General features: G+C 40.0%; 1 protein-coding gene across 5 annotated transcripts; it reads right to left on the reverse strand.

Moving 5' to 3' along the window:
* Positions 1 to 51815: 51815 nt before the first annotated feature.
* On the reverse strand, positions 51816 to 181911 carry LOC124594767 (E3 ubiquitin-protein ligase RNF13). Of its 5 annotated transcripts, XM_047133158.1 has the most exons (9): positions 181426 to 181442; positions 181122 to 181253; positions 173277 to 173590; positions 137999 to 138197; positions 100611 to 100822; positions 84578 to 84752; positions 74304 to 74506; positions 67926 to 68220; positions 51816 to 53491 (listed from the first exon to the last, which is right to left on the reverse strand). In XM_047133158.1, exons 3-9 carry the CDS (start codon positions 173436 to 173438, stop codon positions 53385 to 53387), a joined length of 1353 nt encoding a protein of 450 aa, XP_046989114.1. In that variant the 5' UTR covers positions 173439 to 173590; positions 181122 to 181253; positions 181426 to 181442; the 3' UTR covers positions 51816 to 53384. The 5 variants fall into 5 exon arrangements, with proteins under 5 accessions (XP_046989114.1, XP_046989116.1, XP_046989113.1 ...); XM_047133160.1 differs by lacking the exons at positions 181122 to 181253; positions 181426 to 181442 and adding an exon at positions 181875 to 181911; XM_047133157.1 differs by lacking the exons at positions 181122 to 181253; positions 181426 to 181442 and adding an exon at positions 181589 to 181849.
* Positions 181912 to 288358: the final 106447 nt, after the last annotated feature.

Here is a 288358-nt window from a genome sequence, read left to right on the forward strand (position 1 = left end):
AAAAGGCTGTGTTAAATTATGCAGAAGGTACTGTGTAACATATACTGAAAGTTTGAAACAAATATGTTTGGAAGATCCTTAGAAAACATGTAATTAGTATGAGAAAATAAAAGTTTTGGGAATCGAGCGACAAAGATTGGATTAACTTTTTAGTGCATTCCAGGCCCATAGGATGGATTATCTTCATCCTCTGCAAACTCCTCCTCCAGCTTCATCTTGTTCCTCCTCCTGTTTACTCTTGCTTGTATTTCTAGACTCTTTACAGCCCTGTCTGCAGCCCGAAGGCATTCCTTGTCTAAAGCAAGCATCGCTCGTTGTTGTGTTCGTAGATTTTGCTACCATTTTCTTCAGTTGCAGTTACTCCAACACTGTTCCAAAAGGTGGTCATGTATGAACACTTATCACATTTCAGTTGTATTTCACTAGCAAATCCTACGCGCTTTATTATGGAGAGTTCCAGACCAACTTCACTACAATGAATACATCTTACACAGTTTGAAAAAATTCCTTTGAGAACTGACATATCAAATATTTCATTCACATCCGATTCGCCCATAAAACATTCATAGTTTTCACTCATTGAACCAAGCTTCTTCTGTTAAGTATTTTCTTTCCCACTTTGACTGCTATGGGCAGGTGTACTTGAGAGGTTAGGTTCACTCACTTGGTTATCGTCTTTATTGTTTACAGTAATAACACATACCTTTGGCTTTCCAACATTTCTCCTTTTCTTAAAAGCCTTCAGAGGATTTCTAATAACTTTACTTTTACTCATTATTATACTTCAACAAAACAGAGACTCAAGAAACAGAATTAATTACGAATATTTTAGATATAACAACAGAGTAAATAAACATGAAACAATCGACAATCACACCAGCGATATATATTGAACCATCACAGGTTAGCCACAACACATACTTTATCTCACATCACTAAAATGTACCTGATGAACACGGACATTAATAATAACACCATTTGACTGCAGTTTAACAGCGCCACAGTGGGTCACGCCCATGTAGAACACATTTAAAAAAGAATTTAAAAATAGTTGTAGTCTTCGGAATTGAATAAATTATATATCTATTAAAAGGTAATAGTCTGCAGACTCAGAAAACGCAAAAAAGTAAAAATTGAACTTTTCATGATTTTGAGCCTTTCCGGAGCCCCTTAACCACCAGAAAATTGAACTACAGAGGTTACTGGAAGTTGATAAGTTCTTCCATATGGTAGGACTGGATATCCTAGGGCCCCTAGCCCTAACACAAACGCCAGCAGGGAATCATTATGTATTAAACATTAGTGACCATTTTTCTCGGTACATTTCCATGATAGCTTTACCGGACCAGCAAGCCATGATGGTAACTCAGGCACTAGTCAGCCAGTGGATACTTTGGTTCGGGACATCTAAACCATAATCATGGATCAGGGCTCAAATTTTAGCTCAGAATTATTGCAGCAGCTATGCAGACTGTTGCACATTAAAAAATTACATACGAGCGCTCTGCATCCCCAAGCTAAGAACAAGTCCACAGGAAATTGCGAAAATGTTGAATTTTTACATAAATTCCCAGCATCCTACTGGCCTACATCGTTGCTGCATACAACTCGAAAGTTCACCAGAGCACAGAGTTGTCCCTGTATGAAGTAATTTTTGGGCGCAAGGTGCCATTGCCCTTTGAGTTTTGCAAAGCCTCACCACAAGGAGACTTCTTGTCAGTGAAGTATTTCGCTAAGAGAGTGAAACTTATCTGGAGACAAGTACAAAAAATGAATATGAAGGCCTTAGAGAAACAAGAAGGGCAAATGATGCAAAAGCAGTGTTACCTAAGTACCATGTTGGTCAGTGGGTTATGCTAACGAATCCTCATGTGCCGAAGGGGAAAACAAAGAAATTCGTGTCACAGTATAATTACCTTTACCAGGTAATAGAGATGACGTCACCAGTTAACATTAAATTGCAGCTCCACACCCGCCCTTTGATAGTACACATAAGCCGAATTTGGCTGTTTAAGGGGGTATGGACAATCTGCCTCATGGGAGGAGAGAAACGTCGGATGAGGAAAAGAAAAAAAAAGCAAAGCGAAGGAAACAGGATTATATGGCGAATCATCAGCATATGCTAAGACCTAGAGTAGGGATGCGGGACTGACATTTGGATTTTCTTTCCACTTGCCACCTACGATTATGGAAAGCATAGCCATCCACATGGTCCATTTCTTAATTTATGTACCTGGCCTATCTTCCTCTGTTTTGTCCCTCGCACACCTTCCGTTTCTTCTCTGGATCAGATGATTGTCACCCAACATGAAAAGCTACAGAAGTAAGCAGCAGCAATTGGTAGTCATTGGTTCATCAACGTCAGCCACTTGTGTATTTCTTGTGGTGATCAGAGTAATGTATTTCCTGTTTAAGAGAAGAGTTGCCCAAATTCCACTGCTCCCAACCTTCAGCATATAGGTTCAAAACTGATCACGACAGCACGCCCCCTGACAAGACAGTGTGTGCGTGAATAGTCATGATGGCAAAGACTAAGTGTGCTCAAGGCATCATGAGGAACAATTGCGTATAAGAAGAACTTAAGTGCAATTAATAGTGACAAGCCACAGTCCCAAATGAAGTGAACTGTGTAAATATGGTACAAGTCCAGTATTGGTAGAGGATTCATGTAAATAGAGTCAGGTGTAAATAGATGTAGAGGCAGAGTGTGAGGGCGCATTCTTTCTGTAGAAGGGGGAAGTGTAGAGGGTCGAAAGATGAGCGTGATTACCTTAGTTAAAGGTAGGAGTTCTGCAGTAATAAAGTTAGTTAACACTTTCGCTGCGGCTGACGCATATAAGCGTAAAAAAAAGCCATGAGCCACTGCGGCTGACGCTTATAAGCGTCCGCGCTCACTGTCGAGTTACTGTCTTGTTGCAGCGTCTAAGCTAGCGTCAAAGCGTGTAAACTTTCGTTTTGTGTGGTCAGTTATCGAACGTATATTGTTCGTAATGGCGGCTAATGGACTGACACCTGGACCTTCCAATGTGAAAAGGAGCAGGAAAAGTGTTGACACAGGAACAGTTACTTAGTGTACTAGACGACAGTGATTTTCTGTGTAGTGAGGACGAGACATACCAAGGAGACTGTCATTTCGAGGCTGCAGAAGAATTGCAGAGTGATGATAGCGTGGAAGCACGGCTTTCGAATCTGTTTTGTGACACTTCCGAATCTGACGATACGGATCATGACAACTGTGTGGAAATCGACCTGTCACACGGAGATAATCCAGGTGACTCCTGGCATAAAGAATCACATAATATGCAGTATCACCCATTTACGAAGGAAGAAGTTTTGCAAATTCATCCCGCTGGCAATTCTCCTTGGGATTTCTTCAGATTATTGGTAACAGACGAATTGTTGCAACTTGTAGTTGACGAAACGATCTATAACGCAGTCAACATATTACGGAGCGAAAATACAAAAGAGGGATCTGGGATCTGTAAATGGAAACTTCTAAGTATAGGCGAATTACTAGTTTTTCTGGTTGTTTCATTACATTTGGGTAACGTTAAATATCCACGATTACAAGACTACTGGAAGAAAGAACCGCTGTTTGAGAATAGAGGAATAGCGATGAGTATAAGCAGAGACCGGTATTTGATCATATTACACTCTCTGCATTTTGCAAAAAATCCACTTCCGGGAAATCCGAAACCAGACGATCATTTATATAAGATACGACCTATATTGGATTATTTTAACACGAGAATGACTCAAATGTATTACGTGGGGAGAGATTTATCAATTGATGAATCAATGATTCTTTGGAGGGGAGATTGTCATTTAGACAATACATAAAAAGCAAACGTAATAAATATGGCATTAACATGTACATGTTCAACAATCCAGACAGTTTCATAAATAAGTGCGCTGTGTACATGGGAAGTAGCGGAGATATGGGGGAAAAGGTCAAGCTGAAAAGGTCGTTTTGCATTTGATGGCAGAAAAGCTGCATGTTGGTCATCACATTTACTTGGACAGTTATAACATTTTTCATTTAGCTACAACTCTGTTGAACCTAAGAACACTTTCCACAGGTACTCTGAAATTAAATAGAAAATATACCCCCGAAGACGTTGTATCGGCAAAACATGGGAGAGGAGAGAGAATTGCGTGGTATTCTAATCGAGTTATGATTGAAAAATGGAAGGACTGACGAGAGGTTTCCTACATTTCCACAGAACATGTAAATGTTATGGAGCAAGTGATGAATGCGCGCCAGCAAATAGTCACGAAACCTTTCCCTATTATTAGGTGCAATGCATGTATGTCTGGGACTGATAAACAAGATCAGATGTTATCGTATTATTTATGTGAACGAAAGATTTTGTGTTAGCAAGGGACAACACCATGTTACGAGTGGAGGCCGAAATGCACGCGTTTTAGCTCACGCAAGCTGGCGTGAGGAGGGAAGAACTATACTGACGTGAGGTCTGGAACATGACAAGGATGGAGAATTCAGAAAGCGGACGTAATTAGTTCGATACTTAACTTTAATCCATTAATGATGAACGTCGCTCTTGACGGTACATGATTCACAATATTATCTGTTCGGAATACATTCTTGAAGATAGTAATTATAGTAACTGAATATGGCGCCCTGCTAGGTCGTAGCAAATGACGTAGCTGAAGGCTATGCTAAACTGTCGTCTCTGCAGATGAGAGGGTATGTAGACAGTGTACCATCGCTAGCAAAGCCGGCTGTACAACTGGGGTGAGTGCTAGGGAGTCTCTCTAGACTAGACCTGCCGTGTGGCGGCGTTCGGTCTGCTATCACTGATAGTGGCGACACGCGGGTCCCACGTATACTAACGGACCGCGGCCGGTTTAAAGGTTACCACCTAGCAAGTGTGGTGTCTGGCGGTGACACCACGAAAGACTTTCATGTCATTGACATGCCAGTTTTCAATTCTCTATATCTGTACAACAAATACTCAGGAAATAAAATGACGTTGTACGATTGCAGAATGAACATTATAAAGGGCTTCCTTCTACCAATGGACGTTCCACGAAATGTGAGCAAGAAACATACTAACATACGTTGTGCAAAAGCGGGAAGCTACAGCAGGGAAGAAGCAAGTTATGAGGAAGCGTAAAAGAAGTGCGCGGAACAAGGCAAGCGCACTGATACACCATATGAGTGTACAACCCGCCCAGACAAACCTGGACACTGCTTGAACTGCTGTATAATTCCCGTAAGTAGTAAAAACGCGATAATATCGGGGAAATTCAGATTATCAAAGACAACTTCTTTTATTTCTTTTGGCTTGCACGATTTCTTTTTATGACTGGAAGGTTAGAACTTTTTTCACGAGTACTCATAAAATGAGGTTTTCTTTTGTGTTCACTCGACGTATTTCTTATTGCGTTGTAAAGCGTTCACTTCAGTTTTTTGCGAAAGGATTTGTTGTGCTGAATTTGTTTTAATAGCACCGCAATTGAAGTGATGGAGGACACGAGAGAAGCCTCCACGTAGGGTGTGTTTCGCCTACAAATTTCTACACATCCGGGCGTCCCCTGGGCGTCTATGATAAATGTAGACGGCTAATTCTCTCATACCAGGAGCAAACATGCTACTAAACTGAAGACCTCTATTAGAGTCAATCTTAAAAATGCGCATTTGAAGTAAATATAATTTCAAATGAATCCAGCTTCCTTTTTTTCCTTCTTAAGAATTTGCGTTTTGGAATCCAAATTTTTCCTGAATGCAATGGATTTGTTCCTTGTTTGAATTGTATTTTTTGTTACATTATCAACAAATCAGGAACATCTGAATGACCCCTACAGGTGTCAGACAGCAAACAGACTTTAAAACACGATCACAATACAGTCGAAGCTTATTTTAAGTAATGCATCTAAGGTGCCATCATTAAGTCAGTATAGAACACGATCCTACAGATCTTAGAAGGTCTTGACTTGAGCCTGTAGCGCAGGTGTGCTTAGGAGCGTCGGCTCCAAGCGGTTACCTGCCCCTCCAGCGTGTTACCGGCCCGCACTCGCACGTTGCCGGGCCGCACTGGACAGTTGCGCGCCTGCACCGATGCCGCAGCGAAAGTGTTAAAATGTGAAGAAATATTGGAAACTAGAATTCGTATGTGTCTTACATTCAGTTGCACAGCTCAGTGCTGCAATACCGTGGCGTAATTAGGTCGGCGGAGCGTCGGGTTCGCCAACATAAAGGAGAATGCTGTGTCGACAGCCAGCTCGTGGCACAGCAGAATATGTGAAAAGAAGCAGCTTGCAGCACACCTGGGTGTCGACATCGAGGGCGGTAATTGGGCCAGCTAAGACAGCCGAGCAACACCAGAATATTCCACCGACCTAGTGGGGAAGAAGAAAAGCAGACATCGACAGCAGAAAGCTTTAATTAAGGACTGGCAGCCAGCTTATCAACATCGACCGTTGTAAGGTGTTGGAGTGATACAGAGGCTGTGTCACTCAGCACCGACACCAGTTTAGAGTTGTCACTGCCCTTGCAATCATCATAATAGTCACTGCTGTAATGCAGGTCATTGCCACAGTGATGCCGCCACCAACTATCGTCGGATCCTGTCAACAGGCAGCTGCTTGTCGTTGGAGTCATCACTTGGGGTGCTTTGTCGTAACACACTGTTGCTTTTGTCCTAGGACATTGCCACCAAAAATGCCGGGGATTCTGGCCCGCAGATGCCAGACAGCCGCCGCTGGGGGTGTCCACTGAGATAAGGCACTGACACGTCCTGCTGCCGTGCCCCCCAGCCGCCAGCACAACAGAGGCCAGAGCACAGCTGTCGAGGCAGCAGGTTTGAGTTACGCCCGTTCAGCTTCGGACGCAGCAGCAGGCGCAGATATGAATGTCCACTGGTCACCTCTGTCACCACCGAGAAGCAAATCTAACCCAGAGCGCCCACAACCGATGTATTGCAGCTGATCAACAAATGTTGTCATTCTGCCATCAGAAGCCATCCGTGGACACACCCTCACCATCCTCTTCCTCACGCCTAGCAGAGAATCCACGTTTGAATCTGATGACGGGCAGTGGAGTCCCGTGTCTGCTAACACAGCCTGTTTACACTGCTATCAGATGGGGCCGTTAACACAAGAGTGAAAATATTAGTTCTTAAATTAGTATTTGGGGCACAGTAGATAACATCTAACATACTGCATGTAAACTTTGAAACTGAAACACAGTACAGGCCTAATCGTTGGAAAGATTTAATTGCCAGATGCCAAATACTGAAGTGTCACTTCTAGTTTTACAGGAGCCAGAACTGCATCTTTAATGTATCAGACTATTATCACTTCTAGTTTTACAGGAGCCAGAACTCCATCTTTAATGTATCAGACTGATACATTGAAGATGCAGTTCTGGCTCCTGTAAAACTAGAAGGGACACTTCAATATTTGACACATCAAATCACACCTCTAGGCAAGCACTAAAAACCAGTTTTGCTGAATTTATTTGATGTTATGCATGAATGTGTTAGTTAAACTTCAATGAGTGTCATTCAGCATGACAAACAGAAAGTCTGGAATAAGATACTCTGAACACCTAAACCACTGTAAAGTGGAAAAACATACATGCACCACATTTGCAAACCACTTGATGGAACACAAGAACCAGCCTATTGGCATAAAAATGTCAGTAAGCTGTAACAATCATTTGTAGACAGCTAATGTCGACCTACCATAACCCAAAAAGATCCACTTTGAAACTTACATCATAAGATACACCATACTTGTCAGTTGAACAAACTATTTTTTGAGATTGTAATCTACACTTAAAATTTCCAATACAGGTTTTGCCTACCTGGTGTAAGCTGTCGGCAGCACACCGATCGGCAAAGATGTAGCGAGAAGATCGATAGTAGGCGCTGGATCAAAGGCTACTAGGAGACAGACCAAAGGCAGACTCACAAGCGACACGCTGCCAACATCTTCTCGATCGCAAGTATTTAGATTGCCGCCGAAAACTGGAGTGCTCAGTCCCAGTCAGGCAGCCTCAGTCACTAGCTGAGCTTCAGCCTCCGTCACTAGTTCAGTCACTGACGCAACAACTCACACTCCAGTTTTGCGTCTGTCATTCATCACATAGCAGGACTTGTACTTCACTAGCAGTGAGACTAACATGGATTTGTACAACAACACGTGGTCTCTCTTAAAGATAAGTAGCTTCCTGTTAATGTAAATGAAGAACCCTGTTAATAGATGTGTACAGTTGTGTTGTAGAAAAAGGATACCAACCCCAAACAATATCCTCTCCCTTGATTCCTGTGGTATAAGACTCGACAGTGGCACCAAGGAGTTACAATGGCGACAAAGATTCAACACTGTAGTTTCCAATAAACCTGCTATTTCAGCCCATAGATTCCAAGCTATATCCCGAATATTATATTTTCCATCCTCAGGATGCCAGAAACTACTCATTTGACTAAACTTATCAGTTTCCCAGTGTCCACATTTTTGTCATGTCGGCTATTAGGATGAAGAAAAGAAAGTAATTTGAATTTTACCGACTGTTGTCCAAAATCTGTATGTTCGGGTGATGAAATCGGCTACACTACGACAGCACACGTAGTGGTGTATTAATTTGAAAATATTGGCTGTCTTCGGATGATGTTGATCATTGGCAGAATCCACCGACAACAGTGACACTGTGACCACAGCTTAAGCCAGTGGCATAATAAGACCAATCAATGAAGATTAAAAAGGTTGAATTTTGGAAATGATTTGTGGAGCTGCTAATTTTTGTATAGTGGTAGGAGGGAGTGCCGTGAACAACATACTTGGAAATCACACCCAGTAAGAGATGGGTTTGGGAGTGAGCGTGTGTTTGGAGGTCACTTTTGTATGATTTTCTTGAGTCATTCAAAAACTACGGTCTCTAGCGAAAATGTATCCCAGTACAAAATTTATCATGTTTTACAGACTATAAGACACACTTTTTTCTTTGACAAATTGCCTTCAAAATTTAGGTGCATCTTATATACGAAATTATTATAAAAGCACCCAGTGTTTGATTTAAAATCCCCACCAGTCTTAAAAATGGTTACATATTAGATGTCATGGCAAACTTATCACTATCTGGCAACAATAGATTCAACTGGCAGCAGCAATGCACCAATGCAATGAACATGAGCTGGGAGATTCACAAGCTTGCTAACACTGTCTCTCTGCTGTCCAGCCATCACAAATCCAGAACACTGTCTTAGTCTATGAGGTGTCATTGCAGTCTACAGTACCAGTGAACCTGATCTCTGCCCAAACTCTTTGTCTTTAAATATGTCTGCTTGCGTCTGTATATGTGTGGATGGATATGTGTGTGTGTGCGAGTGTATACCCGTCCTTTTTTCCCCCAAGGTAAGTCTTTCCGCTCCCAGGATTGGAATGACTCCTTACCCTCTCCCTTAAAACCCACTTCCTTTCGTCTTTCCCTCTCCTTCCCTCTTTCCTGACAAAGCAACCGTTTGTTGCGAAAGCTAGAATTTTGTGTGTATGTTTGTGTTTGTTTGTGTGTCTATCGATCTGCCAGCGCTTTCGTTCGGTAAGTCACATCATCTTTGTTTTTAGATATATTTTTCCCACGTGGAATGTTTCCCTCTATTATATTGATATTAACTGAAAGTTTCATGGTGTACTGATGGTACTAAACTTAATCCAATTATCATTTTCAAGAGCAAAACAATGCCAAAACCTTCTGTTCATGTACATGACAAGGGCTATGTGGATGAGGGTGGTATGAAATTATGGATTAACAAAGTGTGGGAGGGAAGAAAAGGTGCTTTAGAGAAGAAGAGTTCTCTTACTGTGCTAGATCAGTTTAGTAGTCATTTGAAAAATTCTGTGAAAAAGAAATTGAGACAGGGAAATACACAGCTTGTTATTATTCCATGAGGACTGACTCCACAGCTGTAACCTGTTGATGTCTTGATAAATAAACCATTTAAAGTGTATATGAGAGAGCGGTGGATGCCTTGATAAATAAATCATTTAAAGTGTGTATGAGACAGCGATGGTACAAGTGGAACAAGTGTGTCAGTGGATAAAACAGTTGTGGTCTAGAGTGAGAGAAGACACTATTGCTAAATCTTTCACCAAATACAGCTTAAGTAATGCTCACAATGGCAGTGAAGCCCATTTTATGCATGAAGAGGACAACAATGATGACAAAGGGGAAGGAGAAACAAAAGAAGAAGAAGAAGAAGAAGAAGAAGAAGAAAGTTCAGGTGATGATTTTCATGGATTTTAAAGCTCAGTTTGGTTTTATAAATTAAGGATTTTTTGTCTGGCTCTGAAATCAACTGGTAAAAATGTTATTTTTTTTCAAAAATTGCTTAAAAATTAAGGTGCTTCTTATAGACTGTAAAATACAATAACTACATATAATTTCCTACAGAAAGGTCCAGTTCATTTTTTCTGCAGGATGAAGTTTGCAAGCAGTGAGCGAGGATATATGAAAATATCACACATGGTTTATGGCAAGATATAACACTGTGGGTTGCATAAAATGACATCGGCAGAGGCAGATGAATCATCCTGTATGTATATTTTCTTCTTCGTGTTCTCTTTGCTTAATATTACTTTTTTCTTAAGTTTACTTCATTCATAATAGAGTAATGTTTTAGAGAAACAATTTTCTGATGCTTTAAATCAATGACCTCGATGAAAAGAAAAACTTCAATGTGTACAGCTGTTGACGACAATCACAATGATCCTGACAGTTCCTCACAAGTGTTATTATGCAGTTTGAAAATTTGGAAACAAGATTCCTAAAAACAGTAGTAATACTGGCAACAACAACAGCCATTAGAATTATCTTGTGAATTTAAAAGGCTTCCACTGCATTATATTGTGCAGGTCCTGACAAGATGCCTTGGAAAACATTTTCAGCATGGTCCAAGCAAATAATCCAGTACAAGATTCCCTCAGTTTTAAGGAAATTCTACAGCTTATTACTGTACCATGGAATTTTCTTCCCAGTCACCACAGCAATTATCAGACAAAAAATTCTGAATTCTTCATCGACTACCTAGAAAACAGTTGTACTTGTGATGAGCTGGAAAGCAACAACGGTGCAGTCATCCTTATAAGTGAAAAGTTCAGACATAAGTACTGTCGATGAGTTTTCACACGAGGACAACAGTTTGTACCTTATCTAACCAGGAGAACTGTAAAAGAAGGGGAGCAAAAATTCATGGTATGTGGTGAGTACTGTGACCACTTTCAGCAAGTGAACCGCCTGAATGAGAAAGAGTTTGTATGTCAACTGAATTCAAAAATTATATGGTCAGTGACAGCTAAAAATGCATGCTGGAAGCAGCATTTAATATTATTCATATGGCAGAATAAGTTGTCTGTGTAAATGGAAAACAAGTTCTGGAATCAAAGTTGCCACTTCAAGTACCGGAGGGAGATACTTGTGAAGCAGCCAAGAAAGTGCCTCAAAGTATTCCATCTCATCACACTGGTACAGAGAAAATTGTACATATATTTTTGACAACAAGACTGTACATTCTTTTGATGAAATATAGCCACCAGACAGAGTGGACACCACTGTAGTAGTGAAAGTATAGGCATGAGAGATGTGGTAAGGTTATCTTCAGAGACTATCACCATGTTGATACTTTAAATCCTATATTTTTGGCTGATTATGTTAATTTGGTACTTATGTGCATGTAAAAAGAGTTATAATCTGCAATTACAAACAAAAACATCGAAGACTTCAATAAGTAAACAGAAGTATGCGTCTGTGTTTCAGTATGCTCTGCAATTCCCAAACAACTCCCTAAACCAACTGAATGGGCATCATACATAACGCTGTTATATCTGGAGAGTATATTACTTATTACAGAAGTAAGCGCAAGGAAGTTTTAACCATATTATGAAGAAAATAAAATGCTACAGTTTCACTGACAATTTATGAAAGTTATCATTTTATTCACTTTACATTTCCAGTAGAAACAATGAAACAATTAAAAACTATAATCTACAGTTTACTTTACACACTAGACTATCATATGCGCATACAGCCAATCCACTTCTTCATAAATGAGTATTTAACATTTCTGTCCATAGCGATGACAAGTGCCTAGTTGGTGGTACTTCCTTTATTCAGGACTTTAACAAGACACTTTTATTGCATGAACTTTTACAAGTGTTCTTTCTGTGTAGATATCTGCATAAGATTCCAACTATTTAACTGCATCTCATTTCATCAGTACATCCTTTTCTTTTAACACTAGAACCGCTGATATTTGGACATACCTAGAACCATGGCTGAGTCACTAATGACCCGTGATGTTTTCCTTTATTTCCCCTATGTCAATGGGTTATTGTTACTGCCAATGAATCTATTGTTAGAAGCACTAGGAAATTTAGAATGAAATTAACAAAAATAAACAAGGTTTACAAAAATTATAATTTGATATTTTAAAACTTACATGTATTTGCTGAGTGTTTTTACTGGCTACCGTTACATAATGAACACGAATAATAGTCTTTTGATGTACATTTGTTGTACACAGTTTTCTTGCAGATGTGACACTAAAAATGATTTGTTTCCTTCACAGTTAGACTATACAAGGCAACGTGTTTGCTTTTTTTTGTCTGTCAGGAATATCTTCAGGTCTGACAGGGACACTAGTCTTTCTAGTCGCTGCGTATTTCTCAGCAAGCTCCTCCCCCAGCTGCAGGATGAAATCCCTGTGTTTCAATTTTTTATCATTTAGAGAATTGAACAATACCCACGCATTTATCCCAGACAAATCCAGCAAGTTGTAAAACGTGTGAACAGGCCAACGTCTCGACGGTGCTTTGACAGAGTATTTGCGAGCCATTTGGTCGACCACGTCCACTCCATATTTAGAGCAGGCTTCTTTTTTATACTATCCTCAATCGTCACATTAGGATGCATAGTGCTCAGAATCAGGACATTCTTGTTGCTCTTACCCTGATAAACAGTCAGTGTGGTATCATCTTTTTTCAACAATACTGTGCTGTATAACTGTTCTCTTGCCTTCTTGATACAGACTGGTATTTCCCTGTGAGATCAATTTATTGTGCCCACAAGACTCGTAGAATTAGCTGTCAGTATCTCAGAGAGCGCTAAGGAAGTGAAAAAATTGTCACATGTGACAATTATTCCTTTGTTGAGGTAAGGTTGCATCAATTTTTTTACAACAAAGTCACCAAGTCGCTCATCACTCCGCCTAGTGTCATCCTTTCCTAGATAAGGGATAGCATTCACAATATATTTTGAGTCTTTATCTATCGCCATCCAATACTTTTGCCTGTATTTGTCCGGTTTTGAGGCCATAAACTGAGAGAATCTGCAACAGCACTTTGAAGGAAAAAGCTGTTCGTCGATTGCTATATATCGACCCGGTATGTAGCTAGACTGTGCATTCGCAATGAACTCATTCCAGATTTCTGATACCAAAGCAAACTTGTCTTCTCTTAGTCATTCTGATCTTGTGGATCTAATGTCAAATCTGAGATGACGCACTATCTCTCTGAATCTGTCACGAGCCATTGTTGATTTCACAAAATTATTTCCCCACTTCACTGACCACAATGTGTATAGTTCTAAGCTCTTAGCTCCAATAGCACCACAGATGTACAATATAGCTATAAAAGCTTCCAGTTCTTCAATTTTTATAGTCCACTCATCTGAGCTCAGTACACAATGTGCTTCAGTTTCTGTACATTTTACAATATGTTTCAAAATTTTGTCCATTATCATTAGATGACATGCACTGTAACAGGTCTCATTCATGTTTCGTTTTGCATGCGGAGATGGTCCTATCCTATCTTTGAAAACATTCTGTTGTCCATATCTTCCAGCTGAACAGTCACCTATTACTCCAACTTTCCAGGTTGTTCCATCGGGTGCTACAATATCGCTACCTGAAGGAAACTGAAGTAGTCCAGAACCCTGGGCATTTTGTTGTCCACGCCGACCTTGAGGACGTACACTTCCTCGAGTTGACAGTCTTTGTGGCAGCTGTTCCTGTGATAGTAGTTATACGTATTAGAACGCGATTTAATATTGAATATATTGTGTAATATTAGAACAAAAAAACACCTTCATAAATGTAATATATAACTTGTAAAAGTTCAACATGAAACAAAGTATAAACATAAGTGTTGCAATTGAAATTAGTGTCTATGCAACATATACATAAACAAAAATTATTATAAAACAAACACATAAACAAGCATACCTTTCCCACCAGCATTCAGTAGAACCTTCTCAGGAGTGACATCGTCTTCTGATGAAGAATCCAAAACTATTGGCAATGGAAATTCTTCCTCAGATAAAGACTCCAGCGGTTCGCTCTCAGATTCATTATCTAAAATCTCATTTAGAGCATTTATAATGTCCTCTTCTGTGCTTAGAAATTTGGACATAATATATTTGTAAGTTACAAGCACTATCTACACAGACAGAGTACACTACTAAACCCATTCTCGTGGTACAAAACTCTGGGTGCGCAATATCTGCATACAAGGTCAGACTTGTTTGAACCTCTCTCCCTGCTGAAAACTGGAACATCAGCCGGAAGTGAAGTAAAAACGAGTTTTGCGATTGTTGACCAAACACACACTAACAATAGGCATGAAGCTACATGAAAAATGGGATTGTTATAGCGACTGCGCCGGCGGGTCAGAAATGACCCTTCCGCAGTTCTAGGTGAATCTTCATATTTCTCTTTTATGTTTTCATCATAAAATGTGAAATGAAGTATAATCACTAATTACCTTATTTCATAAAAAGTCACAGAAATGTAACACTCTAGGCAATAATACAAGAGTGACAAACAAAAGAATTATCAAGCGGGTCACAAGTGACCCAGCAGCAGTTCTAGTGTTAATACGCCAATAGGTTCTTTTTGGTGATTTTCATTGTCAACTTCTCTGAGGGCTCTGTCTTTCACTACAGTTTTTACCCTCTACAGCTCCTTCAAGTACCATATAAACTGTTCTCTGATATCTTAACACAAGTCCTATCATCCTGTCTTCTTCTTGTAAATGTTTTCTACATGTTCCTTCCGCTGCTGATTCCCCAGAGAACCTTATGATTAACCACCTCCACAACCTAATTATAAAAATGAGTTCCAAGATTTACTCAAAAGCTTTCACATACTACTACCTCTCCCTCCACTTTCTTTCTCCCTTTCCAAAAGCTTGGTTCAGTGTCCTCCTAAAATTTCCACCCTACATCATTTCCACAATTCTCTTCTTCAAATAATACTCTTAACCTGTCTTGTATCTGTAATACAGTCCAGAAAGTTATGTCCTTTGGTCGTATGGATGTTATAAATTTTCTATACCTTAAAATACAGTAATTATATATATAAGAACATGTTTAATAATTTAAAAATGTGTATCCTTAATATTTTTTAGGCAAACTATGCTTGTACATAATATGCATCCTCGCAACTGAAGAATAGCACTGTCAATCAAGGAAATTAAATCGGATTTTTATGGTCATGTGTTCCATAACAACACCTTTTACGTCAGCTAGTGGAATTTGTGTTCAATTTAGTCACTACTTTTCACTATATAGTAATTGGTCTATTCCAACTGAAAAATTATTTTACAGAATTTTTTTCTCTTTTTTGAACAGGCTACTTGAAAATGGCTGAAATCCAAAACTATGTATTTCACAGTTACAGTCAGCCTGGGGCAAAATTTTGGTGGTCGAAACACTGAATACAGGAGAATCAATAAATGCTTCCAAAGAGTAATCATGCAAAAGAAATAATATATCTATTTATAATGGACTTACTCAGACAATGTATGCTCTGCTTTTTCCCTTTTTTCTATGCCTTTTTAGTAAATATGTCACGATTTAGAATTTGCAGCCATATCCGTATGTTGACACAGCCACATAGCCACCTTCACACATCTTCAATGTCAAATTTCAGTAGAGCCAAAGTACTTCTTTTTTAAGATTTCCATGTGTATTCAATCCATCCACATAAATTAGATTGTGGTAACCATTCATTGAAAATAAGAAAACTCTGGTGTCCAAATTCTTGTTGCATGTCTAAAATCAACTTCTTAAAGCTTAATTTTATGTGATACATGTTTCACTTATAGTTATTTTGCATACTTCAGGTGTAAAATGAATACTAAAATATCTGCAATGTGGAATGCACATTATTTTTTGTGCAGTACTTTGTACCTTTAACAAACTCCAATGCAAAATATCTGAGTGTCCGAATATTATGTACACTAAGTGTATGTAAAGACATAACACAGGTAAAGTAGGCAGAAAACTAAGGAAGTAATTGCATACGGCTACTACAAAGAAACAAATCAGATAGATACTGTAATACATGTGGTGACACAATCAAATGATTTTATGCCAAATTTTCATATAAAATTACCCTGTCGCTCTCTGAAAATGAGTGACACACTGTCTTTAAATGTCTCTTCTTAGCTTGGTGCACTGAATGTTCCACTTATTCATTTATGAAATTGGGTTCAATTGGAACTACCTCTTCGAAACAGGCAAATTGCTACAGAAGAAAATTGTACACAGCTATTGAACCAGAGGGAAAATCAAATATACACCAAACACATTCCAGAACAGTAGCCTATCACAGGAACATAATTAACATGTTGTCTGCTGTGTTGCCCATCACAACAGGTGGCTCCTCTGTGCTGCCAGCAGCCTCATATGGCAGTAAATGTAAAACATTGGTGGCATAATCCACTATAGGATACCCGAGGAAACAACAATTGCTATGTGCCCAATATTTAAAATGAAACTACAGGTATTTCCAATAAAGCACTGTTTCTATCCTGTAAAAGAATTTCTGAATATGTAAATAATTTTACTTAAAAATTTAACTGTACGAATAGTTATTAAATTTTTAATTTGTCCAGTATTTTGCTGATACTAGTTACTATGATAACTTTATTTTGGCTTGTCCTTATACAGTTAGTGATAAATTTAGGTTATGAGAATATGTACTTCTTATCTTCACTTCTTTTGCCGATATTAAATATAAGTGTACCTCATTTTTACCTGTCCAATAGCAATTGCACGATTTATGATATATGATGAAACTGGATCAACAAAAAATCGATCAATCAGTTAATCATTACCCGTATGTGCACTAGCAATCTGCAAAGGACTACTTGCTGATGCCTGACTGTCTTGACATATTCCCTGAATTGTCAAATGGTAAATTATACACATTTCATTTTGGCTGTCAAACTAATACAGGGTGGTCCATTGATCGTGACCAGGCCAAATATCTCACGAAATAAGCGTCAAACTAAAAAACAACAAAGAATGAAACTTGTCTAGCTTGAAGGTGGAAACCAGCTGACACTATGGTTGGCCCACTAGACGGTGCTGCCATAGGTCAAACGGATATCAACTGCGTTTTTTAAAATAGGCATTCCCATTTTGTATTACATATTCATGTAGTACGTAAAGAAATATGAATGTTTTAGTTGGGCCACTTTTTTCGCATTGTGATAGATGGCGCTGTAATAGTCACAAACATATGTCTCGCAATTTTAGACGAACAGTTGGTAACAAGTAGGTTTTTTAAATTAAAATACAGAACATAGGTACGTTTCAACACCTTATTTCGTCTGTTCCAATGTGATACATGTTCTTTTGTGAACTTATCATTTCTGAGAACTCATGCTGTTACAGCGTGATTACCTGTAAATACCACATTAATGCAATAAATGCTCAAAATGATGTCCGTCAACCTCAATTCATTTGGCAATACGTGTAATGACATTCCTCTCAACAGCGAGTAGTTCACCTTCCGTAATGTTCGCACATGCACTGACAATGGGCTGACGCACGTTGTCAGGCGTTGTTGGTGGATCACGATAGCAAATATCCTCCAACTTTCCCCACAGAAAGATATCTGGGGACGTCAGATCCGGTGAACCTGCAGGCCACGGTATGGTGCATCGACGACCAATCCACCTGCCATGAAATATTCTACTCAATACTGCTTCAACCGCACGCGAGCTAAGTGCCGGACATCCATCGTGTTGGAAGTACATCGCCGTTCTGTCATGCAGTGAAACATCTTGTAGTAACATCGGTAGAACATTATGAAGGAAATCAGCATACATTGCACCATTTAGATTGCTATCAATAAAATGGGGGCCAAAGATCCTTCCTCCCATAATGCCGCACCATACATTACCCTGCCAAGGTCGCTGATGTTCCACTTGTCGCAGCTATCATGGATTTTCCGTTGCCCAATAGTGCATATTATGCCGGTTTTACATTACCGCTGTTGGTGAATGACGCTTCGTCGCTAAATAGAACCCGTGCAAAAAATCTGTCATCGTCCCGTACTTTTCTTGTGCCCAGTGGTAGAACTGTACACAACGTTCAAAGTCGTCGCCTGGTGCATAGAAATATGGTACGGGTGCAATCGATGTTGATGTAGCATTCTCAACACCGACGTTTTTCAGATTCCCGATTCTCGCGCAATTTGTCTGCTACTGATATGCGGATTAGCAGCGACAGCAGCTAAAACACCTACTTGGGCATCATCATTTGTTGCAGGTCGTGGTTGGGCGTTTCACATGTGGCTGAACACTTCCTGCCGGCCGATGTGGCCATGCGGTTCTAGGCGCTTCAGTCTGGAACCGCGTGACCGCTACGGTCACAGGTTTGAATCCTGCCTCGGGCATGGATGTGTGTGATGTCCTTAGGTTAGTTAGGTTTAATCAGTTCTAAGTTCTAGGCGACTGATGACCTCAGAAGTTAAGTCGCATAGTGCTCAGAGCCATTTGAACCATTTTTTTAACACTTCCTGTTTCCTTAAATAACGTAACTATCCTGCGAACGGTCCGGACACTTTGATGTCGTCCAGGATACTGAGCAGCATACACATCACACGCCCATTGGGCATTTTGATCACAATAGCCATACATCAACACGATATCGATCTTTTCCGCAATTGGGTAATGGTCCATTTTAACACGGTTAATGTGTCACAAAGCAAATATCGTCCGTACTGGCGGAATGTTACGTGATATCACATACTTATACGTTTGTGACTATTACAGCGCCATCTATCAAAAAGCGAAAAAAGTGTTCCAACTAAAACATTCATACTTCTTTACGCACTACACGAATATGTAATAAAAAATAGGGGTTCGTATTTTAAAAAACGCAGTTGATATCCGTTTGACCAATGGCAGCATCATCTAGCGGGCCAATCATAGCGCCATATGGTTTCCCCCTTCAAGCTAGATGAGTTTGGTTCTTTGCAGTTTTTTCGTCTGATGCTTATTTCGTCAGATATTTGGCCCGATCACTATCAATGGACCACCCTGTATATCTGGAACAGATACCACATTATGCTTTATTTTCTGTGACATTCTGTTGAGAATCTCACATACTCCCCTATTCTGCTCCAGTCCAGAATCCCTGAACCATTACACCAACAACCTGACAACAGCTTTCGCATCCCGCAACTACCCTCCCGACCTGGTACAGAAGCAAATAACCAGAGCCACTTCCTCATCCTCTCAAACCCAGAACCTCCCACAGAAGAACCACAAAAGTGCCCCACTTGTGACAGGATACTTTCCAGGACTGGATCAGACTCTGAATGTGGCTCTCCAGCAGGGATACGACTTCCTCAAATCCTGCCCTGAAATGAGATCCATCCTTCATGAAATCCTCCCCACCCCACCAAGAGTGTCTTTCCGCCGTCCACCTAACCTTCATAACCTCTTAGTTCATCCCTACGAAATTCCCAAACCACCTTCCCTACCCTCTGGCTCCTACCCTTGTAACCGCCCCCAGTGTAAAACCTGTCCCATGCACCCTCCCACCACCACCTACTCCAGTCCTGTAACCCGGAAGGTGTACACGATCAAAGGCAGAGCCACATGTGAAGGCACCCACGTGATTTACCAACTGACCTGTCTACACTGTGACGCATTCTATGTGGTAATGACCAGCAACAAACTGTCCATTCGCATGAATGGACACAGGCAGACAGTGTTTGTTGGTAATGAGGATCACCCTGTGGCCTTGGTGCACGGCCAGCACATCTTGGCACAGTGTTACACCGTCTGGGTTATCTGGATACTTCCCACTAACACCAACCTATCCGAACTCCGGAGATGGGAACTTGCTCTTCAATATATCCTCTCTTCCCGTTATCCACCAGGCCTCAATCTCTGCTAATTTCAAGTTGCCGCCACTCATACCTCACCTGTCATTCAACAACATCTTTGCCTCTGCACTTCCACCTCGACTGACATCTCTGCCCAAACTCTTTGCCTTTGAATATGTCTGCTTGTGTCTGTATATGTGTGGATGGATTTGTGTGTGTGTGTGTGTGTGTGTGTGTGTGTGTGTGTGTGTGTATACCCATCCTTTTTTTCCCCCTAAGGTAAGTCTTTCTGCTCCCGGGATTGGAATGACTCCTTACCCTCTCCCTTAAAACCCACATCCTTTCATCTTTCCCTCTCCTTCCCTCTTTCCTGACGAAGCAACCGTTGGTTGCGAAAGCTAGAATTTTGTGTGTACGTTTGTGTTTGTTTGTGTGTCTATTGACGTGCCAGCGCTTTCGTTTAGTAAGTCACATCATCTTTGTTTTTAGATATATTTTTCCCACGTGGAATGTTTCCCTCTATTATATACTATTTGGAATGCGTCATTTCCTTCTAGTATACTAATTTTCTGCACAAACAGACCTCAATTATGTTGCACTAGCAAAATACAGAATATCTGGTTTCTATCTGCAGCTGACCCATGTGAAAGAGGTAAAATGTAATGTGTACAATAGGCAAATATGATGTGGGTAATATAGTTTTTGGTGGCAGAAAACTGATACATAACTGCAACAAAAAACAGTGCATACAGTTTCAGATAAAGAACAGTATGATAGTAGCGACATTTCATTGTCACAAAATGATCAAATAATCAGTTAAGTGAAATAATTGAAGTTCTTAGGACTGATAGACGAAAAGTACTGAAGTATCACATTCCAGATCTTGTGCAGAACTAAATTATGCTGTCTTAAGTATAAGAAAATCCTCACTGTCTCCAACGGTAAAAGGCAAGAGATTATTAACTTTTCATAGTGTCAGTCAGTATAACGAGTTGACAAAAATCATGGGATAGCAATATGGACATACATAGATGGCATTAGTATTGCATACACAAAGCACAACAGGGCAGTGTGTTGGCAGAGCTGTCATTTGTACTCAGCTGGTTCTTGTGAAAAGATTTCTGAAGTAATTACGGCTGCACATAAGGAATTAACAGACTTTGAATGCGGAATGGTACATGAAGCTAGACACACAGGATTTCCCATTTCGGAAATCATTAGGGAATTCAATATTCTGAGATCACAGTGTCAAGAGTGTGCCAATAATACCAAATTTCAGGCATTACCTCTCACCACGGACAATGCAGTGGGCGACAGCCTTCACTTAACAATCGAGACTAGCAGAGTTTGCATAGCACTGTCAGTGCTAAGAGATGAGAAATGCTGCATACAATAACTGCAGAGATCAATATGGGATGTACGACAAATGTATCCATTAGGACAGTGTGGCGAATTGTGGTGACCACTAATAGTGCCTTTGCTAACTGCAGAACATTGTCTGCAATGCCTCTCCTGGGCTCGTGACCATATCGGTTGGATGATAGACAACTCGAAAACAGTAGCCTGGTCAGATGAGACATGATTTCGGTTGGTAAGAGCTGATGGCAGGATTCGAGTATGGCACAGACCCCACAAAGCTGTGGACCCCAGCTGTCAACGAGGCACTATGCAAGCTGGTCGTGGCTCCATAATGGAGTGGCCTGTGTTTACATAGTCTGGACTGGGTCTTCTGGTCTGTTCAACTACCCGGAGACCATTTGCAGCCATTCATGGGCTTCATGTTCCCAATTTGGAATTGGATTTTTATGGATGACAATGTGCCATATCACTGTGCCACAACTGTTCGCAACTGGTTTTAAGAAAATTTTGCACAGTTAAAGAGAATGATCTGGCCGCCCAGATCATCTGACAAGAATCCCATCAAACATTTATGGGACATAATCGAGAGGTCAGTTAGTGCACAAAATCCTGCACCAGCAACACTTTCGCAATTATGGATGGTTACAGAAGTAGCATGGTTTAGTATTTCTGCAGGAGACTACCAACAACTTGTTGAGTCCATGCCGTGCTGAGTTGCTGTACTATGCTTGGCAAAAGGAAGTCCAACACAATATTACGAGAGATCCTATGACTTTTACCACCTAGGTGTAATATAATACAGTAGCTTATTCTGGGGCAGTTCTGTACATTCACAAAGAATTTTCCTACCCCAGAAAAATGTAATCAGGATGATCTGCAGTGTCTATGAATTGTGGTGCAAGCAACTGTTTAAGTGCCTCAAAATTTTAAATCTGCCATGCTTGTATGCCTGTAATATATCCCCCCCCCCCCCCAGATTTGTGGTTAATAATATAGAATTGTTTAAAAGGAACAATAAATAGAAAAAGATTTTCATTTGGATAATGCTTCTTAACCACAGTACAGAAAGGTATCCACTACTCTGCAGGTTCCATTTCCAATGGGGATCGGGCATAATTGAAAATTGGCATACCTCAGTGTGGGTGGCGGACTGTGCCGAGGCCTCGAGCATCAAGGCGAAGGCTGCATGGGGGACACAGGCTCCTGCCAAATCCCAATCACTTTGTTAATAGATTCAGTGTGCTATCTGATGCGGGGGTGGGGTGGGGTGGGGTGGGGGTGGGGGTGGGGGGCTGAGCTGGATTAGAATGCACCTTCTGCCAGGATAGTGGCCGCTCCTTCTGCATGGTCCGGATAGGCACGTGGAGATAGGGGATTGTTAGTTTTTGGGAGCTCCAATGTTAGGCAGGTCATGGAGTCCCTCAGGAGCATAGTGGCTAGGGCAGGGAAGAAGTCCAACATTCACTCGGTGTAGTTTCTGAGGGGCCTTGTCTGGGATGTGGAAGAGGCTCTTCCGGCTGCTATCGAGTGTGTGGAGTGCAGCCAGCTGCAGATTGTTGCACATGTCGGCACGAACGATGGCAGTTGTTGGGGTTCCGAGGAAATGCTTGGGTCCTTTCGACGGCTGGCTAAATTGGTGAAGGCGGCCTCCATCTCTTGAGGAGTAGAAGCCAAGCTGATGATCTGCAGCATCGTACCCAGGGTAGACCAGGGTCCTCTGGTTTGCAGTCGAGTGTAGAATCTAAACCAGAGGCTACGTCGACTCTGTGACGAAAATGGTTGTAGATTCCTCGACCTACGCTATGGGGTGGAAGGTTGTAGGATGCCCCTTGATACATCAGGGGTGCACGACACACAGGAAGCAGCTACATGGGTAGCACAGTACTTGTGGTGTGCACATGAGTTTTTTTTTTAGATTAGGTTCCTCCCCATGAGAAACAAACCATTGGCCTGAAAAATTACCAGTTCGTGACACTGATGTGGGTGTGCCAACTGTAAAAATTGTTAGTTCACCTAAACAGGTCATTCCAAAGGATTTGAATATGCTAAATCTCAAGTTAGTAAATTGTCAAAGTGTCTGTAGCAAGATCCCCGAGTTACTCTCCAAAATAAACAGTAGTAATGCCAATATTGTATTAGGTACCAAAAGCTGGTTGAAACCAGACATAAATAGCAGTGAAATTTTGAACTCAGATTGGACAATGTTTAGGAAGGACAGGACTGATGCTATGGGAGGTAGTGTGTCCATTGCAGTTAAAAGCTGTTTAAACACAGTTGAGATCGATACTGGGTCAGACTGTGAAATCGTCTGGATAAAGTTGTCAATCAGACAAGGAGTGACCATTGTATTAAGATGTTTTCATAGACAACCAGCATCTGCAACAAATGCCGCTGAACATTTCAGGGAAAGTCTTGAGTACATAGGAAATAAATATCCAAATTATCCATTAGTTATACGTGGAGACTTTAATCTGGTGTCCATTGACTGGGAAAATTACACGTTTATCACAGGGGGCAGAAGCAAAGACTCGTCTGAAGTTATTCTAGGGGCACTCTCAACATACAACCTTGAGCAATTGGTTGGAAAACCAACTTGAGATGGGAACATATTAGATATCTTGGGGACAAACAGACCTGATCTTTTTGAGGAAGTTAATCTAGAAGAAGGTATTAGCGACCATAATGTTGTTGTGGCTTCTATGTCACTGGAAGTTGCAAAACAACCCAAAAAACAGCATAGAGTTTTCTTGTTTGGGAAGGCAAATAAAAGTGACATTAATGAATATCTTCATAGTCAGCTCCAAGCATTCATCACGGGACACAAAGATATTGAGCATCTTTGGTCGGGATTTAAAGGTGTTGTCAACCACGTGCTAGAGAAATATGTGCCTAGCAAAAATATAGGGGAGGGAAAGGACCCACTTTGGTTCAACAAACATATTAGGCAGTTGATAGTCACTGCCCCGCTGACAAACAGAAATTATGCGAAATGAAAGCAGCTGCCAAAAGGTCAATTTTGGTCATACGTAAAATCTATGAAGGCTACAACTAATTCAATGCCTTCTCTTGCTGGCAGTATGGGTAATGTGATGGATGATGATAAACAGAAGGCCGAAATTCTAAACCTAGCTTTCCAAAACTCATTTATGGTAGAGGACTGCAGCACCATTCCCCCTTTCAATTATTGGACAAATGCAAGGATGGCTGACTTAGTGTTTTGTGTATGCCAGGAAGGCACTTGGCCCAGATGGTATCCCTGTTAAGGTTTTATGCTGATTGTGCTACAAATATAGCACAATTCTTATCCATCATCTATCAGAGATCATTGGAACAGTAGAAAGTTCCGTGGGACTGGAAGAAGGCCCAGGTCATAGCAATCTATAAAAAGCGTAGAAAATCAGAAGAACATAATTACTGGCCAATTTCACTGACATCGATTTGTTGTAGAATCATGGAACATATTTTGTGTTCAGACATAATGATGTTTCTAGACTCTGAGAAGCTCATTTGCAGAAACCAGCATGGTTTTAGGAAACAGCAGTCATGTGAGACACAGCTGGCCCTATTTGTGCATGATATACACAGGCTCAAAGTACTGGTCCCCAGGTTGATGCCATATTCCTCGACTTTCAAAAGATGTTTGACTCATGCGGTTGAATAGAAAGTTTTCTAACAGACAGAGAGCAGGTGTCATCCTGAATGGGGAGACTTCAACAGGAACAAGCATAACATCAGGTGTGCCCCGGGGCAGCGTAATAGGTCCGCTGCTTTTTATGATTTACGTAAACGATCTGGTTGATAGTATTGACAGCAGCATTAGACTGTTTCCCGATGATGCTGTAGTCTACAGGCAAGTAGTATCACACGAGAGCTGTGAACAAATCAATGAGGATTTGCAGAAAATAAATGCGTGGTGTAATGACTGGCATGTACAAGTACAAAATAAATGCCCAGTCTTTGGAAGCAGTAACATCCATCAACTATCTGGGAGTGATTATTCGAAACGATCTCAAATGGAACAATCAGATTACACAAGTATTGGGTAAGGTGAAATCTAGATTGCAGTTTATTGGTAGAATCCTGAAGCGACGCAATCCTCCAACAAAGGAAATTGCTTACAATACTTTAGTTCATCCTGTCTTAGAGTATTGAGTCTGATTCAAGAGATAGAGAAGGTCCAAAGAAGAGCAACAAGATTCGTGACTGGTACATTTAGCCATCGCGAGAGTATTACAAATATCATAGAAAGTTTGAAGTGGGACACACTTGCAGATAGACAATGCACTAAACTGAAGGGGCTGCTCACTAAATTCCAAAATCCGATCTCTGCCAAGGATGTAGTGCTTATATTATTACCACCAACTTTCAAATCATGCAATGATCACCATTCAAATATAAGGGAAATTAGAGCTCATACTGAAGCATTCAGATATGAAAGTTGGTGCTAATAATATATGCTCTACACCCTCAGCGAAGATCAAATTTTGGAATTTAGTGAGCAGCCCCTTCCGTTTAGCGCGTCGTCTATCTGCAAGTGTATCCCACACACTGCTTGGTGGCTAGCAGAATATATATGTAGATGTAGAAAACTTATCAGCCATTTGAATTGTTAAGGTTTTATACACGTGTAAAACCTATCAAACGTTTGAAAGGTTAAAAACACATTTTTGAAAGATCTCTGATATGCAGCAGCAGGTACACTACATATTTTCGTATTACTAAATGCTGCACATTTTAGTATCACGGAAGTATAAATTTGAATTCCACCAAAAACAGCACTTTTGTTTCCAAAGCATTGAAATCAAGATTGCGATGTGATTTTGTAAACCAATTATGGTTATGTCACGTGATCTCGCCAGCCGATGACAGCACATATGCAGAGCATAAGGCATGTGATGTAGTCAGCCAATAGCAACATCACAAATAGAAAAAGTTAATGGTTTAAGGTAATATACATGGTGAAGCTACAAGAAAAGCCAAGCTTTCTCATGTAATATTGGTCTCAAAGATTAATAAGCTACAAGAAAAGGTAAGCTTTCACTTATAACATTGGTCTTTACTGTGCGTGTTACAGTTACATCACACAAATGTATCAGTAAAATTTTAATAATGGCATAAATGTCTGGTTCTATGGGCTCTAAATTATTCTAAGTGGCTGGTCCCTAAAGTGTTAAGATTTCAAAGAGAGTTAAACGCTCTGTGATTTAGGACATTCATCGCACATTCTTACATGTAACATAATTCACCTTGCGTAAAGGTAAATTTACTTTGAAAGTAACACTTTTCAAACCACCATTCGCAATATTTTCCTACTACCCGTTAGAAATAGGTTCGTTTCAGCAGTTGCCAGAAAGCGCCAGGAAACAGGCGTTACTGCACGTGCGCAGCTACGGTGATGTATGGAGCCTTTATGTTAGTACGTATAAAGTATTAAAAGCTATTACATTATGTCACAAAAGAAACAGGACATCAGAGGATACTCCAAGAGCATCAGAATTTCATAAACCATACTAAAATGCATAATTCTGCTTAAAGTGCACTTTTGTATGTCCAGATTCACAATGAAGTAGGCCCCAACCTGATTTAAGCTATTCAGTCTGGTTTTTGTGATGCAGATTTTCTTGGAATACCACTACTGTATTATATCATGCTGCATTCTTCATTATTGCATAATGCCGTTATGTGCCAGCAGATGAAAACATGCTCTTGAATTTCGGCTGGCAGTTGAAACTAGCCAACAGTGTGGAATAGAACACTTCATTTCAAATAAATTGACTGTGTCTGCGGGAAGGATTAATAAAAGCCAAATTTCTTTAGCAAGCTGACAAAAATAACTTGATTGTTCTGCGAGCCAATTAATACTTGACTGCCAAAAACACAGAAATATGAAAATTGAAACTCATAACATATTTTAGTCTTTCCTTATTATGTGAATGTATTTTAATTCACTTGATAGGTCCCAGCATAATATAATGAAAAATATACAATAAATGTTTAGATATATGGAAATAATGAGATTAATTTTTCGGCACTTGGAGAAGCACAATTAAGCTGGGCTATGCCTGTAAATGGGTTCATATTAGTTTTGCATTGACGAAATAGTCTTTCTCTTGTTGTAGATTTATGCTTACCAATTAATAATACTACGTCCGATTGCCGTATCTGCCTACAAAATCTTGACCATGTCCATAATTCCTTTTGGGATCGTATCTTCATAGCAGCTTCGAAGCACACAGGTGGGCTTCTTGGATTTTTACATACTACAGTACTACTTGGAATAACAACTCAATTTTTCAGTGATGAAATATGAATGTATTACTTCTACACACATCAAAAATACAGACTTTTTTACTTATATTCTTTCAACCCAAAATGGCTACCACTTGTGGCATCTTCTGTCATTGTCCAGTGCCGTGATTTGCGCGGGTGTTTGCAAGTACAGTGCCGCAAAACTTTCCCTCTGGATGTCGGAGACACTATACACAAGCGACATTTGTTCTGTGATTTACTCTTTGTTTGTTGATTTCTGCTCCACGTCCTACTCCTTGACAAGAGGAGTGAATCCAAGTGTTAGATATGGAATAATTTACCGTACTGAACTTTTCTCACATCTTTGCACGAGTTATTGATTGCAGTTTATTATTGTCTGTTCTAGTGGATGGCGAGTATGTGGAGCCGCTTCAAGGATTTCCAGCCCTGATGCGACCGTCCAGGGCACCTAAGGAGGTAATACATGATACTGTCCATTATATTGAGAGTACTGATGGACCCCCTACCTCTAGTAGGCCGCGACGTTTAGCCCCAGATCGCCTCAAAATAGCAAAGGCAGAATTTGACTGTATGTTGCGTGAAGGTGTAATCTGGCCTTCCAACAGCCCTTGATCCTCACCATTACATCTAGTGCCAAAGTAGGAAGGTGCACGGAGGCCGTGCGGCGATTATAGAGCCCTGAACACCCAGACAATACCCAATCGTTATCCCATACCCTTGTTGCATGATTACAATTATGCACTGAGTGGTTCAGTAGTGTTCACTGTGTTAGACTGTGCAAAGGCCTACGCACAGATACCTGTAGCCGGACGTGACATTCCAAAGACAGCCATCATCACTCCTTTTGGTTTATTCGAGAGCATGTTCATGACTTTCGTAATGCCTCACAGACATGGCAGCACTTCATAGATACCATGCTACAGGGTTTACCTTTTGTGTATGCATACCTGGACGACATTTTGATTTTTTTGTCGTCACCTGAGGAACATCGCTACCATCTAACCAAAGTATTGAAGTGATTGGAACACTACAGAATAGTGCTCAATACTTCAAAATGTGTATTTGGCCAGCCTGAAGTAGACTTTCTCGGACATAGAATTTCTGTGGCAGGATCGCTACCACTACCTGAGAAGGTGGTAGCCATTTCACGCATTCTGAGGCCCGCTACAACGTTTCCTCGGGATATTAAACTTTTTCTGCTGCCATTTGCCACACACTGCAGAGTTGCAGGAACCTTTAGTCGCAGCGCTACCTGGTCTAAAAGCCAAGGGTAATGCGCCCATAACTTGGACTCACGAAATGACTGTCCCATTTCAAGTGCCCAAGAAAAGCATCATCAACGTAGTCAGAGACATCCAGATCCTACCACCACATTAGCACTGGTAATCGATGCTAGCCAGACCACAATTGGCACTGTGTTGCAACAACAGTGTAGTGACATGTGGCAGCTACTTGCATTTTTTTCATGCAAGTTGACAACCTCACAAAGACTTTGGAGCACGCACGACAGAGTATTTTGGCCATTTACGAACCTGTCAAGTACTTCAGACCGCAACTAGAAGCACATGACTTTGTTATCTTTATATATCACAAGCCACTAACATATGCATTCTGTCAGAGAAGCATGAATTGTTCCCCCAGTCAACACAACTAGCTCGTTTATTTCTCAGTTTACCACTGATATACATTATGAGTCTGGGAGTGACAGTGTAGTGGCCGATTGTTTGTCCATAGTCAGCAGCATCGCCAATATGATCGATTACGCCAACCTCGCTGTAGCACAGCAAGCTGATGCAGAATTACAAGCGATTCTGTTAAATGATGAATCAGCGCTGGACCTGCGGCTTGTAGACATTCCTGGAAGAGACATAAAGCTATATTATGACATGTCCACATCGAAGCTGAGACTCTTCCTGCCTCTGCAATTTCTGAAGCACGTTTTCCTTTCGCTGCACAACTTATGTCACCGAGGCATACGAGTTACGACACACATAGTAATAATGCATTACGTATGGCCTGGGATGCAAATGGACTGCTGCGAATGGGCGAGATGCTGCTTGAAACGCCAGCATAGCATGATAAATTACCGCGTGCACTCACCGGTAAGAAGCTTCCCAATCACGACAGCATGATTCACACATGTCCACCTTGACATTGTTGGCCCACTGTCATCATCGGATGGTCACCATTACGTATTTACAATGATTGATCGGTACACTCGATGACCGGAAGCTGCACCAGTGGACAATGTTACGGCAGAAACTATCGCTTTCACCTTCGTCACACACTGGGTGTCATGTTTTGGTTGCCCGCTGCACATTATGATGGGCAGGGGACATCAATTCGAGTCTGATTTATTTCAAGAGTTGACAAAATTTTGTGGCACACTTCACCACTGGACAACGAGCTATCACTCCACCAGCAATGGTTTAATAGAGTGATGGAAACATACCCTAAAAGGTACCCTAATGTGTCATGACACCGGAATAGACGAAAGCACTTACTTGGACTCCGAAGAACATTCAAGCCAGATCTGGATGCTTCTTCAGCCAAATTGGTTTACGGTGAAGCATTATGCCTGCTGGGAGAATTCGTGGCTACCGATGGTCTGCCGAATCCTACGGGCGACCAGCTGGAATTTCTCTGCCAACTGCGACAACATGTGGCTCGCCTCCATCTGCAGCAACCTCCCAAAATGGGACTCCTGCCATGTTTGTCCATCATGACCTATCCTCCTGCACACGTCATGTTATAAACAGAAGGTATTAAACCCTTGCTCCAATCACCATATTCCAGCCCACACCATGTCGTACCCCCCTATGAACCATGGACCTTGCCGTTGGTGGGGAGGCTTGCGTGCCTCAATGATACAGATAACCGTACCGTAGGTGCAACCACAACGGAGGGATATATGTTGAGAGGCCAGACAAACGTGTGGTTCCTGAAGAGGGGCAGCAGCCTTTTCAGTAGTTGCAGGGCCAACAGTCTGGATGATTGACTGACCTGGCCTTGTAACACTAACCAAAATGGCCTTGCTGTTCTGGTACTGCGAATGGCTGAAAGCAAGGGGAAACTACAGCCGTAATTTTTCCTGAGGGCATACAGCTTTACTGTATGATTAAATGATGATGGCGTCCTCTTGGGTAAAATATTCCGGAGGTAAAATAGTCCCCCATTCGGATCTCCGGGCGGGGACTACTCAGGAGGATGATGTTATCAGCAGAAAGAAAACTGGTGTTCTATGGATCGGAGCATGGAATGTCAGATCCCTTAATCGGGCAGGTAGGTTAGAAAATTTAAAAAGGGAAATGGATAGGTTAAAGTTAGATATAGTGGGAATTAGTGAAGTTCGGTGACAGGAGAAACAAGACTTCTGGTCAGGTGGATACAGGGTTATAAATACAAAATCAAATAGGGGTAATGCAGGAGTAGGTTTAATAATGAATAAAAAATAGGTGTATGGGTAAGCTACTACAAACAGCATAGTGAACGCATTATTGTGGCCAAGATAGACATGAAGCCCACGCCTACTACAGTAGTACAAGTTTATATGCCAACCAGCTCTGCAGATGACGAAGAAATTGATGAAATGTATGATGAGATAAAAGAAATTATTCAGGTAGTGAAGGGAGACGAAAATTTAATAGTCATGGGTGACTGGAATTCGTCAGTAGGAAAAGATAGAGAAGGAAAATAGTAGGTGAATATGGATTGGGACTAAGAAATGAAAGAGGAAGCCGCCTGGTAGAATTTTGCGCAGAGCATAACTTAATCATAGCTAATACTTGGTTTAAGAATCATGAAAGAAGGTTGTATATGTGGAAGAACCCTGGAGATACTAAAAGGTATCAGACAGATTATATAATGGTAAGACAGAGATTTAGGAACCAGGTTTTAAATTGTAAGACACTTCCACGGGCAGATGTGGACTCTGACCACAATCTACTGGTTATGAACTGTAGATTAAAACTGAAGAAACTGCAAAAAGGTGGGAATTTAAGGAGATGGGACATAGATAAACTGAAAGAACCAGAGATTGTACAGAGTTTCCGGGAGAGAATAAGGGAACAATTGACAGGAATGGGGGAAAGAAACAAGTAGAAGAAGAATGGGTAGCTTTGAGGGATGATATAGTGAAGGCAGCAGAGGATCAAATAGGCAAAAAGACGAGGGCTAGTAGAAAGCCTTGGGTAACAGAAGAAATACTGACTTTAATTGATGGAAGGAGAAAATATAAAAATGCAGTAAATGAAGCAAGCAAAAAGGAATACAAACGTCTCAAAAATGATATCGACAGGAAGCGCAAAATGGCTAAGCAGGGATGGCTAGAGGACAAATGTAAGGATGTAGAGGCTTATCTCACTAGGGGTAAGATAGATACTGCCTACAGGAACATTAAAGCGACCTTTGGAGAAAGGAGAACCACTTGCATGAATATCTTGATGGAAACCCAGTTCTAAGCAAAGAAGGGAAAGCAGAAAGGTGGACGGAGTATATAGAGGGTCTATACAAGGGCGATGTACTTGAAGACAATATTATGGAAATGGAAGAGAATGTAGATGAACATGAAATGGGAGATATGATATTGCGTGAAGAGTTTGACAGAGCACTGAAAGACCTGAGTTGAAACAAGGCCCCAGGAGTAGACAACATTCCATTAGGACTACTGACAACCTTGGGAGAGCCAGTCCTGACAAAACTCTACCATCTGGTGAGCAAGATGTATGAGACAGGCGAAATACCCTCAGACTTCAAGAAGACTATAATAATCCCAATCCCAAAGAAAGCAGGTGTTGACAGATGTGAAAATTACCGAACTATCAGTTTAATAAGTCACAGCTGCAAAATACTAACGCGAATTCTTTACAGACGAATAGAAAATCTGATAGAAGCCGACCTCGGGGAAGATCAGTTTGGATTCCGTAGAAATGTTGGAACACGTGAGGCAATACTGACCCTACGACTTATCTTAGAAGAAAGATTAAGGAAAGGCAAACCTAGGTTTCTAGCATTTGTAGACTTAGAGAAAGCTTTTGACAATGTTGAGTGGAATACTCTCTTTCAAATTCTGAAGGTGGCAGGGGTAAAATACAGAGAGCGAAAGGCTATTTACAATTTGTACAGAAAGCAGATGGCAGTTATAAGAGTCGAGGGGTATGAAAGGGAAGCAGTGGTTGGGAAGGGAGCGAGACAGGGTTGTAGCCTATCCCCGATGTTATTCAATCTGTATATTGAGCAAGCAATAAAGGAAACAAAAGAAAAGTTCGGAGTAGGTATTAAAATCCACGGAGAAGAAATAAAAACTTTGAGGTTCGCCGATGACATTGTAATTCTGTCAGAGACAGCAAAGGACTTGGAAGAGCAGTTGAACGGAATGGACAGTGTCTTGAAAGGAGGGTATCAGATGAACATCAACAAAAGCAAAACGAGGATAATGGAATGTAATCGAATTAAGTCAGGTGATGCTGAGGGAATTAGATTAGGAAATGAGACACTTAAAGTAGTAAAGGAGTTTTGCTATTTGGGGAGCAAAATAACTGATGATGGTCGAAGTAGAGAGGATATAAAATGTAGACTGGCAATGGGAAGTAAAGCGTTTCTGAAGAAGAGAAATTTGTTAACATCGAGTATAGATTTAAATGTCAGGAAGTCGTTTCTGAAAGTATTTGTATGGAGTGTAGCCATGTATGAAAGTGAAACGTGGACGATAAATAGCTTAGGCAAGAAGAGAATAGAAGCTTTCGAAATGTGGTGCTACAGAAGAATGCTGAAGATTAGATGGGTTGATCACATAACTAATGAGGAGGTATTGAATAGAATTGGGGAGAAGAGGAGCTTGTGGCCCAACTTGACTAGAAGAAGGGATCGGTTGGTAGGACATTTTCTGAGACATCGAGGGATCACCAATTTAGTATTGGAGGGCAGCGTGGAGGGTAAAAATCGTAGAGGGAGACCAAGAGATGAATACACTAGGCAGATTCAGAAGGATGTAGGCTGCAGTAGGTACTGGGAGATGAAGAAGCTAGCACAGGATAGAGTAGCATGGAGAGCTGCATCAAACCAGTCTCAGGACTGAAGACCACAACAACAACAACACCATGTCGTAACCAGAGGAAGCAAAACCGTAGACATCTTGATCAATGTGAAACTGACTACAGTCTCCATTGATCACATGAAACTGGCATACGTCTTTCTGGAAGAAATGATGCCTGACTTACCATGACTTCTGTCTCACTCAGCAATCACTCCAAAAAACATCATCGCCGACACAGACACAGCCGGGAACCACAGTTGACCCACCACCATACACCTCAAGATATGGGCAACATGTCAATTTTCCAGCACGCTATTTGGAATGACGCTCCATGGGGGCTGATGTGGCGTCTTCTATCACCATCCAGTGCCTTGACATGCGCAGGTGTCTGCAATTACAGTTCTGTGAAACTTTCCCGCTGGACGCCAGAGACGCTGTACACAGGCGACATTTCTTCTGTGATTTACTCTTCGATTGTTGATTTCTGTTCCACGTCCTACTCCTTGACTAGAAGCGTGACTCCAAGTGTTAGATATGGAATAATTTACCGTACTGAACTTTTCTCACGGCTTCGTTAATAAATAGTTACATCAAGCTGAGTCAAGCCTACTTTCCTTATTCAGCCTACAAGCGCATGCAGATGTTTAACTGTCCATTGTGGTAATTCCACCAGTACCAACACTGCTGATTATGCTCTAAAGTAAGATGCGTCGACCTTCGTTCATTAACAGAGAGAGAGTCCTTCCTCTTACCGAGGAACAGGAAAAACATCTTGTGTTTTTTAACACTTGAAAATAAAAATACATGACGGTAGGCGCAGGCTCTGTGCTGGGCAACCGCTTCACCTTTTCCGGTTGGTTGGTTGGGTGGAGAAGGGACCAAACTACTCGGTCATCAGTCCCTCCAACCTTAGATTAAATAAAACCAATAAAATCCCACATTAAAAGAGGGAACTACAATATCCATAAAATGATAAATTATTGACAGGGGAGGAAGAAAAATGACAGAAGAAGAGGTGAGGGAAAGAAAGTGACTAATGACAGGGGCGTGAAGGAAGAAGCACAGGAGACAAGAGAGATGCTTAAGACATAACAGACCCTATAAGGAAAGGAGTGGGAAGGCAGAGGGCTGGGGTGAACCACCACACCCCGTCGAAGCCAATACAGTCGAGGCAAAGGGGGGAGCAAGAGGGCCTGCCAGCCCCTCCACTCAATGATAAGGTAGCAGGTCCCTCCCTTAAATAAAGCGGTAAAAGCCCCCATCATGAATAAAATGTAAAACATCATCCGCCGTTGAGGCATTGTCAGCCAACACCAGGGGCAGTGAGTCTGGAAAGCTAAAAGTCTGTCGCAGGATGGCTAAGTTGGGGCAGTCCTAAAAGATGTGAGCCACAGTCAACATCGATCCACAACGACAAAGAGGGGGGTCTCCACGACGGAGGAGATAAATGTGAGTCAACCAAGTATAGTCGATGCGGAGTCGGCATAGGACGACAGAGGCCTTACGAGAGGCCCAGGAGGAGGACTGCCACGGAGTTGTAGAATCCTCAATCGCCCTGAGCTTGTTCGGTGAAGAAAGAGTGTGCCATTTTGCATAATGCCAATTGAAGGTCTATTTCCGAAATGCCAATAGCAAGAGATGGCCTGGTAGTAGCTAACTTAGCCAGTCAATCGGCTAGTTCATTGCCAAGAATCCCAACAAGGCCTGGGGTCCAAATGAAAACCACCGAGCATCCATGTTGAGCGAGGAAAGAAAGGGAGTCCTGGACAGCGATGACCAATGGGTGGCGATAGCGTGCAAACTGCTCAATGGGCCACTACAGATAGTGAAGAATAGTCCTGAGCAGGAGCGGACATGGTCCAGTGCACGGAAGATGGCTACCAATTCTGCAGTTAAAACACTACAGCCATCAGGCAAGGAACAAAGTTCTGTGCGTCGCGCATAGGTGTAAGCAAAACCAGGGTGGCCAGAAACCACGTGAGCTTCCAGTTTAAGAAGGGGGGGGGGGTTGAGCCCTGTATCGACTCGTGCTACACCTTGTGTTTGGATCGAATTGGTTTCCTTTTTCTTCCCGACATGTTTGTTTGATATGTTGTCTGTCATTAAGTGGCTGCTTGGTTGTCTTTTCCCTCTGCTATCGATATCTGCATTTTTGCTTCCGGGAAACTGCTATGGAGGAAGTGAGATCTTTGACCGGTTGTAGCCTCGTGTGGTGGCGCGGAAGTAGGGGAATTGCGAGCAGAGTGTGTGGTGGACACGGGAGCGCAGTGTGGCTCTCCAGTGTGAAGGAGGTGTGGTCGTTTGTACCGAGTCGCCACGTGATGTATGTCGATTGTGTGTAACGAGCTGGTCGAGTTGACAGAAGAGCTCCCCGCGTGTAGGTTGTATATAGAATCGCCCCACGAGTAGTTGCTGTTCATTTCACCTTGGTGGGACGTTAACAAGCTTCTTTAAATCCTCCATTTCAACACTGGAGGTAAAAAGGAGACACCTAACATGAAGGAGCGGTCACTACCTGTCAACGTTGCAGAGAAGACGTGAACTCCGGTGACAGAGCGTGTTGTCGCGTGACCGTGGCGTGTTGGGTACGCTGGCGGCGCGTGCGCGGTCGGATGTGTGGATCCTTGCCATCGGAGGTCGTGTACTGCCTGTTCGAGCATAATTGCAAGTTACGTTCGTAGAAGGTTTAATCATTAAGTAATAATTTTGTGTAACCAGCGTCTCTTCTGCCTTGTGGCCTCCGGCGACTGGGTTTCCTGTCCCTGGCACCGATGTAATTTAAGACAGTAATCTTTCCTCCTCCTCTCGTTACTGTCCGATGGGAGGTGTAGTTTTGGCAGTTTAATTGTTTCACTATTCTGTTGTGGGTTATGAGTAAATTCATGCTTCTTGTTGGTTGATCATGTGGTCGCTCAATTCAGGACTGTGTGGTGTAATGTTTCCTTGCACGAGGTTAGCTCTAATTCTGTAAGCAAATTAAGCCATCTTATAAAAAGTTTTCGGTAGTTAAAAGTCTGTGCAGTGACCAGCCTGAGAGTGGCAATTGTGTTTATGGGCATATTTAAATTGGTCAGTATCCTGTCTAGCCTGAGCATCCCTGAGTGGTTGATTTGTGGCCGCCTTACAAAGGTCCGTCATATCTGTTATGTTCTAATGATATTCCAGGACACTTTTGTTTAGATTTTTTTAAACTCCTCCAAGTTTGTAAATTCCTTTTACTGCCATTAATCGTGTGTTTGCTGAGACACGTTTAATTCTTTTAATGGCGGTGTTGGTAGCTTCATTACCTCACCGTACTTTATTAACATAGTTCTGTCTTTACTTTAGTAGCCTGTTTACTAATGTTCTTTAAATTTTTTGAAATTGTTGTATTGCTATAAATTACTTCGATTGCTGTTAGTGGCGTGTTTTAAAAGGTAGTTTATTGCCATACTGATAGCTTCTGTGTTTTTTAAAATTTTTTTTTAAGCTGTTGTATCTATATAAATTACTTGATAGCCGTTAGCGGCGTGTTTTAAAAGGTTGTTTATTGCCGTACTGCTAGCTTCTGTGGTTTTTTTTCCCTTTTAAATTTGTTGTATTGCTATAAATTACTTGATTGCCGTTAGCGGCGTGTTTAAAAGGCTGTTTATTGCCGTACTGCTAGTTTCTGTAAGATACGAACAAAACATTTGTGAAAATCTGAACTCGACAGTAAACTACTAGAAATTTGGCCCCATTTCCCAGCTTGTGGTGTGGCTTGTAGTAACTGTAACTGCTGTGTGTGTCAGCTCTGGTAGCAGAGGGTGGTTACGGTCTCTTGGTCAGTTGCTTACTGTCGAGTTCGAGAAATTGTTTCGTTGTCTGATATCTTTGTGTGGTGCAAAAGCTGGTTAGTTTGTTCTGTTTCAGCATTCTAGTAATTATGGAACCACGAAAGTGCCCTGGAATAAACTTGTTGAAGAGGGAACATTTGTTTTATGAATTGGCCATCCGCCAGCAGCCCACGGAAGGAAGTGTGTCGGAGCTGGCAGCGCGCTGACGGTCTGCACTTTCGTCTCCGGTGGTCATCACGCTGGAAGTGATTGGCGAGTGTAAGGTGGCAGCAAAATTCTTGGGTGAGGCGGTTGATTGTCTCAGAGATACTATATCCTTCTTAGAGGATGCTCAGCCTAGTGGTAGGCAATTAGATAGGGTGCGGGCGCAGTTAGCTCACCTCGGTAATCGGGTACGTGATTTAGGGTCAGTTGAATTAAGTGGTTCTGGTAAGCAGTCGTGGGTGGGGTTGCAGGAGAGAATAAGTGCATTGCAACTTGATTTTGCTTGTTTGGAACGAAGAAAGGGACTCCCTGATGGAAGAGAGGAATTAGAGTTCCGCGATGGGATGAGTCGTGAGGGTGGTTGTGACTCTGTGAGCGCCTGACAGGCGGCGTGTTCCAAGTTACCTAATCTGATCATGTATTTGTTTAAGGATATCAGGGAGTTACGTATAGATCATCTTGAACAAGTAGGAGATTTCTTGTGGTTGTTGGTTCGGCTCGAACAGCATGGACAAGCATTTAGAGTTTCTCAACAGCTGATCTTGGGGCTCTTGTATCCGTTAGCGGGAGATGAATTAAGGCAATTTATCTCGCAAGCAATGGAAGGTGGTTTGTCTTTAACTCAATTAAGGCAGCGGGTCATTGATAAAAAATTAACCAGAGGACTCCGGCAACAACTGGACTGTCATTATATTTGGCGTATGCAACGGAAGGACGAGGGGTTGTGACAGTAAGTTGATAGAGTCAGGTTAGCGTCATCAACGTTGTTAGTGGGACTTATGGAGGAAGAACTGGTTTCGATAGTTTTAAGAGGCATGCGAGTGGTGGATAAATCTGATTTCGTCTTCAGGCAGCGTCCTGTCAATTGGCAGGAGTTGGATGAGGCAGTGGGTAGTATCTCAGCTTTGTCTCTTGAGAACCAACTGCCCGATGAGGGTAGGAAGCAGTTATCTCAAACTGATCTACAGGTTAAGGAGACACGGGGAAAATCCAGCAATGTGAATAAGCAGGTGGATTGACGACATTTCGGATGTGGAAGTGTAGGGCATTTTGTTAGGGAATGTAGTGCTCCTCGAACGGCGAGAGCTAACAGATGACACCAGGTTGCTGGTAAAAGAGGAACTCAGAGTTATCAAGCCAGGTGTGCCCGAGTGATTGCTGCCCCGATCTCCTCGTTGCCATATATTTGCTGTAGTGTGGGAGGTGAACCTGTCTGTGGGATGTTGGATTCTGGAAGTTCTGTTTCCTTGTTGAATTTAGATTGGTACTTGGAGTTTGCACATATTACTCACCTTAGATCGATTCCATCCATAGTTCAGAGATGTCGTTTGACTGATGGGCAGCTGTTACCTCTACAAGGATGGGTTCGGGGGGGTTTGTCTGTGGGAGAATTTTCTTGGCCCATATGTTTTGCCTTGGTGAAAGGATTGTTGGCTAACTTGGTTCTTGGGTGTGACTTTATTAATAAAACTCGTTTGGTTTTGGATTGTGCGGGGCATACCTTTTTCTTTAAGTTTAAGACTGAACTGAAGTTTGGCTTTTGTGAATGTAAGCAGCAGGTACAATGTGCGGTTCCTAAGGCCTTGGCAGTCAAAGCAGGCAAGTTTGATCTGGGGCATCTCTCGGTGGAGCAGGCTTCTCGTCTTGGTAGGTTGTTAGCTGATTTTTCCCAGCTTCTCTGTGATCGACTAGGAGTTACCAAAGTTCTTCAGTATTAGATTCGCCTTAGTGACCTGATTCCTGTTAGTCTGTCTCCTTATCGTATGTCACCACCATATGTCAAGGTTTTGAGGTCTAAAATATCTAAAACGCACGAAGAGGAAGTCATTAGACCCTCGACTTCATCCTACGCGTCTCCGGTGTTCCTCGTGCCAAGGATCAAGGGCGGGACTTCAGAGTAGTTGTTGATTATCGTCACTTGAATAACAAGGTGGCGTTGGAGTCGGTTTCTCTTCCCGACCTTCATAATTCATTCACTTGGTTTGCGGATGCAAATTGGTTCACGGTCCTTGATCTTAATCAGGTGTATTACCAAATTCCTCCAACGGAGGACTGTAAGGATGTTACCGCCTTTTGCACAGATTGGAATCTGTTCGAATTTAATAGGGTTCCCTTTGGTCTCGCTACTGGGGCAGCTGTATTGACGCGATTGTTGGACAATGTCTTAGGTGATTTGAAGTTGGTTTGTGCATATAACTATTTAGACGACTTGGTCATCTATAGTAAGTCATTTGAAGAACATCTTGAGCACATCCGGCAGGTATTCATTAGGCTGCAGAGTGCCGGTTTGACAGTCAAACCCGAAAAGGTCACCTTCGTTTGTCCGCAGGTCTCATTTTGGGGACACCTGGTATCGAGCTGATGTATACGTTTGACCAGGACCGTACAAAGGTCTTAAGAACACTACTGCCCCCTAGAAATAAAAGGCTTAATGAACTTCGTCCGAAGGGAGTTAAGTTTGAATGGGGAACCGCACAGCAGGCGGCCTTCGACCAGATCAAAGAAGCGATTGCCAGTCTTCCGGTATTGGGCATTCGTGATTTTAGTAAGACGTTTATTGTGCAAACTGACACTTCTAACTCTGGGGTTTCTGTGGTCCTTCTCCAAGAAGAGGGTGCGCAGAGGCAGCCGCTAGCATATGCGTCGCGCCAGTTAACGAATGCCGAACTCAAGTATTCAGTGTATGAGTGCGAGGCGTTGGCAGTCCTCTTTGCTTTAGAAAAGTATCGATTCTATTTGGAGCATCGACCCTTTGATCTTGAAACTGATAATCAGGACCTGAGTTGGGTTTTGGCTCGCCCACATAAAACAGGGAGAATCGCGAGGTGGTCTGTGCGAATTTCCGCCTTTCAATTTACTGTTAAACGTATCAGGGGAACTGACAATGTCATGGCCGACGTGCTATGTCAGATGTTTGATAGTTCACCCAGTGCTGATCACAATCAGGAGAGTGGGGAAAAGGATTTTAGTTGTATGGTGTTGGGAGAGATTCCCAGCTTTTCGTCGATCTACGTACACAACAGGAACAGGACCCTAACCTCGGTGACATTAGGAGAAGGCTGAAAGCGGGCGAGGAGGTAGTCCCCTATGTTGTGAACAAAGGGGTTCTGTGTAAAAAAAGAGGGAGATGGTCGGAAACTTAGGATTTGTTTACCAGCAACCTTAGTACGACCAGTGTTTCAGTATTTTCATCAATCTGTCCTTGGGGGACATTTAGGCACATATAAGACATTACAGAAAGTGAAGGAATTTCTCACTTGGCCTTGTATGGAGTGAGATATAAGAGATATGGTAGCACAGTATCGGGAATGCTGTATTGCTAAGGCTAGTAATGCATTGGGGCAAGGGTTGCTCAGTTCGGAGTGTGAGGCTTACCTTATGGACAAATTGTACATCAATTATGTGGGTCCGTTACCCCGGACTAAGCAGAGTAATCAATATATTGTGGTAATGATCGATGCATTTTCTAGGTTTACTTGGCTTAGTTGAGTCGAAATGTAAATGCTGTCATTACCATTGCTCATTTACTCAACATCTTCAGTGTATTCGGACCACCTAAACAATTGGTTAGCAATAACGCTCCCTCTTTTCGTTCGGCTCAGTTTAGAACATTTACCTTCAAGAACGGGATAAAGCATATTACCACAACTCCATATTATCTTCAGGGATCTTTTGCGGAAAGGGTGAACAACAATTTGAAATCCGCTCTTATTATTTACCATCAGGATTCTCCTAGGAAGGGGGATTCAAATCTCCGGTGGACTAGTTTCGCCTTTAACACCGCGTGTCATGAATCCATCAAGGCAACCCCTGCTTCTCTGATGTTTATCTTTCCTGTTAATTCTCCCCTTACTGATTTGTGGAAGATTCAAGACCTAATTCCGGCATTTATTACTCCCCAGCTTATTAAAGAAAACTGGGGTAGCGCCAGGCGTAATATTCTCGCTGCTCATAACAGACAAGCCATTCGTTATAACAGGGGGCGGCGCCAGTTTCAGGGCAAGCCTGGTGATCAAGTTTATATTCGTAATTACCCGGGGAGAGACGCACGAGTAGACAGACTGGGAAAATTGACTCCTCGTTTTATTGGGCCGTGTCCCACTGAGAGACAGTTGGGTCCAGTGAATCTCTTAGTTCGGAACAATCAAGTGGGAAAGCAGTATTGAGTTCATCTGAGTCAGGTTAAGTTGAGGTGAACATTTCTCTTGTAGGGTTTGGGAATGTATGCTTCCAGTTTAAGAGGGGGAGGTTGAGCCCTGTATTGACTCGTGCTACACCTTGTGTTTAGATTGCATTGATTTTCCTTTTCTTCCTGACATGTTTGGTATATTGACTGTCATTAAGTGGCTGCTTGGTTGTCTTTTCCCTCTGCTAGATTCAAGACCTAATACCGGCAGTTATGACTCCCCAGCTTATTAAAGAAAACTGGGGTAGGGCCAGGTGTAATATTCTCGCTGCTCATAACAGACAAGCCGTTCATTTTTGCTTCCGGGAAACTGTTATGGAGGAAGTGAGATCTTTGACCGGTTGTAACGTCGTGTGGTGGCGCGGAAGTAGGGGCACTGCGTGCAGAGAGTATGTTGGACAAGGGAGGGCAGTGTGGCTCTCCAGCGCGAAGGAGGCGTGGTCGGTTGTACCGAGTCACTACGTGATGTATGTCGGTTGTGTGTAATGAGCGGGTAGAGTTGACACAAGAGCTCCCCGCGTGTTGGTTGTATACAGAATTGCCCCACGCGTAGTTGCTGTTCATTTAACCTAGGTGGGACGTTAACAAGCTTCTTTAAATCCTCTGTTTCAACACTGGAGGTAAAAAGGAGACACCTAAAATGAAGGAGCAGTCACTACCCGTCAACGTTGCAGAGAAGACGTGAACTCCGGTGACAGAGCGTGTTGTCACGTGACCGTGGCGTGTTGGGTACGCTGGCGGCGCGTGCGCGGTCGAATGTGTGGATCCTTGCCATCAGAGGTCGTGTACTGCCTGTTCGAGCATAATTGCAAGTTACGTTCGTGGAAGGTTTAATCATTAAGTAATAATTTTGTGTAACCAGCGTCTCTTCTGCCTTGTGGCCTCCGGCGACTGGGTTTCCTGTCCCTGGCACCAGTGTAATTGAAGACAGTGATCTTTCCTCCTCCTCTCATTACTGTCCGATGGGAGGTGTAGTTTCGGCAGTTTAATTGTTTCGCTATTCTGTCGTGGGTTATGAGTAAATTCATGCTTCTTGTTGGTTGATCATGTGGTCGCTCAATTCAGGACTGTGTGGTGTAATGTTTCCTAGCACGAGGTTAGCTCTAATTCTGTCAGCAAGTTATGCCATCTTATAAAAAGTTTTCGCTGGCTAAAAGTCGGTGCAGTGACCAACCTGAGTGGCAATTGCGTTTACGGGCATATTTAAATTGGTCAGTATTCCGTCTAGCCTGAGCATCCCTGAGTGGGTGATTTGTGGCCGCCTTACACGGGTCTGTCATATCTGTTATGTTCTAATGATATTCCAGGACACTTTTGTTTAAATTTTTTTAAAAATTCCTCCAAGTTTGTAAATTCCTTTTATTGCCATTAATCATGTCTTTGCTGAGACCTGTTTAATTTTTTTAATGGTGGTGTTGGTAGCTTCATTACCTCACCGTACTTTATTAACAAAGTTCTGTATTTACTTTAGTAGCCTGTTTACTAATGTTCTTTAAATTTTTTGAAATTGTTGTATTGCTATAAATTACTTTGACTGCCATTAGCGGCATGTTTGAAAAGGTAGTTTATTGCTGTACTGATAGCTTCTGTAAGATATGAATAAAACATTTGTGAAAATCTCAACCCGACAGTAAACTACTAGAAATTTGGCCCCATTTCCTAACTTGTGGTGTGCCTTGTAGTAACCATAACCACTGTGTGTGTCACCATGGAGCCATCAGTATAAATGACTTCTGAAGCCTGGAATGAACTGAGGAGACAGTAGAATTGGTGGCAAAGAGCCATCGGAGGGACAGAATTCTTTGAATCGACTGAGAGATGAAGACAGAGCTGTGGCCGAGAGATGCACTAAGGAGGGGTACATGCACGGTTATCTCCGTGTCCGGATAAAGGAGACCATAATCAGGGTGCTTTGGGGTGCAGCGAATGCATAAGGTATCAGCTGTTGTTGTCGCAAAACACGCAGTGGTGGAATCCCTGCCTCTGCGAGAAGGCTAAGTACGAGGGTAGTCCAGAAGGCACCAGTCACAAGTCGGACCGCACAGTGGTGGATGGGGTCTAGGATCTGCAGCGTCGAAGGCAACGCAAAACCATAGACAGGACTTCCATAGTCTAAACGAGACTGGTCCAACACTTGATACAATCGCAGGAGAACAGAGCAGTCTGCATCCTAGGTGGTATTGCACAGACACCTAAGAACACTGAAATGGTACCAGCACATCCTCTTCAGCTAGCGAAGACGAGGGAGCCATGTCAACTGGGCATCAAAGAGCAGACGCAGGAAGCGATGGGTGTCCAGTACCTCGAGGGGCTGGCCATCGAGGAACAGTTCCGGATGGGGATTGACTGTACGGCAATGTCAGAAATGCATGACACATCTTGGCCGCCGAAAACTGAAAACCATGAGTGCACCCGGCAAATTCCCCCCTGTAGGTGGCGTTCTGCAGCATCCATTATGGAGGAAGCGAGGTAGATACAAAAATCGTCAGCATAGAAAGAGGGGGACTCTGTCAGCCCAACAGTAGTCACCAGACCATTAATGGCAATGAGCAAGAGAGGGACACTCAGCACGGAACCCTGTGGAACCCCATTTTGTTGCCGATGGGGAGTGCTGTAGGAGGAGCCAACTTGGACCCGAAAAGAGCGACAAGAAAGGAAGTTATGGATAAAAATGGCCAGAACGTCACAAAGGCCCCATTCGTGAAGGGTGGTGAGGATGTGGTGGCGCCAGGCGGTGTCATAGGCTCTATGCAGATCAAAGAAGACTGCAAGGTGGTGTTGCCAATGGGCAAAAGTCGACTGGATACAGGCTCCATGTGCACCAAGTTATGCACCGTACAGTGGCCACAGCGAAAACCGCTTTGAGCTGATGACAAAAGGTCACGGGATTCAAGGATCCAAAACAGCTGCCGACTCGGCATGCATTCAAGAAGATTGCAGAGGGTGTTAGTAAGGCTAATTGGATGGTATCTATCCAACTGAAGAGGTGGCTTACTTGGCTTCAACACTGGAACAACAATGCTTTCCTGCTGCTGGGTAGGAAAGACTCCCTCATTCCAGAGACGGTTGAAGAGGGTCAGTACACAACGGTGGCCAGCCACCGATAAGTGTTGGAGCATTTGGTTATGTATCTGATCTGGTCCAGGAGCCGTGTCAGGACAAAGGGTGAGGGTGCTGGCAAATTCCCACTTGCTGAATGGAGCATTATACGGCACCGAGCAGCGAGAAACAAAAGACAAAGGCAGTTGTTTTGAGCACTCTTTCAGGAGAAGGAATTTGGACGGATACTGAGCTGATGCCGAAGTTTGAGCTAAGTGTTGAGCGAAAGTTTCTGCTACAAAGTCCGGATTGGTAAGGACAACACCATGCACAGAAATTCCTGCAACCCCAGTGAGAGGACGGTAGCCAGAAATTCGCCTGAGTTTCCCCCAGACTTGTGAAGAGGGGGTGTGAATTACAATGGCAGCTACATATCGTTCCCAGCAAATCTGTTTCTGAATTTTGATTAGGTAGCGGGCCAATGTGCGGAGTCATTTAAAGACCAGAAGAAGAGCAGTAGAAGGGTGCCGCTTTAAGGGTTGAAGAGCATGGCAGCGGTATTTTATGGCTGCAGCAATTTCTGGAGTCGTCCAAGGGACCATCTTCTGGCATGAGGAACCTGAGGAAGAAGGGACTGCTAAAACAGCTGCTGAAAGGATGGCAGGAGTCAAAGTCTGAGTAGATTCATGAACACTGTCGTGCGGCAATACAGGAGGGATGGGAGCAAAGGAGAAGGCACCCCACTCACCTTAGACACGGCCTACCTGGGAGGGTGATGGAGCGAGAGACACTGAAGTAAGATCAAAACAATCGGATAATGGTTGCTGTCACATAAGTCATCAGGGACTCCCCACTGAATGGAAGGAAGAAGGCCGGGACTGCTGATGGAGAGGTCAATGGTAGAGAAAGTGCAGTGCGCCACACGAAAGTGTGTGGGAGCGCCTGTGTTTAGTAAACAGAGGTCAAGCCCTTCCCGGAATAGCTTCAACTGTCCTGCCCAGGGCACTAGTCGTATGACTACCCCAAAGAGGGTTGTGGGCATTAAAGTCCCCAAATAGCAGGAAAGGAGAAGGGAGTTGTTGAAGAAGGGTAGTGAGGGCATGGGATTTGGGCAGCCTGTCAGGTGGGAGGTAGAGATTACAGATTGTGACTGGAGTGGCCAGGTGGACCCTGACTGCAATGGCTTCCAGAGTGGTATGGAGAGGAACCCATTTACTAACAATGTCCTTGCGAACAAGGTGCAAACACCACCAGAAGCTCGGAAAGGACCAATTTGGTTCTGACAGAAAGCGTGGAACCCACAAAGGGCTGGTGAGTAAGAATTGACAAAATGGGTCTCCTGGAGTGCAATACAAGTGGTAGAGTAGAAGGAAAGAAGGGGCTGCAACTCTGGAAGGTGATACAAATACCCGTTACAATTCCACTGGAGTATTTTCAAGCCAGAGTCCAAAGGAGAAGCGAAGGGATCGGAGTCAGTCTCACCACGGAGTCTCCATCCTTAACCGATAAGGATGGGGTAATATCCATATAGGTGGGGTCAGACTCTTGTTGGTTCATTGACTGGAGGAGGGGAAGGCTGTACCTCAGGGGGTACTGGAGGGGCCTGGCCCTTGTTCTTGCATTTCTGCTTCTTCTCTTGGGAAGGAAGAGAAGGGCAGACTTCAGCGAGGGCAGGCACGGAATTACACCGGGCAATCTTGGCGCCCACCGGTCGCGGATCGCGCTTCTGATGTGGAGTCGTAGATCGTTTTTCAAGGGGGTGCTGGGAAGAGAAATCCCAGGAGGGAGCTGCAGTACCGGCGGCTGCCGAAAGAGGGGAGCACTTCTCCGGTGGGGGAGGGGGAGCAGCACCCGAAGGGGTGGGTATGGGTACTGACGGGGAGGGTAAGTGGGAGAGGGAGGAGGAGGCTGAAGGCATGGAGTGAATGGGGTGGGGCTGGGAAGAGGAGGGGGTAGGAAGGGGAATGGATGTAATGGAAGCAAAAGTAGAAGACATAGACACAGGATGGAGCCAGTCATAATTTTGATGAGCCTCAGTGTAGGTGAGCCGATCTAAGGCTTTGTTCTTGAATCCTTCTTTCTTTCACAAACACCGGGCATACAGGCGAGCGTGTAGAATGCTGTCCATGACAATTTACACACACTGGTGGGGAAGCACAGACACTCCCCTCATGGAGGGGGCACCCATAGTCACTGCAGAGGGGATCAGTGGTGCAGCAGGAAGACGTGTCCAAACTGCAAGCATTTAAAGCATCTCATCAGTGGTGGAATATAAGGTTTTACATCACACCGATACACCATTACCTTGACCTTCTCAAGGAGGACATCCCCCTCGAAGGCCAGGATAAAGGCGCCCATAGCAGTGTGATTGTTTGGAGGGCCTCGCTGCACACGGTGGTTAAAACAAATCCCTCGCCGCTCGAGGTTAGCACGGAGCTCCTAGTCAGTTTGGAGAAGAAGATCTCTGTGGAAAATAATGCCCTGTACCGAGTTCAAAGTTCGGTGGGGCATGACAGAGTCTGGGACATCACCGAGACAGTCACAAGCACGCAGGGCGTCAGATTGGGCAGCAGAAGATGTCTTTATGAGCAAAGCACCGGACCACATTTTACTCATCGATTCCACTTCATCATACTTATCTTCAATCGTCTCCACAAAGGCTTGGTCATGGCAAAACTTCCGCCATCCGTCCTGGTACAAACCAGGTACCGAGGGAAAGGTTTCAACTCAAGCCAGTGAGCTTGACCCTCCTCCCAGGGGGTGGCCAGGAACGGGAAGGCCAAAGGATCAGAAAGAGGAGTGTCACATCTGCTACCACTCTTAGAAACAGCCACAGAATGGCCAGGATGGTGAAGCTTTCGTCACTTCATGTGCAAGGCGTCTGCCCTAGTACCACCCACTCCAATTGGGCTCTCCCCGTTGGCGCCACCCAGCCACAGCAAGGGCCGTCTGGCATGGCAGCCATTGCCGGGAGTTCTGGTGCCCTAAAGTTATGAGCATCGACTCCTGGGCATACACGAGGCGTTAACAGCTCATGTACTAGCAGTGTGATCCCTGTGGTTTCACGGGGCTCAGCCAAGTGGGTACTTAACAGTCCCACCACATGGACTGGCTACCATGCTGGTTACCTAGCAGGAGGGGGGCCAGGGTGCAAAGAGAAAGGGGAGGAAAGGGGGGATAGGAACCTGCACCATGGAAGCTAGGTAAGGAGTTCATCCCCAAATGGCTCACACTGAACGGAAAATTTTGGAAATGGAGGTCAAACCACAAGGGGACCAAAAAAAAAAAAAACGCTGAAATGGAGATGGAAACAGCAAACTAAACAATAACACAGACCAAAACAAAGCCAGGAGGACAGCCAGGCCGACATAAAAAAGTCCACTAAGAGGGAAAAGAGGAGCCAGGGACAAAGGAATAAGGATAGGGAGGGAGAGGAACAGGGATGGTATTGCAGCCTTGAAAGGAAAGGAGACTGCAATCGCTCGGGGCCCCGTGTGCGCCACACACGTACCCACAAAAGGACAGTCAGCCCCCTGGGGGTTCATAATTTTACGTTTGCCTTTGAAGAAGTCTAAAACATAAAAACAAGAAATGCAAAAGGTACATGACACCGGCCACAGAAATCCGTTTTGTGTGCATTGACACAATACACTGCAAACGAAGAGGAAACAGCAATATCACTTAACTTTAATACGGATCATGTGGAGACTACCCCCTCCCCTGTACAACTTGGACTGCTCTGCCTATGCACCAATCTGGCAGCTAAGGAGCGCCAGAAAAATTTTTCCTGTTGGCATATGATGGCCTGTTGCTACAGCTGATATAGCTTACAGCCACACTTTTAAGTAGCCAGAAGCAGAAGAAGATACCGCTCATACGGTACTCAACTGCACATGCACATCAGCCAGCTGGGAACTGCTCAAACGAAACTAATGTAAACAGTTGTGATGTCACACTCATCAGGTGCAGTTTGTTGTTATGAAGTACTGCATAATCTTCATCCTAAAGCCTTTGACATATTTTGCTGTTTGCAGATGTTTGTGTGTGCACCGTGTTTTGTTGTTGTAAATGGCGCATTTCCTTTGCAACTTAAGTTTTATTTTGATTTTTCTCTCGTTTATGATTTACTGCTGCAGTACTATCCTGCAGTAGGGGGTACAGTAATATTCTTGGTCCACAAAATTTCAGGTGAACTGCCGGATGTTTGGAACTTCCTGCCACAATATTTCAGTGCACAGTCTTCTGGCCATCTTCAGGTGATACTGGTGAAAACTACCTGAGCTCTGGTATTTAAGGCCCCTCTTGCACATTGGTGGATTCACTTGGTGTTGTGAGTGCACTACTCGCTGCATCGATATCAATTCAATTGCCTTCCCGCGGTTCAGTCACAGAACTATGCCGGCTACGGAGGACACGAAGTTTTTCGATGACTGGATTCCATGCCGAATTCAACTGGTAACTGCCGTAACAATTAATAAGAGACTCATTGTCAGACAGCTGTATTTCCATGGATTCATTAATAATAGAACTCCAAAAGTTAGATGTATGGGCCACAATATTTCTCTCATTGTAATTCATGGCTTGACCAGTGGAAATACAGTGTTCGGCGATGGCAGACTTATAAGGCTGAACGAGGCGAGTATGCCGCTGATGTTCTACAATGTGATCGTGCACAGTATGCATCGTTTGCCCTACATAAGATTTGCCACACTCACATGGAATCCTGTAAACACCTGCCCTGCGCAGCTCTAGGTCGTATTTGACAGATCCCAACAGCAACGAAATTTTTGCAGGAGGGCAAAAGATTGCTTTCACTTAATATTTTCTTAGTATTCTGCCTATTTGCGCTGAAATATTACCAATATATGGTAAATAAGCAGTTGTTTCAAAGGCCTCTTCCTCTTCTTTGCTCTGTCATTTACAGTTCTGCAGCACTCTCTCCACTTGCTGGGACAAATACCCATTCTTCAGAAATACAGTCTGCAGGTGCTCCAGTTCCGTTTGCAAACTATCGGTGTCAGATATGAAGTGGGCTTGCTGAATCAATGTCTTCAAAACACCCATCGTTTGTGCCGGATGGTGGCAACTAGCGACTTGTAAGTAAAGGTCTGTGAGAGTGGGCTTTCTATATACCCAATGACCAAGTGTGCCATCACTCTTACGTCGCACCAATACGTCTAAGAATGGCAAGCAACCCTCCTTCTCCAACTCAATAGTAAAGTTTATGTTTTCGTGTATGGACGTTGTAGGAACTCTCCCAGACGATCCAAACCATGAGGCCAAACTATAAAATTATCATCAACATATCGCCAAAATACTGTTGGTTTAAAAGTGGCTGAGGCGAGTGCTCGCTCCTCAAAATCTTCCATAAAAAGATTGGCTAACAGGAGAGACAAAGGACTCCCCATGGCGACACCGTCTGATTGCTCATAAAACTCGTCGTTAAATAAAAAATATGTAGAGGAGAGAGTGTGTGCTCTAACAGTGCTGTAAAGTCTGCTCCAAACCTATTGCCAATAAGGTGTAGTAAGTCCCCAAGAGGTACATTTGTAAAAAGTGAAACTACGTCAAAACTGACCAACAAGTCATAACTTTGCATCTGCAATAACTTAAGTCTGCACTAGAATTCTTTATGTGATGTGGACACTTTCCTACCATTGGTTTGAGCAAAGACGCCAAATACTTTGCTAAGTCATAAGTGGCTGCTCCAATATTACTCACAATTGGACGTAGTGGCACATTATCCTCGTGGATCTTTGGCAATCCGTATAGCCTAGGTGGAACTGAACTATTTGGCTTTAGTTTCTTAATTACCTCCTTTGGTAAGGAAATGTGATTCAGAAGTTCTGCTGTTTACCTCACCACTCGGGTAGTTGGATCCTTACATATTTTGCGATATGTTGAGTTGCTTAATAAAACATTAATCTTATTAATGTAGTCCTCCCGTACCATTAAAACACTAGCATTACCTTTGTCCGATTTAAGTACCACAATAATATTCTTTGTTGGAGTGTCAGTTCTTACTGGTAAAATATATATATATATATATATATATATATATATATATATATATATATATATATATATATATATATATATATATATATAAAAATTAACTGAAAACTGAAACAATGAAAAATTCCCAGAATTCTTAAAAATTCCTGGGTTTTTCCCCAGTTGTACTGGGGAGTATACACCTGATACAGGAATTCCTTGTAGTAGTTTAGAGTTTTATTGTAAATTTTCTTAGTGGACTATTAATTTTTATAGTCTTCACTCGTGGTTTTAAATTTTTCTGTCACATTCCTGTGAACTATATAGTGACTCAATCCGCAGTCACATAGTTTAGGCTCATACTGTCCCATCAAACCTGATGAGTTAAATCAGAAAAAGTGCAATGCAGGGTGCAAAAATGTTGGTGAAACAAAAATATTTTATTTTGCAGAACTATAAAATCTTTTTACAATAAATAACAACACTTTACATATTTCTTATATGTTATGGCAACAATAATATCACAGTCTCATTCAGATTTAGTGTACTGAAGTTTTACTGCTCATTTTAAAAATGAATTCCTTAAAGGTACATAATCCTGCATATATTTTGTATACTGACCATAGCTGCAATTAGGTGATTACACAGCTCAGTTTGCAAGGAAACTACAGACACCATTAAAAGCAGTTCCCACAATTTATGGTTTACAATTATAAAAAGGTACGAATGATGACTCACTCACACTCTCACTCTCTCTCTCTCCCCACCCACCCACCCACCCACACACACACACACACACACACACACACACACACACACACACACACACACACGTATATATGTAACATGGGTTATACAAAGACAGACAAATGTAGTAGCACCATGTGTAAAATAAACACCAGTGGTTACACGGGCTCTTTACACACGATATACAGTTTCAATAAAGCGATGAATATTCAATTAATTTTTTTCATAACTCAGAAATGATCCACTATCTCAGTTAACTGATATTTTTAGCTGAAAATGCAACACATGTTGAAGATGGAAGAACTTAACCTAAATTGCATCATCTACAAATTGTTCACAGATAATTAAAATACAGCTTTTAAAATTTAAGTCCTCCTCTCATCAGAGGGCATTAAGGGAGGGGAAAAACCCTTAAAAGTGTGATTGTAGCCATCACTGCCAAATCATTCATAATTTAGTTATTTAGTAACAAAAGTATATTTGTAGCATGGACTCCATTGTGAGAGGAGTGATGGACTCATAATACGAAATAAAATCTGGTGCTGAAAGTGAACCAGTACTATGCAGTTACTTAATTACAAGCACAAATGTTGTCACTATGCTACGTCCATCAATTAACAATAATAATGCTTTGAAAAAAGTTTGATGATAATGCTTCTTCTAATGGACCACAGAAACTGATGGCTGCATAAATGGTAATATTAAGGAAAATGTTATGAGTGTGCATCTAAAATTTAAAAAAAATTCTCTTTCAATAGTGAGAACAATAAAAGCAGCTTCAAGCACACATTCATTTTTGCCTCCCCACCTACTGATAATATATGTAGAATATTTAGCTTTTTTACACTAATTATAGGCCATATATTAAGTTAAATACATTTTCACTTTTAAAAATTATCTTGCTTCCATGAGGCATTGTCAGATCACTACCAAACATCATCACATAAGTTTTATATGACTAAAGATATAAGTAAATTAACACATTAATATCTACATTTTTCACTTTACCCCTACATGAAAATGCATTATTCCCAAGAAATACTCCAAACACATAACACCTTGCTTGTCAAGGTTGAGACACTACTACAAAAGCTATAAATTAGTTATGGATGTTATATAAAATACTTTGTTTGTAGCCCACAACAGTGATTGTGGCTGTAAAGTGATTTTTTTAACCATAGTGTGAAACACTAAGTTTTTCTCCCCAACATGAGCCACATTTTAAACAAATCTTCAGTAGCTTATCAACTTAATAATATATCATTCATGTGATCTATGAGAATGCAACAGCTCCTTGATAGAAAATATTCATGCTCACAAGGAACAGCAGACCCTGCAAAGACCACAAAAGTGGAAGTAGTTTGTGTGTGAACTTTTAATTTCATGCAGAACCTACAAAAGCTTGACATCTTTGTAACATCACGGGGGTAGGAGAAGTGGTACAGGGAAGAAATATGTTGATAATACAGAATCTGAGAGAATAATACAAGAATATTTCTAGGAGCATGCAGCTCTGCTAAGCACCTGCTGCAATGCACTTGGGAAGTGCCCTTGTTACATACGCATCAACTCTTACTGAACAACAATTCTCACACCACAACATCGTGTGTCCTGCTGTTACCACTTGCAGGGCTGTGGACTTGGCCATCACCATTTATGGAATGTTCTCCTGAAACTGCTGGCACTGCAGTTGGTCCTGCAACACACAAGTAAGTATATGGAAGGTAAAAGTAACGAAAAGATAATTGCAAAGACAATGGACAGAATTATAATGTGGGTACTGTACTTCAAAATAAAATGATTAGTAAATAGGAAGAGTGCAAAAAAGTAGATGTATTGCTGGTGGTTAGTAGGTTTGATATCGACAGAGATGGAGGTCAACATCTTGGATAATGGCTTGATGGGTTGAGTAGGACCAGGTGAGGAGTGTAACAGTTATATGAGAAGTACACTTTGTCTCATACCAACATATATACGGAGGTGTAGATGCAGATTAAGAAATCTCATAGCTTTGTCCTTCATCCAGAGGTAGAGGATTGAAAGCAGAGGAAAATAATCTGTATGTTAAGTTTGGAGGGAGAATCTCTTTCTCTCTGGAGCAGCTCTCTCTGAGAAATTTATTTCCCTGTTAAAAAGAAACTTCCTATCTTTCTCTTGCTCTCATCCAACTCCTGATTTTACTCTCAATGAAACTTCTTTACATTGTGTTTAATCTTGTGAATTTTCACTGACTGTGTTCAAGTAACTTACGGGAACATTTCTGGGGGCCATCTTTGACATCAGCCAATATTTCAAGGCACAAATGCAATGTGTGAGTGTTGCACAAGGAAATTTAAACCCTTGGTAGGTGGGGGTCTGCTGGCCAAGAACCATAATGTGGCATGTGCAGAAAGACAAAACTCAAAAAATGATCATATGGCATTGCTGGATGGGAGACTCCATCTGGAGCTGTTCAGTTGCTAGGTGCAGGTCCTCTACTTGACACCATTTTGATGACTTGTGGGCCAATGAAGATGGGATAAAATGATTAGGACAACATAAACTTCTAGTGCCTGAGTGAAGAAAATGTTCAACCCAGTCAGGAATGCTAACCAGCTAACCACTAGAACACAAGCTGCAGAGCCCCCCCCCCCCCCCCCCCCCCCACACACACACACACAAAACTAGGGTAACCACACAGCCATTGGGAGCCCTTTGTCCCCTATCCCCTATTACTGCCAATTTGTTTACGGAAGAGTTCAAGATGTGTGGTGGAGTAGATGGCACTGAAACCTGTATGCTTTTTTAGATACGGGGATAAAATTTTTGTTGTTTGGCCTCATGGCAACAAGAATTTAAATGGCTTTTTAGTATTTATGGTTTCAATCTACCCAAATATCACTTCACTAAGGAGGTGGAAGAGGGTGAGTGCCTTCCTTTACTGACGTGTTGGTCAAGATTGAGATTGGTGATATATTAGTGCATGCCATTTATAGAAAGCCAACTCAAGCAGATTTGCAAGTTCACTGTTAGTTTTAACTATCTGGCTCAACACGATACATTGGTTTACAGAACATAAGTCATTTCAAACCTAGGAAATCTGCCTACTGAGTTAGCCCACCTCACAGTCACCTTTGCCAGAATGGTTATACTGATAGACAAATCAGACATGTTGTGCTATAGAACAACTGTCGATCAGGTGAGTGATGAAAATAATGAGGTGGCACTTAAGTCTACAGCCATTTTACAGTTGGTTACCTAACATTAGGCTCCATTTAGGGTCTGTAGAGGATGATCTTGGTTTGCATAAGGTGGGCACCTACCACACCCCTTGTAGTTGTGGCATGTCATACATTGGTCGAACTATCAGGATCAAGGAGGGTTGGTGTAAAACGCATACGCACCACATGCACAGCTGAAAAAAATCTGCTGTTGAAGAACATTACCTTGGTACCAATAATCCTATGGAATGTAACAACAAAGAGATTCTGGAAGACACTTCCAGCACTTGGGATTATGTTATTCACAATGCAATTGAGAATAAACTAGCAAGTGACCTAATAAATAGAGGTAGAGGTTGTCACGTAAATTTTGTTCTCTCCCTGATCAAACAACAGGGGGATCAGTACTACTTCCTTTGGTTGTGTGGTAGCATTAGTTATTTATGGTATGTGTGTGTGTGTGGGTGTGTGTGTGTGTGTGTGTGTGTGGATACACGTGCACGTGCACATTGGTGGGCACATGCGGGCGTTTTGTATTTTTTTTGCATATGCCATATTATGATTTTTTGTTGGCATAGTACCACCTACTGAGAGTTTAAGTTTCCCTGCAATGTGTTCTGGTTGCATCTGGGCCTCAACTGTTTGAACATTTCATACGTGTGGAGGGAACTCAAGTTTCACTGGCTATGCTTTCAAATTCTGATTTTTATTGTATTTACTGGCTTAAGACAATTTGCTGACTAATTGTGCTCTAATCATTCAAAAGAATATGCTCAGCTTTTAGATACAAAAAGTTCAGTCAAAAAACCACTGACTTTGTCCAGTTCTTTTTGCTCAGTGTCCAAGATGATATATATGTACTGTAGAACTAAGAAGTCTTCACTCTCTTCATGTTGTGCTTTATGACAGACAACCTGGGCATCTTAATCTAAACATACCTTACTTGTGGCCAAGTAGTTGGTGTAAAGCAAAAAAATATGTGAAGTGGTAGTGAATTACATTAGGCTGAATGCTTAGCAGGCTATTGAGCCATGCCTACAATTTTGCTCATTTGGTTTACTGCTACCTATTTGTAATGCAAAATTCTCCTTCTGGAAGGGGGAAGGTTATTGTCTGGGCTAGCCTAGATTTACATACTGTCCTCCCCTTCCAGTTGGGGATGTCATGTGCCTGAAACTGGTTGTTTGATACATACAGGCTCTTACTATACATACATTGTCCTCCTGCATTTATTAGCCATCTTGAAATTGTTATTAATGACCTTGTGTTTAATATGGATGTTTTTTCCCTCGAAACTCAAAATGGAGATTGCTCTATTCGTTTGTGAGTAATAACTGCTTTCTCTGGTGGAGGAGAGGGGGTTCCAGATATTGGAAAAATGTTAATTATTTAGGAAGCAACTGACAGTAAATTAGCTAGTGACCTCATAAACTTGATCGAGCAACAGAGCCAACACTTGCAGAAAAAGTATTTGGATTTATATCCAAATTTACAAAGATTTTATATATTACTAAAGTGGCAGAATAATATCTCTTATGTCATTATGAGGTCATGTGAATAATACTTTGTGACTGGTTCTATCACACGTAATTTCAAATATCACCTATTGCTAGTGTATATTCATATTTAGCACATTCTTTTTTTTTAATATAAGAGACAAACTACAATCAAAATAAAAAACACAGTGTTATACAGTAGGGAAACTGCAGATGAGGATTATGTTGAACATTATTGTTAGCAACATCACATTAGGTCAGTCTATCTGACAATGACTGCATCATAGCTTCCTCCTGGAGACAACTTCCACAGTTTCTTCTTCACTTCAACATGTAAACAAAATGTGTGTTCTGGCTTCATCCAGAAGGTGCTCCCATTCTTCCCAATGTCTTGTGGTGCTTAAGAGATCTGTATTCCTGTTTCACTGTGTGAGGTCCTCTCATCAATTCTGTTGGTATGATCATTCAATTTTCTTTTATTTTTGTTCCAGTTTTAAGAATTAATTCTGTACTTATGATTAGTCATTCATCAAATCAAGAGCATCCTTTGAAGTTTCTTAGCAAAGTTATTCTCACTGTCTGGGTAGTTTACATGTCCTTCCGTAACACTCCCATGTCAGAATCAGTACCACAATAGTGTTCTGATGATGATCCCACATACACATTCAAAGACCAGTACTTTTATTTCTCCACCTCTGACCTAGTCGTAACTGCTGTCAGCCCTCACTAACAAGAGTGAGACATCTGTTCAAAGATAGTGTTGTGGGTAATAATAACTGATCAAGTAGAGTATTTCGCTGCGAAAGCAGTCATATTATACCTGGGATCTAATATTTCTAGGTTGTACTCTTTTTTGACCTGTTCTAATTTTTAAACATACCACTGAAAGGCACTTTCTCTTTTTTGTACAACAGAAATATTATCAGTGTATAAAAGGATGTTTATAACTATATCCTCACTTATTTTTATTCCAAGCTGACAGTACAGTTTATGTACGGATATCACTCTCATCATACTCCAAGCAATATTCCCAATTTTTATCACGAATTTTTTCTGGGTGAAGAACAATGTATGTAGTTCCATAGAGAACAATGTATGCAGTTCCATATATTCTTTTAAGAATGTCACTGCATGTATTGCATGCATACAGTACTGTGGTCAGACTGTAAAGCATCAAATTCTAGACACATTCTTTGACCATTGCCTGTTACTGTGTTTTTATCATGACTGCATTTACACCTGCAGAGGTGAAAGGAACTTTATATGCTGTTTAAATAAGAACTCAGAAGTCTTTGACAATAGCAGTTAGGTTCTTTGGAATATTACAAAACATGTTCTTGAATGCCGTATGTGATGTGCTAGACTACAATCACTAACTTTCACCAAGTCTCTGTTCCCACACGCACTTCACTAACACAACAGTTAGCAGTATAAAAACAATTGCAGTATACAGAGTGTAACCATGTTAGACAGGTGTTTTACACTTTTACTGTAATGTGGTAAGACACAACCGGTGCCAAGACAGAGCACCAGGAATCTGGCCATCACCGCCAGTAGAAATCCTTGCCAGTTCAGCGACTAAGCAGAAGCAGCCACTTCCATACTACTGATTCTGCATGCCAACTATCTGGGGCATCAAACATCAACCAGCCTTCAGACAGCTTTTGCAGTATGACACACTGCCACATGACAGTCAATGTGAAATGTCAGCTATCTTTATTGCATCAAAATATTCGAGGACTGAGAAATAAAATTAATGAATTAACTATCTGCATAGATGAATTAGAGTCTTCAAACCCAGCTGACATAATCTGCCTCTCTGAACATCATGTGACCACTGGTATAGAACTTTTAAGTGTTTCAGGGTTTAGGTTAGCATCTCATTTTTGTAGATCAGAAATGGAGAAAGGAGGAGTTGCCACATTCATCAGGAACTGTCATAAACTTAAGAACATAGACATTCATAAATTTTGCCTAGAACAGCATATGGAAGCATGTGCAACAGAATTAGATTTTCACAAAAAATCTTTCATAATATTAAGTGTATATCGAGCACCTGCAGGTAACTTTAATCTGTTTGTAAACCACCTTGAAGCTGTACTGGCCCATTTAACAACCAAAAACAAAGAAATAGTGGTTGCTGGTGATTTCAATGTAGATTTCCTTAAAGACTCTCCCAACAAGAACCTATTTGAGTTAGTAACACTATCATTCAACTTAATTCCCACAGTAAAGTTCCCCACTAGGATAACCACTTGCTCACAAACAGCCATTGATAATATCTTTATAGAAAAGTCAAATGAACAAAATTATATTACAAAACCAATAGTCAATGGCCTCTCAGACCATGACATGCAGTTCCTTCTGTTAAATGTTAATACTGAACAGGATATAAAATCTGTTAAATCTGAGCTCAAGAGGGTAATCAGTAAGCCAAAAATTGATTATTTTAGGACACTCCTCAGAGACATTCACTGGACTGATGTTTACAGTGCTCATGGCATGAATGAAAAATATAACATTTTTGCTAATAAAGTGCTTACCTTATTTGAACACTGCTTTCCCCCAAAACTTACCAAGGTTAGAGCAAAGTCTACAAAGAAGCCATGGATTACTCGAGGAATAGGGGTATCTTGTAAAACAAAAAGAAAACTGTATCTGTCAATCCGAAACATTTCCAATGTTGATGCTATAGCACATTATAAGAAATACTGCAAAATATTAAAGACTGTAATACGGATGTCAAAGCAAATATATTACAAGGAAAAGATAGTCATATCAGATAACAAAATAAAGACAATATGGGATATAGTGAAGGAGGAGACCGGTAGAACCAGACATGAAGAGGAACAAATAGCATTAAGAGTAAATGATGCATTGGTGACAGATGTGTATAGTGTTGCAGAACTTTTTAACAAACATTTTATAACTGTTACTGAAAAGATGGGGTTGTCAGGTTCGGTAGATGCTGCTATGGATTACCTTAGACCAGACATTTCAAGTAACTTCCATAATATGAATTTGACCCTCACTACCCCAACAGAAATAACGTCCATCATAAAATCTTTAAAATCAAAAACATCTAGTGGGTATGATGAAATATCAACAAAGTTAATTAAAGAATGTGATTCTGAGCTAAGTAACATATTAAGCTATCTGTGTAACCAGTCGTTTATCAGTGGAATATTTCCCGAATAGCTGAAATATGCTGAAGTTAAGCCACTGTTTAAGAAGGGAGATAAAGAAATAGCATCAAATTTCCGTCCAATTTCACTGTTGCCAGCATTCTCAAAAATTTTCGAAAAAGTAATGTACAGTCGTCTTTATAACCATCTTATCTCAAATAACATACTGTCAAAGTCACAGTTTGGATTTCTAAAAGGTTCTGATATTGAGAAGGCTATCTACACTTACAGTGAAAATGTACTTAATTCATTAGACAAAAAATTGCAGGCAACTGGTATATTTTGTGATCTGTCAAAGGCATTTGACTGTGTAAATCACAATATCCTTTTAAGTAAACTAGAATATTATAGTGTAACAGGAAATGCTGCAAAATGGTTCAAATCTTATATCTCTGGCAAGAAACAAAGGGTGTTATTAGGAAAGAGACATGTATCAAGCTATCAGGCATCATCCAACTGGGAACTAATTACATGTGGGGTCCCACAAGGTTCCATTTTGGGGCCCTTACTTTTTCTTGTGTATATCAATGACCTTTCATCAGTAACATTACCAGATGCCAAGTTTGTTTTGTTTGCTGATGATACAAACATTGCAATAAATAGCAAATCAAGTGTAGTCTTAGAAAGATCAGCCAATAAAATATTTGTGGACATTAATCACTGGTTCCTAGCCAATTCTTTGTCACTAAACTTTGAAAAAACACACTACATGCAGTTCAGAACTTGTAAGGGGTGTCCCAAGAGTATATGTCTAACATATGATGACAAGAAGATAGAAGAAGTGGACGGTGTTAAATTCTTGGGATTACAGCTTGATAATAAATTCAACTGGGAGGAGCACACCACAGAACTGCTGAAGCGTCTTAACAAATCTCTGTTTGCAATGCGAATTTTGTCAGACATAGGGGATATAAAAATGAAAAAGCTGGCATACTATGCTTACTTTCATTCCATAATGTCATATGGGATTATTTTCTGGGGTAATTCATCAAGCCAAGCTAAAGTTTTCCGGGCACAAAAACGTGCAGTAAGAATTATATGTGGTGTGAACTCAAGAACATCCTGCAGAAGCCTGTTTAGGGAACTAGGGATACTAACTACAGCTTCCCAATATATTTATTCCTTAATGAAATTTGTCATTAAAAATATATCACTTTTTCAAACCAACAGCTCAATTCATGGAATCAATACTAGAAATAAGAATAATCTTCACAAGGATTTAAAGTCACTTAGTCTTGTACAAAAAGGTGTGCATTATTCAGGAACACACATTTTCAATAACTTGCCAGCAGCCATAAAAAGCTTAACAACCAATGAAATTCAGTTTAAGAGAAGCCTAAAGGATTTATTGGTGGCCAACTCCTTCTACTCCATTGATGAATTTCTTAGGAAAACCAACTGATTTGTATATAAGTACAACATAACTTCTGCACAATTTCAGTGCAGTAATGTGTTCACTGAAAATTTGTGTGTGTGTGTGTGTGTGTGTGCTTGTGTGTGTGTAAGTGTGTAAGTATAATCTAACTTCTGCACCATTTCAGTGCAGTAATGTGTTCATTGTAAATAAGTATTACAGTAGTTGTATTACATGTTTCTTACCTTATAAATAAATAAAAAACTTTTTTATTTTAAATTCAGTGCAATAGTATTTGTAAAATGACTCTTAGTGTTCATTAAAAAATGACGATCATTCCACTTGGGACCTGTGGAATGGTACATTAGCTTATTTGTTTTAGTTGTAAATATTTGTCATGTATTGTTGTTTTTCTGACATGTTCCACATCCTGGAGGACCTCCTCACTACGGATCAATTGGAATGAAAGTAAATCTAATCTAATCTAATCTAATCTAAACAAACAGACATCAGTCACTGACCCTGTTCCATACCTTTCCACCATGAAATGCAATTCTTCCTGCCCCTGCCCCCCTCCTCTCTCTCTCTCTCTCTCTCTCTCTCTCTCTCTCTCTCTCTCTGTGTGTGTGTGTGTGTGTGTGTGTGTGTGTGTGTGTGTGTGTGTGTGTGTGTAAAAGGGCTAAAAAATTTTAAACATTGTGAGGAGTAAACCTCACTCACCCCCATCTCACTCGTGGTGACAGACACAATCACTCCATCTCTCACATCATAAGACAATGGAGAAAGGGTAACAAAGCTAAACTTGGGATTAAAACATAATGTAAATGACAGAGGAGCTAAAATAAACAGCACAGGGAAATATGACTGTCTAACCAGTTTTTAAAAAAAGCGTGAGCTAGTCACATTGTTAATACATTCAGAACATCACCCTAGAATTTTACAGAACAAATTGGACATATTACAAATCTTAAAGTTCTAACAACATTTGGATGAATGTCAAGTAAAGTAGAGGGCAGAAGTGTCAGCAAATCTGCCACAGTCCTCTGGTCTCAAAAGAGAATACAGTCTAGTAAAATGTGGTGCACAGTAATCCATACATTATAAGCGCCACAACTGGAGAGTCCTCTTGCCGGAGCAAGAAGGTGTGTGTCACAGGACTGTGGCTTATTCGAAGATGAGTAAGGAGGACCTAATCCTGCCTGCGTGCCTGGAAGTAGGTACACACTTTACTAGACACTATTTATTGTCTGTCACTTCCAGAAACTCTTCTTCCTACTGATGCATGACACTGTACTTTAACAGTGAGGCAATACTGTGCAGGGGGATGGCACACTCAACTAACTGAGAGTCACAAAACATCTCCTTGGCTGCTACATATGGCCTTTCATTCCCCACAATATCCGTATGCCCAGGCACCCAGCAGAAACATACCTCTTTTCCCTTGCCTCTGTAAGTACAGAGGGGCATTCTGAATATCGTTACTACTTTATCGGCTGGATACATGCATTGCAGAAAGTGAAGGGCACTCACGGAGTTAGAACACATGAGGAATTTAGCAGGTACGGCACATCTCATCTGCTACAGCACCCTCAGGATCGTAGATAATTCAGACCCTCAGGATCGCAGATAATTCAGCATCGAAGACACTGAAATCTGGAGGCAACTGAATCTTAAGAACACAATCAGGGAAAACAACAGAGCAGCCAATGGAATCCATCTGTTTAGACCCATCCGTGAATACAGCTATAAAGTTGTGGCGCTCATTTAAAATGTCAGAAAATATTGAATTAAAAACATAAAGAGGAGATCAATCACCCTATACTGCACTAAATCTAAAACCTCCCTGGGTCTCTGTAGTAACCAGATATGAGCCCGTACGTGCCACACACCAAGGGACCACATACACTCTGCACAGATCCCAAACAGCCTCATTGCCTGTGGACGATCAGTAGAGAGGCACTCCATAGCTGGCCAAGCAATGGTATGGTATGCTGGGGAAGTTGGAATAGCTTGGAACTTAATGCCTGAAGCAAAACCATGAGTTGCCGATGGATGGTAAGCGGCCATTCACCAGTCTTAGCACAGAGACTAGGTATGGGGCTGGTCTTTTAAGTGCCTGTGACCAGCCTGATCTCCTCATGGTGTGCAGCATCAACGATCTTCAGGTGAGAAAGCCTCACTGACCCACACACTGTGCACCACAGTCAGCCACAACTGCACAAAGGTCCTATAAACTGCAGCAGATGTGCCCTGTCCATTCCCCAGGACCTGTGGCTTAGACACTTCAAGATGTTCAGTGCCTTCTGGGCACTTGGCCTCAGGTCTTTTAGGTGTAGTAACCACAACAGTCTGCAGAAAAAATGTGGCCCAGAAACCTCACAGTTTTTAAAAGCGTCAATGGTGTTCCACATATGCAAGTCAGGTGAATTAAAACAACAATGACAAGATTAAAATGAACATACTTCTTGCAGAAAATATAAAACCGGTGTTTGTAGTCCATTCCTCCAACCTATTCACCGTAAGTTGCAGCTAATGACTTGCTGCTGCAGTATTGGAGGAAAAGCAGAAGAATGCAAAATCATCCACAAATAAGGAGCATTGGACAGGGCTCCATATTGTGGACGTTACACAGCTAATGGCTATAGAAAAAAGTGTGACACTTAAAACACTGCTCTGGATTAACACCATTTTCCTGGACAAAACTATCTTATCGCATATCATAGACTCTGTATCTAAAAGATGTTTTCAGAGGAGGGATCAAATGAAGATGAGGAGTTGACCAAGAAAGCCCCATTTGTGTAGCTGACAGAATATTGGGCCTCCAAGTAGTGTTGTACACCATACTGATGTCAAAAAATACCCCCAGACAATGCTTTTTATGCAGGAAAGCCTGGTGATTTCCACCTCTAGCAGGGTCAGGTTGTCAACAGTTGACCAATATTTCCTGAATCCACACTGTGAGTGGCTAAGTAGCTGCCTGTCCTTTAATATCCAGACAGGACGACAACTGACAATGCACTCTAAAGTCTTTCCTATACAGCTCATTTAGGTGACACTCCGGTAACTGCTGGGAAACATTTGATCCTTTCTTGATTTGACGAGAGGTACCAAGATTGCCTCTCACCATGACTCGGGAAATTGGCCTGTCAGCCATATCAAATTAAAACTTTGTAAGAGAATTTCCTTTGACACTCTTTGCAAGTTCTACAGCATGACGTAACACATTTGGTCATGACTGGGTACTGTAAAATGAGTGGAAGACAGTGCCAAATCCAGAGTCCACATGGAGAATGGGCAGTTCCAGGACTCTGAATTGGTGGAACAGAAGTTCAACTCAACCCTCTCCTCAGTGGTATGGTAACAACGGAGCACTGGATCTTGCTAGCAGTGGCAGTAGTCAGTGCCAAATGTTCTGTCATTGTCTGTGCCATTTCTCCAGGTGTCGTTTGGAGACAAGAGGTAATCAACTGCCTTTACGGGGAATCAAGAGCCACATGCCTGACGCAGTTTACTGAATGGCACTTATCAGTCCACCAAGGGATAGCTTGCCTTTGAAAATGACGGGAGGGCTTCAGGATGGAGATGTCAGTGGTATAGTGGATCATTCATGTGATGTGGTCCACCTACTCCTGGATGCTGTTGTGGCATTGAACACTGCCAGCTGGCTGAAAAATGACCAGCTGGCTCTGCTGATCATCCATCCATGGCTGCATATTTTTAGGGAGAGCTTCACCAGTAGGTGAATCCAGAGTGGGAAGTGGTCATCAGAATGAAGGTTATCAGCGACTTTCCCCTGAACAGTGTCCACGAGGGCTGAAGAGCAGGAAAAGAGCTCAATGGCTGAGGATGTTCCAGTAGTGGCACAAAGGCATGTGAACACTCGTGCTGGGGATACACAGCTCGAGAGACATCATGTGCTCTCCAAAATCTAACCCCAAGGGCAAGCAGAGGTTGAACACTACAATACATGATGATAATTGAAGTCTCCAAGTAAGAGAAATGGTTGGGGAGCTGTCCCATACCATCTGTGAGATCCTCAGAATCTGTCGCAACTTATGGAAGTAAATAAAGTGAGCAAACAGTGATCCTCTGACACACAAGAGTTTCAACTGAAACTGCTTGCATCTCAGTACCTACAGGGACAGCATAGGAGTGGTGTGCATTATTGAAAAACAAAGTGACCCCTCCCTTCGCCCTGTCCCCAGACAGATCATGCTTGCAATGGAGGACATAGCCTCTTAGCACAGAGGCCTCAGATGCTTTAAAAACACATTTCCTGCAAACACAGGCAGAGAGGAAGCTCCTGTGCTAGGAGTTTCAAATCTTCCATGTGTGTCCTGAACCCATTGATGATTAATGTTCCACTGTAGTGTGGGAGCCATTTATTATAAGGGTAACACTTTCACCCTATCTTTCCACCCCGTAATGGATCCTGAAATGGATGAAGAGATAGCCTTGGGGTGAGATGAGTGCCCAGGTTGACATCAAGGTCCATCAGCTGTGAAGATGAATCAAGAGAGACCTCACAGACTGTTTTCTGTCTCCACCAGCAGCTGACACTTGGTCTTTGATTTTTTGGCCTGAGGAGTCTTCAGAGCCACAACCATGGCAGTGGTAGTAGCAGTATTTGACAGTGGAACAGACTGAATCAATTGAAGGGTAGGGAACCCTGCAGTACCAGCAGCCACAGACTTTTGTGAAGTTTTGGGAAGGTGGGAGGAGAGGTACAAGCTTTTAAATAAATGCAGCAGCAGAAGTGTGTTTACAAATACAGGTAGTAGTGCTGACACCAGCAACCTCCATTTGTGTATCAAGCATCGACTTTCAGAACAGGCTTTTTAAGAGCTGGAGCAAAGGAGGTAGTTAATGTGGGGAGCTGCATGGCCTAATACGTCTTTTTGGCCTCACCACATGGGATGTGCTTCATAGTTTTAAGTACTCATATCTTCCGTTCTTTAAGGTACATGCTGAGATTCAACTACAGACAGGGTGATGCCCAGAGCAATTCACGCACTTCAAAGGAGATGAACAAACGACTCATTCACGGGTGGTCTTATCACATTTACTGCAAGTGGCTTCTCCCTTAGATCCTAAACTGCTGTGCTCAAAGTGCTGGCATTTAAAACAGTTCAGTTGGGGATGTAGGGCCACACACTTAAATGAGGGAAACCTGCCTTGATATGCTCTGGGAGTTCCATACTATTTAATGCGAGGATAAAGGATTCAGATTTTACTAATCCCCATCCACCATTTTTGTGATATTCTGTGCACCAACAATGCCTTCTTGAGCCCACTCAACCATCAGTTGTTCTTTGAGGATGTCCCCCAGATCTCTGTATGTCCCAACACCTCTGCTGAAGTTTAAGGTGCTGTGTAGCTCAGTTACAATCGCATATTCTCTGAGGCACTGAACTTTCTGGAGGTTGCTTACCAGCAGCATCTTTACCAACAACATTCCACTGTGCAATTGGTTGACAGATTTTAAATTGCCAGCAATTTGCTGTAAATTTTTCTGAATATAGAAAGGTGAATTAAAAACCACGGCTACAGCTTGGTATTTCTGCAGAAAATTGTTCATAATATGGGTTGACAGAGTGATGAGATGATCAACTGAAGAGTGGTGCTTACAAAATCTACATTGTACATTTGGTAGCAAATTCTGAGACTCAAGCCACCATATCAGTTGATCATTTATCATGTGTTTGATCACCTTGCAGACACAGCTGTTGAGGGAAATTGGGTACTAGCTGGATGGAAGATGTCTGACCTTAACAGGCTTGGATACAGGGATTACAGTGGCCTCAAGCCAATGTCTGGGAAACATGCCATCCGTCCAAGTGCAATTATATGTATGAAGGAGAAAGTGCTTCCTGTCAAGTGCTGCAATATCTCAAAGTGAATATCGTTCTGCACTGGAGAGAAGGACTATGACGGGGTGAGAGCATGTTTGAGCTCTCTCACTGTAAAAATGGTTTTGTAGCATTTGCAATTCTTGGAGATTTCTCCGGAGCCGCCTCCTCTCGTTTATGAAGGAGGAAGGCAAGATGGTAATGGGTGGTGGGGTTCGCTATCTCTGCAAAGTATTGACCCAAGGTGCTGGAAATATCGATAGGGTGCATGATGACACCATTTGTTATAGTCAATCCAGGAATCAGAAGAAATACTTTGTTTCCAGAAAGAAATAGTAGAGTACCTCCAACAACAGAAGAGGGAGTAAAACTGTTAAAAGAATTAGTAAAAGAGATCCCGCTAGATTTTTTGCTATCTCTGATAAAGCAACAACATTGAGGGCAACTGTTTATAACACAAATACAGTTCTCCTTCGTGGGATGGCATTCAAAGACAGAGTGCAAGTCTCCACGAGCGAGCCTGCATCGAGGCATTCGTTAGTCCACCAGGGGACTGGGCCATGTCACAGTACTAAGAAGTTCGAGGGATGGGACATTCTACACCAGTAGGAATAACATTTGTAAGGTACTCTATCTGATCATCACTGCTGCAGTAATGTTGTTCGTCAAAGGTTGCCAATGAAGAGTGAAGCCTCCATTTGGCTTTAGAAAGCTGCCAATTGATTTTGCACACAGATGGGGCATACAGATGAATTGTATTCTTGATGTTATGCTGTGATATTTGTTGAAGCAAAAATGTTATCTTCATTTTTCAAATTTTTCCAAAGACACCCACGTCCTCATCGTAAGATCACCTGTGATCTTTAACCTGAAGTTTATTATTTTAATATGTGCAGAAATTTATAAAATTTTACCCCATTCATTTTCAAATTATTAGTCTGTCCACTTTTTTTAAAAGGGGCTATAAAACAGTTTTGACAGGAACAAATAGAGCATCAGATTAGAATCCAATGTTTACTTACCTCTCTCACAAAACATCACATTACCTTGCTGTTGTGCCTCATCTGGAGCTTCGGCTGACGCATACAAACTGTCCCAGTAATCAGATGAGGTTTCTGTTGAAGCAGAAGAGGACTCTGAGGTTACAGATTCTGAATCTTGCTGTGGCTGGAGCCGCTGATGTGCCACTTCAGGCTGCACTGAATGAAAGAGTCTGCGTCGTCTACCAATGTGACGTGCAATTCCTCGGGGTAAAGAAGCTGCTGGCGCAGACCGTGACAGATCTGCAGCCGAATCATTCTGTTCAACACGATTTGTACTTCCACCTGTGATGCTGCTCCCCTGAAATTAATAAAATTATCATATAAATACATTCGTGTTTGACATCATTAATTGCTCTGTCTTGCTACCCCCCCCCCCCTCCCCCAAAGAGTGTGTGTGTGTGTGTGTGTGTGTGTGTGTGTGTGTGTGTGTGTGTGTGTGTCAGGAGGGAGGAGGGGGGGGGGGGGGGGGGGGGAAGGGGGTAAGCAAAACAGCAAAAATGTTACCAATAGTCTCTGTACATCCTCTGTTTATTCCAGAGACAACAGTAATGTAATTGTGTGTGGGATTTCTTTTGCTACAACTATAATGCTTAGTCAGACAGAAGTTAAGATGACCCTCATTCAGGTCATGTGTAGAATGTAGTTCATTCGTCTCATGACATAAGTTACAAATCAAAGATTTTTGTACTAGAGACACATCAAATTACTTAAAAAATAAAAGGTTATAATAATTAACATATTTAAGCAGGCATTTCTGAATTTTTAGAGATGAACAATTTAACAAGAACATATACAACACTTATCATCATTTTGCAGCTTGCAATACAATTTATACAATGTATTAAAATTTTATTATATAATACACAATCTTTATTGTTTCCTTTCTTTTCAAATTGCCAAACTGTCCTGCATAAATTCTTCAATTGAATAACATTTTTTCCACTAGTGTATTATATAACAATCTTTTTAGTGGGTCAAACCCCATATTTAAAAGATTTGTGTGATTTAATTTATTGTAAATTTTTAATCCCATGTACAATGACATTTGAGCATAAAGTTTCAAATTATGACAGGGAAGTTTGAAACTGTGTCTGTGATGAGTACTGAATTGTAGTTGAAATGAAAATTGTCAAGTGAGTTTTGATTTTTATAAATGAAAATAAAAAATTCATAGATGTACGGAGAAGGAATGGTTAGTACTTTTAATTTTTTAAATAATGGGCGACATGATGTTCTTTTTTCGACTAAACACGTTTCTTATGATTCTCTTTTGAAGTGTAAGTGATCTTGCACTGTTCATAGAGTTTCCACAGAAAATTATTCTGTATCAAATTATAGTCTCAAAGTATCAGTGGTAGACTATCTTCCTGGTTTCCATGAGTGTGGAACCAGATAAGACATTCATCGCACAAACTAGGCTGTTTAGTTTGTTTGCTAAGAAGTCTACACGTGCCTTCCAATTTAAATCTTTGTCAAGATTTAGACCTAAAAATTTTACATAACTTGCTTCAGTCATTTCGTGATTGCCACGCACTATTTTTATGGGAGATTCTGATGATGTTTCAGCAATGAAATGCACTAACTGTGTTTTTGTGACATTGAGTTTTAATCAATTTTGCTGAAACCATAATTCTAGGTTTCCCATTATATTTTCCACAGTATCATGAACTTGCTCTAAATTGTCATTTTCAATTAAAACCGAGGTGTCATCTGCAAATAAAACGCAGTGAACTTCAATGCTTAAAGGTAAATCATTTATGTACAGCAGAAAAAGATAAGGTCCTAAAATTGAGCCTTGTCGGACCCCTGTACAAACCTTTTACCAGTCCGAGAATGATTTTTTTCCATTTTAATTTAGAATAACTCCCTGTTTTCTTTCTGGCAAATAAGATTTTAACCACTGTAATGCCCCGTCCATGATCCATCTCTCTAACATGCGTAGAAGTAGTAAGTGATTGACAGAGTCAAAAGCTTTGGCCAAATCACCAAAAATACCTGTGACCTTTTTACTCTTGTCTAAAGGAGAGCTTATCTTTTCAGTGAATTCCACAGTAGCATTTATTGTATTTTCCCCCTTTAGAAATCCAAATTGATTTTTAACTAAAATATCTTTTTCTATAAGAATGTTTTCAAGATGTTTTGCAACAATCGTTCACCTTACCAAAAACTGGCAGCAGGGAAATAGGATGCTAATTTCCCCTGTCATCTGGTGAGCCTTTCTAGAACAATGGTCTTATTTCAGTATATTTTAACACATCTGGTAAATATCCTTCCTCAAATGACTGATTAATACAATACTGGCCATTAAAATTGCTACACCAAGAAGATGACATGCTACAGACGTGAAATTAAACCTACAGGAAGAAGATGCTGTGATATGCAAATAATTAGCTTTTCACAGCATTCACACAAGGTTGGCACCAGTGGCGACACCTACAACGTGCTGACATGAGGAAAGTTTCCAAGCGATTTGTCATACACAAACAGCAGCTGACCGGCGTTGCCTGGTGGAACGCCGTTGTGATGCCTCGTGTAAGGAGGACAAATGCGTACCATCACGTTTCCGACTTTGATAAAGGTCGGATTGTAGCCTATCGCGATTGCGGTTTATCGTATCGCGACATTGCTGCTCGCGTTGGTCGAGATCCAATGACTGTTAGCAGAATATGGAATCGGTGGGTTCAGGAGGGTAATACGGAACGCCGTGCTGGATCCCAACAGCCTCGTATCACTAGCAGTCGAGATGACAGGCATCTTATCCGCATGGCTGTAACGGATCGTGCAGCCACGTCTTGATCGCTGAGTCAACAGATGGGGATGTCTGCAAGACAACAACCATCTGCATGAACAGTTCGACGACGTTTACAGCAGCAGAGACTATCAAGCTCGGAGACCATGGCTGCGGTTGCCCTTGATGCTGCATCACAGACAGGAGCGCCTGCGATGGTACTCAATGACGAAACTGGGTGCACGAATGACAAAACGTCATTTTTTCGGATGAATCCAGGTTCTGTTTACAGCATCATGATGGTCGCATCCGTGTTTGGCGACATCACGGTGAACGCACATTGGAAGTGTGTATTCATCAGCGCCATACTGGCATATCACCCAGCGTGATGGTATGGGGTGCCATTAGTTACATGTCTCAGTCACTTCTTGTTCGCAATGACAGCACTTTAAACAGTGGACGTTACATTTCAGATGTGTTACGACCTGTGGCTCTACCCTTCATTCGATCCTTGCGAAACCCTACATTTCAGCAGGGTAATGCACGACCGCATGTTGCAGATCCTGTACGGGCCTTTCTGCATACAGAAAATGTTCGACTGCTGCCCTCGCCAGCACATTCTCCAGAGCTTTCACCAATTGAAAACGTCTGGTCAATGGTGGCCGAGCAACTGGCTCATCATAATATGCCAGTCACTACTCTTGATAAACTGTGGTATCGTGTTGAAGCTGCATGGGCAGCTGTACCTGTACACGCCATCCAAGCTCTGTTTGACTCAATGCCCAGGTGTATCAAGGCTGTTGTTACAGCCAGAGGTGGTTGTTCTGGGTACTGATTTCTCAGGATCTATGCACCCAAATTGTGTGAAAATGTAATCACATGTCAGTTCTAGTATAATACCAATGAATACCCGTTTATCACCTGCATTTCTTCTTAGTGTAGCAATTTTAATGACCAGTAGTGTAATTTTAGCCAATGGATGAGAAATGATGTTATAAACAGCCTTGACTACAGTGGTTGGAATTCCATCCTACCCAGCTGATTTCTTGTGTTTTAAAGACACTATAGCATCTTTTACATCTTTTGGGATAATTCTTTTGAATGTTTTAAGTCTTGCATTTTGTTTTATATTTACAAAGTCGACATCTACCTTGTCCTGGTGAGCTGTGATATCTACTTCTGATTTTGCCACATTTATGAAAAAAAATCATTGAAACAGTTTGACATTTGAAAAGGATCTATAATTATATCATTTTTAATTTTAATTTGGACAATTTCTTGGCACTTGTTCTTTACTCCCAACTCAGATTTGACAACACTCAAAATTGCCTTTGATTTATTTTCATGTTTACTAATATACAGGTTGTTAGCCTCCTTTTTATTGCCTGTACAACTTTTTTGAATGTCTTCTTATATCTCTTTACATACTCCACAAAGTCAGCACTCATTTTTTTTTTAAAAAAAAAGAAAAGGTTTTAACTCATTGTGAAGCAGTATTTTCCTGGCACTAGAAAATTTTATTCCTGGTGTAATCCAATTTATTTTATTGGCCACTCTTTGTCGCCAGGCTCGAGGGGGAAAAGTTTCGTTGAAAACATCTAGGAATGTTTTGACTTTTTTTTTTCACTTGACACGCCATTATCTAGAGGCCAGTTTATAGTTCTCAGTTTGTTAGAAAACATATTTAAATTCTCTTTGCTAAAGTTCCTTTTAAAACATGTTTTCACATATTTTGGTTTCCCTCTGAGAGCAGTGCTGAACGATCTGATATGCCTAAATCCAAACAGAACTTACTTCCAGCCTCAAACTGATAATTTGTCAGAATATTGTCAATACATGTTTCAGAGAAGCTACTTCTTCTCGTACATTCAGTGAAATTTAAATTAGAAGCATATTTCTGAATTAAGTCTCAAAAATTTACAGTGTCATCATTATTCTTTAATACATTTATATTTAAATGTCTGCTGCAATTACAATTTTTTTATTTCTGTCTTTCTGAATGATGAAACTTGGATAAAAAGAATTTGGTTACAGCACTTCCAGGCATCCTGTACAGAGATACAACTACACCCTTCAATATCTACAGATGACACTCATGTCAGGAATGTCAACAAAATTGTGCATGCCAATCGAAAACTGATTGTTCAAGAGACCGCAGAAGAGTGTAAAATTTCAGTTGGATCACTTCGTGAAGTCCTGATACAGCATTGTGTTGATACCAAGTTCATCCCAGGGCTCATAAGTCAAGACCAGAAAGACCTTCGCCTCACAATCTTAGAAGAGCTTTAAGATTGTGCAAATGAGAATGAGATGTTCCTTAAGAGAATCGTAACTGGTGAGACACATGGCTCTATGGTTATGACGTTGACACCAAGGTTCAATCTTCACAATGGGTTGGAAAAGTTTCTCTAAGACCAAATCAAGCTCATGTGGTCAGGTCAAATGTCAAAGCCATGCTGATAGTTTTCTCTGACTTTGAGGGATTAGCTCAACATGAATCCATGCCACAGGACACACTGTGGTACTATCAGAATGTGTTGCGACACCTGTGAGAAAATGTTAGAAGGAAATGTCTTGAAATGAGGCAAGACAATTCACGGTTCTTGCATCACGGTAATGTACCCACACATTCATCAGTGTTGATGTGGAACTACTGCACAAAAAAAATATCACTGTGCTGCCCTTCCTCAGTACTCTTCAGATCTGGCCCCGGTAGACTTATTTTTATTTCCAAAGTTGAAAAAAAGGACAAAGATTTGCAACAATAGACACGACAAGCAAAAATTCGCAAATGACATTTTGCGTGATCCACACTGTTTCCAGAAGTGAAACTGGCACTATGAGTGGTGAATCAATTGTGGGATCTTGTATTATAATGATATCTACAATTTAACTTCAAGAAAAATTTTAGTACAAGTCTTCATTAAGATGGTGAAGGTATAATATGAAATTTGAATATAATTTTATTTATATGATTTCTTTTTGATAGTATATTTGAATGGTTTATGAACCATTTTCTCTTCAGAATTCAAATATATCAGTTTCTTTCAGTGTGCAAAATGAGATAAACCCATTAGGAAAAATGTCTCATATTCCACCTACATCACTTCAGTCATGTTTATTAAGTTTAATTTTGTATTGTTCTTAATCTTACATATAAAATTAATCTTATTTTCTTGATTTAAGAAGTTACATTTGATTTTTGCCATTTGAAGTTTGTTTATTTCTGATCCAAGAAAAGAGATGTAAAAAGGGATCTTGAGATCTGGTGCCAACTATTACTGCACTTTACTTTGATTTCTTAAATAAGAGCAGCGAGTTGCATGCAGCTTCCTACTAGACACATAGAATCTTTATTACTTGAGTGCATCTGTTTTATAAACAGTATTTACTGGGGGGGGGGGAGGAAACAATATGCTCTGTGGAAATGGCGTCGTCCATATCAATTCTGACAGGCAAAGAAAAAAATCTTACTTTAATAGCTAAGAAGTTCTTGGGTTTAACATATGTTATAATTTATTTTGAGCAGGTTTCTAATATTCAGCAGCTTATTATGTTTTATGCCATATATCCTTGTCAAATCACATGGTAAAACTATTTCATTCACTGCCATTTGTTTAACTATATTATTATATGACGGTTACAGCACATACCCCAACATCAGATGATGCTGGTGTGAAGGTTCCACCTTGAGTGACATGAGAGGGCTGGCGAAGAAGAGGTGTGGTATCATCGGTGTCTGTGTCGCTTTCTGTCTCAGACAAATGCTCATCATGAGCAAATACACGTCTTTTACAAACTGGGCACACTCTTCTGTTCCGTGTTAACCATGGGTCTATGCACTTGCTGTGGTATGCTGAAAAATATATAAGTTCTGTACAACATTTCTTACACCATCACATAGTAGCCAACTTTAAAATAAACTGCAAAATCTACATCTATTTCTATAATCTGCAATCATTGAAAAGTGAGTGGTAGAGTGTACTTCCGACTGTACCATGTTGTAGTCTCTTCCTGTCTTCTTGTTCAACTTGTGTATGGAGAACAGAAAGATAGATTGGTTTCTTAAAATGCCTCTTTCCACAACACAATTAGTGCAATCTAAGATATAAGGATTGCATATTCTAGATGCCTTACTCACAGTAAGTATCTCCCCCCCCCCCCCCCCCCCAGACACCAAATTCTTGTGGTACCATAAACAAGTTGTTTAAAATTTAAAGACCTTTTCAGCATAACAGCAAAATTAAATATTTATTTATACAAGTCAAAACTTTTCACATATCCGCAAGTAAATATCACAGTATTATGCTTCAAATGGTGATTAAAATATTGCATAATTTCAATACAGTACTACTATCATCTGATATTAGTGATAATTATATTAATCAATTCACATGCACACCATTATGGCTCTGAAGGTGACACTCCTCTTCCCCCAATCCACATAGACCTAATATGAAGTGAGTAAATTCTTTTGGATCAGTCATTGTGGAACATTGGGTCAGCACTAATTCAAGTTGTGATCTGGATCATAGAAATTTACAGTCGGGTTCAGATTAATCTCATACAAGTCACATACTACTATTCCACAAAAACAACTAATTAAAAAATATAACATTCAGCAATTTCTCTGGGCAGATAAAAATGATTTTTGTAGGTCACCGGATACTGGTGGCAGATTTAATTCAGACAGCTCAGGGTGGTTAAGCACTTGGCTTTCTGTTGTGTGTACATTGTGGCACAAATTTAAACTACAGGTTGACATTAAGAAAGTTTGTCCAAAGATAAATATGTTCTGAAGGTCCTGTTTCTGATTTGCTCTTTGCCTATACACATTTTGATGCTGCTACACCATCATAAGTGGGTTTCCCTTTGCTTTGCTTTAATTAGCTGTTTGAAGACCAGCCACTTAGAGGAATAATGGGCCAAGAAGATTGGCCATTTATGCCATTATTTAAAGTGTACCTGGCATATCTGCAACTGAGGTATCTTCAAGAGCAAAACATACTAAAAAAGGACCAAGCTCACAATTTATTTTTTGTTTTTACTTTCGTTCTTAGATAGATCATAAATTTCAAAATAATGATGGCAAAAACCATAATTATCCCTCCAAAAAACAAGTATGCACCGAGTTATTAGGCAATTTCACCCTTTTGAGCTTCCAAAATTTCTTGCTCACTCAACAAACATGACATATTCATTGCAGAATTACAGAAAACTGCAGAACGTAATGAGTAAATGCACAAAATTTCGTCAGTGCAATTACTTACTGGCTCAACCATTGCAATAGAAGCTGCTCTGTTTGCTAATGCTTCTTTCGAAATAATTCCAGAAATTGACAACAGAAGGCAGCATCTGTCAAGGAACAGGTAGCGAGATGTCCATATATTGTTCTCATATGAAATAAATCCAGGTTTCGAGTGACAGGTGGCTCACGCACCAATAAAATTGAGACCTGAACTACACTGGTGCACTGTGATATGGGCTGAGCTATGCTCGGATTCAGTGTTGAAAGTGTTAACACCACATTTCGTTGTTCATGTTGCTGTCTGTCTTTGCAACAGCAGATACTGCCAACACTGCAGAAGACAAACAGCAACATTACCAACCAAATTTGGTGTTTAAAAGATAGGGGTATCACTGACAGTGGATCATCATCAAAACTTTTATGGGTGAAGAGAAGAAGAATCAAGAAATTTGTCTGCTTGAGGTAGAAATTTCAAACATATTTACTGATTAAGTTAATATGGACAAAAATAATAAGCTTTCCTAAACAAAACTCCCCTCCAGATGAATGTGTCCAATGAATCTGTTATGTCAGACACACATATTGCTGTTATGCACCCAAAGCAATAGAACTGAAAACTTATTACGAATAGAGTCTCGTTAACGGCGTAGATACTTCAGTAATGGCAGGCAGTTCAATAACTGAATACTATGCAAATAAGGCTTCATAAATGTGGTATGTATGTGAAGTTGTAACGACAACTGTACATATAATAATTTTTTTTCTTTATGAATTTAGATAAATTAAGGTAAGCAATGTTTTGAACTTTTTTTTCGGTTCGTATTGTTATGTTAAAGAGACTGTGAGCAACTTTTGAAATGAATATTATTATTTATGTTAGATTTCAAATAATGTGGTAATCAAAAGAAAGTGTATTTAAGGTTAAAACTATTGTAAGATGTGAAAATTGTAATTTATACACTTGGTCCATACGTAGGTAATGCATTAGGATATGTGTAGTAGAAAACCTGTGGTGAATACCCTACCTGTAGGGGAGCGGGAAAAGGTGGAGGCAGGCGAGGCGGGAAAACGCACACTGGCGCAGTGCGGCACAACGGACACAGTATAACAGTCGGAGGTGAGCAACAGTCGGAGTTGGGAATCGGTCAGAGGAACACGTACTGTACCGAGGAGGCTACCCAGGAAAAGTGGATTCCATTGAGCCTCGGATGAACCGATTCCGCCTGTGTGGACCAGTGTCGAAACTGTTTCTAACTGTTTAATAATAACGTGACTTTTACCAGAATTGCCTTAGCCATTACTGATCCTGATCACTGACCTAGACAGGATCCTTACCTCGTATTGTGCAACCCGAGTATCCTGAACTGAAAGTTTAAAATTAGTGTTAATAAGAATTATCAGCAGGCAAACCTATGCTATAAAGAAGTCTAAAGTTCTGTGTGTTATTGCAAATGTTGGTAAAGAACAAAAGTATGACTAAATTGGAAGAGAGTTTTTTTTTTTTAAATTGAGTTAGCGATGTCATTTAATTAATCTGAGACAGAAATAATGACAGTTAAATTATTCAGAAGTAAGACAAAAGAGTAGTTATCCATAGATTGCTAAATTTGAGTGTAAATTTGCCTTCAGTACTTAATAGTTTCAGTATAACGACCATAGCAGTTTCAGCCCCCCCCCCCCCTTCTTTCTCTTGTCCATTCTTTCAAACCTTGAAATGTGTTGATCAGATTTGACCAGTAAAGCTAAATTCTATATTAATCCTAAGTGTATTAGTGTTTTTCCATCATTAATAGTGATATTGTGTGTGTACTTTCAAGATTGTCGATGCTAGGGCAATCTATGCCAGATTTCAGTCTGCTCAACATACAAAATGCAGTTCGTAGTAATCATTACTGTGTGGTGTTGTGTAAATTTAGCTCGTCCAAAGTAGTACAAAAAGAGAAAACTTTAGTTCAGTGGATTTTTTTGGTTCCAAACTTTGCCATATAAGGCAACGTTACTACGTGTAGTTATGCTTGTACATGCACCCACTTGTACAAGGAAAAACTCACTCATTGCCTAAGTAGGCTGGCGACCGAATTATTAATTATAGGTAGCATCTACTGGGTGTACTTCTTGTCCATGCGAAAGAGTAATTATACTTTACATTTGCTTGATGCATCACTGTAGTTATTGACTGAGTATAAGTCCGATCTTGCTTCTATTAGGTACACGCGGTCAACTTATGTACTAAAATCCTTGTTTATAAGGTGGAGCCCGTGAACTTATTACAGTACAGGCTTTATAGAGCTAACGTACGTCCAAGCAGGGCGGTAGCGTTACAACGTAACCACCACTTACACTCTGTTCACCACAAGTCACAGGAGGGACTATTCGCAAAATCACACTGACTAGGGATGGGCTAAATTGTTAGTTACGAGTAACAGGTTTCAATGTTTCAGTTCTAGCCACACAATAGGTTCCAGAGAATTATTAATTATTTAATAGATTCCGTGTAGGCCATGAATTGCATTGAAACCAGTAAAACACATCACATTACTTAGGCGCTTCATGTGTGAATTAATAAATTTATTGATGGATGCTAGATGTTTTTTCACGTTACTCAAAGTTCTTTTCAAATATAATGTTTGACCATAAATACAGCATCATGCAATTTCATTTCTTTTATCACTAAGAAAAATTCCCGACAAATAACTAGATTTATTCAAAAACCACATGCCACTACACACAAAACTGAAAGTAAAATTTCTACACTTTACTTTCCCTTAGCACATCACATTTGCAATGATTGCACAACAGAACAACTATGTAATCAACAGTTCCTGACCCCACTAGTCCCCATCAACTGTTTCCATAGCAACAAATACATTCCACATGCCAGCTGTGAGTTACACCTTGCACAGGTGGAACTATTAATGATTCACGGCTCCCTCAGGGAAGGCTGCGATGGAATAGTCCACATAAACAAATACATTACAAGCTCACAAATAACACCTTGACTTCAAGGAGCTGCCCATGAGTAACATCTTGTTAGATGGAACTATGAGGCTGCCTATTACAGAGACAAGGCACATTGCTTCGTTTTGGATACTGAAATTTTAACATCAACAAAATTATCCTAATGTAAACTGTGTAGTTTTGTCACTGCTATACAAAAACAAAGTGAATAGAAAAAAACCTGTTTTTTGGTTGGTGAATTGAATGTATAATTTGCTTATCAGCCTAATGTAAATTGTGTAGTTTTGTCACTGCTATCCAAAAACACGGTACGGTGAACAGAAAAAAAATCTGCTTTTTGGTTGGTGAATGGAATGTATTATTTGCTCAGTAAGTATGACTCAGTAACAGTGTTATTTTAATAGTTATATTAAATGGTGCTCACATCTAACACCAACATGTACACAAGAATACTAATAAGTGCACGAATATCCAATTCACAGGCGAGCCCAAATGCAAGCAAAGTGACATTTGTATCTTGATTAACTATTATAATTCACCAAACACATGTGAAAGAGATGCCTTTAGACAAGGCAATGTCTCTTTGCTGGGTGTCATATCTTTAAGTACATGCACAGAGCTTTACGTCCATCACAATGTAGAACTACAAATGTATGTGTCTATGATTTCAGTCCCTAGTCTGTTTTATGATTTCATCTGTCATTCATCATGCACCTCTGGCAATGATTTGTTAATGTGAAAAATGTAAAGTAGCACCATGGTTTAGAGGTCACCATGAACTGTAGGTACACCCAATAACTGGCTGTGGAAATCAATTTTCAGTCCAAAAAAGGCAAGGTCATACTACTGGCAACAAGACCACCTACATCTATACTTGCAAACCACTGGTAAGTGACTGGCAGGATGATCTTGTCATTGCACCACATATAAGGACTGCTTCTCATTCCATTAAAGTATGGGGCACAGGAAGAATGATTGCTTAAATGCCTCAGTTTGCAAAATAATTGGGCTGGTCTTCACATTGTGGCCTCTATGAGAGTGAGAAATAGGAGGCTCTAGTACATTTCCAGATTCAAATTTAATAATGGTTCTTGAAGTTTTGTAAGTAAGTTTTCAGGGGACAGTTGATGTCTATTTCAGGCACCTACCAGTTCATGTTTTTCAGGATTTCTGTAATACTTTCCTATGGGTCAAACAAATCAATATGAGTGCCACACAACAGGAATAAAGCAAAGCATAGAGCTGTAGAAAGAAAGAACGATGATAAATGACAGGCATTTGGCTGTCAGAAGCACAATGTTTGAAATTATCAACAACTACCATAGGATAACCTTATCAAAATAACTCTCACAGAACCAAAAGAAATTTTAATCATGTGTGATCATTGTTGCCACACATGCGTCATGGTCACTGATGCCAGTTTCAGGGTGGATATCCTCGAAGGGCTTGGGTCTATATGTTGCTATTGAATTTAATATATTTCCATCATATGTGAGAGTCTGAACTATCTGTTCAAAGTAGCTTTCAGTAAGTGTTGAATGAAAACACTAATGGCTTACAATTTGAATCATTGTTGTCACAGAGCAATTTTATGCATTTGGTAACCCAGGCTTCAGAGTTACTTTTCCACCTCCATTTTTCCTTATTTACTCCATCTCACATTCCAAAATTCTGAAAGATTTTTTTTCCATTTACATCAGTCTTAGTCAGGTGATTTCTGTTGCGACACTAGGTAAGTAGCCATTTCTCTCTTATCTAAGAACCCTGATCTGTGTTTCTTATTTTGAATTAAGATTTTTCACAAAAATGTATTTGTCAACTTTTACTTTGTAGTTCACATGCTTCCTGAAGCATAGTTTCCAAACAAACACAAGATGTCAAGATGTGAAGAGTTTGAACAGTTAATATCTTCAATTTCAATACATTCTCAACACATTTTGGATTTTTTTATGGGAAAAAGTAGAAAGTATAGGGTAAGGAACACTAAGTGAAATGACTTTCTTTTCTGATGCATGGCTGCAGGTGAAAACATTTCAATGTCCGTAGAAACAGCAATGACATTTACCACTTACTAATCAACATCTAAGTTAGCAGCTGTCACAACAAAAAATCTATTAACAACTATTTTATAACAGTATAACTTTGTGGAAGATTTGAAGGCAATGTACTGAACATACATTTTCGTAAAAATGAAATTGACAACATTTTGACAAAAGGTACATGGTAACTATCCATTTTCACATGAGGAAGCCTTAAGAAGACCGATTTCATTCACCACAGCTTATAGCTGTGAAAAGAGAAGAATATATGGATTTGGACCACAGCCTTTGATCTACATGTGCTGAATTGAATCCAATAAGTGTGATATCTAGTTTTATGCAGCTTTCCACACTAGCTCACTGTGTATAAGCCTCTCCATCTCTGTATATCAATAGCAAATCCACATCTATTTAAACGTGCTTACTCTAGTCAAGTCTTAATCCTCTTCCAAAATTTACTCTCTACATTTCCCTCCATTATCAAACTAACAAGTCTTTGATGCCCTGGGATGTGTCCCATGAATCGATTCCTTCCCTTAGTCATGTCATGCCACACACTTCTTTCTCTACAATTCCGTTCAGCACCCCTTCATTATATATCCAATCTACCCACATATCCTTCCCTTAGTCATGTTATGCCACACACTTCTTTCTCTACAATTCAGTTCAGCACCCCTTCATTATATATCCAATCTACCCACATAATCTCCAGCATTCTTCTGTGGCACCAAAATTTAAAAGCTTTTGTTCTCTTCTTTCTGCAGTGTTCATCATCAATGTGTCACTTCTGTATCTTCTGCAAGTTTGCATTTTGTATCCTTTCTGCTTTGGCCATCAGAAGTTACTTTCCTGCCAAAAAAGCAAAGTTTATCTACCCCTAAAATCGCCTTATTTAATTCCGGTATGTTCCATTAACCCTTTTTTTGTCGATTATCATCTTATAATCTTTGGTGTCTCTGGAAGAATTGCAGTATCACCAGCAGATTAAATAGTTTTAACTTTAATTTACATCCCAAATTTCTCCAGTTTCCTTTACTGCTTGCTTACTGAACACATTGAATAACACTGGGGATGGGCTGCAACCCTGCCTCACTTCCTTCTGAATTACTGCTTCCCTTTCACATTCTGCAACTATTATAACTGCAGTCTACGTTTTGTACAAGGTGTATACAACATTTTGCTCACTGTGTTTTACCCCATGCTGCCTTCAGAATTTCAAAGGGTGCAGTCCAGTCAACATTGTCAAAATCTTTCTCTAAATCTAAAAATGTTATAAATGTAAGATTGGATTTTACCTGTCTACCTTCCAAGGTAGGTCATAGGGTATTGTCTCCCACGTTCCTACATTTCTCCAGAACGCAAACTGATAAATCCCGAGATCAGTTTCTACCAGTTTTTCCATTCTTCAGTGAATAATTCACATCAATATATTGCAGCCATAACTTATTAAAGTCATTGTCTGTAATATTCACAGCTGTTCCTTTGGAATTGGGTTATTATAAGGTCCTAGAAGACTGAGGGTATTCCTTTTTGCCTGCTTCAATTATTGTATTTTTATGTTTTTTCATCAATTACATTCAATATCTACAATGCACAGAAGGTTTTGGTTGAGAATTATGAATTATTTAGGAATACGGGAGATGACTCACCGAAAGGCATAAGTGCTGCGTCATCTATAGGTACACACAGAGATGGTACAGAGCTTTGCTATCTATCGGAATGCACTTACTTTTTCAATCTTGTAGGGAAAACACACACACACACACACACACACACACACACACACACACACACACACACACCTGGCAGTCTATTGAGCACAAAGTAGGGACACAGGCATGTGCATTTGAGTGAGTATGTGTGAATGTTTTCCCTATAAGCTTGGAAACGGATAAGTATTCCGAAAGCTAGCAAAGCTCTGTACCTGCTATTTGTGTAGCTATCAATGATGCAGTGCTTCTGCCTTTTGGTGAGTCCCACATGCAATATCTGATTGGTTATTCAAAGTTTTTTTTCGGTCTTCTCTCTTTGCCTGTTTCATCCTACACTGCCTCCACTTCATCATCTCTCAAACCTACCCACTTGCCTTCTATTGTGTTCACTTATCTTGTTTCAATCTACAGTTGCCTCACATCCCCTTTGAAACTCCCAAAACCACCATTTCTTTTCATAAATCCAGGTCCCATTTCATCATTCTACCTTTCTGCAGTTTTAATCTGCACTTTATATAACTTACGGCCGAAGTCCACTTCTGGCACCGGAAATTTTTGGTAGTTTAAAATCTGATTTCATGGTTAGTGTCTTTTCATTATATAATCTATCTGAAACTTCCGAATGTCTCCAGCTTTTCCCATGTAAAAAAAAAAAAAAAAAAAACATGTTTCTTAAACCAATGCAACGGCCTTGCTGCAGAGGGTACACCGGTTCCTATCAGATCACCGAAGTGAAGCACTGTCGGATGTGGGCGGCACTTGGATGGGTAACTGTCCGGGCCACCATGCGCTGGTGCCATTTTTCGGGGTGCTCTCAGCCTCATGATGCCAACTGAGGAGCTACTTCACTGACTAGTAGTGGCTCTGGTCAAAGAAAGCCATCATAACGACTGGGAGAGCCATGTGCTGACAACACGCTCCTCCTATCCGCATCCTCAGCTGAGGATGACACGGTGGTCATATGGTCCCAATGGTCCACGTGTGGCCGGTGAAGACAAGAGTGCTTTTTAAACCAATGATTACATTGTGCTCTGTGTAAATTAGTGTCTTCTCATTATATAAGCTATCTGACACTTCAGCATGTCTCCAGATTTTTCATGTAAAAACCCATGGTTCTTAAACCAATGATTACATAGTGTCCTGTGTAAAAAATTAAAAAGCCAGATCTGGCCATTTAGGATGTCCTGCCTCTCTCAAAGAACCATATCAGCTACTCTGGCATCTATGCATGTACCCCTCTGATGTGTTTGCAACGATGGCATGATTGTATGTATTCGTTGAAGCATGCGACCCACCCCACCGTGGGAAGGTCCGTGGTTCACTGTGAAAGAAAAGCATTATTCCAGTACAAACACATTTTTTTTTTTTTAGTTAGATGCTAAGCACTGTTGGAGATATAGGCCAATACCTCATCTCATTTTGTGGTAATGGCCTCAGAAAGATTGACACGATTCATTCCACAGATCTTGCTTCCCATATTATTTCGCTCTTATCAAACTACACACTGGTTATCACCAGTACTTCTATGCTTTCTTGTTTGGCAGTGAAGATACCTACTTAGGGCTGTAACCGCACATGAATGATATGTTTTGATCCATTTGGCAGCTATCTACTTTCTTCTTCTACTTCTGTACTTAATTTCTCCTTTTCTGCAGGCTATTGCAACCACAAGTCAGGAAGCATCTTTGTAGCTACTTTTCTGCCACTACAGCAGACCACAGCAAATAATGCTCTTACAAGCTTGATTATGTTATAAGAATGAGAAATACTATAATAAACCTTAAAAAATTTACTATTATTTTCATGCAAGAAGCATTTCCTGCAGTTATGTTCTTTCATTCTACAGCTTGTGTTAGCATTCCATCATTCTAGCATAATGCATTTGATAGGGTCATTATCCTCACATATGTTATCCTGGAGGAGCACCAGATACATTAGAAATATCAAAGTAAAAGAATATACCAAATTACCATGTGAACAGGGCAGAATGCGAAGCTTATCACCCTCTATGTAATCCTCCAGGCAGATGGCACAGGTTTCATATGGATCACCTTTCTGAAACTTTGCAGTGGGTATTTTACGAAGAGATGATGCCGGTAGCCTGTGACGTCTCTCACGACGTCTGTTTCGTATACACCTAACAACCTGTAAAGAAAAGCAGAGACTACCACACTGTTACAGGGTTCAGGTAAAAGTGAAAACTATTTCTGTTCTCTTAAGAGATAAAAGCATATTAACATACACTATTATCTACAAATAACTAAGAAAAAAATTAAAGAAGTAAAATTACATTGGAAAATGTAGGATGGAATGTAACAATATTATGACAAGGAAAGTTGCTACTCACCATATAGCGGAGGTGCTGTCACAGATAAGCGCAACAAAAAGACTTTCACACTTAAAGCTTTTGGACCATGGTCTTCGTCAACAATAGACACACATACGCACACACGCACACTCATGCAAACGCAACTCACGCACACGACTGCAGTCTCAGGCAACTGAAACAACACTACAAGCAACAGCACCAGTGCATGATGGGAGTAGCAACTGGGTGGGGGTAAGGAGGAGACTGGGGCAGGGAGGGGGAGGAATAGTATGGTGGGGATGGTGGACAGTGAAGTGCTGCAAGTTAGGTGGAGGGCAGGGGAGAGGAGGGGAGGGGTGGGGAAAAGTAGAGGAAAAGGAGAGAAATAAATTAAAAATTATGCAAGATTGACAATTTATAAGTACAACAGTAATATAAAATATTTTATGGAATGGGATTAATGGTATGGTGAGATCAGACAAAACTTCTAACAGTAGAGAGAAACCATTTGTCATACCATATCACTGTGTGATTGTATTGTAACCTTTAATTGTGCTCTTGCTCTTACACTGTGACAAGTGTCAACTTATTTTACACTGCGACAAGTGTCCAACTTACTCAGTCAACTCAGCGGCATTGGTCAACAAGTTTTCTGGTATTACATTCATTAGGTGGAAGTTTAAAAGTGTGCTGAATGCTCAAAGAAGTTAAGGGACATAATATCAACATGGCCTCTAATATCTACTGCCATCTGGAAGTCATGAGCAAACAGAGGAAGCTGAGTTTCACAAAATAACTGTTTGCAAAATCCATCTTGATTCCTACAAAGAAAACTTTCATCTCATGAAAGATCACAAAGATGAGCATAGGCATGTTCCACATTCTATAATAGTAAGTTAACTTACACTTCACACACCTGTCTGATGACCATTCTAGAAAGTTGGGATAATTGTATTTTTTCCAATTTCTTGGAATGCTTCATTGCTCCAGTGATCTACGAGAAATTGCTGATAGAAGGAGAGCAAGTACTTTCACGGAACTACACTTGGGCTGAGCCACGGCAGTCAGACAGTTATAGTTGCACACAAGGATCTGAACAGAAAACCACTCAATGCCATTGGTATATATGGCAGGAGTGTTTGCAACAAAATAGTTCCATTGCCTCCAAAGTCAAAGGTAGTAAAAGAGAATAGTTTTGGCAGATAATTAACTAAATCAAATGATGCTGTTGAATTTAAGCAGTAGGATCACGTAGTAAATAATGATAACCAATGAGCTGGCAAGTGAACAGCTTGTTGTTACCCTGAATCAATTATTTCAAGATTCCTATATTATTATTATTATTATTATTATTATTAGAGTGCTTGAACTTCAACACTTTCGGATAAGTGTAGTTACAAGTATGCTTTATATAAGTAATGAAATCAGGTTGTTGCAAGTAATTAGCTTCTTGCCCCGATAATGTGCTAACTGAATAAAAATGTACTGCTGGAGGCCCATCTTTGCAAAACATAATTGCTTTTACTTTTTACACCACAAATATACACAGGGTGGATAAAAATATAGAAACACCAAAAACTCAACACACTATCACACTTAATACGGTGTCAGAACCACTTTGGTACAAACACCAAAAACTCAACACACTATCACACTTAATACGGTGTCAGAACCACTTTGGTACTCAAATCAGCTTCCAGTCATCACAGAATGGATAAATACTGACCCTGTATGGTTTTTAAAGGAATCTTATACCATTCTTCCTGCAAAATAATGGCAAGTTAAGGTAACAATGATGGAGGTGGATAGCAATCATGCACTCTTCTCTCCAAAGTACACTCCTGGAAATGGAAAAAAGAACACATTGACACCGGTGTGTCAGACCCACCATACTTGCTCCGGAGACTGCGAGAGGGCTGTACAAGCAATGATCACACGCACGGCACAGCGGACACACCAGGAACCGCGGTGTTGGCCGTCGAATGGCGCTAGCTGCGCAGCATTTGTGCACCGCCGCCGTCAGTGTCAGCCAGTTTGCCGTGGCATACGGAGCTCCATCGCAGTCTTTAACACTGGTAGAATGGCGCGACAGCATGGACGTGAACCGTATGTGCAGTTGACGGACTTTGAGCGAGGGCGTATAGTGGGCATGCGGGAGGCCGGGTGGACGTACTGCCGAATTGCTCAACACGTGGGGCGTGAGGTCTCCACAGTACATCGATGTTGTCGCCAGTGGTCGGGGGAAGGTGCACGTGCCCGTTGACCTGGGACCGGACCGCAGCGACGCACGGATGCACGCCAAGACCGTAGGATCCTACGCAGTGCCGTAGGGGACCGCACCGCCACTTCCCAGCAAATTAGGGACACTGTTGCTCCTGGGGTATCGGCGAGGACCATTCACAACCGTCTCCATGAAGCTGGGCTACGGTCCCGCACACCGTTAGGCCGTCTTCCGCTCACGCCCCAACATCGTGCAGCCCGCCTCCAGTGGTGTCGCGACAGGCGTGAATGGAGGGACGAATGGAGACGTGTCGTCTTCAGCGATGAGAGTCGCTTCTGCCTTGGTGCCAATGATGGTCGTATGCGTGTTTGGCGCCGTGCAGGTGAGCGCCACAATCAGGACTGCATACGACCGAGGCACACAGGACCAACACCCGGCATCATGGTGTGGGGAGCGATCTCCTACACTGGCCGTACACCACTGGTGATCATCGAGGGGACACTGAATAGTGCACGGTACATCCAAACCGTCATCGAACCCATCGTTCTACCATTCCTAGACCGGCAAGGGAACTTGCTGTTCCAACAGGACAATGCACGTCCGCATGTATCTCGTGCCACCCAACGTGCTCTAGAAGGTGTAAGTCAACTACCCTGGCCAGCAAGATCTCCGGATCTGTCCCCCACTGAGCATGTTTGGGACTGAATGAAGCGTCGTCTCACGTGGTCTGCACGTCCAGCACGAACGCTGGTCCAACTGAGGCGCCAGGTGGAAATGGCATGGCAAGCCGTTCCACAGGACTACATCCAGCATCTCTACGATCGTCTCCATGGGAGAATAGCAGCCTGCATTGCTGCGAAAGGTGGATATACACTGTACTAGTGCTGACATTGTGCATGCTCTGTTGCCTGTGTCTATGTGCCTGTGGTTCTGTCAGTGTGATCATGTGATGTATCTGACCCCAGGAATGTGTCAATAAAGTTTCCCCTTCCTGGGACAATGAATTCACTGTGTTCTTATTTCAATTTCCAGGAGTGTAGATCACAACGAGTCAATAATATTTTTATCTGGTGAGTGTGGTGGCCAGGGAAGAGTGACAACTCATCCTTGTCTCTCGAAACCAGTCCTGGATAATGTGAGCTGTGTGAATACCGGCTTTGTCATCTTGGAACACAGCATCACCTTTGAGGAACAAACATCATACCATGAGATGGATCTGATTGGCCAAAATACTCACATAATCTGGGGCAGTAATGGAAATTTGCAGAGTAACCATGGAGCCCACAGAATAACACAATATGCCTGCCCAAATAACCATCGAACCCTTGCTGTGTTTCACTCCTGGGATGTAAACTGAGCCAAAAGTTGGAAGTAGTGTGAAACAAGACTCATCTGACCGAATGACTTCCTTCCATTGCGCATAGTCCAGGCTTTACGGATTTGGCACCACACTTTCCCGTTACAGGCATTTGCCTCACTGATGTGTGGCTTTGGAATTCCAGCTTGGCCCACAATTCCACACTTATGGAGCTCCCTTCATGTTACTTTAGTGCTGGCAGAGTTCTCGAGCGCAATATTCAGTTCACCAGTGACTTTTGCAGCTGTTGTCCTGTTATTTATCATCACAATCATCTTCAATGAAGATCTGTCATTATCACTCAACACGCACATTCGTCCACATTTTGACTTAGCAGATGATATTTTTCTGCTTTTCCTGTAAGTGGTATACATCTTCAATCATAACTGAAGAAAACTTCAAAAGCCAAGATTGATAAAATGTATTTTATTGGATGACCTGTTTCATGCTGTCATCATAGGATCTGCAGGAGGATGAAGAGAAGTTGGATGGAAAATATTTTACGACCATGATATTACAGCCTGATACACTATCTAGTTACATAACTTATAGAATGATAACACATCTTATGCTATAAAATTTTTACAACATACTGTCCATCATTATTGCAAATGGCTTTACATTGCATATGACTTCCCACTATCACAAAGATCACTATACATCAGTATGCCAAATATAAAAGTACTACATACAAATGTAAACATTACTATATTATGCCAGTTACAAGTGGTCATATTCACAAACAGCTTGCAACTGACAGACCTGTGGAGTAAACACAATGATCACCAAGTACGTCCACCAGGTGGCACTATGGTGGTTGACTTGTTTATCATCTTATATGTAGCATAAAACATAGACATAATTTCATGTAATTGGTACGACATTTTTAAGGACTGTTTTATTTACATTATTGTACAATCCAACTCACAGAAAAGCAGAAATTTTATGTATAATTAATGCATGTACCTTCGATAATTTTGTAGGATAAAATATGTATAACATACCTTTGAGAACAAGAAGTAGGCTCACAATATGTGAAAAGTAGATAAGAATTTAAAACAGAATTCTCTAGGCAGGATGTCAGTATTTTTGTGTGTCATGTTTATAATTTACATCCAAATGTCCACAGTTGTATTTCAAATTTCTTACCATAATGGCTACATAATATTTTTTAAAAAATGCTACACTCAAACAGTTCACCGTTAAAAAAAGTAACAACTTTATATAATTTTAACCATGGAATTATGATGTTCATCTACGTTGAGTACATCATCCGGTTTCCAGGTACTCAATGGGGATATGGGCAGAACACTGATCATCATGATCTATCTCATCAAATGGAATTAAAATGATGTTGACTTGTACTTAAAATTTATGCAGGAAATAATATAAATCCAAGAAATACACCAAAATACAGAACAGTTTTTATTAATAATTTCTTGTTGAAAAAGGAGTATATTGTCCTTCCTGACAAGATCTCAAAAACTGTTTAATACATTTTATATATCGAAATCAATAACCGAGAATTACACATCATATTTTCAAAATTTTTGGGTCATTATAAGCATTCCTTGTCATCCAATGACATGATTTAAATCAAGAGAAACATGATTATTCTCTTCACTTACATCTTATATACAAATAAAACAGCATGTACAAAAAAGGGTGTTAATGATTTATTTAGAACACCTGTGCTTATCATACCGCAGTAAACTTATTATATGAACATGTCACTTGATGTTCAAGTGAAATTAACGGATAACAAGTATTGAAAAGCATAGGCATGTGTCATGTGTACGAGATCGAGAGAATGTATTACCGACTAGGTGGCGCATTATACATATAGGCAAAAAGTCCCTACTGTAAGACCTCAAAGTAGACATATCCAATCCGACCTCTTGTTGAAGCAAATCTTATGTAAACAGGTATCGGCCATGAAGAACCCTCAGTGACAAACAATCACAGGAGAGCTAAGGAACAAACAATCCAGCACCTCTGCTCTATATGCAAACTGCCAGCTGATGCTTGTAATTGGTGCAATATAGTTAGCGTGTGTTTGTGCATAATAGTTCTCTATTTGACATGCAGATGTACAGTAATCTTCATGGTAGTGGGAATTGCATATGCAATGTGAAGGCACTTGCAACACTGACGGACAATACACTGTAAAGATTTTAAAGTATAAGTTATGTTGTAATTCCATAGGTTATGTAACATCACTGTCAAGCAAATTGTAATATCATGACTGTAAAACATCAACTTCTGTTCATCCTCTTGCAGATACGATGATGACAACATAGCTCTGTCAAAACCAGTTATCCAATAAAAATTCTCTTTCAGCGATCTTGGCTTGTGAAGTTTTCTTCAATTACCTTACACTACAGATTGTCCCCAGACTGACAATGTCAGCTACCTTCATGATGGAAGCACCCACCATATTAGCATCACTGATTTGCATCTGTTCTCACTTAGCTCTGACATAACACACTCACAACAACACAAAACACTGTTCTGATGACGACTGACACTTGCAATGTGTTGAGGACAGCTGCCATTCATGGTCAAATACAACAGCACAACTAGTTGTCATAGCTAGTATCTGCAAATATGTTCAAGCACGCACTTCTTGCAGTGATTCAATAGTTTTGTCCAACCTCAGTATTTCAGTCAAGTTGTGCCATTATTAAAGGGTACTATTTAATTATCTGTGTAATGTATGTTCTGTTACGATTGTCCTTGGGTTTTATATATTGCAAAGCATCACCTGCAACAGTATATAGCTGGCTGTTTGGTAGATAATAACTTATCGTTAAATAACTATGTGGCCACGTTTGATTTTCATGCCGTTTATTTCTCCAGTTGTTTTGTTTCCCAGCACTGGAGAATGTTTGACACACTTTGCTTAAGTCCACAAATGTTAATTTAGAGGTGCTTTCTGACAACACACAAGTACTGAAAAGCATATGCATGTATCGTGTGTACAAGATCAAGAGACTGTATTACTGACTACATGGTGCATTTACGTAGGCAACGAGTCTCTATTGTAAAATCTCGATGGAGATGGATCCAGTCTCGCCTCAAGTCGAAACAAATCTTTTGTAAACAAGTATTGACCATGAAGGCCCCTCTAGCTAAGATGGGTCTCCCTTTAAACCAAGGATTCCACTCCTGTTAGCATACAAATTAATTTTACAACTGAAAATGATACATCATACGCACCATACACACAGAAGTTGTCTTCCAGGAACCCAAAGTGATATCAATGGCTGTAAATAAGACACCCAACTACCGAGTTATGAATAAACTCAATGTAAAAATTTATCATCGTGATATACAATCCCTGTGTAGTAAGATTGATGTAAATAACATAGTCTTATCAGAGGAACTAAAGGATATCTCAGAATTATGCATTTATGACCAATGGATTAGACCTGAATTCATTCAACATACAAAAATAATTACATCTTTTTGTTTTCCTACTACTGCAAGCAGGGTGGGGTAGCAATTTACGTAACGAAAAGGACTATGAAATAAAAAGTTCAACTTCATTATTGTTGCAATTTACCAATCACCACCTGGATATTTTGAACTTTTATTAAATAAATTGGAGTCATTGCTAAACAAAAATTAAAACAGACAATGATTTCATAATCTGTGGCGACTTCAACTTTGATTTTCTCACACAATGTAGAAAGAGAGAAGCCGTTAGAAATCTTACCACATCCCTCAATTTACAGGCTGAAATAAATGCTGCAATCATTCTAGTCAAAGAGTTTATAGACAACTTAAAAAAAAAAGTTCAATGCAGGCTTCAGTGATTGATCATCTTGACCAAATATTAAGATTGAAAATAAAGGGCAATATTGTTAACAACATGTCTTTAAGAGCCATGTGTAGAAACTACAGTCTGGATAATATAAACTACTTCAACGAATTATTAAACAAAGAAAAATGGTCATAGGTTTTTGAAATTAATGACCTAAACAAAAAATTTACCACCTTCCTCAATACACTAACCCATTTCTTTCACATTGCATAGGGGCAATCCTGGAATAAACTACTGGATCACAAGGGGAATAAGAGCTTCATGCCAGTAGAAGAGGCTGCTCCACAAAATCTGTAACTTGAATAACTCCTCACATGAATTACAAGTGTATTAGAGTTCTGCATGACTCAGTAAGTGAGCACAGGATGCAAGACTGGGTGAGCGCCGCCTAACTGGATAGGCTGTGTGTAACAGTTTTTGTAGCCAAGAATAGAAGTCCTGACCAAGTCATAGCCAACGTTTGACTCCAAAAATATTAAATGATTCTATCCATGCACAACCATTCTGCTCAGGTTTTTAATTCACGGTATGTCTGTCTGTAACAATGCAGTGAAAGGTAGCTGATACAGTAAGAAGCAAGACTAAAACCAATGCATACCCACTGAAGAAAAGCAAGGGTCTAAAAAAGCAAAATATAGAATAAATTTCCATCAACAATATTAGGAAAAGAACAGATTGCTACTCATTGTCAAGGTGACCCATTGAGCTGTGGACAGGCACACTGAAAAGACTGTTACACATTATAGCTTTTGGCCAAAGCTTCCTCCTTTTTCTTTGCTGAAGAAGGTTTTGGCCGAAAGCTATAACATGTAACTGTCTTTTTGTTGTGCCTGTCTGCAACTTAATGTGTCATCTTTACAGTGAGTAGCAATCTATCCTTTTCCTAACATTTCTGACATTCTGACCTGGAGTCACCAATGTTTGATAAATTTCTGTCAGTTGCAGATGACAACAGCAAGTCTATTGGGTATGTACCATGCATAAACAGTCCTACACTGTATCATTTCCAGCTGGGAAAGAAAGATTTAAAGAAACACAATTATAAGAAACTGCAAACAAATGCAGTTCCTCCAGGAAATCCAGCAGTAATATAGAATGGCATAATAGCAAAGTGAGTTGCAATGTGTTTCAAAGATGTGAGGCCTTTTAATGCTGATTCTGATGAAGATTCCAAAGAAATAGGCCAAGAATTAATAAATATGGAGAAATCATTGTTTCATGTGTTATGCCACATTCCTCTACAATAAGCAGACATGTCAAAGAACAGGCTAATGCAACTGAAAACTGCAAAATGCCTTATGTGATTACAGAAAATATTAATAAAACATGTGCTGTGACAGTTGATTTGTCAACTGATTCGCACAATTGGGTGCACTGCTTGACGCTAACAGGACATTACATAAAAACAAATTAGTCTCTTATCAATAATATTTTATTTCCAGTTAACTTCTTGTGTGTCAGGAAGACAGGACTAAATGTTATGAAACAAACAGAAGAACGGACAGCCAAGTAGAGCATATCGCCAGACATGTTGCATAATTTTGTTTTTGTTCCACACCAGTGCGCCAATATGATAAAAGCTTTGGAAAATCACAAACTACTTCCTTGTGCTGCTCATAGTGTATACAGAGCACTTATCTACACTTTTGGTGAAGATTGCTTATTGGTTAATTGTGCTCCAAACATCACAGCAGCAATAAATACAGGAAAAAGGCACATCTCTAAAACAAGAAGTCATCACATGCCAGAAAACTTTGTACACTATGTTACAGTCCTTACACAATCAGTATAATGAAACTGTTGCTCTACTGAAGGAAAAGAATTTCGCTTACAGATTACAGAGATACGATAATGAGAGTTGCAAAAAGAATTGTGGAGGTGTAAAAGAACCTTCAATTCCATTAGTTGTTCTTTGGTTTCGTAAAGTTCAACAAATATACAGCGTCAATGAGCATGTGATGAATTTAACTACTGTTGTTACAAGTAAAGTGCATGCAGTGAACATCAATCACAATAATTTCAGCCTACAAATTATTTCTGAACACATGTCAGATTATAAACTAATTACATATGGGGTACATCAAAGAACAGCAATGCGACCTTTTCTGTTCATCTGTACATCAATGATTTAAGCTTAAAAGTGAATGCTCATAAAACAATCATATTTGAGGATGACACCACAATTTTATTAAAACAGGAAAGTAAGGAAGAACTACAGCAATCACTAAACTCTCTAACAACTATAAACGAGTTGGTAGCAGTACGGAAAACAAATTCTTAGGACTACATCTGCAAAGCAATGTAAAATGGAACAAACATGTAGAATACCTTAACACAAAATTGATCAAGCTCTACAATCTCCTTTGTTCACGAAACTCTTGTGATAGTGAGAAAAAGAGTATAGAGTGGATATCGTGCCTACTTTAATTCTTGTCTTAAATACTAGGTCACTTTTTAGGGAAACTTTATAGCACCTATCAGCACTTTCAAAACAGAGCCATCAGAATCATGTCTGGATGCAACCCTAGAGACTTATGATAACCTCTACTTAGAATCTCTGGCATTCCTCCTTAACCATGTATCACTGTTATCCTATCCTCATTCCTTCACAACCTCAAGACCCTCTCTTCCATCTGCTTCACCTGGTCCTCACCAACCTTTATGGATATGGACCCCCATCTCTTTAATGCTCCAACCACACTTCTGTCCACATTAAACCTACTAACTGCCAACAGTCCCTGCATTTTGACAGCTGCCATTCCTTCCACATCAAAAAATCCCTCCCCAAAACAGCCACCCGCGGATGGGTCATCTGCGGTGATAAGAACTCCATTGCCCACTATGCTGAAGGGCTCACAAAGGCCTTCAAGACAGACACTACCCTACGTCATCCCCCAGACCTAGTCTACAAACAGATTTCCCATAGCATATCCTCACATCTGAATCCTCCCACCTCCCCCAAGAATCCGCAACAAAAGAGCACCCTCCTCATCACTCAATATCATCCTGGACTGGAACAACAGAACCATATCCTTCATCAGGGCTTTGATTATTTCTCACCATGCCTTAAACAAGATACAACCTACCCAAGGTCCTTCCCACCCCATCACACGCTTATCTTACCCATCTGAGGCCAGACCACCTGTGAAAGCAGCCATGTCAACTACAAATTCTGCTGCAAATACTGCAAAGCTTTTTATATTGTTGTGACTACTAACTGGCTGTCCAACGCGATGAATGGCTATGACCAAACCGCTGCCAAGAACAAAGCAGACCACCCAGTGGTACAACATGTAGTTCAACATAACATGCTTGAATTCAATGGCTGCTTCACCATCCGAGCCCTCTGGATCCTACCCTCCACCACCAGCTTTTCTGAATTGCGCAGATTGGGGGGGATCCCTACAACATATCCTTTGGTCCCACAGTCGTCCTAGCCTCCATCTGCGGTAACGCCCTGTCCCCACACCCTCACCAAAGTTTTCCCTTCCTTCATCCTGCCATCCCCTCCAGATTCACGTCCCCATGTCACTTTAAGCGTGTGACAGTCCCCTCCACCTCTACGATAACCGTGCATCAAATACCTAGCCCAAGCACTTGCCTCCCCTCCCTCGTCTATTCCTTGCTGTCAAACTGGCTGACATTCTCCAAGCCCTCCCCTGCCCCTCCTCCCTCTACCCATACCAACCAACACAACTCCCACTCCAGCCTAATTCACCTGACAAAATGCAACACAGGCATGTTTTGTCCCGCAAGTGCCATGTAGGCGTGTGTGTGTGTGTGTGTGTGTGTGTGTGTGTGTGTGTAGGGGTGGGGGGGGGGGGGGGGGGGGTCATGTAGGCACGTGCACAGGTGAGCTAGTCAACTACTCAATGCCTCTACTTTGTCTCCTATGCTCTGAAGCATTTATGGAAACCATTGTTGATATTGTTATTGTTGTTGTTGTTGTTGTTGTTGTCGTGCTCTTCAGTCCAAAGTTTGGTTTGATGCAGCTCTCCATGCTACTCTATCCTATTCGAGCCTCTTCATCTCCGAATAACTACTGCAACCTACTTCCTTCTGATTCTGCTTAATGCATTCATCTCTCGGTCTCTCTCTACGATTTGTACCCCCTACTCTTCCCTCAAAAACTAAATTGGTGATCCCTTGATGTCTCAGAATGTGTCCTATCAACTGATCCCTTATTTTGGTCAAGTTGTGCCACAAATTTCTTTTCCCCCTCAATTCTATTCAATACTTCCTCATTAGTTACGCGAAACACCCAACTAATCTTCAGCATTCTTCTGAAGGCCCACATTTCAGAAGCTTCTATTCTCTTTTTATCTACATTGTTTATCATCCATGTTTCACTTCGATACGTGGCTACACGCCAGACAAATAACTTCAGAAAACACTTCCTAACACTCAAATCTATATTCAGCATTACCAGATTTCTCTTCTTCAGAAATGCTTTTCTTGCCATTGCCAGCCTACATTTTATATCCTCTCTATTGTAGCCATCTTCAGTTATTTTGCTGCCTAAATAGCAAAACTTATATACTACTTTTAGTGTCTCGTTCCCTAATCTGATTCCCTTAGCATCACCCGATTTAATTCGACTACGTTCCATTATCCTCGATTTGTTTTGCTGATGTTCATTTTATATCCTGCTTTAAGTCATTTGCTGTATGTGACAGAATTACAATGTCATCAGCAAACCTCAACTTCCCCCCCCCCCCCCTTCTTTTCCCTGAACTTTAATTCCTATTCCAAATTTTTCTTTGGTTTCCTTTATTGGTTGCTCATTATACAGACTGAATAATATGAGGGATAGGCTACAACCCTCCCTCACTCCCTTCTTAACCACTGTTTACCTTTCACGCTCCTCGACTTATATTAACTGCCTTTGGTTTCAGAAGAAGTTGTAAATAACCCTTCGCTCTCCGTATTGTACCCCTGCTACTTTCATAATTTCAAAGACAGTATTCCAGTCGACATTGTCAAAAGCTTTCTCAAAGTCTGCAAATGCTATAAATGTACATTGGCTTGCCATTTTTCTGTGAAGAATTTGTGCTAGTATTTTGCAACCACGGCTTACTGAAATGCTAATTCAGTAATTTTCACACCCGTCAGCAACTAATTTTTTGGAACTAGAATTACAACATTCTTCTTGAAGTCAGGATATTTCTTTTGTCTCGTACATCTTGCACATCAGATGAAAACCCTTATATTCTTTGAAAAAAAATGTAATAGGTATGGGCAGTAGATTGCTAAAGACTGTGATATTCATAATCACTTTATCAGACAAAACAGAAACTTACTCATGAACCAAATCAGCACATCCCTGTAGCAAAACAGTACTTTCCACATGGGTGTCAAACTTTATAACAAACTTCCCAAAAAGCATAAAAGCAATTACAGATGCCAAAATCTTTAAAGTCATATTTACAGCATCATTGCTTTTACTCCAGTGAAGAACATTTAAATTCATGAAATGTACTCTACAAATATTCAATGTATGAAATGTATTATTTATAATTTTAAATAAATGTGCATCAAAATCACTTTCACCTCTATCCTTCCAAACTGACTTGTCCAATATCTTACACAGCTAAGCTGCTTTTGTAGGAAACAGGATCAATAAAATACAACTTAACACAAAAGTGTGACTCCTGTATGGAAGCAAGTCAAATGAACTTCACTCCATATTCTCAGTTGAAAGAAAGCAAAATGTGTTTTCATAGGCTACAGAACCTTAACCATTCATTGATTTTTGGTAACTTTTCTTAGGTCTTGACCACACTTATTTTTCCAGCAATCCGTGTTTCAGCTTTACACCATTTTCAAAGTTTACAAAATATAACATAAAACTGTTATCAGAAGATATGAAAATATGATACAATTTAGCTACCATAGCACATTCACAATGCTCTCGTATTATTTTATTTCAGTTCTTATTTTACAATCTTTTGTAGTCACAGTATTACAAACAGTTTTACAGGATTTTTAATATGTCAAGACTAATATTGTGAACCCCTTTACCCCCTCCCCCTTCTTTACCTGCGTCATGGCGATCTACAATGTTTGTTATTCACAGAAAACAGTTTATGGTCATACAACCATACAGAAGTTCTTATGTAAGTTATCTTCAGTGTGCCAACTTTAACCAATTCCCCAACAATCCTCTAGTAATCCCTATAATTTTAGTGTTTATCAGATATTTATGAATTTTTACTGATGATAGGGATTTATGTGCTGTAAGTTGTGCGAAAAAACAAGAGACTTTTTAGTTAACAGACAGTTGGCCCCAGCACCAGTCAGTTTGTTCTTACAATGTATTAATTACAAAAAAAACTGTTACACATTGTTTTGTAAAGTAATACCTTTTTGTAAGACATTGTAAAATGGTTTCCATGCTTTCTGATTAAAGCAAAATTGTGGCTGTAAGCAGAAACAAATTGCAATGTGTACATGTACCCAGTGCTACCTAGCAGTTTAGTCCACTTGGCTTCCAAAATTTTCCCTTTGTAGAAGTTTGCACTTGTCTCGTAATCAAGAACGTTGATGTGATACAATGTATCTATGAACAATTTTGTATAACTGATGTAACACTGGTAACCTAGGAAGCCACATTCTTCTTGTTGTAATATGTCTCTTGCTAATGTTGAAATTGTATCATATTTTCACATCTTCTGATACCAGTTTTATGTTGTATTTTGTAGCCTTTGAAAACGATGTAAAGTCAAATACATAAGGTAGGTGGAAATATAAAAGTGTGGTCAAGACATAAGAAAAATTATCAAATGTGCATCCAAATGGATGCCTTGTCTCATAGATTTTCATGCAAACTGCAGCATTCATTCATTGCCCAGAAAGATGTGTTAATCCACTAACACAGTCTAAACAAAAAAGTAATTCCATCCAAGTCTCACTGTGTCACAGTCTGCTCCACAATAGCCTGCTTCACCTGTGCATCACTCTCTTGCACTCTCACATGACCAGGTACCAGAATAATGGCCCGTCACTTCTTGTTGACATAATTAGAAAAGAATATCTTGAATTTTAGGGACTAAGCTGTCTCGCAGGTTTCAAGCATCGGATGAAATGCACAACATTAAAAGAATAAATATAGATGAGGAATTGCATCACTCAAGTACCCCCTTTCTGGCTTCAGCATCCTCAGGACTGTGTGAAGTCCAATGACTAAGTTAATAATTATATATGAAAGACAAATATTGAAGACAAAATTGGGGAGTATTGCAGTTGAGCTGAGCCTATTCTTAGGTCTTTCATTGCACACAATCTGAAAATTATGGTTTATTTCAAATGTAATAAGATTTGAAGCATAATTAAAACTGCAAAGACATATGTGTAACATGATTCAGAAAGATTTATTCAGATTCCTAATAGCCCTCATTGTTCTTGAGCAAATCAAGTATAAAGCACATCATGACTGGAAAACTGAATGATTCATGGACAGCAGCAAAGTAATTTTACATTGAAATAACAGATGTAATCCACGATATCACATTGCACACACTACAGACCAACATTATCAACAGCAGCTATTAACACAATAGGATGATGTTCACGTACAGACTTCAGTGCTGTTCCTATAGATTTTCCTGCGTTATCGACTCCTCTTCCATTAGGTTGTTAACTTTCCTTTCTCATGGAATCCAAAAAAGAACCTCTGTGGTTCACCAATCAACTATTTGTCCCACCCACTTCCACTGAATTATGTTCCCCAATTCTTTTGTTATTCTTCATTGTCTAGCAAATTTCTACAATGTACCCCCCTTCACCCTTGCCCCTCCATCACTTACTGTGTAACCCTCAGTTTCAAATGGCTTGCGTATAAAAATCCAAGTTTGACTGCTGTACGTCATAACTGCTAATACACACTAATAGTAAAATTTCCTTTTAAGACAATTTTAAGCTTGGTTTTGAAAATGTATACAAAAAGCACTTCAGTCCAACTCTACTCTTCTGTTTATTTCTTTTCCTATACATCTGGTAATTGTAGGGCGCAGTGGGTGTCGCAGAAGGGAGGGCAGCAGGAGAATAAGAGTGAGTGTGAGTGTGTGTGTGTGTGGGGGGGGGGGGGGGGGGGGGGGGGGAGGGGGAGAAAGGATGGGGAGTTACATGTGTAGGTAATCTGAAGAGAGATGCACTTTAGCAGTCATCGATGCTTTGTTTATGCGTTTATTTACTGTGGCAACACCACCTCTTTATAATGAATGGTCATCTTTTTCAAGCCATTATGATCTTTTGCTCTCACTATAATTACTAATTTATGTGTTTTCACTTACCATGATGATAAGCATAATCAAGAAGCAGAGCCCCACAATAATGGCAAAAGGCAACAGCAGAGTGGCACTTATGTTGAAAGGAATGTCATCAGTAATGACAATATAGTAACCATATTTAAAAAGATATCTGTTTTTCAGTGATGTGCCAGTTGCATCACTAACAAAAATTGATGGAATGTGGATTCCCTGAGGATGATTTGCAGTCATTGTCTCTGAAAGCATTAAAAGAAATTTCAACACTGTCACAAACAGCATATCACATTACCACACAGAATCTTAAATTATCACCTACTTAACAATTACATTGTGATATATAAAGTTTTGTAGCAAAAATATTATGATGCCTACATTTCCTAATTTACTGACCAATCTGCCTTAAATGAAAAAGGCAGTATTATCAATAATTTCAATAAGTTAAAAAGCCACTTTAATTCTCTATAAATGGAAAGTCTAATATCAAAGGTATTACGAAAAGGCTAGATTCCTTCTCACCCTAAAGACGACACAATGAGTTGCAGACAGGCACAACAAAATTACAGAAACACATTTAGCTTTTAGCCGCAGCCTTCTTCGTAAAAGAAAAGAGAACACACACACACACACACACACACACACACACACACCCCCCTTAGGCACACATGACCGCCATCTCCAGCAACTCGACTCGGTCCTGTATGTAACTGTCACACTAAATTGAAGCAGCAATCTCGAGCGGGGTGGCGAAGGGCAAGGAATAGCAGGTGCAGTTGGGGGGGAGAGAAGAGCACTGTCTGGTGGAGTGTGCAGGGACTACAGGTGGCATGACAAGAGTGCCATGTACAGCATCCCTCCAACCAAACCCAAGCTATTTCCAACATTGAACCTTGCCTCTACCAGTTCAAATCACCATCAAACTGGGATCCTCCTCGCTCCCCTACCCACCTTACAGGAATTACTTACTTCCAACCTGGCCTCACAATCCCTCCACAGGTCCCTTCCTACAAACTCCAACTTTTCAGCAGAACAAAATGGTGGCCATACACAGCCTCAGAACAAATCCTGACCAATTCATCCTATCTGCAGACAAAGATTCCACCACTGTTGTTTGGAATCACAGGGACTACCTGCCAAAAGTCCCCCTGGCAATTATCCAATTCCTTCACCAATGCACTCTGCTACAGTGATCCCATCCCAGAAGTCAATCATAACCTCCAATCCTTGCTTAAAGCCTTAGGCCTTCACAGAACCTCTCCCCTGAACCCATTTCTCTTCTCACTCCTATGACGCGCCCCCCCCCCCCCCCCCCAAACACACACACACACACACACACACACACACACACACACACACACACCCCTTCTACATATTCCCCCAAAATGACAAACCCAACAGTCCTGGATGTCCCACTGTAGCTGGTTATTGTGCTGCCATTGAATGAATTTTGGTCATCACTGACCAACACCCCCTAACCAACTGTACGAAATCTAGCCTCCCACATCAAAGATACCAACCACTTCCTTCACTGACTCTCCCCCCATCTCCTCTCTTTTACTTTCAGGATCCCTATTCATCACTATTGACACCACTTACCTATATGCCAACAAAGCGGTCTTGTCACTTTTAAGCACTACCTTTCCAATGTCCTTCAGACTCCAAACTTATTACCTCACTCCTTATACACCTTACTAACTTTATTCTAACACACAACTAGTTCTCCTTTGAAGCGAAGTTATACAAACAAATCTGAGGCACTGCCAGGGGCAGCTGCATGGCACCCTCCTGCACCAACCTATTTAGGGGCCATCTAGAGCACACCTTCCAGTCTCCCAGAATCCAAAACATGTGGTCTGGTTTTGGTTCACTGATGATATCTTCATGGTCTGAACTCAGGGTCAAGACATCTTATCCTCATTCCTCCACACAACCACATCATCATCTCTTTCATCTGCTTCACCTCGTCTTCCTCAAACAAGCATGCCACCTTCCTGGATGTTGACCACCTCCTCTCTGATAGCCTCAACCACACTTCTGTGCACATTAAACCCATCAATCACCAAAAGTACCTGCATTTCAACAGTTGACATTCCTGCAACACCAAAAAATCCCTCCCATGCAGCCTGTCCACCTGGGGATGGTGTATCTGCTACGACAGAAACTCCCTTGCCCAGAAGCTGAGAGTCTCACCAAGACCTTCAAAGACAGGCACTATACCCCAGACTTAGTCCACAAACAGGTCTCCTGTGACACTTCCCCTCACACCCCCAACACTTGCACTGCTCCCAAGAATCAGCCACAAAGGAATGCCCCCTTCGTCACCCAATACCACTCCTGACTGGAACAACTGACCCACATCCTTAACCAGGGTTAGATTAACTATCTTCATGCCCTGAAATGAGGGGCATCCTACCAGAGATCCTTGCCATCCCTCCTAAAACACCTAATCTCAACAGCATCCTAGTCCATCGCTTTGCCACTCCCAATCCCAGCCCCTCGCCACAGGATAACATCCCTGTGGAAGACCCAGGTGCAAGACCTGTCCAATCCATACACCCAACACCTCTTATTCCAGTCCTCTCACAGGCTTATCCTACACCAACAGAGGCCAGGCCATCTGTCAAAGCAGCTACGTCATTTACCACCTCTGCTGCAATCAGCTTTTCATATTGGTATGAGTACCAACTAGCTATCCACCAGGATGTGCGACCACTGCCAAACCATGGCCAAGAGCAAAGTAGACCACCCTGTGGCACATCATGCAGCTGAGCATAACAGGCTTGATTTCAATGGCTGCTTCACTAACCGAGCCATCCGGATCTTTCCCTCCACCACAACATTTTCTGACTGCACAGATTGGAGTTATCCTTACAACACATTCTCCACTCCCATAATCATCCCAGCCTCAACTTACAATAACATACTGTCCCCACACCTCCATCCAACAGTTTCCAATCCCTCCTTCCTATTCTTTCTTCCTATTGTCCACCCTCTGTGTATGCCACCCCCTGCCAACACACCCACCGATCTTCCCTCACTCCTCTCATTTTTCACTCTGTCTTCCCCACCTCAGTGCCCCACAGCCTCCCGATGCTGCCCCTGACATCTAGTCCCTGCATGCTCTGCCCCCCCTCCCCTTCTATCACTTTCCCTTCCCCTCCCCTTTCCTGCCCCCTCCAGATTGCTATTCATGTGACAGCCACATTCCAGTCAGAACTGCCAGTGGTAACCGACATGTGTGCGTGAAGTGTGCTTGCTTTTGTGTGTGTGTGTGTGTGTGTGTGTGTGTGTGTGTGTGTGTGTGTGTACTTTTTTGCAAAAGCCTTTGGCCGAAAGCTAAATGTATAACAGTCTTATCATTGTGCCTGTCTGCAACTCAACACATCAGCTTTACATAAGCAGCAATCCATTCTTTTCCTAATATTGTTGACATCGAACCTAAAAACTATTACAAGTGAGAAATGAGCACTAATTTCAATGAACAGTATGATAAAAATGCATTTTCTCATTTTAATGATTAAAAAAGTTGATACAGTTACCAGTGTAATAATGATAAATTATAATCAAGAGGTCAGATGTGTGACATCCACATTGTATAGTAAATGTAACAGAAATGATAAATCTGAACTATAGCTACTGCAGAGAACAAGCTGCAAAAGATGCATTAGGATTAAAAAGCAAAATGGTACATCACTATAGATGGACAGATGTTAGTAAAAGAAAACATGGTTGTGTCATGGGTGCCATGAAAATGAACTGAGCTTCAAATTTGACAGAAATGAATTTACTTCTTAGTTACTGGACAAAGTACAGAACTCAAAACATAAACATTATACTACAATGAAGAATAACAGTTGTTTAGTTGAAGAAGTCAATAACTTACAAGGAATATTGTTTGAGCTAAGAGAGAAAACATAAGTTTTGAGTTCAAAAAATAAATTTTAGTCCTACAAAGAAAACGTATAACTGCAAAAACTCTGTGTTGAGACTCCAAAAACAAAAAGTGCACAAAGTCTAGACACAGAGGCAAAAGGAAGCTCACTAAAGAAGAACAAAGTATTTGTACACGTTGATAGCAATGGTAAACCAATATCTTGTCAAAGCAATAGCAACAAGACAGTATTCATATCTTGAAAAATTCAACAACACTGCAGAAGCAACTTCCAGGAAAACAAGAAAACATTTATATTGGCAAATAGCAACAGAAGTACTGCTGAAACTGTGTGTTACGAGACAGTATGTTGAGGCAGTAAGTTTTGTGAAACAGAGAGACCTCAAGGTGAACTAGCATTGATCCTGGTATCCAGTGTATTCTTGTAACAGCTGAATCAAATGATACCTACTAAATGCACTAGATAAAGATGCTCACTGTTTATGTGAAATACTCTATGTTCTAGTTAAGCATCAATTAATTGTCCCCAAGACAGGGCTTTGCAAGGTTTTCTGTTTAAATGAAGAAATTAAGAAAGCACATAGATTCTATAGCAAATCGGCCCAGCCTTCCTACAAATAACACGGCCAGCCAACACTACACAAATCACTGCAAGCAATTAAATGGAAAGAGACAATCTCACACAACCCAAATATGTGCATATAATCAATAAAGAACACTCCATTTCTGTGTGTGCAATTTCCAGGCCCTTAAGTCAAACTACTCACAAGACCTCAAAATGTGAAACAGTGGACTGCAGCCCCAACCGTCTGTCCTGTTATGTGTCTCACAACTTAAACAGAAGAGCAAATAGCCTGCTTGCTGATAATGAAAGTAAGTATGGATTGACATCTACAGCACCTATGAGAGAGAATACAGGTACTGCTAGTGGTGGTATCCTGAGACCAAAGAGACCTGGAGCTTTAAGTGAGAATTTTTAAGGCATCCTGTCAGTAAACAAAGACCCTGGAGCACCATACATATGAAAAAAGCACACAAGTGTACTTCACTGGCAGGTAGAGCAACAGCAGAGATGCTAACAGCACCCATCCTTGCACATAAATCCCGGACAGAGTGAGTCGGCAGTGGAAGGAGGAGGACATGAGAAGCTGGACACACGCCCATGTCTGAGCACTGACTGAGTAGAGAATGCTAGATCAGGAGGAGGGGGTGAAGGAGATGTAGTCCCTGCACCACTGCCTTGGCAATCAGCTTCTGTGCATCTGATGATGGCAACATGGTCACTTGCTGAAATATTATGCCCACTGGAAAATGACATCCGGTTACTCATCCATGAACTCTTTGGTCACAAATTATGGCAGGAGACACTGAAGAATCACAGTATACTCCTAGTTACTGGTCCAAAGATCTTTCTGGTAATTCAAGTATACATCAAAAAGAAATGATCAGCTTTAGTGCTGCAGACAAATGATATTCATTACAGTGTAACAGAGTAATGGGAGAGCATTCAAGTTAAAGACCACAATTAGAATACTTTAACAGTACATTCACTACATAAATAATAAAAAAAGATAAACTAGAGGTAATACTACAGGAGTATAAGCCAAAAGTTTTAGTAGCAGATGGAGTAAAAGAAAACCAAAAACCATATGGAGGTTTGTAACTGACAATCACATAATTGTAAGTAAGTACCTACTGTACAATAATACACAAAGAAGGTGGTGCTACCATATCTTCTAGCTAAGTATCAACCAAAAAAATGCTATATATATCACAAAATGTGCCAAAGCAATAAGTTTTAATACTACAGAAGGGGAAACAATATATGCACGCAAAAGTTGCTGTGCATTAGATTTGTAACTATGTAAAATAAAAATGTCCTCTAGCAGTTTAAACTTACAGGTCATGAACGTACAGATTGTTAGTTTAAATATTGTCGGGGATTTTACTACAGACACAAGGGACAACACAGCCAACAGTAGTACGACACTGAACTGCAGCATACGTACCACCTAATAATACACATAGATAAACCCATCAAAGTGAAAGAGTATATGTAGTATCAAACATACCTTCTACTGTACGTCTGGGAAGTAAACTCCACACTGACAGATCAGTTTTCTACTCCTACTACTACTACTACTACTACTACTACTACTATGCATAGTAACAAAGGCTGGTGGATGCAAAAAGAAAGTATGGGAGGACATTATACAAGCCAACTAGAGAAACAATTTTAATAACACAAATGATAAGGGGGAGGGAGAGAGGGAGGGAAGGAGGGGAGAGGGAGGGAAGGAGGGGGGATGGAGGAATTGTGACCGGAGAGGTAATTCATGCAAGAAATAAATGAAGTGCAATATGATAACATAAAAAATGAATCACTGAACATTCTACATAAAATGTACTGCAGATTCTTCAGCAAAACAAAAGCATTTTTCATTAAGAAGGTTACAAATAAAGCAGAGAACTTCGTGATGCTGGAATGTTTGCAAAAGTTGGCTTAAAGGAGACAACCAGAACTATTTTCAAATGGTGCCACACTGTTGCACAGCAACACACAACTTCATGCAGCCTTGGTTACTCTTAATTTGGTCCAGCAATTCCGACGGACTGTGCCACAGCACCTTGCATCAGCTGTGATCTCTCACTAGCGATTTTCACCTATTTCAACCGCTAAAAAATCACCTGGATGGCCACCACTTCAGGATTGGTGCTGATGTTCAGAAAGCTGTTAACTGGTTCCAGGAGGCATGAGACTAAACAGAGGAAGAAAAATGAGAGTGTAAATGAATGGAGTAAAGTGGGAGGCACGTGTGCAGGGTTAGCAGAGGTTGCAGCGATGGGAGTGGGGAATCGAAGGATGTCACGCAAGACAAGTACCCACTACATAATCTGATATTGGAAAAAAAAAAAAAAAAGATAGAGATGACACAGGCTGCGAAGCAACTATTGAATATAAGCATGTTGTGCTCAGCAGCTAGTTCTGCTATTGGTGGTTACCTTTCCTCTTGCCCACAATTTTTGGCGATGGTCATTCATTTGAGTGTTGGTAATTGCGGCCATATAAATAGCTGTGCATGCAAAATATACAGGAGAGCCAGTTATAACACAGCTGATTTCTCAGATGACACTCTATAATAGGGTAGGATATATATGTGGCACAACTGGAATGTGATGTGCTAGGTGGGTGCAAAAGACAGATTTTGTACCTGGATATTCCACAGGGGCACATTCTATGTGGCAAGGGGTTGGGGACACATACAGTGTAATGATGGATAAAAATATTTTGTATACTGAATGGATGACAGAATACCATCTCATGGGAGGTGGGAAGGATTTACGGAATGATAAGAGGTAGCTGAAGCAGTGGAAATGTATGTTGTTAAACTGTTAGTGTACAGCAGGTAACTGGTGATGGTGGTGAGAGGAGGCAACCATTCCCAGCTGGTTGATGGGGGAAGTTGGAGAATTAGTGGCATGTGAGGATGTGGCATAGGAGATCAGCATGCAGACTGCTTTTCACCTGGTGATGATTGCCTATGGAAGGTATTAGTAAGGCAGCCACGATAGTGTAGGTGGACCAGTCATGGTTGGCCAGACTATATGAGAGAGACTTCTAGTGGCCAAGGAAAACAGCTATCAACATGGAGGCACTGTTGACGTTTTATGTTGCTGTGTGATATTATTTTTTATTTCTTTCCCTTTCACTATAGATCTGGTTCGGCTAAATTGCCATTATCAAGTGACATGCAGTACTTACAAATATATTGTCTAGGTGGACTGACATACACATAACATTGTTGGCAACTATATTTTGACTGTCACTCAATATTTGTTGAATTAAGGTGCTGATTAATTTGTTATGAAGTAATTTGATAGTTTTGCAGCTGCAATGTCATATGTTTACAAAGTATAAGCACTGTTGTACACATGTTATATACATTATTTGGTTGCACGTGTATCTATGGTTGATGTATGTTCATAGTAGTTTATGTTTATAATGATTTTAAGTGCTACAAATTTATGGGTTTTTATTGGGTAGGCATTTTTTGTTTTAACGTGTATGCTTTTGTTAACTTTTCGGAAAAAAAAAATCCATAAATTACAAGTCTCATACATATTGTGTTGACACTCTGACATACGCAAGTATTTCATAAAATTTCAGTGGATCCTATCATGAATCAAAGGGTCCTCTCATGAACATTCTCGAGGAACTTGAAGTTTATACGCACGTAAGAAACCAACTACAAGACATACTGAACAAACTGATGGATCTTAAACATCACTGCCATTTAAAAAATGTTATTGAGATACTCAAAAAAGAAAAGCTATAAATTCAAAACACTGTGTACTGCCAAAGCGGATACACACTACTGGAAAACCTTAACACTCCTGCTCATATACATACTCTGGAAACATTATGTAAGAGTGTCAACAAAATATGTACGGGAATGTTATAATGTACAAATTTTTTTTAAGCAGAAGAAACAAAAGCACTCACATGAAATAAAAAACATCTAGCCAATAAACACCTATAAATTAATAGCAGCTACGACTGCTATAAACATAGACTACTGCGACATATAGCAAATACAGATATACACTCAGCCAAATAATGTATATATAATCTGTATAATGGCTTGTAATTTGTAAACAAATGACACCATAGTTGCAAAACTGTCAAATTACTGTCACAATTTAATAATTAGCAACTTAATTCAGCAAATATAGAACAACAGTCAAAATACAGTTACCAACAATGTTATTTGTATGTCAGACTGTCTAGATAATACAGTGTGTGGTGCGGGAACTTCCTTATACAAAAAACTCATAAATCAGAAAGTATAAGAGACATCAATTTAATTCTTTTTTCTTTACAAAAAGTAACATCTAAAGTTTTGTTCCATTAAGTTTTGAAAATGATATCAGAAAGGTGGCCTCCCTTCTGGTCAATGCTTTTGGAGAGTCGAAATCGGAAGTTTTGGTCCACTTTTTCCAACCTATCTCTGTCGATGTTGGCAATAGTAACACGAATATTGTTCCATAGCTCAGCCAGGGTCTGCAGACAATTGGTATACACCAAGGACTTGAGATAGTCCCATATGAAAATGTCACATGGCGCTAAATATGGTGAGCTTGCTGGCCACTGGGGATTGCCCCTCAAAGAGATGAGACGATCGGGGAAGTGTTCGCGCAACATGGTTGTCGATGTTCATGCCATGTGAGCTGTGGTACCATCTTGTTGGAACCAGACATCACCCACACCCATTTCTTCAATTTCTGGAAGAAAAAACCATTCAATCATGTGAACATAATGCTCAAAAGTGACCGTCACAGCCTTATCATTCTCTTTGAAAAACCATGGCCCAATAATGCAAACTTTAGATAGTGCACACCAAACAGTCACATGTTCTGTACACTGGGGCTGCTCAATAAGTATTCCGGATTTCGTGCCACTCCAATTCCACATATTTTGTTTATTCATGCAGCCTGACAAATGAAAATGTGCCTCGTCGCTGAAGAACACTAAGGCATTATGAGGCAGCTCATCAATCAAGGCTTCACACACATTTTTTCGGGAAACAAAATCATGGATGAAGTGTGTGCACCATGACAGTTTATATATATGAAATTTCAACTCTTCATGAAGAATTCGTCTCACTGTGCATTCATTCATAAATTGCAAGGGTAGCTGTATGTTTGGAGGAATTTAAAATCGACATCCTTATCCTCTCGATTTTTACAGGCATTCTGGTCGTTCCTGAAGGTCCTGGTTTCTTTTTTTGCACACTTCTAGTATTCATAAAGGAGTCTACCAACATAACAATTGATTTCCCATCAGGAACATGACCTGCAGGCACGATGCTGAACTGTTTCCTGAATGCACGTTAGGTTCTCATGACATAACGTCCATTCAAAAAGTAGGCTGCAACGGCGAATGCATGTTCCTCTGTTGCCCACTTCATGAATGCTACTACTAAACTAACCTTTTCTTAAAAAAAACATGTTAAGTCTCACACTTCTGACTGCACTCAAACCCATGCAACAATGAATATCAGTCCCTGTGTGCTATGCGATTCAAATGAGAAAGTTCCCACACCACACCCTATATATACTTAAGTAGCAATCCATGCGCAATGTTCTTCTATAACTTAAAAATGTATAATGAAAATAACGTCACCTGCATTATACCACAGGTCACTTGATAATGCAAATTTAACCAAAACAGATCTGTAGTGAAAGGCAAATTAATAAAACTAAATATCACAAAGCAGTAAGTCTGGACATTCCTTATAAATATGTCACTTGCTGAGTTGCACTACACTGTTGGCCTACGGAACATAAGTTGCACTGTTGATGATTTGTGAGCTTCATTTGGACAAAGGTTTTTATGGAGCCACTGGAAAGGTGAAGGCCAGCCTCCAAGAAGATGGCGCACTGGGCTGAGGAAAACTGAAATGGGTCTCCACTTTGATAGGTGACACACATTCCACACAAAATAGTCTTTCAGTTGCGCCACCACCTTGACATGGCACATCTGCAGTGCAGATTCCCAATGTACTGAAGGTAAAGGGATAGATAAAAGATCTACTCACTAAGTAGCAGCAGGGGAATAAACTTTTACAAGCTTTCAGAGCCAGTGGGTCCTCCTCCTTGCAGAAACTTTGAAGGGGAAGGAAGAGGGGTGAAGGAAAAGGGCTGGAGAGGTTTCAGGAAAGGGGTACTGTTCAGAAAAGTCACCCAGAACCCTGGGTCAGGGGAGACTTACTGGACGAGATGAGAAGGTAAAGTCATAATAAGGAATTCACAGAGAGGCACTACCTTCCAACCTAGTCCACATACAGGTTTTCCATGCTATTTCAACACAACTCTGAATTTTCCAACTGCCCCATGGACACAGCTGTTAAGAAATCTTCTCCCCCTCCCCACATTAACTAATATCATCCAAGAATGCTAGGCCTTCATCTACTTTTCACCTCATCCTGAAATGAGCAATGCTTCCAACAATTCATTCCACCTTTCCCAAATTGGTATTCCACTGCCTACGCAATCTATGAAACATTCTAGACAGTAGTTATTCCACAACAGTACAGTACAAGAACCATGTGCAAGACACCCTAACCAACCACCTGTGGCAGTAGTCATATCATATACCAACTCCTCATCTACATATGCGATCCACAAGTCACTGTACTGTACATTGCATGGCAGATGACTCCTCATATCACTGCCCGTAATTCCCTTTCCTGTTCCACTCACAAATGGAGGCATGGAAACACATCTGTATGCATGCTTCTTCACAGGACCCGATTTATCTTATCTAATCTTCATGGTTAACAGCAGAAGCATTCTGCAGTCTGTCACATATGCCAGTTCTCTAACCTTTCTCAAAAGTGTTTAGTGAAAAGCAAATAATCTTTCCTCAGGGAATCCCACTGGAGTTGACATGGTATTTCTGTAACACATTTTGATGGAACCTACTGGTAACAAATCTAGCAACATGCTTCTGAAATGCTTCACATCTTCCTTTAATTCGATCTCATGAGGACAAAAAAAGTACACAAGAATGGATCATAGAAGTATTCTGTATGCAGTCTCCTTTATAGGTGACCTGCACTTTCCTAGAATCCTCCCAATAAATCAAAGATGACCATTTGCCTTCCCTACATCCGACCTCATGTGCTCGTTCCATACCATACCAGTTGTGAACGTTATGCGCAGATATTTAATCGATATGGCTGTGTGAGGCAGTATACCACCTATACCCTATTCAAACGTAACACAATTTATTTTTACTACTCATCTGCACTTACATTTTTCCGTGCATAGAGCACGCCATCATCAGACTAAATATAAATTCTGTATAAGTCATCCTACAGCCTCTTAGAGTTACTCAGTGATGGCACTGTCCTGTCACTTGAAGACTGCTGCTTACCCAATACATCAGACTGTTTATGCATTTAGAGAACAAGAATGGTCCTATTACACTTTCCTGGGGTACTTTTGATGTAAATTTTGTGTCTAATGAACACTCACTGGATAACGCGCGAGGACAAAGTACTGGTATCTATTATTTAAAAGGTCTTCAAATCACCAACAAATGTCAGAAACCTGAGGACTTATTCCATACTTTTGGCCTTTTTTTTTTTTTAACATTTTGTGGTGGTAGGCTCTATGTCAAACACTTTCTGGAAATCTAAGAATATAGAATCTCTTCATTCATAGTTCACAATATTGTCGCAGAAGAAGCTGAGTAGCACCATGGAGGGTCGTGAGTACAAAACTCACCTGGACTGCATAATTTTAATTTCTATGTTCAGTTCGAGGACATTCTAGATGTATTGAAAAATGTGAAAAATCATTGTACTGGAATGTTCTGTAGCTGTATATATATTCTGTATGTGTTCTGGGCGGAGGTAGTTCGCTCCGCGCTCCTGTATGTACAAGTGCTGCATAAACCTTTGTTAAGTCAAGTCAGTGTTCGTCATTCACTGCTTACATCTATTTCTACGCGACATTATTCTGGTGGAGATGCTGGGTATTGGACCTAGTGACAGCGCCCCTTATCGACAACACATTGGCTCCCATCAGGCCACGACAAAGCCACCGTTTACGCGGCGAGAAATGCGAGTTTGAGCCATATTCAACCGATCGCAAATGATCGGAGACAGAAGGAGAAGAGGACATTACGATGACAGCAACTGTGTACCATCACATGAGACATCCTTCTGGGTTCTCTGGTGATGACTGCAAAGATCCAAACAAGTGACTGAAGGTATATGGGCGTATAGACAAATTTAACAAATGGGATGACACCGTGTGTTTGGCTAATGTATTTTTCTACTTGGAGGGCACTGCCAAGCAATGGTATGAGAACAATGAGGAGACGTTCACAAGCTGGGAAGTATTCCAGGTGGAACTGCGCAAGTATTTCGGCGACACACAACGACAGAAGTGCAAGCCTGAAGGTAAATTAAAGTGCACGGCACAGCGTCCAGGAGAAACTACAGCATCCTACATTCAAGACGTCCTGGAGCTGTGCAAAATAGTGGATCCTAGAATGAAGGAGGAAGATAAGGTCGCACATCTCATGAAGGGTTTTGCTGAGGACATGTATCAAGCCCTACTACCGAAAGAGGTTTCGACAACAGAAAACTTCATAAAATGGTGCCAGTGTATCGAGACAATGCATCAAAAAAGAATTACACACAAGACGTTTGAGCAGCGTCCAAACATTGTATCGATGTCTGTGATGGAGGAAGCAACTGATTTCGCAAGTGTTCGTCAGATAGTGAGAGAGGAAGTTCAGAAGGCACTTGGATTGCACAGCGAGAAAAAACTGAGACACTTCAAGAGGTCATAAGGAAGGAGGTGGAACACACATTGAACCCAATCTCTCATCCTTCATTTCTCTTTAAAACGGAGAGAGAGTCGAGACCCAGGTGGAGTTACGTTCCTACAATGGAGGAGGAGGAGGAGATTAGTGTTTAACGTCCCGTCGACAATGAGGTCATTAGAGACGGAGCGCAAGCTCGGGTGAGGGAAGGATGGGGAAGGAAATCGGCCGTGCCCTTTCAAAGGAACCATCCCGGCATTTGCCTGAAGCGATTTAGGGAAATCACGGAAAACCTAAATCAGGATGGCCGGAGACGGGATTGAACCGTCGTTCCTACAATGCCGCATGAGGAACCTGTTTGGGCACCAAGCAAGACTGATATCTGGAGGACCCAGGATAACCAACCAGTATGTTTCCACTGTGGCCGACCGGGACATGTGGTGCACTATTGTCGAGAAAGGTAGCGGATATATGACAACGCCAGCACCAGAAGACAGCAGACCAATCTTAGCCGACGCCAACTCCGGGCCGATTAAGGTGAACATGATGATGTGGGTGCAGGATGATGTAGGTCACCATCGCCGCAAGCTAGCCACTGGAGATGACGCTCCCCAACACACTGATCAATGTCTCCATCGCCGTTTAGAAGCTCCGGCCGATCACCTAGCCGCCACAATCTGGAAAACTAAAGGGTGTGAAAAAAATCCCCGGCCGTCGATCACTACAAAAATGATAGGAAACTACGTTTATATCCTCATGGATGGCTGACCAGCCCAAGCTCTTGTGGACTCTGGAGCATCATATTCAGACATTTCGGAGAAGTACTGTCGCCAGTTGCAGAAAACCTTATTCGTCGACAGAAAAACATCTCTGCTGAAGGTGGCTAAGGTGTGAGAGTATAAGGGGTTATAACAGCCCTTAGAATTCATCTTCTTACAAGAGTGTAGTCATGACATCATTCTCGGATGGGACTTTTTGAAAGCTTCTCAGGCAGTTATAGATTGTGGTCACTCGAAAGATTATGCTAGACGAGATGAGATACTGTGGACAGGAAGATGCGCATCCGAGCATGTAGAGACTGCGTGCTGGATGAAGTGATCATTCCTGCAGTCAGTGCTAGAAAGGTAACTGTCATGTGTCATTCCATGCATCAACCCATGGATCTTGTAGTGGAATGTAAGAGAAGCATACCACTGAAGTAAAACTTGGTCATCCCAGCCTCTATCGTCTCATTTAAGAACAGATTCGGTGAATTGTGGGTAGTTAACTATCACCGAGAACCCCAGATCCTACCAAGATGCATGTGCACAGCAAACACTCAGCCATTAATTGCAGAACAGCTGAGCGTCTTAGAAACCACCAATGCCAAGTCTGGGCAAAATTGGCACTACCACTACGAGACAAGATCTTCTGGCTCGACTATCACCAGATCTCACTAAGGAACAACAGGAGAAGGTACTTGCCATTCTTCAAGCGTTCTCTGAATGCTTCAATCCAAGGTGAAGAGCAAATCAGACAAATCTACATCTACATCTACATCTACATCTACATTGATACTCCGCAAGCCACCCAACGGTGTGTGGCGGAGGGCACTTTACGTGCCACTGTCATTACCTCCCTTTCCTGTTCCAGTCGCGTATGGTTCGCGGGAAGAACGACTGTCTGAAAGCCTCCGTGCGCGCTCTAATCTCTCTAATTTTACATTCGTGATCTCCTCGGGAGGTATAAGTAGGGGGAAGCAATATATTCGATACCTCATCCAGAAACGCACCCTCTCGAAACCTGGCAAGCAAGTTACACCGCGAAGATACGACGCGAGCCACCGCCCTGTTGTCTACCAGCCTGGTGACCTCGTCTAGATCTTCACTCCTGTTCGGAAGGTTGGTCTCTCTGAGAAGCTACTCGAGGGTGAAGCGCCAGATTAGCACTGGAGACCACCAACCAATAAGCCAGAGAGCATACCATGTGTCAGCAACGGAACGTCAAATAATTCATGACGAAGTAGAAAAAAATGATGAAGAATGACATCCTTCAGCCTTCGCAAAGACCATGGTCGTCACCAGTGGTTCTTGTCAGGAAGAATGATGGCAGTTGGCACTTTTGTGCTGATCACAGGAAGCTAAATAAGATAACTAAAAAGGATGTTTACCCTCTTCCACGAACTGACAATACACTAGATTGTCTGAAGGGGGCTAAGTTTTTCTCAACCATGGACATGTACTTGGGATACTGGCAAATCAAAGTTGATGAGGCTGATTGTGAGAAAACTGCATTCATCACTCCTGAGGGCCTGTATGAGTTTAAGGTAATGCCGTTTGGTTTGTGTAATGCACCAGCAAGTTTTGAACGGATGATGGATAATCTTCTAAGGCACTTGAAGTGGACGATGTGTCTTTGTTATTTAGATGACATTATAGCGTTCTCAGAGACATTTGATGTGCATATAATAAGACTGAGGGCCGTTCTTAAGTGTCTCCAACAAGGCGGATGAAACTAAATCCAAGAAATTGTCTCTTTGGAGGAAAATAAATCACAATACTTGGACACCTTGTGTCAAACGAAGGTGTGTGGCCAGACCCAGAAAAGGTGAGATCTATAACAGAATTTCCTATCCCTAAAAGTATTAGGGATGTGAGAAGCTTCCTTGGATTATGTTCTTATTACCGTTGTTTCATCAAAGACTTGTATCAAAGCCAGGTCACTTCAAGAGTTGTTAAAATGTGATACTAAATTTATCTGGAATGGTGCTCAACAAGATTCTTTTGATGTGCTGCAAAAAGCTCTGATGACTGACCCTGTACTTGGTCTGTATGATGAGAGAGCACCTACAGAACTACACACAGATGCCAGTGGGTATGGGATCAGTGCTGTTCTGGTGCAAATTTCAGATGGAAAAGAGAAGGTTATAGCCTATGCTTCCAGGACACTTACAAAAGTCGAGAGAAACTACGCAACTACAGAAAGAGAATGTCTTGCTGTGATCTGGGCCATGTGCAAATTTCGACAGCATCTCTATGGCAGGCCATTCACAGTTGTTACAGACCATCATTCACTTTGTTGGTTGACAGGTCTTAAGGTTCCAACAGGACGACTCACCAGGTGGGCACTACATCTATAAGAGTATGATATTACCATAGTGTACAAAAGTGGAATAAAACACCAAGATGCCAACTGTGTCTCAAGAAACCCTGTACAAGACCATCAAGACTTTGATGAAGGTAGTGACTGTCTCGCTGCACTCCACAGGATCTCTCTGCTGAGCAGAAGAAGAATGCCAAGATATCTCAAATTATGCTTGCCAGTCCGAGGATGTGAAAGGACAATTTAAGGTAGTTAATGGATTACTTCGCAAGAAAAACTTTGATCTGTTTGGAAAGAGGTGGCTACCAGTGATTCCTAAACACATGCGCTTAGATGTTTTACAGAAATTCCGTGACACACCTGAGGCTGGACATTTAGGATTTATTTAGATATACGACAGAATCTGCAAGAGATTTTTCTGGCCATCACTATGTGTCACACTGTCGAGAGTGATAGAGGAGAAAGGAAGTTCCTCAGAAACCACCTGGCCGACTCATACCAATTCCGCCAGCAGAAACACCTTCCCAGCACGTTGAGATTGACCTCCTTGGATGATTTCCAATGTCTGCGAGTGGCAACAAGTGGATTATTGTTTGCACTGTTTATCTGACATCTTATGCCATTACAAAAGCCGTGAAACAGCCAAAGCATCCGAGATAGCCAAATTCATCATGGAAGACATTTTATTAAAACACAGTGCCCCAAGGTCATTAATTACAGATCGAGGGGAATTTTTTTTTTCAACTGAATCTTGTGAAAGAGATAAACCGTTGGTGCAACATTTCTCATCACATTACGACTGCCTACCATCCGCAAACAAACAGGCTTACTGAACGCCTTAATAAGACCTTGCCCAACATACTATCAAGGTTCGCCAATGTTGAGCAGAGCAACAGGGATGAGGTGCTACCTTTCGTGACATCTGCCTACAACACCGCCAAACAAGACACCACAGGATTTATGCCATTTTTCCTGGTGCATGGGCATGAGGCGACTACGATGATGGACACAGTGTTTCCGTTACGTCCTGATGACGTGGACGATGACTACATCGGCCAGGTGTTGACCAGAGCTGAGGAAGCTCAGCAGTTAGCTCGACTCTGCACGCTCAAGAAAACCATCATCGAAGATACGACGCGAGCCACCGCCCTGTTGTCTACCAGCCTGGTGATCTCGTCTAGATCTTCACTCCTGTTCGGAAGGTTGGTCTCTCTGAGAAGCTACTCAGGCACTACTTTGGACCTTATAAGGTTGTAAGACAGTTGTCTGATGTTACTTATGAAGTTGAAGATTTCGACCCCGACACAAGACGATGAGAGATCAGAGATACGGTCCATGTCCTTCGAATGAAGCTCTATAAGGATCCTTCAACCCAGGGTAAATTCGAAGCTCCAGTGACAGGCAACAATCTGAAAGGTGATGAAGAGCATAGCAGCAAAAGAAGTTCTAAGATGATCACCGCCAGGGCGAGAATCAGTCATTGGGAGTTGGAGTATGCAGGACTGATGACTCGTCCCCAGACTAGGACGATGTAACATCGAGATGCTGTTCTCTTAAGGAGGGAGCAATGTTGCAGAAGAAGCTGAGTAGCACCGTGGTGTAGTGGTGATGATACTAAACTGTTGCATGGAAGGTCGTGAGTTCAAAATTCACCTGGACCGTACAATTTTAATTTCTATATTCGGTTCGAGTACATTCTAGAAGCATCCACAAACGTGAAGAATCATTGTACTGGAATGTTCTGTAGCTGTACATATACTGTATGTGTTCTGGCCGGAGGCAGTTTGCTCTGCACTCTTGTATGTGCAAGTGCTGAATAAACCTTCGTCAAGTGAAATTAGTGTTCATCATTCATCTACTTACACCTTCTTTTACGTGACAATATATCATGCTATAAAAGGGTAATCTAAGTTTTGCACAATACTTTCTAAATCTGTGCATTTTGTGGCCAGAAGCTTTTCTCTGTCAAGAAAATGTATCATATTTGAACCCAGAATATTCTGAAGAGTTCTACATGAAGAATACTGGTCTGTAATTTTGTGGGCCTGTTATTTTACCCTTCTTATACATGGGAGTCACCTGCACTTTTTCCCAGTCCCTAAGTAAGGGGATAATGCTCTGAAATCGAATTGGGAGTCCATCTGGAACTGGTGACCTGCTTGTTTCCAACTCTTTCAGATACTTGCCAAAGCTAGGGATGCCTATTTCTACAATCTCCATACAGGACTTTGTGTGACATCAGATGGTACATTTGTACAACCCCCTTGTGTGAATGGTTCTTTCAAGCATGGAATTTCAAACTTAAGCTTACCTTTCACTGTCTTCTATTGCTACACCACAATGGTCGATGAGTGACAAGACAGAAGTCTTCAAACCACTTACTGATTTTATGTAGCACTAGGATTTTCTAGGATTATGAGCAAGATCTTTGGCTACTGCATAGCAGTGGAAGTTGCTGTACACTTTGAGCACCAATGTTTTTATAGATGCAGATATTTCTACTAACTTTGACTGTCAACATTTCTGTGTTCTTTTGTGAACTGACAGTGCAACAATCTCTGCCTCCTCAGCATTTTCTGAATTCTGATATTAACCTACAGTTTGTCTTTTTCATTATTAATCCCCTTCCTTGGCACATTCTTCTTCACAGAATGATTCACAGTCAGTTTAAACTCCGCCCATAATTCCTCTATGTACATCGTATTGGACTAAATTACGTCCATTCATTGGCTAAGTAGAAATAACAACAACGTAGGAAAAGGCAGATTGGTACTTACCGTGAAGAAGCTACATTAAGCAACCAACAGGCAGACTTAAAAGACACTTAAGCAAATATTTCGGCCACAGCCTTCATCAGCAAAAGAGAAACAGAGAAGCACACACCATTGATACTCACAAACAAGCAGACCTCATGCACACATGACTGCCACCTCCAGTAACTCAGGTCAGAATGCAACTATAATGTGGGATGGCAGCAGCAGTCTGGAGTGGCCAGGGAAGGGTAAGCGATAGTAGTGCATCAGTGAGGGAACAATGGAACACTGTCTGTCAGAGAGTGCAGGGACTAGAATGCCAACAGGCATGGTGTCAGGAGGTTGCAGGGCAGGGAAGTGGAGAAAAAAGGAATGAAAAGGAGACGAGCAGAAAGAGATGGGTGAGTGCACTGGCAACAAAGAGACTAGGAGGTGAGAATGAAGAGGAGATGATATACAGAGGAGGCAGAAACTATTGGATGGAGAGTGTGGGGACAGTATGTTGCCATTGGTTGGAGACAAGAATGTGTTTTAAGGAAAATCCTACTGGCGTGGTTCAGAAAATCTGATGGTGGAGGGGAGGATCAGGATAGCTCAGGTACTGAAATAGCCACTGAAATCAAACAAGTCATGCTCAGCGGCATGTTGTACCACAGGGTAGTCAACGTCGCTCTTGGCCGTAGTTTGGCGGTGGCCCTCCATCTTGGTGGACAGCTGGTTGGTAGTCATACTAACATAAAAAGCTGTGCTAATGGTTGCAGCAGAGCTGGTAAACGACATGACCATTTCACAGGTAGGCTGGACATGATGGGGTAGAATAAAAACTGTGACAGGACTGTAGTACATAGTGCTGGGTAGTTGGATTGGTCAGGTCTTGCACCTGGGTCTTCCACAGGGATATGACCCTTGTGACAAAGGGCTGGTAGTGGCATAGAGATGCGATACGATGTTGTGGAGGTTGGATGGACCATTTTAGGAGGGGTGGAGAGGATCTCAAGTAGAATGCCCCTCATTTCAAAGCACAATGATAGGTAACCAAAGTTCTGGTGAACGATGTGGTTCAGTTGTTCCAGTAAGGGCCTGTACTGGGTGATGAAGACAGCATTCTTTTGCGGTCTGTTCTTGGGGGTGGTGGGAGGATTTGGTGATGTGAGGGGAAATTGCACAGGAGATCTGTTTGTGGACTAGGTCTGGGGGACAGTGCCTGTCTGTGAAGGACTTGGTGAGACCCTCAGCGTTCCGACCAAGGCACTTCTTGTCACTGGAGATACATTGTCCCTGTGTGACCAGGCTGTATGGGAGGGATTTTTTGTTGTGCAGAGATGACAACTGTCAAAATGCAGGCACTGTTTGTGGTTGGTGGGTTTAATATGGATAGAGGCGTGGATGAAGCCATCAGAGAGAATGAGGCAAACACCTAGGAAGGTGGCACACTGGGTTGAGTTGGACCAAGTGAAACGGATGGGAGAAAATGTGTTGAGACTGTGAAGGAATTAAGATAGGTTGTCTTGAACCTGAGTCCCGATAATGAAGGTATCCTCAATGAACCTGATCCAGACTAAGGGTTTGACATTTTGAGAGGCTAGGGAGGCCGCCTCTAGATGGACCACATACAGGTGACATGCGGGTTACCATGGATGAGCTGTAGATTTGTTTTTATACCTTCCATTCAAAGAAGAAGTAGTTGTGGGTTAGCATAAAGTTGGTAAGGTGTATGAGGAATGAGGTAGTGGGTCTGGAGTCTGAAGAATGTTGGGGAAAAATAGTGTTCAATAGCAGCAAGGTCATGGGCATCCAGATGTTAGTGTACAGGGAGCTGACATCAACAATGATGAATAGTGATCCAGAAAGAAAAGGGGCGGGGATGGTGGGGAGTTGGTGAAGGAATGGTTGGTATCATTGATGTGGGAGACTAGATTGTGGGCAACTGGTTAGAGGTGTTTGTCAATAAGGACCAAAATTCTTTCACAAGGCACAATAATCAGACACTGAGGAATCCAGGATGCTGGGTTTGTGGATTTTGGGGAGCATGTAGAAAGCAGGTGTGTGGTACGTTATAGGGGTGGGGACTAAAATGGATTCAGGAGAGAGGTTATGGGAAGGGCCTAGGGCTTTAACCAGGGGACTGGAGGTTGTGTTGGACTTCTGGGTTGGGATCACTGTGGCAGAGTTTATATGTGGAGGAATCAGATAATTTGTGGAGGGCTTCTGCCACGTAATCACTGCAGTTCATAACAACCTCTGTCTTCAGGTAGGATGACTAGGTCAGGACTTGCTTTGAGGTTGTGCATGGCTATTCTTTCTTCTGCCAAAAGGTTGGTATTCTGAGGAAGAGACCTGGGGAAGGATGGTGAGGTTGAGCTAGAGGCACAGAATTCCTTGAAGGTGACCAGTGGGTGGTTAGGTTGGAGGGGAGGAAGGATCATGGTTGGATGGTGGTATGAACTGGAAGAAGGAGGTTTCAATGTAGGAATTAGGTAGGTTTTGGTTGGAGGGACTGGCAACAAAGAAGTGCTTCCATTGCAAGAATCAGGAGAAGGAGAGTAGTCTTTGACAAGTCCAGCATGGTTAAATTATGTGTACAGCTAAAGACAGTGCCTTCGCACAGGACTGAAGGCAACTTCGGATAGGACTTAAACTTTTTCTGTGGAGCTGAGGGTTTTGATGAAAACATTAACAACAGTGCTGTGGGAATGTTTTGGCTCTGGATTTGGTAGTGTGTTAGCAATCAGTTTTGGAGGATGTGGCAAGTTTAAAAGTTCAGATAGGCAGAGTTTAGGTGCTATGAGGGATGGACAAGGAGTTGGTTGGTTGGTTGTTTTGGGGAAAACCAGACAGCGAGGTCATCGGTCTCATCGGATTAGGGAAGGACAGGGAAGGAAGTCGGCCGTGCCCTTTGAAAGGAACCATCCCGGCATTTGCCTGGAGCGATTTAGGGAAATCACGGAAAACCTAAATCAGGATGGCCGGACGCGGGTTTGAACCGTCGTCCTCCCGAATGCGAGTCCAGTGTCGAACCACTGCGCCACCTCGCTCGGTGGACAAGGAGTCACACTGCGGGTAGAATAAGGGTTGGATAGTGGTGCCCCAAGAGGGCAGTAAGATGTTAGCAAGTTCAATAACTATTGGAGCTGGTGTCTGGAATGCTTCTCCAGGCACTGGAGAGCAAATGACTTAATTCCAGAGATGTGATGTAGGGAGCAGGGATTCCACAGAAGTATCCTTTTGCAGTGGAAGGATAGATGGTTCTGGGGTACCTGAGTCATTGAGATGTGTTTTTGCAATTCCAGGCTTGTGAGGGCCAGGGATTGGTGGAATCGGAAAAGGTAAAGGTCATTTTGAAAGGTGGCATGTGACCCACAAAAAGAAATTTTTATGGTTAGGCTTTTTGGGAGGATTCCATGGTTTAGGCAGCATTTAAGAAATAGGATGTGGGACTGTGTTTTAGCCAGGGAAAGGGATAGTTTTCTAAACTGGTACAGGAAGGTGGAGCTGGGGTCCACTGTGGAGCAAAATAGGTGTTGATGGTTGTGAGAGAAACTGGATAAGAGGAAAGACATGTAACAGATATATAAAGACATGTATAAACACGCACAGGTATGCAAAAGAATGCACAGATATGCAAAAATACACACAAATAGTAAAAAACTATGTGAAACTACATAAAAATATGCACAAATATGTTAAAAATGTACAGTAACGTGGTGGAAAAGGAACAGATGAAATATGTAAGTGTGTGTGTGTGTGTGTGTGTGTGTGTGTGTGTGTGTGTGTGTGTGTGTGTGTGTGTGGTGATAAGAGATGACAGGGGGGTGGGGAATGGGGTTAGCGAGAGGATCAAAAATTGGTGTAGCACAGGGAGGTGTGGAAAATAAGATGCTAAAGTATGTCATGATGAGGGATGAAGTGGGAACAATAAGAATAAGTATATTTATAATTACTGGAGGAAAGAATCTGGGGCACCAGATGCTGCAACAACCTGTGCCACCATAAAGCCAGTGTTGTGCACAGACAATCACGTATTCAGTGTAGCTCGGAAGTATATACAGTTTGGAAGTCAGTGAATAAACAAAGGAAAGAAGAAAATGAATGGACTACGAGAAAATTAATGCTATAGAGAAGAGCAACGAAGGGAAACATCAAGTGGTATGGCAGCAACAATCTGGAGGAAGCACAGACGGGGAGGGAATAAGAGTGTATGGGTGGGGGCGTGAGGACAGAGGAACACCATCTGGCATAGTGTGCCAACAGATGCGGCATCAGGCAGTTGTGGGGCAGGGAGGTGGGGAGAAAAGGAGTGAAAAGGAGAGGACCAGGGAAAGATGAACGAGTGTGTTGTCAGAGGGTGGCAAGCAAAGAGGCTGAGCGACAAGAATGGGAAAGAGACAATAGAACAGAGGGGGGTGGAAACTATTGGGTGGAGGGTGTGGGGGCAGTATGTTATCAAAGGTTGAGGCCAGGATAAGTATGGGAGTAGAGAATGTGTTGAAAGGATAACGCCCATCTGCATAGTTCAGAAAAGCTGTTTGTGGAGGGGAATACCCAGATGGCCCGGGTAGTGAAGCAGACATGGAAATCAAGCAAGTTATGCTCAGCTGCATGATGTGCCATAGGGTGGTCTACTTTGCTCTTGGCCACAGTTTGGCAGTGGCCATTCATCTTGGTAGACAACTGGTTGGTAGTCATACCAATATAAAAAGCTGTGCAATGGATGTAGCAGAGGTGGTAAATGACATAGCTCCTCTCACAGGTGGTCTGGTCCCTGATGGGGTAGGATGAACCTGAGACAGGACTGGAATAGGAAATGCTGGGCATGTGGATTTGGCAGTTCTTGCACCTGAGTCTTCCAGAGAGATATAATCCTAGTGGCAAGGGGTTGGGATTGGGAATGGCATAGGGATGGACTAGAATGTTGTAGAGGTCAGGTGAATGATGGTACACCACTTTAGGAGGGGTGGGAAGGATCTTGGGTAGGATGACCCTCATTTCAGGGCATGACGATAAGTAATCAAAGCCCTGGTGAAGGGTGTAGTTCAGTTTTTCCAGTCTAGAATGGTACTGGGTGATGAAGGGAGCACTCCTGCACAGCTGGTTCTTGCGGATGGTGGAAGGATTGGGGGTATGAAGGGAAATGGCACAGGAAACCCAACCCCATTAGGGGCTGGGCCATCTACAAAAGGACCCATGTCATTTACCAGCTCTGCTGCAACAACTATACAGCTTTTGATATTGTTATGACTACCAACTATGATGTATCATGCAGCGTAACTTGCTGTGACAGTGCGAGAGAGAGACAAAGATATTGTTTATTACTCTGTGGCGGTCAGCGCTCACATAATTATTCTTAGGATAGAGTTTTTGTTTGTTCTTGTTAAGAGTAATTTTAGGAGAGGAGAGCCATTCTTGTGATGTAAAAAATCGACACCATTGCGAGTTTTTGATTCACATTGTAAAATATAAGTGCATATGGAAGGAAATCAGTTAATAGAACAATAAAATATTGTCCATTTCAAGAAGGTACGCCTTATTATACACCCAGCGATATACTGCTATTGTGATTTACTAATAAACACCAGCTGAGAACAGTTCCGACGGGAGCGTTCAGTTCTAGTGAAATAGTTCGATGTTTTCTTCGGAAAAGAAGTCACTTCATGAATCATTCAAATCCACAATAGTAACTGGACATTTCTCAGAACTGAAAGCAATCTGATTGCTATGCAACAGAGCCCTGAAGAATATTTCTCCGTACTTTGGTTACCACTTTCAGTTCAACACGGTATCTGCAGCATCTGGAGCAGATTTCTACAACAGCGGAAGAGTGTAATCGCTATCAGTTTCACACACCGCCCTGTGTACGCTGTATGTATTTACCCACAACAGTGAACAAACAGTTACTCACACACACAGAAAGACAATACTAGGTGGTGTGGAGAACCATTTCAGTATAAAGGCCCTGTAGAGCTAAATAGTAATTAGCCTAGTAATAAGAGGAGTCTTTATATATGGTGACTGTGACAGGACACGATCCTGATACAACACTCATAGTGAACATGAAATATAACCATGTTAGTAATTTAGTAATTAATGTTTCATTGTGTGTATATATGTCTAGTTTTATAGAGTAACTACATTATGGTCCTTTGTATGTTTCATGCTAACTGAACGTGCGGGAGTATCTTGTGAAGAGAACGAGTACGCTGTCCCAGCAGCCGAGCAGAAACTTCAAAAAGGCCAGAACATTTGAATTACTAGCTTTCTGGAGCATTTATGCATTTAGTGACCTTTCATCTATTAATTTTCTAAGTATAAATAGTGTTGCTATATTACTTTTACTAGAATTCCTGTATTTCAGTAGATATAGTAAGACAATATTTTATGTGTTATCTATGTACTGTGTTTGTGTCACATTGTAAAGTGTACATTGACAGCATTAGGACATTAACGTTTTTTGCGTGTGTAAAAGTTCAATAGTCACTTTTGTAGGACTTATTTAGAGGAGAAACTGTCAATTGCTCATTTACATGGTGATAACTAGATCTATGTTCAAAGCCAATAAGCAAGCACGCATCACAATGCCACAAAATGAATTAAATAGTGTGAATGCATCGTCAACTAGTGCCACAGAATTTAATACCGCCGTAGTTAGCGATATGTCGATTACGGCTGAGCAACCAGCAATAATTAATGCGCTCACGCCGTCGACACAAACGGTTGCTAGTTCAGACATTCATATGTCGAAAGAAGTCCAGAGAAATATGCAGCAACCAACAAACAACATGAATTTCATCTCTGACACAGACGCGTGTGAAAACGAAATGACTGTACCGAAAATTGTGTTGGTACAATCCTCATTAAGCCCAGTGCAATCGCCAATTGCTGAGAATACCGATTTGTTATCCCAGCTGATGTCAAGTTTGACTGTCATAACACAAGGGATTAAGGCATTGGAAACATCGCAATCGAATCTTGCAACGGCACAATCCACGTTTGCAAACGACATGAATCATAGATTCCAAGTATTGGAAAGTGTGAAATTTAATTTGGCTCAGGAGCAATCTAATAAACTAAAAGAAATAAATGATAAGATTACTGAAAAATTCCAGAGTTTGGAAACAAAGCAGAGTCACTTGATTACCAGTCAGGCACAACTCATAGTTACACAAGAACAACAGTATCAGGAATTAACAAACAAATAGAAAGACATCTTATGTCGTCAAGATACACTAAATCATCAAGTCCAGGAAGTTATTCATGTACAGAACACTATTGCGCAAGACGTGAATACAATTAAGCACGATAACGAGCAAGCTGTCATTGAGCTTACTCGGAGGATAGACACTCTCAGTCTCGAAGGCGAGAAACACATAGAAAAACTTTTCAATGAACATAAGATCGCATTCTCTAAGGACATTGAAGATTGGGCGAAAGAGCAAACCGAGACAGTGCGAAATTATGTTGACAAAACCTTGAAAGAAATGGTTTCTAACGTGCAAGTTAACAACGAAGCTGCACAAGAACAACTTCAGGCAGAAGTTAAAGAGATTAAGGAGAATATAGGAGATGAATTTCCTGCTTGGAAAGCAAAGATAGAAAATACATTAAAAGCATGCCAGCAAGGTCTAGTTAATACTAGAGGGGCACATACTACTTGCAGTTTATCAAAGGCAGACATTATTCCTGATGAAACCAGTGAAACCGAATCCATGCAACAATATCCATGTATTGGTGGATATTTACGTAATCAACCAGAAACAAATTATCGAGATTATCATTCGCCGCGAAGTAGCCACCAGAATACACCTGTGACCATGAATGAAGAAAAAATGCTTAAATATCGTCAATTCCAGATATTTATTCCCGAAAGGAAGTCGATCAATCCCGTGGTATTTATCAAGCAATTTAAAGGGATATTGCCGCGAATGTGGACTGAGCAACAAAAAATTATGTACGTTGCAGGATTCATACATGGAGATGGATCGATGTGGGCGTCAGAAGCATCCGATTGGTGTCAGGTTTATGACCAATTTGAACGCGCTTTCTTGCACAAATATTGGAATAAGGGAGTACAAGAAAGACTTCGTAAGGAAGTTTTTGACCCACAACCTTTTTCTTTCAAAAATGGATCTTTAAGAAAGTATTTAGAGAAGTATATAAATAAAAGTAAATACTGGAATGAACCAATCCCGACGCAGGATATCATTCGAATATTAAAGGGCAAACTTCCACTTGAAGTTAAGGAAAAACTTCTACATGTGCCTGAACAACATGTGGAAGATTTTCTAGCCACATTGGATTCAATAGACAGTCTGTTCGAAGAATCACGTGTGCGCTATAACCAGCCAAGTTACCAACCTAACAAATACAATAGTAACAACAAACAGTATGGAAACAAACCTTTTGCACACAATTCACCAAACACACAGGTGAATTATTTCCAGAAAAACGTGAAATTTGGTAACGAAAATCCCGACCAGTGTAATCATGACCAACAATGTGAACAAACATATAAACGGAAATGGAGGAAGAATAATAAGAAGAGGAAAGGATACTATCAAGAAGGGAATTATCAGCAAAAACGCCGATATCAGCAACCAACCCAAGAATATCACAACCAACCACAAACTTCAGGTTGGATACCAAATGATAATGCAAATGAATGGAGAAATCAACCACCAATAATAACCGACGTAACGGAGCAGACATCTACTAATAATGGTCAATCGTCAAACTAAACTCGACTGTCAGAAGCCCCGACGGTGCAGTCGAGGAAGTTTTCAGGGGCGAAAATTCAAGCGTCAATTTCTTTCGGTACAATGATGGCAAATTATTAATAGAAGAACTTCAGCAGGATATGATGCTTTGTCAAGAGGAACATATCACTGAACCTGTTGCGAAAATTCAGGCGGCAATTGAAGGCATTACTGTGCAAGTTACTTTAGATACAGGAGCAGCAGTAAATGTCGTTTCTGAGAAGTTATTTCAAAGAATACTTCAGAAAGCAAATCCACCGATTTTTCCTGTTCAATGTTGTAGAATTGTAGGTCCTACTGGTCATAAGTCTTCTCAGGTTAAAGTGCAGATTCAACTCCAGTTAGATATAGGAAATGCAGCTATAAATTGCAAGTTCCTTGTAATAGAAAAATTGGTTGAGGACTGTATCCTGGGTATAGATGAATTTAGAGAGAGGAATTGGCATATCGATTTTTCTCTAGGCCATGCCAGTTTTACAATAATGGATCAGAAACATCAAGTGAATCTTCTCAGGGAATATAGTACCCATGGAAAGTATTGTCAGGGACAAAAGCTGCAAATAAAGTGGATACATAGCAAACCTGTACGGTATTGCCAAATTAATTACTTGCAACCAGTTTTAAGCCCTGAAGATATGGTATATGAAAAGGTACAAGAACCTGAATATTTGCAACAACACCAAAGAAAGCAATTATATGATGTTCTACAGGAATATCATGAAGTCTTTCAAGAAAGACCTGGTGTAATCAAGGGATACACATGCCATTTAGATGTGATACCACACCAAGTTTTCTGCCGTATTTTTTATCCAGTACCGTGGCACCAACGAAAGGCAGTTGATGCGGAAATCCACCAGATGCTTGAATGGGATCTGATCGAACCTTCGACGAGTCCATACTGTAGTCCGCTTCATGTTGTCTCGAAAAAGCGAGGAAAAGTTCGTCTCGTGCTAGACGCACGGCAGATAAATAAGATTATCGTGCCCGTGCAAACTCATCCGGAAAATATCGATGAGCTAATTCAAAAGTTCGAGGGGATGAAATACTTAACAAATATTGATTTGAGAAGTTCATTTTGGCAGGTGGCTCTAGACGAACCATCAAAAAAGTACACCGCATTTGTACATGCAGGTAGAAGCTATCAATTTAAGGTTTTACCTTTCGGGCTAAACGTGAGCTCAGGAGTTTTTATAAATGCTCTAGATTATGCATTGGGACCTGCACTTCGAAGCAATTTAACTTTGTTTGTGGACGACATGCTCATAGCTACGACCACATGGGAGGAGCACGTTGATTTATTGAGAAGAGTGTTAGAACGTTTCAAGGAAGCAGGCATAACCGCAAATCTGCGAAAGTCCCACTTTGCTCGAGATAAAATCAAATTTTTGGGTCATCTTATAAATGGAAAAGGCATCTTACCGGACTCCGAGAAACTAAAGGCAATCATAAACTTTCCACTTCCAACAACAAAAAGGCAGTTAAAGGGCTTCCTCGGAGTTGTCTCTTTCTTCAGGCGTTTCATTCACGACCACTCTATTAATGCAGAACCGTTGTACAGCTTGATGCGCAAAAATACTCCGTGGGTGTGGACGCAACAATGTCAGAATGCATTTGAAGCAATAAAACATGCCTTAGTCAATTCACAAATATTATATCATCCAGATATGAGCCAAGAATTCGGTTTAATGGCAGATGCTTCGGAAATTGGAATAGGTTCATGCCTCTTCCAAGTAAAGATGATAGACAGAAAATCAACTTTCTGTCCAATAGCCTTTGCTAGCCGACTCTTAACTGCTTGTGAAAGAACATATACGACTACCGAAAGGAAAGCATTGGCCGTAGTCTGGTCATTTAAGAAATTTTACTATTACTTATATGGAGCGAAGACAACAGTATACTGTGATCACAAAGCGTTAAGTTTTTTGCAAACATGTAAATTATTACATCCAAGATTAGCAAGATGGACGCTCTCACTCCAAGAGTTTCAATTTGAAATTAAATACCTAAGCGGACAGGATAATTTCATCGCTGATGCACTGTCTAGAATGCCAGATGGAGATTTGTCAACTATCAACATCACGGACAATCCGTCCGAATTTAATGTTCTTATAATGAGGGATAGAATATATAGGAAACATTTTCTTGACATGTGTAAGAACATGGAAAAACTTCAGAATGAAGATCCTCGTTGGCATTCAATAAAGGAAACTTTAGCAAAGCCTGGAAACGATGATCTGAAGAGACTGTACAAAGTTGAGGACGACGTCTTATTTTTCAAAGGGCATCTTGATTCAGATAATTGGAAGGTGTGTATTCTCGAGAAGAATGAGAATGACTTAATTTTGCACACGCACATCACTTGGGGACATTTTGGAGTATTAAAGTGTGCTCGGAAGATTCAAGCATATTGCTACTTCCCAAACATTCGCAGGAAAGTGCACAGACAGTTAAGGAAATGTAAAATTTGTCAGCTAGCCAAACCAGGAAATTTTTGTGTGAAAGATTTCCTACATCCTATTATACCCACTAAACCGCTGTCAATCATTTCGGTCGACGTCTGTGGTCCTCTACCATCATCAAAGGGAGGATGCAAATATATTGTAGCTTTTCTTGATATATTTACTAAGTATGTCGAACTTTATCCATTAAAATCAGCTACTGCTGCATCCATAGCCAAGAAGCTGCTCAAGGATTATATAGTCAAGGTTGGCAAACCAGAGGCTATTCTTTCTGACAATGGGTCAATGTTCACTGGATTTCGTTGGAGGCAAACATTAGCCAGTTGTGGTATAAAACAAATTCTAACATCAGTGTACCACCCTTCGGCGAATCCCGTGGAACGAATTTTTCGTGAATTAAACCGGTTCATGAGAACACATTGCCACAACCAGCAACCCAAATGGATCAATTATCTTCACGATTTTCAGGAAATTGTAAACAATATGCCACATACTACGACAGAATACACCCCATACGAACTGATGTTTGGAAAACAGGAACAGAATGACTGGATTAGACCAATTCCTAAAGTAGCTATTAACAAAATAGACCTACAAAATAAAGTACAACAATTCTTTCTTAATATAATGGACAAGGCAAGAAAAAGGAAAATATATTTTGACAATCGACTTGGAAAAATAAAAACATATAAAGTGAAAGACCAAGTTTTAGTAAAAACTCATCCTAAGGCTTCACTTATACAGAGGAAGAACAGAAAATGGTAATTATTGTATCAAGGACCATTTGTGATTACCAAAATACCCCATCCAGGAACTTATGTTTTGAAGGACGTGAAGAATGGAAAGGTGAAAGGAATGTATCCTCATCACTTGTTAAAGCAATTTCATGATGACTGAAGATTCTGAAGATTGAAAATACTATTCTTATCAAATAATATTGATTAGAAAATTTTCATTAAACCTATGAATCATACTTAGGATAGTTTTTCTTTCTTTTTGCCATTTAGTAGTTAGTTTTTCTTTTCAGGCACAATGTACGAGAGATATGCAGACATTATGTATTTGTTTTCCACTGTAAAGATAAGTTTTCTTCTCAGTATGCAGAGAATTTAGCTATAGTATGAATGATTTCTTTTAAAAAATTTTTTATTTTGTTGATAGTAACTTCAATCAGGTTTCACAATGCATAATGACCATGGGTTAGTGACTCAAATGAATCTGGTCTATGGCAAGATATTTTTTCTTATGTCAATTTAACAATCTCAATGTATGTTTGTATTTGATTTTTTGCTCGCTGAGCTGAAGTCATGCAGTTCGGAAGGGGTAACCCGTTCTCAGTTTTAAAAGGACGCCTATTACTTTGTTTCAATCTTTTGTGATGAACATTGTCTTTAGAATTGTACTATTGTTGTAACATACCTGTGTATGAAAATTATGTTATATCAATTGTTGCTCGCGAAGTTACCAACTGAGCGAATGCCTTTCAGTTATAAGCACATCAACAAGTGTTAAAGTCCATCTGAAAGATGACGAGCATAAGTTGACACGGCAGCTCCAGTTGGATTTGTGTATAGTGCACTCTAGGGTTGTTGATAGAAATGAACACCTTACGACTTCCGAATATTGCAAATTCAGGACAGAGAATTAGAAAGAACTTTAGATTAGATTCTATTTCAGCTCAGCATAGATCAAACACCTTTTCCACGGAACTTACACTGACTCTTATTTTCATGTTAACCATATGCGGAAAACCATAATACCCACGAGGAGACGGTGAAATGGGAATAGAATTCAATCAGTTACCCGAAGATGACAGATAGAAGGGAATCGTAGATGGACGTAAAACCAACGCGTCGACGGTTCACCTCAAGACACAGAAAATTAACAGTGTTGTGTTTCTTTTGTGAACAGTGTTTAAATTCATTCAACAAAAAAAAATCCATATTGTAAATATTTTTTTTTTATTTTCCATTGTAATTCAATTAATTATCTTTGCAAATGAGAAATACGAGGATGGTAAACCTACCCCAAGGTTTTCCTTGGTTTTCCTTTGTGGGGCTGGGCCGAATGGCTAGATTATCCGTTTGAGACATCCCAAGGCGAGTGACAGAAGCTTTGAATGATGATAAAAAAGGTTTCTGATCACATCTCATGCCATCCTCAACCAATGAATAAAAGCAAGCATGTAAGCTATGCATATATGCTGCATCAGGAATTCAGCACAGCCTTTGTCAGCAGTATATGCACCCAAATCTATAATTTGCATTTAGATAGTCATTCACTAATACCAAAATATCATAAGAAATACAGTGGACATTAATACTCTAGTGGACTTTAATACAGCGTCATAAACAATCACCGATATAGTGTTGTGTGAACGCTCGTGTTTGTTTTTGCCCAAAAACGTTCGTCCACAAGAGGGGCACATATGATGTATCATGCAGCGTAACTTGCTGTGACAGTGCGAGAGAGAGACAAAGATATTGTTTATTACTCTGTGGCGGTCAGGACTCACATAATTATTCTTAGGATAGAGTTTTTGTTTGTTCTTGTTAAGAGTAATTTTAGGAGAGGAGAGCCATTCTTGTGATGTAAAAAATCGACGCCATTGCGAGTTTTTGATTCACATTGTAAAATATAAGTGCATATGGAAGGAAATCAGTTAATAGAACAATAACATATTGTTCATTTCAAGAAGGGACGCCTTATTATACACCCAGCGATATACTGCTATTGTGATTTACTAATAAACACCAGCTGAGAACAGTTCCGACGGGAGCGTTCAGTTCTAGTGAAATAGTTCGATGTTTTCTTCGGAAAAGAAGTCACTTCATGGATCATTCAAATCCACAATAGTAACTGGACATTTCTCAGAACTGAAAGCAATCTGATTGCTATGCAACAGAGCCCTGAAGAATATTTCTCCGTACTTTGGTTACCACTTTCAGCTCAACACGGTATCTGCAGCATCTGGAGCAGATTTCTACAACAGCGGAAGAGTGTAATCGCTATCAGTTTCACACACCGCCCTGTGTACGCTGTATGTATTTACCCACAACAGTGAACAAACAGTTACTCACACACATAGAAAGACAATACTAGGTGGTGTGGAGAACCATTTCAGTATAAAGGCCCTGTAGAGCTAAATAGTAATTAGCCTAGTAATAAGAGGAGTCTTTATACAACCAGCTGTTCACCAGAATGAACAGGCAACGCCAAGAGCAAAAGTGACCGCCCTGTTATGCAACATACTGTCCCCACATCCTCCATCCAACAGTTTCCAACCCCCTCCATCTTATCATCCCATTCTCATCTCCCAGCTCCTTTGTTTGCTACACTCTGACAATGCAGTCACAAACCTTACCCCACTCCTCTCCTTTTCACTCCTTTTTTTCCCCACCTCCCTGCCCCACAACCTCCTGATGGTGCACCTGTTTTCATTCTACTCCCTGCACATTCCACTGGACAGCATTCCTCTGTCCCCCACTCGTACACTACTGTCTCTTACCCTTCACCACCCCCTCCAAATTTGCATTCTGGCCTGAGCTGCTGGAGTTGGCAGTCATCTACGCGTGAGGTATGCTTGCATGTGTGTTTCTCTGTTTCTCTTTTTCTGATTATGTGTGTGGCCAAAAGCTTTTCGTAACTGTCTTTTAATTGTGGCTGTCTGCAACTTAACATGTCTTCTTAGTGGTAAGTAGCAATTTATGTTTTCCTACGTTGCGTATGTGCCTATGTGAAGTTTCCGTTGTTTCATTGGCTAAGTAGGATACTAACATCTACTTACCTGCTCTTTTCAGATTCTCCTGGGCTTCTTGACATACTTATGAACTTCCATAAACATTGTTCCTGTGGTGACCTCACGATCATTAATCTCTGTCTACAAGCTAAGTAAGTGGCTTAAGCCGTAAAATTCAAATTAGGAGTCCTCTGGACCTTGTGGCTCATTTGTTTTTAATTCTTCTGGTGCTTATCAAAGCTAGGGATGCCTATATGACCTCCGTACAGAATTTTGTGTGACAGTCAAGTTAAGCTACTTAGCTACTAAGCAAGGAACTGACACTATTGCTGAGGTCAGTCCTGTTCACAGCTACAAGATCTAAACTATTTCCATTGTTTGTAGGTTGTCAAACTAACTGCTCACGAAAGTTTTTGGAAAATGTGTACAAAAATACTTCACAAGATTGCCCAAACCACCTGCAATGAATCCACAGACATTCCAGTCTGCACACAGTAGGCTAAAGTTTCATTCAAATAATACTGCATGCTTGGGGTACTTCCACACTACTGGGTGTACACTTCCTTTGAACGATTCTACAACTGCTACAGTGGAATCAGATTATCAGTGAAAATATCCAACAATTAATTTGTGTTCACCTAAACTGGTTAATTACATGCCAATAAATTTCACCACAGACTCAATTTCAACTTTGATAGACGTAATATTTTTGCTGGTTTCAATGAGCACATCCCCTTCTATGATATCTAACATTTCTTTTCATATACATTCTAGATCTCTCTAAATATTTTGGAGCTTTCTACTTAAAATTGCATCGAGCTCTTGGTTCCACTGGTTCCTTGTATAATTTGAACACGGCTGCTTTCTTGGAGGATGGTAAATTCAAGGATTTTGTTATGAATGTTTCAGCAATTTGCAGTGACATTTTAAGTGTCTTTGTAGGCAATCTGATTTATCTCTATTCATATTGACTGCTGAGTGTGCATCAAAGGACACTAGATTTTTGCTTAGCCTAAAAATAAAAATAGTGCACTTCACATGCATTCTGCTTTTTGAGTAGCTGCTTCCACTGTGTAGTGCAACACTGAACTTGAGGCACTCCATTCAGTTCCAAACCAAAGTACCCCTATCAGTTCTAGGTATGATACTGCTTGGACTTCTTTTCAGACTTGGGCAGTATTTCACTAAAGGTTTCGAGAATGTGGCTAACACTGGTGGTCCTGACAACTAGTACCTCCCCCCCCCCCCCCTCCATGTCTGTTAGGACGCTGCTGAAGGAGCAGCTACTTGTCCACTTACAGCAGTTACTGTGTGGTGTGTATACTGGAAAGTACCTCCTCAGCACAGCTAATGGGCAAAACAAGCAACACTTTAAGTGTGTCATGTGAGACTCCAGTTTCTCTACTACTGCTACAACCCCAGGCAGCAGCCAGCAGACTGCTGACTGTGGCCAACAGTGTCTTCAGCTGTTTGTAAACTGCAGCCAGTTCCCTCTGCATCCACACACAGCAAGCATACTCCCTATCCACGCTAATACTAAAATTCAAATGAAAACAACTTGCACTACTAAACTTCTTAAACTCACAAATGGAAGCTACTGGACTGAGAGTGTCACTGACATCAGTTCACTGGGTGTTGGCAAACAAGGAGAATCTTTGCCACAACTACTGCACAAAACTTTATGTAGGCACGAGCTCCAATTAGTTATTCACTCAAATGAATGGCCAATATCGACAGTGGGCAAGAGCAAAGTTGATCGCTCAATAGCATAACTTGTTGCCAAGCATACCTCAACAGGTCTGAATTCAATACCTGTTTCACAACTGCCTCCCTCCCAATACAAGCTTCTTTGAGTTATACAGATGGGAATTGTCCTTGCAATACATCCTACCATCTTTCAATCATCCTGACCTTACTCCCATGTAACCCAGCTCCACCTCTCTCTCTATGCCTTCTACTTTATTCTTTTAATCTATTTTCTGCACAATCCTCCTCTATTTCTTTTTACCCTACCTCCAACCCCCACCCCCACCCCTCTTACAACAGATTCCTCCATCACGGGATGTGCCACAACTTTCCATGCCTGAACTAGGGTGGTCTCATTGGTACCACATTCCTACCCACTTCCCTTGCTATTGTTTCTTCCCAGCTGTCTGCCTTGTTTCCCTCCACACTGTTCTTTCCCTCTACATTACCTTACTCGTCTCATTCCATCTGACACAATCCTCAACTCTCGGAAAATTAAGACATTGTATTATGACAATGTTTCGTAACATTACTGTCTAGGTGGTATTTTTGCTACACACCCTCACTGTTCTTTTCAGATTTGTGAATATGCTTTATAAATAGTGTCTTGAGAACTTTATCATTCACAACATTTGTTGTTTTTCACATCAGGAAGAGCTGTGAACTTATTTTTTTACTTACTCTATATATTAGCTCTTCCCATCATCAAACTTATTTTTTAATTGAGATAATATTTATTTAATATGTACATTATACATTTCACACTGGTTTGAAACACTACATGCATTGTTTTGGATAGATGATTCTGCAATTTCAGTATGCAATATTGCTTCATTTTCAAGCTTCTCCTCTACTTTAGTTATGGAGATAACTGTCATGTCCTTGTTCATAATGGAGCACCTTCTTGATGCTGCACATTTATTTTGCGGCCAAGTCCCCCCCAAAACTAGTAACAAACTGTAGCCACTGGCTCTGGAAATTTAGTGTCTCTTTTCAATCGTACTGCATTAAAAATGGATTTTGGTATAATACGCACATCACTTCACTATCCTAGGCTGGTACAGAGACAAATCAAAGATCAGTTTTCATGCTCAATCTGGATTCTCCAAGGTCCTAATACTGTTGTATCCACTGCCATGCCATGCACTGAGGAAATCACACTATGTTCCAGGCTGTGTTGCAAACAAAATTTCTTATTAAACAGAAAAGTCCTTAATTCCACCTCTCAGTGAGCAAATTACTGAGAATCAGAGAACTGTTGAGAAGTATAAATAAAGAAGTGGATTGCAGGTAACCAAAGTTGGTCTATTATGAAAAATTTAGTAAGTTCTTTAGATGTCTCATTTTAAAAGCAAGTGATGCTCCTATCACTGAAGGAACATCTGTGCAATGAACACTTATGCAACATAATATTGTACAAATATTCAACAATAATTGGGATTTACTGTAGTGTAGAACAGGACTCAATGCCACAGATGGAGTGTGCGACAGGAGTAAAATTCTTCGTTTATTGCATTTAATATTCTTAAATGTTTGTGTTTCACTCAATAAAGAAATGTGTAAAACATTTTCTGCCAGTAGAATAATTCACCAAATTCCGTATTACTCACCTTCCACTTCTCTCATTTCTTATAGAATCCAAGTGAAATACTCACCAAGAATACTAGAATTTACATTGTGGACTATTGCAGCACTGTAGTTGGCATTCTGTGCATTCCTAACTTTGCTTTCAAAGGTGCAATCACCCCTTTTGATCAGCACCATCCATACAGCCAGGAGATCTCCATCGGAATCCTGTGGCGGTGGCTCAATGGGAGAGCATGCATTTAGTGGATTAGCAAGGACCAACATTCCCTGCATCAGAAAAAATTTTCACTTGCCACAGAAAAACTGATTTGTTGTTACATTTACTTTTCTTATCCAGAGATACTCTCCCAGTTTAAGTATTTTTAACACAGAACAGCTTCTGATACACAATAACACCAAGTGGTGCAATAAATTCAATACTCTTGATCATGTTGAACCCACAGTTGACATTAATGTTACTGATTACTTAAAACCATCTCAGCTGTAATTTTACACATTTATTGTGATACGAGCTGTTTCATTTCTTTGAGCACCTTCAGGTTTCCAAGTTGTGCTGAAGTCACAGCATAGCTGGTCTGGTTTGTCATATGTAATGTTGAAGCTTCACCACAACTCAACAACCTTGAATTCAAAGAAACAAAACCAGCTGAAACATAATAAATGAGTAAAATTTGAGCATGATGTGGTTTTCTTTAACCATTACCACCCAATACCAGTGATGCAAAACTACACATGCCAAACCAGAAAATAAAGGCTGATGACAGCATAACAGAAACCTCTGTACAGAAACACAGCTTAAAATAAAAAAGCAATGGAACAAAGAGAGTAAACTATATTCTTATAATTACATTACTATCCACAGCCTACACCAAAATCTCAGATATCTGACAAGAAACTCAAAGAAAAGCAGTTTTTCCATGAATACGAAACATTTGACAATTTCTAAGGAAAAACAACATTCATTGCAGCGTAGCAGCACAACATCTGTATGAACTTAATGACAGAGAGAATAAAGATGTGAACTGTTATTGTGGTATAAGCAACAGTGCATTGGATCTCACTTATAAGGCATCATCTACTGCAGGCAATCTTTATGCTGTGACTCCAGAAATAGAAAGCAGAAACAGCAAATCATGTGACATTCGGAATACAGTGAATAATCCTGTTTGATGACTGCTACAACAACTGTGGAAGGCTTGAGGTGGGCCCACGTGTCCCACAGCTGAGTGTGCTACAAGAATTACAGCAAATGTGCTATTGCCGTGTATGTACATTGCACAAGGTGTGTTCAAAAAATAACAGGAATTTTTGTTTTTTTGCAAAAATATTTATTCATTTATATCAATGTAACCCCTCTCAAACTACTGCTGATTAGATATTCTACATTTTTGCTGGTGTTTTTCCAATCCTATAAAGGCTTTTAAAACCCAATCTTTCAGATACCTTTTCACTCTCAGAAACACATTTTTTAATCTCATCTATGGTTGTGAATCAAGGGCCCTTTAAGGTTTCTTTTTTCGTGGACAGAAAAGAGTACACAAGCAACAAAGTGTGACGCAGATGCATTATTATACTGCAAAATCCGTTAATTCTTTTGTCACATATTTGGAACTTTTTTTTTTTTTTTTTTCTTCCTCCTCTCTCCACAGTTCTTCATGCAAACCACTTTGTACTTTTAAGTATTATTCCTTATTGACTGTTCAAGCCTTGTGGCAAGAACTCATGATGCACCATGCCTTTACAATCACAGAACACAGTGAGCATAACTTTCACATTTGACAGCACTCGTTAATGTTTTCCTCTGGTCTTAGTGATCCAGAATTCTTCTGTAGGAACAACTGAACAGTTTCAACATTGTATCCATAATCCCACATTTCGTCACCTGTTATTATACTTGTCAGGAGCTCTGCATCACTGTCAACTTCATCTAGTTCATAAAACACACACACACACACACACACACACACACACACACACACACACGGGGCTCCAGCATGTATATAAAAACACGTGCCTATTTGAAATGCATTGTGGTGTCAGAATTTCAAAGCAAACGGTGAAGAACTTTCAGAGATTTAAAATTCTGTACAAATGAGCATTTATCATCTATATAAATAAAAATGTAAATGTTCATGTGTTTAAAAATCATAAATCTCTGAAAGTTCTTCACCAATAGCTTTGACATCTTCACAACATTGCAATCTATTATACGTGTGATTTATGCACCTATTGGCATGCCTCATACAATACATAAATATATATGTAATAAATGGAGGGGAACTGTATATAAATACGCAAATTTCGTCTGTTCAAAATCTTAGATCTCTGCACGTTCTTCATTGTTTGCTTCGAAATTATGACACAACAATGCATTTGAATATGCGCGTTTTTATATGCCTATTCTTTAATATATATATAATTTTATTAAGATGGTATCTGTTCTTTCGGACATGTTCGAAAGAACAGATACCATCAATGACCAAGAAGCTCGTCAGAATGAAATTACAGTGAAATGAACACCCTTAGCTGCTTACAGGCTTTGACATACGTCAACGGGGACCGATGAAAATGTGTGCCCCGACCGGGACTCGAACCCGGGATCTCCCGCTTACATGGCAGACACTTTATCCATCTGAGCCACTGAGGACACAGAGGATAGCGCGACTGCAGGGATTTATCTCTGGCATGCCTCCTGCGAAAACCTGTGTCCTCGGTGGCTCAGATGGATAGAGCATCTGCCATGTAAGCAGGAGATCCCGGGTTTGAGTCCCGGTTGGGGCACACATTTTCATCGGTCCCCGTTGACGTATGTCAAAGCCTGTAAGCAGCTAAGGGTGTTCATTTCACTGTAATTTCATATATATAATTTGTATACAAATATGTAATATATAAAGGAGAAACATTATTACCAAATATCTCAAAAAGTATTTTTTACACAATACTCTAATTACATTTGAACATACATAGGGTTTATATTTTTAATATTTATAATATGTAAACATACATACATAAAAATATATAATAATGAAACATTAAAAGCAAACAGGAAAGTTGTATTTATGGCTTATCTGCTTACAGTTAGAATACTACTACAGAATCTGAAAATGCAATAACAATAAATAAAGCTCAAGGTCAGAGAAAGGGGAAAAGGGGAGGGGGGAGGGGGGGAGATGGACAGAGGATAGGAGGAAATGGATATAGAAAGCATATTGGAGGAAATGAACAGACAGATGAGGGCAGGAGGAGATGGAGAGGGAGGACAGAAGAGAAGACGGACAGAAAAAGGGAGGAGGAGGTGATGGACAAAGAGAGGGAGTGGAGGAGATGACAAGAGACAAGGGGGAGGGGGTGGAGATTAGGGTGTACTTCCACTTCCCATATATTTAAGAAAAGTGTGCTTTCTGTTTTCTTTCTCTTCTATTTAACCAGACTGAGCCACAGTAACGCGTGGCCAAGAACAGCTAGTAAAAAATAAATAATCACCTACACTGCCAAAACACACATAACCCTTGTTTACAACTGACAAAACACTATGAACTTTATATGGCTAACACTGTACAGATACTTTTCAGACATGTGATACTTTTCAGAGATGTTTACCAAAAACAACAACAAAACAATGTGCAAACTGCACTAGTACAACACACAAAATTACAAAATTCCGATTACTTTTTAACACACCTCGTGGACGTCACATATGGGGCAACAGAGAGAGATCATCAAAGGTCCACAAGTTCTGTACAAACTGCTTCAAACCTTGCTACTGCATGAAGCACCCACATTTCCCAGAATCATTTTTTAGAGGGAGAGCTTAGAATTACACTGAGCGTGTTCCACTGATTCCCAAACCGTACACCACTGATTGACTGCAGCAGCAATTGGGAACAACAGTAGTGGACCAGTAATGTGTTCTCAAATGAAGCCAGTTTGGGGTAATGAGTAATTCTGAATACCAGTTACTGTGGGACACAATACCATGCCCAAAAAAACCTTTAAAATGACAACGGTGTTGGATGTGAGGCTGTGATCTGGTGAGCATCACAATCATTGTAATAATGTCACTGAATATTTTACAGACAATCAAATGAGACAAAATGGTATAATCGTATGTGTGTGTGCGCGTGCTTGTGCTTGTGCTTGCACATGCGCATGCCGCCAAAACTTTGCAAGTGAATTTCATAGCCTTCATAGAGGTTACCTGGTGTAGTAATCCATGAAGAAGGTTTTGTTTTGGAACTGCAGGGGTTAGTTATAGCTAGCTCTATGCCTAATCTTACACTGCATGGATTATACTACAAAAATGCGAGCAATTTAGGACCTTCAGCGGGCATTTCTCAGCTGTGTAAATGTGTTGCAATGTTTGTCTTCCATCTGGCATCTATATAAAGGTACTTTATTAAAAGGCACAGATGGGAGCACCTAACACTCTTACTGGCAGGAATAGAATTCAGACAACATTATGTGTTACTTGCTTTGCAGCATTCACATTTCCCTTGCTGCTGCCTACCATGCCTCAAGGGATCACATGCACTGCAAAGGGTGTCAATTGTTGTCTGCCACATCCTTTGTATTTGTTTTCGAAACAACCTTAAAGAGAATAGTACTGAAAAAATTGGTAAGATCTAATTGCCCACAAGCTGGAAAAAAACAACTTTTGTTTCGCAGATGAGACCATTTGCTGCTTGTTACATGAAAAAAACTCTAGGATTATATTTACTTTGACAGCAAGACAGAAAATGACTGTGCCCAAAGTAAATGCCAGAAAAAAAACGGGAAACAACAGAGAAGATGAAACATGCCTGTATACTGGATCGTAATGAAAAAATAAGGCTGGTGTGGATGGTAGCAACCAGCTAATCGACTACTTCCCTCTTGAGAGGAAGCAAAGTGGTGGAAGAAAGTTTTTTGAAAAAAATGTTTTCACAGTTACAACAGCGGTGCTTATTACTATGTCCACCATATAACAGCCTGTTTGAGGGTCAAGTGACAGTATGTTTGTACGATCCTCCTGCATCAATAATTTGTTAGATGACATTCAAAACCCCCAGCTTTCCTGTTTCTGTATTCTAGTGCCACAGTGGAATGTTCAATGAGAGACAGGGATAGATGTCTTTGATATGCTTAGCCATTCTACATAGTACCAGACTTTTCTCAGGTTCTCAGTAAGATCTTTTGCTAAGGTATGATGGTTGTAGTTGCTGCATGCTTTTTACAGATGCACTAATTTCTACTAACTTTACTGTTGTCATCTGCACATTCTTTTTTGAACTGAAAGTACAACTTCTCTGCCTCCACAGCAATTTTCTGATTTTGTTATTAAATCATAGTGGTTCTTTCCTGCCCTAAACCACTTACTTGCCATATACTTCACCAGGGTGTGATTTACAATTCATTTAAACTTTGCCCATAATTATTCTACATCCATCATACTAGTATTACATATGTCCAGGAATTTCCTAACTGGAATTCTCAAAACTGCTTATCTGTCCCATCTAGCAAAAATACTCTTTGAAACCATACAAAAGGGTGCCTAGTTATGGGCTGTAACAAAGTTCTCACTTCTCGATTCACCTGTTACCTCAATGTTGTTCATGAGCACTAAAACCTTATTGAAGATTTATGGTCACATTCTAGTGTGTTGCTGATTCAGTGGAACTGCTATCAATTGTGCAGTGGGACTTTGTTTCCATCTTCAGAGAGTTGAGGGCTGTAGGAGAGCTCACATTTACACCAACTCACTATGAAATGATATAATTGCTTTTTAGAGAACTCTTTTGTGTTTGGTTGTTCTCATGTTAAATATTTGCAATATTTGGTGACAAAACCCCCATTATGTAGAACAAAATAGCTAAAGTGAATTTCAGAACAGTGCTTAAGAGAATGACATTTCTCCACAGCTTCTACCGACTGTTTCTGGGAGTTTACGTTGTCAGCAGAAGCACTTCTTCCCACTTTCCAAAACACCATCAAGCCTCAACACCAAAATATAAATGCCATCTCCAGAGTAAGTAGTCTCTTGCTACCGTCACACCTTGCTGATGTCCAGTGCTCGCACTTCTTGCATCATCTCTGCAGAAACATAAACTGAAGCAGGCACAGTGGATATTCGTTACATGATAACTCATGTAAAAAACCACTTGCAAATGATCAGCATGTAGCCATTATAAGATAATTTGTGATGTGAAAATGAAATGACTGACACCAAATCATCATTATTTATTAAGAAAATGATCCATGGAACATGAAACTGACTAACTACCAACAGTGATGCTCTCTGTACTAGAGAGTGCTTCACTAATACAGTTTAGATTTTTGTCATCTGTTGTACGTTGCTATTGTACGTTGTTACATGTGTTTAAGAAAAGAATGCTTTTTCCACTGTTTCTGCAGAACTAATATCATGTAAAATGAATGTCTCAAAAAAGACAGTATATTTCAGTATATCAGAAAAAGCTAGTCACTCAGAGATGTGTAACTATGAAAAGCAATTACTGCTACTCACCAAACAGAAGAGATGTAGTCATAGACAGACACACCTTCTCCACCCCTGCACTCCCAACCCCTTGCCTCGTGGCCCATATCCCTGCAATATGCCTAGAAGCAAGACCTGCTCTATATACACTCCCCCAACCTCCTAGTTCAGTCTGGTTACAAGCATCACCTATCCTATGAAAGGCAGGGTACATGTGAAAACAGTCACATGATCTACAAACTAAACTGCAACCACTGTGCTGCGCTCTACGTTGGTATCATGCCAACAAAATGTCTGTCCACATGAATGGCTGCTGACAAACTGTGGCCAGGAGACAGCTGGACCACCGAGTCACTGAGCACGCAGCCCAACACAATGTTCCTCATTTTAATGACTGCTTCAGAGCCTGTGGCATCTGGATCCTTCCTATGAACACCAACTTTTTGGAATTGCATAGGTGGGAACTCTCCCTGCAAAATACCCTACATTCCCATAACCCCCCCCCCCCCCCCTCCACCCCAGATCTCAATCGTCGTTACTCCCTGCTCCTGCTCTAGTGCTACACAGCTTCTATTCCACCAATGCACCCATTAGTGTTTTTATTTTTCCCCTCCTCTTCTTCTCTACTTTTCCGCTCCCATCACCCCCCCCCCTTTCCCCAACCCTCCTCAAACCTTCCAACCACACCTAGCAGCCCTACCCGTCTCCACCATGTCCCTGCATGCTCACACAAGTTACCACAAGCAGCACTTTGCCTTTTCCTATTCCTACCCTGCTATCCCTCCCTCTGCATGTTCCAACTGCCCTTTTACCCCACCACCCATCAGGTGCAGTTGCTTGTGGTCTGACCTCAGTGCCACAGACAGTGGTCATGTATGTGACAGTTGTGCTTGCCTGAATGTGTGTGTGTTCTCCACTTTAGAAAGAGGCCTTTAGGCCAAAAGTTCAACATCTGTGGCAGTCTTTTTGTTAAGTCTGTCTGCAACTCAACATCTCCTCTATATGGTGAGTAGTAATATTTACTTTCCATAATACTGTTGTTATTCCATCCTGGATTTCCTGTTGTTTGAAACATAACTTCTATCTGATATCTACAAAACATGAAAATAATATTTGTAATTCTATAATTAGTATGATATTCAGTATTATTTAAAATCGTTTAGAAAATCATATTTGTTGAAGTTTGTATTAAAATATCAAGTTTTATCAAAATATTTATAAAGTCAACTATTTTGCATCGTTCCGTAAAACAAAATAATGTACTCAGTTTCTCGTTCCATGATAAATTTTCATTTTAATTTAATTATGTATTAACTTAAGCTATGTTCTACATGGTCCAGTCACATTAATGCGACCACCACCTGTGTTCACTGGCAATGTGCATTATCCTCTCAGAGAAGACAGGTGGCAGTGGTAGCAGTGGAGAGATGCAGATAACAGGGCAGTCACTGTTGTCATGCAAAAATGGAGTGATTGTCCGATGTCCAAAAGGGCACAATCATTTGCTTTTGGGCAAAGGATGGAAGCATTTCTGAAACAGCAAGTCTGGTAGCTGTTCGTGTGCCACCGTGGTTAAAGTATAGTGGGCATGGCAAAATGACACTATCCAAAACTGGCACCGAGGTGACTGTGGTGTGCCAGGGTTGAATGACAGCCACAGGGATGTGTATGGGCGAACAGACATGCTACCAACAGTGTCCCCTCAATGACTGTTCAGCAAACGTTGCTGCGCATGGGCCTCCACAGCAGTGGCCTGTTTCATGCACTCACAATGACTGTGGTTCGTTGATGATGAAGGTCAGAATTTACAGACCAATACCGCAACTGAATCTCCACTGAACTGTGAAAGGTTACGTCACATTTTTCAGTTACTTCACATTTTATGCTACACTGGAAAGAAATGTCTGAAAGCAAACAACCGGCAGCATCTTTGGAAGAATCCACTCCAGAGGAGGGTGCATTATGGTCTGAGGAATATTTTTACGACATTTCATGGGTGATATCATCATTATGGAATGCACAAGTGGATCAACACAAGTACGCATTTATCCTTTGGAAACATGTCCACCCGTACATGCAGTTTGATTTCCTTGGCACGATGGCATCTACCAAAAGGGCAATGCAACGTGTCACACAGTTTGTAGTGTACACGCGTGGTTTGAAGAGCATCAGAATGAGTTTATTGGTCTCCCCCGGCCACAAAACTCCTCAGATTTGAACCCAATCGACAGTCTGTGGGACCATATCGATCAGGCTGTTCGACCCACGGATCCTCAACTGAGAAACCTACCACACTGGCCTCGACAGCATGGCTCAACATTCCTACCAATACCTTCCAGAAACTCACTTGACTCTCTTCCTACATGTCTCACAGAGGTCTGCACTGCAAAAGGTGGTTATTCAGGCTTTTGACAGGTGGTCACATTAATGTGACTGGACAGTGCATAAAATATTTACTGTTACAAATATATCAATGCTGCTGTGGCACTGGTTGCCATAAGTTGAGTTCAGTTTTTGCTGTGTAGAGTTATGTTCAATGTAGTGTCCAATCTGTAAAAGATCATAATTTGTTCAATTAAACCAAAATGTTGATAAAAATGAAAAAAACGCATTAATTATTCACTGTTCAAGTCTGTTCAGTGGACATCTAAAATGCAATGGAATACAGCATCACATTTCTAAAAAAGCAGCCACCTTCAGTTAAATAAGCAGCAACATCAGTATTGTGACTATCCACTATAATACAGTTTTCAGCCTGTAGTATGTTTCAGAGGTATTTCAGAAGCAAAATATATGGTTAACAATTTTCATTACAATTTTATTGCCTTTTGTAGTAGATTGCTACGGTGATGTGTTATTTCATGTACTGTCATAGTGGTCTCTTTCACCAGAATTTCTTCATATTATTTACAAACTGTTGTTAGTTTGATACATATATTTACTACAATGGTTGCTTAAGCATTACATTGTGATAATTTTCCCCATCTTTTTGAGCAAGATGCTACATAAATGTGTTTATGATATGTATATGTTTGCGATACATGTGGGAAAATGTGACTGAAATCACAAAGGAGATCTTTCACATGTGCAAATCAAGAAAGGATATGATCTTCAATATATGGCTTGTTGGCCTGCTGGCAGAAGACACTTTGGTTAAAAAAATAAATAAATAAATAAAGCAGTTATCAATCTGAAGATTGTTTTGAACACCATAGAACTTTACTAAACATGGTCCTATTGGAGGTGGTATGCAACTACCTTCTTCCAATCCATGAACTGACTTTCCTGGCCACAGGGGATTCCAAACAATGGTGCAACTCAGCATTTTTCACATCAAAAAACATTGCCAGAGATGAAAGAAGTTGTACATGACAAGAGATCAAACCCAAGACCTTTGGATTTGCAGTTTGGTACTTAACCACTGAGTTACAGAGGCGTGCTTATCCAATAATATTTCTTTGAGGTAAATGCTCAACATCACTGGGTGGTGGCTGCTTGTTGTGGCTGGCAATTAGCAACTGTGATGTAACAGGTTGTTCCACCCCTTCCTCACAATCAGATGAATGAAGTTTGTGTAAAAGCATTGTTTAGGTAGTTAGCATTGTGCACATTTTGATTTTGGTTTGATGAAACAATAGAAACTCCAGGTTGGAATATCGACAACTTAAGGAAAAGATGGATTGCTACTTACTACCATCCAAGCAACCTTCACATCTTAGTCCATCCTATGCCACTCCTAATCCCAATCCCTTGTGACAAGGATTAGACCCAGGTGCAAGACCCGCCCAATCCATCCACTCGGCATTTCCTATTCCAGTCCTCTGACAGGCTTATCATACCTCATCAGAGGCCGGGCCACCTGTGAAAGTAGCCACATCGTTTACCAGCTCTGCTGCAATCCACCCTTTCCTTACACTGCTGATTCTGGTTTGTACAGAGACAATGGGAAAACCATGAGCACAGGGTATCAGCAACATGTGCCATTGTCAAGAGGGTCAACCTGCTGTGAGGGTTGCGTTTGTACTTTGGCAACATCAATGTCAATCCAAATGCTGGAGGGCAGGGGAGGCGGGGGGGGGGGGGGCAGTTGAAAGTAAAGAGGCTTAGGAGAAATGTCATTTTCTTATGTTCTGTTCTAAGATTCACTTCAGATATGTTGTTCTGGGGAATAATAGGTTTGTCACCTAATGTTACAAATGTCAAATATGAGTACAAGGAAGAGAAGAAGTAAATAAGATTAGCTGACCATAGCAACCGGGTCAAAACAAGAATTATTTACATGTTGAAATACCTGTTGACACATTACTCAAGAAATATTACATCGGCAAATCAGAAGATTTCGGTGTGCCGATTCCAGGGCTACCTGTGAAGCAATAATCTCCAAGAATGACTCTGCGGCAGCTTACCAACATAACAGCTGCACGGCTTTGCTTCACACATGGCAGTTGGCTGAGCAACTATGCGATAACTGTACAACGGCTGATTGCGAGATTACTTTGTCCGTGCTCAATGTAGCAGCAGTGTGCAGTGGGCCTGATTAAGTGAGCTGTAACTGATTCCAAGCTAAATTTTTTTGTTGATGATCTATTTGGGAAGTGTTGATGATATAAGTTCTACTGATTTTTTGTGCTGGTATCAAAACAAAATCACAAGATTTCAGTGTTCTTAAGTATCTGTAGTGTTATCACTGTACCACTATCACCGTATGCAGAATGAATAGCAGTCTGTCAGACATCTTAAGAAACTAGAAGAATCATAATATAGTACGAAAACCCAAATGAAAGAAATAACAAGTAGTAGTACAAATTTACAAACACAAGGTAGGCATTAGCTACAAAAGAATACTCTTAAGTAAAATTTCCAACATGGGCATGACTTTAGTTTACCTACGGAGTTGCAGACAAATAGTAAAGCAACGTTATTTAGTAAAAATGAGGCAAAAGAGCAGCTGAAAGAGATAAATAACAGATTTAAGACATTAAATGATCAAATCTCAAATACACAAGACCGGGTAGAAGCATTAGAATGTCGTGCAGAATTGGTTGATGTAAGTAGTGACGTAAATGCTTTGACTAGTTTGGAAGGACAACTACAGGAATTCTGTTAGTGTAACATCTAATTCTGTTGGTGATACAGTAGAAAACTGGAAGGTGTTTCAAAAGTGGAGTTTCAAAAATTATGGGAAGTGTTAGAAAATACAAAGCAGGAACTTAGAAAAGAGACCACTGGATTATAAAATGATCTGACAGAAGAATTGCACACGGGACATGAGATGAATTGGTCAAAGCAATATCCAAAATTTAAACCACATGGTGAGGTATATCAGACATATTTCTTAAGAATATTCTCTCAATCTCTACCAAAGAAGTGAGAAGATTCCAAGAAAATAGATTTTACATTGAGTCACTGACACAGTGGAATGGGGAACTGCTCTTTCTGGAGAATTTAAATCTTGAGTTGATTTCCAGGGCAAATTTATAAAAAAGTACTGGCCACTGAGCACACATGAAAAATGAAAACTGGAATTACTAGATTATAAGTATTACAACAGTACATGGGATAGCTATAAGAGATATTGAGTGGCATTTGACTATCTAAATATTTGGACAACCCAGTAGAGGAAAAATATTTAGTACAGGTCCTGGTTACAAGATTTCATTAGTTTGTACAGAAAGAAATATTGTATAGAGGATGGACTAATGTAGAGAATCTGTTAACTTTATAGAAGGCCTAGGTACACTAAATAATGAAAGGGGAGATTTCACTCAAGGAGAAAATCAACATGTAGAAAACAGCAAAGGAAATCATTATCTGTCGAAGTTTTAAAAGAAAAAGGAAAGTAACTTTCGTCATATAGATAAGAGACAACAATGGAGGTAAAAAAATGAGAAATATCCAAATAAATAATAATTCACAGGAATTTAGAGCCAGTAACACAAATACCATTGACAATACAGTAAAACATCTTTTCTTAAACAAAGCACTGAAAGGATTAGTTATCCTTTTATAGTAACAGAAAATGGGTAACATCCTCGAACATGGGCCATAATCCAGGATATAACACCACAGTCATAGGCCCATATACTAAAAAATTATATGCTTTTACACAGACTCTTCCTACAAGGGAATTGGTGCTGGAAGAAGATAAGGTTGTAGAAGAAGAACAGACAAAACCTTCACTAGTAGGAAATTGTGGAAAAAATGAAGATATTAACATGGATTCATGAAATGATATTTGTTTGGTTCCTCAAGATGTCATGGAAACAATTACAAATAAGAGTACTTGTCCCATGACAGGAGTCTATATTGCCGGAATAACAGGAAACACAGAAAAGCTGATTAAGGAAAAGACAAGGTTACTCTTAGATGTAAATAAGGTTACATATTGGTTATTAACATATAAAGTGAAATTAGACTTTGATGTACGGATATTATACTCAAACAATGAAGATTCCAGCTACGTAGTTTCATGTAAGACGTTACACAAGCATATTATCAGATAAAATGAATTTTGTTGCTACTGCACAGGTAATGAGCAATGAGGATACAGAAATGGATTTTGATGAATGAAGTTAAAAAAATTAGTCAGATTAAGGCTTACATATTTAACCCACTCTACTGACTGAAGGAAAAAGGTACAATTTGTATAATATCTTTCTGAAGTATTGGTAAGTTTTCCAACAAACCAGGAGTGATCAGTCTGTCAATTTTATATAAAAGAGAGTGAATTGTTCTTTTGCAATCAGTATCCTATTCCAATAAGTTTAAGACCTACTGTAAATGAGAAAACAAACAAAACGGCAGAAAATAGTGAAACAGAAAGCAGTTTGGGCATACATAACAATTGCTTACTTGTGGTAAAGGAAGCTATAGATAGTGTGTTCTTGGTATTAGAAGCATAAACAAGGAGATAGATCTATATGTATAGATGAATTACTAGCTATGTTTGAGCAAGGGACATATTTTAGGTCAATGGATTTGACTGCCGATTACTGGCATGCAAAACTACATGAGAATTCATGGAAGTTTACAGAATTTTTGTTTGATAGTGAGTCATATCAATTTTGATTATTGCCCTTTTGATTGAATTTATTTATTTATTTATTTTCTGTCCATATAACAAAAAGTTTTTGGATATTGTCAGGAAGATTTAGCTCACATTACACATATACAGTAAAATATTTACATTCTTTCATGACATCATATGGATAAGACACATGTCTTTACACACTATTTTTCAAAAGGGCACTACAAGTAGATTCCTCTGTAGTGTAACACAATTTACCTAATATTTATAATAGTACAGTACACATAATGCAGTGTATAATTACATTCTTTCATACCACTGATAGATCAGAGACATTGTCTATATACAATGTTTTCCATGATGGCACTACAACTTATAGTCCTCTATAGAGTAACAACACTTCTCTATTAATAATTGCTTCAGTCTACTCTTTAGCATATTTAGATTTGCTTTCTTGAGTACACAGGGTAGTGCATTGTAGAAAATTGCTCCCATTCTATGTGGGCTGTGGTTTCAGTCTAAGTATTTGTATGAGCACTAGAGGACGCTTTAGGTGAAGAGTTATTACAAAGAGTTAATTATTCACTTAGATGATATTTTATTAGTGTCCAAGACATGTGAAGAACACTGTATTTTGTTAACGAAAAGTTAACGTAAGTTTTATGAAAAAGGCATTACAATTAAGTTATCAAAATCACATTTTGGAAGTGAAGAACTCATTTTTAGGACATTTATTGAGGATTCATGAAATAATACCAGATCCAGTGGGAATAAGAATGATTTAAAGACTGTCCAGAACAAAAACTGTAAATTAATTATGATCTTTCCTAGGGTTAGCCTGGTATTACCATCACTATGTATAGCCTATGAACAATCCCAGACTACTGTTTTTAAAACTTAAAGCCAAAAGAATATGGAATGAAGGGACACTGGAGGCTTTTCAAAACATTAAGCATGCTCTAGCAGGAGCACCCATATTAAACCACCCTGTACTTAACAAAGTATTTAAATTAGCAACAGATGCTTCCAAATATGGTGTTGCTTGTGAACTGTTCAATAGTGAATGGAATCCAGAGACAGGGGAACATAATACCATAGCCTTTGCTAGCAGAAGTTTAAATAAATATGAGCTCAATTATATAGTTACAGACAAAGAGTTGTTAGCAATTCTATGGAGCATACAAAAGCTTCACATGCTAATTTGGGATGCTTAAGATCAACATACAGATCATCAGGTTACAGATTTCATTATGGAAAGTAAGTTACTACGTAGCCAACTAATACAATGGGTATTATTCCCTCAGGAATATTAAACAGACATTAACTACGTAAAAGGTTCAGAAGATAAGAACCAGATGCTTTTTCACGACTACCGTTAAGCATGAATGAGACAATGAGAACTGGAGGACCAGGAGTTATTTTTTCCATCAACTTCTTAGCTCTAAGTAATACTAATGATGAAGTAAGAAGGTTACCTGTTCAAATACAATAAGATGTAAAGATAGATCCATATTTTGAAGAAAAGCAACAAGAAGAAAAGTCTATGTGGGTGGTAGGTAAAGGTGCTTTATTTTGGAATTCACCAGTAACCGTTGCAAAAAATTTCTAGCACGGGAAGGCATCAAACAGGTGACTATTTCAAAATATCATCCTCAGTCAAACCCCTGTGAATGGATAATGACAGAAATAGAACAACTGTATAGTAAATATTGTTCTGAGAAATATAACTTGGGCTCAAATGATTTCCAAGTTTCAAGTGGTCATCAACAAACAACTACCACATGTGTCTACAGGACTATAGCCTGTTGAAGTTACAGATACGAATTTGTTGGAGATCTCATATTAAAATTATGCAAATGGCCACCTATAAAAAAGGTAGAATCAGACGAACTGCAGAAGATGGTAGATGGCAGTCTACTTAGACAGACAAAATTAGAGGTAAACAAATACAACAAAAGGTGAATATATCTTTATTTAATATAAATTAATTACTACTAGTTAAGAATCATCATCAAAGTATAAACATAAAGAAAGAGTCGAGTAAATTTTTCCAAGATATTGTGGACCAAATGAAAGAGTGGGTGTTCCACATCCTAAAGCAGTGTTTTTGATGGATCCCAGAACTGGGCAAAAAAGAGGATTTTATAATGTTGATGTGATAAAGAAATTTAAACCCTCAGGATAATCTGCTAGCTCGGCTGAATGGACAGGTTGATGACCATCAGGTTCTGAGTTAATTGCTTCATTATTTCACATTTAGTTTTCCATGGAGCAACATCTTCCTCTTCTACTACCCTAGGGTCTATAATGTACACCTCTCTTACTACACTATCTCACAGAATTAAAGCAGCAGGAAAAGCCTGTTATTCAAGCATTAAGAATAAACGTTATTAAATAATGAGTATGAGCTATATGTATGTGAAAAGTAATCTGCATGTTTTGTAATTAGGATTTTTTAGCTTTCATTTGTTGTTATATCTTTTATACAGGATGTTAGATAGTCTGTTAGGTAGGTGCTGTAAGCTGTTATGTACAGAGTTACATATGATCCAAAACATATGTTTCACAGTGACGAAGTGCTGTGAACAACCAGACTTACAGGCAGACAATTAAAAGACTAATTACTACTGATGACTGACTTGTGGGAAGCCAATCTCTACTAGATACTCACAAGGATGTTGCTAGGATAAATTTTCAGGGCTTGTACAGGTGAAACTGGGACAAGTCCGTTGTCTGGGGCATGCTAACCACACTTCATACTCCAACATTTTGGTGAAGAACTGATCAGGGAAGGGGTGGTTGGTGGTATGAGAATCTGTCTTTGGGGATCTAATAGCCTTTATTTCTTTGGTCCTAACATACTTACTTTTATATTTTCTTTCTTTCTCCTCCAGCTGGAGTACAGATTCTATCTTGCCTCTTTCCAGATTCATATGCTTCTATCGCTAAAATCATTGTTTTATTTGTGCCAAATAGTGGTATTACAAACAGTTTTCACAGGTAGAGCCAACAGATAAAAGTCATAACAACAAAGATAACATTTTTTTAAACCCAACATAAATGTGGGGATCATTTATATTATGATAACACACAACATTGTAAAAGAATGTTATCAAGGAGTCAGGAAATATCCATTTGCCATTTGAAATAGCTGGATAAAGTCATTAGGATGAGGTTGAAACTTCTTCACTGAAAGTTACAGAAGCAAGGGTCATAAGCTGTCCATACTATTTCAAATTTTTAAGATGAGGTAGGCTCAATTTTATGTATGTATGAGAGAGTAAAAGGATGTATGAACCCAGAGAAGGGATGGTCTAATTTATGCCTACATGTCTCCATACAAGGAACAACCTGCACCTTGTTATGTATATATTGGAGAGTAAAGGATAGGCGGATCCGAAAAAGGGCTGGCCTATGCCTAGGTCAGGTGAGTACATAGAAGGAATGACCTGTATCATTTCTTTTGTGTATAGGGGTAAGGGAAAGGGACACCCACAGCACTAAGGTGATAATGTATGTACACAGTATCTGCCCAAAGGACAAGGTGAGAGTGCAGTTCTTGCAGAGGTAAGAAGCTGTAATGTGACTGTTAGTCACACTCATGATGTATTATCCAAAGCAATCAAAAGCAAACGGACTTACCTGGGCAATGAATGATTCTTTGAATTTTCATTCCCTTACACGCTGACTTGCAGCAAATGGAGATTTAAAGTTGTGGAAAGTACCATAGAGTGAAATGTCAGTGAATAATTCCTTATGGCAAATAAATACTTAAAGATTTTAGATCTCAATAAATTTGAGAACCTGGTGCAGTTATATAAGATGGCTTAAAAACTGTGTAAAGCCAATGAGCTTTGAGCAAAAGTAGTGAACTAATGATTGAGCCTAGTTAGAACAAATCTCTTATGTGTGTACTTTCGGCTGTGAAAATCTAACAATGAAATTATGAAGTAGTTAGATGGCTACAGTAGTTTAAGAAAATGAGAGAGGGCAGAAAAATGAACTTCATAAAAAGACACTTTAAGCATAGATAAGTACTAAAGACATAATCAAAAGAGAGACGAATCTGTTGTTGGAACTAATAATCATAAACCTGACTGACTTAAGATGAATGATCATACGTGTTCTGCTATATGGAGAGATTACACTGAATTCAGCCGCACGAGACATTAATTTAGTAACTTAAACAATTTATCATTAGCTGAAGATTATAAACAGTCTCAAATTAGTCAAGTAAGTTATTTTGTCCAACGTTTGATCTTAGTGGTGGTGGAAGGGGGAGAGGGGTGGTGGTGGAAGGGATCTGTGGTGCAACAGGGCTGTTCCACCTCTTCCTTGAAATCAGATGAAAGATGTTCACAAAAAACCATTGTTTCGATGCTTAGCATGTAGAAATTTCCCACCGAGCATGCTTTGATTTTGGTTTGTGCAGAGACAGTGGGAAAAGCTTGAGACAATGGGAAAAGCTTGAGCATAGGACATCGGCAAGGCACAATGCTGTCAAGAGTCTCCACCTGCTGTGGGGATTGCGTTTATAATTTGGCGTCACAGCTTGACGGTGTTTTGGAATACACAGAACGACCACCTCTCCTGTCAATGGAAAAGCTGGGGAATGGGAAAAATAAACACATACAGTTGAAAGAAGTTGAAGAGACATGTCATTCTCTTAAGTTGTGTTCTGACACTCACTTCAAATACATTATTATGTATAATTAATGGTTTGTCACCTAACATTGTAAATGTTATTCTCATATATAACTAAATACAGAAGAGTTTCCTAAGAAGGCAGTTATGTAATTTCATAGTGAGGTGGAGTAGATGTGAGCTTTCTTACAATGTTCAACCCTCTCCAGGCAGTGAAGAAGTCCCACAACACAATTAGTGCCATGCCATAGCAGGTTCACTGCACAAAGAAAACGCAAGAAGGTGACTGTAAATCTTCAATAAGGTAAAAGTGCTCAAGAACAATATCAAGGTGAAAGATCATTAGTGATGTAGTTGGTTTAGTTACAACCCATAACTTGAGCCCCATAATACCTCACAAATGCTACTTGCCAGCAAAAAAAATATTAGTTTCCATCTCCTGTTCAACCTATGCTCCACAACTGACCTGTACCCATCATTCTTATCTTCTCACACAACCACAATTCCAGTGATTACAATGCAGATACTGTAATGAGTACAGATGTAAGCACTGCACAACCCAGATCACCAAACAACTACTTTGTGTTTAGTAAACATCTGAGAATCCCATGTAAACTCGCTCAACATAAACTAAATGAGCTAATCTGAGAACTGCAGTTATCAGACTCTACGGAATAAATTCTCACCTCATGATTTCAACTTTGACATTTTCTTCATGATTCTGTTAAAATACCCATCTATTGTTCAGGACAATCAGCACTGAATACTTTCTCCACCAAACACGTGACTGTCACGTGTGCAGATGATGTTGGTTTAATGAACAGAGATGACAAATGGAGCAGGAACACTGATGACTGAAAAAGTGCAAACGATTTGTGCTACTGTGCTAAATTTATCATTTTTTGGGTAAAAGTCAAGTAAAATTTAAGTCACATGACCATTTTACATGGTCTATAGTCTTCATGAAAATAAATATGATGTGCAGAAATAATAAACCCAAATCTGTTACATCATAGATTTGTTAATAGGAATCATTATCCTCATCACAAAACATGAAGCAGCTACTTACAAAGAGATAGCAACTCACATTGAGGCGACCATAAAAGGACTTTGAGATCGAGCACAATCTTTGGAAATATCTGATTCACAATTGCAGCATTAATACAGCGAGTGTGGTGGAAAAATGCAAATAAGCTAGTTTCAAATTCATCACTGACAAGAAATAAACAGAACTGAACAGCATAACACGGCTATAGTGAGAAGAAACATCAACACACGAATTTCAGTGTAATAAACTTGAATGAAACTGTTAGTAACACCACTGTCTTACTATTAGTGTATGGAAAATGGGATGATAACTACTGCAATAAAAAAAAATACTCAAGGTAATGGGATCAACAAAACTGCTCTAGTAGTCCAGAAAGTTCACCAATCCAGTAAGCAGCTGTGATCTGGAAATGGATAGTTCAAATAATGATTCATCATTTTAAATTCTCAGGCTAATTAATTAAAAAACTAGAACAAAATAATTGAGAAATTAATCAGAAACGGATTGCAAACTACAAAAGTGAAAAGGAAAAAGACATGGAGTGCTTATACAAGAGTTTCACATTAGACATGGTAAGCTCGAAAATAAGATCTGAGACATGAAGGCACAAGTACCTAGGCATCAGGGACTGGTAAAAAATTCAGCTGTTGCAGTATTTAAATAAATTTGTAGGCAACAAATTAAACCCACATACAGCTTCTCAAAAAATACTTTATTTTTCCAACTCAGAAAAGAAAATCTAACTCAACTAACAGTCAGGAGTAAATGAAGCACGCATCACAGCCCCCCCCCCCCTCCCCCTTAAAGCACAGAGCACCCGGGTGGGATGTTGCATTGTGGTTTCATGTCCTCTTGCTATGGGTTCTTCTGCCATATCATGCATAGTGAGTTCCAAACATTGGTCCTCTTCATCCTGTTGATTGTCATTATACTCCAGTTCTGGTAAGATCCGCACTAGTTTTACTCTCTCTATGGACACTCTTAACGGCTTTGTCGTTCTGTGAACTGTCCATAGTATGGGTGTTGCATTGTACTATTTGATAAGGTCCAGTATATGGAGGTTGTAGTGGCACTCTGAATCTATGCAGAGCAGGACATGTATACATTCTGCTATTGCCTTATGCACAAAAACTGGTCGCTCACCATGTCTAGATACCGTAGGCCTTCTCATTGTTTCCTCACGCTCACGGATGTCACGTATCAGTGATGAGAGGTTTGTTGGCATTGGTGATGCGGCAGTCATTAGGTTATCTGCTGGGATTCTCAATGGTTCCCCATACACCAATTCCACCACTGAGGCACCGATGTCCATCTTGTATGCGTTCCGTAATCCAAGGAGAACCAATGGTAATGCTTCTGTCTAGCTTCTCTGATAGCACATGAGAGCTGCCGCCAATGTCCTGTGCCCCCTCTCCACCATACCATTACTCGCTGGATGGTAGCTTGTTGTATTGGTGGTGCAGGAACACACAAAAATAACAAGCTTGTTGAACAGACTAGACTCAAACTGGTGGCCTCGATCTGTTGTGATATGAAGGGTTCACCCAAAGCGAGCCAGCCATTGAGAAACAAAAGCCTCTGCAACCGTTTCTGCTGCTATGTCCGTGATCGTAATGGCCTCCGCCCATCTCGTGCACCTGTCTACCACTGATAGCAAGTATTTATAGCCACCCAAAACTGGGAGCGGACCCACTAAGTCCAGATTGAAATGGGCAAATCTTGGTGGTGATCCTGTGAAATTCCCAATTTCCGCATGAATGTGTTGTCCTGCTTTGCAGTGCTGACATTGTAGGCATCCACAAGTCTATTCCCTGGCGTTCTTTTTAACTGATGGCCAGATGAAATGTGCTGTCAGAACTTGATCGTGGCATCTGCCCTTGGGTGTGCCAGGCCATGAACACTGTCACATGCCGCCTTACAAAACTGTTGTGGAATGTATGGGCGCGGCTCCTGCCATGATATATTGCACCACAACTTAAGCCTTCTTCCTGGCATGAGTATCATCTGTAAGTGTAACCCTGTTGTGTGGTCCATCAATAACTTCTGTAGATCCAGATCCACTTCCTGTAATGTCACAAGTTCTTCATAGTTTACTGTGCTGGTCACACCACAAACACAAGAAAAGTAACCTGCAACCAGATTCTCCACACCTCTGATGTGCCTTACATCCATGGTGAACTGACTGACAAACTCTAAGTGCCAGAATTGCCTCAGTGATCACTTATCGCTGATGTTGCTGAAAGCTGACACTATAGGTTTATGATCAGTGAAAATTGTTGCTGGCCTGGCTTCAACATACAGACGGAAATATCTGATGCTTTCATATATTGCCAACAACTCTATGTCATATGCACTCCATTTTGTCTGTTGGAGTTGCAGCTTCTTTGAGAAGAAACTAACAGGTTACCAATGTCCATCGACATTTTGTTGTAAGGCTGCACCAATTGCAACCTGCCTGGCATCTACTACAATACTCAATGGTGCTGCAGGTATGGGGTACGCGAGTAACGCTGCATCCTCTAAGATTCTTTGTAAGTTGCCAAAAAGCTTTGGTCATTTCTGGTGTCTATTGCAGCTTTCGCTTTCCTGTGGTATTCTTGCCAGCCACTGCATTCGTAAGCAGTGCCTGCATCTCGCTGGTAATTGGAACATGACCGTGGTAAAAATTTACCATACCAAGATAACGCCTAAGTTGTTTGTAGTCTGTAGGTTTGGGTATGTTGCGCAGCATGTCGATCTTCTTCGGTAATGGTTGTATACGTCGGCTGAGACTATATAGCCGAGAAAACTTTGCCGTACCTCCTGAATATATTTATCATGTGACTGTATATCCTCTGAGAATACCAAAATATCATCCAGATATGCATAACAGAAAGGAGCACTTCATCAATGAATCTTTGCCCGAATCGAGCCGCATTTTTGAGTCGAAATGGCATAAACAGAAATTTGAAAAGCCCAAAGGGTGTGATCACTGCCGTCTTTGCCGCGTCAGCCGGTGCCACAGGAATCTGATTGTATGCCCTACAACAATCCAGTACTGAGGATACTTTTGCACCCACTAGAACGTAGGTAAACTCTCGAGTGTTTGGTATGGGGTACTTGTCCAAGATTGTTCTCATATTCAATCGGCAGTAGTCACCACAGGAACACCATGCGCCGTCTTTCTTGCGAACTAGGTGGAGAGGGGACACCTAAGAACTGTCAAGACCTCCTAATTACTCCAGCCTGGAGCATCTCCTCAAATATCGCTTTTGTCTCCAGTCTGGGATTAATCTGTGGATGCATCTTGATACTGGTGGACCTGGGATGGTGTTGTAATGTTTTGAGAATTTCAGGGTAAATTCTAGAAACAATTGGCTCTCCACTGTCTCGAACACCCAATATTTTAATGATGATGGTGAGAGAGCCTTTTACTGTGCCACACATATCTGTGTGTGCAGGAGGGACAGCTGTCATGAGAAGCTGGGAGCTATGTCAGACAAGCGGCCCAGACAAGTGGTTACCAGCAGCGCCTTGGAATTTATATCTAAAAGTCAAAGAGTGTTTGTATAATTTTCTGTGGCTTGTGGTGTCATGAGGATTGTTACAGAGCCAGACAGACAGATGAAGCATGTATTGCATAGAGACTCTTACTTCATGTCTTGGCTCTACATGAGGTAGAACGTATGTAATTGTATGAGTGTTTAGTCGATTCTGACATTTATCTTGGAACCAGTTGGCGTGCTGGAGTTTGTACAGAATAATTGTTACTTTGGGATGAGAGTTGAAACCATATTGTTGTTTTACTGACAAAAGTCTACAAGTACACAATTTATTTCAAGAATAGAGAGTTGATTAATATTACTCCCTTTAACTTGACGCAGTCTTCGGAGAAGAATTAAAGAGTGAGAGTGATGTAGCTGATGATCCAAAGAAGAGGATTGGCTGCACGCACAACGTATGAGTCAACTGGAAGAGACATGCGAGTCATGCAACCCAACACAGCACTGTCTCGTTATCCAAGAAAGCATTAGAATGTGGCGACCAAGTGCCAGGACTCGAAGAAAAAGGGAAATTGTAAGCCAAAAACAGGAAGAAGATATTCGAGTTGCCACAGCAACCAGGCATAACAAGACAAAGAAACTGTTACGCAGAATACACACACACACACACACACACACACACAGTAACCAGCCGACGCCGACACAGTAACCAGCCTCTGACATCGAAGCAGTAACCAGCCAACGACGCCAACGCAGTAACCAGACATCGACACAGTAACCCAACACCGTTGCAGACTGCAATGGCTGCCGTTCACCGTTGCTGACTTCATGTCCATTCACTGACACCATAACCAATGTTCAACACTGCCGGTGCCTGTGCTATTCACCGGTGTTGATTCTACACCTGCTCACTGACACAGCCTCGAATTCTAAGCCGGGTGAGTGTGAAAAAAAACTTTATTACTCTAGTAAGAAGTGTTACAAAATACTGTGGGGTGAACTTTCACTGTGTAATTGGTATAAATGAAATTTGTATTAGATGCTCACAAGGACTAAAGTCTATAGAAGCATGGACAGTATACAAGCAGTTGGAGAGATGTCAGAACCTGCCATGGCTATGAGAATTGCTAATGGAGGGCCTGATTTGTCTGAATTAGTAAATTTAATTAAAGCCCAGAGTGAAGCTCTAACTAGATTAGATGCTAAGTTAGAAGCACAGAGTGCTACTTCAATTGAAAAATTAGAAGCACAGAGTGTAACTTAAACTGCTTAAATTGCCTCTTTGAGAAATGAAATAAGTACTACTTTAAGTGAAAGATTAGAAGCACAGGGTGAAGCTTTAGATTCTAAGTTTGATGTATTAAATGATAAAGTGGAGAATTTGTGATTATATTTAGAGGATGAATTAAGTAATTCCTTAATTGTCCAGATGAATCAAATGTTTAATGACCTGAGCCAAAATCAGGATGATCAATTTCAGAAGTTGACTCAGAAATTAGAATTTGACATTGAAGACAATTGTAACAATATAGAGTCTGAGTTCAGCGAAAAATGTGGATCATTTCAGAGTGTGTGTAATGTTACATTTGACGCGGTAAAACAAAGGCTGCATACTTTAAAAGATAGGGTGGACAAACAACTGATCCCTATTGTTCAGTCGCAAATTACAGGCATCAACACTCGAGCTGATGATGTGGAAAGAAATTTTAAGGGAAAACTAGCAACTTCATACACTATAAATATAAGCGGTCTGGAGGAGCAGGTAGAGGAGATAATAAAAAAGATGCCGCGAAAGTAAACTCTGACAACGTGTGTACAAAGCTATCCTGTGAACTTTATGACCCTAAGAGAAATGTTGTTATGGAAAGAATTCAAATTTATGCAGGACCAAGTAGGGAACAGAAGGATTTCTACTAATGTAGTGTTAACCAGTGAAGTCACGACCGATCTACAATGGGGAGCAAATTCCTGGTTATCACGGCAATTCCCTAAGTTTAAACCAGATGGGGAGGTACACCCAACTCACTTCCTGAAGCAATTTAACCAGGCATTACCCAAGTCTTGGGAAGAAACAAAAAAGATTGAATTTGCCATGGGGTATCTTTTGGGAGAACCCTCAGAGTGGGATACCATAAACATTGAATACTTTTCATCTTGGGCAGACTTTCAGAAGAAAGTTCAAATAAAAAGTATCGGTCAGCCACTGCCCAGGAGAAACTTCTATCGGATCTGTGGGACCCAAAATATTACAATAGTTCCTGGGGTGCAATGAGAAAATATTTTGATTGGCATTTGATGAGGGTGGAGTACTTAGATAAGCCCATGGAAGAAGAAGGGTTCATTAGGATTCTTATAAGACATTTACCAATTTATGCCAGAAAGGATATATTGTGTAGTGGATGGAAAACGGTAGAAGAATTATTATCCTTTGTAGATGCACTTGATGCCATAAATACGAACCGAAATGAGAGCATACATCAAAATGAAAGACAAAATTACCAAAGAAATAATTATAGTAGTGATAATTTAAGAGATACAAGGCAAATTTAGCGAGAGTACGTGAGCATAGGAGGTAAGATGGTAACGAAAATTTTCAAAAGAAACATCCATCTTCAACACTATAGGCCCAGCTATGTCGCAGGACTGTACTGAATAATAATAAGAGTCCACAGTAGTAACATCATACCTCAATTTGGTAACCAACCTGTGCTTGCAAATAGTGAGGAAAAGGTAGTGCGATCTGGACCAGGGCCGGAGCCTAGGTAGTAGAAATACACTAGGGGTCCTAAATTATAATAAATATGTTACTCTTAAGCATAAAGTACCTACCAAAGAATGGTTGTTACTGGAAGAACATACCGATAACAACATTAATCCATGACCAATTATAATTGGAAGAATAGAAGATCTTGAAGTTAACATCTTTATAGATTCGGGTAGTAAAGTGTCACTTATTTCTCAGGGTTTCTTTAACACATTAAAAACTAAGCATGACTTACCTATACTACAAGTAACAGGAGTATATATAGTCGGTATAACTGGAACTAAAAGTAAGGTTGTCAGATATGAAACCCAAGTAATTTGTAATATTGGCGGTATTACACTCCATCAAACACTTCTGGTAGTAGAAAATATTAACAGCGATGTGTTATTTGGCCTGGACTGGCTATCAAACTTTAACGCCATGTTAAATTTTGAGGAAAATTTGCTTTATTGTGAAAAGTTTGTGACAGACAACAATATGAGTAAACAAACGACAGAGACTCAATATTTGAAATTAACAGTGACCACACAATTGTCACCAGAGGTTGAAAACTTAAGTCATACATTGCACCGGGTGGACATACAAAACAAAGTTTGTGAATCCCAAACATTAACAAATGACCAAAAGTCAGATTTACCCAGGATTCTACTAGAATATGAAATGGTGTTTTCCGATAGCCTAGGTAGTATTATTGATTATGTATGTAAATTTAAGATCAAAGAGAATACTCCATTCTTTTGTAAACCTTACCCAATACCGATAAGCTTAAAGGAAGCAGTTAAGGAGGAGATAGATAAAATGATAGACAATAAAATAATAGAACGCAGTATGAGTGTAATACATAATCCTTTCGTAGTAGTGAAAAAGGCTACAGGAGGTGTGTGGTTATTACTGGACACACGCACCCTAAACAAACATATAAAAACTGAAAGAGATAGACCTATTAACATGATGAGTTATTGTCAAAATTTGAGAAAGCTCAGTATTTTAGCTCGATGGACCTGACTGCTGGGTACTGGCAAATCCAGTTACATCCAGATTCACAGAAATATACTGCATTTCTATTTGATGGGAAATCCTATCATTTTAATGTGTTACCATTTGGACTAAATATCTCGGTATCAGTATTTATACACCCACTGGACGAAGAGTTAGGAAGAGAATTATTAGAGGATTTCATCATATATGTAGGTGATATACTGATAATCTCACCCACTTGGGATGAGCATTGCTTGACCTTGAGGAAGACCCTAATAAGAGTTAAAGAAAAAGGTATTACAATCAAACTGTCTACATCACACTTTGCGAGGCAAGAGCTAAGATTCTTGGGACATATCATAGCTTTACAAGGAATTAAGCCTGAGCCAGAACATATAGAGGTCCACCTAGAAACGTAAGACAATTGAAGGGATTTCTTGGAATTGCAGGGTATTATAAACGCTATATACAAAGTCAAGAGTTAAACGACCCTCGACTTTTGCATTTATTACAGAACTGAATAACACGGAGTTGGGATAAGAGGCACATAATGCATTTGAAAGTGTAAAGCGGGCACTATCAGAATCACCGATATTGCAGCATCCGGTGAAGAGTGAACCATTCAAGATTTCAACCGATGCATCAGACTATGGTACAGTCACAGAAATTTTCCAAGGCGAATGGGGTTTGGAAAGTATAGACCATAGGTCAATAGCTTCTGCTAGCCAGAGTCTCAACAAGCATGAATTGAATTATACATCCACAGAAAAAGAATTGTTGGCCATAGTATGGAGTATACAAAAATTCTATACAGATCACCAAGCTCTGTCATTTTTAATGAATAGTCTATTACTACATAGTAGATTCTTCCAGAATATGGCATTAAAATACAGTATATAAAGGGTTCCGAGAATATTATACCCGACACTGTCTCGACTACCAGTAGGCATGAAAGAACTAAAGCTTATGGAAGGACTTGGCGTAATTTTTGCGATTAATTTTTTAATGCTGGAATATCCACTTAACAAGGTGCAAGAATTGGCTCAGAAAATAACAAATAACATCCAACGTGGTCCTTATTTTACAGATATGTTTGCTATGTGTGTTAGGAAGTCATTGCCTCCTAATCAAGATGGAAGATGGAAGATTATAGGACATAATTTGTTTTGGAGAGACAGTAAGACAACCCAACATTGGTGTTTATGCATACCGAATTTAGTAGAAGACAAGTTGGTGTGGTACCTTCATATGGGGTATTGACACACTGGTATAAACAAATGTATTGGTAATATGAATACGTTCTATTACTTTAAAAAGCTAGGACATAGAATAGCATTTGTCATTAAAACTTGTGAAATTTGTCAAAAGGTGAGAGTATCAATCACATTAAATACAAAATGTATCCAATTATTCCCAAAAGCGTTACATGACCTAACAGCTACAAATTTCTTTGGACCAATTCCAAAAGGAAAAGGAGGATTTGCTTATATTTTTGTCCTCGTAGAGTGTTGGTCTAAGTATGTTAAGTTATACCCTACTAAGAAAGCAAATACACCAACTGCAATTCACTGTACACAACCATATTTTGTGGAGGTAGGAAAACCAAGGTGGTTTCTCACTGATAATGGTCCTCAGTTTATTAGTAAAGAGTTTAAGGAATTTTTAGTTTGGGAAGATATTCATCAAATATTAATATCCAACTATAACCCACCTTCGAATCCGTGTGAGAGGGTTATGAAAGAAATGGGAAAACTTTGCCGCACCTACTGCCGCGAAAAACATACATCATGGACGATGAAAGTTAAAGACTTAGAACTTATTTTAAATGAATTACCACATCTATCAACTGGACTAACACCTGTGGAAGTAATAGGTAAACCCTTTGTAGGAGAACCCCTTATTAGATGTTTCGTGTGGCCGGAGCAACCTGTACACAACTTTCAACTTAAACAGGAAATAGTCTGTAAGAACATACTTAGAGCACAACAACGAGTGAGCAAACATAACGAGAAGGCTATCAAACCACAATATAAAGTTGGGTGTCTAGTTCTTGTAAAGCAGCATCTTCTAGCTCAGCCCTGAAGAAAGAGACACAAATTTTTTCGGAAATATGACAGACCTTTCTGGGTATTAACAGTAATCCATCCCTAGACATTATTTTTAGTAGATCCTATAACTGGATCAGAAAAGAGATAATACAACATCAAGGACCTAAAGTTGTATATTCCTCAGGGACGTTAACATTCTGTGTTACTGGGTGGAGTGACGACCGTCAGTTCCCAAGTTGTTTTCAGTGTTACTTCCACATTAGTTTTCCTACACCAAATCCCCTTCAAATCTTCAATTATTCTGTAATCTATTCATAACCTCTTAAACTATCCTATCATGTTAGTATTTAAGTGACCGAATATGACTACAAGATTGTGACTAATTTAAGAGAATCACAAATAAACAGTGATCTCTAAAAATAAAATGGAACGAACAGAATAATATTCTGGTAGAAGGTATAATATGATGGTATTATGTAAACAGAGTGAATTTAAGATGGAATGAACAGCATAGAATATTATATTTAAGAATAATATAATGTGAGGTGACTAATGAAATAACTACCTCATCAGAGCGTATAATTTTCTATTTTTGTAGAACATTTATACCTTTTATGAGATGTGATGTAGATGGGAGGGTTTGTATTGATCTTTAAAGGGGTGGGTAGTGTAGATAAAGACATGACTAACACTGCACACACACACACACACACACACACACACACACACACACACACACACACACACACACACACACACACCCCTTTCAAACGACCCTTGCAAACAAGTGTGACTGATTCTTCACCATTTGCTGTTCTGTAGGAGTTCCAAAGATTTTTCTTCAGGGGATTCAGAAGTGAAGGTGAGAATGTCCATTCTGCAGGAGACACTTAACATCATACCTCCTCCAGCTTCTCATTCAAGTACCAGTGAAGTAGGGATCCTGGGGAAGGGGGATGGGAAGGGTTTTCCTGTCTTCTTTTCCTCCTTCGATCTTAGCAACCATCTCTATTTTTTCCTTTCTTACTTCTCATCTGAGTACCGGTCTATCTTTCCCTCTTTCCATATGCATATACTTCTATCGCTGAAGTCCTTCTCATTCTCCGTGGTTTCCTATAACCTTCAACTTATTTCAAATAAGTAGGCTGAAGAATCAGGCTGCATAAACAAACAGCAACATATACACAAAATTACACTTAGACACAAACATGAAAATTACAGGCTAGAAACCCAAAGTAATGTCAGAACTGCCAAGGGATGAAGGGGAATAAAGACATATATACATCTGGGTAGATGCACATATGTATGGTTGATATGACAGTTCTGCATCGTCCCTTTTTTTCTTTTTTGTCACTTCTTATATATTCATACATAGGTGTAAGAACAGAGACTGTTCTCTATCACACAAGGAAATGTGAGAAATGAAGGAGAGTAGAAACTAAGGAAGAATTAATGAGCATAAGCCAGGGAGGAACTAATGGTGATAATTATTTAGGAATATCAGTCGAATATTTGTTCTGATGATTTGTAGATAGTGGGACAAGTATAGAATAAAGAAAGGTATGATATATTGACTTATATATAAATATGAGGTCTGCTGAAAGCATAGGAGTCTACTCACAAAGGATAGGGGGTGGGGGGAGGGGGGGTGCACCCAGCTTTTACTCAATGAAGAACAAGGCAGATAGGCAGACCGAAGAGAGGCTGATGTATACAGTGCGGGCAGGGGCACCAAGAAGGGGATTGACCTGTACCATACAATATAGGAATAAGGAAGGGGCGTGCCTACCAAAATGGAATGAGGTTGTGCATCCATAACATCAACCTGGAGGTAAAGTATAGATACTGTGCGTAAAGGGAACGGCAGTATCGTGACAGAAGTCACACAATTTTATAGAGATTATTCTGGTAAGTTTGGATTCTTTACATCGACAGCGCTATTAGGAGTTATGAGTGTCGGAAAGAACACATTCATTTTTTTTCTCCAGAGTCTCCTCCAGACTGCAAGTTACTGTAGGAAATGAGACAGTTAAGTGCTAAAGAAAAGATAGTTTAGAAAGTTATACTAAAGAATGAGGCAATCAAAAGTCTATGTCGCCTGGAGTTTGTGATTGGAAATCAAAAATGTTGTCCACATGATTCCTAGATGTAAAAGTCCTAACTCCAACATCAGGTGAAATGCTCGTATAGTTATTGTCGAAATGAACAAAAACAAGAAAAGGAAAATCTAGGTATTAAGTACATGAGGACTAAAAGAAATATATATTGATTGAAATATAAATTAGTGTTGTGATAGATATTAATGTACATGATGAATGTGTGTAAAATATCGCGTGTTCGAGCTAAGTGGAGGAATATGTAGTGCTTCGAGAATTTCGGGGTAAATACTAGAAACACTTGGCTCTCCACTGTCTGGAACAGCTGATATTTTAATGACGAGCATGAGAGAGCCTTTTTACTGCACCACACATATCTGTGTGTGTGCAGGAGGGACAGCTGTCATGAGAAGCCAGGAGCTGCGTCAGAAGAGCAGCCCCGACAAGTGGTTACCAGCAGCGCCTTGAAATTTATATCAAAAAGTCAAAGAGTGTTGGTATAATGTTCTGTGGTTTGTGGTGTCATGAGGATTGTTACAGAGACAGATGAAGCGTGTATTGTATAGAGACTCTTACTTCATGTCTTGGCTCTACATGAGATAGATCGTATGTAATTGTATGAGTGTTTAGTCGATTCTGACATTTATCTTGGAACCAGTTGGCTTGCTGGAGTTTGTACAGAATAATTGTTATTTTGGGACGAGAGTTGAAAATATACCGTTGTTCAACTGACAAGATTCTCCGAGTACATTATTTCAAGAATAGAGAGTTGGTTAATATTACTCCCTTTAACTTGATACAGTCTTCGGAGAAGAATTAAATGGTGAGGGTGACGTAGCTGATGACCCAAAGAAGAGGATCAGCTGTACGCACGACGTACGAGTCAACTGGAAGAGACATGCGAGTCATGCAACCCAATATAGCACTGTCTCTTGTCGTCCAAGAAAGTGTTAGAGTGTGTATATAAAGCACTGCATTACGCTTAACTACTGGAGTCTTTATGGCTTGTTGTTGGGGAGACTGTATAGCTGAGCTACTGACTACTCCGGAAACAGCCTCTTCCACACAGCACCGAAAAACCTTTTATCATGCCCCTTTTTGATGTGGTAGCAAGGAAGTTAAGTCCACAGCGAGTGCAAAATGTGACAAGAAATCTGTGCCTTAAGATCGGCTGTAAAATATCTGCCACTACAAAATTCCACTTGTAACGGGTAGATAAACCAATATCTATTGTGCACTCTTTATAACCATATGTGTTTATACTTGAATTGTTGACTGCTATCAATTTCAAAGGCTCACACATGTCCTTCTTAACAAAACTTGGGGCCGGCAAGGTACTCACTTCCGAGCCAGTGTATCTCAGGAAGTTGAGGCCTGAGAATCTATCATCCACTTGTAATCTGTGCAATGTTAGCTTACACTCTCAGGGTGTTGCAGAGTGACATAAAGGTATATCATACAGGAAGCCTTCAAGTGCCTTATCTTGACTGTGTGTGTTGCTGCTTGCAACTGTCACCTGGCTCCCGATTTGTATATGGCGCCGTTCATGAGTGCCACAGCCTGTGGTGCCTAGAGTGGACTGCTCTCATCATTTGGGTACTCACAAGGTTTTGTGCATCTCGCAGCTTGTGGCCCAAATCGTCTGTGATACCAGCAAAAATTGACGGTGTGAGCTTGATCCTATTTGGAGTGTGATCTCTTCTTGTTACTGGTGGAACTGGTGGACACCTGCGGTTCCAAGTTACGTAGCCAAGTTGCCACATTTTCCATCATGTTTTGCAGTTTTCTGGTCCCATCAACGATAACTGGTTTTTGTCTGTAACCTGTGGCTACACAGCTTAACTTCGATTCTTCTAACTATTCCAACGAGTCATCATTGGCTTCCATTGCAGAGGTGGCAGATGATGCTGCTACGGACACTATGAGCATTGACTGTAGAGTAGTGAAAGCACTGTCAGCTATTTGCAGTTGCTTGTCAAGAGACTGCCCTTCATATGCAATCAATGTCAGTTGAACTTGAAGAGGAAGCTGCTGTCGCCAGACGCGCAGTAACAGTTCATTGGATATCATGCTTGTGTCGACTACAGTGGGTAAATGTCTCCAAAATTCAGATGGACTTCTGTCCCCACATATCTCCTGATACATCATCCAGGAATATCGCTGTCCAGGTAATTTCATGCAGCGAGTGATCAACGCTGTTTTAAGTGTGGTGTACGATTTTTGGAGCGGCAGACGCATATCGTATGCTATCGCTGTTGCCCTCTGATCCAGGTTGCTAACTGCGAGAGTGAATTTTTCGCAGTCTTTGGTTATGCGTGGTAGCTCGAAGATGTTCTCCGTGATTGAAAACCGTATGTCTGGTTGCGTAGGTATGAAAAGAGGTGCTCTTAATTGCAATAGTGGCAGAGTTTATAACAGTGCATTCATGCATGAAAAATCTTCAGCATGTGAGTATGCTCGTGGATTGGCTGCTACTACCAGAGTTTGCAAATTCATGGATTCTCTGTTGCTATCATTCTTTGGCGTTGCAAACTCCAAAAGCCCGATCTCTTGCTTTAGCCGTCGTATCTTGTCATTTGATGCTTGCAGAATTTTGTTAGCCGCACAATATTAAGTTGCAAGAGCTTTTCTTGTTTTTTTCTGGGGTCACAAATTATGTAGGCAACAAATTAAGCCCACATCCACCTTTGCACAAAATACTTTATTTTTCCAACTCAGAAAAGGAAAACTAACTCAACTAACAGTCAAAGAGTAAAAATCTTATATCCAACGTTTACCGCCATTGCATGGAGTAAATGGAGCATGCATCACTGGCTACTCCCACTTTCCCACAAATTCAACTACAGCTAAAAGTGTAACAAAAATAAATAACTTTTTGTTATGGTACCTAGCACAACAACAGGCATCAGTATGAATTGTGGCCATTTCAAGACTTCGAACTCATCAACGGTATTCCAACCAGATGAATTTGTTAAGAAATTTACAAATGTTTTCTCACATACAGGAATGGATACACACAAATTATATTATGCACATGGATAAGTCACACGAAAGAAGGTGCGTGTACCGGGGTATCACCATGTCAAAATATTACAGAACAGACAAAAGATTTCTGAAGTGAACAAACATTGGTCCAGGGGGGGAAAAAAACCAACAGTTTACTGTTGAATCTACTTTATTAATCCCAGTTAACTGCATATAGAATGTTGGTACTATCACAGAATTTATTCAGAAGCTCTGAGACAAATTCTAATGCTGATGATCTGCTTAAGGAGGAGGAATTAATTGATATGCTAATTCAAAAGTTGCTATTTGCTGCACATTAAAAGTTAATTCTCGTACTTTGCAGGCATACTGAAGATGTGTACTTGGTACTTGAACTTAAGCTACTGACAAAGAGAGAAGATAGTGTGAGGAGAAAACTTTGATGGTAGAACTCAATGTGTGGCCTATTGTACAGAAAACAATAAAAGTGCTGTAACACTAGACCACTGATGGATGAGACCAAAGTGAAAAGTGTGCCATGAAGAATTAATTTATTTTTTTTAATTTTTACAGCATTGTTTCACTTTGTATGTTTTTATCTTGGTCTTCAAGGAATACGTCAATGATCATTACTCCACATTTATACTCACTACTTTGTGTAGGGTCAGTAAAATTCCTTCAGTAAATAGTAAATATTCTTGCAATTCTCTCCTGCAAATTTCACATCTTTCATTGCTTTGTTTCCTTAGTTCTGTATGGATTGCACAAATGAAGTAAAAACGCGTTTTTATGACTTTTAGTCTTTGCTCACATTAGAAAAGTCTTATGAATAAACTGTATTTTGTTTGTTTTTATTCATGAAATGCATTTATATGTCAATGTCAGTGTTGTAGTATTTTACCTATTACTTATTTATACATTAATTTATTATCAAACTTTACATTTTTAAAGATTTTAATTTTAACGCAATATTTCTCATGCTAAAAACCAAACTTTCAAATTTTATGGGACGGGGGGGATTCCGATGCTTTATTTCCCACTGACCACATACAGTAGAACAGACTTTCTCAGTAATAGCAAGTTACAGCTGCAACAAAGTATTAAAATTGATATTCACATCACATGAATAATCTTAAATATTAAAATCAACATTGTCCATATCACAGAATATGGATTTTTTTTGTTAGCCGCACATATAATTTTATTTCGATTTTTTAAATGGCAAGGATTGAACAGTGAGAGAAAACTTTCTAAAATTTTGAGAGCACTCACTTTCCTGTATTTGCAAGCTTGTGCCATGGGATGTCAATGTTTGTTATTTCTAGTGCCAAGTACGCGAATTGTTTCCCTGATATTTTACTTTTAAAATGTTTCTGATTTGAGAAGAATGTCCCCATAAGAGCAAGCCATATCACATATTATATACTTTTTCCAGTGCATTTAACAGATGGTAGATCTAATGAAAAGTATACAATTATGTCTTCCAAGAATACCTTGTACACAATACTTAACAATCGACTTTCCATATGCGACTTTTCTCATGCAGAATTGTGTAAATGCTTGCACTTGCTTTACAATTTACCTGTTAAAATAAGTCCTTGTAAAAGTGGTTATCTTATATTGTCATGTCCCTTAAACATCAAGGACAGTGAAATGACAAACACAAGAAACTGCTACTCAAATGAGAGAGAAACACTTTAAAGAAGAAATAAATTTACAGACTAACAACACAACCAAATATTACATCAAAAGGAACAAGCTAAGATTTATGTATCAAAAAGGAATCTACTCCAATACAGTACCTTCAGACCATCAGAAGGAATTCCATCTCCAAACCGCGCAGGTAGATCCCGGAATTCAGCAATCGGAGGGGGCAAATCCACTGAGTAAACAATGACATCTGCATATGTACTATTCAGAGCAATTATCAGAGCCACCACCAGTGGAAAAATGAATAATCGCATGGCGACATAAACAGTCAGATGGCTGGTAACACAGTCATAAGTTTCAACAGAAATGCTTATCTTCCAATCAGTTATATGTATTATCTTCCTTTCTGCCCTGGTGCAGTGATTTATACATGGATCGCAATTAACTCAACAGAGTTGTAAGATATCTGAAACCAGATGAAAAATTACATGATTATTTTAGGACATTTATAAATGTCACTTGAAACAGACATTACGCGAAATAAGCACATAAGATTTCCAGTCATTTGTTAACCTTTGTCCCACATAATTAATTTCAAGTGTGTTTAAAGACTTCATTACTTCAAGTCAGCTTTTATACTGGGTAAGGTGAGATGTTTACTTTGGTGGCATGAATGTCCGTTGCACATAAAACAAATTGTTAATGAATAGTAAGCACAAGTTTCCCAGTTGGATGTAATGATGACATGCAATCAACGATCATGATTTCATAAACAATACTGACAAAATTTAAGAATCAAAATAAATTATAAACTGGAGGACTGAAACAAATCAAGATTTTCCAAAATATTAAAATCAATTTATGGATGGGCAATTTAAAATAGACTGGCGGATAACAGTGTCAGATGACAAGGCACATTTACATGGCTCAGTTGACACTGCATTGCTCACAACAGGCAAATATTACATGAGAGCCAACACGGTGTTGAAAATTTTATTTATTTACTATATAGCTTTTTTTACACATTAAAAATATACGTATACGAAAGTTGCAACATAATGTCAAATATATGTATCTCCAAAAGTTCTTGACCGACTACTTTGCAATTTTGACACAATGTTGAATTCTGTTTTCTGTAACTTACCAAACGAAAGTGTTGGTATGTTGATAGGAGACAATAAAAAACACACACACACACACACACACACACACACACACACACACACACACACAAATTTCAAGCTTTCGCAACCCAAGGTTGCTTCATCAGGAAAGAGGGAAGGAGAGGGAAAGACGAAAAGATGTGGGTTTTAAGGGAGAGGGTAAGGAGTCATTCCAATCCCAGGAGTGGAAGGACTTACCTTAGGGGGAAAAAAAGGACAGGTACACACACACACACACACACACACACACACACACACACACACACAGGCAGACTCCCGGCATTGGAATGACTCCTTACCCTCTCCCTTAAAACCCACATCCTTTCGTCTTTCCCTCTCCTTCCCTCTTTCCTGATGAAGCAACCTTGGGTTGCGAAAGCTTGAAATTTGTGTGGTTTTTTTATTGTCTCCTATCAACATACCAACGCTTTCGTTTGGTAAGTTATAGAATCTTTGTTTTTAGATATATTTTTCCCACGTGGAATGTTTCCCTCTAATATATATCTGTGTGTGTGTGGCTTTGAGATTTTTTTTGTATCAACATGTTCCCACTGTTAAATTCATAAAAAATAGGTATATAAAAAATATGTGTATTCCAATGCAACACTGTGTCAAAATATCACAGCATTCAGTCAAAAACTTTTGGAGATTTGCAATTAGTAACATTTACAGTTTGTAAAAACACAAACGTAAATGTTCGTTTCTTCAAAATCTCAAATATCCGAAAGTTCTTCATGGATGGCTTTGAAATTTTGATGCAACATTGCATTTGAATACTCATATGTTTTTATATACCTACTGGAATGTAATCTGGTATATATGTAATAAAAGGGGTAACAAATTTGTAACAACAGTAAAAAAAGAATCAAGGTCGGAGGGAGGAGGAAGCAGAGATGGTCAGTGGGGTGGGAGGAAACGGACATAGAAAATGGGAAGGAGGAGAGGGGGAGAGAGGATGGAGGAGAATACAGACAGAGAAAGGGGGAAAAGGTGGTTGAATGAGAGGGTGGACAAGAGGAAATGGAGAGAGAGAGAGAGAGAGAGAGAGAGAGAGAGAGAGAGAGAGAGAGAGAGAGAGAAAGATATTAGGACTTATATCCAATTCCTATACATATTAGAAATGTGTGCTTTCTCTTTCTTTCTTTCTTTCCCACTGATGCAGACTGAGCCACAGCAATGCATGGTCAGGTACAGTTAGCACACAATAAAATATTATAAACTAACATCTAAGGTATTCATATACGTAATCTACCAACTTCGGGTTCGCCAACAGGAACTCTCCTGATCTACCATCATACAATCTTGTGGAGCATTGTTCTGGGATTTGTGGTTCTCCAAACATAGTCGGAATCGTTGCTGATCTCATTTGTATAACAAAAACACATGCACAGATGCCATGTTGGTTTCTAACACATCAAATGCAGGTCAAAATCTGGTGGCATTTGTTATTTTGCAATACAGTCCATGAGGTGGTATGGTTGAACACATCATCTACAGCAACTCTTGCTGGTTTTGCTGAAGGTCGTCTAGAGCACTGTAGGTTGAGAATGGCAGGACTGATATCTCAATAGATTGGTAGATTTCTATTATCCATGATGTTTTTGTGCTTGTTCACAAGAGAAAACACATGTTGTTGAGAAGGTAAAATGTGGCTTTGTAATAGTAGCCATTGTATGAAGGACAATTTGATAAACCCAGCAATCATTCTTGCGGCGTTATTTAGCTGGACACCTATTTCCATGGATGTAGGTGGATTATCCAAACTGGGGCACAATGTTCAGTGTTTGAGGAGACAAGACCTAGCATAGAAAAGCACAGCGTGGAAGCCTATACTTCACATGTTCTCTCATGGCTTTTTGCTGCTGTTTCTTATTTTCCATTCTCTGGCTCTTCCTATTAGTTGCTCTCTGAAAGATAAGAGGTCTATCACGAGACTTTGGTGTTTTATTATGAATAAGTATACTGATTGTTGATTTTATTCTGCAAGTTTATTTTTCAAGCAGAAACAGGACACCTCCATTTTAGTTGGATTTGTTTGGTGTCTCCATTTGCGAAAGTACTTTTTCACTATGTTGATGCCTGTCATTAGAATTTCTTCTGACTGTTCGATTAAACTACACCGCGCTGCATGTTGATGCAGTCATAGGCATCACCCAACTTTCCTGATGTTTTTAGCATGCCTGCTATGTACAAGATGAAGAGAAATAGAGAAATAGCTGATCCCTGTGGTAGACTGTTCCTTAGTTTTCTTGGTGAGCTGATGTCTGATCCCATTACTCCTCAGAACACTCAGTCATATAATATATTAGTCAAGCAGTTGGTTTGCAAGGACATACACACAGATGCTTGTACATTATGTATTCTCTTCACACTGTATTGGAGGCTGCTGTTTTACACCACGAGGAAGATCCACTACAACGCATACATTTCAGATATGATTTACTACAGGAAAAGTAATTTAGAAATGAAATGAAACTATCATCTTATGAAATTTGTTGAGTTTATTTATATCAAGACAGTGAATATACTGCTTTTACTTGTGTTTTTATACAAGAAAGTTTCTGTTGATTTTGTTTCTATTTCTTTTTTGTATTAAATTCTATAAGCAGCAACTATTTAAAGCAGATGTATGTAATTTGTTTACGATGTAAGTTATTCATAGTCTTTTAGATATATGTGTGGTATATATTGTTATTACTATATGCAAACAAAATAAAGAATGAGGTAGCATATTGGTCCAGGTATTGGACTGTCATTCAGGAGAAGCTGGGTCAATGCCTGTCCCACAAGTGTCTAATCTGCACAAAATATCACTGAATACATAAGACACTTCTCTCTCAAGCTTGTCTTTTGGAAAAATGCAGGACTGTCTCACATTTACAGGTGGAGTAATAGTAGTTAAAGCCACAGGTTTTAAGTTGTGTTATAGCTTATACAGAACATTAAAATAGTCACTGTTGTTTTAAATTTGGCTGTATTTTTCATTATTGACCTGCAACCATTTCAATTTTGTAACGATAGTGTTCTTAAAATCGATAACAGCATTCAGTAAGGTTTCAATGTGAACGAAGGAAGGATTGTAAGCTGTAATAATTGATAACGAACACAAATCATGGTAATGACTGTTGAGACCTGTGGGTCTATAATTTCACCATTCATAACTGGTTCACTCACACTTACAACACTAAGTTAATGGCCTTTAATGAAGTAGGGGCCATAAATTAGTGTATGACAGAAAGAAAATTTGTTGCCACAGTTTTCATGAATTGGAGCAGTGAAGAAAGGAAGTAGGCAATTTTACACGTGAAGACCACAACAACAACAGTAGTATCATCAGTTTGGAGAAAAAATTGTCTCTGATAGTTGTTATTAAAGCTGTCAGGGTCTCAGAATGGAGCCACTGATACCTCTGATAACAAAAAATGACTAACAAGGCAAATATTCTAATCTGAAATCATATCTTCTGGACATCATCTACTCCATACGTAAATAATAATTAAACACTAGCACAATACAGAAAGAAGTATAATTTGTTGTTAAATTTGGATTTTATTTGTGATCTGGGTAAAAATAGAAATGGGTTAATTTTTAAAGTTTGCACCAGTATGATATTTTAGAATATGCAAATGCCTGGTATACAGCCTTACACACAAACAAATCATGTATACATAGCCTGTAAATTGACCCATTTCACGACATTTTGATAGAAATTGTGCTACTGATTTACAGTACATGTAACTAACTGAGCAGGATTTCGCACTCTGGTCCTGTCAACTTCATTGTCAACATTGGTGGAGCAAAAGTTTTGATTGGCCAAGGATGATGTGGAAATAAACCAGTCATATCCTTTGCTTTAAAAAATATATCTGGCATTCACTTTAATTTGGGTATTTTAAGGATAACCTACATATGTTTGGAGTGGTGAGATGTGCAGTATGCACAATAGAAATGCATCAGAGACTTCCCCATTACTTGCAAAGTTCTCAGAATGATGGGGGATGGTGCTTGGATATAATGGATAATATAATCAACTGCACGTGATGCAAAATAAAAAGCAAGTAAGGACTCATGCAAGAAGATAATGACAAGGGCACAACTTGCCAATGAGGAACATGATATCAGTGTTGATTACAATAATGATAGTAATATGAAGAAAATAATAATACCGAAACTAGCTTTATGACTTACTTCACTGCAAAGAAGGAAAGATTGTACAGCACAACACACCCATACAAAGGCAATGTCGCTGATGCTGCACACAGAATTATTCGTTCACCGAGATTGGAAGGGATCAAAGTCAAATCACTTGAGGCCCAAAGTTTCCACATTTCTACAAATTCAGTACACCAATACTACTATTACTAATTTGAATGCTAAAACTCATGAAGATAAGAGAGCACTAAATCAAAAAGAAGAGAGACAGACCGTTACACTAAGCTACAAGAGAGTCCACAAGTGATAATCTCCATTGTAAAGTGCAGAAAATGAGAAGTTTTTAAAAGACCACACCCTCTCCAATGAGAATGATTCATAGCAGGCAAAGCCTCCAGAATGCAGTATCCATTTTCAGAAAGGGGTTGTGGTTTTTCAAATCCAGGTAAGGAAAGTTTCATTACTAGATAATGAATAATATCAAATCCATTGATAATGAAAGTTCAATTTTGACAGGTAACCATGTTTGGTGTGACAATGGCTGAAGATTATGGTGTTTACTTGTCAACTTTTAGTAAGTCCTGTGTTTGCTTCCAACATTTTTGTAACTGATCGCTGCAGTTCCCTGTTGAATGAGGTATTATTCCATAGTCTCTCACAAGCTTGGTTAATTTGAAATAGCAGGAAAATCTCTTCTGTAACAAACAAAATAGAAAGCAAAAAGGTGTTCTTCAGTGTTAAGAAGCACAAGACTAACTTCAACTGCATGGTGATAGTGTAAAGTGAAAGGCAGCACAAAATTCCATTCTTGGTTTGCTATTTTTCATGATTGCACACAGTCCAGTCATATTAATGTGATCGCCGCCTATTTATAGGGTATATATCATAGCAACAACTTATCAGAAAAGTAGTTTCCTTACACCTTCTGCTTCATTTTCTCGTATTACCCTGCTACATCAGCTGTTAGCACAGTTGGCTGCAATCAAATACAGAGTAATTACTTTAACTGTCAGGTTACCTTTGAACCTATGTCATATGTCTATTTTACTCAACAATGACTAAAGAGCAGAAAAAACTTGGAAAAGTGATAAAGCTATTACAGTCCAGTAAAGCAAACACGTTAATATACATTAAATGGGAATGTTGGAGTATATTCAGTGAGCGTGTATTCAATACGGAATCTTATAGCTATTGTTGTAACAACACTGCCTGTGAAGGCAGGAAATGCCGTTGCCCTATTTCATTTTTCAGTATCCTGGACTATCTGTTACTTCTTTTTATTCTATAGTCAACAGCTTCCATGTGTTGTGTAATATTTTGCCTTATGCAATGACAGTTGATAAATGCATACCAAATACACATCACAACAGATAAGCACATATTAAAATTATTTTGAACTTACAAATATGGCTCAGAGAGAATTCATGTAGTCATTTTGAATGAGTTCTACTTGAAGTTCACCTTCACTGAATTAATAAGTCACAAAATGTTTCAAGGCCTTCTGAAAAATGTTGTTTCAACATGTCAGCAAAAAATTTAGGCAGCTGACTTATGATCGATGTTATGCACTAAAAGATATTTTTGGCTTGATTTATCAAGACTCAGAGGCTGACAAAGAGGAAAAATACTGCTAATGAAGATGCTAGTAATACTGTATTACACAAGACACACATGCATAACCCTAAAGACACAATACTGAGATAATATACCATCTTTCCATGGGGACATGTCAATGGAAATTATCTGTGACTGTTTTCCAAGGTATGAATTGTACATTAAAGAGAACTTTTAAAGAAAGGAAGGATGACTTGAGTTATTTTTCTGTCAACAACAGGGGCACTTGATGGAGTACAAGGTCACATTGCACGAATTTGGGGACAGGAATCAGTCCCGTCCATTTCAAAGGAACCATGAAAACCACACAAAACCTAAATTTGGATGACCAGATGGGGAGTTGAACCTGGCTCTCCTTGTATGCGAGTCTAGCAGAATTAATCACTGCCACCTTTCTTGGTAACAACATACAATTTGAATGAAAGTAATGCAAGTTTTTGAACGATATTTCATACTGCTACAGGTGAATATGAAAATCAGTCGAAATGGAATGATAAACCTATTACCTATCATCTCAACATGGACTATCAAAATTCAAGATCCACATCACAAAAATGGAATGCTATTTCTTCAGAGAACGCTATAGGGTACCGAAACAAACTTAGCCAAATACATAGAGCATAATGTGTGCACTGCCCTAATCGCCCGTACTAGATAGTTCATTTATTGAAATTTCTTCTGGCTGTAAATTCTGAACCAGTAAGTCCAGGGGCATTGCAGATCACTGTGATTTATCCACCTTGCCCGTGTCGGTAATTTCTTCTTACTTAATGCTAACAATAAGTTACTTGACCAAACTCAAGAAAAATACTTCCCGAAAGTGTTAAAAGTGAATCATAGTGTAGCCATACATTTCAACTATCCATTCCTGCGACTCTGTAACGTATTATTTTCCTGACAAAGTAAAATTTTGGCAGTGCCTTAGCTAATAGCAATAGTAACACTAATTAGTTTGTTCATTTACGGGTAGATTATCTTTAAATTGTTATCTGTATACCACGGTATGTACAGACTTTCGGTACAAGGCTGCCTTGCTGCAAAATAACACTTTCATTATCGCTACAGTACCTTATTACGGTACGGAAGACGTCTGATGACTGTTCCCACAGTAAAGTTTAAATGAAAAGTGTAGGTAAAGGTAAACGGTACATTCCTTGTAGGAGACTTTTTTTTAATTCGTTCGTCATCTATACGAAGTAACTGCAACATTATTGCACATCGTATTTTACAAAACAATTACACGCAGCTTCCTCAAGTTAACAAAATGACTAAAGGTTAAAGCTGTTTCAAACACGATAAAAGACCGAAAGCAATATTGGCGACACAGAAGCACAATTTATTTACGAATATCATTAAATAAGTATCCGAAAACCTTTATTGGCATTTATCACTTGACGTTTTTAACAAATCGTAGATTTCAATTCCGGAGCTACCTTGGATCACGAAATAATGACTGTCTTTGGCTGACATACAGTACTAGTTCAAGTCACATAGCCTAATAAAAACCATAATTTCCGCAAACAAATACCACTCACTCGCTTCCTCGTCGATTATATCATATGAACTTCCCAGCAACCATTCGCCTGTCACCTGTCAAAACAGACAACACAGCAGGCAGTGCATGTCTGCGTAGTTTGCGGACGGTTATTTAATTATGGACGCCTGGATACTCTGCAGTATGATTAATCGAGCTTGTTAATTTCAAGCTATCTTGTGAAATACATAAAAGATTTAAATTCTAAACAAAGAAAGACTGACTGACCGTAGCCAGTGCTTATACGGCTGAAATCATACATTGCAGAACTATATTTGACACAATACCTCAACCATCCCTTAGATGCAAATCGTCTGCAATCGAATCAGACTTGTACTACAAATACATTGTCAGAAGTCTCGTTCTGAAATTACTCACGAAATTTAAATGTATTCTTACCATGGCAAAATAGTGTGAATACGCCACTGAAATGTCATTTGTCATACGTATTTTAAGAAAATATCAACGAAGTAATCGAATTGAGCTGTTTCGGGCGCTTTGTTTGAGCTAACGCGGAAGCCCGAGAGTTGCTTCTCACAAAAGATGATTAAATTATATTACATTACTCGTAATTCTTGAAACCAACGGAGAGTGCTCTCTGGGATATGGAAACAATTCAGGGATGAACATTTAATTTAATTGGGCAATCCGGTGATATTACATTATATTACTGAATTACAATGGTACACGTTAACCAGCAACATTAAATTTAAGTTTCTGTGAGGGTACTCCTCATTGAAGTGGAAGAAGCTACTCAAAAGAAAGTTCTTTAATCCAGTCTTAAACTCCACTACATTATCTACTTGACTTTGAATGTACTCTGGAAGCGTGATGACTGGGTGTTGTGTGATGTCCTTAGGTTAGTTAGGTTTAAGTAGTTCTAAGTTCTAGGGGACTGATGACCATAGATGTTAAGCCCCATAGTGCTCAGAGCCATTGGAACCATTTTTTGTACTCTGGAAGGTTGCTGAGTAATGTGTACCCACGTATCTTACGCCGTAATACACCTCCAGTTGACAGGACCGTGATATTCTAAGCAATACGTAACTGACTCCCCATTCTTACTGGGCAATTAGCCAAGTCAGCGGCAATCACTGCAAAATTATGCAGACCGTTTATTGGGATATACTGGTAACTGCCATACCAAGAAGATAACTATCAATATTTGAGGGATGGAGGAAGATTCTTATGGATTAAGACCCGTCCACACGCAAAGCTCTGTCTGCACACGTCAACATTTGCGCGTGAGCAGGAGATTTACGCAGATGAGAGATGTGGGTTCAAATCACATACGCGCAGACACGTTGGAACGTATGGACAGGAGATCACAGCGGATCTGACATTACAATATGTTTGAGTCAGTTGTTTGTTCAGTCAGGTGTTCATCGTCTGTGTGAAGAGTGAATTTTACAGTGGCAGATACAAGTCAGCGTTCAAGATGGTTCACCGCCGGGTTTATCGAAATATATAGGACTCATACATGTTTGAGGAAAATTAAATACAGGGATTACAGCATTAGGGATAAGAATGCTGCTGCTTGTAAGTCTTTAACAGAGAAATTAGGATCGGTTGACAAAGTGGCAAATGGTACATTAAAAAAAGTCATTGTGGACAAAAGAAGCAAAGCAATTAAATCTATTCGATTTGGTGCCAGAGAACACTTGGCACACTTTCACTCAGTACTCTCCTGAGCCGTAATCTAATGTGAGTTGTGACATCGTAGCCAAAAAAGGTAGGCCCTATTTGTTCTAAAGAAAGTGCAGTCATAATATTGTGTTGAGCTGATAATGGAAGATTTTGGAACAGTGCCTTCAGAAACATAGTTATTTCTACATTTCTTTTACTTCCTACTATAACGAGTAGTCCATATTAAGGCTCGATTCACACGATGGGCAACGACACTTTAACGTCAACGTGGGTCACGTGACGTCAAAATATTCATCCAATGCTTTCAAATGGCGAGGTTCACACAGTGGGCAACGTCACGTCAACGTCAGTTTGCCTGCCGGCCGGTATTCTTCGAAAGAATAGTTTGACGTTAACGGTGGGGGTCACGTGGTTGGCAAACTGCTTACGATTAGCTGTTACTTTTCTGTCTGTTCTGCGGCTGCTCGCATGGCACGAGTTTGATTCTGCTGGCAGTGTTCTCCACATCGAAAATATCTACTGAGATTTTAGTTATAGTGTTTTTATATAAACATGAACGACGAGAAGTTAATCGAAGTTGTTCGCCAAAATGTGGAATTGTATGAGATGAGCTGCAAAAAATACAGCGACACTTTGTTTAAAGAAGAAATATGGGAGAAAATTGGATTGGTTATCGGTCGCCCAGGTAAATAACCTTATGAATATTGTAGGCCTACTGCAGATTATATTTATTTTGTATGTAATGTATTTAGATGTATAACATCGCACCTGCATCTATTTATCTATGTATGTACTCACAATTAGGAGGTGAAAACACTTAGCAGAGATTAGAGCCTTCCTGCTTTCCAATTTCACAATTATTCGCGAGTTGTGAAAGTTTATTTCGACCATGTTTATATGTAATACTTACCATTCCGAAGCAAATATGAGTATTCTACACCACATATTCATTTTGGCTAGTAGTTTACTTATGTATAGTATTTATTTACATACTTTCTGGTACTGAGTCTCACTCAACATTTCGATGGATACAGCTTATTTAAGTACAACTGCAGTAAAAGTTCGATGTTCCACATTCATATACAGTGTGCAGTTGGTTCTCTGAAGTGCCAAAGTTTATGCAGGACGAACTGTAGCAGATTTAGATCTACATAACAAGGGGCAATAAATTGTGAATGTTTAGCCTATAGATCAATTTGTTGATAGTGTGCAGTATTACAATAAATATTCTGTTCTATAAAATACGTAAAGGTACAGAATAGGAACCCTCAAAGGAATCGGTAAAGTTGAAGCATCAGACTCATCTCAAACAAAGCATTAGTTTTTCTCGTGGAGATATTGCATGGCGCATGTTTGTGTCTGCTTTCTTAATGCTGCTGCTTATCAAAGGCAGTAAATTAAAAAATTACTCTCTCGACATTCGTAAATATTTATAAAATGACGTCTCCTCTTCTTTCAGCTCTCTATACAATGTGTGATATTCGCCTTCACACATTCTCTTCAAAATCATTTTCTTCACCCACGTTCGTTTTGATTGCCTTGCCAGTTTCCGCTCTCTTTCCTCGTCATCTAAAGCAATTGCAATCGTAGCAAGTTCATCAAGACTAAATATAATGTCCGCCATCCTCTCTCGTGAACACTTCTGCGAGTTTCCAATAACGCGCCAAAACGTGGATGAAGTTTTGCCGTCGCTTGACGTTCCGTCCATTGTGAATGCAAGTGGATTTTTGACGGTGTGAGACGTCACTGACGTTGACGTGACGTTGCCCACCGCGAGAATCGAATCTAAGAGTGATTTTGAGGTGAACTGTCGAATTCATTACCACAATACTACGAGTAAAACATTCCAGATACGTTATGAATCCCCATCGAGAGTTCTGGTAAATGTCAGGCAGGAAATTGGGAACCTTGACTTAGAAACAAACTGAATTGTAGCTCATTGGCTACGTATATAAATTTTAACATTATTCAGTCTCAAACTCGTCTAAAATTGTAAAAATATGATATGTACCTTAAATGAAATGAGGTACACTACTTTACTTGCCTTCTTGAAATCAACCCTTAGGACAACATGAACAGCTCACATGTGATTGGTACGATTTCATTCCATGCTAGTTTCGAAACTACAGCAGAAAATTCCAAATCATTGTAGCTCTTATCGCCAGGAATCTTAACGTCACTCTTAGCAGCTCATGTGGAGAAATTGCTCTCCGAGTACAAGTTTTTTTCCGTATTATATTAGGAGCTATGAGAGTCAAAATATAATTATATGTTTCTAAATTCATCCTCAAATAATTACACCAGTCGTCGAGTTCGCCAAACAGCTCATGACGTAAATTAATGTTCGAAAATTACCTTTGCTTAAGCAGCCATTATGTAGACCATTATGATCTGTCTCCCTGTTTCGGGCGTTTTGTTTGGTTTTTGTTTTTTGCGCCACAAGTTGCGAAAACAGGCCGAAATAGAATTTCCCCCAATTCTGAATAATGAAATAAACATTGAGGTTATTGTACGAGGGGTAGTCGTTTTCCATTGAAACTTTTTTTCTGTATCGACCGATGGTGAGTGAGCAGTAGATTGGAACTTGTATCATGTGAACCTAGCACATTTGAAGCCGTCTACTGCATACACTAAAATTTGCATAGAAAGATTGCTGCGTACAGATAGACCTTTAAGTTCGGTTCATATACGCAACAAATGTGTCACTACAAGTTATAGTATAATGCAGTCGCATATATGAACTCTCAGTTTCAGTGGCGCAACTTTTGTCATGCCACAAAATGTTCAACTTGGTTTTAGTTTGTTACTTTCTTTCCATCACTGCTCCCTGGTGGCTATACTTCGAAGCATGAACACTCTGTTGCAGTTACTGTGCAGTAGTTGGTGCTGTGCTCTATTCAATTTCAGACACTACGACTACATGCGACATGTCTTCCAAAGGAGAAAACCGAATTTCGTAAACAACTTTTTGCTGCAGTGCTTACATGTTAAGGTCTGAAGCTGATTTTCTAGTCCCGTTAAATATGGCGCCTAGAAAACAGTTGATCCAGTTTAGTTAACAGAATCGTCATCCCTTAAATGTTATAAGTAGTCGGCTTGACTCTCAGTTTAATATTTCCGCATCTCCTTCACTGCACGATAAGTCCATAGTAACCGAATATTCTGAAAACAAGGCAATACAAATAGGCTTCAAAACCGGTTGCATTGATACGGGAGCGAAAATCGATTGAGGAACTAGAAAACAAGCAACTAGAAGCGAATATCCAGAATCGATTTTGTAGTGTTAACGTTCCCACCAAGAAGCGGTACTGAGAAATCGGTTTACGAAATCCGGTCTTGGGAGCCAAATTTAAACAGGTTGATTTTCAAAATGAAACCTCATAGTGTGTAGCCAGCACAAAATTTTTGGGTATGTATGTTGATCAACAATTAAAATGGGATGAACATATTAGGATGCTTGGGAAAAAAATTAACACAGCATGCTATACCTTACGAATATTAGTCACTGTGTGCAATAGTTCATGCCAGAGAATGACATACTTTGCACACATACATTCTATAATAAGTTACGGCATAAAATTCTGGGGTGCAAATGCCCAAAATGTGAAATATGTGTTCAGACTGCAAAAACGAGCTATCAGAATAATGAGCAAGATTCACAAAAGAGCACATTGCAGTGAGCTGTTTCAAAAATGGGGTATTCTGACAATCCAAAGTGAATATATCTTGCAAACTACAGTTTTTGTTCACAAAAATATTGAGCAATATCTAGCAAACAGCTGCATACATGATCACCAAACCAGTAATTGCTTGTACCTAGACAGAATGAATAAAATTAAAACCCAAACCACTATGTTTTACCAAGGTGTCAAGATATACAGTAAATTGCCAAAAGAAATCAAAAACATAAAGGAACTCTGTAAATTTAAAGCATTCCTTAAAGAATATTTATTAAAAAATAGTTTTTACTCGATTAGAGAATTCATGCAGCATAAAATTGGCATAAATAAATAATCAGGTTAATCAATTATAAAGTGGACATTCTAGATTGCAATTTACCCATTCAAGTATTAGAGGAGTCTTGTGATCTATTTCTTTTGATTCAAGCAGGTTCTTCTGCATTATGTAAGTCAATGATAAATTGTGTGTGTAATATATCAAGTGATCAGAAAGTTAGTATAAATTTGAAAACTGAATAAATCACGGAATAATGTAGATAGAGAGGTACAAATTGACACACATGCTTGGAATGACATGGGGTTTTATTAGAACCAAAAAAATACAAAAGTGCAAAAGATGCCCGACAGATGGCGCTTCATCTGATCAGAATAGCAATAATTAGCATATCAAAGAAAGACAAAGCAAAGATGATGTTCTTTACAGGATATGCTCAATATGTCCAGCATCATTCCTCAACAATAGCTGTAGCCGAGGAATAATGTTGTGAACAGCACTGTAAAGCATGTCCGGAGTTATGGTGAGGCATTGACGTCGGATGTTGTCTTTCAGCATCCCTAGAGATGGCGGTCGATCACGATACACTTGCGACTTCAGGTAACCTCAAAGCCAATAATCGCATGGACTGAGGTCTGGGGACCTGGGAGGCCAAGCATGACGAAAGTGGCGGCTGAGCACACGATCATCAGCAAACGACGCGTGTAAGAGATCTTTCATGCGTCTAGCAATATGGGCTGGAGCGCTATCTTGCATAAAAACCGAATGTTCCAGCAGGTGTTTTTCAGCCAGGCTGGGGATGATGCGATTCTGTAACATATCGGCATACTTCTCACCCTTCATGGTAGCAGTTACAAAACTAGAATCACGCATTTCCTCGAAGAAAAAAGGCACGATATCGGTAGATGTGCTAAATCCAACCCATACCATGACTTTCTCGTCGTGCAATGGAGTTTCCACGACAGTTCTAGAATTTTCGGTAGCCCAAATTATGCAGTTGTGGGCGTTGACAGACCCTCGGAGCGTGAAATGAACTTCGTCGGTCCACAACACGTTACTCAACCAGTCGTCATCTTCCGCCATCTTTTGAAACTCCCACACCGCAAATGCCCTCCGCTTCACTAAATCGCGAGGTAACAGTTCGTGATGCCGATGGATTTTGTACCTTATAGCATTGGAGGGTACGCCTACGTACCAACCAAACAGTAGTGTATGGAATGCCGGTGGGACGTGCGACTGCACGAGTGCTGACTTCCCCGTGCATAGACGAACCTGCTACAGTCTCCATTTCTCCCTGAACTGTCTCAGCAGCATTACGCCTTGTGCTCGGTCGGCCGCTACGGGGTCTATCGTCTAAACAACCCGTGCCTTCGAACTTCGAAATCATTCTCGCCACATCTGCATTTGTCAACGGACCTTTACCCCTTTGAATCCCCTTCCTATGGCGATAGGATCATAACGCTGAACTAGCACATTCCCCATTCTGATAATACAGCTTCACTAAAAGCGCCTTTTCAGATAATGTTAACAAGCTGCGACTACTGGTGCATCTGATTCTCTCTCTCATTACAGCTCCTTTTATACACGATTGTCATGCAGTCACTGACGTTTCACTGTCCAGCGCCATCTGACGGACATTTTGTGAACTTTGTTTTTTTTCGTTCTAATAAAACCCCATGTCATTCCAAGCATGTGAGTCAATTTTTACCTCTCTATCTACATTATTCCATGGTTTATTAAATTTTGAGATTTATACTGTCTTGTTGAACACCTGCTACATATATATATTATGAATTTATTATATATAGCTCATATTTCATTATCTTATGTGACAAAATAAGGTATGTATGTATGTATAATGACGAAATTCATACAAAGAAATTTGTTTATGGATGAATAAATAAATAAATGTGTTTTTATTTGTTATCGAAAAAAGTCAAAACGCTGTTCTGCAGACATACTTTCACAGCTCCTGGAACTACAAGAACAACAATCTGTTTCATTTGCTGTAGCAGTGTGTGTGTGTGTGTGTGTGTGTGTGCAATATTTGGGAACCCCTACATCTTTCCCACAATGTTCGTAGATGACTATGTCAATGATCTTCATATGTAATGCAAATAGCAAGCGACATAAACTTTATGACTTAAAGAGACAATGTACTGTACGAATTGCGAATTATATGCAGAAAATAACTCCAGAGTGTGAAAAATTACTTTTTTGAAATTCCTAGATCAAAGTATACAATCACGTTCTAAAATCTTGGAAGTGTGGTGTGTCTATAGATCATATATGTACTGTACAGGGTGATTCACAAAGATATGCAAATATTTTAATATGTTATTCTATGAGTAAAGCTAAAGAAAAAAGTTCATATAAACATAGGACCGCAAATGTTTAGTTACAGAGTTATAGCTTATAAAAGATTTTGCCTGAGATTTAGCAACTTTGTAATATGAAGCCATCACAAAACTGTACGAGGTTAAAGTAAAGCACAATTTATTTTATTGTTATTGATATGGTGAATCTAATAAAACATGCCCCAGACGTATATCTCCAATAGTCATCCAGAACAACCAGAGAAGCAAAGTTGTAATCTCGCAAAATTTTTAATTTATTAACTACTTGGCCCAATTTGTTTTTTAAATTCCACACAATTGCACAAAATTTCAACAGAAGTTGTAGAGAATTTAAATTTGGAAAAGTGGTGGTAATAAAGTTAAATGAAACTGTATGAATAGGAAAGATAGTCTACTTTTATTAATACCATAGCAAACGTGAATTCACGTTAAACTGGAAAAAACAAAGCTCATTGTTAAGGAAGTTGTACAGTGTACATACAATTTCACAATACATTCACAATAAATGTTCAAAAATGTCTCCACTGAGTTCAATGCATTTAGCTGCTCATTACAGTTTCACAGGATTGTTGTCAATTTCGTCTATTCCACTCATAATACGATCGAATATGTTCCTTCACCGAACGATACAGAAAACTAACTCGTTGGAAGGTAATAAAGAGACTGAAACAAGTCACTAACGGTTGCCAACAATGATATAACGTTTCTAAATTCTTAATAGAAAGTAAACATATTTAGTTGTATAATAATCTTTGCTTCTCTTGATGTTCTGGAAAACTACTGCAGATACACATCTGGGACATGTTTTATTAGATTGACCAGACCAATAACAACAGAATAAATGGAAATCGTGTTTTACTTTAACCTTATCCAGTTTTGCGATGGCTTCATATTACCGAAGTTACTAAATTTCAGGCCAAATTTTTGTTAAATGTAGCTCCATACCTAAAAATTTGCGGACCTATGTTTATATGAGATTTCTTCTTTAGTTTTGCTTGTAGTATAATATATTAAAATCTATGCATGTTGTTGTTGCTGTGGTCTTCAGTCCATAGACTGCCTTGATGCAGCTCTCCATACTATTCTATGCTGTGCAAGTTTCTTCATCTCCCAGTAACTACTGCAACCTACATCCTTCTGAATCTGTTTAGTGTATTCATCTCTTGGTCTCCCTCTATGATTTTTACCTTCACACTGCCCTCCAACACTAAATGGGTGATCCCTTGATGTCTCAGACTATATCATACCAAGAGTGATACCTTCTTCTAGTCAAGTTGTGCCACAAATTTCTCTTTTCCCCAATTCTATTCAATACCTGCTCATTACTTGTGTGATCAACCCATCTAATCTTCAGCATTCTTCTGTAGCACCACATTTCGAAAGCAACTATTCTCCTCTTATCTAAGGTATTTATCGTCCACACTTCACTTTCATACATGTCTACACCCCACACAAATACTTTCAGAAACGACTTCCTGACACTTAAATCTAATCCCGATGTTAACTAATTTCTCTTCTTCAGAAACGCTTTCCTTCCCATTGCCAGTCTACATTTTATATGACACTTAAATCTAATCCCGATGTTAACTAATTTCTCTTCTTCAGAAACGCTTTCCTTCCCATTGCCAGTCTACATTTTATATCCTCTCTACTTCGACCATCATCAGTTATTCTACTCCCCAACCAGCAAAACTCAATTACTACTTTAAGCATCTCACTTCATAATCTAATTCCCTCAGCATCACCCGATTTAATTCGGCTACATTCCATTATCCTCGTTTTGCTTTTGTTGATATTCATCTTATATCCTCCTTTCAAGACACTGTCCATTCCATTCAGCTGCTTTTCCAGGTCCTTTGCTGTCTCTGACAGAATTACAATGTCATCGGAGTACCTCAAAGTTTTTATTTCTTCTCCATGGATTTTAATTCCTACTCCGAATTTTTCTTTCGTTTCCTTTACTGCTTGCTCAATATACAGATTGAATAACATTGGGGATAGGCTACAACCCTGTCTCACTCCTTTCCCAACCACTGCTTCACTTTCATGCCCCTCGACTCTTATAACTGCCATTTGGATTCTGTAAAAATTGTAAATAGCCTTTTGCTCCCTGTATTTTACCCCTGCCACCTTCAAAATTTGAAAGAGAGTATTCCAGTCAACGTTATCAAAAGTTTTCTCTAAGTCTACAAATGCCAGAAATGTAGATTTGCCTTTCCTCAATCTATTTTCTAAGATGAGTCGTGGGGTCAGTATTACCTCACGTGTTCCAATATTTCTATGGAATCCAAACTGATCTTTCCCAAGATCGGCTTCTACCAGTTTCTCCATTCATCTGTAAGAAATTCGTGTTAGTATTTTGCACCCATGGCTTATTAAACTGATAGTTCGCTAATTTTCATCTGCTTTCTTTGGGATTGGAATTATTATATTCTTCTTGAAATCTGAGGGTATTTCACCTGTCTCATACATCTTGCTCACCAGATGGTAGAGTTTTGTCAGGGCTGGCTCTCCCAAGGCTATCAGTAGTTCTAATGGAATGTTGTGTACTCCCGGGACAAAGAACACAAAGGTAAGCTTTTTACAACTGTTAACATTAAAAATGTTGTACGTACTAGTTGAAAGCTGAAAGTGTAACAGTCAAGAAGCAATACCAGTAAGCAAACAAATATTGGTTTTGGAGTTCCAGCTTCATTCACTATCGATAAAAATACAGTAGATGTGGAATTAAATGGATTACGAAAGCATGCCTTTCACTTCACGTCCTTCTCAAGAACAACAAGTTACATTAATGAGGCCAAATGTGTTGTGATACTAGAGCAAATACGCATTCAGGAACAGAAAAATATTCAACTTTGCCTTCCTTACAGTATGTTATTCATGTAAGCACTGTAATTTTTGGTATTTAAAACAGCTGTTGTGTGCACATGACAGAAATAATGAACAAAAAGCAATTGGAAACAGTAATCTGCTAATGTTTTTAGCTATTTAAGATGGCAGCAGGCCCCATCCACTCTGGCTTAAAAAAAGCATACAGCGTAAGTCTATAGTGCCATCTCCTTCCTTTTTTTACTTCCACACATTTTTTGGGAGTCATGAATAAAGCGGGTTTTCAAAACAGTGCTGCTGGTCCTTGTATGTTTTATCATATGTACTATGGAAACGGACTTTATGTAGCAATTTACACTGATGATGGTCTAACTGTTGGCAATAACAAAGAAGAAGTTACAGCTTTCTGTAACTTCATAACATAAATTTGATATAACACGGGGAACTTATGACAATTCCCTTGGCATAAAAATAAAGCAAAATGCAGATAGAGCGATTGAGATAAGTCAAGAAAAGTACACAAAGCAAATATTGGAATGATTTTGAATGGCAGAATCCAAAACAATTTAAACTCCCATTGGATATGAAGCAAATGATCAAGATAAGGTAGTTTCTCCCTCTGTTCCCTATCACGAGGCATTTAGACCTCTTATGCACTCTAAATAGCAACTTGTCCAGAGATAGCTTTCGCAGTGAATAAGATGGCTCACGGTATGTAAAAACCAACCACTGAGAACTGGAATCGAGTAATTCTGAAAGGTACATTTCATTATGGCATTGTCTATGATAGACAAGAAAATTTGAGAATTTACTGTGACGCTGATTTCGCTGGGGACAAGCGGACAAGACATTCAACAACTGGCTGTATGCTCTGGTGGGGCAATATCATGCACGTAAGTCAGTTGCAGAAGATTGTGTTCACATCTACAACTGAAACAGAAATTATTGTAGCAAGTGATGGAGCAAAAGAATTAATTTGGTCATGTATTTTATTATGAGAATTAGTTGAAATGCTGTGACAACCTCCAGCACTTTATAATGACAATATCAGTAAATCAAAACTAGCAAAAAACCCTGAATATCATCGTCAATCAAAACATATAGAGATCCACCACTTTTATGTTCGTGAAAAATTGCTGACTGGTGAAATTACATTGGAATGTATAGATGGCAAAAACCATTGGGCTAATCTCCTAACAAAGCCACCTGAGCGAGTTCGCTTTATTTGCTTCACGTAGAGACAGGTGTGCAGGAAGTCAAGTAGTAACTCGTTATTTATTTATCTAGCTGATTTTTTATTTTTCCTTTGGGAGGAAGTATTGTGATAAAAGCAAAAATGCTTTAGCTTTCACTGTAAATAGTTATTCTTTAGTATTTATGAAATATTGTTGTTTATATATACAATTTCTCTGAACTTCATTTCAAGTTATGAAGTAGAACTGTATCTTGAGAAAATATATCGTTCATAAGTAAAACTGTGTTGTTCAGACTTCATAATTTACAGGAGGTATGAACATTGACAGACGGTAATACTCTTCTACAGACTGCATCTGAGAATTGTATCTTTTGGTCTGTTCAAAGCACAACTATACACAGTTACGTAAACCGGATGTCTCCTGTAAACATTTATGAAATTCCTCTATCGTTTATTAATAATATCTATTTATTTATGTATTCAATTAGCTATGTCTGTCAATTATTAATAGTGTCTGTTTATATATTCATTTAGTTAATACTCAAAGCTTCGTTTGCATATCACTAGTATTGTTATGATGGTAAATAATGGTGAAATACAGCATGCCCCATTGCCTGAAATCAGATGTTATACATCTGTGTGTGTCTATGGAATCATAGCACCAACACGAATGCATAGATTTCAATGCAGATTGTTTTATTTATTTCAAGTTTACTTTAATCAGAGTTGTCATGGCATGGGTTTCATGAGAGGTTGAGTCTTTTGAAGGTTTTTGTTATATAAAGTAATGAGTTTGCCTACAGCAACAGTATGTAATCAGTATGTAATACATAATTTGATGTCATATTGTAACATACGAGGGTTATTCCAAAAGTAAGGTCCGATTCGCCGTAACTATTGAAATTTGGCGCCAATGACAAAACACGCATGCGCGCCGACTCCCGGCAAGCCTTGCGCGTCAAACGCCGCCATTCGCTTTGTTACTGTTGCTGAGTGTAGTTCACAGTGTCACTTTACAATGTTTAAGACAATTGATCAGCCCGCCGATTGTGAAGTAAGGGCAGTGATACGGTTTTTGTCTGCAAGAAACAATTCAGCGGCGGAAATCCATCGGCAGATTACTGAAGTGTACGGTCCTAACATAATGAGCGACAGTAAAGTGCGCAAGTGGGTGCGAGCTTTTAATGAAGGACGGGATAATGTGCACGATGAACCACGGTGTGGCCGACCATCAGTGATTTCAGACGATTTGGTCAATGCGGTTGACAAAAAAATTCGTGAAGATCGCCGATTCACTATTACAGACGTAGACATGCATTTTCCGAATGTGAGTAGAACAACTTTGTACAGAATTGTGTCTGAACATTTGAAGTTTCACAAATTGTGTGCCCGTTGGGTTCCCAGGCTGCTTACTGAGCCCCAACGAATGAAAAGAATGGCTTTTGCTCTTGATTTTTTGGAGCGATATCATAAGGAAGGTGACAGTCTTTTAGACAATGTTGTCACAGGGGATGAGACATGGGTTTCTCACATCACTCCAGAGTCTAAACGTCAGTCAATGCAATGGCGTCACACGTCATCGCCAGTCAAGGTCAAGGCAAAGCAGACAATCTCAACACGTAAGGTTATGGCGACTGTGTTCTGGGATAGACGTGGAGTATTGTTAGTCGACTTTATGGAGAGAGGAACAACGATTAATAAAGCCGCCTACTGCGCTACCCTGACTAAACTTCGACGTGCAATCCAGAATAAGCGACGTGGTCTTTTGTCGTCTGGAATCTTGTTGTTGCATGACAATGCCAGACCCCACACTGCAAATGAAACGCAAGCTCTGATCAAGAAATTAGGATGGGAACAGATGGACCATCCTCCTTACAGTCCGGACCTGGCGCCAAGTGATTTCCACCTGTTCCGTTACTTAAAGGAGTTTCTCGGCGGCAAGCGCTTCGACACAGATGATGAAGTGAAAGAAGCAGTTAAGGACTGGTTATCGTCACAGGCGGCCGATTTCTATAACATGGGCATTCAAAAGCTTGTTGAACGATGTGACAAATGTTTAAATAAGTATGGAAGTTATGTGGAAAAATAGATAAAGATGTAAGGAATGTAAATAAAACAATTGTTTTGAAAAAACATTTTAGTTTTGATTTTTTTTTATAACCGGACCTTACTTTTGGAATAACCCTCGTAGGTCTCAAAAATCTCTACACACTGCACCAGCTCAAATTAAAAGTCAAAAATTATTATGGGTGAACCGTAAAAGTTAAGCATATCCTCTCATGGACTTTTGTGCAGATCTGTTTGAGATCTACAGTTTTGTACTTTCCAGTCTGACATAGATCTTATTGCGAAAAAAGATTTTTTCTGTCTTGATTCACTATCGTCAACTATTAGCACCTCTGCCTACTAATTTAATTTGTTTGAGTAGCCTATTTTCTTTCTTTGGAATCAAGCTATCCCTATACCAAACCTCATAAAATACGAATCAATGGTTCTGCAATGAAAAAGTGCAGGCAGACTGAGTTATTTTCATGTTTATAATAATGGCACCTTGTGGATTACTCACTGTGTCTTTCAACAAGAAGTGAAGGTCTATATCACGACTGAAATACGCTTGTTCCTAATAAAAACGCCAAAGTGCACAGAAGGTACTATTCACAAAAAATGGACTTTGGTGAAATGTCAAGGAGCATAGAACAACAAATGTACTGATTGTAAGAAGAATGACAATGATGGTAAAAAGAAACCTATAGTTTCAAATACTATATCTTACTAGCTAGGAAAAGAATAAAGAGAGATCAAATATTTACCGAAAATATCTGAGTGTGTGAGCCTGAATGCAGCCTCAGAAATTTAAAATTTTTGCACAAAGTAGAAGATTTAACTTAAGTTGCATAGTGAGCAAAACCTACACAACATTTATCTGTTATAGAATGACGAAACGATGAACAATGTCGTGTTGTATCGTACTTTTATTGTAAATTGTGACAAAAAAGGAAACAAGAAGGCATAACACTACAAGTCACACTTCTGTTCCATTAATTCCCGAATTTCCGAATTTTTAAAACTCATAATCACATGTTCCCTGTAAATAGATGCTATGCAAAGATTCACTGCCTATCTCTTGCCTCTCTCTCTCTCTTCTCTTTTCTTTCTGTATCTTTCTCTCTTTTTTCTCTTTTTTAGCTCTTTGTTGCTCTCTCTCTCTCTCATACTGCATGGGTAGGTGGGGGGATGACGGGGGAGACACATGATCTCGTGAAGGATGACAACTTCATCCTAGTCGATGACAGTAGAATACTGTGGTGTCACCGCCAGACACCACACTTGCTAGGTGGTAGCTTTTAAATCGGTCGCGGTCCGGTAGTATACGTCGGACCTGCGTGTCGCCACTATCAGTGGATTGCAGACTGAGCGCCGCCACACGGCAGGTCTAGAGAGACTTCCTAGCACTCGCCCCAGTTGTACAGCCGACTTTGCTAGCGATGGTTCACTGCCTACTTACGTTCTCAATTGCCGAGATGATAGTTTAGCATAACCTTCAGCTACGTCATTTGCTACAACCTAGCAGGCACCATTATCAGTTACTATTGATATTGTGAATCATGTACCGTCAAGACCGACATTCATCATTAATGGATTAAAGTTAAGTATTCCACCAGCTATGTCCGATTTTCTAAATTCTAATTTCCTTGTCATGTTCCAGACATCACGCCAGCCTGCGTGAGCTAAAACGCGTACATTTCGGCCTCCTTTAGTAAAACGGTGTTGGCTCTCTTGCCAACCACAACATTGGCGACGAGGCAAAACCGCGTTCTTCTCTATGCCCTGATTTACTTGTGTAATGGCTTCGACACAATCTCCAGATGTACTGTCCGAATTTTATCGCTTACAGAAGCAGCAGACACAGGCATTACTGGATGCCCTTGGACAGCTCGTCCAGGGTCAATGTGCAACGCAAAACGATGCGGCAGCCACCGCTGCACCGCAAACGCAGCCACAACACGCTGTTGCACCGACTTTTAGACCTTTTGATGCTGCGCTGGAAAGCTGGACGGAATGGTCACGCCAATTTTGATGCCATCTCGCTGCCTACAGATTCAAGGTAACGAGCGGCAGCCTTTTTTGTTATCATCAGTCGGGGTGAACACGTAACGTTTGATAGTCAAATTATTTCCCCGACACGACGTAGCAACTCTGTCCTACGAAGAAATGTTGTCTGCATTAGATGCATATTTCAAAGAATCAGTCAATGTAGTTGCGGAACAGTATACCTTCTTTCGTACAAAACGTACGGCAGGTCAGACTAATCAGGAGTGGGTTGCAACCTTGCAAGGCCTTACTAGGGATTGTGCTTTTGAGTGTCAATGTGGACTCCCTTATTCAGATACTATGGTACGTGATGCAATTGCACAGAACGTTTTTGATGTTCATATAAGGGAACAGATTTTGAAACTAGTCAATCCCTCCCTTCAACAAGTGATGGAGATATTGGATCAGCAGGACACACTTGACTTTGCTCAGGAATCATTTGAAACTTCACCAGCCGTGTGTCAGGTTAACCAGCCCGCCAGGCGAGCTGCACAGAGCAGTAAACAGCCCTCGCGCCCAGCCGCGCCGCTCCCGCCAGGCTATCAGCTACATGTGCTGCGCCAGCAAGCAAATGCAGTGCTCAAATCCTGCCCGTGGTGCGCTACTAGACATTCGCGTGAGAATTGCCCGTCACGCCAAGCTATTTGTTTTTATTGTAATAAAACAGGACATGTTCAGAGTGATTGCCAGAAAAAGCTCAGATCGGAAACTCAAAATCATTCCAGGCCCTTTGCTTCACGCCAGGTTCGAACCAAGGATACTCAGGCTCGTGAAACTTCAACCATAGAAATTCATGTAGTTCATTCCACTCCTCTCAGTGCCACTCTCTCTAACAGTGACTGTGTTCGTCCCACAAATAGTGTGCGTCGACATCGCCGGAACTCCCGTCAAGTCGCAAGTGATTATTTACCAGAGTCAGTTCATGTTGCACGAGACAGTCGCTCTTGTCGTCAGCAGGACAATAAACTTTTTGTGGACTTGGACATTAACGACAAAGTGATACCATTCCAGCTCGATACTGGGGCTGCTGTTTCACTGATCAATCAAGACACTTACAAACTGCTGGGCACACCTCCATTGTGTGCCGCAAATGTTAAGTTAACTAGCTATTCAGGTCAAGAGATCCCTGTGTTAGGACAGTGCAGCCTTCTTGCAACATACAAAGGACAAACAAAACTTGTGTCATTTTACGTCCTTCGTTCTTCTTCCGCAGTGAACTTGTTTGGTTTCGATTTATTTCAGTTGTTTAACTTGTCTATAGTAAATCAGATCCTATCAGTGAACCAGACTGTGCCTTCCAACAGTGTTTCTCGTGTATGTGCACCGGTTCGTGGTTGCGCTAAGTACTATAAAGCACATTTGGAACTGAAAGTAAACGTGCAACCGAAATTTTTCAGAGTGCGCTATGTTCCCCACGCATTGCGTAATGAGGTCGCAAAATCATTACACGATTTGGAATCACAAGGTGTAATTGAACGTCTGCAGGCTTCTCTCTGGGCATCACCCTTAGTAATTTTGCCAAAACCTTCAGGAAAATTGAGACTTTGTGTGGACTTCAAGGCAACAGTGAATCCACAACTAGTGATTGCAACTTTTCCTTTACCCTGCCCGGAAGATCTTTTTGACAAACTGTGCCCGGGTAAATATTTTTCAAAGTTGGACCTAGCAGATGCGTACTTGCAAATACCATTGGACGATGAATCCCAGCGCGCTTTGGTGGTTAACACGCATCTTGGGTTGTATCAATTCAAACGACTGCCATTCGGGTGTGCATCCGCCCCTGCAGTGTTTCAGCAATATCTACAAACTGTTTGTGCGTCGGTCCCTACTGCAGCAAATTATCTGGACGATATTGTGATCTCCGGAAAGACAGAAGAAGAACATTTGGCCAATCTCAGAACTTTATTTCAGGTCTTGCGACAAAATGGTCTTCGCTTGCGGAAGGACAAATGTGTGTTTTTTGCTCATGATTTGCCATACCTGGGACATGTACTCAATGCCCAAGGCATACATCCCAGTCCCACGCACCTTCGTGCCATACAAGACTTGCCTTCGCCGCAGAATTTGAAGCAGCTGCAGAGTGTGCTGGGAAAAATAAATTACTGTAACAGATATGTGCCACATGCCTCTTCCATTTCAGCTCTGCTTCATCGTTTACGTCGTAAAGGTGTTCCGTTCGTCTGGACGACGGAATGCGAAAGCGCTTTTCGACAGTTGAAATCGGCGTTGCTTTCCAATAATTGCCTTACGTCATTCGATCCCCAGAAGCCCCTTTAGTTGATGGTGGATGTATCGGATTTCGGGATCGGTGCTGTGCTTGCGCACAAAGATGGATCGCACGATCGCCCTATTGCCTTTGCGTCCAAATGGCTCTCGTCTGTGCAAAGAAATTATTCACAGATCGAGAAAGAAGCATTGGCTCTCATGATTTCTTGTATGGTCGTCACTTTACCATCATCACAGACCACAAACCTTTGACATCGCTTTTTCATCCGAACAAGCCTGTACCTCCACGTACAGCGCAGAAATTCATTCGCTGGTCTAATTTCCTCTCGCAGTACCGCTACGATATGTTGTATCGGTCCACTGCTAAGCACGGAAACGCCGATGCGTTGTCCCATTTGCCTGTTGCTGAGGATAGAGCGTTCGATTCCTCCGAACTTGCTTGCATGTTCATTGATTCAGAAACCGATGACGTGGTCGAATCGTTTCCGAGTGATTTTGGTCGTGTAGCTACAGCCACAGCTGCCGACCCTGTCATTGCTACCGTTCTGCGTTTGTTGCTATGCAATGGCCCTTGTCAAAGTCACGAATCGGGGACCCGTTGGTTTGCCGATTTTTTGCTCACAAGGAGAGCCTTTTTGTTCGACATGGTGTTTTGCTGTTGCGTTCTGATAATGATCAGTCCAGGGTCGTGGTTCCACATTCGTTACAGTCCTCTGTCTTACAGCTTCTCCACCAAGGACATTGGGGTATAGTGAGAACGAAACAACTTGCTCGTCAGCACCGTACTTGGTTTGGAATCGATGCCGCGATTACGAATATGTGCTCTTCTTGCATGGTGTGTGCCGAACAACAATCAGCACCAACGCGGAAATTCTTTGCATGGCCAAAAGCCACTTCCCCTTGGCAACGCTTACACATCGATTTTGCTGGTCCATTCTGGAATGCTCGATGGTTGGTCGTGGTAGATTCATTCAGTAATTTTCCTTTCGTTGTCCGGATGTCTTCCACGACGTCATCTGCCACCATCCAAGCGTTATCTGCTATCTTTTGCATTGAAGGTCTTCCACAGACTATTGTTTCCGACAATGGCCCACAATTCATGTCTGCAGAATTTCAGTCATTCTGCAAGGCCAATGGTATTCAACATCTGACGTCCGCGCCGTTTTCGCCACAGTCAAACGGTGCCGCTGAACGATTGGTCAGGACTTTCAAGTCTCAGATGTTGAAGTTGAAAGAGTCGCATTCTCAGGAGGACGTGTTATTGCTCTTTTTGTCCTCGTATCGCTCTCAGCCCCGAGATGGTAGCTCGCCGGCTGAGTTGCTCCACGGCCGCCCTCATCGAACCTTGATGTCTTTGCTACATCCGCCGCATCAGGTTCCTGTGCAAGGCAGCACCTGCTTTTGCCCCAGGTGACGTTGTCTACTATCGCCACTATCGAGGCTCACGGCGTTGGCTCGAAGGGCGCATTCTTCGCTGCCCCGGCCGCGCTATGTATCTGGTTTTGGGGGCCTCTGGTGAGGTGCGTCGGCATCTCAATCAGCTGCGCCTCTGTCGTCGCACGGGATCTGCCGCTCCCCGTCTGCTTTCAGCGACGGTGCCGTCTGGTCAGCGCCCTGCGGACCCATCTACTGGCTCGCCTCAGCCCCAGGTGTTACCGACGCTGCCTTCCATTTTGCCCCATGGCGACGCGCCACCGCCGCCGCCTGTTCTCCCGCCGGCGACGCCCGCAGTGGACGCTTCGCTGCAGCCGCCTGGCGCCTCCCTGGGTCACGCGCAGCCGATCGCTTTCCGGGACCAGTTGTCCTCCGACATGGAACTCTTGCCCGCTCCGGACCATGTGTCGTCTTCGCCCGTCGGGTGCCCCAGCCCGATGGAGGTCGACCCTTCGGCCCCTCCTGTCTCTCTACGGGCGCATACACCGCATGTTGGCGTGCACCCTGGAGCAGGTTTTCAGGCGTTTCCTAGCTCCCCGCGGTCCGAATGGCAGGGTGCGGGTGGCACAGCCTCGCCTATTGTTAGGCTCCCCACCTCATTGCATACGTCAACATGGGGTCCTCCCCACGCCAGGGGGAAGCCTTATACCACAACCGTACGCCGATTTGCGGGGGAGGAATGTGGTGTCACCACCAGACACCACACTTGCTAGGTGGTAGCCTTTAAATCGGCCGCGGTCCGGTAGTATACGTCGGACCTGCGTGTCGCCACTATCAGTGGATTGCAGACTGAGCGCCGCCACATGGCAGGTCTAGAGAGACTTCCTAGCACTCGCCCCAGTTGTACAACCGACTTGGCTAGCGATGGTTCACTGCCTACTTACGTTCTCACTTCTCGAGACGATAGTTTAGCATAGCCTCCAGCTACGTCATTTGCTATGACCTAGCAAGGCGCCATTATCAGTTACTATTGATATTGTGAATCATGTACTGTCAAGACTGATGTTTATCATTAATGGATTAAAGTTAAGTATTCCACCAGCTACGTCCGTTTTCTAAATTCTAATTTCCTTGTCATGTTCCAGACCTCACGCCAGCCTACGTGAGCTAAAACGCGTTCATTTCGGCCTCCTTTAGTAAAATGGTGTTGCCTCTCTTGCCAACCACAACAAAGACCATATGGAACTCTACCAGTGTCTCGGTATCTTCAAAGATGCAACATCAACTGAATGCGTTGGCCAACACAGTGCCCAGACATGAACACAATTGAGCACATATGGGACCTGTTGAAGGTTGCTGTTGCACAGTGACTAAATCCACCCGACAGTCTTCAGGACCTTACTGGAGCTGCCATTGGATCTCATACCTCAAGATAAACTTGATGGTCTCGTCTAAGTATGCCTTGCAGAGTGAATAACGCCATCCATGTGCAGGAAATACATACTCACTACTAAAGACTGATAATGATCATCATGAGATGAAGACTTTCACTGTTTTTTTCCAAGATGTACACTTAGGAGAGGGCCTACTTTGTTTTGTAACGATTTTTGTAACTGTACAAAATTGTTCTTGTTTTCAGAAGGAATTACGTTTACTTTGTTAATGAGGCATTGTACACGCCTCAGTGATGGTACTATAAGGAGTCATTGTAGTAAACTCTATGAGATTCTAAACTTTTGTTGAAGTGTGTATGTTTGTTTCCTAGACTAGCAATTATATGAAGAACAAGAGTAGTTGAACTTAATTGTTGTTTGTTTCTTCTTTTTTTCAAAATTTAGGGAGAGTTAATTTTCAGAGAACCAATTAACAATTCTGTGGAAAATATCATATACCAATTCTTCTATTGCTCTCTACCAAATGAGATATACTATAACACTAACATCGCCAGAAACAGCATTAATTAGGCTTGTTGAATGTTAAGTGGGAGGTCACTGACACATACTGGGTGGGGCAAATAAAAGTGACCTGGAGAACAGAGTTCCAGGCTACAAAGAAACACAGCAGAGGAGAGGCAATACAGGACTAGCTCGACAATAGCAGATGTTGAAAGTGACCACCATTCACCTTTTGGCACTTCTGGGTCCTGGTCAGCAAGCTGCTGAAAGTGGATTGAAGCTGGATTGCTGTTCTTGCTGCAATTTCGAAACTTTCAGCTGCAGTTCTTGAAGACTATGAGCGTTGTTGCGATGCACCTTAGACTTAAGGACTCCTCACAAAAATTAATTGCACACTGACAGATCAGGTGACCTGGGTAGCCAGCTAGGATTGCAACCAATCTGAACTCTGCTAACGACTCCATCAGGTGTGAAGATTGTGTGAATGTGCTCCAAGGTTCAGCTGTCTGTATGGGCAGTTGCTCCATCCAGTTGGTAGTAACTGTGAATCTTTCCCTTCTCCAATCATATCCACTCATACAGACCACTTTTACTTACCCTGCCCTGCATAAGGAATAAAAGTGGATCCAAAATTGAACCCTGTTGAACACTCTTTGTGATTTTTTTTCCCTAGTCGCTAGAAGTTTATACCTTTCCAAGATCGTCTGAATTACTCAGGACAATCTTTCGTATTCTGTTTCTTAGTATGATTCAAATCAGCTGTGTGTGATGCCAACAGTTCCATAAAACTTGAAAGAGAGTAACACGATCTGCACAGTCAAACAACTTGGAAAGATCACAAAAAGTACCTACTGGCGAGATATTCGTATTTGAGGCCTGTAATATTTGACGAGTGAACGAACGAATAGCGTTCTCAGTCAAGCAATCCATCTGGAAACCAAACTGTACCATGTTTTATGGACTAAAAGATGCCACAGACAATAAGATACATCTTAATTTCTAAGCAATTTTTTTAAACAGAATAATATTTTTACCCTTTTTATTATTAGATTGCAAAGCCAGAGTAAAAAAATTCTTAGTTTATAAAATTGAAGTGACCTTGAAATTCCCTCAAAATCGTCATGTGAACTTTTTACTTCTTCTTCCTCCTAGTCATCATCTTTGTCCTCTTCATATATAAAATGGCCTTCACTGCTACACTTCTAGAAATATTTAACAATAATGTCTTCTCTCACTCTAGACCACGATTTTCTTATCCACTGACAAACATGTTTGAATATAGGTCTTTTTAAAACTTCTTTCGGCCTAAATTCATGTTGGAGTTCATCTGAGATCCATTTGTTCCAGCTCTCTCTCACATTCATTTTAAATACTTTATTTATCGACTCATCAAGAGGTCTGAGCTGTGAAATCAGTACTCCTGGGAAAGCAGCAAGTTCTGTATCATCCTGTGTCAATTTCTGTTTCACATTATTTTTCAAATGGCTACTAAAATGATCTAGTACAAGAGGAGAACACTTCTTCAATAAATCACGTTTTCTTCTCTCCGATCCCCTGTTAATCCATGATTTCATATTAGCCTTGTCCATCCAACCCTTTTCATGTGCATGAACATCATCGCCTGGAGGTATTTCAGAATGTCTTGGCATTGTTTGTGCTTGAAAATGATCATTGGATTAAGTTTATTACTGTCAGCACAAGTTGAAAAGACAACAGTGTAGTGTTTTTTTTCATGTCCACTTGTTTATATAGTTACAGTTTTAGCACTTTACATGGTAATAGTTCTGTTTCTGATGACATCAAATGTCAGAGGAGTTTCGTTCATATTCACTATTTGGCTGGTCCCACACTGGTTTTCTTTCAGTATTGAACAATAAAGCGATGGAAAAATAATATTTTCTCTTCATACTTCTGTGGCATTTTCTGAGATGTTCTGGTATTGATTCACATGCTAAGTGCATGACGCTTAAAAAATCTGTAGCACCAACCAACTCCACCCTTGAAGTCTGTTAAGTTCCACTGTAGCACTAGTTTATGACGTGTATTTGAATCGTTTTTGTATTAATTTCAGTGCCATTGTGACGTTGTCCTTGAATACATTTCAATACATAATCTTCAAGTTTTGGCCATTTTGCATTCAGTCCTCTTTTCACACATTTAGTCTTCCTCATTTTTTTCAGCTCTTCTTTACCAGCCCATCAATCTGGAATGGTTTTTCTCTGTTGGTGGATGGCTGAAATACAGCTCAGCTGTGGCATCGGATATGTGGCTATTTTTAAGACTGGTGGAGATTTTAAATGAAACGCTGAACATTTTTATATTAGTTCTGAGCATAAGATGCACCTGAATTTTAGAGGCACTTTCTTGAAGAAGAAAGTACATCTTATAGTTTGTAAAATACGATATATGCTAAGAAAATTGTTTCCACTTTAAGTATCGACTACTTTTGAGTAGAATACTTTTCTGAATATTTTGGGAAAAGATGCCAAGGAAATTGGACAAGAATTGTTCAATTCTGTCTTGTCGCCTTTCTTATAAAATGTTTTAATATTTTTATATTTTAATCTGTCTGGAAAAATTCCTTGTGGCAGTAATGCATTGCGTATATCACTAAGGAAATTAGTTATTAAGTTGGAACAACTTTCCAAGCTTCTGTATGAAATTCCATCAACCCAACAAGAACTTCCTTTTTTTAGACTTTTTTATAGTTGTATTACTTTCAGTGAATACTGGAGTATACCTTTTAGTGTGAAAGTAATGGATATTGACTTTCTCAGGCCCCTGCATAAATTTTCCACTTCCTCTTACTTGAGTTTTTTATTCCTTTAGTTATACACAGCACACTTTCTCTTAAATGGATCTTCTGGATAAATTTCTAGGAAAGCAACTTTCAAATATTCACATGCTATATACATATAAGTCTCAATTCACTATCCTTGCATCTGTGTGCTGGTAAAAGAAACACAAGAGATCTAACCAAAATTATTTAAAGCTGCTTTAAATTTAACACATGGTCCTTAAAGCACAGAAAGTCTGACACATTATCATGAACGTTTTGGAAATATTTTTACTTTTCTCTCTTGAGCTGCTTTTTTCCTGATTGCTGTCACATCGCAATTTAATTTATTTTCTCCACACTCACTCATGTCGTAGGAGCAGATTATCTGCTTTTGCATCATCTTGGTCTTTATTATCATGTTTTGATTTTATGACACATTTTAAATGTTCCATGAAGACTTAGGTATTTTTTGCAATGTATATTCTTCCACAAGAGATGCCACATATCTAACAGCGAATAATTGTTTATGTTTTACCATACCTGCACAGAGTTGATAGTTACATTGTCTATAAATTAGAACATAAACCAATGAAGCAGTTTTCAGTATATTATCTTTTATTAAGTGTGAAATTCAGCTCAATTGACGGAGAAAAATATAGTTGTTTCTTACATTATTTATTCCATAGGACACATACCACAATGGATGAGGTAAACGGGTTCTATGTATTCACTCATAAATATTATTCAATTTTCATGTATGTATAAATTTTCACTAGCAAATGAATATTGACATTTTGAATTGCTGTTTCAATTGATAGGAGTTTACAATACAAAACCGATCAGGAACATACATTATGAAGCTTTCTTCGGCCATAAATTAACTTTATTACAGCTTCTAAATTAATTTTCACACAATACTGCGACCTTTTTGGCCATAGATGGTATACACTAACGTCACTCTCACCATTCTGTACTGGGCTAAGCAAAGTGATGTACTGTTGACATTCCACCTAGTGAGAGAATTCCACTAATTGATGGTGATGTTGCCTGGCATTGCAGTCTTTCTGTAGAGAACAAGTGTGGAGCGACTGTAATTTATGTATAAAGTGTTATGTTAAAAAGTGCTACATTTTAAGTTCATATAGTAAAGCTTAAAATTAAACACAGTTCTTGAAGTAATACACACTTTCATAGATGAAGTTGCTTCTTCACATGCATCTACATAACGTAAAAGAGCTAAAAACGTAATAAATCAATAAATAATGTAGTTACAGATTTGTGCCTTTTAGTGATGATAACTGTAGTGCATTGCTATCATCTGAAATACCGTTTGTTGAAATCGCATTAAGTGTTTAAATGTTGTTACCACTAAGGTTCATGGTGAAAATGTTTAGTCACTGTAAAATATTAATTCGGTAGTTGTTTAGATATTGAAAAGATTATTGTTTCATTGAATGAACCTCATTTTTCTGAGCTCACAGGTTTTTCTTTATTATAGAATTTTGCCATTGCTGGTGCATCGCCTCTCCTGCTAAATGAGCGGACATCGTCCAAATTGCTCACACTGTGTTTAACCCTTTTCCTACTAAGTGCTGTTTACCTTTGTAACTCGACGCACAGTGTCACATTGGTCGCTTTGCTGGACAGGCTATAAGGCACCCTTGACCTCATAGTTAGCGCTCAGCCATACAAAACAAGTTTTCCTAGCGTCCTACCAATTTTAGGCAGCTGAATAACTCGCCCACTTCCGCTCAAAAATTTCATACCTTCACTTAATTTGACCCAGGGGTAACCAAGTTTTCTGCTCACAGGCCATGCTCAGGCAGCACTCCACCTCACTTTACATTTCCTACACTGCCACACCGCTGTGTATGGGTGTGAGGAGAGGGAAGATGGCAAAACTTGAACGCACAGCATTTAAATTGCAGTGAAGTCCCACTGCATACTAATTGGCTTTAGAGTTTCACATTTCTTAACAACGTAGGTCACAAAGAGAACAAATTTTCAGTATTATTTAATTATTTTTGGTGTTCTGAAGACAGTATATAATTATTATCTGGTACAAACACGGCAGAGTGACAGACACAGACAATTTCACGATGTTTCACACTCAAGTTGCTACATAATCGCGACTTATTTAGTTTGGTCTTTCACACAAATATGTCGATCTAAATGGCGTAGCGCTTTTTAAATCTCATTATGGAGACATGGAAACTCTACCTGAGTAAAGCAATTTAGGCACCCTAGACAGTTTTAACCCGAAAACGTTTGTCGTTAAAACTGCAATTAGTTGCAGGTCAGTCAGTTACATGTGTGCATGCACTGAGGCACTTTCACCTGAAACAGTAAATGGTCTCGAAAACAGCACAGAAACAAACGTAACATTGACAATGTCATCAAAACATTTATAAAACTATTCTTCTAATTCTTTCAATGCCTCAACGAATTCTTCAGCCCTCGAATTTTCTTTAACGCCAGTGAGCATAGGGAACTAGATTCTCTTCCTCAAAATGTGTCCCTTCTACAACTCGATTTTCTTTTTAACTGCATCCCCATCAAATCAGAGAGAAGTTACCTTGCAATATCTCAATGAGGACAATGTGCAGTTAAGTGTACTTAAAATACGAAGTCTGTAATCCATTCTGAATGTTCTAAATTTCGTGCCTGCACTCCATTTTCTTTCATAAAATCAACAACAGAGAGTTTTATATTGAAAGATCGTTCCAAGTTTGACTGCTGACTTAATCAACATACCCTGTAGTAATATATGAAGTCTCCAAATTCTTCATTCAGGTCCAATGAAAACTGTTGCAACTGACAATGGAATAATGCGTACGACTTCAGAGATTTTACTATTCATACCCCCAATTTATTCACGTGTTTCAGGACTGTAAATTTAGCACAAAGTGCTTTTTGACATGCAGAACAATAAATTCCATCTGTCGATCGTTACAATATTTTGCTCTTTCGTTATCAAGTAAATCTTTAGATTCTTCTGCGTGGTATTGTAATGTCGTTACATAGCAAATATGCAGTACCCATTGCTTATACGAATTGAGAATTCTCATCCCTCGCTTCTGTCATTTCCATTCATTTTAAAGGACTGCGACGGTAGATCGCTAGACTTCCTCTTTTTATGCAAACAGTCACTGGACCTGTGAACATCCTTCATGTTGTTGTTATTGTGGTCTTCAGTCCTGAGACTGGTTTGATGCAGCTCTCCATGCTACTCTATCCTGTGCAAGCTTTTTCATCTCCCAGTACCTACTGCAACCTACATCCTTCTGAATCTGCTTAGTGTATTCATCTCTTGGTCTCCCTCTACGATTTTTACCCTCCACGCTGCCCTCCAATACTAAATTGGTGATCCCTTGATGCCTCAGAACATGTCCTACCAACCGATCCCTTCTTCTGGTCAAGTTGTGCCACAAACTTCTCTTCTCCCCAATCCTATTCAATACTTCCTCATTAGTTATGTGATCTACCCATCTAATCTTCAGCATTCTTCTGTAGCACCACATTTCGAAAGCTTCTATTCTCTTCTTGTCCAAACTATTTATCGTCCATGTTTCACTTCCATACATGGCTACACTCCATACGAATACTTTCAGAAATGACTTCCTGACACTTAAATCAATACTGGATGTTAACAAATTTCTCTTCTTCAGAAACGCTTTCCTTGCCATTGCCAGCCTACATTTTATATCTTCTCTACTTCGACCATCATCAGTTATTTTGCTCCCCAAATAGCAAAACTCCTTTACTACTTTAAGTGCCTCATTTCCTAATCTAATTCCCTCAGCATCACCCGACTTAATTAGACTACATTCCATTATCCTTGTTTTGCTTTTGTTGATGTTCATCTTATATCCTCCTTTCAAGACACTGTCCATTCCGTTCAACTGCTCTTCCAAGTCCTTTGCTGTCTCTGACAGAATTACAATGTCATCGGCGAACCTCAAAGTTTTTATTTCTTCTCCATGAATTTTAATACCTACTCCAAATGTTTCTTTTGTTTCCTTTACTGCTTGCTCAATATACAGATTGAACAACATCGGGGAGAGGCTACAACCCTGTCTTACTCCCTTCCCAACCACTGCTTCCCTTTCATGTCCCTCGACTCTTATAACTGCCATCTGGTTTCTGTACAAATTGTAAATAGCTTTTCGCTCCCTGTATTTTACCCCTGCCACCTTTAGAATTTCAAAGAGAGTATTCCAGTCAACATTGTCAAAAGCTTTCTCTGAGTCTACAAATGCTAGAAACGTAGGTTTGCCTTTCCTTAATCTTTCTTCTAAGATAAGTCGTAAGGTCAGTATTGCCTCACGTGTTCCTGTGTTTCTACGGAATCCAAACTGATCTTCCCCGAGGTTGGCTTCTACTGGTTTTTCCATTCGTCTGTAAAGAATTCGTGTTAGTATTTTGCAGCTGTGACTTATTAAGCTGATAGTTCGGTAATTTTCACATCTGTCAACACCTGCTTTCTTTGGGATTGGAATTATTATATTCTTCTTGAAGTCTGAGGGTATTTCGCCTGTTTCATACATCTTGCTCACCAGATGGTAGAGTTTTGTCAGGACTGGCTCTCCCACGGCCGTCATCCTTCATACCATGACCAAATAGCAAAGGTCAAACAGCACTGACAAGACGAGAGAGTTGGTCCGACCGAAAAATGGCGCACCGCAATGCGAAATGAAATATCGCGCTGTTTCGGGTGCTATCAGAAAGGACTGAACAAAGCTGACTGAGAGGCCAGGCCAGTGTGCGATTTGTGCTTTTACCAGTGGGGGGGGGGGGATGTCTTAGGGGGTTAGTATAATTACATATGTTACTAGCTTGGACCGTGGCGTTACCCATGGTTAAACAATTATTTATAAATAGATGTTAATGCCAAAACTCACTATTCACGCGTATGCACTATCAGAAAAGCCATCCCTTGTTATATCTTTAAAAGTACATTATGGGTAAAGCTTATTTACAAAATCATCTACATACAGGTTTACGACGGGAATTCAAAAGGTAAAGGCACATTTGTGAAAAGCTGTACTTATTCTGATGATAGAAAACTGAAACATGCGTTATTTTTCTACGTAACTTCCCTGGACTTCAACGCAGTTATCCCGACGTTTTACGAGTTTTTTTTTAATTTTTTTATTTCATCAGAAAATACGTTTTTCGGTTGCATCTGTAACCACTTTTGCACCGCAGCAGTGACGTCTTCATCACTTTCGAATCTTCTTCCCTGTAGTGCTTCCATCAAGGGTCCAAACATGCGAAGTCCACATGGAGCCAGGTCTGTACTGTATGGCGGATGTTTCAGCACCTCGAATCTCAACTCATTTATTGCATCGGCTGTCCGTTTGGCAGAATGTGGGCGAGCGTTATCTTGCTGCAGGATGACACCCCTTCAAAGTTTTCCACGACGTTTCAATCCGATTGCAGGTTTTAGTTTCATACGCAACACATCACATCAACCATACAATACAGACCTGGCTCTAAAGCCTCGTATACGCTGGGGCGACGCCTTGCAACATTGTGGTATGCTATGGAAATGTGGCGTGCGTCTTCTTGTAGCATGCTGCAACAGGCAACATCTTTCGGCGTATGTTGCATGCGGCAGGTTAATTTATACCAAAGCAACAGAATTTGTGCAACACGTGTGTCGATCTTGCAGTATAAAGGATGATAAAGTATCTCAGCGGCGGCCTACTTGGAACTTGCACATGCAGCTAACAACGGAAATGAAAACCAAAGGAAAAGAAAACGTTGGTGGAAGAGAAGAGTATTTAAAGAAAGTTCACGAAATAGTATCCTAGGAACTAGAAGTAGACGATGATGCGTTATTTAGTAATGTGTGCTTTCGTCCCAGTTTCTCTGCCTCGTGATGGCTGGGTGTTGTGTGATGTCCTTAGGTTAGTTAGGTTTAAGTAGTTCTAAGTTCTAGGGGACTGATGACCATAGATGTTAAGTCCCATAGTGCTCAGAGCCATTTTTTTCGTCCCAGGCGAGTTAGTCCGCGCCATACCGTTGCCAAAAGGCGGCCTAACGGTAAATGATCGCACAGGTACCGGGCCGGTCACCAGCCTGTTTCAGGGCCCGGGGTGGGACTTTCAGCTCCCAGCTCACCCAACTCTGCGGTTCGACTGCTGCAGTATGACTGCCACACTACTTCCCTTGCAAGCTCGCAAGTAAACGGATGACGCACCTTAGACGAAAGCAACAATGACAACATGAGAATGATGATTTAGTTCTAAATGTTTTGAAATGCCTAACTACTACATAACACTTTTTCAAAATTAATAAGCAAACATATTAATAGTACTAATAGTAAGACTGTATTAAAAACTTTCAGTGTTTGGCTCCACAAATTTAAATTACATGTAAAGTTTTACTCCAGTGTGTGGGAAATAAACATCCTAGGTTGGGATGCATAAACTAAAGCCAGAGGAGGGGATGGTCTGATGCAGAGGAGCGGAAATCCCCCCCCCCCCCACCCCTGAAAATCGCACACTGGGGCAGGCACACTGCATGCTTGAAGTTTGGCATGCCATGGGCAGCTCTGATGTGACACATTATCTTGCTGACTTTGCCCTTTAAGTCACATTTTCTGACACCTTCTGGAAAAATCGACTGTAAGGGCGCAGTCCAAGAGACTGTGGACCATCTTAAAGGATCTGGATTGTGCAGAATAAGTCAAATCCACATAGCCTCTACTATGGTCAGTGAGGGGAAGAGGATCATCACTAAAACGAAAATTCATGTGGTTTTGATACCATTTCTACTAAGGTACTTAAACATTCTCATGACGTCATTTATGTAATAGTTTATCATATATTTAGTGAACCCTTCAACAAGGTATGACAATATATTTTCCTTTACCAATAGTATTTTAGAAGCACTGAGCAATAGACTGGCTTCAGTTGGTGTATTTAACCAACCATGAAATCATTTTGAAGGCAATCTATCACAGTTTAAGTGACACAATGGGAATGTGGCTTAGATCATACCTAATTGATAGAAAGCAGAGGATATCGGTGAATCGTGGAGGTGGCACACAATAGCTTCATCTAACTGGGGAACAGTAAGTACGAGAGTGCCTGGAGGTTCTCTGCTGGGCCTCTTGTTTTTTTTTTATTTTTATTAATGACCTTCCACTTTGTACAAAAGCTACTAGTAAATTTACTCTCTTTGCAGATCATACATCTCTTTCAGTGGAAAAAACCTGACAATGACATTAAAACATCTGCCAACCTTGTGTTCCATGATCTCCACAAGTGGCACAGTCGCATTTGAGAGACTTTAAATTTAACAGAAAAACCCAGTACATTCATTTCCATGGTATCAGAAAGTTCAGGAGAATTTAAGTCCAAGCTATAATGATCATGATATACAGCAAGCTTATTCTTCAAAATTTTAGCTCTCCACATCGACAATAAAATAAATTGGTCTTGCCATACTATGGACTTGAGAAAAAAGCTTGTTTCAGAAACTTCTGCTCTATGTGTTATAGCAGCAACTGCTAATACTGACGCACATAAGGCTGCTTATTTGCGCTATTTTCATTCATTGTTGCCTTATGGCATAATATTTTCGGGTAGCCAACCAATGGTGAATTATGCATTTGTCACTTACAAAAAGAGCAATCTGAGTTCTTAGAAAGCTATTTAAAATACATAAAATATTAACAATGGCCTTCAAATACATACTGTTCCGTATTTACTTTTAAATTAGGAACATCTCCATGCATAAAACTAATAGTGTCATTCATGACCATGGCATAAGGTGAAAACACGAGTTGCATGTTGATAGAGCTTGAGTTTAGTCAAAAGGGGGTACACTGCTTAAGAATGAAGGTGTTTAATGCAGTCACATCAGACATAACAAATCTTACCAGTGCAATACCGTAGTCTAAAAGTAAATTAAGAGATTATCTTCTGGAAAGCTCTTCTCAGTCTCTTAATGAATTCTATAATATAAATATTGCTACATTGTAGCTTAGATATGGCACATTGTGCTTGTAATATTTATTATTACCACTTTATAACTGAACATTATAACCTACGTTAGCACAGTAATTTTCACTCAGGCTAATGATGTACTTCAGTTCTATCAAATTTGTAGTTTGCAATGTGGAACAATTTAAATTTATATTTTAACTGTTTTATATTTTTGTTCACTATTGGAAAAGCTTAAGATTGTAATTATTAGCATATTTTGTTCCTATCCATTTACTACAATTTGTATCTATTAGTATCAACACTGATAAGTCAAAATATTGTGTTCATTGCCCATCGCGACATTGGATGGCGTCTGGTGATGTTGTGAGCACATGACACGGTAACAAAAGTGTGTGAGCGGAGCAGACACGGGCGGGGGATCACCCTGACGAAGATATAGGTTACAAATGGGGAAATCAATTCAGATAAGTGACTTTGACAAAGGGCAGACTATTTTTATGCAGATCCTGTGAACGAGTATCTCGAAAACGACGAAGCTGGGTGAGTGTTCATGTGCTCCTGTCACAAGAACCTACAGAAATAAGTAGAAAGACAGTGAAACTCCTAATAGGCGCTAAATAGTTGGACGCCAATGACTCTTCACAGAACATTGGTTTGGAACTTGTCTGCTCTATAAAGTAGGATAGATGGTGATCTGTGGCATCTCTGTCGAAAGGGCACAATGCTGGAGCAAGCACAAGTGTTTAGAGCACACCTTTCATCGTACATTGTTGAACATGGAAGTCCATAGCATACTACCCCAACATGTTCACTTGATGATACATCGAAATCGTCAATTACGGTTGCAGTGGGCACAGGATCATCGGAATTTGACAGTTGATCAATGGAAAAGTGTCGGCCCTTCTGATGAACCACATTTTTGCTAGACTAGATCGATGTTCGTCTCCACAATCACTGTCAACGACGTGAATTTCGGCTTGAAACGTACAGCGCGCCATGGATGAAGGCTGGCAGGAGCATTATTATGCTGTGGGGGACACTCTCTTGCACTTGCATGGGACCTATGGTAGTAATCGAAGACATGCTGACAGCTGCAAACCATCTGCATCCCTTCATGCTTGATGTCTTCCACGACAGCGATGTCATATTTCAGCAGTACAAATGTCCATGTCTCGGAGCCAGAACCGTGTAACAGTGGTTTGAGGAGCATTATGATGAACTCACGTTGATCTCTCAAAGATCAAGTTCACCTGATGTAAATCTTTAGGTACCTCCCTGGGAACCTCCCAGGCGCCATCATCGCATCTGCAAATCAATGATCCATTATCTACACGAATCACACGATCTGTGCATAGACATCAATTCCACATACCTACACAAACCTACCAACAAACTGTCGGATTCCTACTATGCAGAGTCAGTAATGCATTTCGTTCCAAAGACAAACAAAGAAGCGATTAAGCGGTGGTGATAATGTTTTGTCTTCAGTGTATAACTCCTGTCCTCATGTATGACTATGGCTCGTTCCATATCCATGCAATTCTCTTGAATGGATAATGAATAAATTTGTATGTGAAGATAATAACTGTTCTCAAAAGAACAGATACCATTGATGACCGCGCAGCTTCTCTAGAATAAATGATAATTAATTAATTGAAACCCTTAGCTGCCGACAGGTGTTGTTGATGTACCTCGATGGGGACAGCTGAAAATGTGAGCGCCGACCGGGACTCGAACCTGGGATCTCCTGCTTACATGGCAGATGCTCTATCCATCTGAGCCACCGAGGACAGTTGAATAGTGCGACTGCAGGGACTATCCCTTGCACGCTTCCTGTGAGACCCGCATTTGTTGTGCTTAAATAATACAATAAATAAAATACATAAGTAAATAGAATATCTTACTCGTGTGTCAGAAAAGAAGAAATTATATAATTATGGCATATTAAATAGATTCTCAATTAAATACAAAACATATACATTTAAAGAACTCTTTTGAATAAAGCCGACTTTAACAAAAGATTTTAGGGCTGTTGCACTCATTTGATAGCCTTTTTTCACTGAGCGTTTCATCATAGCATTTCACTGTCAGAAACATAGCACACAGTCTGTGCTCTGGTGTTGAAGTTTAGAGCATTTATAGTCCAGTCACCTCTGCAGAAATTGATCACACCCTTGGCCATGTACTATGCCGGAACATGTGAATCCTCAGTCACTGCCACTGTTGAAGGACGATAGCTGTCGAAATAAGACTGTGGTCATACGAGTTCCAGAAACTCCATAAGAACTGTATGTCCTTCCCAGTAGATCGATACATTCAAAAATAGGATAGCGAAGTGAAAACCGATTTACGATTTTGGCAAAATTCATTTCACTCAGTATTTCGAATACTCTGCCCATGTTCTCAAGAGAAAAGATGTCTTTTGTGCCATGAGACTTGCTTGGCACTACAAGAAACTAGCACCTATGACTTCATTACAACTTTATCACAGCTAATCAACAATGTTTTTAAAAATAATACTACACTGTGCAGATCACTCCCATTTAGCTCTCCCTTTCTCAGCAGATAAACTGCACTATAAATTCACATGTATCCTGTTTGTATAATAGAACACTAATCTGTAGAACTATTCTTATGAACTTCATATTAAGTTATCTCCAACATTCCCTTATACAATTATTTACAAAACCTTTCCAAAAGAACACCTATTATAGAATTAACTCAACAAAATTTACACCAAAAATGTAGCTTATGTTGTGCATGTAACCACATTTTCTACCTCTGAAACAATTAAAATTTTTGTGAAATCTGCATATATCACCTAAGAAAGCCATCCAAAATAATAAGAGGGATCTTGTTCCATAAAAACACGGGAGAACTGCCGGATGTCAGTAACGTCCTGCCACGATATTTCGGCGCAGAGTCTTCTGGCCATCTTCAGGTGAGTGCCACTGTAGTACTACTGGCGAGTACGCACTGAGCTCAGCTATTTAGAGACATACTGAGGTGACATTGCGCATACGCTGCTCAGCTTGAGCGTTCATAACAGCTCCGTGCGCTGTGCCTCGCGCCCTCCACGGTGAAAGCTTGGCGTATCGATATCAGGTCGATTTTCATCTTTATGCAGATAACTACGTTGACTACGAAGTTTCTCTATAACAGGATTCCAAGCAGAGTTTAACTGATAACTGCTATCTCGATTGATGAGAGTCTCATTGTCAGACAATCTTATTTCCACAGATTCATTGATAATCGAGCTCCAAAAGTTTGATGTATGGGCCAAAATTTTTGTGTCATTGTAATTCATGGAATGGTCTGTGGAAATACAATGTTCGGCTATTGCGGACTTGGTGGGTTGGAGAAGGCGAGTATGCCGTTGGTGTTCCACAATGCGTTCCTGCACAGTTCGTGTTGTTTGCCCTATATATCATTTGCCGCATTCACACAGAATTTTGTAAACACCTGATTTACGCAGGCCGAGGTCGTCTTTAACGGATCCCACCAGTGATGAAATTTTGGAAGGAGGGCGAAAGATGACTCTCGCTTGATACTTTCTCAATATTCTGCCTATCTGTGAAGAAATATTCCCAATAAATGGTAGATAAACAGTCGACCTGAAGGCCTCTTCCTCTTCCTTGTTCCATCGTTTGTAGGTCTTCATCACTCTGATCACTTGCCTAGGTGAAAAGTCATTCTTCAGAAATACTTTTTGCAGGTGTTACAGTTCCACTTGAAGGCTGTCGGCGTCAGAGATGGTATGGGCACGGTGGATCAAGGTTTTGAGAACGCCTATTGTTTGTGCTGGATGGTGGCAAATAGTAGCTTGTAGATACAGGTCTGTAAGAGTGGGCTTCCTGTACACCGAGTGACCAAGTGTGCCATCACTCTTCCATCGCACCAAGACGTCTAAAAATGGCAGACAACCAACGTACTCCCCAGTACAACTACAGTGGCACTCACCTGAAGATGGCCAGAAGACTCTGCGCCGAAATATCGTGGCAGGACGTTAATGATATCCGGCAGTTGTCCCGTGTTTTTATCGAACAATCAGTATGCCGGGAAAGCTTTTAACATCACAAGAGGGATCTTGTTGAATTAACCTCTTAAAATTTACCCCAAATCTTGCATATAGTATAATAAATTCTTCATTTTCGTAAGTAATTACTGTCTAACGACCTCTGTGCTCCAAAATTTATGTGGCCAATGTCACCACTCTCCTTGCACTAAGCTGTACCTCTATACATTTTACATACAAATACGTCTGAATTTCATTAAATTTATGTTGTACATAAACAGTTTAACCCTAAAATTCTTACATTCTGGATATGAAATTAGACATATATACACAATAATTGCATTTAAATTGTCTGTATAAATGTATTTATAGTTATTCCCAGTGTGCCAGTAACATATGGTAACGTCTTCTTGTATTAATTTTGTGAGAAAAGCTTCAGTACAATAATACATTTCTCAATATTTAATGCACAATGATAATTAACCTGATCACATGTGTTACAACAAATGTTGACTACTTACTTGACTTAACACTGAGTCTACTTCTATAATGAGGTCACACATGTGCAATCACACACTCTCTTTCTATCAGGAGAAATGTAATTAGCACCATATTTTTCCCATTGAGATCATTCAGCCATTTTAGTATACCTGCTAAATTGTTTAGTGCATAGAGATGACTGACAGATAAAAATGAGGAAAAGTACACAAATTTTGTAGCTATGAATATATAGTCATAGCCACTCAAGTTTAGAGTTCAGCATCCACTGTTCATCTGTAGTTGCAGCCAGGCATGAACAGCAGTTAGTCACATGGTGCCAGTCTCCTGTCCGAAATGTCAGCACAGCCATGCATTTTACTGGTGCGAGACTCTCTTTGCAATCATCTATATTACTTTCACCTACATAACTATGATCGTTGCTACTGACTAGTGCTTTATCAGAATTTATCACACATGCCACCTACCTCAAATTTAGATCCACCTCACAACACAATAAATATAAAAAAGATTTCTTCATTGGTAAATAAGCTAGCATTCAAGCACAAGTGTGCTCACATTAGATGAAACACATTATTGTTAAATATAGTTTAAACAGCTATTTATGTTTGCTTGATAAAAACATTTTTTGCACTCTTCTCAATGGTGGTGTCAGCTTACACTTGCGATTGATCACTTCTTAAATTATATTGACTTTATAACATCAGTTTTAGTCATTTTTAAATTAGGTTACTGGCAAGGTATTCATTAAATAACTACAGTTATGTATGACCAGATATGAGGTATTCATACTTCATTCATCTGCTGTTTTATTGTGGAAAATACGATGTTCTGACTTATATTTACCTACTGAAGAAGAAGGACGAAAAACATAATAAATCAATAAATAAAATAGTTGTAGATATGTGCCTTTTAATGATGATATCTATCATGCAATGCTATGATCTGAGATATCGTTTGTTGAAATTGTGTGAAGTATTTAAAAGTTGTTGCCTCTAAGGGTCATGCTGAAAATGTTTACCCACTGTAAAATATTAACTTATGTAATTGTTAAAATGTTGGAAATATTATTGTCTCATAAGATGCTCCTCATTTTTCTGATCTTGTGGGTACTGCTTTATTAAGAGATAGAATTAGATGATGACAAGATTTTGCCAGATTTATTGTTAGAATGATCAAATAGGAGAAAGTGAGATGTCAATTCTGTTACTTTGAAGAATATGATGATTCTGAATTTATATCTAAATTTCGTACTATGTAGGGAGATTAATTCGTCTTTTCGATCTTGTTCATAAGAAACTGGAATATATGACTAATATTTAAGACTATTTCTATATTTCCTAGCATATAGGGTTACTGTTTATTTGTAGTAATGTGGATTTGATATCATTACTTTGCAAATGATATACCATGGTGTTATTTATATAAAATATGTGCATAAAAATCATATTTCATGGCAAAATAATTTCTTTTATCTGGTGTGTGTTACAACTGCTTTAGTATTACGAAGAACTAATTCGTTTTATTTAGCAAACAGTGCCAAAATAGATGTTATCAAATCGAAGAACTGCGCCAGTCTTCGGTGCTATTTGTATTAACACTTTTTTCAGTGTTAGCCAGCAACATTATGATCTTTAATGTGACAAAATGTTTGATAATATACTAATATTCCGGCTTCACTCAGCCGACCGAATTTGTCCTGTATCAAAATGCATAGGTTTCGTTCGCCATTACAATTGATGAGCAGCTGAAACAATAAATGAGTAATAATACCTGGTGGTTACTATAAATATAAGTGTGCGATGTATTAAGGGCGATAAAACATGTTATAGAAGATCCAAGATTGTCGACGAAAAAAATAGGTGGTGAGCGCGCGCAACTTCAGCGATGCAGCAAACATGGAGGTAAAAATTCTACCTCCATGGCAGCAACTCGCCATCGCTGAGTCCAGAGATGCTGCCTGAGTGACACTCAGCAGCCGGCCGCTGTCGTAGAGATCCGACAGCATCAACGAATAATTAATTAATTGTCAAAAGTTGGCGTGGCGCTGCTTGTTTGTTCGTGTGAATGGTTCCTAATGTATGACGTAAGAAGGTAGTTAGTTCCCGAGTAGACCTCTTACCGATATATCGGGGTATTGACGCACCGCAGTTGGTGTTTAAGGCTTGGGAGAGGGAAAGAAGTTTCGCTGGTAGAACCAGTATCTTATTTTGGTGCAGTTCAAGGAGGCAGCGTGGATACTTTGTCTTTTAGGCCCCTATTCATATATGTGGCTGTGATGGTAGTTTCCTCCCAAAGCTGAGCTACGGAATATACGTAGGCTCTGTGTGATTTTTTTAATGAGACACTGGTTTTGGAGAATTTATGTGCTAGGGCGATCGATTTATTGTCGTCCTATGGACAGTTCGGAAGTAAGGAATAGTTTGCTGTGATAGATACAGCGTGAGCCATGTTAGAGAGAAGATTTGCAGTTGATGAGTTTTTGGGAATCGTTGGAACCAATATCCTGTTCGTGGTGAACGATTGGTGGTCACGGCTCGCCCAGAGGTAACTGGGTTGTTAACTGCTTTGTTGGAGTGGTTTGGTAGTGATTCGTGTGTGTCGAGAAGGGAAAGCCTCGAACACATTTTTTTGTTATTCAAATACCACGATCATACAGCAGACCTAGAATTAGCATGTATAGTTTCGAACTGTTTCACTGTAACATGATAGATCGCACCAGTCGTTGAGTTGATAAGCGACGAGAATAAAAGGAACCATATACAAGCAACACACAACCAAATGAAGACTTTGTTAGTCAAAGTGACGAGTGGTATATTTCTGTTTAGAGAACTTAGCGGGTCGCATTTTGCTAAAGCCTGAAGAGGATCAAAATTGTGTTAAATTGTTACTTAAGGTTAGGGTTAAAGAGGCGGTGGTGTATAGGATTTTTTTATTATTATTATTGAATTTCCGTTTTTATGGGGTACGTTAGTTTTTGCTGGCACTCGCCCACTTACCTGAACTAAATTGTATTGAGATACCGAGACCCAATACCAGTTTTCTTGTGTTAAAAGAAACCTTTACGTGTGTTGAATTATTAGGTCTTGTGTGTAGCTGTATTTTGTGAGAAAAGGAAAAGTTTAGTTTCAGAGATATTAATAACGCTTTGCATGACACAAGTTAACGATGGTACTTGTAAGTTTTACCTGATCAAAAAGTTCATTAATTGAACTGATCCACGCTAAATATACAGAGGGTAGATATGCTAAACAGTTAAATCTATTTCATTTATAGAGAGAGTGTCCTAAGTAACTTCAATTAGTATTGAAGTTGTAGAGAGTTATCACGAAAAGTCAGCGATTATACTCAATAACAAAGATTGGTAAATCTGTGGAATACACACGTCGTATTATTTACATATTTACGCTGGAGTAAACAGCATCAATTATCTTAATCCTTATAGATACCGGTGAAAGAAACTTAATGTGAATTTGGATATAAATATTGTAAGTAATTAAAAGATTCCGAGACTTTTCCAGAGATAGTGTGCTGCGTTGTGAGAATTTTGTGGTATGGAAGAACAATTGAAACCTAAAGGTAACATTTAGCTTGGCATAATATAAACAGGTATTGTATTTAAAGTGGTTTGGTGTTTTATTTTGTGCGATAGTACGATAACGGGAGTCGTTATCGAAATCTGCCTGTCTCGTAATTGCTATTCGATATTGTCTTTCAGCGTCATAGGAATCTTTTTGCGTTTCTATTCGTTGTGTAATAGTATCACTGTTCGATTACGACATTGTGTATAAGGTTCGTTTGAGCAGTTACCAGACAGCGCCAGACAACAGGTTGTACTGCGCATGCGCAGCTACGACGACGGCAGCACGTGCGAGTCGCTTGCTCTGCTCATACGCTTTTCGTCGCATTTCTGGTGGAATTTCGTGCGTGGTGGGGCATCATGTGACCATGTGCAGCCCTGCAGCATGTTGTTGAGAGGACATACAGAGTTGTACTTAGAGCAATTGTTTTATCATATCCCACCCTGATAAAGGATGCAAATAAGGAAGCAGTTCTTAGCAAAATATCATTTCAAAATTAGACTCTCCATCCCGAAGTACCATAACATTTTGTTATGGGGTGACTTTGATAGATTTTTTAATTTGTACTCTGCAATATTGTTATGTAGCATTTACAACAGGTTAACATCGACGCAGCACTGCAACAACAAATTTCTTGCAAAAAAAAAGAGAAAGAAACACTTTTTTGTGTAGCTTACACCGAAATAAAGGACGATAAATTTCATGGCTATTTCAAAATGTGTAAAAAATTAATAAGGTTGTCTGTGAGGCAAGGAAACTGTACAACTGGCGGTTTATATTCTACTCAAGGAATAAATATGAAGCCATGTGCGGAGTTAAAACGGTAAAACACGGTATGCTGCCTGTCTACATTTTAGCATAGAATGGCATTCTATAAATTTAAGACGTAAACACAAATTAAAAAATAACTTCAGGCCTAGAGGAAGTACTAGACAAGTACCTTGTGGTCGAAAAACACTTTCACAGAAGGCAGATTTGTAAAATTCTGCTACATCTGTCATTATATTTGAAGCAAAATAGTTAGTTCAAAACTACTGACCAAATTTGCCTACCTAGTCAGCTTTAAGTAAATGTTTACGTACGTTCGTACGTATATAGCATTAAGAGATCTTACAGTGCCATAAAAGGAACAGGTTATCAGAGACTACTTCATTCCGCTCTAATTACACATTTCTATGTCCAAATGCAATCGGAAGTACCTGATATTCAGCTTTTCTATGTGGTTTTCGTGATACCAATTTTCTTAGAGGTACGGTACTGTATTCTCATGTTTGGTTCTTTATTATGGTATAAAGTTATTCGTCCCAGAAAATTAAAATTTACACTTGAAATTGAACGAAATTGAAAGTAGACAATAGTGCGGAATAGAACACTTCGTTTCAAATAAACTAACTGTCTCAGCAGAAAAAATTAATAGAAGCAAATTTCTCTACAAAACTGACAAAAATAGGTGCATTAAGACATTAATGGTTGATTGCTAATAACGTGGAGATAATATAAAATTAGAAAATTGAAACTACTAACTTATTTTGGTCTTTCATGGTTATGAGAATGTATATTAATTCACTTGATGGCTCCCGGCCACAGAAATCTGTTTTGTTTTCATTTGACGTGGGAGCTGTAAACGAAGAGACCAGCAACATCACGAAACATATACACGGTTCACGTGGAGAAGGACTCCCCTACTATATAACTCAGCTTGCTCTGCGCATGCGCGAATCTGGCAGCTTGGGCGCGACGGAAAATTTTTCCGGGTAGATCTGGCTACTTGCTGCTACTGCTCATACAGCAAACAGCCACGCTTCAAGTAGCCAGAAGTGGGAGGAAGGCACTGCTCACACGTGAATTCAGCTCTGCACATGCGCATGAGACCGCTGGCAACTGCACATACGAACCTTAGTAAAGGTGCTGTTTATTATTATTCGTTATTTGAGTCTGCTGCCTCGTCAATGTTTATGATTGCTCCAGTATTAATTATCCGAGGGTTGATCTGTCTTCAATTTGTCTTTTAAGAGTGCAACTACAGTACGAGCTACGACTGGAGTCTTCTGAAAACTAATAGCGATCCGCAGTCATAACATTGACTGTAAAATTAAAACAACCAAATTCATACTGTAGAAGTCGATTGGTTCGCTCAAGCAATTTTGCGCGGCAGGAAGCCATACATCAGCGGCATAGCGACGTTGGTACAGTATGATCCGTTGTCGTTGTGAGTTCGATCTTGTGTACCGCCAGTCGACTGCTATTTGTGTTAACACTTTTTTCAGTGTTAGCCAGCAACATTGCGATCTTTAATGTGACAAAAAGTTTGATAATATACTAATATTCCGACTTCACTCAGCCGAATTACGTCTATAGCAGAAAACACTGTTCACTATCCCACTGGAATAACAACTTTCCATCTCTAAGTTTAAGTATTAGTACCACAGGGCCATTAACGTATCATAACAACAAAATTGTCTCTCGCCTAGCATTATTCACACAAAACGTTAACTATACATGTTTACTCAAGCTAGATTTAACACCAGTATTATTAGCAGGAAACTCAGTGCCCCTATAGAATATAACTTTTGTGTTTCTCAGTTAAAAGTATTACCCATAAATGCACATCCATATTTATTATAAAATAATAATTATCTGTATGTTATACGAGAATATGTACTTGTCAGCCAGCTAAAGTAGTCTTTATTTATTGAATCTACATAATAATAACGTTTGAAGGAATGGCTGGCAAGTTATGATTTCGAATTTGTCTTGAATTGAAACAGAAATTGTCTCGTGTAACTCGCATTTAAGGTGAAACATGATAACAACAGCCTGCAGTTTGGATATGTGATATAGGTACATTGCTACTGCAATAAAAAAATAAATTAGTTAATAAATAATATTGACTATGTGTATGAAGACACATTTTTGTAGAATATAATACAATGAACCATGGACCTTGCCGTTGGTGGGGAGGCTTGCGTGCCTCAGCGATACAGATGGCCGTACCATAGGTGCAACCACAACGAAGGGGTATCTGTTGAGAGGCCAGACAAACATGTGGCTCCTGAAGAGGGGCAGCAGCCTTTTCAGTACTTGCAGGGGCAACACTCTGGATGATTGACTGATCTGGCCTTGTAACATTAACCAAAATGGCCTTGCTGTGCTGGTACTGCGAACGGCTGAAAGCAAGAGGAAACTACAGCCGTAATTTTTCCCGAGGACATGCGGCTTTACTGTATGATTAAATGATGATGGCGTCCTCTTGGGTAAAATATTCCGGAGGTAAAATAGTCCCCCATTTGGATCTCCGGGCGGGGACTACTCAGGAGGATGATGTTATCAGGAGAAAGAAAACTGGCGTTCTATGGATCGGAGCGTGGAATGTCAGATCCCTTAATCAGGCAGGTAGCTTAGAAAATTTGAAAAGGGAAATGGATAGATTAAAGTTAGATATAGTGAGAATAAGTGAAGTTCGGTGGCTGGAGGAACAAGACTTTCGGTCAGGTGATTACAGGGTTATAAATACAAAATCAAATAGGGGTAATGCTGGAGTAGGTTTAATAATGAATAAAAAATAGGAGTGTGGGTTAGCTACTACAAACAGCATAGTGAACGCATTATTGTGGCCAAGATAGACACAAAGCCCATGCCTACTACAGTAGTACAAGTTTATATGCCAACTAGCTCTGCAGATGATGAAGAAATAGATGAAATGTATGACGAGATAAAAGAAATTATTCAGGTAGTGAAGGGAGACGAAAATTTAATAGTCATGGCTGACTGGAATTCGTCAGTAGGAAAAGGGAGAGAAGGAAACATAGTAGGTGAATATGGATTGGGTGGAAGAAATGAAAGAGGAAGCCGCCTTGTAGAATTTAGCTCAGAGCATAACTTAATCATAGCTAACACTTGGTTCAAGAATCATGAAAGAAGGTTGTATACCTGGAAGAATCCTGGAGATACTAAAAGGTATCAGATAGATTACATAATGGTAAGACAGAGATTTAGGAACCAGGTTTTAAATTATAAGACATTTCCAGGGGCAGATGTGGATTCTGACCACAATCTATTGGTTATGAACTACAGATTGAAACTGAAGAAACTGCAAAAAGGCGGGAATTTAAGGAGATGGGACCGGGATAATCTGAAAGAACCAAAGGTTGTACAGAGTTTCAGGGAGAGCATAAGGGAACAATTGACAGGAATGGGGGACAGAAATACAGTAGAAGAAGAATGGGTAGCTCTGAGGGATGAAGTAGTGAAGGCAGCAGACGATCAAGTAGGTAAAAAGACTAGGGCTAATAGAAATCCTTGGGTAACAGAAGAAATATTGAATTTAATTGATGAAAGGAGAAAATATAAAAATGCAGTAAATGAAGCAGGCAAAAAGGAATACAAACGTCTCAAAAATGAGATCGACAAGAAGTGCAAAATGGCTAAGCAGGGATGGCTAGAGGACAAATGTAAGGATGTAGAGGCTTGTCTCACTAGGGGTAAGATAGATACTGCCTACAGGAAAATTAAAGAGACCTTTGGAGAGAAGAGAACCACTTGTATGAATATCAAGAGCGCAGATGGCAACCCAGTTCTAAGCAAAGAAGGGAAGGCAGAAAGGTGGAAGGAGTATATAGAGGGTCTATACAAGGGCGATGTACTTGAGGACAATATTATGGAAATGGAAGAGGATGTAGATGAAAATGAAATGGGAGATAAGATACTGCGTGAAGAATTTGACAGAGCACTGAAAGACCTGAGTCGAAACAAGGCCCCGGGAGTAGACAACATTCCATTAGAACTACTGATGGCCATGGCTGAGTCAGTCATGACAAAACTATACTATCTGGTGAGCAAGATGTATGAGACAGGCGAAATACCCTCAGACTTCAAGAAGAATATAATAATTCCAATCCCAAAGAAAGCGGGTGTTGACAGATCTGAAAATTACCGAACTATCAGTTTAATAAGTCACAGCTGCAAAATACTAACGCGAATTCTTTACAGACGAATGGAAAAACTGGTAGAAGCTGACCTTGGGGAAGATCAGTTTGGATTCCGTAGAAATGTTGGAACACGTGAGGCAATACTAACCTTAAGACTTATCTTAGAAGAAAGATTAAGAAAAGGCAAACCTACGTTTCTAGCATTTGTAGACTTAGAGAAAGCTTTTGACAACGTTAACTGGAATACTCTCTTTCAAATTCTGAAGGTGGCAGGGGTAAAATACAGGGAGCGAAAGGCTATTTACAATTTGTACAGAAATCAGATAGCAGTTATAAGAGTCGAGGGGCATTAAAGGGAAGCAGTGGTTGCGAAAGGAGTGAGACAGGGTTGTAGCCTCTCCCCGATGTTATTCAATCTGTATATTGAGCAAGCAGTAAAAGAAACAAAAGAAAAATTCGGAGTAGGTATTAAAATCCATGAAGAAGAAGTAAAAACTTTGAGGTTCGCCGATGACATTGTAATTCTGTCAGAGACAGCAAAGGACTTGGAAGAGCAGTTGAACGGAATGGACAGTGTCTTGAAAGGAGGATATAAGATGAACATCAACAAAAGCAAAACGAGAATAATGGAATGTAGTGAAATTAAATCGGGTGATGCTGAGGGAATTAGATTAGGAAATGAGACACTTAAAGTAGTAAAGGAGTTTTGCTATTTAGGGAGTAAAATAACTGATGATGGTCGAAGTAGAGAGGATATAAAATGTAGATTGGCAATGGCTAGGAAATCGTTTCTGAAGAAGAGAAATTTGTTAACATCGAGTATAGATTTAAGTGTCAGGAAGTCGTTTCTGAAAGTATTTGTATGGAGTGTAGCCATGTATGGAAGTGAAACATGGACGATAACCAGTTTGGACAAGAAGAGAATAGAAGCTTTCGAAATGTGGTGCTACAGAAGAATGCTGAAGATAAGGTGGGTAGATCACGTAACTAATGAGGAGGTATTGAATAGGATTGGGGAGAAGAGAAGTTTGTGGCACAACTTGACTAGAAGATGGGATCGGTTGGTAGGACATGTTTTGAGGCATCAAGGGATCACAAATTTAGCATTGGAGGGCAGCATGGAGGGTAAAAATCGTAGAGGGAGACCAAGAGATCAATACACTAAGCAGATTCAGAAGGATGTAGGTTGCAGTAGGTACTGGGAGATGAAGAAGCTTGCACAGGATAGAGTAGCATGGAGAGCTGCATCAAACCAGTCTCAGGACTGAAGACCACAACAACATACAAGGGCGATGTACTTGAGGACAATATTATGGAAATGGAAGAGGATGTAGATGAAGACGAAATGGGAGACAAGATACTGCGTGAAGAGTTTGACAGAGCACTGAAAGACCTGAGTCGAAACAAGGCCCCAGGAGTAGACAACATTCCATTCGAACTACTGATTGCCTTGGGAGAGCCAGTCATGACAAAACTCTACCATCTGGTGAGCAAGATGTATGAGACAGGCGAAATACCCTCAGATTTCAAGAACAGTATAATAATACGAATCCCAAAGAAAGCAGGTGTTGACAGATCTGAAAATTACCGAACTATCAGTTTAATAAGTCACAGCTGCAAAATACTAACGCGAATTCTTTACAGACGAATGGAAAAACTGGTAGAAGCGGACGTCGGGGAAGATCAGTTTGGATTCCGTAGAAATGTTGGAACACGTGAGGCAATACTAACCTTAAGACTTATCTTAGAAGAAAGATTAAGAAAAGGCAAACCTACGTTTCTAGCATTTGTAGACTTAGAGAAAGCTTTTGACAATGTTAACTGGAATTGTCTCTTTCAAATTCTGAAGGTGGCAGGTATAAAATACAGGGAGCGAAAGGCTATTTACAATTTGTGCAGAAATCAGATGGCAGTTATAAGAGTCGAGGGGCATGAAAGGGAAGCAGTGGTTGGGAAAGGAGTGAGACAGGGTTGTAGCCTCTGCCTGATGTTATTCAATCTGTATATTGAGCAAGCAGTAAAGGAAACAAAAGAAAAATTCTGAGTAGGTATTAAAATTCATGGAGAAGAAGTAAAAGTTTTGAGGTTCGCCGATGGCATTGTAATTCTGTCAGAGACAGCAAAGGACTTGGAAGAGCAGTTGAACGGAATGGACAGTGTCTTGAAAGGAGGATATAAGATGAACATCAACAAAAGCAAAACGAGAATAATGGAATGTAGTGAAATTAAATCGGGTGAGGCTGAGGGAATTAGATTAGGAAATGAGACACTTAAAGTAGTAAAGGAGTTTTGCTATTTAGGGAGTAAAATAACTGATGATGGTCGAAGTAGAGAGGATATAAAATGTAGATTGGCAATGGCTAGGAAATCGTTTCTGAAGAAGAGAAATTTGTTAACATCGAGTATAGATTTAAGTGTCAGGAAGTCTTTTCTGAAAGTATTTGTATGGAGTGTAGCCATGTATGGAAGTGAAACATGGACGATAACTAGTTTGGACAAGAAGAGAATAGAAGCTTTCGAAATGTGGTGCTACAGAAGAATGCTGAAGATAAGGTGGGTAGATCACGTAACTAATGAGGAGGTATTGAATAGGATTGGGGAGAAGAGAAATTTGTGGCACAAGTTGACTAGAAGAAGGGATCGGTTGGTAGGACATATTTTGAGGCATCAAGGGATCACAAATTTAGCATTGGAGGGCAGCATGGAGGGTAAAAATCGTAGAGGGAGACCAAGAGATGAATTCACTAAGCAGATTCAGAAGGATGTAGGTTGCAGTAGGTACTGGGAGATGAAGAAGCTTGCACAGGATAGAGTAGCATGGAGAGCTGCATCAAACCAGTCTCAGGACTGAAGACCACAACAACAACAACAATACAATTGCATTATAAAATTGTTCTGAGTTACTTTGTGTCTTTTGGCATCGGACTTCCCTTACATTTTAATTGTAGCTGCAGACAGCGGACTCTGGGAACACCGGTGCTTGTCGTAATCTAGAAAATCCTCCTTTTATGTTCTTATCTTCACTTCAATAAATAAAAAAATACTTGATGCTGTTGTTCAATGTAATATTATTCATGCACACATGGCACATAGAGCTCGCAGTACTTCATATCTAAAATCACACATATTCATCGTCCTTTTACATATGAGTGAGTGTAAGAGTGAAAAACAAAAAAGCTGTGCGAAAGTTGACTGTTTTTTTCTTTTATTTGTCTGCACCTTACCGTGGCATTCATAATTAACGTCCTTGTCAACTCTTCGGGTCGATCGGAGTTTCATTTTTTTGTTTTTTAATAAATATTAACTTTACGATATCCTGGGGGTCTTTCATCATGTACCTACACAATTGCCCCCACACTGTACGTTGACATGGTATGGAGACATACAGTGTTTTCTTTTTGTTTGTTTATATTTACATTTGCTGATGGGGATCAATGCCCTTTATTGTCAGCTTCTTTTTTATTTAATGTAATGAATACGCCAGTTTATCCCATGAATGTTACTATTGTACAAGAAATTAAAAGATTATATATATATATATACACTCCTGGAAATTGAAATAAGAACACCGTGAATTCATTGTCCCAGGAAGGGGAAACTTTATTGACACATTCCTGGGGTCAGATACATCACATGATCACACTGACAGAACCACAGGCACATAGACACAGGCAACAGAGCATGCACAATGTCGGCACTAGTACAGTGTATATCTATCTTTCGCAGCAATGCAGGCTGCTATTCTCCCATGGAGACGATCGTAGAGATGCTGGATGTAGTCCTGTGGAACGGCTTGCCATGCCATTTCCACCTGGCGCCTCAGTTGGACCAGCGTTCGTGCTGGACGTGCAGACCGCGTAAGACGACGCTTCATCCAGTCCCAAAAATGCTCAATGGGGGACAGATCCGGAGATCTTGCTGGCCAGGGTAGTTGACTTACACCTTCTAGAGCACGTTGGGTGGCACGGGATACATGCGGACGTGCATTGTCCTGTTGGAACAGCAAGTTCCCTTGCCGGTCTAGGAATGGTAGAACGATGGGTTCGATGACGGTTTGGATGTACCGTGCACTATTCAGTGTCCCCTCGACGATCACCAGTGGTGTACGGCCAGTGTAGGAGATCGCTCCCCACACCATGACGTCAGGTGTTGGCCCTGTGTGCCTCGGTCGTATGCAGTCCTGATTGAGGCGCTCACCTGCACGGCGCCAAACACGCATACGACCATCATTGGCACCAAGGCAGAAGCGACTCTCATCGCTGAAGACGACACGTCTCCATTCGTCCCTCCATTCACGCCTGTCGCGACACCACTGGAGGCGGGCTGCACGATGTTGGGGCGTGAGCAGAAGACGGCCTAACTGTGTGCGGGACCGTAGCCCAGCTTCATGGAGACGGTTGCGAATGGTCCTCGCCGTTACCCCAGGAGCAACAGTGTCCCTAATTTGCTGGGAAGTGGCGGTGCGGTCCCCTACGGCACTGCGTAGGATCCTACGGTCTTGGCGTGCATCCGTGCGTCGCTGCGGTCCGGTCCCAGGTCGACGGGCACGTGCACCTTCCGCCGACCACTGGCGACAACATCGATGTACTGTGGAGACCTCACGCCCCACGTGTTGAGCAATTCGGCGGTACGTCCACCCGGCCTCCCGCATGCCCACTATACGCCCTCGCTCAAAGTCCGCCAACTGCACATACGGTTCACGTCCACGCTGTCGCGGCATGCTACCAGTGTTAAAGACTGCGATGGAGCTCCGTATGCCACGGCAAACTGGCTGACACTGACGGCGGCGGTGCACAAATGCTGCGCAGCTAGCGCCATTCGACGGCCAACACCGCGGTTCCTGGTGTGTCCGCTGTGCCGTGCGTGTGATCATTGCTTGTACAGCCCTCTCGCAGTGTCCGGAGCAAGTATGGTGGGTCTGACACACCGGTGTCAATGTGTTCTTTTTTCCATTTCCAGGAGTGTATATATATATATATATATATATATATATATATATAAATAATATGATAGTCTATTACATATTTGAGTTTAGCATGCCAACAATAATGTTCCATTTGCTTCATTCTCGCTGCCGGGTTTTGTACTGGCGCACTGGCCGATTTTGGCGACTAGCTAGATGCTAACGGACAACATGCTAGATGTTACTGTCGCACATACATGCATTCATTTTCTTAGTGTTGATTTCAGCATTGAGAGTCACACTTTCACCTGAGTGTCACATATTGAAGAACTGCCTTGTATTAATTCTAGGTGCAGTGGGTGTGTGCTTATTGTTGAGAATCCGACGCTGTCGCTAAAGATCTCCATTTTGACGGTCTGGGCGTCATGATTACCCGCCATACTCGCATTTTCAGCGGGTAGAACCCTGACCAATGGCATCCATTGATAAGGTAAGTACCGGCTCAAACAATTATAGTTCACTTGTCAATGTATCAAGCATTGTGAGCCACGATACTTCATTGTACACACATGTTCATGTCACCACATTTGACTGTCCACATATTATAATACACATATAGCCATCCACAACATTGTATAAATTGCTTGTCTTTAAGGTTTATTTCTTCATATAAAGTTCGGTTTCCAATGAAAATTCAAACAAGTTTTGCGTTACTACTATATACATAACATGATAGCTTATGCCTATGGCTGACATTCCATCCATTGCTTATATTATGAACATAAATTTCTTAAGTTTTAAAACGTCATAAAATTTTCATTAACTGGTTTCTGTTACTACAGTTTGTTTGTTAGTTTCAGCTTCTCTTCATTCAGATCACACCTACAAATTAGTTACATATCATATTATTATGACACAATACAAGCATATGATATATTTATACTTCATTTTATATATAGGCTTTTATCACTTATGGGAGCTCATTTCTTCCTTAGGCAGAAGAGGAGAAAAATAGAGGAAATAGGACTAAAACACTACGCATTGCTGGCCTTACTACACTTGGCGCCGCCTCCTTTGTTTGGGAGGGAAGAAGGGAAATACCCATCTGCTGGTTCAAGGATTTATAAGGAAAATGTTAGTCGTAGAATCATGGACTAGTTGCTAAGGAACTTTTGTTTCATTGAAAGAAAGTGTACTGACTAATCACCCATGTAGTATCATGTTGTTTCTTCATGTATTAGTGCTGTATACTTCAATTCACCTGTAGCTTAGTGTGAATCATGACTTTTTAACCATTGTGGACTTATTTTTCTCAAATACCTGGGAATGTCATTATTCAAGCTTTCATGTGACATCATAAAAATTAATTGGTTTTTGTAAAATCTCATACTTATGTGTACTCTTATGTTTATGTGTACTCTGCAGCGAATAGGACCTGATAATTGTCATGGATACACAATGCAACTGTGCACATTTCATTTTTCATTTGCCTTATGACCTTTGTATAAATATCCTTACAACTAAATTGTTTACTCGAGGTGTGGCACGCATCTTCATTTGGTACCTGCTACTCTCAACCTAATTCTCTTCTTCTATGCCATGGCGATGCACTGGTCACTGAAAGAAAATACTTAAAACTAACTTAAAACTAGTTGTATTACGTAGCTTGGTGGCCACTGCTACTTTTGTCACTACGTACATCTGCAATATTCCCATACTTTGTTTAAATTCATAGACATTCGTTTATTCTGTTACACATTATGATCATTTACTCTGCAAAGAAAATTATTTGGCGCCTCTCACGGCAATTTTTTGTTAGTCCTTAGCTTACACGTCTCTTATGGTTTTTCATAATGCTTCCTTCTGCCTGTGGTATATATAGCTTAGTATTTAATTAAATCTCTGTGTACATATATCAATAGGTTCCTTAGTTCTTAGGTAGTAGATGTATTTGCGTATTGTTTCTGTTTACTAAGTACTTGTATATAGTGCATTCCTATTTGGTTGCACCTTCTGCAGTCTGTCGTGCTTGCACACAGCTCAAGGCCTCCTCTCCTGCTATTGACATCAGTGCGTATTGTTGAGCATACGACAGCTGAACCATAAGCTGATTTCGTGTATATTTTGTCTTCGCATGAATCAGTGTATTACTCCTCATTGTTGTTAATTTTTGTGCCTATGTATACAAACTTAAAGATTTATTTATGCATATACACATTACTTTGTCTCAAAACACACTCCAGAAGAAAAATTACATTATGTACAATTATCTTGTGATTTAAAAAAATTTTACCACGCTTCGTCATTCTACAAAGGCTTTTATATCTTTGTGAGTGTGGAGACTCTGGTCTCTTCCTGTTTTCTGAAAAACATACCTGTACGTCCCAGGATATGGTATTTTGGAAATTACATATGATCCTGAGTAGAGTAATTGCCATTTCTTATCCAGTTTGCCAAATTTTGTCGATGTATGGTGCGTCTGTAAGAGGACACACTGCCCTTCAAGAAATTGTGTACCATGTTTCACTTTCTTGTTATAAATTTCCCTTCTATATATGGCACTGTTTTCTAGTGTAACTATACCGCGTTTGATATTGTTGTAATGTCTTTTCTGTAGTGGTTACCTTTCATATGGGTGACTACCACTCATTGATTTGTTTTTCCAGAACATCAATTCGTGAGGTGCAAAAAATGTTGAAGAATGTGGAAGTTTATTGGCAACTTGCATGAAAGGAGTTACGTATTCTACCCATCAGGTGTGTTTGTGAGGAGTGTATGTCCTAATAACTTGGTTAAATTCAATAAAGACTTGTTCTACTGGGCTTGCTTTGGTTGCTTTATGCCCTGTGAGGTCATAAATTGTTTCCACTTTTTTCCCACGAAATACGAAGAGTTGTCAGTTAGTAGTACCTTTGGTTCACCTGCTCTTCTCAAATAGTCTCCCCCAATTCTTTTTCTGATATTTGTGGCTGTTGCATTTTTAATGGCATACATTTTGATATGTTTCGAGAAAATATCATATAGTGTTACTATCTATCTTGCTCCTCCTTTACTTCTTAGATATGGACCATCTATGTCCAGATACTATATCTAGAGTGTGTTTTGTGAGTATTGGGTGTGGCTCAGTATATTTTGACACATTGGACTGTTTTGATTTTTGACATATTACACACTTTCTTAATACCTGTAGGACTCACCTTCTCAGATTAGGAAGATAAGAAAGTGTTGAAATTTTTTCAGTTCATTTGCCTACTCCATAATGTCCCCATACTTCATGTGTGTGTCTTAAAAATTCGTCAATATAATCTTCAGGAATACACACTCGCCACTGATCAGATTTTTCATGTTTCCAATGAAACATAACACCCTTGTACTCTTAATGCCATTTACTTACCTATCCATCTTCTTCTTGTTTAAGGTTTTGCATAACTTTACTCTATCTGACATCTTGCTGTGGTATAATTTTCATTTGCTTACAAACCTATGTTAATCAGACTGTTGCGCTGTACCTTGCATATATAACGTTCTGATTTCTGCATCCTCCTCTGTTAATTCTCCTAATTCCTCTAAACCTTGTGGTAATCTGGACAAGGCATCCGCAATAACGTTCTGACTTCCTTTAATACAAATGATCTCGAAATTGAATTCTTGTGAATATAGACACCACCTCGTTAATCGATGGTGTAATAGTTTACATGTTAAAAGAAATGTCAGTGACTGATGGTTACACTAAACTTAGGTATTATTGCAGGACAAAAAATATTCGAACTTTTTAAATGCCCATACTACAGGTAAACTTTCCAATTCTGACACAGAGTAAGATCTTTCCGCTTCTGATAATGTGCGACTAGCAGAACTGATGACCTTGTGTACTTCCTTACCTTCTTCGTCTCGCATCTGGAACAAGCATGCTCCCAGCCCTTGAGATGAGGCACCTGTGCATAGACAAAAATCCTTGGACATGTCAGGGTGGCTAAGAATGTTTGCATTGACTAACGCCTGCTTAATGTTATTAAAGTCCTCTTGACACTTAACAGCCCATAACCAAAGCCTATTTTTTTTGTAAGAAGTTGAACTATGCATTACTGTTCATCAGTTATTGTGGTATGAACCTACGAAAAAACGAAACTAGTTCTAAAAAGCCTTAAGTTGTTTTTTATTCTATGGAGCTGAACAGCTGCTTATAGCATCAAGTTTCTTCAGATCAGCTAATATACCTTGTTCTAACACAACATGTCCTAGAAGTTCCACTTGCTCCTTACCAAAACTAGACTTTTTTAAATTGGCCATTACTCCTAATCGCAAATCATTGAAGCATCTGTTCAATGAGCCTGATGTGTTCTAACCAAGTGGATGTGGCTATTAGCATGTCGTCTACATAAACAGTGACGTTGCTAAGCTATTCTGGTCCTAAAACCTTGTCCAATGGAGATATAAAGACTCCTGTGCTAATGTTCAGTCCAAAAGGTAAAACATGGAAATCGTAACTTCTGCCACCACAAATAAATGCTGTACATTTTCGACTTTCTCATGGAGCTTTTTTTGCTAGTAAGACATCTTGAGATCGAGTATACTGAATTACTTTGTATTGTAAAATTTTAAAATCTGTATGTCCAAGTTGTCTGATCTTAAGCATACTGGTATTAAAATCTTATTGATACCTCTAGTATCGAGAACTGATATTACGGAACATTTGGTTTGCTTACTGGTAATATAGCTCTGCAATAGGGTAAAAATGAAGGTTGTATAATTCCCCACTTAATCATATGATTGATCTCTTCTTTTACTACCTCTCGTTTTGCACATGGAGTAGGATATGACGTTACACAAAATGTTTCATATGGATAGACTTCAAAATTTATATTCATAGTCTTTGATTACTCCTGGCTCCTTACTGAAAACATTGGCAATCTTAAATAACACATCAGAAAGATCTTGTCGTTGTATCTCATTTAGTACCTGTGATTAACTTTGTTTCAGCTCTACCATTTCGTAACTAACCTCAGTGTTTGCTTCTTGTTCAGTGTCAAGTTTGTTTGTGAAAAATAGAGCTGGAAAGAATTATTGTACTAGTACATTTGACTCTGTTTTGATTTTGATTCTTTCATCAGATCTTTTGACTAAATCAATAGAAAAGATCTTATTCTTTACAAAAAAAAGTGGCAGCAGAGGATCAAGTAGGTAAAACGATGAGGGCTAGTAGAAACTCTTGGGTAATAGAAGAAATATTTAATTTAGTTGATGAAAGGAGAAAATAGAAAAATGCAGTAAATGAAGCAGGCAAAAAGGAATACAAACGTCTCAAAAATGATATCGACAGGAAGTGCAAAATGGTTAAGCAGGGATGGCTAGAGGACAAATGTAAGGATGTAGAGGCTAATCTCACTAGGGGTAAGATAGATACTGCCTACAGGAAAATTAAAGAGACCTTTGGAGAAAGGAGAACCACTTGCATGAATATCAAGAGCTTTGATGGAAACCCAGTTCTAAGCAAAGAAGGTAAAGCAGAAAGGTGGAAGGAGTATATAAATGGTCTATACAAGGGCGATGTACTTGAGGACAATAACATAGAAATGGAAGAGGATGTAGATGAAGAAGAAATGGGAGATACGATACTGCGTGAAGAGTTTGACAGAGCACTGAAAGACCTAAGTCGAAACAAGGCTCCGGGAGTACACAACATTCCATTACAACTACTGACAGCCTTGGGAGAGCCAGTCCTGACAAAACCCTACCATATGGTAAGCAATATGTACGAGACAGGCGAAATTCCCTGAGACTTGAAGAACAATATAATAATTCCAATCCAAAAGAAAGCAGGTGTTGACAGATGTGAAAATTACCGAACCATCAGTTTAATAAGTCACAGCTGCAAAATACTAATGCGAATTCTTTACAGACGAATGGAAAGACTGGTAGAAGCTGACCTCGGGGAAGATCAGTTTGGATTCCGTAGAAATGTTGGAACACATGAGGCAATACTGACTCTACGACTTATCTTAGAAGAAAGATTAAGGAAAGGCAAACCTACGTTTCTAGCATTTGTAGACTTAGAGAAAGCTTTTGACAATGTTGAGTGGAATACTCTCTTTCAAATTCTGAAGGTGGCAGGTATAAAATACAGAGAGCGAAAGGCTATTTACAATTTGTACAGAAAGCAGATGGCAGTTATAAGAGTCGAGGGGTATGAAAGGGAAGCAGTGGTTGGGAAGGGAGCGAGACAGGGTTGTAGCCTATCCCCGATGTTATTCAATCTGTATATTGAGCAAGCAATAAAGGAAACAAAAGAAAAGTTCGGAGTAGGTATTAAAATCCACGGAGAAGAAATAAAAACTTTGAGGTTCGCCGATGACATTGTAATTCTGTCAGAGACAGCAATGGACTTGGAAGAGCAGTTGAACGGAGTGGACAGTGTCTTGAAAGGAGGGTATAAGATGAACATCAACAAAAGCAAAACGAGGATAATGGAATGTAGTCGAATTAAGTCCGGTGATGCTGAGGGAATCAGATTAGGAAATGAGACACTTAAAGTAGTAAAGGAGTTTTGCTATTTGGGTAGCAAAATAACGGATGATGGTCGAAGTAGAGAGGATATAAAATGTAGACTGGCAATGGCAAGGAAAGCGTTTCTGAAGAAGAGAAATTTGTTAACATCGAGTATAGATTTAAATGTCAGGAAGTTGTTTCTGAAAGTATTTGTATAGAGTGTAGCCATGTATGGAAGTGAAACATGGACGATAAATAGCTTAGACAAGAAGAGAATGGAAGCTTTCGAAATGTGGTGCTACAGAAGAATGCTGAAGATTAGATGGGTAGATCACATAACTAATGAGGAGGTATTGAATAGAATTGGGGAGAAGAGGAGCTTGTGGCACAACTTGACTAGAAGAAGGGATCAGTTTGTATGCCATGTTCTGAGACATCGAGGGATCACCAATTTAGTATTTGAGGGCAGCGTGGAGGGTAAAAATCATAGAGGGAGACCAAGAGATGAATACACTAAGCAGATTCAGAAGGATGTAGGCTGCAGTAGGTACTGGGAGATGAAGAAGCCTGCACAGGATAGAGTAGCATGGAGAGCTGCATCAAACCAGTCTCAGGACTGAAGACCACAACAACAACAACATACCCTTACCTATGTCAATCTGTGTTTTGTATGTTCTAAAAGGGGCCGTGCCAATAAGACCATTAACTATAAGTTTGTCAATTATAAGAAAGTTGCACTTCTCTGAAAAATGTTCAATTTGTAATGTAGTAAGTGCCTGATGCTTAACAATTTAGTCTTACTGCCTGTAGCAGTTTTCACCTTGCTATTCTGTACAGGAAATGTTGGGAATTTGCCTATCTTCTTCAATTCACAAAAAAATGAATTTTAGATTAGGTTAGTAGTTGAACCTGTACCTTAAATTAGCTGTGTGTCGATGTTAAATATTTTCACCTTAATGATTGCTTGGATTTGTTCTTCCTTGACTTTGTCAACTATATCTAACTCATGCTGATACAAATCGTCTTTGTGCCACCTTTTTTGTCAAACCTTATAAAACATGTGTGGCTTAACTACGCCCAGTTGGTGTTTTCCAATGGCATAGTGTGACTTAATTAGTCACCTGGAGAAATTTCAGTTAGTTGCACTGAGTGGGTGCTTCACCAACTTGTGTCGTCAGCTGCTGTGTAGTTATTTTGCTGCCCAAAGGTCGGCTTCGGTACCGTGTAAGGCACGGCATAACTGGCGCGTGTCGGCCACTGCTGCAGCTGACTGTTTCTATTCTCGTACAGCATAGGGCCTTGTGATAGTGAACTGTAATTCGCTCGTGCTTTTAAATTACCTATGTTGTACTGTAATTTTTTTTAAATCGTTTTTTTTTCTGTTCCCGTTACCATACTCATTACCTCTGGGTATGTAATTTTACTGTCGTATGTATCATCCTTGTTGTATGTTTAGACCACGTTTTACTATCTGATTTACATAATTATGTTGTTGGTGTGCCTGATTTAATGTTGCCCTATTAGGTCCTCATAGATTAACTCGATAGAATCAAGCACTGACAGAAAATATTCAGTGTTGTGCTCTGGTGTTGTGACTAATTTTTCTCTAATGTGCGATGGTAAACTGTTAACACGTCTACCTGTGATATTTGCTTCGTCCAGCAGCATGTCTTGTTCAGGTATTTTTCAAAGTATCGACGTAGACTACCGTATTTGCCTCTGAATGGTGCAGGGTTGAAAACCTCGCGTGTGAGTCTTTCTTGCACTACCTCAGACCAGTATTTGTCGAGGAAAGCTCGTTCTAATTGGATATAAGTTGGTTCCAATGGCTCTGAGCACTATGGGACTCAACATCTGAGGTCATCCGTCCCCCAGAACTTAGAACTACTTAAACCTAACCAACCTAAGGACATCATCCATGCCCAGCAGGATTCGAACCTGAGACCATAGCAGTCACGCTGTTGCGGACTGAAGTGCCTAGAATGGCTCGGCTACCTCGGCCGCCTGGATATAAGTGTTGCATCGTTAGGCCACTTCAGCTGCCCATAAAAGCACATCACCTTCCGTATATCCTACGACAAGTCTTATTTATTGTGCTTCAGTCCAGATTCGTGGAAATACATGACGAAAAGCACTGATAAATACTACAGGATTCATTCTTTTATCTTCAGTAATGAATGTAGGAAACTGTCGATGTCTCAGCAAACCTTCGTCTGCAAAAATAGTTGATAGACAGAGTGCATTTTCGGTAATATTTAGGTGGTTATTGTAGTTACCTGTAATTCTGGCTGGTAATTGTTCAAGTATTGGAATTATAGGTATGTTTGCATTTTGTACTCTACACTGTCACTGGTACCTGCTGTGGGAATCGTGACAATTTTTGAATAAATACTGACAGGTTGTGGTTTGTTAAGTATAGCCTGTATATTTCGAGATTCGGTAATAATTTCTTCTAAAAATTGCAGATTCTATTTTCCGCAACTTGTAGATTATTGCTTACCTTGTTCACTATTTCATTTTCTTTTTCTGCATAGCCTTTTCTTCTAAATCTATGTACAACTTACAGTCTGTTAATAACTTCTCTACAATGGTATTACCTTTGTCTAATGCACCTGCCACAGCTTGACTAATTACATCACTCAAATTTTCATTGATCTTCTCTCTCTCTCCTTCTTAGCGCATGCTGAGTCAACTTTTGATGTTGCTACCCTTAAAGTAAGCTCTTCTGCAGCTAGAGGTACACCATCATATTGTTTATTCAGTTTGTTAACGACAGTGGTTACCTTTTCTGCTGTCAAACACAACTTGTTTTGTGTGGCTTCAATGTTTGTGTTTGCATCTGTGATTTTATTTATCTGTTGTTCTACTAGATCATTATGGTTGTTAAAAGAATCTGCCTTCTTTTTTAACTCCGTAATGTTACTGTTAACTTCAGAAAGCACTTCATTGTGTCGTCAAGGCTGTTCTGGTGTGGAGCGTCGCTATCATTTGTCACACCTGCGACACTCATCTGTGATCTACTTAAACTTCCTGCAGAAGGCTTTGATCTTTAAATTCTACGCCATCTTGTCTGATTGCGTTTTCTCTATTTTTGTCAACAATGGACATATATTTTTCTGCCATGGTGTATGAATATGCAAAAAATAAAATTCTCACAAAAATGTTAAAACTTCATATGCTAACCATTACACTTGACAAATGCAATTCACGTGATGTCAAAGACTGTTTTAAGTTTATTATGATGCACAAACTATTGTGTCACATTTCTTTGTGTTTCACTGACAATATGTATCACACTGAAAAATTTTGTAGATTTTTAGCAAATAAAGATTAAGGACGGGAATAATGAGGAAAAGATTTCTATCTACATCAAAAGAGGTGTAAGCATGCAAGCAACTTGCATAGCCATCCTACCTTTGCAGAGCCGAACTAAACAGCTTACTATGGAAAATTTTATGTGACCTAGGTCCAATTCTTATTCCTTTCAACATTTTCTCCTCGATTTTTGCCTTTATGTAATACTTGTTCCCTGTCGTGATTACACAAAAAAAATACAGGCAATTAGTTTTTATGATTCATAACAATGTCATAGAAATTTCTTACTATAACAGTAGTACACAAACACTACTCACTACAGGCGCCCTGATGTCCTGGTACACAGGTCGACAGTTGTAATAAAACGGAAAAAATAAATTAAATTGACTATGCATATGAAGACACATTTTTATAGAATGTAATACAATTGCGTTATTAAAATGTTCTGTGCTTATTTGTATCTTTTGGCCATCTTACTTTGCTCGCATTTTAACTGTAGCTGCAGGCACTGGACTCCAAGAACACCAGCGCTTGTCGTAATCAAGGAAATCCTCCTTGTATGTTTTTCTCTTCACTTCAACAAATAAGAAAAAAACCTGATACTGTTGTTCAATATAATATTATTCACACACACATCTGATACATATAGCTTACAATACTTCAATCTAAAATCGCAGATCTTCATAGTCCTTCTACATAAGAGAGAGTGTAAGAATAAAAAACAAAAAAATGTACAAAAATTGAATGTTTTTTCTTTAATTTGTCTGCGCCTTGAAGAGCATTCATAACTAATGTCTTTGCCAACTCTCTGGTCGTTCAGTTTTTCTTTTTATGTTTTTTAATAAATCTTAATTTTACAGTATCCTGGGAGCCTTTCATCACATACCTACATGCTACCCCAGCACAAAAAACAGAGTATGGTAGTTCATCATAAATATTGGCCTCTTATTTTTCACCCATCCCCCCAAATAATTATTAATAATCATCACAATAAAGGATATGTACATGCCCCAGAACAGCAAAAGTGGATGTGCAAATTGTGTTCAATAGTTCAGAACACATACTGCTGCTGTAATGAATTAATCATTCTAAAATGTAAATACAACAGCAAGATAGCCATAACACCTATAATACCTGTCAGTCATTTTCAGTCTCCACAATGTCTGGGTTTTCACTGTTTGAAACTTTGAAAAGACAAACCATTTCACAAAGCAAACCAAATTTTACAGTTTTTACTGTATTAGGTGTCTACTTACAGTTCATCATCTACCATTTGACGAAAAATTATCTTGTCTAGAAATGTGGCATCCTTCTGTTGGCAACTTTATCAAATCTTGTATTTTATTGGGCATAACTTGCAACTAACACCGCTTGTATGAGCCACCATCAATCTCAGGCCTCTGGTACCTTTTCTGGGCATTATTTTAGATGTTTCTTTCTTAAACAAAAAGAATGTAAGTTTGATTTGCTGTAGCTGTTTGTCGATCTGTGTTAATTTGTTTGTGAGCTGAAACGCACGTATTTTTTCTCCTTTCTTGTTCAGAAATTAGATAGATCATTTACTGGTCAAAAATTAGACACCTGATCCCTTAACTAATTTCAAGACAGGATGTAATGTTATACCCATAACTACCACACAAGTTTAGTTAAACATTTTGTACTAACATTTTCGTTACAACGGAATTCATCAGTTTTCGTATTTTCTACTATGCTCTTAAACTCATTTTCATCATCGACCAACATCAAAGTAGCCTAAAGCTAGTAGTTTTGGGATCTGAAGTACAAATCGCTTATGTTAAAAATACTATTTTTGCATATGATGAATAAATACATATGAAATGACGAATGCGAAAATACCCAGTGCGCTCATCAGTTGTTGCAAACTTAACTGGATGGGAACGATGTTACAGGAATAACTATCCTAGGTACAAAATGACGTCTCACAAAGAGCCACAGACATGTATTACGATCTGTGCAACACACACATCACTGACCAAGGTGGTTTCTAACCTCCTTACCACAGACCACAAACATACATTGTATCACAGACATACATACGTGCTTCTCACAGCCTCTGAGAAATTGCTTCATGACATCATCAGAAAGGCCAAAAGCGTGACAGGGTTATCTGGTGACTAGACGTGTAAGCAACTCTATTGACATAAGCGACCTCAGTCATCTGCTGGCTACAGCCTTTATACAAACCTGCTCTCAGCTATCAAAGTTTCGAATTCGTCAAGTCTACATCTACATCTACATTGAAACTCCGCAAGCCACCCAACGGTGTGTGGCGGAGGGCACTTTACGTGCCACTGTCATTACCTCCCTTTTCTGTTCCAGTCGCGTATGGTTCGCGGGAAGAACGACTGTCTGAAAGCCTCCGTGCGCGCTCTAATCTCTCTAATTTTACATTCGTCATCTCCTCGGGAGGTATAAGTAGGGGGAAGCAATATATTCGATACCTCATCTTGAAACGCACCCTCTCGAAACCTGGCGAGCAAGCTACACCGCGATGCAGAGCGCCTCTCTTGCAGAGTCTGCCACTTGAGTTTATTAAACATCTCCGTAACGCTATCACGGTTACCAAATAACCCTGTGACGAAACGCGCCGCTCTTCTTTGGATCTTCTCTATCTCCTCCGTCAGACTGATCTGGTACGGATCCCACACCGATGAGCAATACTCAAGTATAGGTCGAACGAGTGTTTTGTAAGCCACCTCCTTTGTTGATGGACTACATTTTCTAAGCACTCTCCCAATGAATCTCAACCTGGTACCCGCCTTACCAACAATTAATTTTGTATGATCATTCCACTTCAAATCGTTCTGCACGCATACTCCCAGATATTTTACAGAAGTAACTGCTACCAGTGTTTGTTCCGCTATCATATAATCATACAATAAAGGATCCTTCTTTCTATGTATTCGCAATACATTACATTTGTCTATGTTAAGGGTCTGTTGCCACTCCCTGCACCAAGTGCCTATCCGCTGCAGATCTTCCTGCATTTCGCTACAATTTTCTAATGCTGCAACTTCTCTGTATACTACAGCATCATCCGCGAAAAGCCGCATGGAACTTCCGACACTATCTACTAAGTCATTTATATATATTGTGAAAAGCAATGGTCCAATAACACTCCCCTGTGGCACGCCAGAGGTTACTTTAACGTCTGTAGACGTCTCTCTATTCATAACAACATGCTGTGTTCTGTTTGCTAAAAACTCTTCAATCCAGCCACACAGCTGGTCTGATATTCCGTAGGCTCTTACTTTGTTTATCAGGCGACAGTGCGGAACTGTATCGAACGCCTTCCGGAAGTCAAGAAAAATAGCATCTACCTGGGAGCCTGTATCTAATATTTTCTGGGTCTCATGAACAAATAAGGCGAGTTGGGTCTCACACGATCGCTGTTTCCGGAATACATGTTGATTCCTACATAGTAGATTCTGGGTTTCCAGAAATGACATGATACGCGAGCAAAAAACATGTTCTAAAATTCTACAAGAGATCGACGTAAGAGATATAGGTCTATAGTTTTGCGCATCTGCTCGACAACCCTTCTTGAAGACTGGGACTATCTGTGCTCTTTTCCAATCATTTGGAACCCTCCGTTCCTCTAGAGACTTGCGGTACACGGCTGTTAGAAGGGGGGCAAGTTCTTTCGCGTACTCTGTGTAGAATCGAATTGGTATCCCATCAGGTCCAGTGAACTTTCCTCTATTGAGTGATTCCAGTTGCTTTTCTATTCCTTGGACACTTATTTCGATGTCAGCCATTTTTTCGTTTGTGCGAGGATTTAGAGAAGGAACTGCAGTGCGGTCTTCCTCTGTGAAACAGCTTTGGAAAAAGGTGTTTAGTATTTCAGCTTTATGCGTGTCATCCTCTGTTTCAATGCCATCATCATCCCGTAGTGTCTGGATATGCTGTTTCGAGCCACTTACTGATTTAACGTAAGACCAGAACTTCCTAGGATTTTCTGTCAAGTCGGTACATAGAATTTCAGTTTCGAATTCAATGAACGCTTTACGCATAGCCCTCCTTACGCTAACTTTGACATCGTTTAGCTTCTGTTTGTCTGAGAGGTTTTGGCTGCGTTTAAACTTGGAGTGAAGCTCTCTTTGGTTTTGCATTAGTTTCCTAACTTTGTTGTTGTACCACGGTGGGTTTTTCCCGTCCCTCACAGTTTTACTCGGCACGTACCTGTCTAAAACGCATTTTACGATTGCCTTGAACTTTTTCCATAAACACTCAACATTGTCAGTGTCGGAACAGAAATTTTCGTTTTGATCTGTTAGGTAGTCTGAAATCTGCCTTCTATTACTCTTGCTAAACAGATAAACCTTCCTCCCTTTTTTTTATATTCCTATTAACTTCCATATTCAGGGATGCTGCAACGGCCTTATGATCACTGATTCCCTGTTCTGTACATACAGAGTCGAAAAGTTCGGGTCTGTTTGTTATCAGTAGGTCCAAGATGTTATCTCCATGAGTCGGTTCTCTGTTTAATTGCTCGAGGTAATTTTCGGATAGTGCACTCAGTATAATGTCACTCGATGCTCTGTCCCTACCACCCGTCCTAAAAATCTGATTGTCCCAGTCTATATCTGGTAAATTGAAATCTCCACCTAAGACTATAACATGCTGAGAAAATTTATGTGAAATGTATTCCAAATTTTCTCTCAGTTGTTCTGCCACTAATGCTGCTGAGTCGGGAGGTCGGTAAAAGGAGCCAATTATTAACCTAGTTCGGTTGTTTGGTGTAACCTCCACCCATAACAATTCACAGGAACTATCCACTTCCACTTCACTACAGGATAAACTACTACTAACAGCGACGAACACTCCACCACCGGCTGCATGCAATCTATCCTTTCTAAACACCGTCTGTACCTTTGTAAAAATTTCGGCAGAATTTATCTCTGGCTTAAGCCAGCTTTCTGTACCTATAACGATTTCAGCTTCGGTGCTTTCTATCAGCGCTTGAAGTTCCGGTACTTTACCAACGCAGCTTCGACAGTTGACAATTACAATACCGATTGCTGCTTGGTGCCGGCATGTCCTGACTTTGCCCCGCACCCGTTGAGGCTGTTGCCCTTTCTGTACTTGCCCAAGGCCATCTAACCTAAAAAACCGCCCAGCCCACGCCACACAACCCCTGCTACCCGTGTAGTCAATACAGATTGTTTGAAAGAAACTTCTGTTATCTGAATTTAATGTAGAAACAAGGTTCGAATGCGAATAATCCCGATTATGGTGACATACTATCAGTAGCATAGTCAGAGTTACAGAATAGTAGTAGCAGTAGTAGCTTTATTCATCTGTAGATCTCTTTTTGCAAGGATATAGAACACATCAAAGTATTTATAAGTTTAGACCAATTTAAAATTAACTGATTCATATACAGATGTATTTACAGACTTCTAGTTAAACATAATCATTAGATTTACTCCTGGTATACAACACTTTTTTACAAATAACATATTAAATAATGTAATGCCACACTGTTCACTCATATCTCACTATTTGTCACTGTACACACTAAACACACATTGTTTCATATACACTTCAGTCACTACACACACACACTGGTGATCTCTGGGTCATTTTCTGTAACGCAGCTTCCCATTTTTTATCCTGAAAAACCAAATCAGCATCCCTCCATAATGAGTGGGATGTTGAGTTCAGAAAGAGGAAGAGGTGTTAGTATTGTGCTATACATACCTTGGGGGTAAGTATTTCTAGAAATGAAAAAAGAAGGAAAAAAACATGAAGTGAAGGTGTTATGTAGAATGTAGGATGTTTTATAATCATTATTATTATTATTATTATTTATTTGTACAATTTTTTTTATCAAACCCCTACTCTGTTTTATCTAAGTAACCCTTCAATGTATAAAATGTATTGCATAACAGGTACATTTTAGCTGCGTTTTTAAATAACTGCATTTTTGCAATTTCTTTAATCTGTTTTGGTAATTTATTGTACAGTTTTATCCCTATGGAGAAAATGCTGTTTTGGGTTTTATGTTTATTTTTTGTTCGTAAATGTAAGTTGAGTCTATCTCTTGTTGCATGGTCATGGACTGAGCTGTTTGTACAGTAATTACCAATGTTATTTTTGATGTGTATAACTGACTGGTAAATGTATTCACATGGAGCAATTAAAATCCCCAGTGTTTTGAACAGATCTTTACAATGACTAGTATTTTTGGTTATTATTCTTATGGCTCTTTTCTGGAGTTTGAAAACTGTGTTCATATTTTGTGCTTTGGTCCCCAAAAAAGAACGCCATAACTAAGAATTGAATGTACATATGAATAATATGTAACTAAAACACACTGCATGTTACACACTGATGATAGGATTCTAAGGGCATAACATGCTGATGACATTCTGTTTACAAGTACCTTTGTGTGTTCACAGCACTTCAACTGAGAATCAATATTCATTCCAACAAATCTTGCATTTGTTACACAGTCTATAGAGGTTCCATCTACATTTAATTTAACATTGTCATTTTTTCTCTTCAAACTAAAATTCATGGCATGAGTTTTCCTTATGTCTTTAGCGTCTTATGCGATTGATTGTAGCCAACTGATTACGAATTAATAGATGAGTGCAATGGCGGATACAGAAAAACCTCAAGGAGGGTGTACTGAAGATATCTTGAGCTACTTTTACTTTTACTGTGATAAAAAATAATCAAGACAATGCAAGTTGAAGGAAGTTTTATTTAAACTGATTATACACATATACAAGGCAATGCCATTTTATGAACTAAAAAAGTAACAGCTTCTGTTCTCTTTCTTAAATGATGAATTCTATTTGCCCATTCTTTCTGGCCAATTGGATAATTACATCGACAATAGAACAATCAATGTCAGAGTGAGTGCTCAACAGAGCTAAGCCATTAAGTCGATCCGCCTTCATTGACGATATGAGCCATGTTTTTCTATGCCGCAATGTTGGGAAATTTATTTCTACTGTAGCAATAGATGCAGGTAGACAAGCAAATATTTTGCATAGCGTGTGCAGATCCACGACAAACAGACAAAACTTGCATAACAGAATCACAATCATTACAAGCGTTAATGATCATTTGCTTGGTAGAAGTATCTTTCCCATTAGTCTCTTGTTAATCAGAAAGAGTGATTCTTCTTCAAAGAACGGTAGTCTGGTTAAGCACTGATTCAACTTAGATGCCAGGTCATTACCACCATGTTTCAGTAGTTGTGAGGACAAAAGTATGTTGAATTTTAAGTTATAAATATTGTCTTCAGCAAAACAGTTCTTTTCCAATATGTCATAGCATCATCATGATGGTCGCAGTTTTCCCTGTGTCTTTGTCTGCCTGTAAGACAATGAACACTCATCTCCACGTGCAACTCTTCCATACCTGCCTTCGCTTTTTTAACAATACGAGCACAGTGGCTATCAGCATTAGCTCTCACTCCATCGTACACATTGAGCATCAAATCTAATTTGGTTATTGCCATCGTGACGTCCAAGCTACGGTCTTGTAAGATTTTGCTGACTCGATGTTTTATGCTCATAATGTCACTGAGTGTAAACAGAGTGATAATAAACTCGCAATTAGAGAGAGCTCGAAGGAGAATATTGGCTTTGGCAGCAGTTGTTCTATCCCTTCAACACCATATTTCTTTAAGAACTTTGCAAACTGTTCCGAGATCAGCTGCGAACTGAATAACGGCATCATGCCACTCATCCCATCTCGGTCGACAATGTGACTGCAGCGAGTGTTTCAGGTGACTCTTCAATGTTATGAACCGCTTGCTAGACGCTGTAAAGAACGATACTACTTCTTCAATAGTACCAAGTGAGTTTCTCGCACTTGTAACTTTGTAACTGTGGGAGACAGCGAGATGCTACTTGTGCATTGATTGATTGATTCTGTGGTACCACACTCGACCATCCACTTGCTGGAAGACACATATAGCCATCCAAAACATTGTATAAATTGCTTGTCTTTAAAGTTCATTTTTTCATATAGAGTTTGGTTTCCAATGAAAATACATATGAGTATTGAGTTACAATAATATACATAACATGATAGCTTATACCTATGGCTGACACTCCGTCTTCCATTTATATTACGAAAATAAATTTCTTAAGTTTTAAAACGTCTGTTAGCTTCAACTTACCTTCACTCACATAACATATACAAATGAATTATATATCACATTATCACGACACAATAAAAGCATATGATACATTTATACTTCATTTTATATATAGGCTTTTATCACTTATGGGACCTCATTTCTTCCTTAGGTAGAAGAAGCTCATTGCTGGCCTAATACACTTGGCACCATTTCCTTTGTTTGTGAAGGAAGAAGGGAAATACTCATCTACTGGTTCAAGGATTTATGAGGAAAATCTTAGTTGTACAATCATTGACTAGTTGCTAAGGAACGTTTGCTTCATTGAAATAATGTGTAACGACTAATCACCATTGTAGTATCATGTTTTTTTCTTCATGTGTAAGTTCTGTTGACTTAGATTAGATTAGATAAGATTTACCTTCATTCCAATTGATCCGTAGTGAGGAGGTCCTCCAGGATGTAGAACATGTCATGAAAACAACAATACAAGACAAATATTTACAACTCAAACAACTAAAACAAGCTAATGTACCATTCCACAGGTCCCAAGTGGAATGCTCGTCATTTTTTAGTGAACGCTATATGAAAGAATCATTTTACAAATACTAATGCACTGAATTTAAAATAAAAAAGTTTTTTTTAAATTTATTTATAAAGTAATAAACGTATGATACAACCACAATAATATTTATTTACAATGAACACACTACTGTTCTGAAATGGTGCAGAAGTTAGATTGTACTTACACACACAGACAAACATACACATTTATTTACAATGAACATATTACTGCACTGAAATTTTGCAGAAGTTATATTGTACTTACATATATACACACACAAATAAGTTGGTTCTACTGAGAAATTCATCAATGGAGTAGAAGGAGTTGGCCACCAATAAATCCTTTCGGCTTCTCTTAAACTGAATTTTATTGGTTGTTAAGCTTTTTATGGCTGCTGGCAAGTTATTGCAAATTTGTGTTTGTGAATAATGCACACCTTTTTGTACAAGACTAATTGACTTTAAATCCTTGTGAAGATTACTCTTATTTCTAGTATTGATTCCATGAATTGAGCTGTTGCTTTGAAAAAGTGATATATTTTTAAGGACAAATTTCATTAAAGAATAAATATATTGGGAAGCAGTAGCTAGTTTCCCTAGTTCCCTAAACGGGCTTCTGCAGGATGTTCTTGAGTTCACACCACATGTAACTCTTACTGCACGTTTTTGTGCCCAGAAAACTTTAGCTTGGCCTGATGAATTAGCCCAAAAAATAATCCCATATGACATTACGGAATGAAAGTAAGCATGGTATGCCTGCTTTTTCATTTTTATATCACCTATATCTGACACAATTCGCATTGCAAATAGAGATTTGTGAAGACGCTTCAGCAGTTCTGTGGTGTGCTTTTCCCAGTTGAATTTATTATCAAGCTGTAATCCCAAGAATTTAACACTGTCCACCTCTTCTATTTGCTTGTCATAATATGTTAGGCATATACTCGTGGGACACACCTTAGAAGTTCTGATCTGCATGTAGTGTGTTTTTTCAAAGTTTAGTGACAAGGAATTGGCTAGGAACCAGTGATTAATGTCCACAAATATTTTATTAGCTGATCTTTCTAAGACTACACTTGATTTGCTATTTATTGAAATGTTTGTATCATCGGCAAACAAAACGAATTTGGCAACTGATAATGTTAGTGATGAAAGGTCATTGATATACACAAGAAAAAGTAAGGGCACTAAAATGGAACCTTGTGGGACCCCACATGTAATTAGTTCCCAGTTGGATGATGCCTGATAGCTTGATACATGTCTCTTTCCTAATAACACCCTTTGTTTACTGCCAGAGATATAAGATTTGAACCATTTTGCAGCATTTCCTGTTACACTATACATTCTAATTTACTTAAAAGGATATTGTGATTTACACGGTCAAATGCCTTTGACAGATCACAAAATATACCAGTTGCCTGCAATATTTTATCTAATGAATTAAGCACATATTCACTGTAAGTGTTGATAGCGTTCTCAATATCAGAACCCTTTAGAAATCTGAACTGTGACTTTGACAGTATGTTATTTGAGATAAAATGGTTGAAAAGCCGATTATACATTAATTTTTCTAAAATTTTTGAGAATGCTGGCAAAAGTGAAATTGGACGGAAATTTGATGCTATTTCTTCATCTCCCTTCTTAAACAGTGTCTTCTTAACTTCAGCATATTTTAACCATTCAGGAAATATTCCACTGACAAACGACTGGTTACACAGATAGCTTAATATGTTACTTAACTCAGAATCATATTCTATAATTAACTTTGTTGATATTTCATCATACCCACTAGAAGTTTTTGATTTTAAAGATTTTATGATGGACATTATTTCTGCTGGGGTAGTGAGCATGAAATTCATATTATTGAGGTTACTTGAAATGTCTGGCCTGAGGTATTCCATAGCAGCAGCTACAGAACCTGACAACCATAACTTTTCAGTAACAGTTATGAAACATTGGTTAAAAAGTTCTGCAACACTATACACATCTGTCACCAATGTATCATTTACTCTTAATGCTAATTGTCACTCTTCATATCTTGTTTCACCAGTCTCCTCCTTCACTATATCCCACATTGTCTTTATTTTGTTATCTAATATGACTATCTTTTCCTTGTAATATATTTGCTTTGATGTCCATATTATAGTCTTTAATATTTTGCAGTATTTCTTATAATGTGCTATAACATCAACATTGGAAATGTTTCGGATTGACAGATCCAGTTTTCTTTTTGTTTTACAAGATACCCCTATTCCTTGAGTAATCCATGGCTTCTTTGTAGACTTTGTTCTAACCTTGTTAAGTTTTTGGGGAAAACAGTGTTCGAATAAGGTAATCACTTTATTAGCAAAAGTGTTATATTTTTCATACTTGCCATGAGCACTGTAAACATCAGTCCAGTGAATGTCTCTGAGGAGTATCCTAAAATAATCAATTTTTGGCTTACTGATTACCCTCTTGAGCTCAGATTTAATAGATTTTATATCCTGTTCAGTGTTAACATTTAACAGATGGAACTGCATGTCATGATCTGAAAGGCCATTGACTATTGGTTTTGTAATATAATTTTGTTGATTGGACTTTTCTATAAAGATATTATCAATGGCTGTTCATGAACAATTGGCTACCCTAGTGGGGAACTTTACAGTGGGAATTAAGTTGAATGATAGTGTCACTAACTCAAATAAGTTCTTATTGGGAGAGTCTTTAAGGAAATCTACAATGAAATCACCAGCAACCACTATTTCTTTGTTTTTGGTTGTTAAATGGGCCAGTACAACTTCAAGGTGATTTATGAACAGATTAAAGTTACCTACAGGTGCTTGGTATACACTTAATATTATGAAGGATTTTTTGTGAAATTCTACTTCTGTTGCACATGCTTTCATATGCTGTTCTAGGCGAAATTTATAAATATCTATGTTCTTAAATTTATGACAGTTTCTGATGAATGTGGCAACTCCTCCATTCTCCATTTCTGATCTACAAAAGTGAGATGCTAACCTAAGCCCTGTAACATGTAGCTTTGTGTGAAATCTGCCTTTTTAACCATTGTAGACTTATCTTTTTCAAATACCTGGTAATGTGATTATTTAAGCTGTCATGTGACATGATAAAAATTAATTGGTTTTTGTAAAATCCCATGCTTAAATGTTTATGTGTACTCTGCAGACAATAGGTATCGATAATTGTCACAGAGACACAATGCGACTATGGATATTTCATTTTTCATTTGCCTTATGACATACGTATAAATATCCTTATAACTAAATTGTTTACACGAGGTGCTGCATGCTTGTCCATATGGTACCTGCTACTCTCGGCGTAATTCCCTTCTTCTGTGCCGGGGTGATGCACTGGTCACTGAAAGAAAAAACTTAAAACTAGTTGCATTAGATAGCTCATTAATGACCATACATTTGGTCGTTGTACAAGTCCACAGATATTTCCATACTTTGTTTAAATTCGTAGACATTCGTTTATTCTGTTACTCTGCAAAGAAAATTATTTGACATCTCTCACGACATATTGTTTTAGTCCTTAGCTTACATTTCTTGTATAGTTTTTCATGATGGTTCCTTTTGTCTGTGAATACATTGTGTATACCCTAACATTTAATTAAATCTCTGTGTACATATATCAATAGGTTCCTTAGTTCTTAGATAGTAGATGAATTTGCGTATTGTTTCCATTTACTAAGTACTTGCATATTGCGCATTCCTATTTGGTTGCGCCTTCTGCAGTCTGTCATGCATGCGCACAGATCAAGGCCTCCTCTCCTGCTACTGACGTCAGCGCCTATTGTTGAGCGCACTACAGCTGAGCCATAAGCTAAATCCGTGTACATTTTCTCTTCGCATGAAGCGGTCTGTTAGTTCTCAATGTTGTTAATTTTTATGCCTATGTATACCAATTTAAAGATTTATTTATGCATATACACATTACTTTATCTTAAAACACCCTCCAGAAGAAAAATTACTTTTAGAATCATGTACACTATGTATCTTGTGATAAAAAAAAAGATGTTACCGTGCTTTGTCATTCTACAAAGGCTTTTATATTTTTGTGAGTGTGGAGACCTTTGTTATAATTTAATTCCACTTTTTCCCAACGAAATATGAAGAATTGTCAGTTAGTAGTGCCTTTGGTTCACCTACTCTTCTCAAATAGTCTCCCACAATGTTTTTCTGATGTTTGTGGCTGTTGCATTTTTAATGGCATACATTTTGATGTGTTTTGAGAAAATATCATATACTGCTACTATGTATCTTACTCCTCCTTTACTTCTTAGATATGGACCATCTATGTCCAGATACTATATCTAGAGGGGTTTTTGTGTATTGAGTGTAGCTCAGTATATTTTGACACATTGGACTGTTTTGATTTTTGACATATTACACACTTTCTTAATACTTGTAGGACTCACCTTCTCAAATTTGGAAGGTAAGAAAGTGTTGCAATTTTCTCAATACATTTGCCTACTCCATAATGTCCCCATACTTTATGTGTGTGTCTTATAAATTCGTCGATATAATCTTCAGGAATACACACTCACCATTGATCAGATTTTTCATGTTTCCAATGAAACATAACACCCTTCTACTCCTGATACCATTTACTTACCTGACCACCTTCATCTTGTCTAAAGCTTTGCATAACTTTACTCCATCTGAAATCTTGCTGTTGTATAATTTTCATTTGCTTACAAACCTACGTTAATCAGACTGTTGCACTGTACCTTGCATTTATAACGTTCTGATTTCTGCATCCTCCTCTGTTAATTCTCAAAATTCCTCTAAACCTTGTGGTAATCTGAACAAGGCATCTGCAGTAACATTCTGACTTCCTTTGATACAAATGATCTCGAAATTGAATTCTTGTAAATATAGACACCACCTCGTTAATCGACAGTGCAAAAGTTTACATGCTAAAAGAAATGTCAGTGACTGATGGTCACAGTAAAATTAGGTATTATTGCAGGACAAAAAATATTCGAACTTTTTAAATGCCCATACTACAGGTAAACTTTCCAATTCTGACACAGAGTAAGATCTTTCTGCTTCTGATAATGTGCGACTAGCAGAACTGATGACCTTGTGTACTTCCTTATCTTCTTCGTCTCCCATCTGGAACAAGCATGCCCCCAGCCCTTGAGATGAGGCACCTGTGCATAGACAAAAATCCTTGGACATGTCAGGGTGGCTAAGAAAGTTTGCATTGACTAACGCCTGCTTAATGTTATTAAAGTCCTCTTGACACTTATCAGCCCATAACCAAAGCCTATGTTTTTTGTAACAAGTTGAGCAATGCATCACTGTTCATCAATTATTGTGATACGAACCTATGAAAAAACGAAACTAGTTCTAAAAAGCCTTAAGTTGTTTTTTATTCCGTGGAGCTGAACAACTGCTTATGGCATCACGTTTCTTCAGATCAGCTAATATACCTTGTTCTGACACAACATGTCCTAGAAGTTCCACTTGCTCCTTACCAAAACTAGACTTTTTTAAATTGGCCATTACTCCGTAATCGCAAATCATTGAAGCACCTATTCAATAAGCCTGATGTGTTCTAATCAAGTGGGTGTGGCAATTAGCATGTCATCTACATAAACAGAGACTTTGCTGGCTATTCTGGTCCTAAAACCTTGTCCAATGGAGATATAAAGACTCCTGTGCTAAAGTTCAGTCCAACAGGTAGAACATGGAATTCGTAAATAAATAAATAAATGTGTTGTCAAACTAGCTATAAAATGTAAGGCATTGGTCTTATATAGATATAAAAATTTGTTACATTTTGTTGCCCCTCCTTGCGCTAGATGCGAGCGTCCTCTATAAGACAGTCTTAATTTTTCAAAAGCCTAAAATATGACAAATTTACTATTAATATTTAGGTCAAATGTATATAAAATTTAAAATAATAGAGCAGATCGTTAAATCAGTGAAATAACATTTCAGAACAAAAAGAAAACATTGCTATAGATGAAAATAGTTGGAACACTTGTAGAGTGTATTTCTGACGTCCGATGGCGCTGTATTTCCGGCTATTGCCTGTTAATGCCGTTGTCCATTAATACGGCAGGGACGACGCGGGCAGGACGACGAGTGTAGTGCTCTGCTGCAGGTAGCTGGCACGTTCCTCCACCTCATAGGTTGTTGACATCTGCTGCAGTCCGCACTAGACAGTGCAATACTCGACTGCTGGAAGGCTCCATCCTCAGCTGAAGAATGTATGTTGTAAAAACGATTCCTCAGGTGAACAGATCGTCGTAAATGTTGAAGTATGCGTCTGTTGCAAATAAATTCTGTTCATTGAGGAGTTTGTCAGGTTCTCTGCACCTTGTAACATAAATCTCCAGTTATTCTAAGTTGTCTAATCGTTAACTTTATGTAACTTCATGTAGAATTTGAAGCTGTTCGTCGATGTTACCAATATTATGACCCTCCTCTTGCATATGCAAGCCTATGGCTGCCTTATTACAGGGATACATGTGTTCTTTAAACATTACATCAAAGATCCTGGCTGTCTGTCCGATTTAGCTTTTTTTGCATTCATGGCATGATATTTTGTAGAGTCTGATTTTCTATGTTTACTACTTTTCCGTGGCAAGTTATGACTCACTAGTCTTATTAAATTATCAGAAGTCCTAAATGCAATTTTAACACCGTTTCTTCGGAATATATGTTCGATTTTATCTGATGTTTTGCCTATATATTTCACAGTGGCGTACTTATCTTTTACGGATGTCTGTTTTACCTGCCGTTTCTCGCTCCTTTTTATCTTCTTTTCAATTTTGCTATATATGGATTTAACTATATGTGGGTCATAATCATTTGCAAGGACGACCTGTCTTGATATGTCAAGTTCTTTTTTCACTTCAATTTGACATAATGGAAGTCTTACTGTTCTGTGTAACATTGAATTAAAATATGCTTTGTTCTGACATGGTGGGTGACTGGATTGGGAATTGATAATCACGTCAGTACATGTTGGTTTCCTAAATATTTGGAATGCATGTGTGCCATTTTTGCTATGAATCGTCAGATCTAGGAAATTTATCCTTTTCGCTACTTCAATTTTATCTTGGAATGCATACTGCTTAACTTCTGTGCCACATCTTCTATTTGCGTTTTACTACCTCTATAAAGTATAATTGAGTCATCGACATATCTTTTGTAATATACTATATTCATCAGAATCTCTGGATTTGTCTCAAAGAAAGTCTTTTCTAGCTGGTTAATAAAAATGTCTGCTATTGTTCCTGCTACGCAACTTCCCATAGTGAGTCCATCGCCTTGTCTGTAACATTTATTATCAAATAGAAAGTAGTTATATGGCAGAACAAACTGCAACATTTCAATCAGTTCTACAACTTCAGCTTGGCCTAGACGCCCATTACATAATAGATTAGTTTTCATTATCTCTAAGGCTTCATCGATGGAAATATTTGTATATAAGTTCTCGATAGCCACTGATGCAAATGTGCCAACTTCTGGTACCTTGATATCTTTTACTTCCTGCAAAAAGGCCACACTGCTTTTAACATTGAATGATTCATATTAAACAAGGAACAAGCTAGTTTGACAACAAATGAACCTGTGTTCAGTGTATGCTGCCTTTAGGTATGAACTATAAGTATTTCGCATAAATTCAGTTAGATTACTAATAAGCCTGGTTAAATATTGCACTTATTTTTAGGTTTTAATATAAATTTTCTTTTGCATTGTTATAGAATCTGAAGATGGTCATTGTATGACCAAAATCAGTTATGACTGCGTCATAAGAATGTGAGTGCAGCTATAAATAAACAAAATAACTTTTACTTCATGCTTTACCTGGTTTCCAGAAAGGTTTTTCAACAGAAAATGCCATATATGCTTTCACCAGTCAAATTTTGAATGATCTGAATAACCGAACACCACCCATTGGGATTTGTTGTGATCTCTCAAAGGCTTTTGATTGTGTAAACCATGAAATTCTGCTAGACAAGCTCAAGTATTGTGGCATGAGTGGGACAGTGCACAAATGGTTTAATTCGTACCTAACTGGAAGAGTGCAGAAAGTTGAAATAAGTAGTTCTCGTAACATACAAAGATCAGCACATTCCTCAAACTGGGGAACTATCAAGAATGGGGTTCCACAAGGGTCAGTCTTGGGTCCTTTGTTGTTCTTATTATATATTAATGACTTGCCATTCTATATTCATGAAGAGGCAAAGTTAGTTCTCTTCGCTGATGATACAAGTATAGTAATCACACCTGAGAAACAAGAATTAACTGATGAAATTGTCAATACTGTCTTTCAGAAAATTACTAAGTGGTTCCTTGTAAACGGACTCTCAGTGAATTTTGATAAGACACAGTACATACAGTTCCATACAGTGAATGGTATGACGCCATTAATAAATATAGACCTTAATCAGAAGCATATAGCTAAGGTAGAATATTCCAAATTTTTAGGTGTGTCCATTGATGAGAGATTAAATTGGAAGAAACACATTGATGATCTGCTGAAACGTTTGAGTTCAGCTACTTATGCAATAAGGGTCATTGCAAATTTTGGTGATAAACATCTTAGTAAATTAGCTTACTACGCCTATTTTCACTCATTGCTTTCATATGGCATCAAATTTTGGGGTAGTTCATCACTGAGGAATAAAGTATTTATTGCACAAAAGCGTGTAATCAGAATAATAGCTGGAGTCCACCCAAGATCATCCTGCAGACATTTATTTAAGGATATAGGGATATTCACAGTAGCTTCTCAGTATATATACTCTCTTATGAAATTTGTTATTAACAACCAAACCCAATTCAAAAGTAATAGCAGTGTGCATAACTACAATACTAGGAGAAAGGACGATCTTCACTATTCAAGATTAAATCTAACTTTGGCACAGAAAGGGGTGAATTATACTGGCACTAAAGTCTTTGGTCACTTACCAAATAGTATCAAAAGTCTGACAGATAACCAACAAGTATTTAAGAAGAAATTAAAAGAATTTCTGAATGACAACTCCTTCTACTCCATAGAGGAATTTTTAGATATAAATTAAGAAAAAAATAAAAAATAAATAAAAAATGAAGAAAAACAAAAAAACACAAAAAAATAAAGTTGTTATATTAACTTAAGTATGTTGTTAAATTAACCTAATTATGTCATGTATTGGAAAATTCGATTCGTTCCACATCATTACGAAATATCGTATTCATGATCCATGGAACTAGTATTAATCTAATCTAATCTAATCTAATCTCTAATCTGTGTCTCCACATGATTCAATTAGTCATCGATTTCAGTGCGAAAATTTTTGGCTAAGTCATCGAATTTGTGTGAGAACGTATCTTGCCACTCCTTGAATACTTGTTTTCGTTCTTGCTTCATTGCACTTAGATCTTGTGTAACAATGTTTTGTTGCTGTTTTACCATGTTCATATGTTGTGTCAAATTACTGAAATTGGTACTCCTGTACGAATACATTCGTGAAATCTGCTGCTGAGATTTGTCATTGACCACTGCAACATCTCAGCTGGGAGACTGTGAATTGCATCATGAATTCTCTGCTTCAAATCATCCAGGGTTCTTGGTCGAGTCGTGCAGAGTGTTGTATTACTAAAAAATAAATAAATATTATTAAATATTCATATGAAAACACGTTTTTGTAGGATAAAATACAATTGCGTTAATGTTGTGTGCTTATTTGAATTTTTCTTGGCTATTCAGACTTCGCATACATTTCAACTGTAGTTGCAGGCAGCGGACTGCGAGGACGTCGGCGCTTGTCATAATCACGAAAATCGACCTTATATGGTTTTCACTTCACCTCAACAAATAAAAAAATACTTGATACTGTTGTTCAATCTAGTATTATTCATACGCACATATGATACATAAAACTCATAATACTTCATATCTAAAATGGCACATCTTCATCGTTGTTCTACATACGAGAGAGAATGAGTAAAAACAAAAAACTGTGCAAATTATTGAATGAATGTATTTTCGTTTGTCTGGGTCTTACCGCGCATTCATAATTAACGTCTTTGACAACTCTTCTGGTCGATCGGTGTTTCATTTTTTGTTTTTTAATAAATATTATCTTTACGATATCCTGGCGGTCTTTCATCATGTACCTACACGATAGACTGCTCTTGAGATAGCCCCACAAGAAAAAATCACAACCTGATAAATCTGGCGATCTTGGGGACCAGGGAATGTTACCGAAGCGTGAGATCACACGGTTGCCAAACAATTCTCCCATGTATGCCATTGGCTGGCACACAGAGTGTGATGTCACTCCTTCCTGTTGAAACCAGGCTTCTTGAACGTTTGGAAAGTTGTTCAATGCAGGTGTAATGGAAGTTCGTAACATTTCCACGTAACGATCGGCATTGACAGTTATTGTGTTTCCCTGTGCATTTGCGAAAAAATACGGTCCGATAATCCCATGTGATGAAACATCACACCATACTGTCACTTTACTAAAGGGCGCTCATGAATGTCATTAGGATTTGTGTATGCCCAGTAACGGTAGTTCTGTTTATTCACATAACCTGTGAGATGGAAATGTGCCTCATCTGACATCCACAACTTGCTTAGAAATTCATCATCATTGTTTATTTTTGTTACCATTTGTTGCCAGAATCCTAATCATAACTGTTACCCATTGACCTTTAATTATTTCACCATCTGTAGTTTCTATGGATGAAATTTTAAATCAAGATGAAGGTTTCTGCGAACACTCTCCCAGAACATTCAACCACTGCTGCTTGTTGATGAACTGTACACTGTGGTCTCTGTAAGACAGACTCGCATACAACATCAACGTTCACCAGAGAACGCAAACTTCTTAGTCGTCCTGTTGGTTCTTCTCGAAGGAAATGATGCATTCTCTTCAAAGTTATTAATCCAACATTTTATCACGTGTTTTGACGTAACGGCATCATGACGTCCTAAATTATAAAAAACGTCGAAGCTCCCTCTGCGCCGCTACAAAACTATCACTGATTTTATAAAACATTTTTACAGCAAATGCACCCTGTTGTCCATTCCACTGATGCATGATTACTGAAATGATGGGACTGTTTACTCGCTAACTATCACGAACCCAGAGTGCTGCCACCTGCCTATGGCTGCCACTACTCATTTCAAACAATCCCGTTATTCTATGTCATCCTGTACTTGAAGCTATCAACTCTTTCAAATGTCTATCCATTCACTCTGAAAGTTGAGGGCATATTGGGTTGATATGCTTTTCCGCAGGCAATGTATTTACTTCTATCTTCATTTATCATAAGACCCATCTTCTTACTTGCTTGACTTAAGGCTGTAAAAGCTTCTTTCAGTGCTGGTACTGTCCACGCTATGATGTCTACATCTGCACTGACTTGTAGAAGATGGGGCCCCTGGTCTGTAGACCTACTTCCCTAATCACCTTCGTGAGTGCTAAATTAAATAATAAGCATGATAATGCATCTCCTTGATGTAGCCCATTTTTTATTACCAGGGAGTCTGAGTAATTTCCTCGAACTCAAATGCAGCTTCTTATGTCAGACATCATCGTTTTAACCATTCTAATGAGCTTTCCATGCATCCTCATCTCTTGTAAGGCATCAAACAACTAGTTTCTATAGATGCTGTCGTATGCAGCCTTAAATTCAATAAAGAGGTGATGTGTTCCAATACTATATTCAACAGTTTTCTCTGAAATTTGGCGCAGGTTGAAAACCTGGTCTATTGTTGACCTTCCTCATCAACATCTGCTTTGGAATATTCCAATTTCTTTATCCACTTGTGGGAGTAGCCGATCAAAAATAGTATTAGATAACATCTTGTACCCTAGGTTCAAGAGGGTGATTCCATGGTGGTTTCTACACTCCATTCGGTTGCCCTTTTTATGTATGGGACATAATATTCCTTCACTCCATTCATCTGGTATCCTTTCCTGTTCCCATATGAGAGTGATAAGTTCAAACAGAGGCTGCTCTAATGTTGCTCCTCCACACTTTAGTAATTCTGCAGGAAAACTATCAACGCTGGGGGCATTGTTGTTCTTCAGTTTCCTTAAAGCTTTTTTAATGTCCTCTAAACATAGGCCATTCAATGGCTGTTCATCATTAGAGATATCTTCCGCTTGCTCTATCTCTCGAGGCAGCAGATCATGAAAATATCTTCGTCATCTTTCCAGAGTCTGTTTATTCTCACTTATTATGTTTCCTTCTTCATCTCTAATCAAGCTGGTAATTGGAACAAATTGTCTTGTAGCACTGTTTACTTTTATAAAGAACTTCCTTGTTTCATTCTTCTTCTTGGACATTTCCATAAATTCTATTTCAGCCTTAGTCCATTCCATTTTCTTTCAGCAATGTGTCATCTTTTCGATCCTCTTTTTCTCTCGATAATCCTCCAACAAGTTTCTTGTGCAGTTCGCCTGTAATGTCTTTAGGAATGCAGTGTTCTTTACTTCAGTCACTCTCTTGCACTCTTCATCAAACCATGTGGGCCTTATTGATTTTCTCTCCATCCCTAATGTTTCCTTAGCTGAAATGTCTATAGCTCTTTTTATAGTCAGCCATATTTGTTCTGTGTCATTACTGTCTCGCATTGTTCCTTGTTCTTGTTCTAACGCCTGAGAAAATTTCTAACAGTACGATTCGTAAGTTTCTGTTAATTGCAGTGCTGCACTATTGTACCGTTCTTTCCTAGTATGTCTTTCTTTCTAAGCATTCGATATCCTTGCTCTTATCTTGGCCATGACAAGAAAATGATATAAAACTACATTAGGGCCACGAAAGGTTTGAACACCCAAAAAGTTAGATTTATGCTTCTGGTCTATCAGTACATGGTCAATTTGAATAATGGTTCCACCATCAGTGACTTCCACATGCCCAGGGGTATCTCCTTACGGGAAAACCTGGTAGATCCCACTATCATATTCTGGGAGGCTGCAAATACGGCCATTCTTATTCCAATATCATTACTGGATCCATGTTTACTATGAGATCCAACTACAGGCTGGCACATGTCTTCTCTTACAAGTTGTGCATTAAAATCGCCCAGCACGATCTTGATGTCATTCCTTGGACACTCATCATAAGCTTTTTCAAGGGCATCATAAAAATCATCGTTTAGGTCTTCAATAGATTTTTCTGCTGGTGCAAGTCCATTAGTTATGGTATAATTAAGGAGTCTTCCTTTAATTCTAATTACTAATAGCCTTGAATTAATGGGTGTAAAATTCATCACCAAATGTTTCAGATCTTTATGAACAAGGAAACCTGCACCAAACTCATGTCTGTTATCACCACAGTCACAGAATGTAGTATCCTCTTTCTTTTCCAAAACCCCACTTCCTGTCTGTCGAATTCCTTGGATGGCAATAATGCTCTCCTTGGGCTTCCCCTACTAGTCTAATAATTTCTTTACAGAGCATGGACTATTTAAAGAACAAACATTCCAGGTACCAATTCGAAGATCAGTTTTCAACTTTTTAACCATTCGTTGTCCAAGATCCGTCCCATGTCATCATCTATTAATCCATCCAGTTTCTGCTCTTTGGGTTTTCGTAAATTTACTCTTTTTTTACAGGAAGAGTATGTTAGCTTCAAGCCCAACCCCCAACCTGGAGGACCAGGATTTGTATAAGGGTTTACTCCCCTAGGGAAGCTGGCTTCATTACGCCTCTAGAGACCTTCCTGCCCTATGTTGTGGGACACACTTTGTCTGGCTCCTCAGTAGAGACCAATCCGGCTTGAGTGACCCTGCCAGTAGCTACGCTACCGCCAGCACGGCTCTTGACTTCATGGAAGCACACAAGCCCTCCCGTCCGGCACTAAAGGTGCCTACTACAAGGCGGTGTCCCCTGGGAGAGCTTGTGCATTGATAGCTTTCTTTTTTATTGTAGCCACACTCCTTTCAGTTCTGACAAATTAACTGAGAAACCATCACAGCCTATACCCACACAATTCTCCAGTGACAGAGAAAGGCTTTCCATTCTCTTCATCTTGCCTCTCTTGAGGTTCATCGTCAATGCTTCCACTACAATCGTTGTCTTCATGGATGTCAACGATAAACAAAAATCTTTCGTTTAATTTGCTATCACCATCAACATACGAGGGCTATCCACAAAGTACATTACGTTTTGGAATTAAAAATAAATAAAGTATTGGACATTTTTTTTATTATATACAGATGAAAGCCACACTTAAATACTACTTTTCTACATAGTTGCCATTTAAATTAAGGCACTTATCATAGCGATGGACGAGCTTGGAAATTCCTTCATCGTAAAATTCGCCCGCCTGCGCCTTCAACCACGTGGTTACCTCTTCTTGAAGCTGTGCGTCGTCATCAAAACGCTGCATAGCCAACCACTTCTTTATTGCTGGGAATAAGTGGAAGTCGCTCGGTGCCAGGTCGGGACTGTACGGCGGATGAGGAAACAACTCCCACTTAAAAGATTCGAGAACTTCACGAGTGGCATTTGCCGTGTGGGCCCGGGCGTTGTTGTGAATCAGCAAGATCTTTGAGCCCAACTTTCCCCTGCGCTTGTTTTGTATTGCTCTTCTGAGGTTGTGCAGAGTTTGGCAATATCTTTGAGAGTTTATTATAGTGCCTCTTTCCAGGAAATCCACAAAAATCACACCTTTTCTGTCCCAAAAGACAGTCACCATCAACTTCCTTGCCGACATTGTCTGCATGCATTTCTTGGGTTTTTGGGGGGAATTTGTGTGCCCCCACTGCATTGACTGCAATTTTGTCTCGCAGTTCACATGCTTAACCCATGTTTCGTCATCAGTAACGATGCGATCGACTAATGAGTCGCCATCTTTCTCGTAAGCGTGCAAAAACGTTAACGCTGCAGCCATTCGCTGATTTTTGTGAATCTCTGTCAAGATTTTTGGTATCCATCTTGCACAAAACTTGTGGTAACCAAGCTTTCCAATAATGATTTCGTACAACAAACTTCGTGAAATTTGTGGAAAACTCATAGAGAGTTCCGTTATTGTGAAATTACGGTTTTTACGGACCGCGGCGTCGACTTTTTCGACAAGTTCGGCAGTCACTATGCTGGGTCTTCCACTTCGCTCTTCGTCGTGAACGTTAGTTCGGCCATTTTTAAATTTTATGACCCATTGACGCACTCCACCTTCAGTGAATATGTTGTCCCCATACACTTCACAAAGCTGCCAATAGAATTCTATCGGTGTACATTTTTTTGCAGTCACAAGCCTTATTACAGCACGCACTTCACACTTCGCGGCATTTTCAATTAACGCTGACATTTCAAACTGTCACAGTAACTCAACGGAGTACAGCATGAACCTCTCACTAGCATGGCAGGATGCCGACTGAGCGGCGGAATGCCATGACACCAAGATGGCCGCGCTAGCCCCGTCCATAACGGACACAAACGAAAACGTAATGTACTTTGTGCATAGCCCTCGTATCTTGCAGCTAAACTCAGTTGAGCGATGTGTGCTGTGCTTGTAGTCTCATCGAGGATTATTCTGTATTAACGAGAATCTTTGATTTTCTCCAGTATTCTCGATAACATCACTATTTTACAGCATGAAATAAGTTTGTTACATGTTGTTCTACTTATGTAAGTGGCGTTCGCTGTAGTGGTCTCAAGATGATGTTTTAATTGCAAGTCTCCAGCGTCAATTCTAAGTCTTAGAACAGCTCTAAAGTTTCCCTCGTTGCTCACTATACTTTCACGATCGTTTTCGTTTTCTAATAGACTCCCATCATCCCTATGCCCCAAAGAGGAATATTTTGCTTTCTATTAAATATGACTGTTTTTATTATAGTGTCAAGACAGTCTCTGTTTTCCCTAATGCTTTCCATTCTCTATCTTGAGAATTGATATATGACCTCAAGTTCACAGTTGCCTCGAGTCTCCAAAACTAATTTTGCATCTGTTGATGCTTCAATGTGGTATTTGAGCTGAGAGTGGGTCTCAAGGTGATCATCTTTTCCATTGAGTTTGGAAAACTTCGTTAGTGGTTCAGTCACAAGTTTCTTGGAGATAATGGACTTCACCATTTTATTATTCACAAAAATTGAACAGTTAATGCAAAGAAGTCCCTTTTTAACTTGTGAGAACACCAGCCGTGGATACTATTCAAAGTGATTATCGAGAACTTGTCTGCGTTCAGCTAGTCTCCTCTTGTTGTGTTCGGAAGTAGGCAAGATATAACCTTTTTCAGGTTTTACATCATCACTAATATTTTCTGACGCTAATATGTCCAATTAATTGCCAATATCCGTGGGATTAAAGGAATCAGTCGATGAACTTTGTTGTGGAAGTTTCAATGAAGTGCTGGGCTCTGCCTGTACATCTGGTGGTGTTTTAGTGGCTGAATGGAGACTGGAATCTTCCGATGTCCCTTCTTTTCTTATTACATACCGATCCATTTTATTATATTGTTACGACATAGGTAAATTAAATGCCAATTATTCTCGAATTAACACTTTAGTTGCATTGAAAAATACAACACTAGTACACTTAGCACTAAAACACACACGGTCCACTCCACATATTTCTAATATCACTTAGCACAACACTGACTATGGTCATAGCCAATAATCGCAGTTGTTCACTTTTTATCACTTCCAAGTTATCGCGACGACTGTAACTTTCAAACTGACTACCTGGCAGTGACTCCGCTTCCCTTATATATGTAGCATGGTTGTGTCGAGAACATTCACTGCCAGAATGTTCGCTTCCAGACTTTTATGGAGTGTGAACAAATAGCTACTGTGACTATGACAAGCCAATATGTACCTTACGACATATAATATAAGGGCGAGTTTCTAATGATGATGTCAGCCTGCAATTTATGTGTGTGTGGAAGTTTTATTGTCATTTCCGTTCCTTTTTAGTGCATTCGACACAGGGCCTTTATAGTAACAATTCATTTTTTGCAGTCTTCTCGAAAGTCACAATTACCGGAGATATACGAATCAATACTCGTAGTAAGAGTTAGGTTTGGGAAAACTATTGTTAGGTTATTAGTAAAAGTATTGTGTTGTGTCTCGTAACAATATTTTTACAGAGAAATTACCCATAATCAACTGATCACTCTCACTCTTGACTAATCTTCACACTTGCACTTGCTACAACTAGGACTTTTTACTTATTCATTCTTCAGTCTTAATATTTCTGCTTCTGAATGTAAACTAGCTTCCTATTCGGCGAATAGTCGTATTTACAACGCTACGTATCGAAGGTTCTCTGTACAAGAAAACAGAAGAATATTCGCGACTTTTCTCGAACAAATGTCAGACAGAATAACGTACCGAGAGCACTAGAATGACCGCGACTTTTCTCGTAGGTATGTGTTAGCTATCTATGTACCAGACAGAAACGTATAAAATACGATGACGCGGACACGCTTGCTACATAGGAAAGTACAAGTACTCGATTCAGTCGAGTCGACTGATGAAAGAAACGAACGAATAGTGTGGGGGCTGACTGGCGGGGCGACGCGGACGCCAATGCTGTCTGCCCTGCAGGCCGGCCCGGGGTGGACGAGCGGTTCTAGGCGCTACAATCTGGAACCGCGCGACCACTACGGTCGCAGGTTCGAATCCTGCCTCAGGCATGGATGTTTGTGATGTCCTTAGGTTAGTTAGCTTTAAGTAGTTCTAAGTTCTAGGGGACTTACGACCTCAGCAGTTGAGTCTCATAGTGCTCAGAGCCATTTGAACCATTCTGCCCTGCAAGTGGGTTGGCGTGGGCGACCCTTCCCCCGGGCGACCACACCTCCCCCCCGTCGCCATACGAAGCCGTCGCTGGTTGAGTGGTAGAGTGAATTATAACGTAACACATATTACGTCTTCAGCACAGTATCTCTAAACGTTTTTTTAACATTTTAAGTGTGGTTTAATAATGTAACTACCATACTTTATTACGAATTTGACTTTTCACCCATGCCAACAGTAGCAAATGCAGAAAAACGGCTCAAATGTGGTAAAAGATATGCAGTGGAATGCCCTTTGCAACTTTGGTACGATATATGTACATAATATGCATCAAAACACAGGCCGGATACTTGTTCATTGGCCAATACTTTTCTGGGCATAACGTTGTAGTTTTATTTGTTATTATGAAAAATGCATTAAATGTGGGAAAGTGCATTTAAATATGGCACAAGCAAGATATTAGGCAATGTCTCTCATATGTATGTTACCACGACCTAGAGGGGGGGGGGGGAGGGCAAATACAATATAGTACATTAGCCTAGATATGTGATGTCGCCCGATCTGTGTTACACTTAAATTTTGATGGCTGTTGTTTTGTAAACGAACAGCTATATGCCAGCCACATATGCCTATATGCAGTTTTTCAAAATAAATAAGTTTGTTTATATGTGGGGACTATTAATAGATCTAAAGCAATACTGAGGTCTCCAAATTGTAAGACTGTTATAGATGAAAGTCACTGGTTATCTGAATGTATCAGGTACAGTTAAATGTGGAACAAAACATTTGAAATAAATCACAAAGCTTTAGCTTAGATTCAACTAAAAATTTTTAATGTAGTAGCCAGTCACCTTTATGTTCCATATTTTAATATACTGTATGTATATATTACACAAGCAACCAGATGGTACATGGCCGAGGATACCTTGTACTGCTACAAATCATCTCCTTTCCTGTTCCACTGTAAAATAGAGTGAGGGAAGAAAAGTTATATATATGCCTCCTATGAGTCCTAATTTCTCTTATCTTCTACATTTTCTCTATAGTTTTTCACAAAAAGAACATTGTCTTCTCTCCAGGGATTCTCATATGAGTTTTCCAAGCATAATACTCACATGTTGTTTGAACCTACTGGTTACCTATTTAGCAGCCCACCCCTGAGTTGCTTCAGTGTGTTTGTTTAATCTGACCGAGTGGTGATCTCAAACACTTGAGCAGTACTCATGAGTGAATCACACTAGTGTTCTACACAGATGGTCTAATTGATCTTTCCCTCATTCCCAATCTTCCAAAACATACCCATCTTCCAAGTAGAAGGAAGTAATGGTTCTGAAATCTAGAAAAAGTTATTTATTCAAGTGCTGTTTGTCTCTCATGTTGTTGTTGTTGTTGTTGTTGTTGTGGTCTCTCATATGTTATACAAATCATTTCACAATTTTACAAAGAGTACTGTCAGCTGTACCTACAATAGTAACATTAAAATGGTTTAAAATAAACCTTAGTGTTAACCAGCACAGGCATCCTTTAGTAGAAACATTATGATTAATTACTGGAGGAGAGGCTAATAAAATAATTTTTTACTATGTATCTTTTTAATATCCTAGGGTTTTATGCCTGATGTCTAGCAGCAGCTTGATAAAGACTTTTGTATCAGAACATAAAATTCCTTTCTGAATCACACGCAGTGATACATAGTCTACATGGACATTGTTTTTACTTCTGATATTTTGCAACTTCATTTCATGGAACATGAAACCTGTTATTAACTACAAATACTATTAGGGAGTAAATATATTGACATGTAAGTGTAAGACTCCCATGGACCCTGAAGAGATTTTTGTAAGATGCTGAGCTATCGGTTTTACACAATAATTTTACTCATATTCTGAATAAAACGTTCTGTTAACATGCCACATTAAATGTGTACAAAATCCAAGGCTTTACATAACAGCTTCCATCACCATCAGCAGGAAATAAGTCTGACAGTCATAAAACTGGTGAGGCTCACACTTTTATGCCCAGTGGATGACACCTTATTGAGTAAATTACACCCTAATGACGTCATGGCGATGGTGTATCCTAAGGTGACATCTCTGCATTCATAGCCTACATTTGTGTTGCTCTCTAGCGTAGCTTGCAGCAGCATTACTCATATCGGATGATGAATATCATACAGAATAGGTACCCAGATATGTGAGTGGTTCGAAGACCTCTTAAATAATAGAACCCATTACATTGTCCATAATGGCGAGTATTCATTAGAGAGAGGGATATCAATAGGAGTGCACCATGGAAGTATGATAGGACTGTGATTGGTTTCTGTATTTCTAAATAATCTGGACGACAAGTTGAGCAGAAATCAGTAACTGTTTGTTGACGTTGCTGCTGTGTATGGGAAGGTGTCTTCGATGAGTGACCTTAGAAGAAGACAAGATGACTTGGATAAGGTTTCTAGTTGGTGTGATGAATGGCAGCTAGCTCTAAAGTAGAAAAATGTATGTAGTGCAGATGAGTAGGAAAAACAGTCGTGTAACATTCGAAATACAACATTACAGTTATGTCGTTTAAATATTTAGGCGTAATTCAGCAAAGCAATATGAAATGGAACAGGTGTGTAAGGATTGTAGTACATAAGGTATTAATGGTCAACTTTCAAACAACGGAAAATCCAGGATGGAATGTAAAATATTGTGAAAAAGAAAGTTCCCACTCAAAAATAGCAAAGATGCTGAGACGTGATAGGTACAACAAAAAGGCTGTCACAAATAAAGCATTCGGCTGGTAAGGTCTTTGTCAAAAATAGTGCACAAACACACACACACACACACACACACACACACAAATGCAAACGCAACTCACACATGCATGACTGCTGTCTCAGGCAACTGTGGCTACACTGTGAGCAGCGGCACCATGCACATTGGAAGTGGCGACTGGGTGGGGGTAAAGAGGAGTTTGAGGTGGGGAGGGGGAAGGATAATAGGGTAGGCGTGGCAGACAGTGCAATGCTACTGGATAGTGTGCAGGGACGAGGTGGAGAGAGGATAGGGCAGCTATGGCAGTCGGGAGGTTAGGTTGTAGGCAGGGGAGAGGTGGGGAGGAAGGGGGCAGTGGAGGAGGACAGGAGTAAAAAGACTGGGCGCAATGGTGTAATGAGGGCCATATAGTGCTGGAATGGGAACAGGAAGGCTGGATGAGTGAGGACAGTGACTAACGAAGATTGAGGCCAGAAGGGTTATGGGAATGTAAGATATATTGCAGGGAAAGCTCCCAGTTCAGAAAAGCTTGTGTTGGTGGGAAGGATCTGTATGGCACAGGCTGTGAAGCAGTCATTGAAATGAAGGATGCCATGTTTGGCAATGTGCTCAGCAACAGGGTGGTCCACTTGTTTCTTGGACACAATTTGTCGGTGGCCATTCATGAGGACAGACAGCTTGTTGCTTGTCATGCCCACATAGAATGCAACACAGTGGATGCAACTTAGCTTGTAAATCACATGACTGGTTTCACAGGTAGCCCTGTCTTTGATGGGATAAGTGATGTTTCTGACCAGAATGGAGTACGTGGTGGTGGGAGGATGTACGGGACAGGTCTATGAAGTAATGTGTTGGGAGCAGGGGTTGTGCAGTATATTGTAAAACCCCTCCCACTGTGGGAGGGGTTTTAGGATAGTGGGCAGGTCATTTCTCATTTTGGGGCATGATGAGAGGTAGTCGAAACCCTGGCAGAGAATATAAGTCAGTTGCTCCAGTCCTTGGTGATACTGAGTTGTGAGGGGGATTTTCATCTGCAACTGGACGTTGGGACTTTGGGAGCTGGTGGGACACTGGAAAGATAAGGTACGGGAGATTTGTTTTTTTTTACAAGGTTGTGAGGATAATTATAGTCTGTGAAGTCTTCAGTGAGTCTAGAGGGGCCGCTCATTGCTGCAGATGAGACGACCATGGGTGGCTAGGCTGTATGGAAGGGACTTCTTGGTATGGAGTGGATGCAGCTCTCGAAGTGGAGGTATTGCTGTTGGTTAGTAGATTTGATATGGATGGAGGTACTGATGTAGTCATCTTTGAGGTGGAGATCAGCATCTTGGAAGGTGGCGTGATTGGTTGAGTAGGACCAGGTGAAGCAAATCAGGGAGAAGTTGTTGAGGTTCTGGAGGAATATGGATAGTGTGTCCTCACCCTTGATCCAGATCACAAAGATGTCATCAATGAATCTGAACCAAGTGAGTGGTTTAGGATTCTGGGTGTATAGCAAGGATTTCTCTAGGTGGTCCACGAATATGTTGGTATAGGATGGTGCCATGCAGGTGCCTATAGCCATACTTCAGATTTGTTTGAAGGTAATGCCTTCAAACAAGAAATAATTATGGGTTAGGATATAGTTGGACATGACAACTAGGAAGAAGATTGTTGGTTTGGAACCCGTTGGGCATTGGGAAAGGTAGTGTTCAATGCGGTAAGACTATGGGCATGAGAGGTGGCATCAATAGTTATGAGCAGGGCCCCATGTGGTAAAAGGACAGGAACAATGGAGTAGCAGTGGAGGAAATGGTTGGTATATTTTATATAGGATGATAGGTTCCATGTAATAGGTTGAAGGTGTTGGTACACAAGAGCCGAGATTCCTTCAATGGGGCACAGTAACTGGCCACAATGGGGCATCCTGGGTGGTTGGGTTTAAGGACTTTAGGAAGCATGTACAAGGTGGGAGTGTGGGGAGTTTGTAGGGGTGAGCAGAGAGATGGACTCTGGGGAGAGATTCTGGGATGTGCCAAAGGATTTGAGAAGTGACTGGAGATCCTGCTAGATTTCTGGTATGGGGGTCACTGTGTGGCAAGCATCTCTGCTATATGGTGAGTGGCAACTTTCCTTTTGATAATAATGGTCACCTTTGGATTATTGCGAGAGTTTTGGATTAGTGTGGTTCATCTGTAAAGGACTCGGCACTTATGGCACTAGTGTGACATGTACTTGAGTACTACTAGAGTGTTTGGGATCCCCGCCAGGATTAAAGGAAAACATCGAAAAAATTCAGAGATGGGCTGCTAGAACTGTTACTAGTAATTTTGAACAACGTGCAAGTATTATGGAGATACTTCGGGAATTCAAATGGGAATCGCTGGAGGGTAAGCGATGTTCTTTTCGAGGAACACTATTGAGAAAATTTAGACAACCAGCATTTGAGGCTGACTGCAGAACGATTTTACTGACTAATGGACATTTCACGTAAGGACCACAAAGATAGGATGAGAGTAATTAGGATTCATACAGAGGCATGTAGACAGTCATTTTCTCCTTACTCTATTTGTCAGCGGAACAGGAAAGGAAATGAATAAATTCTTCTGGGTGTTCAAGCCACATCAATTTGAAAACTCCAAGGAAAGAAAGTGACTAGTAGTGGCACAGGATGTCCTTTGTCACACATCATATGGTGGCTTATGGAGTATGTCTGTAGATGTAAAACTATGTAAAGTTTTCCTCTGCAATTTTTCTTTCTCAAGTGCATGTTTCCATACATTGCTTTAGTTATACTACCTAATTTGAAACTGTTTTAAAATGTTATGTTTTATATTCATATAAATTTATGTGTGACATTTGATCTGTTCTTGTATCTAGCAAAGACTAAAAACAGTAACAAATAAATTGCTAAGTGTATTACCAGTGTCTCTTGAAGTTGCGGCCATACTACTGCTTCTGTAATCACAGACACCCAACAGCTGGAATCATGGGCCTGAATCATCACCTGTACAAACAGTCTTGTGGTTATACATTATACTGTTCTTGGAAAACTCTGTTTTTAGTGTTTCTGTACTTAAGGTTGTAACCTCCCCCTCACTTATCGTCCTTAATGACAGTGAAAAATTAAACCGCATGTACCTAACGGAAATTTGGCAGAAGCAGTCATCACCAAAGTTAATCTGTCGGTAAAGAGGGAGAAAGGGTTACATCTAAATGAAAGGAAAAATGCAAATGAAATTGGTCTAAATTAATTTTGAAACCGTTACGTTAACAATTAACTGGCGTTAATTAGATTTTTGAGATTTGGGGAAAATTATGGTCGCCAGTCCTATGGACAACTACTGTAATAACTGAAAAGGAAAGGTTAATGCACATATAATTAGCACTAAAAGCGTGGCAACTGAAGGGTGACATGTGTTGTGTGAAAACTGAATGTTCGTCAGAAGTAATAAATTTTGCTACACTCTGACTTAATTTAGCATAAGAATTAATAAAACCGGAAAACTGAAAGTTAATTTAGTGACTGAAATTAATACTGAACTTTGTTTCTGAAGCACTATGAAATAAAATAAAATAAGGTTAGTCTTGGGCTACCTCACCAATCATCTCAATAGCAACTTGAATCTATGCAATTTAGAAATAAGAAATTTAACTTTGAACTTGAATTAAATGATTGTGAACTATTAACAATAGTAAAATTTAGTACGTACCAAGCTGAGCTGCAGTCACAGGTAAGCTAAAATATGGGAACAAAACTCGCACCCTTCATTTGTGCTTGTGTAATCTAAATATAATTCTGTTTGGTTATGTAGCCAGCTATGAATACTTTAACTGAACTTTGAAATTAAAGCAGTGAAATGGAATGAAATTACTTTAATGCTGGTGTTTGAATTTCAACGACACTCGGGTTCATTTCGGAAAAGGAAGGGACCCTGCTTAGTAATGCAATTGGGACAATGAGCAACAAAGGTTCATGCTAAGTTGCTGTATTTTAGTGATGCAAATGGAACAGTATGAAAGGCTGAGGTCTGTCATACAGTTCTAAAACTTGACGTGCTTTCAGTCTTCCTTGTTGGTTGACTGAAGTTTTGAAGTCGTCGATCGAGGAGGTGGCGACAAACACTTATTGTTGGCCATCGCTGTTGCAGAAGCTGGATGTTGGCGCGCCTTCTTCTCGACACGGTGTCCGCAGCTCGTGGTCGTGCGGTAGCGTTCTCGCTTCCCATGCCCGGGTTCCCGGGTTCGATTCCCGGCGGGGTCAGGGATTTTCTCTGCCTCGTGATGATTGGGTGTTGTGTGCTGTCCTTAGGTTAGTTAGGTTTAAGTAGTTCTAAGTTCTAGGGGACTGATGACCACAGATGTTAAGTCCCATAGTGCTCAGAGCCATTTGAGCCATTTCTCGACACGGTCACCAGGCGAAATGGGCTCTTTATGTGTGCCAGCTAATATTTCCCGTCCGCGACACCGTGCCAGAAACTATCATAGCAAGTCGAGCGCAATTACATGCTGCAAAACCCTGAAAGCGCGGCTACTCGCGGGAGCGTCACTCAACACACCTCCTCCACTGCCATACTCCAGCCAGACTCTGCTCTGCCCGCGCACCACGCGGCAGTGTTAACTAACACTACCCAAGATCTTAAACACTTTGGTTCTTCACACGACCTATCGATGTAATCGTTCGATAGCATAGTTTTCCCTAGGCAAGACCCAGCATAAAAATACAAACAATATTTACAAAACAAACCAATTTATATATATATATATATATATATATATATATATATATATATATATATATATATATATATATATATATAATGGTCTTCAAATATGTCTGCTTGTGTCTGTATGTGTGGATGGATATGTGCATGTGTGCGAGTGTATACCTGTCCTTTTTTCCCCCTAAGGTAAGTCTTTCCGCTCCCGGGATTGGAATGACTCCTTACCCTCTCCCTTAAAACCCACTCCCTTTCGTCTTCCCCTCTCCTTCCCTCCTTCCTGATGAGGCAACAGTTTGTTGCGAAAGCTTGAATTTTGTGTGTATGTTTGTGTTTGATTGTGTGTCTATCGACCTGCCAGCGCTTTCGTTCGGTAAGTCACCTCATCTTTGTTTTTATATATAATTTCTCCCACGTGGAATGTTTCCCTCTATTATATATATACACTCCTGGAAATGGAAAAAAGAATACATTGACACCGGTGTGTCAGACCCACCATACTTGCGCCGGACACTGCGAGAGGGCTGTACAAGCAATGATCACACACACGGCACAGCGGACACACCAGGAACCTCGGTGTTGGCCGTCGAATGGCGCTAGCTGCGCAGCATTTGTGCACCGCCGCCGTCAGTGTCAGCCAGTTTGCCGTGGCATACGGAGCTCCATCGCAGTCTTTGACACTGGTAGCATGCCGCGACAGCGTGGATGTGAACCGATGTGCAGTTGACGGACTTTGAGCGAGGGCGTATAGTGGGCATGCGGGAGGCCGGGTGGACGTACCGCCGAATTGCTCAACACGTGGGGCGTGAGGTCTCCACAATACATCGATGTTGTCGCCAGTGGTCGGCGGAAGGTGCACGTGCCCGTCGACCTGGGACCGGACCGCAGCGACGCACGGATGCACGCCAAGACCGTAGGATCCTACGCAGTGCCGTAGGGGACCGCACCGCCACTTCCCAGCAAATTAGGGACACTGTTGCTCCTGGGGTATCGGCGAGGACCATTCGCAACCGTCTCCATGAAGCTGGGTTACAGTCCCGCACACCGTTAGGCCGTCTTCCGCTCACGCCCCAACATCGTGCAGCCCGCCTCCAGTGGTGTCGCGACAGGCGTGAATGGAGGGACGAATGGAGACGTGTCGTCTTCAGCGATGAGAGTCGCTTCTGCCTTGGTGCCAATGATGGTCGTATGCGTGTTTGGCGCCATGCAGGTGAGCTCCACAATCAGGACTGCATACGACCGAGGCACACAGGGCCAACACCCGGCACCATGGTGTGGGGAGCGATCTCCTACACTGGCCGTACACCACTGGTGATCGTCGAGGGGACACTGAATAGTGCACGGTACATCCAAACCGTCATCGAACCCATCGTTCTACCATTCCTAGACCGGCAAGGGAACATGCTGTTCCAACAGGACAATGCACGTCCGCATGTATCCCATGCCACCCAACGTGCTCTAGAAGGTGTAAGTCAACTACCCTGGGCAGCAATATCTCTGGATCTGTCGCCCATTGAGCATGTTTGGGACTGGATGAAGCGCCGTCTCACGCGGTCCGCACGTCCAGCACGAACGCTGGTCCAACTGAGGCGCCAGGTGGAAATGGCATGGCAAGCCATTCCACAGGACTACATCCAGCATCTCTACGATCGTCTCCATGGGAGAATAGCAGCCTGCATTGCTGCAAAAGGTGGATATACACTGTACTAGTGCCGACATTGTGCATGCTCTGTTGCCTGTGTCTATGTGCCTGTGGTTCTGTCAGTGTGATCATGTGATGTATCTGACCCCAGGAATGTGTCAATAAAGTTTCCCCTTCCTGGGACAATGAATTCACGGTGTTCTTATTTCAATTTCCAGGAGTGTATATAAAAAAACAAAGATGATGTGACTTACCAAACGAAAGTGCTGGCAAGTCGATAGACACACAAACAAACACAAACATACACACAAAATTCAAGCTTTCACAACCAACGGTTGCTTCGTCAGCTTGCCAGCACTTTCGTTTGGTAAGTCACATCATCTTTGTTTTTAGATATATTTTTCCCATGTGGAATGTTTCCCCCTATATTATATATATATATATATATATATATATATATATACATGTATACAAATTGTAAAACAATTACAATATATAAAGACACAGAAATGTCATATCTTCAGGTAACAAAATAAAGAAAAAATCTATTGTTCAATAGATGGAAATTGGAGGATATGCATTTCCGGCATTAGAAGGTGACAATATTCAACACAGCAATTAGCAAGAGTCTGTACAGAGTTCCCTTCATAACAGATGCTGCACACAGATCATGTTTCTATAATTTTCATGGTTGGCCAGAAGACCGGTCTGATTCTGTGGCCAGTTTGGACTCTACTTATCTAACTAGTTGTTACACCACACAATGGGAAGCGTTTTACATGTTGGAACACATGGCTCAGTTGAACGGTGTTGTCTTGGTTTCCTTGACAGATTTGGCCTGATTACATAGGCATTGGGGTGGGAGTAGGGGTTGGTTAGATTTTGCATGAGTAATGGAAAGGTGAGCATGCATGGGCAAGGGATGAATTACGTGAAATAGGAAATAAAGGGGTGAGGGTGAGGACTTGGATGATGAGGTGTTCGAAGCCATAGGAGATTATATCACAAGATTAAGATAACACTGTGGACCACACATTCTAATGCATAACTGCAATTTTTTATAACACTGTACTAATCGAATTAATAGCAACCCCACTTTCATCTGGTAATTTGTTATAGAGCCGATACCTATATTACATAATTTTTCAACGAATGCAGAGACCATATTACTGCACCCAGCACCTAATGGCTGTCAATACTAGTCATTATAAGTTGACATCTACACTCACGATTTAGTGTTGGCATTTGCAGTCACCAATACCAGGAACAGTAAAACAGTATCTGTCTGGCCTGTGGTTCCACGATCAAATGAAGACACCATTCGCTTCTACCTTTGTTTCATATGCCTCCCTGCACCAACCCCCCCCCCCCCCCCCACACACCCTCCACAGCTATAGTCTATTTTCTGTTTACATCTTCCTTCGATCATGCATGGGCACTTTCCACACAATCACTTTCATACACAATCACCTCTACCTCTTTTTTTTGCTCTCCTACCCTCACTTGTGCAACCCAGCATCCCACAAGTAACCTTTGTAAAAATAAAGTGATCTGTAAAAAATAAAAAAACCAGAGTGAGTGATTTGTGTTTAACTGATAAAATAGGTGATTTCTTATTGGATTTGACAAATCATACAGTAATTTTAATGCTTTTCATGGTGTATTCAAATGTATGTCACGTTCTTATATTTAATGTTGAAGTACATGAGCTCTTCTAAAGCCTGGTGAACACTATTGCTCCTCTTCATTGCATTTTTGGTGTTTGTAAATTTTAAGATATTTTATTTTTCTGTGACTTTGTTAGTGCAGTGGCATTATAAGTCAATAAAGATAAATTTTCTGAGGGCCCTATGCTCCTCCACAATCCTCCTACCCATTCCAGTGCTTATTCACCCATGCTTCTTCCTATCCCAACTTACTCATTGATTATGAATAACATTATGTGGAATACATATGTATATACAGCTGTGATAATTTAATAACATGTTTATGCACTGTGGAGAATTTTCACTGTAGGTCTCACTTTGATATTTTAATTTTACCAATGCTAGAGATTGCTGGCTATCATTTATATCAGCTGCAGTTATTTTGTACTCCTCCCACTTTGTCCGCCTTGTCCTCCTTTCTTTCCCTTCCCATCACATCATTCCTTGCTCATACCACATGTATTAATGATGAACTTTTGTTTGAATGCGACCTTTTGTGATCTTATGGTTCTTAGTTTTAATAAAGGAAAAACTCTTTACCATAGTTTACACTTATTTTATGGTTTTATAGTTGATTTTGTTAACTGTCCATCAAAATTTGACACAAGATCATAGCACCCCTACAACTGTGCTACCTAGTGGTACGTTATGATAGCTAATTTTGTAATGGCATAGTGCTGTTAATTTAGCACCAGCGTTACAATAGATAGTAGTTGACATGATATTCTGAAATAAGGTTTTTCTATGGTATGTGAACTTGTTTGTTGATGAACCCATATGTTTGCTCTTAATATGTCCTACATAATTTGGGCACATATGTCAGCTTTGATGTTTTTTGATAAATATTCTGAAGATGGGCATTGCCTAAAATGCATTAATAAGAAAACTTCTATTACAAGTGGACTCTTCGTTATTGGCGACTTAAAATGGTAATATGAACATTCTCAGTTACTCATATAATCGTTACGGGCCTCTTATGTGACTTCAGTTTGCAAATTTAACCAAACATGGAATAGAAACTGCAATAACCTATCAGTATAATAAAATATTTTGCATCTCAAAAGAGCTGCTGTGTTCCAGTTACAATATTTAGCTGTCATTTACCTGTTATTGCTTGTTTAACATTTAGTCAAATATCTACACCAGTGCCAGTGGTTAAAATTTTACATTCCACCCCATTTCAGTGTGTGTTTATTAAAACAAAAGAAATAATTAAAAATACTCACAACTTAGAAATAATGGTACTTTGTTGTTGGAAAACCTATCTTTATTTGTTCTGTTTCAAGATCCTGCAATTGTTTCAGTTTTTACCTTCTTTTAAATTGAATCATTTTACAGTTTTTTGCTATCTTTAGTGTATTGAAAAATATATAGCAGATGATTCATACTATCCATTGAAATACTAAGAAGACTTTAGTTACAGCGCTCCCAGAAATTCTATGGAATGAATTAATACTGTGGATAAGATCAGTTTACAGGGTACACTCAAAACAATCATTTAAACTACACTCCTGGAAATGGAAAAAAGAACACATTGACACCGGTGTGTCAGACCCACCATACTTGCTCCGGACACTGCGAGAGGGCTGTACAAGCAATGATCACACGCACGGCACAGCGGACACACCAGGAACCGCGGTGTTGGCCGTCGAATGGCGCTAGCTGCGCAGCATTTGTGCACTGCCGCCGTCAGTGTCAGCCAGTTCGCCGTGGCATACGGAGCTCCATCGCAGTCATTAACACTGGTAGCATGCCGCGACAGCGTGGACGTGAACCGTATGTGCAGTTGACGGACTTTGAGCGAGGGCGTATAGTGGGCATGCGGGAGGCCGGGTGGACGTACCGCCGAATTGCTCAACACGTGGGGCGTGAGGTCTCCACAGTACATCGATGTTGTCGCCAGTGGTCGGCGGAAGGTGCACGTGCCCGTCGACCTGGGACCGGACCGCAGCGACGCACGGATGCACGCCAAGACCGTAGGATCCTACGCAGTGCCGTAGGGGACCGCACCGCCACTTCGCAGCAAATTAGGGACACTGTTGCTCCTGGGGTATCGGCGAGGACCATTCGCAACCGTCTCCATGAAGCTGAGCTACGGTCCCGCACACCGTTAGGCCGTCTTCCGCTCACGCCCCAACATCGTGCAGCCCGCCTCCAGTGGTGTCGCGACAGGCGTGAATGGAGGGACGAATGGAGACGTGTCGTCTTCAGCGATGAGAGTCGCTTCTGCCTTGGTGCCAATGATGGTCGTATGCGTGTTTGGCGCCATGCAGGTGAGCGCCACAATCAGGACTGCATACGACTGAGGCACACAGGGCCAACACCCGGCATCATGGTGTGGGGAGCGATCTCCTACACTGGCCGTACACCACTGGTGATCGTCGAGGGGACACTGAATAGTGCACGGTACATCCAAACCATCATCGAACCCATCGTTCTACCATTCCTAGACCGGCAAGGGAACTTGCTGTTCCAACAGGACAATGCACGTCCGCATGTATCCCGTGCCACCCAACGTGCTCTAGAAGGTGTAAGTCAACTACCCTGGCCAGCAAGATCTCTGGATCTGTCCCCCATTGAGCATGTTTGGGACTGGATGAAGCGTCGTCTCACGCGGTCTGCACGTCCAGCACGAACGCTGGTCCAACTGAGGCGCCAGGTGGAAATGGCATGGCAAGCCGTCCCACAGGACTACATCCAGCATCTCTACGATTGTCTCCATGGGAGAATAGCAGCCTGCATTGCTGCAAAAGGTGGATATACACTGTACTAGTGCCGACATTGTGCATGCTCTGTTGCCTGTGTCTATGTGCCTGTGGTTCTGTCAGTGTGATCATGTGATGTATCTGACCCCAGGAATGTGTCAATAAAGTTTCCCCTTCCTGGGACAATGAATTCATGGTGTTCTTATTTCAATTTCCAGGAGTGTATTATGTTGCAGTTTATTGCTGTGTTTGGTGAGATGCATGAACATTTATAAGATTCTGGCACCCAGAACATTTTTATTGAAAATGTATGTACAATATTATGCCAGTGTTTATTTAGGCAAATATATTATTGACTTAACCCAAACGTTCAGTTGTTTCTAGAACACAAGAGATTTGAAAAATATATTCCAGTTATTAGACAAAATTTATTTGCTGTATTTGGTTTTCAAGTGCATTTTTACTTCAGTTATATTAACTCTTTACTTTCACTTGGTTCTTTTCTTTCACTGCCCCAATTAACTTCCTTGTATTTTTATTGTTTAGACATGTGGCTGCTAAGTCATCAGGCATAACCTATTTAACCTGTAACTAGTATGGTGGGGTGTTGTGGACAGCAGGGAATTTTGTTTTCTGTTTGTAACACTGTGGCACTGCAATCTCAGTCCATCTGCTCTGAATTGTCGAACAGGTTCATCATCCTTACAGCAGGCAAGTTCATGACTACACCAATTTTTGTTTTAGTTAGGGTGAGACTGACACCATCCTCCTGCTTAAGAGATTTCTCTCCTAGACTTAAGGGGAATATATTCTCATAATGAAATGAAAGTAAGTGAACAGCATTGTTAATGTTGAGATGTTACATGAATTTATGAGGACCAGGAAGCTTGCTGTTGGTTATATTTCTACGTACAAGAACTGTTGTACATGTGTGTGCCCACATAGCATGAAACTGGTTACAGATTGTGACACATACATCACCAACATTATATATTCGAAACTGGCAAAAGACCGAAACTGACCAGTAATGCAACAGAGGCATCTTGCATGATAAAACAGGCAACCTACAGTGGTTTTTCAAAATGGTATCATCATTTAGATACGAGGGGCGTTTGAAAAGTCCATGCGAAATCCGAGAGATGGCACCACCGGCGCGTATCGAGGTCATGTTTAGTTAGTAGCATCTTTGGAAAGAACACACCACATTGGTCTCTTTCTTTGTTTTTGGCATTCATGTGAATCAAGGAAGTCGATTTACTGTCAAAAAATGGACGAAAAAGAATTTCGTGTGGTGATGTAACATTACTTTATGAAAAGCAAAACCTCTCAGGAGACTAAAGAGACGCTTGATAAACATTACGATGACTCTGCACCTTCGATCAAAAGATTTTATAAGTGGTTTCAAAATTTTCGGAGTGGCCATATGGGCACAAGTGTTGCTGAACGTTCTGGACGCCCTGTGGAGGTTACGACTCCAGAAATCATTCATAAAATCCATGACAGAAGAGTTAAGGTGCATGAGATTGCTAGTGCTGTGGGCATCTCGAATGAATGGGTTATAGTATTTTGCATAAACATTGGACATGAGAAAGTTATCCGCAATTTGGGTCTGCGGTTGCTCACACTTGACCAAAAACGGAATCGTGTGAAGTGTTGCAAGGATGGTTTGCAACTTTTCAGGAAGAATCTGCAGGACTTTAAGTGTCGTTTCGACACTCTGGATGAAGCAGGGATACATTACTATACTCCTGAGACCAAACAACAATCTAAACAATGGGTTACCAATGGAGAATCTGCACCAAAAAAGGCGAGGACCTTTCCTTTGGCCGGAAAGGTTATGCCGAGTGTCTTTTGGGATTCACAAGGGATAATCCTCATCGACTATCTGGAAAAGGGTAAAACTATTACAGATGCATATTATTCATTGTTATTGGACTGTTTGAAAACCGAGCTGCAAGAAAACGACGGCAATTGGACCACAAAAAAGTCCTTTTTAATCACGACCATACACTAGTACACACCTTAGCAGTTGTGGTCGCAAAATTAATGGAAATAGGATTCCAAGGCATTTCACATCCCCATTAGCTCCCTTGGACTACTATGGGTTCCCCAATTTGAAGAAATGGCTGGCGGGGCAAAGATTTTATTCAAACGAGGAGGTGATTGCAGCAACTAATAGCTATTTTGCAGACTTGGACAATTTGTATTATTCGGAAGGGATCAACAAATTAAAACAGTGTTGGACAAAGTGTGTAAGTCTAAAAGGAGACTGTGGGAAAATAAGAAAGGTTTATCCCAAACATGTAAGAACTTTTTATTTTTGGACGGACTTTTGAAATGCCCCTCGTATGTGACAGTAATTGTAATAATGACAAGAACTTTATACATCATCATATGATACAATGTTCATTTTTCTGAATTCGTCAGTTCATAACAAATGGCTATGTACATTTTTACAACAAACTGTGATACAATAAGGCACAGATCTACAAGTAATTTACTTGTAGGTGAGACTTGGTTTGAAGGAAGAGAGCATTTCACCTTAGCAGCCAAGATCTGCATCAACAATATAACGAAAAGATAGATTACTAGTCACTATAAATATGACATGTTGAGTTACCGACAGGCCAGACGTAATGAAAAGATACTTTGAACCAAAGCCTTCCTATTTTAAATGCACGTGCGCCCGCACACACACAGACACAGACACACACACACACACACACACACACTGCGAATGAATGACTGTGTGTGTGTGTGTGTGTGTGTGTGTGTGTGTGTGTGTGTGTGTGTGTGTTTCATTTTCTCAGTAAGGCTTTGGCAGACAGGTAATGTTTAGTATCTTTTGTTGTGTTTGTCTGCACTCAAGGTGTCTTCTTTATGGTGAGCAGCAATCTATCTGTTCCCTATATTGTTGACATTCCTACCTGGAGTTTCCATTGTTTGATTTCAACTAAGATCTATTTTTGATTAGTTATTTAAGAAATAACTTAAAACTAAAACTGTATGATATAGTGCTTATATTAAATGATGCTAAACATACAGAATGAAGCCTATACAAAATTGCCTTTATTCTGTGCGAAACAGAGATACTCATCTAGTGACTAATGTAGGTCAGTGATCAATATTCTTTCTAGTTTGGCCTTAAATTTTACTGTGGAGAGTGACCTGACTGAGTTGGCAAGCCACAATCCTGCATATAGTAGGTTTCTCTGATAAAGTGCAGTTTGGAGGCTTATGAGATGAAACTGACCTATGTTTCTGGTATTTTGTTTGTTCAGGCCTGAGTTTACATTTGGATTAAGTGCTCGGAGCAACATAATTGGCTTAAAAGTATATACTGATTAGCCAGAACATTGTGATCACTGACCTACTATCGATATAAACCCATCCAAGCAATAGCAGAGTCACCTTGTGAGGAATGACTGCTAGTCAGTCTTTTAAAATAAATAAATAAAAAAATTATATGTAAGTGGAAAAAATTTAAAGTATAGTACAATAGTATTATTAGTAAATGTTCTCTGGGTATGAAATTAGGCTATTCGGACTTCCTCTCACATTTCAATTGTAGATGCAGGGAGGCGACTACAAGGACACCAGTGCATCTCGAAAAAAAAATGAAGAAAATCCTCCCAACTTGGCTCCACTCCACTTCAATAAAAATACTTACTACTGTTGTTAAGTCTTCTCTTATTCAGTATCACATATAATTCATAACACTCGTAGCATTTCATACTTAGAGCAATACATCTTAACCATCTTCTACATAGGAGAGAGTGAAACAAAATCATGTACGAGGAAAAGTGAATGGTTTTTTTTTTTTTTTTGTCTGCAACTTACCACACATTCATAATTAATGTCTTTGCCTAGGCTTATAGGCGATCGCTGTTTCATTTTTTTTTTTTTTTTTTTTTTTTGATAAATTTTAACATTACCATATCCGAGGGTCTTTCACCATGTATCTACACAATTGCACCAACACAGTACATTGACATGGTATGGAGATGTACAGTGTTTTTGCTAGTACATATTTATATTTACATTTGCCATTTGGGGTCGATGCCCTTTATTTGTCGGCTTTTCTTTTATTTAATGGAATGGATATGTCAGCTTATCCTATGTATGAGGGTTGGAATTTAAATAGTGGCAACTATTTATTCACAACCGATACAAAAGTTTTACATGTTTGCACCTGTTACTGTCCTTCAAAGTAGTCACCAGATTGTGTAGAACATGTTGCCAGCAATGTGGAAGACTTAGTATACTGTCAGCAGAGCCTGTTCCGTTGATGGTGCGAATGGAGCGGTCTACTGCCTGTCGAATCTCTGTTCGAAGTGAATGCCACGAAGTGGTTCGTTCATCTTTGGAAAGTCACCGCTTCTTTCCCAAAGCATTATGGATCGCCACGAAAGTCGAAAGTGCGTCAGAGTCCCAATATGGTGAAAGTTAGGGTGATTCTCGTGTACGACTGTGATGGTGTTATCCTAACGCATTATGTTCCTCCATGGCAGACCGACAGTGCACAGTATTACTGTTCACTTTTGGAGCTTCATCTGCGACCAGCTTTGCGAAAGAAGTGGCGACACTTTCTGCGCAACCCACCCATCATTTTGCACGACAATTTGCGGGCGCATACAGCACAAGCTGTAGCTGCTCTGTTCGGTCGATGGGAATGGGAAGTACTGCACCATCCACCATACTCCCCGGACCTATGTCCTTGTGACTTTGATTTGATTCCGAAGATTAAAGAACCACTTCGTGGCATTTGCTCCAGAACTGTTCTAGAGATCCGACAGGCAGAAGACCACTCCATTCGCACCATCAACACAACAGACTCTGCTAACGGTATACTAGACCTTCCACATCACTGGCAACGGGTTCTACACAACGCTGGTGACTACTCTGAAGGACAGTAACAGGTGCAAAAATTTAACTCTTTTGTATCGGTTGTGAATAAATAGTTGCCGCTATTTAAGTTCCAACCCACGTATGTTAAACTTCTACAAGAAATTGGAAGATTGTATACAAAATATGATAGTTCATTACATATTTGAATTTAGCGTGCTGACAATAATGTTCAGTTTGCTTCAGCCTCATTGCCGGGTTTTGTGCTTGTGCACTAGTAGGTTTGGCAGCAAAGCACAAGTCGCTAACAGTCAACATGCTAGTCGCTACTGTCGCACGTGCGTGCACTCGTTTTCTTAGTGTTGATTTCACATTGAGTGTCACACTTTCACTCGAGTATTACATATTAAAGAATCGCTGTGGCATTTGTGTTTATTCTGTGTGCAGTGGGTGTGTGCTTGAAGTTCAAAATCTGACGCTGTGGCCGAAGATCTCCATTCTTATGGCCTCGGCGTCATTATTACCCGTTGTACTCTCATTTTCAGCGAAGTCAGCCCTGGCCAACAGCATCTGTCGACGAGGTAAGTATTGTCTCCAACAACTATAGTTCACTTACTGACGTATTGTGAGAGACAATACTCAGAAATAATTTCATCGCACATATATGTTAATGTCACTACACTTTACCATCCACTTGTTAAAAGACACATATATAGCCGTCCCAAACATTGTATAAAGTGCTTGTCTTTAAAGTTCATTCCTTCAAATGGAGTTTGGTTTCGAATGAAAATTCATACATGTATTGAGTTACAACAATATACATAACATGATAGCTTATACCTATGGCTGGCATTCCATCCATTGCTTATATTACAAACGCACATTATTTCAAAATTTATAGAAAAACTACAACTACAGACACAGTAATACATTCTTGCTCACAACACTCCATAGCTCACAAACATGCAGCTTTCCATTCAATGGTACACCATCTCATATCTATCCCCATGTGCAGAGATGTTTTAAAGCAGAGTTATATACAATAAAATTTATTGCCACAGCCAATGACTGCAGTCCATTATTATTAACCACATCTTGCACAGGAAACAAGAACGGAAAACTATACCCCTCCTCTATGCCCCACCTCCTTCCCCATCCACTGTCTGCAAGAAATGGTGTACACTACCATTTCTACGTGAGGTATCACAAAAATGGCTCTGAACACTATGGGACTTAACTTCTGAGGTCATCAGTCCCCTAGAACTTAGAACTACTTAAACCTAACTAACCTAAGGACATCACACACATCCATGCCCGAGGCAGGATTCGAACCTGCGACCGTAGCGGGAGGTATCACAGATTGTTGACAAAGCACTGAAAGCCTGCAAGTACAGGCTTTCCTACTATGTTAAGAACACAACAGCCCAGTGTGTTTTTAATAGCAAAGATAAGAACCAGTTATTAGCCAACAGTGTGGTATACAAAATCACCTGCTCTGATTGTGACAAATTTTACATTGGTCAATCAAGCAGAGACATAGCAACTAGGCTGGCTGAACATGAACGTAGCTTGAGGTTGTAGAATTCTGACTCCGCATTTGCTGAGCATGTACTGAGTGAGGGTCTCTACTACCAGCCACTGCCCCACATACTTCATTTAGCAAACAGAGGCCATAAACTCAACCTGCTGGAAGCCCTGGAAATTAACAAACATCTTGCTCACAGCCCAGATCTAATCCTAAATGACCAGACACAGCTCAATACTTCCCCTCACCTGCTCTGATTGTGACAAATTTTACATCGGTCAATCAAGCAGAGACATAGCAACTAGGCTGGCTGAACATGAACGTAGCTTGAGGTTGTAGAATTCTGACTCCGCATTTGCTGAGCATGTACTGAGTGAGGGTCACTACTACCAGCCACTGCCCCACATACTTCATTTAGCAAACAGAGGCCATAAACTCAACCTGCTGGAAGCCCTGGAAATTAACAAA

The sequence above is a fragment of the Schistocerca americana genome, chromosome 2, assembly GCF_021461395.2.
Source record: "Schistocerca americana isolate TAMUIC-IGC-003095 chromosome 2, iqSchAmer2.1, whole genome shotgun sequence".
Taxonomy (NCBI): domain Eukaryota; kingdom Metazoa; phylum Arthropoda; class Insecta; order Orthoptera; family Acrididae; genus Schistocerca; species Schistocerca americana.

Coding starts and splice junctions, on each gene's coding strand:
- LOC124594767 (XM_047133160.1), bottom strand. CDS start 173,438: ATGCGATTATTCATTTTTCCACTGGTGGTGGCTCTGATAATTGCTCTG. Junction 138,198..173,276: donor TTCCTTCTGATGGTCTGAAG/GTACTGTATTGG, acceptor TTTCTGATGCAG/GGAATGTTGGTCCTTGCTAA. Junction 68,221..74,303: donor CAGCATCATCTGATGTTGGG/GTATGTGCTGTA, acceptor TATTAATTTCAG/GGGAGCAGCATCACAGGTGG.